General features: G+C 46.7%; 1 protein-coding gene across 2 annotated transcripts; it reads right to left on the minus strand.

Annotated features, from left to right (window-relative positions):
• Positions 1-4,729: 4,729 nt before the first annotated feature.
• Positions 4,730-225,979, minus strand: IAH1 (isoamyl acetate hydrolyzing esterase 1 (putative)). Of its 2 annotated transcripts, none has more exons than XM_085609177.1 (6): positions 225,817-225,979; positions 166,299-166,351; positions 100,522-100,670; positions 65,888-66,049; positions 63,068-63,189; positions 4,730-5,142 (listed from the first exon to the last, which is right to left on the minus strand). In XM_085609177.1, the coding sequence occupies exons 1-6, from the start codon at positions 225,883-225,885 to the stop codon at positions 4,963-4,965; spliced, it is 735 nt and encodes a 244-aa protein (XP_085465303.1). In that variant the 5' UTR covers positions 225,886-225,979; the 3' UTR covers positions 4,730-4,962. The 2 variants fall into 2 exon arrangements, with proteins under 2 accessions (XP_085465303.1, XP_085465302.1); XM_085609176.1 differs by lacking the exon at positions 225,817-225,979 and adding an exon at positions 225,329-225,401.
• Positions 225,980-288,358: the final 62,379 nt, after the last annotated feature.

The raw sequence follows: 288,358 nt of genomic DNA on the forward strand, positions 1-288,358 counted from the left end.
CCTCAAGGCGGGAAAGGCGCAGGGGCCCAATGGGCTACCTGTGGAAATCTACAAGAGACAGGCGAGCATAGTCATAGATCCAATGAGGAAGATGTTCCTCGAGGCACAAGCTGGGGGTGTGCTGCCACCGGATCAACGGGAGGCTACGATCGTGGTCATCCACAAGCCTGGCAAGCCGGCTGACCAGTGCTCATCCTATCGACCTATCTCGCTCCTTAATGTAGAGGCCAAGGTCCTGGCTAAGGCTTTGGCGACACGTCTGTTGGCGGTCCTGCCCGACCTGGTGCATGCTGACCAATCTGGCTTCATGCCGCACAGAAGCACTCGACTTAATCTTCGGCGGCTGTACGGGGCTCTGTACATGACCAAGGGAGAGGACGACTCCCAGACAGCGTTGATGGCGCTGGACGCCTCTATGGCCTTTGATAGCATCGAGTGGCCGTACTTATTCATGGTCCTACAGCGTCTGGGCTTTGGACCGGTCTTTTGTAGTTGGGTGCGCCTGCTGTATGCACAGCCGGTCGCCAGGGTAAGAGTGAATGGTGCGCTCTCCCGTGCGTTTCCACTGCGTCGCAGCACTAGGCAGGGGTGCCCACTATCTCCCCTTCTTTTCGCACTGGCACTCGAGCCGTTGGCCCACTGGGTACGGAGGGACCAGGCGTTTTGGGGGTTAGCAATGTGCAATGGGTGGGAGGAGCGTATCTCCCTCTACGCGGATGATATTGTGCTGTAAATGGCCAGACCGTACCATTCAATGGCGCAGGCGCTCCACCTCTTTGCCTTGTTTGGCAGCTACTCCGGTTATAGGATCAATTGGTCCAAGTCAGTGATTTTCCCCCTCTCTGGCCCTACCCCGCGGATTCCAACCGGGTGCTCAGCCCGGGTGGTGTCAGAGGGTTTTCAGTACCTTGGGGTGTATGTGACTAGAGATAAAGAGGTGTTCTTTCAAAGAAACCTGGAACCACTTCTGGCGCGCCTAGCAGCGGATGTTTCTCATTGGCGATCCTTGCCTCTGTCTCTGATGGGGCGCGCGGGGCTCTTCAAGATGCTGGCTTTACCGCGCCTCCTCTATATCCTACAGAACTCACCGTACCCAATCCCAGGGGGGGTGTTCCGGCGTATTTCACAGATGGTGCGGACCCTGCTTTGGGATGGAGGGAGCCCTAGAATAGCGTTGTGTAAGCTTAGAAGAGGGGTATACGACGGGGGGCTGGCCCTCCCGGATGTCCGTCTCTATTACTGGGCCTCCCAGCTACAAGTAGTTAATGAGTGGGTGTACGCAACGGGGTCGGAGCCGGCGTATAGGGTTGACAGGCATGTTATGCCAGGAGGAAACTGTGAGCAGCTGTTGTATTCGAGGAGGAGATGCAGGGACCTCCCATCGCATACCGGGGTGGTCATACAGTGCTGGCGGGAGGCCCATCAGTTTCTTGGGTGGGCAGGCACCCTCACGGGTCGGACGCCGCTCTGGTTTGGGGACCAACTACCAGAGGTCGCGAGACTGACCGGTTTCAAAGGATGGCGATTGATCGGGATAGATTACCTGGGAGATGTATGGAAGAGGGGCGCCCCCAGATCCTTTGATTATTTCCAAAAGGAGTATCGCATGCACAGTGCTCAACACTTCCATTACCTGCACCTCATGCATGCCCTGGGTTCCTACCTGCGACGAGGCTCCTCGCTCCCTGAGTATTCTCCCCTGGAGGATAGGCTTTTGCTTGACCCCATACCGGGGAAGCTAACGGACACCATTTACCGTAAGCTCATTAATAACATGCCTGATCCCCTCGTCTCCTTGCGGGCTAAGTGGGAGGGAGATATAGGCAGCATGGATGACGAGGACTGGCAGGAGGCCCTGCAGGGCCCTCGCGAAATTGCCATCCGGATGCGGTTTCGCCTCATCCAATTCAAAATCCTGCATAGGGTTTACTATCCACGGACCAACCTATTTTCATGGGGCAGGGTGCTGTCGCCTCTGTGTGTGAGGGGCTGCCGGGAGGAGGGCACGTTCTTCCACATCTTGTGGGAATGTCCGAAGATAGTACCTTTTTGGACCCGGGTGACGGACACTATGGCGAAGGTGGTGGGTGTGCCGGTCCCATTGGAGCCCAGGTGGCTGCTACTGCTGATCAAGGGAGACACGGACTGGTCCAGGTATCACGAGATCTGGCTGGCTACAGCGGCTGGGGTGGCAAAACGGAACATTGCGAGCGCCTGGGGGGCGGTTGCGCCTCCACAATGGGACCAGTGGCTCAGGGACCTGGACTGGTGTCAGAGGGCGGAGGAAACAGTCTATAAATCCAGGGGCTGTGTGAAGAAATGGAGGAGGGTGTGGGGCCCATGGTGCAGATTCCGAACCTTCAGAGGCGGGGGGGGCAGCGGTAGCGGGACCTTTGGGTAACTCTCCCGATCCTCAACTCTGTAATGTACCACTGTTGGTTTATGTGCCTTTTGATCACTGCTTTGTCATGCATATGATCTTGAGCTATGTTAATAAAAAAAGATGTTTAAAAAAAAAAAAAAACTACAGCTAGACTCTTCGCAAAAAAAGTGTACATTTTCAGTGTGAAAATGTGGTGTGTTCACCTTAGGTTTTGAGCCACTTCCTGTCGTGGGCACTATGCCTACCCACACAAGTGAGGTACCATTTTTATCGGGAGACTTAGGGTAGTTCAGATTTGTAAAGCAACTGTTATTACCTATTGATTTTTGATGCATTTCTCCCTTCCAAATGAAAGACATTGTGTAAAAAAAAAGTCATTTTGAAAAATGACCAATAATTGTCATGCAAGTATGAGTATTCCCAATTTCGAAAATGTGCAAATATGCACTGTTTCTAAACTCTGTAATTTGTTCCCATTTCAGAAATACATAGGTGTCTTTCATACCGATTTTTCCATGTATACATTTTCCCACAATAATTGCTATATACCTGGAACAAAAAAAAAAAACCATTACAAAATGCTGCTCAGTTTTTTACTCTGGGTTCGTTGGGCTCTTGGTGAACCTAACACGTCCTATATATCCCCACAACCAGGAAGGTCCACCGGATGTAACGGTACATTGCTTTCAAAGAGATGTCATAATTCGAAGAAGTTACAGGTGAAAACGTTGACTCAAAAGGCTGCTTTTTTCAACAAATTTTTAATTTTTCCTATATTTACCTGTTAGTTTCTATAAAGAAACCTTGATGGATCTACACAAATGGCCCCTTGCTGAATTCAGAATTTTGTCTACTTTTCAAAAATGTATAGCTTTCCAGGATCCATTATTGCTTTTCTACCCATTTCTACCATTATCTGGAAGGAGGTTGAAAGCACAAAAATAGCAAAAATAGGGTATGTCCCAGAAAAATGTCAAAACTGTGTAAAAAATGTTGGATTTCTGACAAAAATCTGTCATTCCCCAAAAGCTGGAGAAATTGTGATTTCAGCCCCACAAACCCTTTTTTGATATCATTTGCAGAGAAAAACCCAGACGCTTTCATTTGCAGCCACTTTTCCCCATTTTTCACAAAAAAAACAAAATTTTGCTGTATTTTGACTAATTTCTGGGAACCCTCTAGGAGAATCCACATACCCTGGGTACCTTTAGAATCCCCATCATGTTGGAAGAAAAGGACGCAAATTTGGCGTGGATACCTAATGTGGTCAAAAAGTTACAGAGGCCTAAGCGCGCACTACCCCAAATAGCCCAAAAAAGGCTTAGCACAGGAGGGGAAAAGGCCTAGCAGTGAAGGGGTTAAAATTCGCTAATAAGGAATCGCTATTTCTTAGCTTGATGCATGTGCCCCTTTGTGACTTCCATGTGTGCTGCATTAAGCAGCACACATAGAAGTGCCGAAATGGCATTTAAAGATTGTTTATATACAGGAAGGAGGACCATCCTGTACATATACAATCTTTCCCCTGCACGCAGACACCCTTGCACTATGGTGCAAGGGTGCCTGCATTGGCGCTACACTGCTAAGTGTAGCACCAGCGCTGGGGGAAACACAAGGCTGGGCCATATCTTGTAAATATGGTGCAGCCCTGCTTTTCTGAGGTGGCGGAGTGAGGCGTTAAGCCATGACGGCTAACGCCACACTCCTCCACTTCAGTTGTAAATATCCCCCTGAGCCCGTACAACACTAATTAATTAAGTAGAAATTTGCAACAGAGGAAAAAAAACAGTCACAGAATAAAATCCATTGCCATCAAAAATCACATTTTGAACCTTAATTAATACATCAATTATTCGATCAATTAATCAAATAATTAAAAAACAATACGTACACAAAATACCAGGCATCTGCGAGACTGTAATAGGGATACTTCTCAGTGCTAAATGTTAAGACCTGCTTCTGTATTCCAAGGGCTATCTTCTTGGGATAAACAAATGCAGACTTTAACCTGCTTGAAAATAGTAACTATATATAACTTAATGCCAGCGCAGGATGCCAAATCCATTGGATCTGTTTCCATAATGTAGGTTACAATAAAATAGTTAGGTAGATGTAATTATGCAGTGTAACAGTATAAGCTTCTATACCAAAGCTGTAAAACTCTCTTTGAAGCGCAGGCCATTTTAATCAGAGTATATTTCCTTTCCATATAAAAAAGGTAATACGACTTTCGGCCCCTTAAACATGCCACTGTTTAGGTAATATGTTAAATTTAGAAGTAAGTAAAACCATTTTGGCATTGCAATCTTTTTAAAAGAAAAAGCACTCTTTTGGAAGACAAGCAGCTTAGATTTGCAGCTTTATTTGTGAACTACTCAGCAAAATGATAACAAACTTGCCAAAACAAATTTTACCTATATCATGTATTAAAACAAACTACTGAAAACGTGTATACTTCCATCAATTGTCATATAAAATGAACCTGATTCGTGGTGAATCCTTCTAAGATGACACTGCGAGCATCTTAAATCCGCCTCTTGAGCAGAAGACCTTTTTTTGTCGGTCTCCGATCCAAACGCTCAGTCTGAGGTCCCGAGAAGGCATTCCTCAGGGTGCTCATTGCTGACGGTATCCCAGAGAGGTAGGATGGGAGGCAAAGATGACACTTTCTTTTCCAGGAGTGGCCAAAGATTAGTAGCAACAAATTCATTTCCCATCGCTGAAAGGTGGAGTCCATCTGACAAGTAGCAAGAAAAATCCTGGTTCCAAAGAAAAAAAAAAGGCAATGTCAGCAGTCACTTTACAAAACATTCCAAAACAGCTAGCCACAATCGGGATCACTGGAGGAAAACTAACAATGACCTCAGCATATGGCAGGAACACTGGGTTCAGAACAGATCATAAGCAACTTCTTTTGCTGACACCTCCGAATTTGACACAGCAAATCCTTCCAAAAAGGATTGCTACAGATCCTGCTCCTGGAACACCAAGCACTCTTGGCATGACGCTGTTACATAATGTACACAAGTTGAAAGTCGAGCTGCAACTCTGCCAGAGCGTTCCGTTGTCTAGGACACAACCAGTTACCATCAGCTTTCTGGACACAGCATTGAGTGTGTGAAATTCAAATGACGTGTTTGATTAACATGGATAAGATGCAAATAATGTAAGTGTGCTGTATTTTCCTAATGAAGCATTTTAAAGTTGACAGAGCTAGGCCTCAAATGTATTTGCTTTGTTATACACTGCACGTTTTGGATGCGCTTTCTCGTTTCCCTGCCAGTGCACTAAGGGTTTAACTGTTATTCAGTATTTAATAAATAGTGGCCCAGATTTACTACGATCTTGAGTCGGGGTTTTGTCACTTTTGTGACACAACCCAAAGCAAAATTCATTTTGGCATTTACAAAGCCCAGCAAAGTCGAATGCATGGCTTTAGGTGGTTTAGCAAAAACAAAGTAACGTAAGGCAGTGCGCACTGCTCCCTTGAGTTACTTTGCATTGGGTAAGTTTTACATGGGTGGAGCACGGGAGTTCCAGTACATCTAGTCATGTATTTTGATGCAAACCTGGGTTTTGAACCAAAATGATGTGCCTACCTGACAGAGGCATAACAAAGAGAAATAGCTTTATTTCTCCTGGCTACTACCTCTTTCTACGAGTGATGCAGAATGCATGACACATAGAAAGAGGAAGTTGCCTTCTGCACAAAAACAACACTGGATTGTTCTGCACAAAAACAACACTGCCTCTAACGCACGCACCCTTGAAGCGTAGCACAAAAGGTGACTGCGTTGGCACTAGGCAGCACATAGTGTCCCAGCACTAGGAAAGAGCACATGTGTGCCATATATTTGTAGATATGGTGCATTTCTGCTCTTTCCCTTTAACCCAACACAGTGAGCACGTTGATGTGCTGCGTTGCATGAAATATTAGGAAAGCTGCCTCTGTATGTTTAAGTTGGCATAAGTAGGTTGTAAAACTAATGTTACGCCTTAGCCTGATTGCTTTGAAAACATGGCTTTTAAAAGTTGTACTGTGCACTCCGTTCATGATCTTGTGTATACAGTGATTCTCTTTTGCCTCATTAAACAGTTGAAATTGCTTTGTTCTGTGGAGATGTTTACTTTAGGTGTTACAATTTATGAGCTCACTGCCTGCTGCTGGAGGAACACGTATATTATGTTTCAACAATCAAGGTTAATGTCTTCACTAGTACAACTGTATCCGAGTCATATTTTCGAGCGGCTATTGTTTAGTACTTCAATGCCATTTCTATGTGTATGTAGGTTAAAAGTCCTAATTGTTTATTATTTTTGGGAGAGTTTCTAGAGTGAGCTTGTTTAATATAGTGCAACGGAAAAAATGAATATTGGTTCATATAATTGTATCTTTGTGAGCATAACGCACGGTACTACTATAAACCATGGTTAAGCCTTGAATCTAAGCTGCTAAAATGCTGTAAAAGCTGTTACTATGAAAGTGAGAAAATTTTCTTTTTCTTGCTCTCTTTAGAGACAGACTTCATGTCAGTCTTCTGTTTGATCCAATACTTTGAGATTTTTCATGATTTTCTCCTGCCTTTACACTAAGCAGTCCTTATGACTATTTGCTCTTGATTTATTATTTGCCTTGTGCTAGACTGCATTTGGTACTGGCTTTTAACTATAAAGGGGATCAGCCTCTATGGCTTATGCTGATTCACATTTACTTACATATTGAGTATTTTGAACTCAATTGACTTACCATTTTCTTTCTATAATGAGTTCAAATTTTAGATAAATCTTCATGGTTTGTACTTGAACCTTGTCCTGTGTTGACTTGCCAGTGTGGATTTTTCTATGCAAGTTCTCTGGGTTTCATTGTAATTTATGCCAAGGGATGTTGTCTTTGGGTGCTAACACATAGCCCCTCATCCATCACAAAAGCCCTTTTAATACTAAAAAGAGCCAACAGTATTGACAGCGGTAAATACCCTGAGAAGACTCGAGACAGAGGCAATCTTTCTTGAAAATTGTATTGTCAAAAAATTTGAGATATTCACTTCCATGGCCACAGCAGTGAGCATTGGGGTGCCTAAGGTCTCCAGATGTTGCCGGTTTCTGCACAACAGCTACCTTTGAGCAATACTAGACAACCAATCCCACAGGTCTAGCCTAAACTCCTAATCCGGTGATACCCAGCTGTGTTTCTGTCTGACAAATTGACTGCTTTAACCCACTCCCCAGATAAAATACAGAGATGACTTGTAGCGTGGATGGATCTTTTCTCAGGAGCATTAGTGGTGACCTGAGGCTAAACCTCACTGTTGAACACAAAACTGAGCATCAAGAACACTGCTTTAGCACTTAACCCTTTACACTACCAAGGTTGAGAATTGCAAGGATTAACCAAGGAGGCGGAATGGGATTGGGTATTCAGAATTCAATTTACATCAGAGAGCAATTAATTGCTGTTACTTTATAAGCACTTTATTGCTATCTTAAACACAATGTGATTGCTGGATGTAAACAACAGGAAGCATTTACCAGTGGTACTAATCGGAAACAGTATATATGGTAATCTGGTATCATAGTCTTTGGTGATGGTGTGTGTTGCTGCTTGGCACTTTTTTTTGGGGGGGGGGGGGGTGAGAGATTGTGGAAATACTGTGGAAGGCTGAGGGGTGACAGCCCGGTGACTCAATCTGTTTCGTTTGCTGAAATCCCCTCCACTGTTGTTATGGTTGCCTACCCTCTTGGGGTGGAATCACACAGTACATTTTCTGTCCTGGATGGTTGCTCTGTCTGATGCAGACTGTACCAATGTTCAGTCGTCCGCCTGTGCCATTCGCTGTGGTATGCAAAGCACAGCCCACAGAGCATGGGAGGCAGTGATTCTGCACCAACTCAACTAGCTGATGTGTCAGTGGTGTCTCTGGCACATACGTGAGGTCAGCAGATGCACTGTCAGCACCAGGGGAAGAAGCTACGGTAAAGTTGCAGTGCTTGCAGCTCGTCAGCCTTGTGGTTTGAATCTGCCTCGAGCCATTACACAAAAACTTACCACTCAAACAAACTAGGTCCCCAACCTTTTTAGGTCTCGCCTACGCAGTAGGAGACCTTTAGCCGTCGTGCAGCTCTTTTTCAAAGCACATACTCGTGCTTGTGGCGGCATACGCCCTGCGGGAGTGCGCAGCTGCGCGCCACAAGCACGAGAATGTGCTTTGAAAAAGAGCAAACTGCTCTCCCCAGCTCGTGCGCACCACTCGCAGGTGCACCCCTCCGCCTCTCTCTCCCGCTGCAGCCTGCACACCTTTTAATTTTATTTTTTACTTTCAGCGCGCGCGCTTGTCTTTCTCTTTACCCATCTCCCTTGTTTCCATTCTTTTAGCACTCTTGTTCTCTTCTGTTGCTTTTTTACCTTTTTCTTTTTATAATTCCTCATTCTCTGCCCATGTAGGCGTGCGCACTTGTCTTTCTCTTTACCCATCTCCCTCTTGTTTCCCTTCTTTTTAGCACTCTTGTTCTCTTCTGTTGCTTTTTTACATTTTTTTTTTAATTCGTCATTCTCTGCCCATTTCTCCTTCTGTCTGTTTTCATTGCAGACCCGTCTGACGGACCCAGGACGGACTTTACGGCATGCACCCGACCCCAGGGAGCCCGGTAGGAGGGGTCTGCCGCCCACGCCAGGATTCGGCCTTTCTCTGCTGTACCCAGCCACCGCCTCTGCAGCATCCCAGAGAACGAGCTACTCCCTTCCACTCCCCAAGCTGACTTACCTGCTCCTCTGATTTCCGCGAAACTGCGTCAGACTGCTGCTTTTACTGCATCTCTGTGTACGAGCTTCCGAGGGAGGGATTCCTTCCCCGGGTTGCAGCTGCCCTTTCTGTCGCTCTCCTAATGCAGCCGAAAAGAAGGTGGCACACCTTCTCGGTTTTGACTTAGGCTTGTTTTCATGGTGAATGACAAAAACACGAGCTTGCAGCCGTGCGGGCCCGGGAGGAAATAGAAAAGGGGGGTGTGGTGGGGGTTGGGTTGTGTGTGCGTGTGCGTGTGCGTGTGTGTGTGTGTGTGTGTGTGTGTTTATTCATGCAAGTCCATATTAAAATATAGACGAGGTGCTCCCACCTCTAGGCCTGGTGTTACTAGGCAGCTGCACAATTGATCAATAGGCTACTATTCACAAAATATTGTGTAAAGTTTCAAAACAGATTTTAGGGACTGGTACACATTAATTCGATTATTCAGTGAAAGTTACTAAATATACATTTGCATGGTAGGCTAAACCATCGCTAGAAATATACAAGCATTGGCAAAGCCAAAGGTCTCGCCTTTGGGACCTTATACGTGTTTAGCCATGCAACAGTTGATGTTGTTGCACCAAGGATATTGTGCTGCATAACTAAATACTTATAAGGTCCCAAAGGCGAGACCTATTGGCTATGCCAATGCTTGTTTGTCTTGTGAGTATGCAGTCCTTGGTGGAAGCCCCTCTGCAGATATGACTCCTCTCGCATTCTTGAGTCTTTCTGTGGGGGACTGCATACAGCACTCTGAACTTGTTCCAAAGCCACATGGTTTCTTGGTGATTTTTAGTTGAGGAACTCAACTGGCTACAAATGTCCTAGTAACTTTGATCCACTAAGATACAGAGTTCGATTTCACTGAGGGACAATTCAGGTTTCCTGGCCCTTACCCACCCACAATCGTGCAGATCCTTTCTGGATGCAGCTATGGAAGTCTTTGGCTCTTCATCCCTCATTCTGAGCAGCGTGTTCCTCATACAAGAACACCTCCAATGCCCCCTGTGAGCTGCTGGTCAATTCTCCAACTTCAAGTCTAGGCAGCCTGTCCTGGCAGTTTGTGGTCGGTTTTAGCTTCTGAACCTAACAAGAGAAGTTCACAGAAGTTACCCTGAAGAGTTTCTTGGTCACCACTGGTATGGGGCTTCGGGGAAAAGAAATCTTTGCACACTGGCTGTACTTTTCTGTCCCATCTTTGGCAGATAAAAGTTGCGTATTCCAACAATCACTTTTGAGTCAGATTTTCGTTAGTATTACCCTTTTGTGTAGTCAACTCAGACTGGTCCAGGCCAGGTCTTTATTGAATTCATTCAATTTTGCCTTCACGTAATAAAGTGACATTTTGAGGAAATTAAATGCAATTACACGAAATTGAAATTCGGGATTTGGGCTGTATTTTATGGCAAAATGCATCCTCATGTCAATTTTGGACTCAAGTAAGCATTTCATGCTAAAAACATATTGCCATAAAACAAGTACTACGAATGACAGGTGCTCGCGTTCTGGCAATTTTTTTGTTCCCATACTATAGTTTTACAGCAAACATGTCATTTTGGGGCATGGCATAATGCCGTAATTTCACAAGCATAACACAAAATTCCCAAAGTTATGTAAATGATGCCACCATAATTTAAATTTTACCTGGGTCTAGTGTTCATAATGAAGTGTGAGCAGGAAGTTAGGGTGTAGTTTGGAGTCTCCTATTAGGAGTAACCCAAAACAAGGGTACAAAGGGAAGGGGTGGCTGTCCTATTTAATTACCTGCTCCCCTGTGGGGATAGTCATTACATTAGACAGTAGGCCAGAGAAGGGAAGAGGGAAACTCGAAGGCTTCAAAGGGACCTTCTGTCTCCTCTCTTTAGCATTCCACAGTCTGGCATACTACAGTGGATTCGTGGAATTTATCTGGGAGGAACCATACAATTAACATCTGCTTTCAGGGCTCTCCATTCAATCCTTCAACTTAGGTACCACTCGATACAGTAAGCATAAAACAGAAAAGAGTTTGGCCATAGTCACAAGTGTCACGTGTGCTCCACACGCATCCTTCACATACACACACATAAGGTACACATACATGACCTCTACGTCCCACATGGAGTGGCAAAGGGCTAAGTTGTAGGAGACTGCCAGATGAATTTAGAAAACAGCATTGGAGGCCAGTAGGCTTCTCTCAACAGCAGACAATAGGTAATAACCGCCATCCTGCTATTATAATGATTTTGCCGCCACCGCCATCAGTCCTCTATACCTCAAGGCGTTTATGGTAGACCCTGCTCTGCATTTTTATCCTTGTTGTAAAAGTGCCTCTTGCAATCATGCATAATTGTCTTAGGGGCTGAGGCAAGGTGCAAAAAGGCAGCTGCTACTGTGGTTTCATGGCAGAGGTGTACGCTCTTAAGAGACATGAATGGGGCTTGCCTCCACCATAACAAGAATACTCATAGTTATTGAATGAGGAATTGATCTAATCGTATTCGTGGTCTCTGCATCTGTCATGCTTCACCACAATCTTAGTAGCAAACACCACCGTCTTAGATAACCAGTCCAGCCCACAAGGAAACCGGATGTTTTACAGAGAGAGAACTCTCTTTAGTACTAAAAAATGACATCAGCTCTATATGACTCTCACCACTGCATGCTTTTGAATTTTTGTGAGACGCTCCTTCCTGTGTCATGACTACCTTTGTCCAGGCACAGTCCTCTCCAGAGCGAGTTGTTTCCCCCCCAAGAGAGGCCCAGTGGGTTCAAATATGAAGGGCCTCTTGCTGATGTGAACAGTAGTATTTGCGGAGAGCTGGTCATAAGGGGATTAGCTCCTACAAGCAGTCCTCTCATCTGACTGGGGAAACTGGCAGAGGGCTAGGCTGTCACAAGTGAAGTTGCATCCTGTCTTGGGTGAGATGCTAGCAGACAAGTCATCTCTGGGGATGAGGCATGATACAAACCCTGTGGCCACGCATCATCTTGGGCACAAAAATCAAGAATGGTTTCCTCCCAGTGCTTAATTTGTAAAATATGAAGTGCAGGTGCTTAATTGTTTGTCGGAGGCCACACCTACTTTTCACTGGCACCACCCACTTCCTCCACTGGCTCCACCCACTTACTATATTAGCTCCACCCACATCTTTAACTGGCACTGCTAAAAGTCAGATGTAATATATACCTGATCCGAATTTCAGCAAGGGAGACTTCCTCATAGAAAGGTTTTGATAGGAGGTTCCCCTGACCTGTGAACAGTGTAAGGTGTAAGAGCACCTTGCATCATTCACACATTGCATAGATACAATCCTACGTGTGTAAATCAGAATATAGGGAATGTTACATCAGACAGGACTACAAGGTATAGGAGTCACATGTCATCCATGATTGTCATTGTTGGCAATATAGTTTAAGAGTTCGAAGTCTGGAAAAGCGCAAATTCAGAATTTAAAACATAACAGCATTGTTAGGGGTTCTCTTCAGTAAAAATTGATTTCTACCGAAATTAACCCTTTTTGCAAGATTAGGATAATGAAAGATTGGGCAAAAAAACATATAGCTCTAATATATAACTTGCCGTTTGCATGCAGCTCTTTGATGACAGACTTGTTAATAGCCTGCTGTTCAATGATAGGATTTTAACTTACAAACTGCAAGTAACAAAAGGATCTCTCCGACAGAAGCAGTAACACGCACTGACATATTTTACATTATATGCACTTTTTGATCTGCATGGTAAACTTTCTTTGCAGCAGGTATGTAACCCTGTACTACCTTTCAAACAGTCACAACTTCCCCTAGACAAAACTCTTATCTCTCTCCAGGTCCAGGAAGACGAATAATCACCAGAGTTATCTTGACATTTTAATTTATGCCTGAATATTACTGGAGCCCAGGAACTCGGCAGCAGGTGCTTTTAAAACATGAATATATTGGCAAATTGATTCAGACTCACTGCAGTTCTAGTACAGAGCCTGCAGCCTTACTTAGGCTGCTGCGCAGCTTTATTATTTTTTTAACTAATTAAGCCTGCTCTGTACTGTGCCCTGCTGCCAGGCCCTGTCTGCCACTTCACCCCTGAAGGCCTGAACGCGAATGGCCATGATTCTGAATCGTACGGTGGTGGTGAGCCTGAGGCAGTTGCGGGTATGCTGGGGTGTGTGTGGCAAAGCAGCGAATGCGCACGCAATGTGAAAAAAATCTGCACACGCTGCTTGCCGCGCACAGCCCCAACACCCGCAGATTTGCTGAACCGAAACTGAATCCATGATCCAGGCAGCCTGGGTCGGCCCGCAACTGCACAACATGACATCATCAAACTAAGTGCCGCAGGCCCGCGGCCACTCATCATCAGACACTGCATCAATCAATATAAAAACATATCACGGTGCCTGCCAGGCCCTGCCCTGCCTCAGCTGCGCAGCTTTATTTTTAACTCATGATGATTAGGCCGCCCTCCGCCGCCAGACTACCCCAGGCCATGCCTCACCTGGTGGCGCCTAACTCTATGTACTGCACAGTGCAGAGCAGTATTCTACTCCACCGAGTCCACTGACCTCAATGCGGCCACTGGCTCCACCCACTTACTATATTAGCTCCACCCACATCTTTAACTGGCACTGCTAAAAGTCAGATGTAATATATACCTGATCCGAATTTCAGCAAGGGAGACTTCCTCATAGAAAGGTGCCGCTACTTTGAACGGCGGCTGGCTGGACACAATGACTCGGACGGTGTGGTGGTGAGCCTGAGGCAGTGCGGGTATGCTGGGGTGTGGCAAAGCAGCGAATGCGCAGGCATTGCAATGTGAAAAAATCTGCGCACGCTGCTTGCCGCGCACAGCCCCAACCCCGGCAGATTTGCTGAGCCTGACCCTGAACTGAAACTGAATCCATCCCAGTAGTACTGTAGTACTGACCAAATTGCGCAACATCCACTACTAGCAACATCTGACCAATCAACATAAAAAAAACAGTAATCCAGGCGCCTGACTGGCCCTACCCTGCCTCACCTCAGGCCATGCCTTGCCCTCAACTGGTCCGTCGGCACCGTTGAAGTTCAACCATCAGTGTGGATACTCAGTGCTGGACGCGGTGCCGGTCACGGTGGTGAGATGCGGCCGTGCGGGTATGCTGGGGCGTACCGTGGCAAAATTAAAGTAGCAAATGCGCACGCATTCAATTGCAAAATCTGCGCACGCGTTGCTGCCTCTGCCGTGCACAGCCCCAACCCCCGCAGAAGAAGACCAGCCCAGGCACAGCCCTGCCCAACTCAGTGTTCCGCCCACTGGGCCGGTAACACTGATTCGCGGCCGCTGGGCCGGCGGATTTAGCAGAAGATACAAACCACACACACACCACAGAAACACACACACACACAAAACATAAATAGTGGTTTGTTCGGAAACGTTTGCTTTAGTGCAAAAATCGGCCAAAATTAATTTATGACATTTTTTCAATGTGTACAATAAGCAAATTGTGGTAATAAGCTTAGGAGCCGAGGATCCTTAAAGCGGTTTATTACTTGAATCTACACAGCAGAGGCAACAGGTGATACAGAAGACATCCACCTTCATAAAAACGTCTCCGCACTATTCCAAAAATACATAGAATCTTCTGACCCCATCACCCAGCAACACAATGAACATTCTTCATGAACCCTTGCCACGCAGGCTAACATTCTAAACCTATCCACGGGGCATAACATATCCCTCTTTCTCATTTAAAAAAAAAAAACAGAAACACAACAAACAATAAAAAACAAAAAAACAAAATGAAAATAATAAAACTTAAACACTATGACAGTAATTCAGTCACGAAAACGTATGGGAATTCTGCTCGTCCTACTACTCCTCCTTCTCACAGTAGCACGAACATCACCAGTTCTACAGCCAGTATCCACAGTTTCAGAAGAGGAAGGCTCACAGTAGCTACCCCCCTTTCCTATCCCACCAGTTTCCCTAACTTTAACAATCTTACCTACATTCCACCAACTTCCCCCTTCAACTTTAACTGCATTCCTACCTATTTCTGTGACACGGATGGGTAGTCCAAACCTACTTTCCCCTTTTTTGACATGTATGGAGGATTTGATCCTAACGAGATCCCCCACATGCACTTCAACCAACTTAGTGGAATTTTTGTTATCATACCACTGCTTTTGCTTAACTTGAGCACTTTGAACATTCCTCTTCACTATTTCCATAAGACTATTCATGTCATGTAACGATTTGATCCATTTATTCATCCAACCTGGTCTGAAACATGTATTGGCCTTACGTCCCCTTAATAGCTCAAAAGGAGAAATCTTAGTAGTGGAATGAGGAGTAGTCCTATAAAACCAAAGCATACTATCGATGGAACCTTGTATATTAACCCTCGAACCTTTTTCCCATCTAACACAGTCACCCACCACCCTGTTCATACGCTCCACTTGACCATTAGACTGTGGGTGATACAGTGAACTTTTTGTATGCTTGATATTGCAAGAACTCAGAAATGACTCAAATTCTACACTGACAAATTGGGTACCATTGTCTGTGACCAATGTCTCAGGAAACCCCTCTCGAATAAACACCTCTCTTAAAAACGTTATCACAGTAGAGGAAGAGATGTCCTTAACAACCCTCACCTCAGGCCATTTTGAAACGTAATCAATTAATACTAGAACAAAACGACCACCATTCTGCAAACCTTCTATAGGGCCCATGATGTCTAAACCCAACTTACTCCAAGGAGCTGGTGGGCAGTCTACTGGCAATAGCGGTGGGGTCTTTACTTTCAAGCCCTTATCAGCTTTACTACATATGGAGCACACATCAACAATCTCTGTGACATCAGCATCCATAGATGGCCACCAGAAACCATCACAAACTCTTCGTTTAGTAAGAGTTGAACCAAGATGACCCTCATGAGCTCTGAGAATAATATTTTTCCTCACACCAAGAGGAGGGATAAGCCTTTCTCCACGAACCAACACCCCACCTTCAATGGAAATTTCTGACTGTACTTTCCAGTAAGGTTGTAGATAATGCGCCAAAGTACTCTCTCTTGGCCAACCATTCATCACATAATGACTCACTTGTTGGAGAACCTCATCTTGACCAATGGCTTCCAACCAACTTCCCTCGTCTCCAACACTAAACTCAGAAATATCAACCGCAGCAATAAAGCAATCATCTGAATCATCTTCATCCTCATGGTTGTCATCTGAACAGACCTTTTGGTCTGAACCTACAGGAAATCTAGATAAAAAATCTGCTCTCGTATTCTTACCACCAGAAACATGGACTACATCAAACTGGTATTGCATAAGTCTTGAGACCATCCTTACAATCCTTGGTGAACAACATTTGCTAGTCCCTGCACTTAGAATGTTCACCAATGGTTTATGATCAGTCCTCAAAATGAAACGTCTCCCCCAGACATATGAACGAAACTTACTCACAGACCAAAGACAAGACAACAACTCTTTCTCGATTACCGAGTATTGTGTTTCTGCATCCCTTAAGACTCTGGATGCAAACGCAATGGTATTTTCACCTCCTCGAGTATCCTGCGTAACCACACACCCCAAACCCACCTGACTTGCATCCACCGTGATACAAGTGGAAAGGGTAGGATCATACGGTTTAAGCGCCTCACTATTCTTAAGTAGAACCTTCACAGCTTCCAAAGCTGCGTTACACTGACCCGACCAATTGAAGGAAACACCCTTTCTCAATAAAAAACTGATTGGTCTAACCACAGAGGCATAGTTTGGAATGAATTTAGAATAATATTCCAACAAACCTAACAGTGATTTAATCCCTGTTTTATCCTTCGGAATGGGAGCCTTGATGATGGCATCTAACAAACCTTGTCTAGGTCGAATCCCTTCGCCAGAAATGTGGTGCCCTAAGTACTCGACTTCATCACATAGAAATTTACATTTTTCAGGCTTTACAACCACACCATACTCTCTGAATGTTTCGAAAACCCTTCTCAACAAAACATTGTGTGAACTAATGTCTTTGGAATGAACAAGGACATCGTCTTGGAATACAAGTACACCTTTGTTCTCACCCAACATACTCTGCATCACTCGTTGGAAAACTGACGCGGCCGAGGCCAAACCAAACGGCATACGTTTATAACGGAAAGTACCCAGAGGTGAGATAAACGATGTAAAGTGGCGAGACTCCTCTTCCAATTCAATCTGGTGGTATGCACTCACCAAATCTAACTTTGAACAATATCTCGAACCACTGACGCACGCAAATAGGTCATCAATTTTTGGCAGAGGATGCGAGTCCACCCAGATCTCCTTATTCAGCGACCTGAGGTCCACACAAACGCGCAACTTACCACACCTCTTCCGTGCTACGACCAGAGGAGAAAGCCACAAAGAAGACTCTGTTGCTTCAATAATACCCTCTTGGCACAAGCGCTTTATCTCCATTTCAAGGTCCTCCCTAACACTGAAAGGGACACCCCTTAATTTGTGCTTCACCGGTAACGACCCTTCTTTCACAATAATTCGGTGTTTGAACCCTCGAATAGTTCCTAATCCCTTTGAAAAGACAGTGGGAAAGAGTTGCTCCCATTTGACACTACTATCAAAACCAGCATCTGAAACAGTTAAAACTTGTACCCGACAACCTGGTTTGAGGATCATCCCAAATAAGCCCTGGTGATACCATCCTAAAATATTCAATCCTTTTACAGCCACATATATCTTACCCTTGATCACCCTACCATCGAATTCAAGATCATCCTCAAAATATCCCATCCTCGTCGCCAATCAAATTGTGGTAATAAGCTTAGGAGCCGGGGATCCTTAAAGCGGTTTATTACTTGAATCTACACAGCAGAGGCAACAGGTGATAAAGAAGACATCCACCTTCATAAAAACGTCTCCGCACTATTCCAAAAATACATAGAATCTTCTGACCCCATCACCCAGCAACACAATGAACATTCTTCATGAACCCTTGCCACGCAGGCTAACATTTTAAACCTATCCACGAGGCATAACATACATGTGCAAAGAGGTACTGCTGGTAGCACATGCACAATGACATCTCGGTATGCCAGTATGCCATAAAAATCACGTGGAGACATTTGCGTGCAGTAATCCGATCTTAATTCATCACATCTATCTAACATTTGGTTCATTTACTTCCGGGGAAGCATGGTTCCCACCACACTGTAGCGAGCTATCACTTATTTCAATTCCTTCTCGTATCTCTTTCACATCCTGTTGGAATCCTGGAGCAAGCAGTGTCCAGTATCAACACAGAAAGGAAAGCTGCCCACAATTCCAATGGTTTCCAAACACCTGGCAGCCTGATTGATATATGCATTATTGTGAAAGTAACAAAATGGTGGCGCAAATTTACACCAGTGTCAAATATTATTTCGAAATTTGTATTGCATTTCTGAAAGTACTTTGATAGGTTCTGGAAAATATAACTTGTGTTTGATTTATTTTAACTGCATTCCAGGGTCCTCTACTAATCAATATATTCTATTTACACCTTAAATCAATGTGAAATAAACACGCCCATCAGGTATGATGATTGAGTACCGTCAATGCAGATATTGTGTAAGCTATTTCTAAGATTGCATTCCATGCTTTACTCACACTGCGAATGTTAGCACATGTATTTCTTTGTAAGTATTTAATAAATTAAAGCATCTTAAATATACCATAATAATATGATAAATACATTAGGCTCCTTACTTGTTCCTCGCTCCCCAGTGTGGATACTCAGTGCTGGACGCGGTACCAGTCACGGTGGGAGGTGCGGCCGTGCGGGTATGCTGGGGCGTACCGTGGCAAAATTAAAGCAGCCAATGCGCGTGCATTCAATTGCAAAATCTGCGCACGCGTCGCTGCCTCTGACGTGCACAGCCCCAACCCCCGCAGAAGAAGACCAGCCCAGGCACAGCCCTGCCCAACTCAGTGTTCCGCCCACTGGGCCGGCAACACTGATTCGCGGCCGCTGGGACGGCGGATTGAGCAGAAGTCTTGTGAGTTGCGAAAGAGTGAGAATGAGAATCGGAGTCACCGTCACGTCACCATACAGTGAAGTTCTTCAACATGATCATCAGTCCTGTCACGTCATCAACACAACCAGTACGAAGGTAAAGTGACAGCAGCACTTACGGACGTACAGCACACGCTCTCTGTGCCAGTGCCACTAATTATCAATTACTGACGTGCACTAAATGCGTGACTGTAGACCCGGCCCTGATAATTAAGTGCCGGTGCTAAGCACCGGCTAGCACCGGCACAAATTAAGCCCGGTTTCCTCCTGACCCGTACTGTGGGGGGGGGTCACCCAAAGCACTAAATTGATGGCCACAGAGATCCCCTGAGCACCGAGAGAGTGAAAGACGAGTAGCCAACATGGACATATGTGTAGCGCACATGCCTGATGTATGTGGCTGTCACAATAGAGCTGCTGTTGGGGAACCATGCAACACCTATGAGGTAGCCTAAGGGGCTTATTTAGGACAGCCCTGTGTGACCTTTGCACCATCTAAAGTGGTACATGCATGATGCAGGGCTCTCACTATAATTTAAGAAGCCACGCACTGCGCGGCTTTGAGTGACCTCATAAATCATGAGTAAGGCTACGTAGAGCAAATCGCCGCGTTGCCTTACTTTGTACCCAGGAAGTGTTCCATGGGCATTGTGGTGAGTTTTGCCACCCAACATCCATGGAATTTGACGTTGCCCCCTATTTACAAAGTGATGTAAACCTGGGGAAGCGCCAAATTTGTATGCCTCCCGAGGTGAGGCGTAACAAGGAGAAATATGTTTATTTCTCCTCTTTCTGCAGCACACATAGAAAGAGGAAAACGCCTCTTAGGATTGTTTTTGTGCAGGAATGTGCCCCTTCCTGCACAAAAACAATCCTGCTGCAACAGAAGCACCCTGGTACTATGGTGCAAGGGTGCCTATGTTGGCGCTAGGCTGCTGAAACGGCACCAGCGCAGGAAGAAAAGCCAGGAATGCTCTGTATTGCTTAAATACGGTAAATTTTTCCCCTTTCACTTTGGTGTAGGGCAGTGCAGCAAGGTGCCTTGCTGCACTGCCCTACACCAAAATCCCATAAATAAGCGCCTATGAGTGCTGCACACAGCATATGTTTTTTCATCTGCACCCGCATTTCATGAAGAGTTGACAACTGTTGAAGTCCTATTAGCAGATTTGTTCAGGGCTAAAAGGCGCTAAAGTGTTTCTGAGCAGAACGTACAAAAAAGATGAATAATATGGAAGCCAATGTCATAACGGAGAAGAACAGACTGGACAGAACTTCTTCAAGGGTTATGACAGTAAAATCCCTGGCATAGAGGACCAACGTAACTGTGAACTTTACCACTCATCGGCGAGAGACAAACAAGAAAATGGACAAATTTCAGGTCTGTGCATGACATCCATCTCTCTGCTGGAGCATTGGCTGGAAACAGTAAGAGAACGACCGACCTTCGACTATGTATGAAACAGATGGCGAGCTATGCACATCGGTTGAGACTTTCCTGAGAAGAGATTGCCTAGGGATGACTCCAACCCAATGGAGTTGAAGAAGGCCATGATGGTGCCTTTGAGAGGAACATGTAATGATAAGGAGGGTTTTAGAAGGTTACATGTGATACTGCAAGATGAGACGCAACAAGAGGCTGTACTGTGATGGGCAACCTAAAAAAAAGAGACCATGTACTTGGGCCAGCAAGTCCTTTTCTTTCTAGATGATAGTCCAGTGACTGGTATGAAGAGAATGGCTCTGTAGGGTCTGAGGTAGTACTTTGGGGGCCAGGGCACCCAAGCAAGTGTGCTGTTTCCGGCGAAGTCGAGGGGCGCCTGTAGGGACAGAGTCTCACTATTTATTCAGGTGGACACAGCCTAAGTCTATTTGGAGAGTCTCAAAACTGGAAGAGAGTCTATTTCCGTAGATTGTCTACATATTATCCGAGTTGCGTAACAGTGACACCTGCTATTTGTTGTGAATTCCAAGAGCAAGAGATTTATAGAAAATGATTGTCATCAATGTTATATGCCCAAACCAAATTGTGGAGTACATGATGCAGCTTGGTACTGACACGAAGCAAGTGTAGTTTTGTATGAGTTATTCTTATTTAGGAGTTCAGTTTACTTGTGCTTTGAATTATCATGGTTTAAATAGTATACTACTCATGTTTGGATGATGTTATGAGTTCTAAATCATCTTTAGCCAAAGTAAGTAGGAAAACTAAAGTACTAGACAGGTCACAGACTCATCATGCTGCTATTCTGTACTTTCCATCCGTACACTTTCAGTACTGATGATACATCTTCTAGATTTTTCTAGAAACACAGTGAGTGGCTTTCTAGATCCACTCCCATCAAGGACTCAGTCAATGTGCCAATCCGAATCAGAAAAACAGTTGTACTGCAATCACACCACAACCAGGCTGAGCAATATTTAAGCAGGGAAACTGCAAGTACCAGATTAAATACTTACCAATTATTTCGCACTATATCCTGCTGAATCTTAAAGAAGGGCCTTACACTTTACAAAGAGTCACAGCTGGAAGAAATTCTGGGTTATTGATTTTTGTACCATCCCTGCTTTTATAGATTCCACACTAACCTACATTTGTATATTTAATTGGAAGGTTCTTCTGTAAGTAAATCCTTAATTATCAGAATGGTGAATGTCGATGTTTGCTCATGAGTCCCATACTGATGTCAACGGAGTGTAGTCTAGAACTTTTTTATTTTTCTAAGTGCGATGCCATAAGAAGTGCAAGGGGGTATATCAAGACGTAGAGCTCATGCTAACTTTGACTGGGACTCAAGCGCCACCTCACTGATGACGCTCACCAATGCTGAATCAGAAGTTACTGGAATTAATTCAAGTATTTAGCCCAAAATACTTTCTGGTGTTCACATACTGAGTCCTAATTTTCAGCACAAACAAACAATAATGTTAATTTCTTATTAGTCCCACATTACTGCGGTCTGGAACAAAAACGCAATACAGAGAAATGCTGTCCAAAAAGCCACATGTGATGTTTTAATTTTTTTTAATCATTTGCTAAATTAAGTTTATGTGTGTGACAGAAAGTGGAATAATCTCAATAACAAATTGGTTTGTAATTGGCCATTGCAGCAGCGAGAAATCCACCAAGCTGGTGGATTGTCCACTGTTGTATCCTTAGGGTAAAGTGTGAAAAGGAGGGGTTGGTTGGTGGTCATGCAAAAATGCCTGCCACATCAAACACCTCACACGTTTGTGGCCATTCACTAACATTTTGCATAGTCATTACCATACAGGAAAAACTTTAGTAACTGTGGTTCCTTGATCGAAATCGAAATGCATTTACACCTTTTTATAGACATCCATGCATTGGGCTCACATGTTTACTATGGGAAACGTCCTTTAGGACAAATCCTACATAGCACCGGCAACAGCACACATTCTTTACAACAACTTGCAATAGTTGGGCGCAATGGTGGAGTGGTGTTGAAATGAAAGTCCAACACCTTCCCTATTGTTGCGCAGACTGGAGTTGGAATAGTAAATTAAACTATTCCAATATCCAGCGCCCCCCTAAGGCAAGTCATTACAATTTCTTGCTCACAGAACAAAAGCTGTACCTGGTGGTGACTTTTTGGTATACTTTTTTCTTCATTTTTTTTTTATTTATGAAATTTGATTTGTGCATGACAAAACACAATACAAAATAATGCAAACAGGCAATTGCAAGACTTCAGTGCAATGAATGACACAAGTAGCAGTGGTACAGCGACCTTACATTGCTGCGATGACATAGCCCCAATCAGTTCCGAAATGCCAGGGCCCAGGAGACAGGCAACAACCCCCAAAGTCAACCATGAGCAGGGAAACACGTCAACCCCAATCCAGTCATCAGCTACTATTGAAGCGACAGCAGGTACGATGTGAGCGGCCCCCAGATGTCCCTAGGCCTTGAGGCCGTCGGCAGCTCCTCCGCATAACAGGTAAGCTGATCCCGGCAATATGCTAAGTCATGCAGCCACACGCTTGTCGTAGGAGCCAAGCGACTCTCTCAACAGAGAGAGATTCTTCGCTTCGCCATGAGCAATGCAATGGAAACAAGCTTTTTATTAGCAGGGCGCACCTTAGTCCCCACTCCCAGCAGGCACAACCGTGGATGACAGTCCAACGGCTCCTCAATCATCAGACCAAGCACTCTAATCACTTCGCCCCAATAAGCATTTATCTTCAGACATTCCCACGCCAGATGATAAAATCCTGCCCCAGCCGCCCCACATCGTTTACAGGCATCAGACTGACGGAGCCCAAATTTACACAATTGCGCCGGCGTATAGTACATCTGATGCAGATACTTGAAGTGCACCAAACGCAGGTTGCCATTCGGCGACAAGTGGCCCGTCAAGCTGCAACTATCCAGCCACTCATTCTCCGTGAGGGGTTCCGGGAGGACCATATTCCAATTGTCCAGGGCCGCTGCGCCCATCAGGATCCCTTCACTCTGGGACGCCTTATAGAGCCTGGTCATCAGCCGAGCCCTGGAGGTGGTCGTGTACAGAAGCTGAAGTGCCCCAAGAGTCGGCGGCTCAGAGGGAAAGTGAGGATTAAACGCACGCATGGCAGATCGCAGTCTAGCATATACAAAGCGCTGCATGGCCAAGACCTCGCCGTGGCCTCCAGGTCTGCAGGGGTCATAAACTGACCTCCAGGGTACACGTCCGCCATAGTGCTGAGTCCCATCCCCGCCAGTGCTCGCAGCGTACCCGTCTCCTGAGTCACCGAGAGGTCCGAGTGATGGAGCAGCGGCATGCCTGGAGCATAGAGCGGTAACATACCCGCACGCTGCCCCAGAGCCCGCCATGCGTCCGCGGTAGTCCGCACCGTGTCAAACTCCCCCTTCTCATACACCGTATACGTGTTTACGATCATCGCTTTGAGGGGTAGACAATGGACCGCACCCGCCTCAACGGCCACATGCGGGATGAATGCAGGGTCATGCTGCCAGTAATAGGCGTACTGCGCCTCAGCACAGAGGTAATAGAGATAGAAATCCGGCGCCGCAAAGCCGCCCTGGGCATATGGTAATGTAAGCGTTTCCCAGCGAAGGCGGGGCTTCTTCCCCCCCCACGCCAGCGTGATCAGGAGGGAGCGCAGAGTGCCGAAAAAAGACTTGTTAACACGCACCAGAACATTGCAAAAATAATAGAGAAAGCGTGGAAGCACTATCATTTTCATCAGGGCGAGTTGATCCGCGAAGCAGAACGGCAGCTTGATCCATCGAGCCACCTGGTCCTCCAGTCTGGCAACCACCGTGCCAAAATTGGCCTGAACAACCGTCTGCGAATCCCTATGCAGCCAGATTCCTAAATATTTAACTGCTTCCGTCCCCCACACCAACGGATATTCCATATCAAAAGGCCGGTTCCATCAGTGAGAGACAGTATAGTGGACTTGGACCAGTTGATTCTCAGCCCAGAGAAGCGCTCAAATCTGATATATTCACGGATGAGCGGCGCTAGATACTGCTCCGGTTCGCGCACATACAGCACCATGTCGTCCGCATACATGAAGACAGCAAGCGGCCGCTGCAAAAATCGCAACGCCGACGCAGCGTGCCTCTTCCGAATTATACAAGCCAGTGTCTCCAGTACCAGCACAAAGAGCAGGGGCGACAGCGGACAACCCTGCCGAGTACCCCTGTGAATCGCAAATTTGTCAGAAAGGTGCCCATTAATACGGACCTGGGCCTCCGGCTTAGTATACAGCAACCGAATCCAATTTGTGAACACAAAGGGGACGCCCATACGATGAAGGACTGTAATCATGTAGGACCATGCTATAGAATCGAACGCTTTGGTAGCATCAAGTAGCACTGCCACTGCCGGAAGCTCGGGCTTCAGCACATGCATAACCGCGAATATGGTGCGGAGGTTATGGGACGTGGAGCGGGCGGGAATAAATCCCGACTGGTCCGGGAGCACCATGTCCGGGAGTAAGAGTTGGAGCCTCGTGGCCAATACCTTGCCAAAATTTTGACATCAGTATTTATCAGGGATAAGGGGCGGTACGAATCACATTGCTCAGGTGGCTTGTCGGGTTTCAAAAGGGCGACCACCAGCGCCTCCCGAAGGGTTGGCGGCAAACACTGGGTCTCGTATGCCTCTTCGTAAAGCTGCAAAAGGCACGGCGCCAGCTGGTCAGCGTATTCTTTGTAAAATTCAGCTGGCAACCCATCAGTTCCCGCTGCCTTGCCACCAGGCAGAGCTTTTATAGCATCTTGTATTTCCCCCAGCGTTAGGCGGTGCATCAAAAAATCCTGCTGCCTGCGCGACAGCCATACCAGCGCAATGTCATCGAGGTATTGCTCGAGTTCCTCTGGGCTAGCCGTAGGCCGGCGATCATACATTGCCGTGTAATACTCAGTGAACGATCGCAAAATACCATCAGCATCATGGCGGACCTCCCCGTCTGCCCTAATCCCCTCCACTACATGCGCCCTCCGATGTGGATCAAGGAGGCGGGAAGCCAGAGCCCTCCCCGGTCGTCCGCCCTCTCCATAGTAACGCGCCCCACTGCGCCGGGAGAGATGCCTAACCTCCTGATCTGCAGTGTCGTTATATGCAGAAATATTTTCATTTATTCGCGCCAGAATGTTCGGGCACGGCCCGACACTATAGGAACGCTCCAGATCACCCAGCTCCCTCTCCAGCATCTCCATGGTGCGGCGGAGAGACCTCAAGACTCCAGCCTACAGACCGATACATTCCCCACGAATGGTCCCCTTAAAGGCCTCCCACAGCGTCCCCATCGTCGTAACCGACCCTGCATTTACCGCGAAGTAGTCTGTTATAGCTTTTCGAACACCCTCCGTGAACACCGGGTCCAGCAGAGAGGAGGACTGCAAGCGCCACTGGAAAGGAGGCGGGAGTCGAGAAGGCATCTCCACAGCCATTGCCACCGGGGAGTGATCCGACAGTGTTCTCGGCAAATGCCTAATCTGCGCCACCCAACTGCAAACATCCGGCGTCCCCAGCCAATAATCAATACGGGACCAAGCTTGTCGCGCATACGAGTGACATGTTCCTTCCATGGCTTGTGGGTGCCGCTGTCGCCAGATATCAACCAGCCCCAGAGACCTCATTCCCTCCCGTATTGCACCCGGGGCCCTTCGAGAGGGATAGATCGCCGACGTTTTTCTATCTAGCGCAGGGTCGAGCACCGCATTACAGTCCCCACCACAGATAACGGTCCCACAGGAGATGTTAGAAAGTTTACCCCAAACGGTGTCAAAGAAATCGGGATCATCCGTATTTGGACCGTATATGTTAACAATAGTTAACGGGGTATTGTAGAGTGTGCCTTGAGCTATAATATACCGGCCCTCTGCATCCGCATCCACCTGCAGCAGCGTATAGGGAACATTTTTTTTAACCAGTATCATGACCCCCCGAGCATACGAGGAGTAGGACGCAGCCAGCCGCACCCCCGCCCACCCAGCAGTAATCTTCAAGGCGGACTGCTGCGTGAGATGTGTCTCCTGCAGCAGTGCGACCAGCACATTATGCCTGTCCAAATAGGTGAGCACCTGCCGTACTTTCCTAGCGTTGTTAAGCCCCCTGACATTCCAGCTCAGCCAATTAAGAGTTGACCTGTGGTTAGCCACCATAGTAGTGTAATTCGGAACATGGAAAATCAACTGAGGAGCAGCCATAGCCGCAGCACCACAGAGCATGCATACTGAGCATCAGCACTAAGTCAACATTTTGAGTCATAGATCCCCAACCACCCCATCCCCCCCACTGCAGTCAGCAGCCGCTTCTGCACACATTCCCTGGTATGAACCAAACAAAAAAGGGACAGGCACTGTCTCGCAACACACAATAAACAGAGACTCCTCTAGGGGTCACTAGAGGCTCCAGGCCCCCCGATGAGGCGGGGTGAGTCGAGCTAGGAAAAGAAATACTGCCATCACGTGAACTGCACCCAAACAACAAAAATGCATATCAGAGCCTTAGCCACCTGGCAACATCAGTAGGTGTAAAAGAGCCTCGAAAGCGTTCCCCCCCGACCGCACCGCATGGCAGCAGCCGTCAAACACAACACAAATATAGGGGAAACATCTCAGCAACCAAGACATACAGTGAGGAGCTACAAGAGCACCCGCTAAAGTGGCAACAAGCATCCCAGGAGACCTAGCGCCCCATAGTCAGTCATCAGCATCGGAATGTCCATTTTTCCTGCCGGCCGATTCCTGCCGCTCCAATCGCCGGGCGTACTGCATTGCCTCTTTTGGGGTCGTAAAGATGCTCGCCTTTCCATCATGCTGTATTCGCAGGCGGGCCGGGTACAGCATGGCGTAGGGTATATGAAGGGATTGCAGCTTTTTTTTCACAGTTTGAAATTCACGACGAGCTTGCCGCACCGCTACGGTGAAGTCCGAAACAGCTCCATTTTCATTCCCTGGTACTCGAGTTTCCCCTTTTCCCTGGCCAGGCGGAGCGCCACATCCCTATCTCTATAATTAAGGAGTCTGGCAATTATCGGTCGTGGCGGGGCACCCGGGACGGTTCTGGGGGTCAGGGAGCGAAAAAATGTTCTGCACCCAGCAGTGTCGTGAGCAGCACCTCCACGTACGATTCCATTGGACCAGTGTTGGTAGTTTCGGGCACCTCAATAATACGCAGGTTGTTCCTTCGGGAACGGGCTTCAATGTCCTCGCTGTTGGCCTTTATAACTTCAAGCACCTTCTTGATAGAGGCGCATGAGGCACCTACAACCTCCATCCTATCCTCCGCCGCTGATATGCGGGTTTCTGCCTCCACAATCTGCGCACCATGTTTGTCTATCCTCTAGGCCATAGTGTCCATGCGAAGGTTTAGCCCATCAATTTTAGCGTCTATGGTGAGGAGGCTTTGCTGCATTGTGAGCATCATTTGCTCCAGTCTCGAGGCCGGGCCCTGCTCGAGCTCCGACTCCGAGCCAGGGGCAGGAGGCGCAGGAGCTTTAGCGCTCATTTTGGCTTCGAATGGGAGCTTACTCTGTTGCTTATCCGTGCGACCCATAGCAAATGAGGGGGTGTGCCGCCCAAATCGGAACCTGCAGCCGCGCTATGCACTAGGGTAATATCGCACACCAGTATCCACACAGGTCGGCGCCCTGCAGTGAGGTAGGCCGCACAGCCCCCGCAGCCCCAATCCAATCAGTGATCCTCCAGTCCAGCCAGCGATTAGCCACTGTCCATCTATCGCACTGGGGTCCCCACAGCCTCACTGGGCCAGTGCATCAGCCGCCGCGCTCCGTATACTCCTCTCCCGCAAATCAGGGGCGCTTCAGGATCCCCAGCAGGCCGCCAGAATAGCCAGGGAGCCCCCTCAGGTCGTCGCGGGTGCAGCCCTCTCCCGGTGCCCCAGCCTGCGCTCACTCACCAGCCTTCTCGCCCGGCTCCACCGCCGAGACCGGACCACTCCAGAGGCCACAACTGCCGATCCAGGCCCCACCGGCAGCGCCGACGTAGAGAGGCTCCAGCCCGCAGGGCCCAGGTATCGGTGCAGCCCCCCTCAGGCCGTCCGCTTGCAGAGCACCGCCGAGTCCGCCAGGAGCCCAGCGCCGGAGAGCAGGCAAAAGCCCCGCCGCGCCACCCGATGCAGGAGTCCCGCGGCAGCTCCCCTCCACAGCGGCCGCCGAACAGCCTCCGCACTCCGCCTCAGGAGGGACGTCACCGGGGCCCCCAGGCACCACAGAGCTCGGCGCAGTCAGCGCCAAGCAGTCCGGAGGGAGCTAACAGCGGTCGAGCTCCGCAGCACACCATCCACCATCAGGGCAACACAGGATCCGCTCCCGGCAGCCGTTAGCCGGGCGCTCACGCGGCCGCCATTTTCATCCCTGCACGAGTCGCCAGTGCAAACTCCGATAACTGGAGACGGAGGAAGCGGGACGGCTCAATCTTTCAACCAGGGCAGTCAGGAGCCAGTTATAGCCAAGTGGCGGTCAGCAGTGGCCACGGATGGCGTCAAAATGTACGGATTATGCACGTATAAGTAGCTCGGCCAGCAGAGCTGCACTACGGCGCAGCCATCTTGCTCCGGGCTCGCTAGCGCCCCCGACTTTTTGGTATACTTTATTTCATAGAGTGCTCCAACAATTCACAGCAGCCAGGGAAATGGACCTTCAGATCACAGAGGAAATGTACTATGGCACATGAGACAACCAGTGTAACTTGTGGCGCATGCGGCAAATTCACAAATCCTTGAAGGAAATTTGTGAGGTGAAGGAGGCACTTATTAATCGGCCCGCCTGATCCTCAACCTCCCCCGCCGCAGCCACATCACCCCTCACCTGAGAGACCTGCACTGGCTCCCCATCAAAAAGAGGATCACCTTCAAACTCCTCACCCACGCACACAAAGCGCTCCACAACTCTGGACCAGCGTACCTGAACGGCAGACTCAACTTCTACACCCCCGCCCGCCAGCTCCGTTCTGCAAGCCTCGCCCTCGCCGCCGTCCCCCGAATCCAACGAAGCACCTTTGGAGGCAGATCCTTCTCCTTCCTCGCGGCCAGGACCTGGAACACCCTCCCAACCCACCTATGGCAGACCCAGGACCTGCTCGACTTCAGGAGACTCCTCAAGACCTGGCTCTTCGAGCAGTAGCAGCAGCCCCCCCCCCCCTTTAGCGCCTTGAGACCCTCGCGGAGCTCAAATACTGTGATTGATTGATTGAGTGATGCAGCGGTCAATACTCTCCTGACAGTGGCTAAATAGGTGGCAAAAAGACCTCCTTGTCAACAGTACAGTCCCATCTAGTTGACTAAAGCCCCCCCGTGCCTTGGCGTTGGTAGAGGCAGGGGCAAGTTTGGAGTCAATGTGTGCACTCACAAAAGCATGGCTCAAAGACTAGCTAGGCACAGAAGTAAAGGGAAACCTCCTTCCTGCAGTTTCGTCCACTTTCCTTTGAATTAATGCAAGAGAAAAAGCCAATTCGAAGCTAATGCCCTTCACAAGAGAGTGGTGAAAAGCAAGATAAAAAGTAAAAATATTTATTTCAAATGCTCTGCTTCTAACTAAAGCCCACCAAGCCCCACTGAGTCACTTAAGTCTACAAAATCTCCCTGTTTTATTCATCAAAGGGAAAGACAATGCTAATGACCTAATTATGAAATGGAGCCAGTTGCGGAGGAGGTCAAGAGAGAAGAGGAGCCACAGCAGCTTACAATGTCGCTGGAACACACCAGACAAGGTGCTAAGCGGCAATAAACACAACGTCCCCGTTAGTGCAGGATGGACTACGGTTGACTGGGGACTGCCCCAGGGGTACTAACCTGTTGAGGATGTCAACTGATGATAATCAAAGTCTGCAGAATTACGAACTCCAATTGAATCTAAATATGTACTGGGGAAGGTGGGGGAGCGAGAGGATGAGCGACGTTGAAGTTCCAGGAGCGTTTTTTCTTTCTTGTCCTGTAGAAATCTTTATATAAAGATGCTAAAAATGATAAAATTGAGTCTACAATTACAAGCAATGCAGCAGTGCTGCTCACCGAGGCAGATGTCCACTGATATTGGGTCTTCTAGTCCTGGGGACAGGTGTACCAAGACAGTAAAGAAATCAGAATAGAGGAGAAGGTAAAGGATGCTCAACCAGTATTAAAGACACTACAGCATATTGGTGCAGCAGTGGAGGGGTGGTTTTTATCATGAATGTCAGAAACTTATGGAACCACTGTCTTTGACACTGCAAGAAATGCAACACAAGCTCCTTAACACCCCATCCATACAAACTGTCTACACCACTTCAACCTTTCGGACAACGCAAGCTAAATCATCAACAACAAAAAAACAAGAGACATGCTTTTCAACCTTATTGATACACTTCACATGGTACAGCATGGCACAAAACCATCATGCTCCCATGGCCACATCCTTGACCTTATCTTCTGAAGATCACCAAAATCCATTAAAAATCACCCATACTTTTGGACTGGATCGACCACTTTACCATGGCTATCTCCTCGCCCAGCATTCATCCAGCAAACCAAGGTCAACACAAAACAGAAAACCAAACTTTCAGATCGTTAAAAGACTTCACTATAGACAACTTCCTGTATCATGGAGATTCTCCCCCGCCCTCTGACACCCAACAATGAAGACGCGAACGCAGGAGCAATGTGCGCGTACTCATCCACACTCAGGACTGGGGATCCCATCTCTCGAAAGACTGACGGCAGGTTACAGGAGCCGTGTTGCGAGCCGGCCACGCAGTGAGTCAGCAGGCGAGTAGAGAGTAGTCAGCAGTAATTTTGTTGTAATTGAAGGCGGAAATAAAAACCAAAGGCATGCAAACAAGTGAGAAGGGAAGTGTGAAAGGGCCAGGGGTGGTGACCAGAGCTGGTTAGAGCTAGTCAGAGCTCATCAGAGCAGAGAAGTGGCTGGCTGGAGCAGGTGACAGTGCTGGCCCCACCAGGCGGGGGGTTGCCACGGGGTGTATAGTGTGCGGCAGGAAATGACAAGTGCCATGGACTATTGTGGACATAGATATAGGCCAGAAAAACCCAATAAATAAAGTGACAAAACAGAAGACCAAGTAGACAGTTGACGAAAAAAAGAGAATCCGTCACAGTGGCAGGAGATGGCAGAGGGCAAGTGGCTCTTGGCAAGAGTGGATGGTTGAGAGGAATAAAAGGACTGTTACTCGTTAAACTCAATCTCTTATTTAATTTGATATTGAGTTAAACTGCAAGTAAAAGTCAAGGCTGGTCTGTCGCTGGGAGATAAGAAAGGAAGCCTGGGTGCTTGATAAAAGGGAAGCTTGGCCTTGGCTTAATAGATGGCACTGGTGAAAAGTAAATTGTGCAGGAGGCAGAATTGTCGCAACAAGGCAGAGAATACAACAATTGGGATAGACAAGGAAGTGGAGGGGAGTGGGGGGGGCCTAATGAGGAAGGAAAGAAAAGGACAAAGCGAGGAGATCTAAAGAAGCAACATATAAATAATAGTCCCACGAGGACCGTGAAAGAGGGGATTTAGGTCACCAAATCAATTAAAGACTTTGAAGGGAAACATTTAAAAAGAAAACTATTATTGTCAGAATCACAGGTCCACGAGGAAAGACAATCAGTCCAGGGGGGAAATACAAGCCAGATATTATCTGGGTCACTGCTACCTTTCCTAGACCTCCACGAAATATCAAGTCATACCGAATCAGTACCGGAACCTAGACTATCATTATTGCGTGGGATACCCATCTCCTTGGATGGTAAACACTCATTTGAAAAAGGAGGAGAAATGGAGTACTATAACTCTACATGTGGAAGCCTCTCGGAGGAGAAAGAGAGAACAGGACCGTCGCTAACAAAAAGCAAATGAATTATCAGCACAAAACTCCATCCTAAACCTTGAGATATCAGAAACACCATCTGCCTCCATGCTGGACATAATAATGATATTACAAAAAAACACTGCAAAGTCTACTGGAGGTATCAATGTTGAACAATAATGTCCTAAAAGCACAAAAGGACTAGTCGCAAATAATAGTGGGGGAGTTAAAGCAAATTAAAGCCCACATGCCATCAATATTAAGACCCATGGAAGAAGTTAAACCAACAACAGGTTCCCCAGAACAGCAGGAAGCAGAGGAAGAATTTTGGTTGCTAATACCACAAAATGTATATATATCCAGACACCCAATGATTATAAAAAAATTTGGAGAATTACCTAGATACAGGCAATATATCCCCCGGACAAGAAGAAGGAGAATAGGGGGGGAACGAGACAATGACACAAATAGCGGAAAAAGAGAAATATTTGAATTCTAAGCGGGGATGAAAGATAAAAGACATAAGTGTCCGGCAAAGACAGAGAAAAAGAATAGGCAGGAAGAAGGGGCCCACCCAATGACTATTGTAATCAAGTAAAAAAATTATTCAGACCGAACAAGTCAACGAAAAGGTGGAAGCAGTCCACAGATTCAATGTATGAGAAATGATGATGATTGGAATAAATTGTATAGACAAAGGGAAGGAGGAAATTACAATAGAAGAAGGGAGGGAAGAGAACGGTCGGTAAGTGGAAAGAGGGGAGAGTAGAGGGATGACCCAAGAACCATAAATAGGAAGTAGAGATGTGAGTAACCTATGGCTATATTTTGAATCTGTGCAAAATGGAAAAGGAGGTAAGAAAGAGAGAAAAACACAACCATTAAATCGATCTCATTTACTTTTCTCCTTTTCCAAATTGAAAAGTCTGAGGAAGTTAGGAATACAAGACCTTAAGCAAGTGGGTTTCACAGAAAATAATAAAGGGAAGGGAATAGTATATTCTCATATGGTGAAGTTAACAATAAAAGTATATCAAGAGGTGCTGAAGGAAGGGATTAGACTAGTGCCGGAGGCAGATATGTCTACACATAGCAATCACTCAAAATCCTTCCTTCGGCAACATGCAGGGCTGGGACAAAGGCAGGTTAGGTTCACAGAACAGGAACACAGAGTGAAGGAAAACCTCGAAATTACAGTGGAACAATTCGATGAGAGTACACAAAGGGGTGGACAGATCTTCGGAAACAGATATAGAGCCCCAGTACTGCGTGATTGTGCAGAGGAGGGATGGTTGAGCGAGACAGATTAGGATATTGGGACGCCACATAGCCTCGGGGTACTATCATGGAATGTAAATGGTTACAAAACAGTGACTAAATCAGAAAGTCTCAATAGATATGTAGAATCATATAGAATTGTATGCTTACAGGAAACGTAGCTGTGTGGCAATACCCCTAGGATTGATGGATTTGTCCAGGTAAATAAATCAGCAAAGAGGAGCCAATTGGGGCATCCATCTGGTGGACAAGCAATCTTGATATCCACTAAAATAGCCAAAAACGTAATACCGCAGAAAGTGAAATGTATTTGGTTGGTGGCATTTATAGTGCAATTATGGACCCAGGCACAACATTTGATTGGATGTCTATACTCAATGCATACATGCATGGGGGAGGTGGAGAAGGATATAGGATTGAGCTGGGAAAATTTAAGGAGGATATGGAGGAACTTGGAGGCCTACATCCCCATGAGTTGTATATTTTATTGGGGGACTTCAACCATAAATTGGACCCTTGTAGAGTAGATTTATGGAATAAAGAGACACTGATCGCATACAGGATAAATAATGCCAGATTAACCAATGTTGAAATGACCGCCAAAGATAAGCCCTCGAGTGAAGTATTTGGGAACAAAGGGATTAGTCTGTTATATGTAAGGGTAGAGGCAGACTTCCCGTCTAGGCAAACATTTAAAAGGGGACAACAACCCTGCCCAATAAATGATATCTTTATTCATGCTTCGAACTTCGATTCCGTAAGTCGGTTTGAGGTATCCCAATTTGATAGAAGTGATAATTACCCCCTAAAATTGGAATTAGAATGGGAGGAAAAGAGACCTAGAGAAAAGGTGCTGCCTGTTCAAATGGAATAGCGAGACGCTGTACAACAAGAATGTCGGAAGAAAGTATGGAAAAATTTGCCAGATATCAACAAAGTCAAAGGAAACAACTTGACTCTACCCCCATTCACACAGAAGGACACACACTCAACCCCATCTTTGCCGGAGGAAACAACAGTCACTTAAGCCACACCACGGAACTGCTCTGGGCGGACCACCACTGCATCCATTTCTCCTTTGTGAACCCACATCACCCAATCTCACACGCTGCCTCCCATGCAGAAGCTGGAACAAAGTCTCTGAAGAACTCTTCATCTCCGCCCTCACCTGCACTCCACCCCCTACCATGACAGACGCCAACACAGTGGCAAACAACCTCCACCAATGGATCACCAACTGTGCTAACTCTCTTGCCCCCTTCAGAACACCACGAGACGACACAACAAGGAAGCCAACTGGTTCACCATGGAATTCTCGAGAATCCAAGCGCTCGAGAATCCAAGCGCGCAACATAGTAAAACTTCATCCAAGACAGAATCCTCGCCAACACCCACAACTCCAAGGAACTCTTCGCCATCATACAGGAATTTCACAAACCCAACAGCGAAATAACTTACGTCCCTCTCGCCCAAGCCCTCTGCAATAAACTCAGCTCCTTCTTCCACCTCAAGATCAAGACGCTCTACGACAACTTTGACGATCAAGACCATGGCGCCACCTCAACTCCCACCCCCAACGACTCCACGCAACAGACCCTTTTCACCTGGACACCTCTCACTGCAGAAGACACCTTAAAGACAATGAAGAGCATCCACACTGGAGCACCTTCTGACCCCTGCCCGTCGCACATCTTCCACAGGGTTGCCACTGCCATTGCACCTGAGCTAAGCGAACTATCAACTGCTCCCTTGACACAGCCACATTCCCCAACAACTGCAAGCACGCTGAAGTCAACCCGCTCCTAAAAAAGCCCTTCGCAGACCCGACGAACCTCAGAATTTCAGGCCCATCTCACTGCTTCCTTTTGCCGCCACAGTCATCCAAAAAGCCGTCAATACTTCATAGAAACCCAAAGCATCCTAGACATATCCCAGTTGGGTTCTGCAGCAACTACAGCACTGAAACTGCTCTTTTCGCTGGGGGGGTGGGGGTGGGGGGTGGTAGCATGGTTAGTGGGTGGGGGGGCGGGTGTGGGGGTTGCGGGGAGTGTCGCAGGGGGACCGTGAGGGGTGTCACGCAGGAGGGGGGAGCAGGGTTTAGGATTTATTTTTTTACGTACCTTCGAAGCCAGGTCCAGCGTCTTCTGCGCTCCTGCTCTCCTGAGTCCGCTTCCAAGAACAGGAAGCAGGCAGCCAGGCTGCCACCCCTACGCTAATCCCAACGTTCCAATGAAGCACTGTGATTGGCCAGAGTGCTGTGGCACAGCGCTCAGCCAGGGGCTGTAGGGGTGGGCATGTTCTCCATGCAGGCTGTAATGCAGCCTGCCTGGAGAAATGGGAAGTGTGCATGACTGCTTTGGGCGGCCCGAGAGGGCTGACCAAACAGTCATTGCGCACTTGAGTGGGCAAAACACTCTGCCCCTGCCCTGCTCCATGAGCAGAGCAGCCCTGTCCACCCTCCCGCGGGCAAAGGAACATAACATGATACTAACTTAAAGTTATTATCATGTTATCTTTCCTCTTTGCTGTCTGCTTGAAAGCAGTGGGGCGATGCTCCTCCACCATAGCGGAGGAGCTGCCACTGCCCCTCGCCGCCACCGACGACATACGCACCCTCCTCGACCAAGGCCAAAAGGCAGCCCTCATCCTCCTGGACCTATCAGCAGCCTTTGACATTGTCTCCCATCGCACACTAGCCACCAGACATCACGACTCAGGCATCCAAGGAAAGGTTTTTAGACTGGATACACTCCTTCCTATCAGGCAGAACACAGAGAATAAGACTCCCGACCTTCATCTCGGAACCGACAGAGATCAGATGCGGAGTACCCCAAGGATCCTCCCTCAGCCCCACACTCTTCAACATCTACATGGCCGCCTCGCAACCATCGTCCGAAACCACGGTCTCAACATCGTGTCCTACGCCGATGACACTCAGCTCCTCATCCTCTCCATCACCAAGGAACCCAATATCATCAGGCACAACTTTCAAGAAGGGATGAAAGCCATCACGACCTGAATGAAAGAAACTTTATTGCATGATTTAAAAAAACCTTTGCAAGTTACAAAAGATATAAGTATACCCATTAATAAAATAGAACCCCAGTTCTTTTGGTAAAAGATGCCCGGCCCCCCACTTGTCACAGTTCTCTTGTGGTAACCCTACCACCAATACTTTTATAATGGCCCCTTAGGGGCATTTATGATCGTGTCTAAGATTAAAATTTTAGTCCCAGAGTAAACCAGCCTGTGCGCCAAACTCCTTTAGATCCTTAGGTTGGTGGCTCTGACAATATTTCCTTTATCTGGATGCCTGCGAAGAGGATCGTCCAGTTATTTTGGAGATCCAGGAAACTGCGCCTCTGGTGGAGGTGGCTGTCGATGGATCCCCTCCCCTAGTTTTTTTGCAGCGCGGTCCATAAACCTTACCAGGGCACAGTTTAAATTAGTGTTCCATGGGTCAAAACAGGCCAATACTGCGGCTCTGCACGATCTGACCTCATTGATGTTCCAGTCCCGTAGAAGGGACCTTCTTTCCTTCAGCAGGCTTGGACACAGGCATAGGATGTGTATTATGTCTTCCCTATGGTTGCCACAAAGCCGACAATGTTCCTGGGCATGGTCTCTTTTCCATTTGGGAAGATGGCAGGACAAGTTGATCAGTCCCATTCTTAGTTTTAAGAAACAGAGTTTAGTGCGTGCGGTAAACGGCAGGGTTAAATACCTCTGAGGCGTCAGCTGGTCGTAAGATATGAGGGTCATCCAGCCGTGGCTTCTTCTTGCGAGACATGCCTTGTCTTTTATTGAGGAGAGTTTTTTTGCGCTTATTTTTGCAAGCCTTTTAAATTCGTTTTGGCTAACATGTAGGTCCCAAACTTCATTCAGGCCTAGGGTTTTTAGCCCTCTCGCCCAATAATCATGCCCTGCTCGCCATCGTTTTATATTCAGGCTGGACCATAAATGTTGCGCTAGGCTGCCTTCTTTTGACAACCTCAGTTTGTGGCAGCACGTTAAGAAGCTCATCAGTCTGGCCAGTGATTGGTTACAGGTGCCCAGTTTCAGCATAATTTGGGCTAGTGACGTGTTGATGGTAACTGGTACACTGTTCTAAAGATTTTTGCAATGATTTTGTCTAATTTGCCACTATCCAATCCTTTTAGCACCTCGCTTCCATACGTTAGTGTTAGAATGACTTTAGCCTGTGCTGCCTGCAATGTTGGGGTAAATGTTGGGCCGAATAGCTTCTTATGGATAGAGCTGAGTGTGAAAGCTAAAGCTGCTCCCTTCTTTTTTTGCTCTTCTAAGTGGGTTTTGTATCTTCCATTGTTGTTGAAGAGGACTCCGAAGTACTTGTGGCAATTGGACTCTACAATGCTTTCGGAGTTTTAGACCCATGCCAGCTTCTTGGGTCTTCCCGGATGGACCGCCAAGATTTTAGTTTTCTTATTGTTTATCTGGAGCTCGTTCTTGTTTGAGTATTCGGCAGTAGCGTCCATAAGCCTTTGTAGGCCTATCTTTGTGGTGCTTAGGAGAACCACTTCATTGGCGTATAGGAGATTTGACAGCTGGAAACTGCCTAGTTTGGGAGCATGAGAGTTGACTTTGTATAGGGTTCCGGGAAGTCCGATAAAAATAACTTAAAAAGTGTAGGGGCCAGGACGCATCCTTGTTTTAGTCCTTTTGTTGTTAAAATTGGTTGTGACAGTCTGGAGCCATCCCCAATCTTGATCCTGACCCATGTATCCTGGTGCAGTATCTGTATGGCTCTTAGTAGACCATTTGGGATATTCAATCTGGAGAGCTTCTACCAAAGCTTGGCCCTGTTGACCTTGTCAAATGCGGCTTTGTAGTCTATGAATCCCATATAGAACAGACAGCTAGTCTCTGCCTGGTCTATCAAACTGGAGAGAGTCATAAGATTGACCGAAGTACCAGTGTCACTTGTAAAACCAGTTTGGTTCGGAGGAATTACTGAACGTTCGTCGGCCCATGCCCAAAGTGATTTGAGCAGTATCCCAGCAAAGTACTTCTCTTCATTAACTATAAGGGCGACTAATCGATAATTCCCTGGAGATTTTTTGTCCCCTCCTTTGAAAATTGGCGCAAGAATCGATTCTTGCCAAGAGGGTGGAATGGTGTTCTTTTGTAAGATGGAAGTGAAAAGTGGAGATAACTTGGAAGCCCAGAAAGCCGGATCCTCCTTGAATAAAGCCGGAGGAAGGCCTCCTGGACCTGGAGCTCCATCTTTCCGACCCTTTTTAATCTACTTTTCAATTTGGTCCTCCGGGAATGTGCTATATTCGATGCTACTAAAATGATTTAGTCTCTCTGTTTGCTTTTCAATTGTTGGAGCTTTGTGGGGAAGCTCTTCATTGGTTAGCATTTTGATGAGTCACTCTGGAGGCAAGTTCGCCACTTTTGGAGCTTTACTGCACTCTTCGCCAGTAGCCTGATCAGGAGTGTTATCTTGTCGATCGTTGAAGTGGCTGTACAAAAAGGAATACCACTTGGACTCCAGTATATTTGACAAAGCAACTTTCGGGACATTCCCTCCAAAACTGTTAATGGTGCGCCAGAACCTTGCAGAGTTGTTTGACCTTATGTCTTGATATATTTTGGCCCAGAAAGAGTTCCAGTGAGCCCTACGATGTTCTCTTTTTACTGTCTTCAGGTGGTTGCGGGCTTCTCTCAGTTTGATTATTGTTGGTAGGTCCTTTGGCTTTGTTTTTAGTTCCCGCCATAGCCGGTTCATGGTTCTTTTTGCTGATCGTATCACGGGATTCGAAAAGGTCGACTGTTGCGTCCCATTTGGTTTTGCATGCATTATTGGTTTTGCGTGTCTGACTGTCAGCTTCAATGCAAAGGTTGTCCAGTTTGCAATTTAATAATCAGTTGTCCTACTGGTACCCTCAAAGATGTGTTTTGCCTCCGTTGCTAGCTGCTGTAGTTTATTGACCGAACACTTGATTCGTTTTAGATTGATCGTATAGCTATTAAAAGCTTGAGCCCTTGCCACAGCGTGTTGCACCAGTCTGGTGCTAAGCGATACTTCTTGAGGGCTGTGGTCACTTTCTGTTCTTCTGCCGAAACCGAAGCCAAATATTTGATGCAAGAGGGAAAGGCTGACAAAGGTGTAATCAATTAAGGATGCGCCATTTTTAGATAAGTATGAAAGGCCGGGTGGCTTGTAGGGAAGAAAGCGCCCATTGAGGGCTCTAAGACCAAGGTGTTCCAGGTTACCTTGTAAGGAGTGTCCCTTCAGTTCTTCCTTGCGCCATCCAGGGTGGTCCTGCGGTGGTATGACCCAAACGCTTTCATGTGATTTGGTTACCTCGTTTTTCTGTAGGTTGGACATTAGCCACATGTTGAAATCACCAGATAGTATTATGTCTGCATTCGAAAATCCAGATTTCGTTCTTAGCACTGTCGCTGTCACTTCGTCTGAGAAGGTTTGCCTGGACACTGAGTTTGGGCAAACATAGGCATTCTTTAAAGTTATGGACCTGGGGTGGCCTTTGTTAGTGCTAAAAGATATTCCCACAGACTGAAGAGAATGGGAAGGGCTCGCGAGGTCCCATGAGGAGATTGCATTTTTTATTGATATGTAAATTGCTAGGCCGCCGCTGCCTCGTCCCGAAGATTTCAATTTCAGAGCTGGAATGTGGTGAGATTTGAACCCTTCTAATTGCTGCGGCTCCACGAGCTATGTCTCTTGTAGCAGTATGATCTCAAATGATCGTAAGTAGGAGATAATTGCTGTGTCCCCCAGTTTATTTGATAGCCCATTAATGTTCCAAGAGCAAATTCTTAGTGGCCAGGTTTCATGACCCTTTTGGCTGTTGTATTGTCAGTGTAGCAGCCGGGTTGAGTTTAAGGATCCCACCAGCCATGACCATGTTCCTGCCTGTTCCAGACCACTATTGAGAGTGATCTGGTCCTCTCTTGCTTTTGTTATTTTTGAGTCAGAGGTAGGAGTTTTGTCGCGGGCGCTCCTCAAGACTGAATAGACCACTCTTTTTTCTGCGCATGGACGCTCAATGCCTCAGGTTTTCTCCAGAACATGTGGATAGCCTGGTTCCCTGCCGGGTAGTATGATTATGCCCTACTGCTTGAATGAGCAACAGCTGCCTGAAGCTCAACTTTCATAAAACTGAAGCTCTCATCTTTGGCTCCACCCCCTCTGGATGGGACAACACCTGGTGGCCCCGTGCCCTCGAAAACCCACCAACCCCAACGGACCATGCACGCAAACTTGAAGTCATACTCAACTCTTCATGAACCGCCAGATCAACAGCGTATCCTCCACATGCTTCAACACCCTCTGCATACTCTGCAAGACGTTCAAGTGGATCCTCCTAACTCCCAAAAACCGTCACCCACGCACTCAACACCAGCAGACTGGACTATGGGAACGCCCTCTACGCCGGAATCAACAAAAGCAAACTGCAGACCGTCTAGAACGCTGCATCCAGACTCATCCTCTATATCCCACGACATGACTACATCACCCTACACCTCCGTGACCTCCACTGGCTCACCGTATATAAACAAATAAACTTCAAGCAGCTCACACACACCTACAAAGCCCTCCACAACATTGGACCCCCATACCTCAACAACAGAATCTCCTTTAACGCCCCCAAGAGAAACCTCCGCTTAGCTGACCTGGCCCTAGCCACTGTCCCTCGCTTCTACAGTATCAGAACTGGTGGAAGATCCTTCTCCAACCTCGAAGCCAAGAACTGGAACGAACTTCTCCTTCACCTCCAATGGAGTCCGACACTGCACCAATTCAGAATAGACCTCAAGACCTGGCTCTACGATTGACCCTAACGGAGCGACCCACCCCTTTCCCCAGCACCTTCAGACCCTCGTGGGTGAGTAGTGAGCTCTACAAAACCCCCGATTGATTGATTGAATGATTGATTGATTGATTGATGTAGCACAATGAGTAAAAATTTAGAGTGGTATGAAGAAACTATCAGACAGGTCGTGCAGTGTCTAAGGCAGGAAATAAAAAGGAAGGAAAATAGTGGAAACAGGAACCAGAGAGCCCAGACTAAAGAAAAAGATTGGTTCACCAAATAATGTCGAAAACTAAACTCACGGATCAGAAAAGGTGAAAGAAGGCTGAAATTAAAGTACGATTCAAGGAATCATAACAGCCTACATAATATAAAGAAAGAATATAAAAAGTTAATTAGAGATCAAAAGAGAAATCATAAGGAGAAATGTTGGGGTAATCTTCTAGAGGCAATAGAAACTAAAAATTCCAAAACATTCTGGAAAATAGTTCAAGATAGCTCTGATAGGCCACAAGGAGTAATGATTTGTGCAGTGACAGAAGCAGCTTGGGAGAAGCACATGAAAGAGCTGTATGGGGGAAGGGGAGAAACTGCAACAAACAGTGTTAATTATTGGAATGACAATGATATCATCTTGGCAGGAACAATTATATGCATTACGTCAAATCTAACTTTAACTAGGGCAGCAGGACCTGATAATTTGCCAGTCGAAATCATAAAGTCACAGTTAGATTGGTGGGTCGAATTATTTTCCCAAATATTTAAAGAAATACTGGTAGCTGGCTAGGTATTGGAAAGTTGGAGAGGGGCGATTATCAGACCCATTCACAAGCGGGGAGATATTAATGCTCCCAAGAATTATAGATTAATAAACCTATTATATGTAGGGGAAAAAGATTTTTCAAAAATTATATTAGAACAAATAAAAGAATGGGCAGAAGAACATCAAGAACATCATATCGTGCCTCCAGAGCAGAGGGCTTTAAAGAAGGGAACTCTACCATTGATCACTGTTTTGCCCTTTGGTTCATCGTGCAGAAGTTGGTGGAAACAAGAGGAGGATTATGCTGCTGCTTCATTGACTTACAAGCAGCTTTTCATTTGGTGGACCATAAAGATGTATGGAAGACATTAATAAGTTGGGATATCCCAAAGCATCTTCTCGCTATTATGCAGGAGTTACACAGTAATAAACGGGTGCAAGTCAACAGGGACACCGAGAGAACCCTAACCGAGAAAATATGAATCCTTTTTTCCTTGTTTGTAGCGGACCTGCCATCACTCTTGAGAGAAGTTAAGGGAGTCAGCCCTAAAATGGATGGCAAACATGTAGCCTGCCTCCTTTACGCAGGCTACCTGGTAACTGTAGACACAGATAGGCTTACAAAGAAAATTGGATAGATTCAGGGAATACTGTAAGCATAAACAATTGGTGGTGAATATGGAAAAAACAAAGGTTTTGTGCTTTAGTAATAAACTCCCAAAGTTTAGCCGGTACATAGGCCCCTCAAAATTGGAGCTAGGAAAGGCATATAAGTACTTAGGGGTGGCCTAATGAAATGTATTAAGGACTACGAGGAGATATCGGATAGGCCGGCCCTGAAAGCCTTTGTAGCCATGATCCCATCACAATGCCAATATGGAAGTGAACTACTATAGTGGCAAATGCAGATGGGATATTGAAGAGGGTAAATGTTTAAAATATTTACTGTCATTACCCAGATCATCCATGATCCAGGTTATAAGAATGGAGACGGAACTGGTATCATGGAATACAATGGCCACTATGGCATTGCTAAGATTCTGGATTTGTATAAAACAGGGGAAGGGCAAAAGATATCCTTGTGGTGTAAAAAGGAAATACTGTACATCGAACTGAAATGAACCAAGGAGGTTCTGAAAATTATGGTAAAAATCTGTAGTGAGAGGAGAAAAAATCTGTAACATTTATGTCTGGTCCATGGATAAAGGAAGTAGAATACCAATATGTGGATATACTTCCAAACAGTCATTTGAGAAGGGAAGTATTAATAATAAGAATTGAAATTAAACCCTGTTATGCTAACGAGAAGATAAAAACATGCATGATAGATAAGAGGGGAACTACACATGTGGGTTAAATGTTAAAAGCAATACATTGCGAATCCTACTAGATTGCCTTAAAGTATTAGCCGAGCAGAAAAAACTTCTATGCCCAATCTTCCTAAAATACGAAATTAGAAATCGACCCCAAGCGATAGAGCTTAAAACGGAACTGCGGTCCTTAGATATAGCGTGTGCCATATGGAGATTTATGATTGCTGCAAAAAAAGGTTTTCAAGAATGTATAAAATTTTAATGTAGAAATAGAATCAAGGCATACTTAAGATGCTTACGGTTGTTTACAAATTTTCTCTTATTAGATATTGTATTAAATAAAGGAAGTGTTTTTTCATTTTTGTATTGCTAAATGTATCTTCGGCATTTTTCAACTGGTTGGTTTAATCGTCATATTTAGTACGTCTATTGTGTGTGTATTTATTAAGGTTCTATGTACTTTTAAGATCTTATATAGGAGACCAAATAAAGTTATTTTTGATTGATTGATTGATTGACAACTAAGTGCTTTAACTCATCTATCACCCTATCAACTCCATACCCACACCAACATCCTCCGTTTGGAGGATGTTGGTTTGGGCATGGATTGTTGAGCAAAAATTGTGGAGCTTGTTTAAGCTCAATAATTTTTGGAAAGCTATGTTAACATCCAAGCCACAATTATAACATGCAACTGCAGGTCACAGCCTTCTGCACTCTGGTACTCTAAAGACATTCATTACAGTAAATGATCCATCTGCAGACAGGTAAGAAAATTGAAAAAACAGAACTATCCAGGACCTATTGATACTGAAGACTCTCTGACCAACACGCAGACAGCTCATCACATCAGCAAAAGCAAAGTACTATACCAACACCATATATAAAGCAACCAGGAGAAGCAGAACTCTGTTCTGGACAATCAAGCACTTCAGCACCACCCAAACCCCCTGCTAGATGCACCTATTCCTCACTCCACAGAAAAGTGCAATGCCATCAACCTTTTCTTCAGTGAAAAAATACTGAAGATCCGACAGCACATCGATACCAAGCCAGCATCATCTCTTACACCAACCCCTTCTTGTAGAATCCCACAATGGTTTAACTTCAAAGCCCTATGTCTCCCAGATCTCACTGACATACTAGACTCCCTCAAACCCATTTCTTATTAAGATGATGTTTTACCATCATTCTTCATCAATGTTCTCTCTGTGGATGGTCGTTTGCCCGTACTTCCCTCACTCAAAGGCATCTTCCCAGTAGCTATGAAGACAGGCCAGATCCTCTCAATCCTAAAGAACCAAACACTAGAATCAGATGACCTCGCCAACTACTGAATCACCAGACACCTACCATTCATCAGCAAGATCATTGGAAAAGCAGTCTATGTTGAAATCTAGGATCGGAATAATGCTAACCATCTCTTACACGACTACCAGATCACCCTGCAGTACAAAAAACGTAGATAATGCCCTCTTTACCCCTGCCTTCTGCTATTGCTGGACCTTTCATCTGGCTTCGACACAGACGACCACCCCACACTCCCATGCACCTGAAGTCTTGAATGAGATTCACAGGCAATGTTCTCCATTGGTTCTCCTCCTATCTTTCCAATCAACGCCAGATTGTTCACATGAGCCCCTCCAGGTAACTTAAGATCCTCATCACATGTGTAGCCCCTCAGGGTTCCATATTGTCTCCTTCAATCTTCAACCTTTACATGGAGCTGCTTGATGCTCGGGGGGGCATGGCTAGCAGCCGGTTATGGCGGACGTCTAAAAGACGAGCTCCGGGCCGGGGGCTTCAAAATCCTGCAAATTCATACATTCCTGGGAGCTGTGGCGAAATCCGGCTCCTGGACGCTGCCACTGGAGTGAGGGAAACTGTCCGGGGTTCCGACGGCTGACACACAACTCGCCGCCGCCGGCTGTGACACTGTTGCCGGCGGCGCGTTGCTCCGGGCCTGATGTGGTGGCGGCGGACTGCAGCCACGGTGCTGTGGTGAGGTCTGGTCCGGTGGACGTGCCAAGACGTGCGGCGCTGGCCGGCACTCGACCCCCCGGTCTGTGGCCTGGTGCCGGCACAGATAGTGTGCGGTCTACGAGGTGCCTGCCTGCCGGACTTTGGATGCTGCATGCGGGGGCTTCCCTGCGACGCGGCCGGGGTGCCCGGTCTGCCTGCACCTGCTAGGGGGCCCTGAAAACTTGTGGGGCGACACTCGGCCTGGCGGGCCCGACCCGGGCGAAGACACCTATGTGCACGCTCCACGTATTGTGACCTGGGGCGGCCTGGCAGTGACATCTAGCGACCTGGGGAGGCCCGGCCAGTGATATCTCCGCGCCGGGGCTCGAGTGTGGCGGCCTGGAGGCCTGGGGGTGCCAGCGACATACTCCGGAGTGGCAGCCGTACCGGGATGGCGGCGGAGGGCTCCCTGCGGACTCCGTGGAGTCCCCGCGGCTGGATGAGGCTGCGGGTGCCCCCCCCTGGAGCGGTGGTGGGGGTTCGAGAGGCACCATCTGATGTGTGACGACCAGCATTAACGCCGACTGCCGAGGGGCCCCGGAACCTGTGAGTACCCACCCAGACAACCTACCTGGCCTGGTGGTGGATGAGGTGTTGCTGCGGGAGGTGTGGAGTGGGGGTAGCGCCAAAGAACCCTGCGCCGCATGTCACTCTTGGGGACGGCTGGTAGAGGAGACTGGCTGAGCTTGGGGCCGGAAACCCTGCTTGGGGGGAGAACGGAGCCACTGAGTATCCCCACACCCAAGACGAAGTGTGAAGCCACGGACAACCTCATATACTGTTGGATAGCTCGCTCCTCACGACACCCTCCATACTAGCTGGCTGAGCCTGCTGGCTGCCCGGACCACCTGGGGGAGGCTGGCGGCTGAACCGGGGGCGTCTGTAGAGGTGCGTTTGGGAGCTTGGTTGTTGCCCTTCCCTCTGCTCACCGCAGGGCATAGCTCCTGGAACGGGCATTAGGGCGGACGCGCTCGGACAACCCGGCTTGTTACCTACCTTCTGCCTGAGCAACGTTATGGGTAGGGTCCGGCACAAGACACCTGTGTGCCCGCCCAGTGGGGGCACTCTGTCCTGTCCCCCGACCAATGCGGACGATCGCCCAGCCCGACCATCAAGTGGGGAACTGCCGGCTACCCCTCCAGATAAACTGGATATGATCCTCAAAGAGATCAGGGACACTCGCTTGTCGCTGGAGGGCCAATTGGGAGTGATATCCGTCGACCTGAATCTCCTCAAAGATGACCACCGGAAGCTGGCTGACAAGGTGCAGCACACGAACCAAACAGTGGAGCCCCTGGTGTCACAGGTGGCAACCCACACCGAACAACTCACCCGCATGTGCCAGGAGATCGATGCACTACATGCGCGTGCGGACGACGCGGAAGGACGCGCGCGCCGCAACAACCTCCGGATAGTGGGATATCCGGAGGGTGTGGAGGGCCCGAACCCCACGATCCATATTGAAAACTGGCTAAAAACGGTGGTGGCCCCTACTAGTCTCTCCCCTCACTTTACTGTGGAGAGGGCGCATCGGGTCCCTGCGGGACGACCCCCGCCGGGGGACAACCCCCGCCCTCTATTAGCTCGTATCCTTAATTACAGGGATCGTGACCACCTCCTGCGCGCTGCCCGGGACAATGGTCCGCTGCGTGTCGATAACACCACCGTCTTCATCTTCCCGGACTACACACAGGCGGTGCAGCGGAAGCGCTTCTCCTTTATGGAAGTGAAGGCGCGAATACGCGCAGCGGGCCTCTCCTTTGCGCTGCTTTTCCCAGCGAAATTGAAGGTGGTCCACCAACAGCGGTCTCTCTTTTTTGAAACGCCGGACAGTGCCTGGGACTGGCTGGACAGAAACTTCCCGGAGGTTCTCCCGGCTAGGAGGCTGGATTCTGCGGCGCCGCGGTCGCAGAGACCCCCGCGACGGCGGAAAAACACTATGCTGACACAGAGTACGTCCTCCGGCGCTCCGCCGCAGCAGCAAATTCGGGAGGGCCAACGTGAGGCGCTGTGCTCGGCCTCCTTGTTTCACTCTGCCCGACCTGCGATCAGTAACAGCCCATCCCCGGGAAACTCCACGGACTCTGACATGGAGGGAAGTGTAGCGTTGTTCCCCTCGGACTCTACTCACTTTAGCAAAGACCCTCTGGAGAGCCTGCCGGGCTGATATTATGGCTTTTGTTTCTTATTATGTAGCTTGCTCTCCGGAGGTGCGCTTGGGAATGTACACCCCTTTCCTGTTCATTGATGACATCTCCTATACACTTTGCCCACCTTAGTGGGGCATTGGATCATATTGTGTAATCCGGTCAAGTATAGATAGCTCCCCGGCCTGCCCTGTCTTGGGTGCTTCCATGATTTGTACACGTTACTGATAACTCAGTGTGTTCTTAACCAACTCCCCCATTAAGCGATAGCACTGGTTTAGATTCTGTAGTTATGTACTGTTTAAAGTTTGGTCGGACGTGGTTGGGGCGTTGGACCCAGTATTGGATAACAATGTTTTTGTTTACAGGGTTGCCACATGGTCTGGGGGATGGGGGAGGGGGCGGGGGGATGGGGGTGGGATGGGAGGAGGGGGGGGAGGCTGAGGGGGGGAAGGGTTGTCTCCTGTCACGATGACGGTCCCTAAGTCATATGTTTTGATATCCTGGAATGTGCGGGGTATGGGTTCCATTCAAAAGCGCCACAGAATAGTAGCCCAGTTGCACCGGCGCAAGGCTCAGATAGTATGTTTACAAGAAACCCACCTGATACACACTGAATCCCTCAAACTGCAAAAACGCTGGAGGGGACAATTCTACGCCACTTCCTACTCCGCCTTCTCTAGAGGTGCTGCGGTGTGGATCCGCGCAGGGTTCCCTTTTCCTTAGTAGAAAGCCGGGTTGACGATCAGGGTAGATATGTGTTGTTGCGGGGTCTACTGGATGGCTCGCCTGTGGTGCTGGGCTCCTTGTACGCCCCTAATGTGGATCATGCAGAATTCCTTTCCCGGGTCTCCGTAGCCTTGTCAGACTGGAGTGATTGCCCATGGTTGCTTGGGGGTGATCTGAATGCTGTCTTTGATGTGGAGCTGGATCGATCTCACCCCACCTTGGCTGGAACTGCTGTGCGGGCCCGAACTGCGGCCCTGGGTCAATGGGCACGGGGTTGGAATCTGCTGGATCTTTGGAGACTGAAACAGCCGGCGGCTAAGGAATATTCCTTTTACTCTTTTCCTCATCAGTTGCACACGCGCCTGGATTATTTTTTGGGCTCACCGTCATTGACATCGGCGGTTTCCCACTGTGCTTATTTGGGAAAAACTCTATCTGATCACAACCCCATCGAATTGGGTCTTGGGTGGGGCCGTTCCCCAGCGCCGATACCGACTTGGAGACTGCAGCCCCTTCAGTTGGAGGACCAGGTCTTCCGTGACACCTTGCAAAGGGCAATCACCACATATTTTACTGTTAACGAAGGTACCGCTTCAACACGCTCCCTAGAATGGGAAGCCTTTAAGGTGTCTATGCGGGGGTGTCCCTAGGATCCCTAGTGGGGGCCCGCAGGGAGGTAATTCGGGACTTGTCCCAATTGGAGGATGCGTTCCAGGAGCAGGAAGTAGAGGCCCAGCGTGACGCACAGGCTGAGGCATCCTTACAGGAAGCCAGAGTGAAATATGCGGAAGCTCTAGAGCGGCTTCGTTTATTGGATTACAGGGCGTACACTCAGCGCACACACTGGGCGGGCCCATTATTGGCGCGACTAATTGCCCCTCCGACCTGTCCGACTCGTCCGACTCCTATCCTGGCCATTAACACCAGACGACATGGGCAAGTCCAAACCCAACTGGGGATAAACTCGGCGTTCCGGACCCATTATGAGACACTCTATGGGGCGCGCCCAACGCCAGACACAGATGTTGTAACTGAGTTTCTGTCGCAGGCGGACTTGCCGGTATTCTCTGCGGCGGAGATCCACGACTTAAAAGCGCCAATTACTCCGGCTGAGATTAGAGTGGCTCTCAAGTCGCTAGCCCTGGGTAAGACACCTGGCTCTGATGGGTTGCCCGTCGAATTTTACTCCACCTTCTCTTCCCTATTGATCTTGAAACTACACCAACTCTATATGTCATCACTCGCGGAAGGCAGGCTGACCCCTACCACTCGGGAGGCGATCGTCACTTCCCTCCTCAAGCCGGAGAAGGATCCCTTAGATATGTCATCATATAGGCCCCTATCGCTCCTCAACACAGAATATAAAATTCTTAGTAAACTCCTTGCTAACCGCCTACTCCCACTCCTTCCGCGACTGATCCACACGGACCAATGTGGTTTTGTCCCACGACGGAGTACCTCGCTGAATCTCAGGCGTTTTCATGCCATCTTGCACGCCTCGGGCCCCCGCCCGCCGGGCGCGGGGTGTTTATCCCTGGATATTTCGCAGGCCTTCGATACGCTCAGCTGGTCTTATATGTTGGAGGTCTTGAAGAAAATGGGTGCTCCCCCAGAGCTATGTGCCTGGATCCAGCTGCTCTACACCGCCCCCACGGCCAGGGCGAAAACAGGCTCGATCATCTCCTCAGCCTACCCCATCTTCCGGGGTACACGCCAGGGGTGCCCACTATCGCCTATATTGTTCGTCTTGGCACCTGAACCGTTAGCCCAAACTCTCAGGCGAGCCATGGTTCCCCATGGCATCCTGATGGAGGGAGTCTTGCATTCAGTCTCGCTTTACGCAGACGATATGCTGTTGTACTTTCGTGATCTCCAGGCCGACATGGGGGAGGTGGCGGATCTTTTTCTCTGCTTCGGAGAGATCTCCGGGTTACGCCTTAATGCTTCCAAGTCCGTAGCCTGTTCTTTCAGTGGCATGTTCGTGGCGCCGGAGATCCGTTTCGGGCCCTTGTCCTTCAGGGTGGCGCCGGTCACCTTTAGGTACTTGGGGATTAAAATATTTAGATCCGTGCCGGATGTCATTGCAGGCAATCTGGTGCACACCATCTCTTCCATATGCTCCCAAATTGCATTTTGGAACACATTGCCCCTCACCACAGCAGGGCGGGTAACGATATCCAAGATGGTGATGTTGCCTCGCCTGCTTTATTATTTCGTCAATGTCCCGGTGGCATACCCCGCTTGGATCTTTCGTGAGCTGGAATACACTGCTGATTTTGCTGATCTGGGGTACGGGGAGACATAGGCTTGCGTTAGCAAAAATGCGGCTACCGAACGGAGCTGGCGGGATGGGTGCGCCCGATTTTAGGGCATACTGTATCGCTGGCCAGCTGCAGTGGTTGGCCTATTGGCTGGCCGGTAAAAACCTGTTTGAAATTGGCTATACCCCGACCCAATTGGCACGAGGGGCTTTGCAAGCGCTGTTGTGCCCCGGCGCCCCTAAGCCACTGGACCCACCGGCCCTGCTGAGGATAGTGCTCCATTACTGGACACGGGCATGTAAATACGCCAAAATCCAAAATCCGTACTCACCAAACATGCCGCTGTGCAGTCTCCCTACGAGGCGGGGAGTTTTGCGCGCCGGACAAGTACGGCCATGGACACAACAGGGGGTGGAAACTATAGGGGCCTTTTTCCAAGAGGGCATCTTGATGTCCCACGAAGATTTTGTGAGGGTTAACAGAGTACCCGACACCCAGTTTCTGCTCCACGCTGCGATCTCTCGATATATTCGGACGTACTGGCGCCGCCACGTGTAGAGGCTTGGGGAGAGGAGGTGTTACGTTGGGCGGTGGCGGAGCGAGAGGCGCTGTACCGTGAGGAGAGTCGGGGCTGCGCAAGCGTCCTATCTCCCTGGAATGGGCGCATCTGGCTGAACTATTCAAGAGTGAGATGGGGGAGGGGGAGGGGGGGCTGTGGTGACTACCCCCCGGAGTTCCCCCGTATAAGCAGTAGTTACTGTTGATGGAGGTGGGTCATTATGGCTGAGAGGGTGTGTATGGCTCTTGGTTCTGGGAAGTGGGGTGTTTCGTGTGGATGTGTCCGCTTCCTGTCGGGGGATGGTTGCGGCCGGGGGGGGGCTCGGCCCCCCCCACACTTCATGGTGGGGATCTTGTTTATCCATTTGGTCCCACTCTCGTGCTGCATGGACCGGCCTCCTTCCTGCCCCTTCCGTGGGCTTGGGGTGGGGTTGGTCTCTACTCCGGCCCGCCCTTCTTTCCCCCCCCCCTCCCCCAGGGGTATGCTCTGTGTCCCCCAGACTAAGATTGTTTTCTTCGTGGCTTGGTTGGGTACGGAGGGTGGGTTCCGGGAGGGTTTGGGGGGTTGTGGGACAGTTGAGCGGACACAGCTCCCCTTGAATACAATAGTTCGTAGGCTAGGAATGTAATGCACAACACTGGGATGGACTGGTGGCTTCCCCAGCTGTCTTGGGACATTTTGGAATGTATTGTGGACAACACTATAATGGGTACAGATGGCGCACAAGGCCCGAATTGTAGCCTGTACTTTCTGAATAACCACAGTGTTTAATGTGATGTGTATTGCGATGTACCTCCACAAGAAAATCCCAATAAAGTTTGTTTTAAAAACAAAAAATGGAGCTGCTTGATGCTCTACTAATAGCATCAAGCAGCATCAAGACTCACCAATATGCAGATGATACACAATTCTACTTGAAAGTCTCCTCTGCTTCACACATCAAACTCCTTATACATTGCCTGCACCATATTCAAACCTGGATGTCCAAAGCATAACTGACATGACAAAATTCCGGTTATTTGCCAAGAACAACAAACAAAATACACTGCAAACCTGGCTCAATGTCTTGGACCCTGACAACTGCGAAACCCCAAGTTTTGCTGAATGCCATATGACTTGAATTTACCTCGGACACCATCCTCGAGGAACGAACACATTGTCAAAAAATATAGATGGCCTGGTTCCAGCTATCTCTTCTAAAGAAAGCCACACCATTTCTTACAGAAAGAGGCTTCCGGATTGCTCATGAAGCACTCTTACGCTCGCACCAGGATGGTGCCAAAGCCCTACTCTATGGCTTTCCAGACTACACACTGGCACACCTTAAGGGCATCTTTCATGCCACAGAATGTCTTGTCCAGGGCATGAAGAAATATAATAACATCACTCATTGTGATGGAACTAGCTCCTCTTGCTGGCCAGCACCATCTTCAAAACCAGCTGCATCATTTACAAATACATCACAACCAGCAACCCTGCTTATCTTTCAGACAAGCTCACCATCACGGGTGAGTTCTCAATAAACCTACAGCCAGGACACTATCAGACTAAGAATAATAAACCCCCCAAAAAACATAGACAGCTGGCTTTTCCATTTGTGCATTCATCAAGACCACCCAAATGCTACTCCAAGAATTGAAGGCTCATCTCTTTAAAGAACGCTACACCCCTCCACAGCCCAGCTTCCTCTCCTATTACTTATTAACTTTGTGCTTGTCTTTGACCATGTACAGTGCTCCACTGCCTTCTGGCTAGGTACACACTATAGAAATACCACATATATACATACATTTGGAGTGTCTGGTGCCACACAGCATATTTCTTGCACTGATGGAATAAATTCACTTGCAGAGATCTCCTGGGAGCCTGCATTTTCTAAGGAACGTGTGAGTTGTGATTTGAATGCATACATATATATATACGTGCATACCTGCTGAAGACAGCTCATTGGGGTATCTCAGATAAGTGTTACTAGGGCTTTTCGGACACACTAATCAGATTTAAGACAAACCCATATTGACACATGATAATTTCTGCCAACGAATCAGTAAAAAATCTGAGTGGGATGTAAATGGGATAATGAGAAGACACCAATTTAATTTAGAAAAATGGTTGAAAGCGGAAAACTAAAACTGCAGAACACAAAATGGTTGTCTTTCCAGTACGGCAGCCAACACCTCTAAATTTGATGGAAGAACAGGAACAAAGATGAGAGACATGACTAACTGGAGTAAAAGAGGAAGGGCATCCTGTCTCATGGTAGACGACTTGTACAAATAAGCATTTACAATGTAATCGGTCTCGCATTTATGAGAGTTAGAGCTCTTGGCGTTGAAAATGACAATGTTTTATGCAGTGGAGTGATGATATTTGCATAGCGCTATTGCCATTTGTATGACCTCCCGGGCTGGAGAACCAGAACATGGAAAATAGATTATGAGGAAGGGGAGACAAGAGTAATATACTAGCTGAAAACAAAAAGTAACAACATCCTGGAAAAGGCAAACACTCCTCCGGGAATGCAAGATTAAGTAAAGCATGTGAAATGTAAGCAGGAATAACACGGTTACCTTAACACTTTTAAACTTATTATTGAGAAATCAATGAGTGTTTTCACCTGAAAAGTTAAGGACAAGACTACTGGGCCTGTAAGAGACCCGTTTCAATGTCCATCGCTTATATCCTTACAAAACGTAAGCAGTATGGTTTGAAAAGACCACAACCCTGAAAACAGAGCCGCAGTACTCATTTTTTAAACTAAAATAAGGAAAACACTGCTAAGGATAACACTAAACGTTTCCCACTAGCATCAATAAGGTATTGCAGTACCTCCAGGAATGATGCACTTCCCAAACCGGGGAAAACAATGCTGTTGAAAGATAGATGAGAAAACGAAAGTAGCGCTTCACTGGCAAAATCTGTAAAGTGGCGCAAATGTGTGTGGTTGTGAATAAAACCAATCTGGCCACTTTGTAACCACTCTGTCTTGCTTTATTTAGTTTTTTTCTTAAAGTTACTTTTATTTTGAACCTCTTTTTTTCTCTCCGTCCCAAGGCTGCACTTTGGAATAAACAAAATGTCAGTTAAAGATGACATTTGGATTCATTTCGCAGGCAAACAAATAAAGAAAAGGAGAGGAAAGAGAGGGTTAGTTGAAGTCATGGGTTTCGACAAGTGACGAGGAGTGAGACAGAGACAGAAAAAGAGGGAATAAGAGGAAGAAAGGGGGAGCAGCTGCCAGCTGCAGGGCAGAAGAAGTGAACACTAATGAGGTGGGTCGTTTGAGATTAGTGGGTGGAGGGGTGTGGGGTTCATCATAATCAGAAGGGGGACCCTACACCGTAGGATCAGTTGGATTCATTGAGAGTGGACCAAAGGTGAGCAGAGGAGCAAACATTAACGTTTTCCACTGTACGCTTCAACCTGGTATTGCAGTACCTCCAGGAATGGTGCACTTCCCCACCCAGGGAAAACAATGCTGTTGAAAGATAGATTAGAAAACGAAAGTAGCGCTTTACTGGCAAACTCTGTAAAGTTGCGCTAATGTTTGTGGTTGTGAATAAAACCAATCTGGGCACTTTGCGACCACTCAGACGTGCTTTATTTAGTGGGTCTTTCTTTCATATTTTGAACCTTTTGTTGCTCTCCCTTCCGAGGCTGCACTTTGGAATAGAAAAATGCCAGAAAAAGACATCATTTGCAGCCAAAGTGTTTTTCTTTTTTGGATCCATTTCACAGGGGAACAAATAAATGAAAGGAGAGGAAAGAGAGGGTAAGAGACGTTTGTTGATGTCATGGTTTTCAGCAAGTGAAGAGGAGCGAGACAGAGACAGAAAGAGGAACTAAAAGGAAGAAGAATAAAGAGGGGGTCAGCTGCCAGCGGCAGAGCTGGAGAAGTGAACACTGTAGGGAGGTGGGCAGTGTGAGATGAGTTATGAGGGGGATGGAGTTCATCATATTCAGAAGGGGGCCTGACACCGTGGTGAGGCAGATAAATCCATATGATCGGTTGGATTTATTGCAAGTGGACGAAAGACGAGCCGAGGACCAAACCTAATGCCGTCAGCTAAGCACGGAATCCTGCTACTGTCCAAAATATGAACCGCAGCATCTGTGAAGTGGTCGCCATGCTGATACACAAGCCGTGGAGCAAACCTAATGCAGTCAACTAAGCTCGGAATCGCATTACCATCCAAAACATGAAGCGCAGCGTCCATGAAGCGGGCGCGTGCTGATGCAGGAGTTGAGGGAAGGCAAAAAAAGAGTGTGCAGAAAGAAACATACATTAAAAAAAGAGTAACAACTCACGTAACAGGGGCAGTTGGCTGGGAGGATTCAAAATACCAAAAGGCAGGACTAATTATGCATATCCACCAAACAAAAGCAGGCATTTGGGAAGGTCACTAACAGGAGCTAATAGAAAAGATGGGAGATGCTTGAAGCACACATTCTGGATACAGTATGCCTCGCAGAGCAGTGCATGTCCTGCCTAGTCTCGAGCCAAAAAGGGCTCACTAGTCTCTAAACTTCAGACACTAGAGACACTGTAAACTGAAAATTTTGAAATTGAGTGCGCAAATACAAAATCAAGAGCAGGTGGGAAATTAAAATTACGTGCTGCTTAGCGCAGATTTGAAGACTTACCGCAGTCCATGAGTAGCCTGAACACTTAGTGAGATGGAAGTGCCACAAGACTGTTAAATACAATTTGAATGCGTGTGCTACAAAATCCCCAGACTAAACCATACAAAGCCTTTTGGGGGGGTAGAGCCTGGAGCCTATGTGTAAATAATTAAGATGCTAGAAGCTACCACCCTTTCTGGTTTTCAGTTAAACCAGTTTGTAAACCACCCTAATCCACCGATAATAAAACGTGCTTGCAGCTTGAAACCAGAAAAAACACAGAATTTCGCTGAATTTATACTACTTTCGTGTCCCCTAGTGTCAATGTATTATGGGTGTAGCTCTGATGGCAGTTCTTGAAATACTGTTTTTAACTTCATTTCAGAGTCTTTTTAGGTCTTGCCTAGGAAGCGCTTACATAGTCTCTTCCAGACATGCTGTATTTAGGATATGTGCATAAAGCTACGCCTACTTCCCGCCCATCTTTTTAATTGGCTCCTGTCCTTGTCCTTTGTAAATGGTGGCTTTTCATTGGTCATTAGGCTTTTTTAATGCCTCCTTAGTACCGCCCTGTCTCTTTTTGTAACCTCCCGTGAGGACACTCCTTATTACATGTGTTGTTACGCCCTATGTTTTATTTACAGTCTCAAGGCACTATTTTCTTAAAGGCCTTCAAACAGGACACTCGCTTGGTCCAAAACAAGATTGGCAGTGGTTACTTTACTCGCAAGCACATCTCACATTTATTTTAGACCTTCTATAAATGTCCCTTCATCAACTCCACATAGAGTACAAGCTAATCAGGAATAAATGTAATAATTCTTTTGTCACATTTTAAAGCTACTAATTGTACATATTGAATGTACTGTGGTACTGTCTTGCATGCAATGCATTATGGGTAGGGTGTATTTACCATATCTTCAAAGTTTATGATGCTCACTAGGGACATCTAAGTGCAGCTTGTGGTACTGCAACTACAGATCTCACATTTATATTAGACCTTCTATAAATTTCCCTTCATCAGCTCCACATAGAGTACAACTCAATCAGAATTGATATAATAATTGTTTTGTCACATTTCGAAGCAATTAATTGTATATATGGACATAGCTATTTGAATGTACTTGTGGTACTGTCTTGCATACAATGCATAATGGGAGTACCATATGTGACCAAAAGTTTGATGCTCACTATGGACCTCTAGGAGCTTCTTGCGGTACTGCATCTGCACAAGCAGTGCTAGTGCTTTGCTCATTTGGGACCTCTATGAGCAGCTTGCGGTACTGCAACTAGACAAGCAGTGCTGGTGCTGTGCTCACTTGGAACCTCTAGGAGCAGCTTGTGGTACTGGCATTGCTGGTGCCTTGCTCACTAGGGACCTCTAGGAGCAGCTTGTGCTACTGCACCTACCAAATCTCACATCTATATTAGACCTTCTATAAATTTTCCTTCAAAAGCTCCACATAGAGTACAACCTAACATAATCTGGAATTAATATAATTCTTTTGTCACATTTTAAGCTACTAATTGTATATATAAACATAGCTATTTGAATGTACTCGTGGTGCCGTCTTGCATGCAATGCATTATGGGTAGGGTGGATTTACCATATCTTCAAAGTTTATGATGCTCACTAGGGACCTCTAGGAGTGACTTGTGGTGCTGCACCTAGACAAGCAGTGCTGGTGCCTTGCTCACTAAGGAGCTCTATGAGCAGCATGCGGTACTGCACTGGCTCACTATGCAATCATTTACAATGCATTAGGTCCTACATTACTGAAAGTATGAGCTATTGGCGTTGCATTATTATTTGCAACGCCAATACCTCAAACTAGCACTAATGTGAGACCTTTTGCGTTGTAAATGCTTGTTTCTTCCCCTGCCAAGTTGTTTTCGTAATCTTCTGCCTTTCCCTACCATGTTGATGTCTTTCTCACCTGCTCCTCTCCCCTCCTGACCCCTTCCGTGGTGTCTACCTTTCTAGATCCCAAGTCACTAGACCCTCTGACTGGCAACCACTCTCTCCTGTTTGTTCTTTTTTTTTTATAAACAAATGTATTTGCATTTATAGAAAACAGGCAAACAAAAAACTGTAGACAATTGCACAATAAGTCAAAGTTCATCTTTAGCAAATAGCAAAAGTTCCAGCCACAATATACATCTTTCAAGTCAGTACCGGCATTAGAAGAGCAATAAAACAGTATAGGAGAAAGAGCAGACACATATTTCAAGACAGTAGATTCAACCATTTGCCCCATATCTTATGAAATTTCTCGGGACATCCCTGAGCCTCAAAGAGGGGTTCTTCTTGAGCCGCACACCAATCCACCCCTCAATGCCACTTCCATATGGTAGGAGGTTTGGCCTGAGCCCAGGCCGCCACGATGTCTCGCTTGGCCACCGCCACCACTGTACCCAGGAAGCGTTTTTCTGCTCTGGAGCTGTCCAGTGCATCGAAAACTCCCAGCAGAAGGCGCATGGGATCGTGAGGGATCTGCCACCCTAGGGTCTGTGTAAGCTCAGACTCCACGCCCTACCAGAATGAGGCAAGGGCAGGGCAGGACAAAACCATGTGATAGAGATCGTCCGGAACTTGGCCACAGCGTGTGCAGTCTGGGGAGGCGCGCATCCCTGCCCTATACAGGCGCGCAGGAGTGAGGTAGGCCATGTGAAGATAATAGAGTTGGATGAGACGTAGTTTTGAGGAAGTGGTCAGGGTTTTGGGGGCCTTAAGGGCATCGCGTCAATCTGCTTCCTCCAGGGGACCCACCCAAGCCTCCCATCGGGTTCGCAGTGAATTCAGGGTGGCAGGGCCCTTATTAACTAGGGAACGGTATATCCGGGAGACGCCCCCCTCTGCCCAAGTCACCCATCATAACCTGAGACTCCAGCGGGCTGAACTCAGGAAGCGAAGTGCCTGATGAAATATGTGTAGTGAAGGCGTGACGGAGCTGGAGATACCTGTAAAACTGGGTGGTGTGAAGGAAGTGACGGTGTTGCAGATCCGAGAAGGTCCTAACATGGTCACCCACCCAGACATCTCCAAGTAACGAGATCCTGATCCGGTCCCACTGCCGAAAGCCCTCGAGGGACGATGTTTCACTCAGCCACATGCCGTGCCACAAAGGTCTATGTTGGGTGAGTGTCTTGTCCCATCCCGTGTAACGAAGGGCTGAGCGCCAGGCCACTAGAACCACCCTAATGATAGGTGGAATCGTCTGTGGGATGGGAGCCCCGTATAAATAGGCTTGGATTTGCGGAAAGTCCACCGTGTGGAGTTTGGTCCGATAAGCCGGGTCCGACCAGCCACCAGTGAACCAGTCATGGACGACAATAAGTTTGGTGGCCAAGTAGTAGAGGGGAAGATTCATCATTCCCATACCACCATCGAAGGGAGGAATCTGGCATAGGGCTAGGGCTATACGTGGTCTTCCACCTCCGCATAACTTTAGTTACTCGAAGTGTATAATTTAGTTTGGAGATCTAAAAAATTAAGGCGCTAAAGGTATAGACACATAAACCTTTGTTGCAACCGCCAGGCACTTTAAAGAGTAAACGAAAAACGTCAAAGTTACCGGCACAGAATACGCCGCCTACGGCTAAACTTTTTTCAACTTATTTTTATACCAATTTCTTAATTTTAATCTTTTATTTCACAATTTGAGATTTCTTTAGGACTTGTGTTAATTGCTTCTAGTACAGAGGACAATATCTGGAAAATGAACAATAATACTAATTTAAAACTGTACTGCCTGAGTATTTAGACTATAATCGCCAACAATTATGCTAAATGTTTAACACAAAACGCAATAAAACTATTTTACAAAAAGAAGAAGAACCTTTTGTTAGTGCCATAATTAGACAGTCACAAGAACAGCCGTGTGTTCTCCGCACCTGGAACTATTGGACTGTACATCTAGAACAAACCGCTGCTTTAGAAATCGAGTGGCCATTTAGATGCCTCACAACAGGGGCTATGTTTTAATCAGGAATAGATTAACGTAAAGAACTAAAATCATTATTATCACAACAAACAAATTCCTTTTTTCGGTCTTGCAGACCTAGCGCTGGAGCGCGCATGCGCTCCTCGCTCTGCGGGGCTTATTGTAATCGATAAGATTTCAGAAAAGGACTTGAAGCCCCGCCCATCAGTCTTATTGGCTGGTATCATCGTTTATGTTAAACATTGGCGTCTGGTTAAAAATGAGGCTTGTTTGATACCGCCCTGTCTCCTTTTGGCCCTGCCCATCCGGACTCTATTGTTTACTTGCGGCATTACACTGTCTCCTTCATGTCGGTAAGCAAACACTATTCGGGAAATGGACACTAATGGGCACCACGGCGGCTGCAGCGCTATGCGCTGTAAAGTGTATATTTTTTATTACTTTAACGAGCGTGGCGCCCGCTAGGGACACCGCGCTCACTTTTTTTTTTTATTTTGCAATTACGGCTTCATGCTGCCCAACGAGCCGCAGCCACACGTCTGCAACTGGGTGTACTTTAAAGAGCGCGGCGTCCGATAGGGACACCGCGCTCACTTTATTTATTTTCATTTTGCATTTACGGTTTCAAGCTGCCCAATGAGCCGCAGCTGCACATCTGCAACTGGGTGTCGGCCAGCGGGCCGTGCCACAAGTGCTTCCCGTCCTCCCAGGAGCCGCTGGCGCACCTTCGGACGCTCCCGGCCTTCTCGGGCTCAGACAAGCTGCTGGCCTCCTACTACGCGCTCTCCACCCCAGTAGTATTGTCTACTGGGGACTTTATTCTCTGGGATGTGTCCTCATGTCTCTGTCCTCCCCACTGGCAGGGGAACTGCAACAGAAATGGTTGACAACAGCCCCCTTAGCACCAGTTACATGTAAAGTAGACGTGGGGGGCGTAGGTGTGTAAATGATTTTGTATGAACAAAAAGGCACACTATTTCATTTGCACGGAAGTCCATGTGCAACCCTTCACCTAGAGAAGCCCTTGCCTCGGACTGGTGTGTGGAGAAATGTACCTCTTTTCTGACTCCGCCTCCAGTGCGCGCTTGAAAGGTTATGTTTTAATGCTATAAACTTGACCTATTGAGCTTTGTGTTTGCACAAATGCAGTCAAAGGAAAATGCCTTCATAAACAGGGCCCTATTTTTCTGAGTAGGCCTTGACAGAATGGAAGTAGGTGAGCTCTTTGAAGGCTCTGCTGACCGTCTGCCCACCTTGAAAGGGTCGCACCCCTCGGACCCCTTCACTGGACACACCTCGGACTGCGTCACACTAGCAGCATGTGCTCCATTCAACGGGTTCTTATACGTTTTACCAATGTCCGGTTTTATTTAAACCGTATTAAGTTGCATGCTCGGTAAAATACTGCGCTTTATTTGGTCTCTTGTCAGTTTCTTCAAACAGAAGAGTGAAACACGTCAAAGAACACCCCCTCCTGCCTCCTAAAAAAACCCGAACTATTCTGGATTGTTGTACTTGAGCCGCTAGCCAGGCAGAACGCATTTGTGGAGTTACTTCCTCTGCAGCACTTCTGTTCAGCAAACATGTGGATTTTGTTTTATATCTAGTCTTGCACGGATGAAAAGCTCTCCATATTCCTGGGATCTGCTCTTCCACCTCAGAAAACAAGCATTTGCAATAGGTCGCGCAGTTACGCACGTTTAAGCCATTGGCATTATAAATGACAATGCCTTTTATTTATGTTTTTAAAACAAAAATAAAAGGCATTGTTATTTGCAATGTCAATAGCTCAAACTCACGTAAATGCGAGACCTATTGCATTGCAAATGCTTGTTCACAAATGTCTCGTGTGATACTGATTGTTTGCCTAGTCCCGATTGGTGGTCATTGCGCCACCTGGTGGTAGGTGCAGCACTTGCATCTTACCAAAGATGCACATAGTGGGTACAACAAAGGTGCTCTTACATGCTTAGCTGTTGTCCTTCTGTGCAACTAGCTACACCCCATGTATCTGACACAAGGCAGATGATACTCACACAGGGGGGCATATGGTATGACGGTTTTCAGAGTGCGAGTTTGGCTATAGTATAGCGCCTAAGGAGCACTAAAGTCAACATCTGAGTATCTCTTACTACACGCAGAGAGCTAATCCGGCTTGTGAAAGATAACAAAAACAGTTCCCCTACTTTTTGTTAAGAAAACAACCTCCCCGTCCTCTTTCACTAACTGAGCTACTTAGCAAGCAACAATAAGCATTGGCAAAGCCAATAGGTGTGGCAGTGAGTGTATTGTTTTGTCATTTGCAAATATTTATTCTGGGGAAAGATGCCAGGTCCTCATCAACTGTGGCAGTGAAGGGAGCCATGGTGTGTGTATGAAAGGGCTGAAGGCCATCACTCACAGTGATGGCGGAAGCGGGCCTACCCACTGCCCCATGCTATAGGTTGCAGTGGGCAGAAGAAACGTGTAAATGACACAATAATAAACCAATGAATGAAGGGGGATCGGTGAAAGCCTTTATAACGCCATACCTAAACCTGTTAAGCGTGTTGACTGGATTGCTATGGATAAGAATGCTGTTTCTTTAGCAGTTGCTCAACAACATGAGCATCACTATGTTTACACCTGCACAGCATCATTGTGTGGCACTGCTACAGAATCACGGATTGCAAAAAACGAACGTTTCTCATTACTGGTGAATCCAATGAGTGGACCCATTAGTTGGTGCAATTATAATAAATATTAGAGTGGTTTTAGGGGCTACAAAGACTACTGAAAGCTCATGAAATGTAATTCGCTCATACAGTAATCCTTATTCCAACATTATTTTCTCTCAATCTCTTTTTATAGAGCTACAAAAACCTCAAATGCATTTTTCTTTCCAATAATTTCAAAAATATAGAATAGACACCACAGTATTTTTGATAAATTACTCTTTGGCCCATCGCTCACTAGATGTATATACAATACTATTAAATGTGTTAGCATTCACTAAGACCTCTACTCCCTCCACAAGGTCTTCTGGGCTCAGCTTCAAACAACCAAGGTAACAGCCACCCAAGACAATCTAAACTCTGGCCATCGGATGAAATGTCCTGGATGCCAACTACTAATCTTGCCTGAGCAAATATGAATGACCCATCTCATAACTATACCGGATTTTCCTTTTGCATGAGTGTCCAAAGATCAAGCACGTCGACTCCGCAGCTGTTGGCTACTTGAACACAGGCCTTGGCATACTCTCCAACAGTAGTATTGCAGCGGTTTAGTGGGTAACCTGGCATAAAAAGAAAGGAAACTCAAGTGGGAAACTAAGCACCACAATGTTACATTTTGTCTATAAAAAAGATAAGAACATTGGGAGCTTCATTAAAACAATGAAATGCTCCCAGCTTCTAATGGCCGGTATAAGCCCGGAGTGCCAACATTTCCAATGTTGTCGTTCACAGCTGTTGCTGTGAACAAAGGCCTCACGGACCCCAAAGGGATTTCAACCCCCTGGGCTCTGTGAGGCCTTTGTTTTATTTGTTAAAAGATTCTGCCCTCTAGTGGCAGGATGTACTAATAGCCTTATAGCCCTCTGTAGCTGGGTTATACCGGCTCAGGCCTTTAACTCTTCAGCTGGCTTTTAATGGCCAGTATAGCCCGCTATGGCGGGCTATAAGGCTATATTAGAACATTGGAATGTTGAGAGCTCTATTGAAGACAATGAGTGGCTCAGGGCTTATAATGGCTGGAATACGCCCGGAGCTCCAACATGCCAATGTTTGTCTTCGTGTTTTTCCCTTTTTAATTTAGAACGCTCTACCCTTAGTGAGTTGATTGTCTTAATAGCCTTATAGCAGGGTTGATTGTTCTAATAGCGTTATAGCACTTCTGCCTTATGCTATACCTGTTGTTAAAGGCCTTCACCCTCGTTATAGGCCCCTGCCTGTGGCTCAGGACTGTAACTCAGGTTCAGGGACTTTAACAACCAGTATAGTGATCAGCAGTGGGCTAAAAGGCTATATTGGGGATATTGTGAGTGTTACACACGTTTTTTGTTGCTGACTGATATGTATATTTTATAAAAGAAGGCTATATCATCCGGTATCTTCCTTGAGTCACACTGTTTCACAGCAAAGTCTACATGGCAATATATTTTGTTTGTTTGTACTGGTCCGAAAGAAGGATACAACACTATCCAAGGGTAGTGGTACTTGGATCAGTGTAATGCTCAAATTGTATTTCTGAATAAAACCGGTCTTCATCCTAGATGCCGTGATTCATAGGATTCATGATTTTTCAAGGGCTTCTCGAAGAGTGGTGTCAGGAACTGGCTGGGCTGATAGTGGAGTGAGACAAAGACATTATGCGTGATACTGTACCTAGTTTGCATTTTAACCATTACTATATTTATATTTCTTTGCACTCTCTATGTACCTCATGTTATTACGGTTGTGCTTACTCTGTGAAGCGCTCTGATACCTTCGGGTCATGTTTGCACTATATAAAACTCACAATTAAATAAATACACACACAACCTTCTACCAAATCCAGACACAACCTGTTCACAAACAAAGGTCATACACACCCTCCCTAAGGTACAGTTGACTCATGGTTTGGTTGCAGAAACAAGCTCGGAATTGAAACCTGCAAAAAGTGTTGTTAGATGGAAGACTCAGTAGAATACCATTTTAAGCAATTGAGAAGTTAAATAATGTTCAGAAAGAAGAAATTATAAAAATAAAAAAACGTTGACCATACACACTGAAAAAAAAACATCAACAAGATCAAAGAGTTTTTTATATTAAAATAATTCATCAACTTGATATTGACAACATGGCATATGCCAGTCATTTGAAAAATTTCACGACAATCAGTCCAAGAGAAATTCTTCTCAAGAATGGATTCCCAGAAGTCAATTTTTTCATCTGGGTTTAGATCGGCACTGTTTTAGGGTAATATGAAAAGCAGATTGATTCCGTTTCCAATGGGGGATTATTATAGCCTTATAGCCCGCCGTAGCGGGCTATACCGGCTGTTAATGGCCCGCTGCAGCGTTAAAGGCCCGAGCCGAAGGCGAGGGACTTTAACAACAGCAGCGGGCCATTAACAGCGGTATAGCCCTGCTACGAAGGGCTATAAGGCTATTAGAACATTCTGCCACTAGAGGGCAGAATGTTCTACCAAAACAAAGCCCTTCAGGGAGCGCGAGGGGATTGAAATCCCCTCAGGCTCCCTGAAGTCTTTGTTCACAGCCAGAGCTGTGAACAAAGACACATTGGAATGTTGGTGCTCCGGGCTTATACCGGCCAGTATTAGCCCGGAGCGCTCCATTGTCTTCAATGGAGCTGCCAATGTTCCAATGTTCTAATCTGCTATAAACCAATTTAAATAGTTGGACAAGGGAGAATATTAATTTAAAAGCCAACTCGGCTCTCTGCTCTAATTTTAACAACTTTAGAGTGGTAGTCAAAACATTACTCCCATGCTGTTCACTAAAAGTTCAGTCAAGGTCTAATTGGCTGAGAAATATGAACTTTGGTTGCCCTGGGACTGCCCAAGTGCAACTCCAAGTACGTAAACTGTATATAAATGTGCATTAAACAATCTTACCTCCTAGCTTCTTGACCAAACCAAAAGTATCAGACCTGCCAAAGTAAAATTGTACACCTGCTTGACAGTGAGATCCTTCAATCATGATGGCCCAATGTCAATCAACACTCAGCTACACGTTTAATGATTCTAAGTCCTCCGGGCTTCCTTCTCACTGGATGACTGGGACATTATTTAAAAATAAAGGATACACAAGAAAAATAGTGCCTCACCTCGAAAAGCAAAAACTTTCTTCATATTTAGTTCTTTCCCTTTTTACTGGGAGATGAATGTATATGATGATATATGATTTATTTGTTGAGGCAGACATTGAGATACTATAGTGGTCATTTTATTCATGGAAAAAAAGTTTAGAGTGAAAGGAGATGGCTTTTTACCTTTTTCTAAACACCATTTCTCCCATGCAGACTCCTCGAGTGGAGGTGGAGCTATCAAAATGATTTTATCTTCTGTGATATTGACAGTCCTCAAATAGTTTATCATAGTCTTCAAGTTATCAACATATTCCTCCAGCGGGATATGCTGTCGAGGGTTTTCTTCTGTGGAAGGAGGAGAAAGATACACAAATCATCATTATTATGGAAAAACAAAGGCAAAGCACAAGCCACAGAAAAATCTCGGCTCACAGTGTTTTTAGACACGGAACAAAGCCCACTTCAGTTTGGAATTACTCGACTCCATTATGATTACTGTGGGATCAAAAAGTTGATTAGACCCTATTGGGATTCCAAACTGCGGCTCGAGGGGTACAGAAGGATTTTAGCTAAAGATGCATTTCACCAAAGATCTTTTAGGAAAACTAGTGCCCATTTATACATCTTAAAGGCCATTGGACCAAAAAGATTGGTAAAATTGGTAAAACATAAAAGAATTTAAAAACCATAAGGGTGGTCAGAAAGGTTGGAGGTTCTTTCAGAAGGAATATTAGGGACAAATAGCTTTGTCAAGTAAAACCGGTGAAAACATGCGAAGATATAAATACAGATTTATGAAGGTTTGAAGCTCTCCCTTAAGGAATTTTTGAAGAAGGTCAACAAATGGGGCATTTTAAAGCACATTTAACCAGTAACACACCAATAATTAATGCCAGTTGCCACATAATCCAGCAAGTAGTGCTAGTTTCCATAAGCCTATACAGTCCACAGGCAAAAAACGAAATACATGTATGACCCGCAGCCACTTGCAGTAACATGTATGGTGAGACATCGCATTCCTTTTAATAAGTAAGAAGAGCCTTCGTATATTTACCAACGGTTACTACCAGACTCTAAATGCTCTAGAACATGTATAGCCATGCCCCGCTTGCCCAACAACAGGGATGGGCAGTCCCCACTCGCCCAATAAAGGTATAGGTTGAGTACATACGCCCAACTACATGTAAATCCCAATTCTACTGGACTAGTAGCAACATGTATAATAACCTGCCTTATTATGACCAGTATCGATTAATGCAAGCTTCCATAAGTGTAGCTAAAGGTAGTGCTAGTCTCCACATGCCCAACATCTGATATGAATAAAATGATGCACATTTTCCATAGATTGAGCATCTATAAATGACCCATTGTAACTTTCAGAGCTTACGTTTCGTTCAAGTACTTTCCACATCGCCTTTGCTGTTTCTGTTTTACTAACATTCTGCCTTGTACCAAACCTTCATCCATAGAGGGCATGATCTTTCATTCAAAGTGCTGTTCAGTAAAGACAATGCATGTGTGCTATAAAGAAACTACCGCAAGGCAGCTTTGGGGTGCAATAAGATGAATAAAGTATAGTATGAGCGCATCACCTCCCAGCAATGAGAAGGCTCCACTATGTTTATTACTGCTACTGCCTTTCATCACAATGTTGATCTGCCAAGGTCTCCAGCACTCTACTGTTTCTGTGTGCCTTCTGTTATAGGTCCTAGCTGTTATTTCACACTTTTCTCTGCTGAGAGTGGGTGACATTTTGTCTCTAATTTGAAATTTTCAATTGATAAGCATATAACTAAACTACAGTTAGACTGTTACTTAGACCTGTATCCTGTGCAATCCAGACCTAAAGACATTTGCGACTTTCCTATGAACTTATCTCCTGCTGGAAGTTTAGAGACACCTGTAAACTATTTTCCCTCCAGGGTGTGCTACCCTGAAGCACCCAGAGTCTTTCATGGAGCGTGCCTGTCACTTCAGAAACCAGGGGAGCCTTTGTTGTAGATGCATGTATTTTAGAAAGTCTAGAGTGTGTAAAATATTAAGTTCCTTTGTGGGCTGCACTGCAAGAAAAACAAGCATTGGCATAGCCAATAGGTCTCGCCTTTGGGACCTTATAAGTGTTTAGCCATGCAACAGTTGCATAACTAAACACTTATAAGGTCCCGAAAGCGAGACCTATTGGCTATGCCAATGTTTGTTTTAACTGCTGCAATCTATTGAAGCCTCACGGAGAACATCAAAGCGGCCGCGAAAGTGAAAGTAATAGCGGTAAAGCGCGACGCGCGCGCCCGCGCACATGCACTGTAGGTCTAGGCTGGCCTGGTAGCACTTTTTGGAGCCCTCACAAAATGTCTCGCCAGACCAGCGCATGCGCTGGGTCAGGCGAGACCTAAAAAGATCAAGGCCCTCAGCTGGGAAGAAGATCCGGCATGTAATTAGCCCAGAGGAGGTAAATATGCTTGAGTCTTCTGAGGGATTGAAAAGGAGGCTCTCACTAATGCTGCTTCATTCACAAATAGCCCTGTGCTAATTTTAGGTCTTGGCTATACAACGCATGTGCTGTCTCTTTGAGACACATTGTGGGTTTATAGCCCACCCACAGTTTTTCATTTGTTTCCAGCACCGTTGCTATCAGTTCCTTCATTTCAGTTTGTAAAGGCATGCCTACGTGATTTCCTCTCCTTGTGCTTGGCCCTGCCCTGGAGCATGGACCAAATACTGGTGTCCATCCGCTGCTCTAATTTTTGGAGCTACTTTTCTATTTGTGTTCTAGCACTCCACATGAGTGCTTGTATTTTTCACCTCTGCTGCAGCCTATTTTTTCAACACCCCCACCCGCCAACTCCTCGTTTCATAAACTCCCCCACACCCTGTCTCAACCCCCGTCCCCTCGACCTACCCTCGTTCGTGTTGTGCCTGAGAAACTAGAAGCAGTTTCAAGGGGTACAATGCACTCCTGCAATCCTCATGCGGGAAGCTGTTTGCTGCATGATTTTCGTTTTATTTCTTTTACTTTAGGCATCTTTGGTGTGTTTTGGAAGCATCCCCTCTCAGGTGGGGAGAAGAGCGGAGGGGGGTGGGAGGGGAGTGGGAGTGGGAGTGCTGGGTGCGTGGTGGATCCTTTGTGTATAGCAGTGAGCAGCAGCCACTGAACTACTTTCGATTAGTGTGTTTCTTTGCTTCGTTACTGCTGGGTTTCCAGGCCAAAGCTGGCCTCTACTTCAGCGGTGAATGAATACAGATGGTCCCAGGGGTCTCTCGAGGGCACTTAAAATCGATTGGTTTCCCCGTCGAATGTCTTCTTTTGCAGAAATATGATCTGATTTGTGCCCATGTCTCCCTCCCTTCTGCGTCCGTTTAACATCCTGTTATGATGGGCACATCGCTTAATCTCCCCATGCCTATAAACAGTTCTTGTTTGCTTGTGTAATGTAACTAGTGCTCATGTGAGGCGCTCGGCTTACAGAGCCTTAACATAAGGAAAGACACCTATTTCCTGACTGAGATGTACAAAGTGAAAACAAGAACATCTGGATAAATTGTGGCTTCTGCAATCACAATGTGTGCTCGGCCAAATATTTTATTTCACCAAAACTTTTCATTTATTTATTAGCGCACACGAAAGCACTTTCAAATATGTGATTTCAAAATGCCAGCCAGGCAAAACTATCACTTTTAATAAGTACATCTCAGTGCAGTACTGTAATGTGCCTTATTAATGTCACAGCTCATCGACACTCCGGACAGCTCGGACCTCTCGTCTGAGTTTAGGTGAGTGAGTTGGGAGTACAGAGGTGTGAATGTTGTACGCAAACTGCCATCAAATGCTGTGGAAGGAGGGAAACTTTCAGCCTGGTACAGCTCAGTGACAAGACTTGCTATTGCTAAGGACTGGGCTGGTTATGTTATGTTAATTGTAGCTTATGTAGCACATAATCACCTGCAGGTCTCTTAGCGCTTGTAGAGAAAGCTCAGGTAGCTACTGCTATCCCAGAAAAGCACCAAACCAATGTTTGGTGTCTGCAAACAGCAGGCAGGGAGTCCGGGCTGGTGGTCACGGAGCAGCACTACCTTTTTTAGGTCTCGGGACCATCCGGTCGGCAGACCGGAAGTCCAGAGATTTAATGACTTGGGAGAAGAGGGGCTTGAACCCGCCCCTCTTCTGCCCTGTTCTCCATTGGCTGGCCTCGTAAATGCTGGCCAGCCATTGGAGAAGAGGTCCCGTCACTCCAATCATGCCCCGTCCATTTCGGATCGGGGGGCGTGTTTTTTAAAGAAAGTCTCATTCTCTCCTCCAGCCAATAGCTGGAGGAGAGAAAAGACAAACACGCCCCCGAATCCGAAAAGGACACTCGGGCGCGGCACGCAAGTGAGTATGTGCAACTGTCTGATTTTTTTAGTTGTGCGTCTTGCACGCAATCTTTGTGGGATCGGAGCATTCAGAAGCGGACTCCCCTTTCCCCTGTGCACACTTGTGTGCTGCCTCTAATAAACAAACCCACCAACGTGCGAGGGAAGATGACAATACATTTTTCGGACATATGGAAAGACTTCCGCCTTAAAGCGCACGTGTGTGTATGGCGTATGCGTACACACGCAGACACGGTACACAGCCAGAAATGTTTATTTGGGCAAAAGCGTTTTTGTAGCACATCACACCAGATTTCTAACCACCCCTACCTTTTAGCTGGGGGGCTGTTACGTTCCTCTTATGTCCCACTTGGGACACCGTTCCAGTTTGCCACTGTGTGTCCCTGCGCGGACACCATACTTGTGAGGTCATCAGCTGTCCAACTGTAGCACTGACAGTTGACAGCTGATCGCCGACAGTGCAAGTCGTAATTCGCTCCTCCCTTCTGGAGCATGTGTTGGTTTATGCTAATTAAAGGAACTTTCTGCTTCATTCAAGTGTGAGCACATTCTTAACAACTTGGCGACGAGTGCCAACACGGAACCCACGTTCGCTGTACAGAGGAAGAAAATTTATCTTTCCTAAACAAGAGACTTGCACTTTCTTCAGTCGGATTTTCTTATTCGTGAACTTCAACTGGACTTCACCCGGAATATAAGGCACTTGCATTCAGTTTCACTGAACTTCGTTTTCAATCTTCGTGCCAAGCGGAGTGTTAACTAATCTCTTCAAGAACATCCGTTCCAGCTGAGGTGAACATTCTCCTTTTAACGTTTCTGGCTAAATATAAAAAAAAATATATCTACAGAAATATTCCTGTGGCGATTTCAAACATTATGAATTGACTATTGTGCAGTGGCTGTTAGTAAGAAAAACCTTCGTTCCTCTGAATGACATCCAACGGTTTCTCCAACCGCTACAACTGTCACCTGAACTGCCACCCGCCAACTGTCAATTTCACCTGACTCGATCCTCAGCTGCTTTGCGCGTCATCACGCTCCTACGTGATACGCGCCGCCATCTTGGAAAATCCTACTTCCAGCTTTTAGCGGTCTAGTCTTTCCTGCTGACGACCGCCACGACGTTCAAGCTTCAATCTTCCTTTCACCGGTCAATTTCAACGCGCGCAACGAACTAAGCACACAAACCAGCACCGGTGCAGCGCGTGCTCAAGAGAAGACCACACGGTGTATCAGGATTTTCCTGGGGACTTCAACTCCAGTAAGACATTCAAAAAAATAATATAATAACATAACATTGATCATAATACAGGCATCTTGTGGGCAGTTTTTACCTTTCTCACTCCCTTGGGGTTTACAGATACGTGACTTTCCACGCCCTTCAGCTTACAAAATATTCTCCTCCTCGCCTTCTATGACTATCACCCTCACTATTCCATTAAGTGTACTTTCCTCATTTCACCATTGTACTCTTACAAATTTTTTTTTTACATAACCCTTTGCCATGGCTTCTGGATACGTGTGGAATCTCGCACCACCAGAGACATTTTTAAGAGCAGGGGATGAACCAGTTCTCAAATGGGAAGAGTGGAGAGATTACTTTTTAAACTACATATCCACGCTGGAGGAAGATGACGAAGTCAAGCCTGAAAGGAAGTATAAATTACTTATGCATTCATTGGGGGCTGGTGGCATAAAAGTGTATAATGCTATAAACAAAAGGATTAGGGCCGAAAATGAAAGCGACGTTTTCCTTAATGCCATTGACGACCTCAATACGTACTATAAACCCAGAGTATGCGTCGGTGTGGACAGATACAAATTTTTCCACCGAAAACAAGGTGACAATGAATCTATTGACGACTATGTGTCTGTATTGAAAAACCTAGCACTAAATTGTCGTTTCGGGGACCTACATGATGAACTTATACGTGATCAGATTGTAATGCAAGGATCTAACTCCAACATACAAGACAATCTGTGGGCTAAGGGAGAGTATCCTCTACAAAACATAATTGATATAGCCAGAAAGGCAGAACTTACAGGGCGTTGCGCCAAGGCAGTTCTGGCAGAGACGAAAGAGAAAAATAAAAGTGACGTCGTGGGGAAGGTGGTTGATAAAAAGATCTATAACAAAACCAATGTACATCAAAAAAACTATAGAAAAGTGTACAAGAAAAATGATACCAAAACTGAATTTCATTGTTATCGATGTTTGAGCCCATCTCACTTGGCCAATGATCCCAAATGTCCAGCCAAAGAAAGTAAATGCACACATTGCGGGGTTAAAGGGCATTATGTGAAAGCTTGTAATAAAAGAAAACCGCAAAAAATTAAAATGATTGAGTACAGTGGGAACTCAAGCGACAGTGAAGATGAACATGATGACGTTAACATGTATGTACTATGCATTGAAGAAGAAAAGGGCGAGTACGTAGATGTAATAAACACCACAGGAAAAATAACCAGAACAAGAAAACCCATATGTCACATGACTATTGGAGGAATAAATATTGACATTGTGGCAGATTCCGGATCTCCATACACCATAGTCAACAAGCAAGTATGGAAGGATAAGTTCGAATCTAAACTGGGAAATGACCTAGAGAAACCAGACATAAAAATAAGGTCATTTACTGGAGAGCCAATTGAGGTTTGTGGTTACAAGAGACTAAATTTCAAATATAAAAGTCGCGAATCCGACAGTAAACTGTATGTCTCTGAAGTTGGTCCATCTGTATTGGGGTGGATGGATCAGGGAAGTTTGGGAATCATCCTTGATCCGAGTAGAGAGGATCCCGTTCTAAGCCTTTTTGATGACATGAATTACGCAGACTCTTTGCTAAAGAAATACCCCAAGGTATTTAGTGGGACTGTAGGTGAGCTCAAGGGATATCAACATAAGATACAACTTAAACCCATTAACACACCTGTGATACATAAATCGAGAAATATCCCTTTTGCCATCAGAGAGGAGGTTGAATCTCAATTGGACCAACTCCTGAACGAGGGAATTATTGAAAGAATCGATGCTTCTGAGTGGGTCGCCCCATTGGTCATTGCCAAACGAGCCAACGGAAAATTGAGGCTCTGCGTCGATTTGAGAGACCTCAATCAAAATATCATTGTAGAACAGTACCCACTTCCCAAAATAAACGAAATGTTGGCTGCAACCAAGGGTATAAAGTGGTTTTCAACGGTGGACTTGAAGTCTGCATACCACCAAGTGCCACTACATCGTGACAGCAGGTCATTGACGACGTTCATTACTCCACATGGCTGTTTCAGGTTCACCCGAGTACCTTTTGGTTTGGCCTCAGCGGCAGCTATGTTTCAAAGACTTATGAACCATGTCTTCAAAGGAATTAAAGGAATTTTACTATTTCAGGATGATATCCTGATTATGGGTAAGACCAAGGAAGAACACGATGTGAGAGTTGAGCAAGTCCTCGAAATCCTGGAAAGTAAAGGTCTCACTGCAGAACATTCCAAGTGCAAATTTGCATGTAAATCTGTAAATTACCTGGGCCATAAGATAACAGGTGAAGGTATTAGCCCAAAAATGGAATTGTTACAGGCAATTAAGGATTCCCCCATTCCATCCAACAAGGATGAAGTAAGATCGTTCTTAGGTCTGGTGGAGTTTTACTCCAAATTCATCAAAAACTTTGCATTGAAAACATACGATCTAAGACAACTGCTCAAAACTAAGAACAGGTTTGAATGGAGCAAGGACTGTGAAACTGCTTTTCAAAACCTCAAGAACGACATGTGCACGGCTTTACCGTTGCAAGGATACGATTCGACCTTGCAAAACTATTTGACAACTGATGCCAGTAACAAGGGTATTGGCGCTGTTCTAACCCAAAAAGATTCCAAGGGCAATGAGAATACTGTGGCTTTCGCTTCACGATCACTAACTCCAGCGGAGGAAAAGTATTCCGTCATTGAACGTGAGGCACTCGCGTGTGTATGGGCATTGGAGCATTTCCGGCAGTATATCTGGGGAAGGATGGTCCACCTCTGCACTGATCACAAGCCTTTAGTCAAAGTGCTGACAACCAAGGGATTATACACTGCGTCCTCAAGGTTGGCGAGAATGTCTGTGCGCCTGTTTGACTTCGTGTACAAGGTGCATTACATACCAGGTGTGAAGAATGTCGTGGCTGACTATCTCAGCAGAATGCCTTTGAAGAACAGGGGGCAGACTGAAGAGGAAAATGAAGAAATGTGCATTGCTAGAATTTTTGATGAGGACAGCCGGTTGGAAAAAGACGAATGGTTCGCTGAACAGAGCAAAGATGACACCATCGTTCAAGTGATGGAAAAAATTAATAAGGGGTGGCCAGCAAAGAATAGGCTACAAGAAAAACTGAAACATTTTTGGGAAGTCAAGAATGAATTGTGCCAGGAGGACGGATTTTTTATCAGAAACGGAAGATTCGTACCACCGGAGTCTTTACGTACCAAAATTCTCAACATATGCCATGAAGGGCATCTGGGTATTGCCAAGACTAAGAGCAGAGTGAAAAATATGTACTGGTGGCCAGGCGTGAGCAAAGACGTTGAAAGGGTGATCAGAGAATGCAAGCTATGCATGGACGCAGATAAATCACAAGTTCCATTTAGACCACCATTACAACCCATAGCTTCACCCGCCATGCCATGGGAAAGAATTGGCATTGATGTGATGGGACCCATCACGGAAGCGCAGGAACAATGGTATGTAATAGTAATTAAGGATCACTTCAGCAAATGGCCGGAAGTAAAAATAACCAGTAAGCCAGATGCGTACAACCTTGTCAAATTCATGGACGAGACATTCACAAGGGAAGGTCTACCCAAGCAAATTATTAGTGACAATGGGGCACAATTCATGTCTCACATTTTCCAAAATTATATACAAAAACATAATATAAAACATAAAACCACATCTGTGTATCACCCCGCTGCCAATGGTGCAGTTGAAAGATTTAATAGAGTGTTGAAGGGGACCATCAAACTGGCAGCGAACAATAACCTCGACTGGAAACAAGAAGTGTTGAAAACTGTATGGGCTTACCGCATTACACCAAGTGACACCACGGGTTATAGCCCATTTGAACTTATGCGCGGCAGAACGCCACTATCTAAAGACAATGTGGGGTGGATAAATGCTGCCAAAAGAGTGGAGTGGTCAGCAAGAGAAATCCAAGAGAGACTTAAGCGAGCCCAGCACAAAACAAAAGATTTCTATGACAAAAAGCACGGATGCAAGCAAGTAGAAATCAAGGTGGGTGATCTTGTAAAGGTAAGAAGGAGTGGTCACGTGGGGAAAATGCAGAATAGATATACCCCACCCTTGTCAGTACGGGACATTTATAGCAACTCAGCTCGCTTGAGCGATGGAAGAGTGTGGCATTTTTCAGCACTGTCAGCGTACAAGTATCCAGCAAAACCCGAAGCTGAGTCCAATAAGGATCCTGTTCCGGAAAACTACAGGGATAATCTAGGTGCTGCCTCCAAAGACAACAAAACATCCATGGACTTTTCAGACGACGAGTCTGACTATGAGTTCCCTTCAACACCCGTGACTGTGGAAAGAAGCGGTACAGGAACCACCATGGATCCATCAGATACGACTAAAGACACTCAGGCCATTAAGGAAAACAGGCGCAAGTTACCACCCACACCTCTTGAAGGAGATTCACCACAAGTCCGCAGAACACGTGCGGGAAGGTTGTTGGGGGCGCCCATGAAGCTCAAGGACTTTGTTTGTGAATGAAACTTACCTAACTTAGACCTGTCAACTCTTCCATAGCTCCCTGACTTTTACGTTGATTTAAAGGGGGGAAGATGTGTTACGTTCCTCTTATGTCCCACTTGGGACACCGTTCCAGTTTGCCACTGTGTGTCCCTGCGCGGACACCATACTTGTGAGGTCATCAGCTGTCCAACTGTAGCACTGACAGTTGACAGCTGATCGCCGACAGTGCAAGTCGTAATTCGCTCCTCCCTTCTGGAGCATGTGTTGGTTTATGCTAATTAAAGGAACTTTCTGCTTCATTCAAGTGTGAGCACATTCTTAACAGGGGCCTAATCCGAGTGGTCTCTCGCTATACCACAGGTTGGTCAAGTGGGGGAAGAGGAGCTGGCTCGTCCGGACACATCTGCAGCTGGGCACGGTGTCCAAGCCCACGCTCGAGTGAGTCCACATTGGCATCTCGGAGCCTGACCCCTTAAATGCCTCGCTTTGGACACGTTACAGCAAGAGGAGGAAGCAGAAGGCCGCTTTCGATGGTTTCTGTACACAAACCGACAGAGGAAATATTGCAATTTCACACACAGTCACGCTGTGTGCACATAGGATTTCATTGTACAATTTTATGTTGCGAAAGGAAGTTATTCTGTTTTTAAGAGCTGCCTTACACTTATTGACACTATGGAATTGCCTTGAATTAACTCCGTCTCATAGCAGTAACTCTGTCCTCCCTACAATGGTGTTTAAAACTTTAAATACACATGCCTAGCACGAGAAAATTCTGCTGTGCCCCATGCTGATACTGGCATAGAAGAGACTCGGGATGCTGAGGTGGGAGGATGAGTTGATGTGGGAGCTATAAGCAGCCACCGCATCAACAGAACCTTTTATGATGTCAGGAAAGTTCATTCATCTCGCACTGGCTGCTCTTTACTGAATACAAATTCATTTTTAACTCTATTTTTCTCCAACCTGTACACATTCAGTATTTTTTTTTTTAAAGATGGAAGTAGTAGTCCACCTTATGGTGCTGCTATGGAAATATCAAAAACTGAGGGTGACCCTAAATATCGGGGTGTGAGGCAGTGTTCACATATGGCAAAGGCGTGGTGCTGGGAGATTACTGCTGGCGGCTGCAGATGAGCGTCTAGACCTCATTCAAAGATGGCGACTATTTTGCGGCTGATCAAAGGCGACTGCTTCCGTGGGTTTGTGACAGGTAGTCATGAGCTGTCGAGGGCCAGTAAAAGCTGATAGCTGCAGCCGTGCAGGACAGCGGCTAGTGGAATGCAGTAAATTATGCGAGGGAGCATTCATCAACCAGACTATTATAAACAGTGATAATGTGTTGCACTACTGCAGGTTTGATGTTAAGTTTTGTAAAGGGCAGTTGTTTTTACCCAATTTAGTGGTACTTCTAGTTCAACTAATAATACGAAGGGCAACTATAGAGCTCATGTCCGGTGCATGTAATGAGGAATCTATGAGGTCATCTTGAATGAGCTGATGTTACATTTGTGTAATATCCCTCTCGCATCTCTAAGGGGGTTTATCTGTATAATTTTTCTAGTAAAGAGAAGTGCACGTTTTAATAAATTGTCTGTTCACACTGTCTAGTTAAGCCTGCACAGTAGTGTTACTTTGACTAGGATGTTAATGTAACTATTACCCCTGTTAATGGAGCAGCTCGTGTACAGGGAGAATTGCTTTAAAGTAATGAGCATCAGAAGTGGCACAGGAACACCATGTCTGGTGAAAGGCGCCCTTTCCAAAGAGGGTCCGTGGGGAGCAGCCCATCCTCTAGAGTTTCATGTAGGCCCAGATTTTCTTGTAAGTGACTGTCTTTTTTTTTCCTTTTTTGTGTCGTCAGTTTTTATTAAAGTAAGTTTCACAACACAGGTACATTATAGCAGAGAATAGAACAATTGGTGCTATACAATGCAACAATGGGGGTGGAGAAGGGAGAAAAGGAGATGGGAAAGGGGGGGGGGGGTGGTAAAACAAACAAGCATTTACAATGCAATGGTCTCGGCATTGGTAAAGTTAGAGCTATTGGCATTGCTCATGACATTATTTTTGTTTATGTTTTTGTTTTTGAAACATTTAAAGAAACGGCATTGTCATGAGCAATGCCAATAGCTCTAACTTTAACAATGCCGAGACCGTTGCATTGTAAATGCTTGTTTCTTCCTGTGTGCTGCTGAGCTGTTTGCCCTTGGTGTTTATAGAAATTCAGTGGCATGCTTAGAAAAGAAAAAACTCTTTTTTTAATTCCCAAACTCCATATTTTTTACAACGGCTTGTAGCAATGGTAGTATTATTGTGCACAGTATTTGAACTTCCTGCAACCCTATTTTATCAGAGTATTTAAATTTAGTCACTGCCTTATTTCATATCTGCTAAAAAAAATTACTTTCTGTAAGTGCCGCTCATATCTAGTCAAGTAAATCGTATGCTCCACAGGGTAAAATCAAAGTCACTTTTTTTTTATTTTGAAAAAACTTCTTGGATTTTACATGATGTGTGTTATATGATTTACATAGCAAATATTTTGATTTTCAGGGTTCAGCTGGTGCACGGGCTCTAAGATCCCAACTGCCCACCACCCCCTACCATGTTGTGTTGCTTGACTTGCCCCATTGCCCCCCAGCACTTATGAGGTTTGGAACCTAAATGTGTAGCATAAGGAGAGAAAGCACAGAGCGAGAAAACAGGAAGAAAATAGCAGACCTGACAATGAAATCTCCTGCTGTTCAAAGCTCTCCAGTTTCAGAATGTTCATATTATGTTACTGAACTGAGACACATTTATTAACAAGCATTTGCAATGCAACAGGTCTCGCCTTTATGCGAGTTTAAGCTATTGGGATTGTAAATGACAATGCCTTTTATTTATGTTTTAAAAACCACAACATAAATAAAAGGCATTATCGTTTACAAAGCAAATAGCTCAAGCTCGTGTAAATGTGAGACCTATTGTATTGCAAATGCTTGTTTCGAGTTGGGTGAGTCACGCGTCTCATTGCGTGTGGCCGCCATTATTTAGCATATCAATAAAAAACGAGTTGGGTGAACCACGTGCAACAAGACACGCAGCCGACCATATTTAACGGGAAAAAAAAAAAACCATTGGCATAGCCAATAGGTAGGCACCAGGACAACTGGGGGGAGGGCAGGGTGAGAAGGCATGGACAACGGGAGGGAGGGCAGGGGGGTAAAGAAGGTACGACAAAGGTCTCGATCTGCTGCCCCACCACCCTAGACAGTATGGAGAGGACCTGTGACCAAAAGAGCTGAACAACCGGGCAGGACCACACCACATGATAGAAGTCCCCTCTGGGCCTGAGCAGCATAGGCATGAAGGTGATGGGCACACCCGTCGTCCACACACAAGGCAATCCTATCTTCCATTGCCACCCTCCAGTCAAAGACCCACACCTGCATGTCGCACCAGATCCAAGCCACCAGCAGCTCAAGAACTAGCGCAAATAGGAGGCAGACATGGTATTAGGCAGAACCACCAGAGTAGCCAAATCAGTTTCCGACTGGAAGTGTCCCCTAGTGACATCCTCTGCAAATAGAGTTTTTGATAGTACTCCACTGAAAAGCCGTTTGGCACCGGGGTTCTGCCTGAGTTGAGATCGGAAAAAACCTCCCCCACCTCCTCAAATAGTAAGTGGTTGATCTAGGCCATCTCTGTCCACCCTCATCAAGCAAGGCAGTGGGATATCAGCTACTAATGGAGTATTGTTTTCACACGCCTGGCAGGGGCAATCTGCATACAGGTTCCTATAAAAATGGGCAAAGGTAGAGGTAATTGCTGTAGCTGTCTCTACTGCCACCCTGCTCTCATCCCATACTCTGGGAACCATCCTAGTCTCAACGTTTTTGGTGGCCAACCAACAAAGTAATTTGCCTGACTTGTCTCCCCATTCATACACTTGCCGGGCCACCCAGCAATTACAGGCCTTGTCTATATATAGCTGACGCAAAGAGGCCTGAGCCACAGTCAGCCGCCTCTGCGTGAGCTCTGTCTGCTGGTTCTGTGCTCCATGCTCCAGGGCAAATATTGAAGTTTTAAATTCTACAATTAGCACTCTTGGCCCCGAACATAAGAGCGGGCGAGCCCTAGTATGGACGCTTTGAACGCCCTCCACAGCACACCAGGAGAGTAGACAGTACTTTTGTTTGTATTCAGCAATGCCTGAATTTCGTCCGAGAGGTAGGAGGAGAGGGATCCCTCAGTGAGGAACCAAGCACTGAGGCACCACACGGGCCTGTCCTCTCTGGGGGGGCACTCGGGTGTAGCGTTACTGGAGTGTGATCGGATATCCCCCGCGATAGTATATATAAACCATTTATGTGTACAAGCTCGGATGCTGGGAGGAATAGGTAGTCGATACAGGACATCGAATCATGTGCTGCTGAAGTGTAGGTGTATTCGTGGTGTATGGGATGCCATATTCTCCATGCACTGGTAAGTCCTAGCCCAGTTGCCCAGTCAGTCAGGCCCTGGCCCTACCCATCCTCTGTGAAGCCTTGGTGGTCCCCCGCCAGTCTTGGTCAGCCATAATGTCGTTGAAGTTCCTGTGGACGATCGTTATCCCATGTGGCAAGGCCAATGGAAGTCCCTTAACCCTCGCTAGTGTGGAACAGGTAATTGCACGGGGAATGTAAACACAGATCACATTGAAGGAGGCACCCTACAAAGACACCTCCTGGGTCATATAGCAACCGTATTTATCCAGGGAGACTCTAGATGGCAATGGGGGCAGGGGTTTGTGCAGAAGTATAGCCACCCACTTGTAGCCACAGGAGTACCCTGCATGGAACACTCGGTCGTATCCCCTGCGGGCCAGGAACGGGCACCTAGGCATATCAATGTTCAACATAAGGATACATTAGTTCTGGCATGCAAATGTAAAGTATACTGTGGGGCTGTCAGCAGATGCATACCGTCCTATGCCTCTGGCCCTGCCCCCTGGAGCTGTTCAATGTCGATAGCTCTCTGGGTTATCTCCTGGAGCCGCTACAGCTCCCCCTCCAATTCCATGGAGACCTTTGTGTCCACAGGATTGTGATTCCTTCGTCCATATCTCTTCTGGTGCTTTCTCCCAGCATGATTCCCAAGAGCCTGCCTCCAGGGTTCAGAGGAAGTGTGGGATTGCCACCCGGGTGGTTGGTGCACTGTAAGTGGGTGCTGCTCTGTGAGCCAGGTTCAAGCCTCCTCTGGAGTGTCAAAGAAGGGTGATTTTGAATCATGCAGCACTCGCACTTGTGCAGGATTTAGGAGCATATAGCAAAGTACGATGTTGCAGAGTTTCTGCTTCACTAGATCATAGGATTTCCGCTGGGGCTGAATGTGGCAGATGTAGTCTGGAAAGATCATAATGCCTACAGAATCATACGTATAGGGACTCTGTGCCCTTGCCCCCCACAGGTCCAAAAACCTGTGGAGAGACACCGCACCATGTCTTCCAGTTTGGAAATCCTAAATTTTGCTTCTATGATCCGGTCCAAGGCCGAGCGGAGATCCTGCCGCAGTAGGGCTACATTGACCCCCCACTTCTCCTATCTTGGTCTCCAGTGCTGCTTTAGAGTCTTGTATGGCCTGCAGGATAACAGAGTTGCCATTGCCGCCAGAAGTTCTGAATGGTCAGCATCCCTGCTGTGACGCATCACTCTTCTTACCTAGCCCCTAGTCCATGAAGTCCAGTATATTTAAGTGTCCTAATTGCTTTCCTCAGGAAGTGTTGGTCTTGGCAGCATGAGCAGTCAGACCCTGCGATGCCCAGAGGAGGGTGTGCGTCAATACCAAGAGTACAATCCAGAACCCGGACTCCATGGGGCAGAACCCGGGGGACACACCCGAGGGATTGAAGGGACACAGTCCATCATCTACATGACTTCCCTCGCAGACATCGTCAGAAACCAGACTCAACATCATCTCCTACGCCGACGACATCCAGATGATCATCTCCCTCAACAATGAATCCACAGCTGCCAGAATCAACTTTCATAACAGAAAGAAGGCAGTTGCAACCTGGATGCAAGACAGCTGCCTCAAGCTCAACTCAGACAAGACCGAAGTAGACATCCTGGGACCCACCACCTCTGCCTGGAACGACTCCTGGTGGCCCGGCGCACTAGAAACCCCTCCCACCCCTCTGGCAACCATGACATCATACTGAACTCCTCGCTCTCAATGAACCGCCAAATCAACGCAGTATCCTCATCCTGTTTCCACATGCTCCGCTTGCTTAGAAAGACATTCAGATGGCTCCCCACATAATCCAGAAAGATGGTAACCCACATAATCCAAAAAGATGGTAAACCATCTTTTTTTTTTCCTCACACCTGTCACTTGGGTCCTCTGCTTTACAACATATGTGATCTACTGCTAAGGCATTCCCTTCACCCAATAAGGCTACTACATCATTGTATATTGTCCACTGGAAGATAGTGCGTGCTATGCCTGCCTGAACTAACTAGCACGTTGCTAGCAAGTGGGACTCAACTACACTTCCCATCCTCTCCTCAATAAACTCTCCACCTACTATCTCACTGAGCTTCTGCGTCTAATCCCCGACCTCAGCCTTGACTCTTGTCCTACTTATGACCCTTATTGGCCTTCTTACGCCTCCTTGGCTCACAGACAAGACCTGCGTTGCTATGGATCCTAAACCTCTGAACCGCATCTCTCCCAACCTGCCCGTTGTGAATGAGACACAACAGCACCATAATCACTATAGTCTACCTCCTCCCCCCATCACTGTTAGCTAGTGCTAGCTCCCCTAGCTCGACTGCTCACAGCAAATCCTTGTCTCTCCCCAGGAGCCCTTCACCCATCCTGACCTGCTATCCTGACATGCTCCCTCATGCCTCTAGGGGCATCTATCCATCTGACCCTTCCCCCCCCATCCTACCCTTCCCGCCGTCCACACAGCTCCATTCCCCTGAACCCCTCCCCGTAGGACTCATTAATTTTCCACCTGCCCTACTGTGCCCTGCTATCCCCAGCTCCCTTCCGCAGCAGGGTCCCCCGAACCGACCCTCGCAATCCCTTCTTCACACCTCACTTGACGAGATAGCACTCTGCCTACAACAACCTAAGGCAGGGGTTTACAGCCTATTACTTGTCACTGAGGAATTGTCAGCTAACTCCAGGCTAAGCTGCTCCTTTAGGAACAACCACCATCCTCACTCACTCCCAGCTAGGGGTCGTACCTGGTTCCCTTCACCCCCGTATACTAGGCGGTCACCATCCTGCAGCACACCTAGTTGGGCCTCCGCTCCCCACCCTCTCGACCCTTCTCGCCCCTCCAGATGTAGAACCTCCTTGTCTGATAAGTGATATCCGATCCCTACTACTCTCATATGAGCCGGCACATCCTTCGCCCTTACCAAACGTGCAACTAATTGAACCCATCCCCACTGACCCCGTCAGAGAACCTAGGCCAAACACCAGAACGCTAAATGAGAACAACCTCACTCACTAGGATCACCACCGCTCTTCCTGCATCAATGGACACCAACATTAGACTCAAATGCGTACTCCTAAACTGCAGATCGGCGGTTAAACATGCGGCGGACATTGCCGACATCATCCTTGCCCAGGATCTTGATCTTGTAATGTTGCCGGAAACCTGGCTAAATGACTCAGCTGCTCCTACCCTGGACATTTTAATGCCTCCCAACTATGATATCATTAGGTTGAACAGAACTAGTGATCAAGGTGCTGGCATAGCATGTTTACACCGCAGCAATCTAATAGTGAAAGTACTTCATGCCGACCTCCTGCCGTCCTTTGAATACCTTTGCATTGAAGTGACTGGGGGCAACAATCTCTCATGCAAACTGCACACATTCTACCACCCCCCTCGCGAAAACCTTCCCTTCACAGAACAGATCATGGACATTATCTCTGCCAACGCTGATTTTTGTAGTACTCAGATCTTCCTCGGAGATTTCAACCTCCACTGGAATGATGCAAATGATATGGTGGTTAATAGCCTTAAATCCTTCCTACTTGACCTCAACCTAACCCAATTTTGTGATAGCCCGACTCATATCAAAGGAGCTACCTCAGATCTTATCATCGGTAAGCCCAACTCCATCCTCCTTGAGTCGATCCTCCCATGGGATTGGACAGACCACTATTGCATCACCTTCCTCATCTTGGACTTGGTAACAGCAAATAGATCCCAGCCTAAGAACCCAAAACAGCTGAAGAGATGTCTACGAAACATTAATCCGCAATATCGGTCTGCTCTCTGCGATAACATCCTACCCCCTCCCTTGCACATGTCGGACATCCACGACCTCACGGCCCACTATAACTGCTCAATGCTCAATGTACTAAACTCAGTTGCTCCACTACAGCTTAAGAGAATGTCCTCTAAACTCTCCAAACCATGGTTCAATGAGAGGATTAATTCCGATAGAAGAAATCTAAGGTTTGCAGAAAGGTTGTGGCGATCCCCCACCTCCCTTGAACATCTCCACCATTTGAGATACCTGCGAAGCCTATACAATAAACGCATCAGATGCTCGATGGCCACCTTTTGCAGATCTCAACTAGACAAAGCAAAAAGCCGTCCGAAAAAACTGTTCTAACTCATCAAGTCCCAAGCTAACATCCATCCTAAGCTCTTGTCACCGGATCAAGGGTCTTTGCCGAACTGTGAGGAATTTGCAGATTTCTTCACTGATAAGACTATCAAGATTGAGACTGAATTACGCTCTGCCCTTGAACACCTTTTTCGATCAGTCCACTGATCACCCTCCGTCCCGCAGGTTTGGATTTCACTGACCCTGCGCAGCCCTACCTTCCCAAAAAAAAAGCATCTTGGAGTTTGTTCTAAACCTTGGATGAAGGCACTATTCGCAAAATGCTAGCGATGTTGAAACCGTCCAATCACTACAATGACCCTTTGCCATCGAACCTTTTCCCGGAGGTTAGATCCTCCTTAATAACTCTTTGAACTACGATCGTCAATGCTTCACTTCGGCAAGATGCTATTCCTGATTGCCTAAAATCGGGTCAAGTGACCCCAATTTCAAAGAAACCATCCGCGGATCCCACGGACCTTCATAACTTTCACCCAATCTCTAATATCGCCACCCTGCCAAAGCTCCTGGAGAAATGTGTGCTCGCCCAACTCTGTTACCATATTGAACATTTTCAACTCCTAGACCAATGCCAATCTGGTTTCCGCCCGGGCCATAGTACAGAGTCTGAACTAACGCACATCGTTGATGATGCAGTAAGAATATTGGACCATAATGAGTCGTGCCTACTGATACTTCTTGACCTCTCGTCAGCATTCAATACTGTCAAACACAATAACCTAATTGACCTCCTGAAGCACAGGATGGGGCTGTCTGGGCCTGTACTTAACTGGTTCTCTTCGTTCCTTCAGAATAGATCCCAAAGCTTCAAGGTGAACCAATCCCTTTCCCATCCTTCACCGGTCACGCTGGGGGTTCTACAAGGTTCAGCACTGTCTCCCACGCTCTTTAACCTGTTCATGGAGCCTCTGACAGAAATTCTGAAATCATCCAGCATTCACTATCACATGTACGCTGATGATTCCCAACTATACCTGAAGATTGCCTCCCCTGAGGACATTCAATCCCTCACCTCAATCCTGCTGGAAACTCAAAGCTGGCTGACACGTAACCACCTGAAACTAAATGCTTTAAAAACAGAATTCCTTCTCCTAATCTCACCCCACAAGCACTCCCCGGTCATGGAACAATGGTTGAATCAACTTACTGCTCTAAACTGCAGACCTCTCCTTGTGGATTCGGCATCCTCTCTGGGTATCATTCTAGATAGAAGTCTGAACACGCAGAAGCACATCAGCTCCCTTACCAAAGGAGCTAACTATCAACTCAGTATCCTGAGGAAACTCAAACCCGATCTCCCTGCTCATGACCTAAAGGTGGCTGTGCAAGCACTAGTGATCTCAAAGCTGGACTATGGTAGCGCAACGCTTTGCGGATTGCCCAGAGTAAAGACCGCTCCTATTAGGGTTGTCCTCAATTCTGCTGCAAGGCTCATAACTGGCACTAAAAGATTCAACCATATTTCTCCGGACTTGCGGGCCCTGAACTGGCTTCCATATGAAGCTCGGATACAGTTAAAAATTGCATGCATGGCACACAAAGCCATACACTTCAAGACCCCGCTGTACCTCGCACAGAAACTGGAGCTCTCATGTGGTTCCAGAGCCTCCAGAAGCGCCAGCACCCTTTTGCTCAAACCACAAAAATTCAAGAAAAAAAAGACCTACAATCGAGCCTTCTTAGGTATGGCACGAGGATCTGGAACTCCCTTCCTCCTGAAGTCAAGGGCAACTCCTCCACGGTCCTCTTCAAAAAAGAAGTCAGGTGGGGGCGTGGCCAAGATGGCGACCGTGTATGAGGTGCCTTGCGATCGCTCCGGCCCACCGAGTGCTACAGCCTTGTTATCGCACCTCATCCATCGTCTTGGCTGGCGGTGGACACTGACATTGGTCGGTTGACCTGAGGCGACTGCCCAAAGAGCACCTGGATGTCCGCTGCATCCTTGCTGAACGCTGTGCCGGGCCGCGGAGTTGCCGGCCACGAGGTGCGGCCCCGAGACCAACGTTCGCAGCTCACCGCGGGGCAGCCGGGGACCTCTGTCTGGTCTCCCCCCGAACCCTGGGGCTTGCCTGCGGGCTCCCTGACTTGTCCTTCATCCCTTGAGGGCCTCAGGTACCTGGCTACACGCTGCTCCCCTGCGGCTGCGCCGCAAACACTTCCCGGGCGGATCTGGCCCTCGGGTCGTACCAGACACAAAGGCCGAGGCGACGCTACCTCCTGATTGGATCCCACAGCCGGCGGCTTGGTCCCCCCGGAGTGCCTTGACCACGCTTGGAGTCCCGCTGGGGAGAGGACTGCTCGGGGCGCGTCTGCATCGGGGCGGAGATTGGCGCCCGCCGTTGATTGAAGAGGCGGGGGCGCCCACCATTTCTTCGAGGCCTTACCCGGGGAGGGACCTGCTCCCGGGCCCATCTCTTGGCGGCCAGACTCATCCCGCCCGCCGGCTGCTTCCCCGCCAGTGGCGACATAATTTACTGGTGGGGCACTGCCTGATCTTATAGGCCCGCAGGGGTGGGGGTGGCCTGCGCAAGCCCGGGGCTGGTGCTGCGTCCCTCGGCTGCCTCCTACATCTGCCTGCGCAAGTCCGCTTCGAGGCGGGGATCGGCGTCCGTGGACCACCGGTGCCTGAAGCAGCTGAGGCGCCCGCCATTCCAGTCAAGCCTTACCAGGGGTGAGACCTGCCCTGGGCCACTTTTTCAGCAGCGCAGCTTGTCCCCCCCGCCGGCGGCCTCCCACCTAGGAGACTCGACCTTCCACAGGGCTGGTCCCTGAATGCGGCCTTGCGCCTCGGACTAACACATACTGAAGAGCCCTGTTCACGCCAATTGAGGAGGTGGCCCCGGAAGACGCCTGTGCGGCCCCAGATATCTGCTACTACCAGGGGCGCAGCGAGAGGAGTCCCGTGGTTGGTGGGGGGCACGGGAGACAGAGCCTCGGGTAGGCGGAGGAGCGCGCCCCCCCCAAAGGCTTGGCTGATTAACACATCGGCCTGGGTACCTGAAAACACGCTAGCACTCAACGCTGCTGCCATCTGAAAGCCCGGCGACCGTGCTCAAGCACACAGGCCTGTAAGCGTGCGCTTTGAACTCCCTTACAGGATCAGCAGAAGTCTTTGCCCCAGCACCAAGACACGCACTCTTCTCATGCTCTGGGCCCTATTCATCTGGCCTCAGCGCCGGCCCCATCCACGCCCTGCACCTCAGCGCGACCTACAACGTCACTTGGTGGTAGTAACCCATTCTACAGGGCCTTTCTGGTATTGGGCCCTCATGGCGTCGGGCGGCCTAGGAAGGATCGCTCAGTCAGGGACATGCTACAGGTGAAGACTGCGGGGCAGGGCTCGGAGCTGGCTACGGGGGCAGAGGGGGGTGCGGATGCACCGGCCACAAAGGCCTTTATGACCTCGCTCTTCTCAGCACTCAAGGAGGATCTTCGGGAACTCAAAGACCAATTGGCAGTGGACCTTCGCGAGGTCCGTCGGGATGTCTCGGAGATAGGGGATCGGGTTGCGACACTGGAGGAGCATGAAAACGGCGGGATGAGGAACTTGAAATGCTTCAACAGGAAATTATTCTCCTCAAAGAACATCACGTTGAACTGCAGGGGCAAGCGGAGGACCTAAAGAATCGTTCCCGCCACAATAACGTGCGAATCCATGGAGTGAAACAGGGAGCAGAGGAAGGTGATATAGGAGAGTTTGTCCAAGCCCTTTTTCATCTTATTCTAGACCCGGACATACCACGGAGATCCAAGTCAATAGAGTACATCGAGTGGGCCTTCCCCGCCGGAACGCAGCACCTCCACCAGACATCCTGGCGTGTGTTCACAATTTCCAATTGAAGGAACTTATTCTTCGCAAAGCCAGAGACTCGCACCCCCTTCAATTCCGCGGCCTTGCTCCAACACACTATCAGGACCTCTCCGCAGTCACTCTGCTCAAACGGCAAGAATGCCGGCCCATAACAACCCCTGAGGGAGAAAGGGATCCCTTATGACTGGGGTCATCCCTTCCGTATTAGCTTTAAATTTGACGGGAAACTGCGCCAACTGCGATCCCTCCAAGAAGCCTCCGATCTTTTGGGTCTCCCGCCACTGGCACCGTCACGCCCACAAAAGGCCTCAACCCCGCAACACCAGGCCGGATTGGTGGCACACCGTGGGCAAGCCCTCATCACCGTCTCATGGACCGGATGCAGTAGCTCAAGCGAAGGAGAGAGAAAATGTTCTGGCCTCATTGACCGGCGGCCCTGCTAATACATCCCCCGCCTGACCATCTGAGCTAGCATACATATGGAACTCTCAACTCGAGCGGGCCGGAGGACCGGCACCCTTCTACTTACATGGACTTGTTTCGTCATCACACCCCAGAACTGTACTTTTTTGACGGACATGAGTCACTTCCGCACTGTTGCGGGCCTTCCCCTTTTTCTATAGCAGATGACCGGCCTAAGTACGGTCTGATAATGTCCTTGCTTTCTCAGTTGTTCTGTATTTGGGGTTGCTTTTTTCTTTTTGGGGCGGGGTGGGTCTTCTCCTCAGTGAGCTCGTATGCCAGCTACACACACGGTGCCCATGCACGCTTACCTATCCTCATCTACCATGTCCTCTTTGTCCTCTTTCCACCCTGGGGTAGAACGCCCTCTCATAATGCTTACCTAACTCTTCCCTCCCCACCTGGATCTTAAAAGCACCAGTCTCAACGTCCGGGGTCTTAACAACCCAGTTAAGCGGAGAGCAATATTATCCCTATTGGAGAACTCTGGGGGCGACATCTGCCTCATTCAAGAAACCCACCTACTACAAACTGACACTCACCGCTTAGGTCATAGTCATTTCCCTCACCAGTACTGGTCCTCTACAAATAGCAAACAGGGAGGAGTGGCCATCCTAGACGCTAAACACTTTAAGGGCACAGTTTTGGGGACCATCTTGGAGATCAAAGGGCGACTTTTAGCTCTTCGGCTCCAACTAGGCTCCTCCTCCTGCACTATTGCCTCCATCTACTCCCCTAATCATCGCCCAGAGAAATTCCTGATAGACGCCTCTGCTGAGGTTTTGCATTCTCCCGATTTCGTGGTGATAATGGGGGGTGACCTCAACCTGGTGATTAATGGGGAGATGGACTGTTCTGGTTCTCGCACAGGGGGTGCGGGCGCCCTCACAGCAAAAGGTGGGGACTGGTTGCGTGATGCGGGGATTAGGGACGCCTGGCGCTGTTTGCACCCAGATGAGAAGGACTTTTCATATTATTTGGCTGCGCACAAGACATATGCTCGACTTGACTCGTACTTCCTAGTTACCCCAGCTGCATGGACCTTGGTCAAGGGGTCTACTATCGAGGCGAGGGCCCTCTCTGACCATGCGCACATTACCCTGTCCCTACGCTTCCCCCCTGAGCGTTTTGCTTCTGCATTGCGATGGCGCTTGCGAGACGCACTACTTCGATCCCCAGACATAGTTGCGGACATTAGGCAGTGTATCACTGACTATATAGCAACTAATGATAGGGAAGACACGCCACTCGCTTCGGTTTGAGAGGCTCTTAAATAGGTAGCGCGAGGGGCTCTCATAGCTAAGGCAGCCTTTGAGAACAAGACTAAACGGACGAAACGCGCAGAGCTGGAGGCTACAGTAAAAGAGCTAAAGGCCATACATAAGCACACGGGCGCCCCCCGAGTATGGCGGCAATTGGAGAAGGAGCGGCTTCAGCTCCGCCGTCTGGACCTGGACCAAGCCGAACACGCGGTGGTTCGCCTGAAACATAAGTACTTTGTTGGCTCCAATAAAGGAGGCCGCATGCTGGCGCATTGCCTTTGCAGCCAACAGGAGGCCCACTCGGTTACGACGCTCCACGATTAGGTAGGCCAATCCCTCTCCGGCGACGCCGACATAGTCTCGACTTTTCGATCTTTTTATAGCTCCCTCTATGAGGCGGATCCCTCCCTACAGCCTGATCCCTCTGACTACCTTGGCAGCACCGCGGTGACACCTTTGCCTGTGGGCAAGGCGGAAGCCATGGAAGCGCCTATCCGCATAGAAGAAGTGATATCTGCAATTGCACGGCTGCAGATACAGAAGGCCCCAGGGCCTGATGGCTTTAGTGCCCTTTTTTATAAAATCTATTGCACTGAACTCGCCCCCCTACTAACCCGCTTGTTTAACTCCTTCGCTGACACAGGGTCCCTCACCACCTCCATGTTGCAAGCTTCTATTTCGGTTATCCTCAAACCAGGCAAGAATCCGGAACTTTGCAGTTCCTACCGTCCAATCTCTTTACTGAACATAGATGCCAAACTATTCTCTAGCATACTTGCGCACAGACTAAACCCTTATATGCCAGGCCTTGTAGACCCGGACCAGTCCGGTTTCATCATGGGACGGCAATGTGGGGACAATACCAAACATATCTGTCACCTAATCGATAAAGTGCACCGGTCAAAAGAAGAAGCCCTACTAATAGTAATTGACGCGGAGAAGGAATTCGATCGCGTGCACTGGCCGTACCTCTTCGCGACTCTCAAGCACTTTGGCCTGGGACCGCGGTTCCGACGCTGGATTGCGAGTATCTATAGTGCGCCTCGGGCGGTGGTGCGGGTCAATGGCACCCTCTCTGACCACTTTGAAGTAGGGTGAGGAACACGACAGGGCTGCCCCCTCTCTCCCCTGTTTTTCGCCCTATATATGGAGCCGTTGGCCCAGCGACAATCCCCTTGCGCGTGGCATCCCCTTTGGCTTAGACCAGCACCTTATTAGTTTATGTGCAGACAACCTCATTTTCTCAGTGGCGCATCCACTAACCTCTCTGCCGGGTATTGTGGACGACCTTCAGACTTTTAGCCAATTCTCCGCCTTTAAAATTAACATGCTGAAGTCACAAGAACTCAATCTCACCGCAACTCCTTTGACGGAGGGAACCCTCCGCAATCGCTTTACCTTTGAGTGGGTGACAGAAGGCATTACGTACCTGGGTCTGGTCCTCCGTAAAAGCCTAGCACAAACAGCAGAATAGAACTACTCGATCTTATTGAAACGGATCCGCACAGACATACTTCGATGGCGTCACCTTCCCCTGACTTGGTTTGGGAGACTGTCTGCGGTCAAAATGAACGTACTGCCATGAGCTCTGTATTTATTCCAAACACTGCCGCTAGAACCCCCACCGCACGCACTACGGCAGATACAATCAGCTATTGAAGGTTTTGTCTGGGGCCCGATCGCGCCGCGGTTACATAAACCTCAGCTTCAACGGCCTAAGAAACATGGAGGTCTAGCCTTCCCTAATCTCACACGATACTTCCAGGCCTCGCAGATACGCTATTTGGTAGAGTGGAACCGCTCCATGACAGAGAAATATTGGGTTTTCATGGACCAGACAGTAGCGGGCCATCACATTTGGCACGATGCATGGATGCCACGACCTGCCCCGCTTGGGGCCTTTACTCCTCTCCGGTAACGCGTCCCACGATGCTTGCTTGGGACAGAGTCTCCCGAAAGGCCAACCTGACCACATTCCCCTCTCCATGACCCCGCTTTTCATGATCCCCGCCTTTCAGCCGGGGATGACTAATGGGGCTGCCTCACGCTGGATAGAAGGGGGATGTAAACGCTTAGGGTATCTATTCGACCTGCAGGGCCTTATTCCCTTTAAGGAACTTCAATCGGACTATAACCTATCAGCGACCAATTTTTATTTGTACTCCCAGATGATACACTGGATCTCTCACTCCGAGACGCGTTCATTAGCATTCCATCCGATGTTGCCATTTGAGAAATGGCTAATCAGCAAGAAAGACGACAAACGCATCATCTCGGAAATGTACTCCTTCCTTACCACTGCCTTCCCTCGCACTGGACAGAAGCGCTGGGAGACAGAACTAGGACGCGCGCTAACTGACAAGGAGTGGGAGGATGTTTTTTATCGCACATACCACACTACATATTCCTCGAGCCACACGGAAACTGCCTTTAAGATCGTGACATACTGGTACTATACCCCCGATAGGCTCTCCAAATGGCAACCTCAATGCAATGGCCTCTGTTGGTGGGGATGCGGTAGTCCGGGGACCCTGATCCACCTACTCTGGCACTGCCCAAAATTAACCCGCTACTGCGAGTAGATATTGGATGACATTGATGGTGCCTTCAACACCTCCATACCCCGACTCCTTGCGTACACTCTCTTAGGCCTCACCAATGTGATCACCTTCCCTCTGCGTTCACTTAGGGGGAGACAGATGGCACTTGCGTTGAATGCTGCACTTATGGTTATACTGACAAGGTGGAAATCGGACCGGGTACCGGAGCATATTCACTGGGTACAACAACTCTGGAATCTCCTGACAATGGAGAAGCTTTCTATGGCAGCAGCAGGGAAGAGTGAAGTCTATGCCAAAACCTGGGCCCCCTTCTTAGCTATTCTCACCACAGAATTTCGGGAACTGACCTGCCCACAATACCTCCGTATCCTCAAATTGGTCCCTGACGACACCACTATCATCCCATAAGAAGGCGTAGTACGGTCCCCCTTCCACTTACTGACGTGGTAGACCCGTAGTAGCATATGGGGAACACAAGCTGACATTTTCCTTTTTCTCTTTTGTTTGGCTCACTGAGGAGATAGGGTGGGGGAGGGGGAGGGCTTTGGTGGGATTCCTTATTGTTCCCCTTTGTTCTGGTTTTGTTCAGTGTTCACATTCGGAATATTGCAATGTGCCTACTGCCCTCAAGGGTCACTAAGCGGCTCCTGAGATTCCTTGCTTGTCAATTGACTTTGCGCCAGCCTACAGCACTTTTCATCGCTTACTACATTTCTTAAGACGCGGCCGGCCCTGTTGGGTTGTAGGCGGCTTGCTGTGTTTAAAACTTGGAACCCATATTTTTATCGTTATCTGACCTGCATAGCTAAAATCTACTTAGCCGTCCCGCTGGGTTTTAGGCATCTCAACTTTGTTCTCTACATTATATTCTGTCAATAAAACAGATTTAATACTCAAAAAAGAAGTCAAAGGGCTCCTGATGAAGACATTTCTGCCTCATTCTGTCCTCTCCATCTGATTCGGGGGCTAGAGACGTTGATTTGTGGCCCAGTTGCCGGGATCACGAGAATGCCCGGACAATTTTTACACTGTTAATCTGCGGTTTCTTGTTGATGATGTTTTTGTTGAATGTCTGACAGAATATCGACGGACAGAAAATCGACCTACACAAATATCGACACAAAAATATCGATGACAAGAATATCGAGATCCTATCTACAACATAGTAAGTACAAAAATATCGAAAATAAAATATAGAATGTCAAAAATATCGTTATAAAAAATATAAAGTATTTTTTAGTTTAAAAAAAATATGTAAAATAAACCAAATAATACTTATACATAAAATAAACATAATTAAATATATTTTATAATATAATAATAATAATAATAATTAATATATATAATGTAATAAAACATTAATTAAACATATACATATAATATATAATATATATACTTACTTAATAATACATTTTAATAATTGTTTTAATAACTTATAACTTGTTATAAATTATTATAAATTACAAATACATCATACACATAAAACAATAACATGACTAAAAATTAAATAATTATATATAACACATTTAAAAAATGACATTTAATTTGAATATTGTTAAAATTAATTATATATTACATTAGCTAAAATAATACAAAAAATATTAAATAGCACCGACAATAAAACTACTACTCCAGCTCCAAAAAAAAAACAGTAAAGAAAATGTTGGATAGCGTAGAGCTAAAAATTACTATTTCCACTCCAGGGAGTGTAACAATAGGGAAAGTGTTGGATAACGTACAGGTATAAATTACTATACCCACTGCAGGGAGTGCCACAGTAAGGAAAGTGTTGGATAGCGTAGGGGTAAAAATGACTATTCCAACTCTAAAGAGGGCAACAGTAGGGAAAGTGTTGGATAGCGTAGGGGTAAAAATTACTATTCCCACTCCAGAGAGTGCAACAGTAGGGAAAGTGTTCGATAGCGTAGGGGTAAAAATTACTATTCCCACTCCAGAGAGTGCAACAGTAGGGAAAGTGTTGGATAGCGTAGGGGTAAAAATTACTATTCCAACTCCACAGAGTGCAACAGTAGGGAAAGTGTTGGATAGCGTAGGGGTAAAAATTACTATTCCAACTCCACAGAGTGCAACAGTAGGTAAAGTGTTGGATAGCGTAGGGGTAACAATTACTATTCCCACTCCAGAGAGTGCAACAGTAGGGAAAGTGTTGGATAGCGTAGGGGTAAAAATTACTATTCCCACTCCAGAGACTGCAACAGTAGGGAAAGTGTTGGATAGTGTAGGGGTAAAAATTACTATTCCAACTCCAGAGAGTGCAACAGTAGGGAAAATGTTGGATAGCGTAGGGGTAAAAATTACTATTCCCACTCCAGAGACTGCAACAGTAGGGAAAGTGTTGGATAGCGTAGGGGTACAAATTACTATTCCAACTCCAGAGAGTGCAACAGTAGGGAAAATGTTGGATAGCGAAGGGGAAAAAATTACTATTCCCACTCCAGAGAGTGCAACAGTAGGGAAAGTGATGGATAGCGTAGGGGTACAAATTACTATTCCAACTCCAGAGAGTGCAACAGTAGGGAAAGTGTTGGATAGCGTAAGGGTAAAAATTACTATTCCAACTCCAGAGAGTGCAACAGTAGGGAAAGTGTTGGATAGCGTAGGGGTAAAAATTACTCTTCCAACTCCAGAGAGTGCAACAGTAGGGAAAGTGTTGGATAGCGTAGGGGTAAAAATTACTATTCCCACTCCAGAGAGTGCAACAGTAGGGAAAGTGTTGGATAGCGTAGGGGTAAAAATTACTATTCCAACTCCAGAGAATGCAACAGTACGGAAAGTGTTGGATAGCGTAGGGATAAAATTTACTATTCCAACTCCAGAGGGTGCAACAGTAGGGAAAGTGTTGGATAGCGTAGAAGTTAAAAATAACATAGTTATAAATAAAATAATTATTTAAAATAATTAGTGATTTAATTATTAAATAATTCAAAATTATTTACAAATACCAATAAATAATTATTACAAACATAACTACCAAAGAATAATTAATTAACAATATATTAATAATAAATACCAATAAATAATAATTAATAAATATTAATTACCAAATAATAAATATTAAACGATAAAATAGTTTTCATAACCAAAAACATAGGAATTATTTAAAAGTAAATACCAATTAAAATATATTTAACAATTTAAAAAAATATATACCGCAAAATAATAATTATGAAACATTAATTACCAATTAAAAAATATTGAACTATTAAATATTTCTCATACGCAAAAATAATAAATATTGCACATTAATTAACAATTAATAACTACTTATTAATATATTAATTAGAAATATCAATGCATAATATTTAATTATATTTAATTCACAATTGATGATTAATCAAAAATTCATTATTTTTCATAACCAAAATATTATAATTTAGAATATTTACCAATTAATAATTATTGTCCAATTAATTAATTATCAATACCCAACAACTAATTTAATAATTACTTAATTAGATTTCAATAACTTCCAACAATATTCCCTATAAACGCACGACACACTCCACTAATAAAATAATACACTTAACATAATTATCAATTAATCAACTAATTAAAACTAATTGCCAATTAATAACAATTAATTACCAATTAATACTTAATTAAAAATAATATAATTATCAATACCAATAAATGAAAATAAATTATTAATTAATTACAATTAAATTACTTCCCACCCTATTCCCCTATAAACCCACAACCCGCTACAGAACTTAAACGCAAAATTTAATTAAAATTAATGTATAATTCCTAAAAATGTATAATTAATTCCATATAATTAAATTACTTCCCACCCTATTCCCCTATAAACCCACAACCCGCTACGGTACTAAAACACAAAATTGACTTAAAAAACCATTGTTAACATATAAAAATTGTATACATATATGTTAAAACCAGTAGAACACTTAACTAAAAACATATAACACATACATATTAAATACATAATAAAATACATAACAATAATATGAATATCGATATTAGTAACATCAATATTAGTAAAATCGATATATTTGATGTCGATATTACTAACTTCGATATTACTAACATCGATATTAAAATACATACCTTAGGATCGATATTCTGTCCATAGATATTATTGACATCGATATTCTGTCCCTTCGATATTTAAAACTCGATATTAGTGTAGGTAGATATTTTAGTTTCGATATTTTGGCTGCTCACCGTTTTTGTTTGCTTGCACTCTTCTTGATCTATAAACTGTAAAGCGCTCTGATACCCTTGGTGGTCATGTTCGCGCTATATAAAACTTTCTAAATAAATAAACAAAAATAAACCCATGCACTCATCCCCAGTAGACTTCACTACAGCAACACACTCTACGCTGGAGTCAACCAGAAACAGCTCAGAAAACTACAGAACATGCAAAACACCGCAGCCAGATTGGTCCTCGACATCCCCGCTGTAGGCACATGACACAACACCTTTGACAACTCTATAAGCTCCCTATCAACTCCAGAATCATTTTCAAGTGCCTCACACATGCCTACAAGGCTCTCCACTACGCAGGATCACAATAGCTGAACCACCGCCTCGCTTTCCACACACCTGGTGGCCCGCCGCACTAGAAACCTCTCCCACCCAGACGGACTACGCACGCAACCTTGACATCATACTGAACTGCTCGCTCTCAATGAACCACCAAATCAACGCAGTATCCTCATCCTGTTTCCACATGCTCTGCCTGCTTAGAAAGACATTCAGATGGCTCCCCACAGAATCCAGAAAGATGGTAACCCATGGACTCATCAACAGTAGACTTGACTACAGCAACGCACTTTACACTAACATCACCCAGAAACAGCTCAGAAAACTACAGAACATCCAAAATGCCGTGGCCAGATTGGTCCTTGACATCCCCGCCGTACCCACATGACACAACACCTCCGACAACTCCACTGGCTCCCTTTCAGCTAGAGAATCACTTTCAAGCGCCTCACACATGCCTACAAGTTGATGCGGGACAAGAATAGCTGAACCACGCCTCGCTTTCCACACACCCGCCAGACAACTCCGCTCAACTCGCCTTGGCCTCCGTCCCATGGATGCACAAGACCAGAAATGGAGGAAGATCCTTCTCCTACTTTGCTGCCAAGACCTGGAACACCATGCCCCTTCACCTTAGGCAATCCGCATTGTTGACCCAGTTCAGGAAGGTCCTCAAGAACTGGCTCTTCGACTAAAACCTCCACACCCAACCGGATCACCAGCCCCCTCATGAGTGAGTAGCCGCACTTTACAAACCCATGATTGATTGATGGAGCTCCAGGCTCGCCTCTGAATAGATCCGGTGGGTAATGGGATCCTGCGCACTCCAGCCTCCTCTGGTGGTCACCCCGTGGGCTCACGTGGCCCCCAAACAGCAAAAGAGTTCCTCCACCCCAGCTGGGGCACACCGCCAGTCTCGGGCCTCACCCAGGCCCCTTCCTACTGCTCTGTAGCCGCACTGCTAAGGGGTGGAGGGGGAGGGCAAAAAATAGCTCATCACCACTGCCAACCACAGCAGGGATCGCCCAGGTACACCGAGCTAGTCGCCACCCACCATCTTGCGGGTGGTGTGGCTCCCATCATTGTACTAGGAGCTGCTGCCAACCCCCCCACCCGCTACACAACTGGAAAGGCATTGTGTTAGTGGTCAACCCCGAAACACTCTGAACGCTGAGGAATGAAATTTCCAGATTTCTTTCTGGAGCTGCTGCACTACCTTATTACAAGCAAAGTCCACGGCAAAAGCCAGCAACCCTCTGCCTGGTTCTTGGACCCAGCATTAAGGAAGAAGGCATTTAAGTTATAAAAAAAAAAACTCACTGCCTGTAAGGTACACAGAAACATGTGCTTTTGTGCTGTTACAAAATATGGCCACCTCACGTGAACCATAACTGTGCTTCACGAAATGTGTTGTGTATGCTGTAGCTGTTGAGAATAAAAATCAATTGCAAAAGAACACAAGCACCTAAAGGGAATCTGTCAGAACAGGCCTATTAAGTATCTGGGAGAGTGCTCTGTTATCAGTCGAGATTGAGATCTTTTCATTGTCTTCTCTAGTGAGGTAATCCAAGCATGATCCAAACAATACTATCTGTAAAGAACAAACCATCTAGCGAGGAGAAAATAGTATTGATCCTCCTCCCCTTACTTTCATGGCTTCCTCAAGAGTTGGGGCCCCATGCACGAAGCATTTTTGCATTTTTGGAAACAGCCAATTGGGTCGTTTCCTACCGTAAATAATGCTTTTACATTTGTACAAAACACAAATTGCGATTGAGTAAAACATTATCAAATCACAACTCCTGCTTGCGATTTGGTTGAAAGGGCCTGTTTTGGTCATCCATTTCAATTACCGAATCTGAATGTATGAAACAACCAAATTACGGTCGCAAAACATTCATATTTTGCCCACTCCTTGAAGGAGGTGGTAACCCATTTGCAAATGGGAAGGGGTCGCTAGGCGCCCCTCCCCCTTTGAAAATGAAAAACAAATATTTTTTTATAACAGGCGGTGGGCCCACGGCCTACTCTTAAAAAAATTAAACTGCAAAGTTTCATAATTCTTTTTAAATGCATCCCTTTTTTCTTCAAGGAAAATGGGTTGCATTTAAAAATGTTTTTTAAAAAGATTGCTTTATTAAAAAACAGTCACAGACGTGGTGGTCTGCTGACCTCAACAGGCCAAAATCCCTGTGATGGCTGCAATTCCTAATGGGTCGCAAATTTCGACCTTCCTCATTAATATACATGAGGTAAGTCTATTTGCGACCCACTAGGAATCACTGATGAAGCTCAAAAGAGTTTCATACATTAGGAATATCGATGACCTAATTGCAATTCAGAGAGATTCGCAATTAGGAAATCAGTATTCGTATTAATAGTATATCTGGCCCTTCCTCCTAAAAACTTCTAAGCAGAATGAAAACTAAAGATGGCCAGTCACCAGTGTCACAGACCTGAGAACCGCATCTGAAGGAGAATCCTGCAGCAATGTAATATCATGCAGTCTTAGGGACGATAGCACTGTGGCCATAATCTGTATGGGTCAGGTTTAGAGACTTGGACCTGCACCCTGGGTTTTACTTGAAGCTAAACAAGTGGCGAAAAAGGAGCCCAACAAACTACATGAGGAAGTCAGCTTACAAGAAACCCCTGGCAGAGGATAAAAACACATGTGTCCTCATAAAAATAGAAAGAAAGGTTAGGGTATAAATGTCAGTGGGCGTAGTACTGGCAGGCCTGCAGATTTTATTTACCTTTTTTATAGTGCTTTTCTACGCACATTACATAATAACAACTATACTTATGACCCAGACACACAAATAAGAGCTGGAGTCAAAAACAGATCATATCATCAACGAGAAATCTTGAGCAAGAAAACTTCTAGGGGGAAGTTGGGTTAGTAAGGTAAGAAGATAAGGAGTGGGTACGTTTTAAGTTTTAAGAACAGTTAAGTTGAGGATCTCATATTTGTTGAGTCCTCAAAAATGTAAGTGTTGTTTGAAAATAAAGATTTTCAGTTTTTTTGGGAAGCAAGCAAGGTCATCTTGGTCTGGCAGAGACCGTCACCGGCTGATGACCAGTGGTCTCAATTTTGTAACCAAGTTAGTGCTTTCCAAAAATGTGCTCGGTCCTGCAAATATCACAAATCTCATGATTTTGGAAACAAGGTATAACAGTAAACTAATAAGTCTTAAATAGGTCAATACTGCGAGAGGAGCAGAGAAAAACATGAATAGCCCGAGAATGGTAGTCTGCTGACAGGCCTTGCCTCAGCAAGCCTAACCCATCACATACAGATGAGACAAAAGAAATGTGAGGTGACTGGTTGAGCTTAGGTATGACAGTGATCAATTACAGTAATAGACTAACGTTATTCTTCATCATGGAAGGGAGGTTCATTGTTCATTTTCAACAATCGTTATTAAAGTACCAGTAAAAACATAAGCATACCTTTGATAGAACTATCATTTGCTCCGAAGAAAATTGCAACTGCAACGGTGTTTTCTGTATCGGTGTTTTTGCCGATTAATCTTGGAAGAACTATTTTCGCCCATCTGGTATTGTATCCTGACAGCCCTCGGTTAAGAACATCACATTTCCTGAAAAACACATGAGCAAAAGGAAAAAACAGTCACCCAGTTGCAAAAGGTTTTGCAGTAAGCACGAATCAATGGCTATAGACACTAATTTCAACCTGCAATTTGTTGGAAACGCACATTCATTGTAGTATATGCCTTCTTTCTGAATTCTGTAGAGTAGGGCAAGATTGCGTATAAGATTCCCGTTCAGAAAACCCCTTTTATGCCCAGAGAAAGATACACATTTTGCAAAATATTCCAATTTTACCATTGAGGGAGGCAGCAATTCATTAGAAATGGACTGCACAAGAATAAAATAATTCATTCAATTTGAAGGAATTTGGCAAACATACATAAGCTTCTACTTGCATTTGCACTCATGATCAGTGATAACTCGGATAGATGACATGGTAGCCAAATTATATAGAAACTGAGAACTATGGACAGGCTCTCTTCTTTTGAATCCATAGGTAGGCTCATTTTTTCATGAGCATAAAAGATGCTTCTATCTCAGCCAGACATTAACATCAGGGAGCAGACAATTCCAAGGCAGACACATTGAGTGTAATTGTTCCCTTATCTCAGGAGATAGCTCTGTATCCAGTAATTTTCAGGAAGTTTGTAATCTGCAGATAAGACAAATGCTCTCCTACAACGTTTGCCTTCTGCTGTCCCAAACAGAGAGCAATAGGGCCAGATGCATTTCCATGCCCTTGGTCCTCAAGATCTCCTGTTCGCTTTACCTCCCTTTCCTATGGTTCCGCACAGCTTATTCAGGGTTCTGAGAGAGGATGCATAGTCAGAGTGTTTCTTCCATTTTTGCACAGCAGATATTGGTTCCCATTGCTTTTTTGAATTACTATATGCACAAAATGGATTCAATTAGTGGTTCCTTGACCTCATCTCCTTCCTTGTCTAAACGTAGGCCTCATGCCTGTATCTCTCTGCATGGAAGTTGAGAGGACAATGCTCAAGTAGTTAGGCCTTTTGTTACCTGTTTCTACATCCATTCAGTCATTCCAGAGACCATCTTCAACAAAAGTTTATGATCACCACTCTGCCTTCTTCTCTAAATTGAGTCCCATTAATTGTCATCTCTCCAAGAGTGAGCCTGAATACGTGCTTTAGTTTTTACAAGATTACTTTGATGCTTGCTTATCAATAGCAATGTTGCAATTACTATGGGTTGCCACTTGGGGTTTCCGAGAACTTTGGGTGAGCTTCCATCTGTCTGAGTTTCCATCTGTCTGAGTTCTAATAGCACTACTTTTTTCCTGGGCTTTTCATCGCTAATGGCCAGAATTTGAGATCTAGCTCATCATTGGAACATGCCTTTAGTTCTTTCTCCCATACATGCTTCTTACAGTTCCCTCCAGGGAAAGCCTTTTTATTTACCGTTTTTTATGACCCCATGATTTAAAGGTTAGGTCTACTGATTCTTCCATATGTAACTTTTTACTTGACACTGTCAGAGCAGTTCAAATGTATTTGAATAGATCTGCTATGTTCCGTTAATGTGATAAAATATCTGTGAATTTTGGTATTGTCCTGAAAATGTACAAATCTTCAGTATCTACACTGGACTGATGGATAAGGCTGGTTATCTCTAAGGCCTACTCTCAAGTTGGACAAACATTTTCAGTTAATATTCAGAGGTACTCTAGAAGCCGAATGGCTGCTTCCTAGCCCGAGTTTGGGGAGCATTCATTAGCTACCTCTGTCACCCCCGTCATTCCCCCCACCCTTATTGGTAATCGTCCTTACTCAGATCCTTCCTTGTCCCTGTTCTTTCGACCCACTGTCCCTCCTGGAAGAACTTTGTTTGCAATCTGGATTATTTAACTTGGTACTAACAAGATGTAGGTTTCTGCCATTCTCTATTTATGGCCCACACTAGAGGTGGAGCAGGATAGGTCCAATAGATAAATTCCTTTTTTCAAAGGAATTGCCTTAAAGAAAACTGTTTATTCTTGGGGATGCTTTTTATGAGGGAGGTGGAGACTTCTCATGAAGCAAGTACTAGGACAAGAAAGGAAGAAAGAGTGACGTAGGTCACCGGCAAGTAAAACAGGCATTTCGCATCACATTGCCAACATAGAGGTTATCAACTGGAATAACTTTGCCCCAACGCCACAGAAAAAGTGCACACCTGCTTAATCAATATTATCTCATGTAAAAGTCCACACAATTTATGGGTGCCTTAAAATGAAAAGTGTCTTTTAAGAAACACCTTAAGCTGGGCTAATTGTAGGACCGGAGAAAAAACCTACAGTGTCGGAAGCCAGCTTCCCACTTGAGGTAGCATCTTTGTTCTATGCAAATCCTCATGGTGCATGTGAGGGGAGAAAACAATCTTGTTTTGCTCATAGTAGATTTCATTTCTCTTCCCTGCAGCTCACAATTGTGGCTCTCTCGATCTTAGTGGCCAGAGGATGACTATGGCTAAAATACACCCTTTACTAGCTCCCCTTCACACTCGGGTCCCTTATGGGAAACCTAAATGTTTGACCAACTTATAAAAGGGGAGAGATGCCTTACTTCATAGCTCAGTGATTAGAATATACTATTTTTTAAATATACTCATTCTTTTGTTTCTAAGCTTAACATTCAACTTTTAGCTGTCATTTCAAGCACACATATTTCCTTTCGGATATATTTCACCTACCATCCGAGAGGGGGTATGGCCGTCAAGGTACATTTTTGGTTAAGAGAGACTGAGCCTGGGCTATCTCTTGAATGGTAGAACTGAAGTAGGAACCCTTGTGATGTACCAAGCAGATGGTTTGTACAAAGATTAGTAACATTGGTAAAGATATTGTTTTATACATAACCACCTTATAAATCCCTTCTGAGATGGTGCAAATAAATGAAAAGAGGTGGGAGTCTGAAGTAGAAGAGTAGAGGTCCCAGGAACCTTCGCCACCTGTACTGAAACTGCATGCCATTGCAGGGACAGATATAGCAATGGCACCTGGGTGGATCACAGCAGGCACCACTTATATTAAACTGAGAAGGTGTCAACAATGCTTGGATGAGGGCTTTGAAGAGTTGTCTCACAAGATCAGTTTACATGACTTTGGTTATATAGTCTATCATGACCCTCTGTGGAGGAGGCCAAAGGTAGGCCAGGAGGAAAATATAGGGGCCATTGGGTCTGCAAGCTTTATAGGCAATGCTAAGGTAAGGCGTGCTATCTCTGTGAACTGTAAAGAATGCTTAATGACACTCTTAACAAGGGATGGAAGACCCTTCATTGACACAAGAGGGGCATATTGCTGGAAGCCTCTGATGTGGAAGATCAGATGAGTGTTAGATCAACAACTTGTACTTATAACAAAAATATTGTATATATTTATGTTCGTTTTATTATGTTTTTAGAAAAATTCTAGAGAACACATGAGGGCAAGAGGAATCAATCAAACAGCGAAGCACGTGTTAGCCCAACCATTTAATAAAGTGCATGGATTGAACTAGTAATGCAGTGCCTTTGAATCGTTATTTGAAAGATGTATAAGATATAAAACACAGCAGGGTAAGCTGGTATGAAGGCAAACTGAAGGCAGGAAGCACCAGTCCAATAAGGAGATTGCCCAATCGAAGGGAATTAGATCAGCAACATCAATTTTAGCCATGGTGTTTGCAGTTGCCACAGATGGAAGCATGCTCAAACTCATTCTATTCCAACATCCAAATACAAACAATTCCCAATTACCGTGGCCTGGATAGTATGACATGAATATTACAGTTTACACTAGATAGCCAACTAACTTGAGCTCTTTGATCTGCACCACTGAGTATTCTCAACAGTACGAGAAGGCACATTAACTAACCAACTCATCCAGAGAAACTATGGACCTCATAAAATTCTCATCAAATGAGAAGGAACAAGAATTCAATGTCCAGTGTCTTGTTTGAAGAGCCCCAGCATTCAGGAATACTGCTGTACATGCCTCTCACTTAGAAATTTGGGGTCAGACGTACAAACAAATTGTGAATTGGTAATCAGTCTTAAACAGGTTAGTAACAAAAGGCAAGTTTGGAATTTATCAGTGTCTTTCATCGCCAGTAGCACAAATAGCGATGTGAATGGAATCTTACCAACTCACTATATTTTTTGACTGGAATTTGCGATTACTTATTAGTGATTACCAATTTGTGTTTCTTATTTTGGAATGTGCCACTCATTCGCTAATTGTGAACAGTCGCAAAAGCAGGTTTTTACATTTCATATTAGAATTAAGTGGGAGGAAGTGGCAATCAGGTGCAAACAATAAAAGGGGTGGAAACTTTGAATTTTTATTTCAACAATGGAGGTTCTGTATGCCATGACAAGGAGGATGAAGCTGTTTGATCCACGCCACAACAGCAGAAGGCGCAGTTTCAGACTCAGGGTGACTTTGTTTCAGCAGACTGAGGAAGAGCTGTATAGTATGTATAGGCTCAACAGTAAAGTTATTTTAGATTTAATCGCTGTGTTAGACTGTGGAAATCGCAAATAGTTGCTGTTAGCATGAGCTGAAGCCATCTTGGTTGTGGCATCCATTTTGTTAATAGCCATGTGGTTCTTCCGTCTTCACTGTTGCTTGCCTGTTTGAGTCATCAGCTTTAGTTAACTCCTTCTATTCTAAGCTCAAGCAATGTATGAGCTCAGAGAGGCCTGTACCTGCTAGAATCCACCTGTTTGAAAATGTAACTGTCAATCGTGTCTTACTGATGTAAGCAGATCTGTTTCTCCTCCCACTTTGCTGACTAAGTGATATCCATCTGCCCATGTTTGTCGATAACTATTTCTGTGAAGAACTGTATCTTCTATTTGAATCTCCATGCTTACTCTGCAACAAACTCAGTATAAAAGACCCATGGTCTGTGTATTCAAGTCACTACCTCCTGGAACACTTGAGGGTGTTGTATGGATGTGGTCTCACTCAGGAGTGAATACACTTGTTCTTTGAATTCCAGCTTCAGTGCAAATCTCTTCTTTGTTGGTTTAAGGACATGTGGACAGATACGGGTGAACCCCTGCACCGGTGAGCCCCTAAAAAGGCTCATTTCCACAGTTTGGCGTCGACTCGTGGGGCTCATCAAAGACGCGGCCGCCCGAAGGAGTGGTCTTGACGGAGGAATGAAATATTGCTGAGGAGGTACCCTGCATGAGGAGACCCTTGTCTTTGCAGACCGAAGTGACTTTTCTGGTTTTCCTGATCTGACCCTCCAGGTGGTGGCCGGTCCCGACTGAGATCTCCTTTGGCGCAGTGACCATTCGGTCAACCAAGAGATTGGCAGTTGGAGACTGGAGACTTTTGTTTGGTAAGGTCGCTGAAGCGGCACTCTTGATTTTGGATTTGCTTGGCCAAGATTCTGGTTTTGTTTCTTTGTTTATTTATTGCAATAAATAAAGGCAGGTAATGTGGGGATTCTTCTCCTTATATTTGTTTGAATGGGTATACTTGGAAGAACATGCCTGCATTTAGTAAAATTCATATGTGTTGATACGGAGCGCTCTTGAGTGTTCCGCCAGGCCAATTGGTAATTGGGTGTCTTCTTGCAAAGGCTTGGGGGTTTTACCCTATCTTGTTTTGGGTGAGTCTGCGGACCCCTGTAATAGGCATACCTTCTGGAATAAGTATGATTTGGTAAAGACACAGAGTGTTTGCAAACACTCTGCCAGACCAACTGGTGATTCGGCGTATTTTGGAAAAGGTCTGGGGCTAGAGCCTGTCTTCTTGAACATGGAACAGACTCTGGGCTGTTTTACTTGTCTTGGTGCAGTCTCTGAACTGCTTTTGAGAGCTCTTTTGTTTGTAAATATGATTTACAATTGGTTTGGTTTGAGTGCAGTCTGTTGGCTGCCTTTTGTTTTTGTCCTGGTGTTGATTTGTGGTTTGATTGTGTGTTTGAGTGTCTATGAGGTTTGTGGACTGACACCGGTGGTGATGCTTGTGAAGTACTTGTTTGAGTGAGTAGCGACTGTGCTCTTTGTGTAAGGATGGCTTGCCTCAGAAAGCTGTGTTGTCTGTTATGAGTGTGTGGCCCCTTCTTGAAAATGGCTGGAATGAGCTCAATTTGGTTTGTTGTCGTCATTGTGTTCTGCAGATGCCATTGGAAGAATTACACTTAAAATTTTGAAGAATGAATAAATAATAAATAATAATACATAAATAAAAATATGGTTTGAGCAGAAATACTAGTAACAATGTACATTTGTTTTTACATAGGAAAAGTGAAACTTTTGAAAAATGCAAAGAAGAATGCGCATTTAAATGAAACAGTGCTGTGTATTTATGTGCTTAGAAAGACACGTATTTTAAAAAGTGCATTTCCTCTATGAAACAGAAGGGGGGAGAGACCAGAGCGGACGAAGGAGGGTTTATTTCTGGCAGGCTTGCTCTGGCACTTCGACCTTGGTAAACATTCTGAAGGAGGGGGCCAGAGTGTAGAGAGAGAGGGGAGGCTCTGCTTATTATTTTTGGCAAAAGACCAGACAGGTTCTATGAAGCCATAAGAGAGAAGGAGGGGAGGCAGCTTCTGTGGGTCATCTGCAGCTCCTGACACAGAAAGCAGCTTTGCCAAGCATGCAGAATAATGGTTTCAATTTAAGGTTACTGTGCCAGGGCCAGATGAGGAGGCAATAACATGTAGTTTGCATTAATGCGCCATCATGTTAAACAGCACAATAGCTAAAGGAATTGTTATTTGGTCATTGGATTAATGTTTTCTAGTTAGCTCAATGTGCTTGTACAGCAAAATGTACAAAGTAGTACAGTCCAATAGTATTGGACGTGGCCTCCTTGGCGTGGTTTCCCCTAGCTATTTACCTTCTACAAGTCTGTTCGTGCCCAGCTGCCAAAGGGGGTAAGTATTGTCGACAGGAGGTCACCTGCTTAGGTTACCTACTGTCGAAGGGGGAGTAGGAGACTGGCTCCTGGGCAAATTAAGTGTATGCAAAATTAAGTAACACACTCTCTTTTTTTAGTTTTTGTGCTTGGTGTATGTATTATTGTGTCCTTTTTTCTTGGTTTATGTGCCTATTATATGTATTATTGTGAGCTATTCTGCATGGAAAGTACGCAGGGCAGCTTGTTGTTGTGTACTCTCGCTCTCTCACTCTCTCTCTCTCTCTCTCGCCTGTCTGAGCTGTCTAGGAATGGCCATGAGACAATCGGTTGGGCTCGCTTTATTCATTCATTTCACAGGATGCTGTGAATATGTTTTTGAATAAGACAAAGCACCTCACCAGTGCACGTCTAATTGGCTATTAAGTAATACTGTTTGAACAAATTTTTAGAATTAACAAAATAAATAAATACGCCATGTTACTACCCCTCCTTTCTGTAAACTGATGGAATTGGAATTGGATAAGGATGAAAGGATGGGTAGAACAGACTGATGCTCCCTTATTTGAGCTTTAAGGGGAACTATATGTTGGTGGTTTTTGTTCCAAATTTCCAGGTGGCAACACCATTATTGTTTATGTTATTGCAGCACTACATAAGTCGCAGAGGCATCACTAGTCCCTCATCAGTTAGTCTATGTAATCGAGCTGACAGCCCTTGCTAGAGCTGGCGAATAGGTTTCTCCCCTGAATATGATATTACATGGCCCGGTTCGTGAAAAGTATGATGCATATGGTTCACAATGCTAGAAAAGATGCCCATATGGCCTTAGCATACATTTGTAAGAACAAAATGTTCTTTGCTTGTTTTCTTGTCTGCCACAAAGTTCTGCTGGAAAATTCATGTAGCTATTAGGTTATGTTTAATTTATCAGTTATTCATGTAATATGGATCTCTGTTACAGTCACAGTTTTAGAGTTTCCCACTACACCTATAATATGAGAGCATGGTCATAAGCGCAAAACATGGTTGTTCTTATGCAAGGAAAATAATTTTAGAGGTGTCTGCAGTTTTGCACAATAGTGAAGGTTCACAAAGTAGAAGCTGTATTGTGATTTCTATGACTTATAAGTACAAGTTTGTTAAAAAAAATAATTGTTTTGAAATTCCTTTTTTTTTTTTTAGTTTCTTCAGAAAAATAATATAGGGGTGTTTCTGAAATTGAATATCCTCTTGTTATTGATTATTTATATGTTGTGTCTAAAGATTTCTGTTCTGTTCACTAACAGATATCTGCTGCCCTACAACCATTGCCAGAGGGGCCAGGATATCAGATCCAACCAGGGGACTAAGTGCAAGTCTAATTTGGAGCCGAGGTGAAGGGACCCAGCCCAGGTGTTGCTGGCCACTATAACAGCGGTGAAGGTGGAAGGCCGGAAGAAACGTGTACCCCTACCACTGTTGGATAATTCTTGGGTGAAAGACGGGGTCACAACAGGTATACCTGCTGTCACATCCACAGACGTAGTGGGCTCTCCTCCCGCTCTCCCCTTGACCTTCTTAGATACCGCTCCCGTGGTAATGGCTCGCCTCTTGCCCATCGGCCAGGCAGTGAACTGTGGTGAGAGTTGGAACGACCCCCTAGGCGCTACAGATGGATGCATTTATACCACTGCTACATGTTATTGCGGGTCGCCTGTTTCAATGTAGATGTATTTGGGGTGATGGTCTCTTGTAATGGCATGCTGATTATCTCGTTTCCTGTGCCGCGGCCGGCCCCTGGTGGGTTGTGGGCAGGCAGCTGTGTTTAACATTCCTTCTCCTTCTTGTACCACGCTGCCGGCCACGAGTTGGTTGTAGGCATAGGGCTGTGTATTACATGTTCATGCTGAATAAAGGTTTTTGAAATCAAAAAAAAAAAAAAAAAAAAAAAACATGGTATGGCTTGTCTATTGTAATTTTGATTGATGTACACAGATTTGAAAACACTAACTAATGTAACTGTTTTAATACTTGTATTGAACTCCTGAAGAAGGGCTATCGAAAGCCCAAAATGCATTGGGTAAAAGAGATCCACTGCCAAGGATGTTTTATGTATGTGTCATGCTCCAGAAAAAGGCCTGGATTGGCAAATCTGTTGCAGTAGCAACTTTCGAATACATAAAGTGCCTCACATGTGACAGGATAAACATTTTTGAAGAAGATGGTATGTTGGAGGATACGGAATAAAAAAGTTAGATTAAACGTGAAAAAAAAAAAAAAAAAAAAAAAGACGGGGTCACAAATCAGGACGGAGAGCTGATACCTTGCTTTGTTCCTTTTTTTGATGCCTAGCTAAGAGAGGCACCGACCGATAACAAGAGCAAGGAGGTTTTGCCTGAGGGGACCCCCTCTGAAACAAGGGTTGCTTCAGATACTCCAGTTTCTGTGCATCAGGCCTCTGAGACCCGGTCCCCAAGTGAATGAAAGTCTACACCTTTGTTTGCTGATAAGGAGGTGCCTGGGCACACTAGGTACCATCTGCGGCCCGACAAAAGAGCAGTGCGCTAGCAGGGCAACACAGGAGTTAGGGAAGGACTAGAGTTTAGGGTACAGTTGCTGTGTCTTTGGTGCCTGTTAGATTAAAGTGAAAATGGCCTGATGCCCAGCCCTTAGCATTGCTCTCCATTAGATCGATACCCCATACTCGATCTGGCCTTACACCTTATGAGGTTTTTTTTGGCAGACCCATGAATATTTGGGGGGTCCCAAAGCTATGATGTTCCCCAGGTGTTGATGAGTGACTACTTGTCACAGTTGACTGACAGCTTGCTTTCTATTCATCAACAGGTCTGAGAAGCACTTCCTGACAGGTCGCAAGGTGATGGTCATGATCTGCGGCCCGGTGACCAGGTGATGGTGAAGGTGTTCCAGAGGTCGAGCAGCCTGGAACCTCGGTGGCGGGGACCTGAGAAAGTTCTTCTGGCGACCAGAATGCAGTCTGAATGACCAATCGGAAGAACTGGGTCCATTCCACCCACTGTAAGAACGTGCCGTCTGCCTTGGTGGAACCTGCTGTGCTGAAAGATCACCGCGATATCCTGAACACCAAGAGAGGCCGAGCTGCGTCACCTGAAGGATCTGAGGAAGTCGTCCCGGACCACACGATTCCTGGTACATCTCAATACCAGCTGCGACCCCGGAAGAAAGACACTTCGTTGCTGAAAAAGACTGTTTGAGCCACTGTCCTGGGTTAGTGAAAGTATGAGTAGCAAAGGGAGGGGGACTCTTTTAGTGATATTCGTCTCAACCTCAGTGAAGAAACGGCTGCCCAGGACCTTAGGGCAACATCTGTTTTTCAACGTCGAGATGAATATGCCTACGGAGAAGAAATCAACTGCTGCAAGAGTCTGTGATCGAAAGACAATGTTCATTATTGGACTCACTTCAATTATTGTTCTGGTAGCTATGATAATATGGGTTGTAGAGGGAGTAGCTCCTGATTGAAATCTATTGACTGCTCCTACTCCTGTCCCCACTGAACACCACAACTTCACTCTTCCTTATCATGAGAAGAAGCACCGAATGTCCTATCTCAACAATACGTTCATTCAAATATTGCACCACACCCACAATGCTACGAACATTACCAACTGTAGGGTGTGTGGAATGATTCCAGCTCATCAGAAAAAGGGAGAAATGCCTTTTATTCCTTTGCCGTTTTCACACAATGGCTCTTGCAGGGCCTGGTTTGCGCTGCTGTGAACTACTGATGTTGCTAACATTACTGACTTTGGTGTAGGAAGACTTAATGCCCAACTAAACAGAGCTTGTTACCCTGATGAAGAAGGAGATCCACAAGCTAAAGGAACTGTATGGGAAATGGAGGAGTATCGCCGAGGAAATTCCTCCACACACTGTGTTATCCCTAACACTCGAACTGCCAAGGGTGATGGACCTCCTGTTATAGCTGTTACTAGAGCTTGAGTAGACCTTTGTGTGAACAGTATTGGCAGTATTCCTGTGGGGAAAAGTGAATGGACTCTGGTGTTAAATATTAATGGGGCGAACAATAGCAGTTTTTTGTCATCACACAACACCTATTTTCTTTGTGGAAATAAGGGATATTACCTTCTACCTATTGGTTGGTCGGGTACATGTTTTGTGTTCTTTTTGCTAACACCTGTGTTCTTAGCACCTGCATCCTACCGTAAAGACTATAAACTGTTTAATGACATTTCCAAGAATCGATTTAAGAGGACAATAAATCATGATGAGGTGGATCAAACTGATACTGCATTGCAGCAGTAAGTTGACTTTAATTTGGGACTGGTCTTCTTTGTTGGTGCGGCCTTAAACAGCAGAAAGATAAGGCGCTTGACACGTGTTGTAGAGTCTGTAACCAATCAGACAGCCAAGGCACTTGGAAATATCACAGAAGAATTACAAAATGTGACAATTGTGGTGCTCCTTAACAGGATGGTTTTGGATGTCGTCTTGCCTGATCGTGGTAGAGCATGCCGCATCATCGGGAGCAGTTGTTGTGTCTACATCCCTGACCACGCTCCTTCAGTTTTTGAAGCAATTTCTAAGCTGCATAAAATAGCCACTGAAATCCATTAGGATTCAGGGACATGGACTTGGACTGGATAGCTATGGGGTGCATTTACTTTATGGGGATGGAAGCTGCTGTCAGTTCTATGTATATTTCTTGCAATTCTGTTTACCTGTTGCTTATGCATACAATGTGGCCCGATGCTCTGATCCCTCTGTATTTCTACCTGTACCTCATCTATACCAGCTAAACAAAATGCCAAAAATGTAAATGCCCGACTAGTAAGAGACCAAGAAATTAGTGAGTTAATGATGATTGACGTCCATGATATCTTCCATGCTCCTTCTAAATCATAGAGATGTCTTCAGCTAATGCTATAAGGGCCGTCTGTGGAAATCACAAATAATTGCTGTTAGCATGAGCTGAAGCCATCTTGGTTGTGGCATCCATTTTGTTATCCATGTGGTTCTTCCGTCTTCACTGTTGCTTGCCTTTCTATTCTGCTTCAGTCATCAGCTTTAGTTAACTCCTTCTATTCTAAGCTCAAGCAATGTATGAGCTCAGAGGCCTGTAGCTGCTAGAATGCACCTGTTTGAAAATGTAACTGTCCATCATGTCTTACTGATGTAAGCAGTTCTGTTTCCCCTCCCATTTTGCTGACTAAGTGATATCCATCTGCCCATGTTTGTCGATAACTATTTCTGTGAAGAACTGTACCTTCCATTTAAGTCTCCATGCTTACTCTGCAACAAACTCAATATAAAAGACCCATGGTTTGTGTATTCAAGTCACTACCTCCTGGAACACTTGAGGGTGTTGCATGAACGTGGTCTCACTCATGAGTGAATAGACTTGTTCTTTGAATTCCAGCTTCAGTGCCAATCTCTTCTTTGTTGGTTTAAGGACCCGTGGACAGATAAGGGTGAACCCCTGCACCGGTGGGCCTCTAAAAAGGCTCATTTCCACAAGACCTTGTGTTGGGTAGGGACACACACAGGAGTGTTGATATCACAACCCACATTCAGGTACTTTGCTGCCTAGACCTTTTAGCCTCAGGAAGCTATCAAGTGGGTGTTACCACTGTAGATTGGTTTCCCAAAGCACTCTTTCGCAATGTTTTAGGTGCAATGCGGCTAAGCATATGTAGATATATTTTTTTCCTCATCTCACAGTAAGACTTGTAGAAAAACACATTTGATCCTTTCTTCATGTGGCATATTTCCCACAGGTTACAGGCTGTGTTTATGGAACACATGTTTTTATTTTCCCTACTAATGCTACAGAATTGTTGTATAGGAACCAGAAAAGCTAGCACTTCTTAAACATTCAAATAGTTTGAAATGCTGGCTCTTTACTTTCTGACCTGGAGGTCGAATTTCCAGATTCCACCCATGCCGTCTACATATTTTAGCACTCTGGTATTTACAACCGGTTTGTCAGAGGAGACTTTTGGGATGATTATCTTTAAGGTATTTCAGAATTTCACATTTATATATGATGATTCATTACTATATAGGAGTGGTTTAATTGTATTTTTCATTTGTGTTAGATGACAGTGCTTATGCGCTATGTACATGGATTTTGATCTCATACCTCAATCCAAGTTCAGGGTGTAAATACCATTATAAAATTGACCATAATCAGAAAAGGGCAGTTATCAAACTTACTTATAAGAATGGTGAAGGTCTTCAGTATTAATCTCCAGTGGCATGCAAGATTGTGGCAGCTTGTGCTATACTACACAATACAGCTACAAGGAAGGGACTTCCAATACAGCCTGAGGAGGACTGTTTTGATGAAGAGGAAGACCACTACCCATTAAACATACCCCAAGATGCCAGCAGAACAGCAGATGGAAGGCAGAGACGCAGTTACATTACCAACAATTATTTTTCAAGTAAGTGTAGTTCAAGTGAACAATGCAATGTAAAATGAGATAGTCAAAGTCAGAATGCAGAAAGGACATTTTTATTTCCATATTTCTCCACAAGAAATATGAAGTCTCACAGTAGAGACTAAGTAAAACTTTTTTTTCTCCCAACAGTTTTACATGCACATTAGAGTAACACAATACATATCTCTTTTGGATTTTAAAAAAAATACATTCAATGCATCCTTCTTTGTTTTACTGGGAGTGGGCCTGTCTTGGTCAGTTGCCAACATATCCACTTCTAAATCAGCAGACAAACTGCATGTACACCTAGATCTTATAGCATTAGAGATAGAGATACTACTGTGGCTAGAAGTCTCCTCGTTTTCTATTGCAGGGGTAGCTGAACCACTAGAATGTATTTGGGTTGTTTGGAAACATTTTAGACACATATTTGCAGTATTGGGACATTTTTTACTGGATACGTATGATACAACTGTGCATCCCTGCTGAAGTTGCAACAGTTTCACACTTCTTCCAAAATGTTGCATTTCAAATACATGGTGATGTCTTCTATTTGGTTTCTATGTCTGCTCAACAATAGATTCTCTTTGTGACTTCACTGTTTCATTTAAATTGTCAATACTATTAATCATAGCAGATGTGCCTTTCTCTATGTTTCTTTTATGCATGTTGATTGTATCCAATGGTTTTGTGTGAATGTCCAACATTGCTTTTTCAATTTTCACAAATTCTGTCTGGATGGTGCAGAACCTGTATTCGCAGGCCTGGTTGGAAACCAAGGTTGGCACGGTAAGAAAGAATCCCTGACTTCCGAGTCTCTGTATAAAAGTGTTAGATTTATGTTGTGCAGTTGCCCAGAGATTTCTCCTAAATCTAGGTGTGTCTCTTCTTGTAGGCAGAGTTGTTTCAAACAATATTGGTGATGGTGTGATCGCCACAGGTTCATCCTTATCATTGTGTTATACTACTGATCACCTAATCTTTCTCATTTTGACCATCACGTTCTTCTATAATGTTGTCTTCATTTTCTGTATAAAAAATGCCTTATAAGTGTAATTAATGTGTATGCAATTTTAAATGAAACATAGCAGCCTATGTTGAAGTGTAAGCACTATTTTCTTTTCTTGCTAGAATCATGATACAAGTGCACGTTATTGTATTTCATTATGTAAATCACAGTAACACAATATTTTCATTTGATTCTTTTGAAATGCTAAAACTACTAAGACTGCCATTAAACTACAAATCCCATAATGCAATCTATTGAACATAACAAATGTCAATGGACTGAACAGTTACATTAATCCATAACACATTTTATCTGTTTTTATTTAATGTAATTAGTATTATAATAAATTCATTTTAAGCGCCAACATTTGTATTGTGTTAATTTAAACCAAAAAACACTACCCTGTGTGCTCCTGAGGAGGTTCTGAGGTGTCAATTTTAGTGAGACTACGGGGGCCAGGTATAGCCTCTGTAGTGATGGTGCTATCTATGGCCTCTTCTATTGCCGTTGGTGGTGGTTGGGTAGAAGGTATCCCTCCAGAGCCAGCTACTTCCTTCCTCCTACTGGCCAGCTTCTCCTTCATGAAAAAGCAAAGACTGTACTACCACTTCCGAATTTCAGAAATACTGTGAGTTGTTGCGTCCACAGCTTGATCCGTCATTGGATACAACTCCAAATCTGCTTTTTTTAGGCTTCAGGCCTAGATAGAGAGGCTTTTCCAAAGAGTTGGTTTGTGTCAGCTCCACACTCCTCCACACATATAAGCTATCTCATCATCTGAGAACTTGTGTTTCCGCTTTCTTGAGGAGTCTTCTGTTGGTCTTACCGGAGTAGCTATTTTCCAAACAAAAGTAGATGGGAGTTCAAACAGGTCCTCATTGCAAGCTCCTGTACTTCAGAAGTGATGTGCAACAATATTTTTCATGATTGTGATGTCATCAGTAAGTGTCTGAGTACAATTCACAATTTACAAATGCGTAGAAATTGCTTCCAGCAATTTCGTATTTTTATGAAGCAAATCCTCAGAAATCGCTCGTGGAAAAATGTATGCGATTTACTGAATGACAAATTATGATTTCGTTAGAATATCAATTTAAGATTCAGTAAAAATTATTAGTACATCTAGCCTTTGGTGCATTAACTTAGAGGATGTGCCACTTTTCAGTTCTCTATTTTTCGATCAAGTGTTTGCTGAAATTTAATCAGTTTACAGAATATGTTTCAATTACCACCAAAAAGGTCCTGTGTCACTCATCAACAATGCAGGTCAGTTTCTGCAATTTCATGCACTAAGTCATTAGTGGGACCATAACAAAGTAGATTTGCTAAACTAGCACTCATAATAGGGTGGTATCTCGCACAAAGATATCACCATCGAAATCGGATTCGTGCCCCTTGAAGTAACACCTAGGGGTGGAAAACCCTGTAGAGAATTAAGATACACACTCTTTGTTAGAGCTCACACATTAATGTCCCATTCATAATCACACATTTCATCCTGCACTGAAGATTAAGTGCATTATAGAAGAAGCAAGATTTGTTTGTGTTTTTGTGATCTTTTTTCCTTACTGAGACCTTGAATCGTACTTCTGAACTACAAGGCCTTTGAAGAACTGAAAGTCGGCTTCCGGCTTTGCAATTTCCAATGTAGAAGCCTGCTGATGAGAGGGCCTGGTAATTGGCCTGTCAGAAATACAATGGGGATACTGTGTTGTCCTTCCCTTGAAAAATATTATTGTTATCTGTTTTTGGTACTCATTTGTGTGTGCCTATAATCATTGGTACACATTTTCTCTTGGATTGCCGGGAAGACCCTGCTATGCCATGTGAGGTTAGATGTAGCACCCACTGGATCAAGTATTGACTAGGCTGGTGCGCCAGACACCTGATGATCTACAACTTCCCAGAAAGGTAGTTGAGACAGTCCTGTAATACTCTTGGGTGCAGCACAATCTTCACATCCACTAGCATGCACTTAAAGATCACAGGACATCATAGTGTGCCAGAAGTTATATATGGCATGGGAGTCAACAGTACGTCTGGAGCTCATACAAGACCAGCAATGGTAGCCATGTTGAAGTTGCACTGAGAGGATGTGGAAAGTGGGGGTATGGCTGCCGAGAAGGTAATCCAAGCGACTGAAAAAAATTCAAAGCTATAACTGCGGACCTCTCAGCCTCATAGTCGCCATATCTTAGAATGGTGACAAACTTGAATTACATTTGTTCTACCTGACACATTTAGAATGACCATTGATGGTTTACTAAGTGCTTCTGATAAAGTAATTTATCATATTAGACAGCTTGTCACCAGTTCAGTTATCATGACGCAATATGAAAAACAACAGGCAAAGCTACATTTTGAGGCAAATAAATACAATGCTGCAGAGTAGGGAAGGAATATGTTTCTTCAGCTCACTCGGTGCAAGTAAGACTACTGACACTGGAAGCTGACGGTAAAGCAATGTTTATGGAAGTAAAGGCATGAATGTTATGGTATAGTATAAAAAGCAACTGGACACCTGTGAGGGCTTCTTGGCACGGGAGGGTTTCAATAACTGTATCCCTTTATACGTCCTTTTTGGGACAGAACGACTAAGAAAATGACTGACACATTGGGTAAACACATTCAATTATCGCCGGGGATTTTAAATATATGGGAACCTACCGACTTGACGGAAGTGGAACAGCAATTGGCGGCACTAGGATACTTATTGGTGAAATAGACTATAGCGATGCACTGGGGATCCACCAGCCCGCCGCTGGTGATCGGGTGGGTGTCGGAGATGGACAGATGTATGATAGCGGAAAAGGAGGTTTATAAACAAAGAGGTTGCCCTAAAAAGTGGGATAAAAAATGGGGAGGTTGGAATGCCTACAGAGGGGAAATTTGTACCTCTCCCACTGTAGATATGGCGATGAGACAGAGAGAACGTGGCAACCCACTACATCCTTAGTATTTACAGTACCAAATGTCAGATAATTTTACTGCATAACCTTTGATTTGCACTGTGATATTGTAAGTGTGTTTCTGTGCCCTATGTTTAATAAAAAAAATTACAACAAAAAAAAAAAGAAGAACTGTATCCCTACTGAGGAAAAAAGAGGAGCGCAGCACAAAGCTAAGCACAGGTGAACAGACGTGTTTTGAGAAGCCTGTGGAAATGGCTAGGATCAGGTGTAAGCCTGAGAAAAAGCAGTACAGAGATCCGTAGAGTGCATCTTACAACCGAAATGACCCATTTGTCTGATCCAAATGGGGAATTTGCAGAAGCCCCAAACCAGAAGAATTCAAGGCTCTAGTTGTGTAAGGCTGAAAACTAAGTCTTAGAAAAAGCTATTCTGAGTGGTAAAGAATTTTTTAATAAAACTGTTTTAAACTGTAGTGGATAGCCAGTGAAATGTGTAGGCAAAGATTTAGCAAGGCACCTATTGCTGGTCATAACGCCTTATTCGGTTATTCTGCGTGATCTGGATATGTGCAATAAGGAATTTCGGTAGCCCTAATTGGAAGGTATTGCGATGATTGAACTGGGACCTGACAGTGGTCCTGATTGTGAGCCTATTCGTTGGTAGGTACAGAAGCAAATTCACAAGAGCACAGCTGTTCATATATAGCAAGGTTTCTAGAGGTTGTTCCTCACTGCTTAGCCGCAGAAGCAGCTGGGTATCAGCGTATATGTGTTAGCTGGTTATCATTAGCGTATATGTGTACAAATTAAGGCCAGTAACTCAACATAAATTTGATTTGATTTTTGTGGGGTACACAGCTACCCGATAATGTTCTTGCACTACATTACAGTAATAGCAAGCAGAGTGACAGTTATAGATGATAGAGATGACTTTTCAAACACTTACAACAAATATGGGGATCTTTCTCTCCTATAGATATAGGAAGTGAGTTCCAGAGAACAAGCATTGGCAAAGCCAATAGGTCTTGCCTGGTAAAGCCAATAGGTCTTGCCTATGCGACAGCTATTGGCTTTGCCAATGTATTTTAGATTAGTTGTACAGCAGTGTGGTTGCTGTTCAGCATGGCTACAAGTTAGTGGTGTGGCACAGAGGAGAGTGACATAGAGTGATGTGGAGTGGAGTGAAGTAACATAGAGGGGAGGGGAGGGGAGTGGAGTGGCGTAGAGTGACATAGGATAGAGTGGAGTGTCATAGTGGGAAGTGGTGTAGAGAGAAGTGGCAGAGTACAGTAGAGCAGCATGGACTGGAGTGACGTTGAGTGGAGTGGAGTGGCGAAGAGTACCATAGAATGGCAATGTATGGAGTAGAATGGCGTAGAGTGTCATAGACTGAGACTGTATTGAGTGGAGTAGCATAGAGTGTAGTGGCGAAGAGTAAAGTGGGGTAGAGTGGCACAGAGTAGAGTGGCACAGAGTAGAGTGGCACAGAAAAGAGTGGCACAGATTAAAGGGGCACAAAGTAGAGTAACACAGAGTAGAGTAAAAGCACAATAAACAATTGCTGGACGTAATGCTGAACAATACAAACATTCACCCTCCCGTCACAAGGATATGGGTGTAATCAATCGTTCTTTTGCTCACCACGCCACCCCTTTTGGACCCAGCCATATGCAAATCAGTCTTGACCCTGTTCCTCATGGGAACAGTCCAGCCCGAACTGCCAAGCCAGGTTGTCCCTGGACAAGAAACAAGCATCTAAGGATTGATTTTGGGGTATCACCAATCAGCCAGGCTAGCTTAAATTCAGTGGCGCAGTGAGCACGAGACCCATGTCTGTGCATACCCTTTCCACTTAAGGCAAGAAAAGCAAAAGAAACAATTGATGGACGGAATGCTGAACAATGCTTACATTCACCCCCAGTCACAAGGGTCTGGGTTTAATCCATTGTTCTTGTGCTCACCACGCCACCTTTTCTTTTTGCATTTCTTTTCCTTTTTGCACAGAGTAGAGTGGCAGAGGGTTGTGTAGGGTGGGCTAGAGTGGCAGTGTATGTGCTGGAGTAGAGTGGCATGGAGTAGAGTAGAGAAGAGTTGCGTTGCATAGAGTAGAGTGGCGCAGAGATGAGTGGTGTAGAATTGGGTGGAGTGGAGTAGAGTGGCATGGCGTAGAGTACAATGGCAGAGTGGAGTGGTATAAAGTGGAGTGGTGGAGCAGGATAGAATAGAGTGACAGAGTGTAGTGGAACAGCATAGAGTGGCACTGTGTTGAGTAGAGTGGTGTAGAGTGGCACTGCGAAGAATGGCAGTGTGGTTTTGAGTGATAAAGAGTAGAGTGGCTTAGAATGGAGCAGAATGGCGTAAAGTAGAGTGGGGTGGAGTAGAGTGGGGTGCAGTGTAGGGTGTAGTGTGAGGTGGAGTAGCATGCAGTGGCATAGAGTAGAGGCATAGCGTGGAGTGGCTTATGGTGAAGTGGCGTAAAGTGATGTGGAGAACAGTAGCGCAGAGAAGAGTAGAGTGCCGTAGAGTAGAGTGGTGTAGAGTGGCAGTGAGTGGCGTAGAGTGCCACTGTATGGAGTGGTGTAGAGTGGAGTAGAGTGGCACTGTGTGGACTAGAGTAGAGTAGCATGGAGCGGTCTTGAGTAGAGTGGTGCAGAGTAGACTGGCGTGCAGTGGCACTGAGTGGGGTGGCGTGCAGTAGAATGGCAGAGACTGGAGTGGTGTGGCGTGGAGTAAAGTGACATTAGTGGTGTAGAGTACTGTGGCATAGAGCAGAGTGGAGTACAGTGGCATTGTGTGGACTGGAGTACAGTGACATAGGTTGGCGTCGAGTGGACCAGAGTAGAGTGGTATAGAGTAAGTGCCATAGAGTGGCATAGAGTCGAATTGCGTAGAGTAGGGTGGAGTGGCATGGCTTAGAGTAGAGTGGTATAAAATAGAATGAAGTGGCACAGAGTAGAATGGAGTGGGGAAGAGTGGAGCTGAGCAGAGTAAAGTAGCATAGAGTGGAGTGGCGTGGGTGTGGCAAAGATGGCGGCAAGTGCGGACGCCTAACGAAGAACTCCTCAACAGGCCGTCTCATAAATCCTGTCGTACACTGGCCTATGCTTGCTGTCCGGCGTCGAAATTGTGGCGAGGCAGCGCTGGACACAGTGGTGCTTGTCTGCAGTCCCACAGCTGACTGCTTAATGGCCTGGCAGTGGTAGCGAAGACTCAGAGCGGCGCGGCCTGGTTGAACCCGACGCTCCCCTGTACGCACGTCCGGAATGTGCGGACTGGGCTTATTGACTCTGGCCACCTGTGTGGTGCGAGCGAGCGGAGACTGGGAGGAGGTCAGCACCCCCCGGTGCGCGGAAGATGGCTATCTGCGGGACTTGTGGGTAGGCTGCTGACCGGGTGCAGGCGCTGGAGATCCTGGTCCGGCCTATGAACTTCGGGCCCTGCAAGGACTTTGTGGAGGACTCCCCCTTCAGACCGCGGCAAAGTAATTGGCTACCTCCTCTCCCACATGGACTAGTTGCTGTGACTGCGCTGGGAGACCTACCGGCTTGCGGATGCCACAGGGGGAGCCAGCTATAACCCCGCACGAGCCCCCACATTGAAAGGGGCAGGATAGGTCCCGAATACTTGGAGTCGGGGGGATGCCTTCACGGGCCTGTGTAACAGCGTGATATCGGACCCGGAGTCATGCTGTGAACCTTGGGACGATTGCATGAGGCTGCTGCGTGCATGGATTGAGGCCTTCTCGCCCTTCTTGGCCTGGGGAACCGGGGCCCTCAGAGGCGATCAGCTGTGCTAGTTACCCCCTGATGCGGCCTAGCAGTGAGAGGTAACCCGGGCACGGGCCTCCACGCACGAGCAGACCAACCAAATGGAGAGTACATGGAGACTCATTCTGGCACCAGATGGAGAGGCCACCGCCGCATTTGGTATAGTGGGTCCCTGTATGACTGCACCACCCCTCAGGCTATGTCTTGTAATGCTGGCAATTATTATTGGCAGCTTGCATCAGTCCTGAGGCCAGCCACCGAGGAAAAAGGACACGAGCATTTACGCTCCTCCAGATTAAACGGACGCTGAGACTCATTCTCCCCGCCAGCCAAGTCATCCGCTGTTCCACGGAAATCGCTTTTTCCAACTTGAGTGAAAAAAGGCCACTCCCCTCGCCCCCAGTACCGAGATTACGCGAACACCGTGTTGGGGCATTTGTTGATCCAAGTAAAAGCTACGAAGACAAAGAATCTGTCTGGCCCAGGTCCCCGGCTCATTACAACTCTATAAATAAGGTGTCGGTATGAAGAAGTAACACCCTAGAGAATAATTTGGCTTGCTACATTTTTAGCTACATGTTGGTCCTGATGAGAATCCCAGCATTCAGTGGGATTCGAAACGCGTAGACCTCTCTCCGCTTCTGGCCAATCTTTGCTTTAAGAAAATAGTGTATTGATTCATGACTATGCCAATTGCTATATATTGATGGCCTGTATATATATTGTATATATTGTGATTACAATGTGTTTTTCTGTCTAGTGAGGTTGAATGTGTTGTATGATTGAGATGTATGTAAGGTAGAGCAGATTTCTCCTTTTCTTGCACAGGTGTCAAATTGTATCAAATGTAGTTGAAATGCCATTTTTTGTTGTTGTCTGATTTTGTTGTCCCTTGTCGTAATGAGCTTGCTTTATTCACAAAAAACAAAAAAATGCAGTGTTTATAAAATGGTAAACATTTTTTTTGGATTAAATCCAACGACAAAGTGGTTGCTAGTGTCCCTGTTCTATTCAGTTCACTACGTAAATTATAGGTGAAATACATACAGCATTGGCGCTTGTTTTGTTCTTCAGGCAATTATTAACGGCACAAAAGACAAATACCGGCTTCATGGTGTCTGAGCACATGCTGAAGGTCTTCGATCACAGACCCAAGACACAAGGATTATTGCTCTGTTCAGGCACAGGTTTCAACACCCCCCACAAAACTCATCACTGGGGGCTCACTCTGAGCTTTCTCCCTTAAGATTACCGGTGCCTGGTGGCCCGGCACTGTAACTTGGACATACTGGCACTAAGGCCCCATGTGTGCCCCGATACATGTCCCTAAAACGGCGCGTGCATAGACTGCTAGACACCTCACGCTGCAGGCTTTATTGAGACACACAGGACACGCGGCCTCTCGAACGGGCTGTCACCGTGGGAATGACAGACCTTGTACAGGCTACCCCAATTCTAGTCTCATACCCTGCTATAATGGGTAAGCCCAGAGCCGAGAAAACACATGCCCTGATGGGGGGACACGTCGCGTTAGACCCCTGATGCAGTGGGGGATGCACAGTCAATGGCCCTGAGGCCCACGGAACATGCAGACCTAGCACATCGGTTCAATGAATTAATGGCGGCTGTTCTGGATATCAAATCCACCTTGGGCCCTAAGATAGATACGTTGTGTGTGGACGTATGTTACTTGCGGGAAGACCATCAGAAGCTAAAGGCCGGGTGGAAGAGACTGAATCGTCTGTGGCCTCTCTGCGCCCCACAGTGACTTCCACGTTGGAGCAAGTCAAATCGCTACAACAAGAAGTGGACTATTTAAAGGGCAGGCTTGAAGATCAGGAGGGTAGATCCCGCAGGAACAATGTACGCATGATGGGGCTTCTGGAGCGCGGTGAGGGCCACTGCATGGAACTTTACTTAGAGGTTCTCCAAGGACAGACTTAATGGTAACTACTATAAATTCTTCTCCATTAAACACGCTCATAAAGTGCCAGGCAGTCCCCCTCGACCTGACAACCCTCTGCGCCCCATGGTCGTGTGCTTGCTCAATTACCGGGACAGGGACCACATTGCAAATAACAAGAACCCGTGGCCATGGCAGATAGAGAATACTACAGTCCATATATATGCGGACTACACGCTGTCAGTGCAGCGCCGCAGATCCTCTTACATGGACGTCAAACGGTGCCTGCATAGTCATGAAATTCAATACGTGCTGCAATGTCCTGCCACGCTACGCTATGCATTCCCCATAAGGAAAGTACCACTCTTTGCCATTCCCGTGACGGAGCTTGGTCCTGGGTGGAACAAAATAGACTCGCCGGCGCCTGAGGTCACCACCGGCGGCTTCCCGACGCCAACGAAATAGCGCAGCTGCATACAGAAACCGACCTAAGCCAAAGTCGCAATGCCCCACCAAGTCTCATGCGGCCAAGGAGAGGGAACAGACTATTAGGCAGGCAGAACAACACAACAAACAGAGTTTGCCCGCTGGTTTCTAATCAGAAATCAACTCCACGACGGATCATGTGTATCACCTCACAGAGTCTCAGCATTCGGCATTACTGGGTGATGGCACTGTAGTGACGCCGCAAACAGTAGATGAACTTGGATGACTTCCTCACACTCGCTCCCAGAATACTCATGTAGTAGTCAATGTAACTCTCACTACTGCAGCTCGTCTCGACGCAGATTACTCTGTAGCAATGAACATTTGATAATACCACGCATATGACAAGCATGCACAACCAAGGTGGTCATCCTGCGAATATTCGAACATTACTGCTACGCCCCCACGTAGACGAGAAGTGGCTGATATAGCATTGTTATGGCTTCCTTTTCTCTTTCTGCTCCTCTGTTGTTCTCTACTACACAATTTCTTTTTTTGCTATGTTTTATCTTGTCATGTATTTCGTTATTTGATATGTTGGCATATTGCATCTCAGTACAGATGGCCTTTTGCCCATTGGTAAACTGGACTGGGGTGGGTTGTTGGGTATATGCAGCACTGCCATGATAACACACGAACTGCGCACTGTGCGGGAGGAGACCACCGCCGTATGACTGCATTAACTTGGCTGAGGCATACCCTTGTTAATAGGGGCTCCTCCGTTTTAGTTACAGTAACAGATGGCTGACAACTATTTACTACTCACTTGGAATGTTTGGGGGCTAGCTGACTGTGCCAAGAGGCATAAGGTGTACCAATACTTACGCAGACACAAGATCTCAGTGGCTCTGCTTTAGGATACACACCTCACCCAGCAGACACTTACGTTTCTATGTAAGCGTTGGAGGGGCACGACAGTGGGAACCACATATTTGGGGTACGCCAGGGGCACCTTGAAATGGGTGGCACCCGGCACCCCACTACAATTCACATATACCAGGGCAAACCCACAGGGGCGATTTGTGACCCTAGAGGGCCTTGTAGTTGGCTCTCTGATTGCATTCATCTCATTATATGCACCAAACTCCAGACAAACTAACTTTTTGCAAACTCTGACCCTGTCTCTACTAAGTGATCCAGAGGCTCTGACATACTGGGGGGCGACCAGAACTGTGTACAAGACTTGAATCTAGATAGGTCACGTCCACCGCTTCCAGGTGCACAATCTATAGGCCTAACTTTACATATTGAGGACTGGGCCAAAGAAACACAGCTGCGCGAAGCCTGGCGCAGTAAGCACCCCACAGCAAGCGTCTATTCTCATTACTCACCGATGCATGACTTGTTCACCACAATTGACGCAATATTCTGCTCAACGTCTGCTCTATCCAGAGTAACCCAAGCAGAATATTTGGCCAGCAGGCTGTCAGATCATAGTTCCCTGCAAATCAACCTGGCTGGGTCATGTCCTGGGGTAATATCCCAACGTGGCGGTTGACCTTGGAAGCACTTCAGGATACATCACTACGCACTTTCACATCGCAATACATCACCACATACTTCCAAACCAACGCAGGCACAGCTACACATGAGGGTATAGAGTGGGATGCATTCAAGGTCATGTTGTGCGGCTTGATGATCAAAGCTGTTTACGGTTCTCGTATGGTGCTTTTAAATACACTTCAGGAACAAGAGTATGAAATAAAACATTGCGAACTTCTCGCCCCCACTGACCCGCATGTTACACCTGCGATGGCCAAGGCTCACTTGGCCTACAAAGAGACACAAGACAAGCTGTGCGACCTGGACTACAAACACCATCTAGCCCACCAGCACGCTGATGGCGGTAAGGCAGGCAGGACACTGACATGGTTACTTAAAACCGAATTCACACAGACTCCAATCACAGCCATAAGTGCACTGGAGGGACACTTGGTAAATACACAGGAACAGATTAATGACTACAAATACTATACCTCCATCTACAAGCCCCAGCCACTAGCACGTCCTGTGATATTTTGCAATTTCTGACATATATTACCCTGCCACGAATAACCCAGCATCAATATGAGTCCCTCGAAGCCCCTATAACCGTGTCGGAGTTCGCCAACACAATAAAAGTGTTTGCAAGAAATAGGAGCGGATGGCTGGCTAGCGGAGTTCTATGTGACATAGAAAGATATGTACGCTCCACGTCTGTGCAGTATATTCCGAGAGGCGTTCGATCGGGCCGCACTCACACCATCCCTTAGGGAAGCAATATTGGTGGTGTTGCCTAAACTGGCGAGAGGGCCACTATTAATGGGCTGATACCGCCCACTGTCGTTGCTGAATGCCAATGATAAGATTCTGGGCAAGATATTAGCTGATCGTCTGTCCGATAATGTGCAGCTGCTAGTCCATAGTGATCAAAACAAATTCATACCGGTAAGAAGCACTGGCTTAAATTTATGTTGCTTTTTAATCTACTGGAGTGGGCATGCTCAGAGATGGTTACACCATGGATCGCCTCTCTAGATATTGAGAAGGCATTTGATACTTTGGGCTGGGAGAACTTATTGGGGGTCCTAGTGAGCTTTGGCTTGGGCCCTAACTTTCTCTGATGGATAAAGGTGCTGTATGCAAGCCCGCAGGCCAGGGTTAAGACAGGGCGCAGCATTTCCCCCTATTTTACTATTGAACACGGCACAAGTCAGGGGTGCCCGCTCTCACCAATTATCTTCGCACTCGCCATGGAGCCCCTGGCATGTGTACTCCATAACCGTGTTTTGGACTGGGGCATCCGGGCATACACACATTGGCACATTGTCTCTGAACTTAAAGGGCAGGGGGGAGGTTCTGTAGGGTCTAGTGCAGGTACTAGATAAGAATGCCCTTGCATCTGGCCTAAGAGTAAACTGGTCCAAGTCGTTGTTATTTCCGATGAAACCCCTCTCAACGACACAGAGATGTACTCTGCCTACCACACCCCTCATATGGGTCTTCGACTATTTCAAGTACCAAGGGGTCCAAATTTATCATTCTGAGACAGATGTGTTGGATGGCAATGTAGACAAAGTTATTGTCAGGGCTTAAGCCGTACTCCCTTTTGGGACCGGACTCACGTTATTCCCTAGGGGACGTGTGGCAATCGCAAAGATGTTGCTGCTCCCCAGACTCCTCTACCATTTTACTGCCATTCCGTACAAGCTCCCATGTAGATTTTTTACAGAGCTTGAATCTCTCTTGGTATCACTGATCTGGGGTGGCGCCAGGGCAGCCCTTCAGAAATTATATCTTACCTCTCAGAAGGTGGATTGGGTGCGCCTAAGTACGAATGTTATTACGCCATGCGCAGCTCCAGTGGCCAATGTGGTGGCTGGCGGGCGGCAACCTCGTAGAACTGGACCCCTGGACGGTACACCTTCGTAGACCTGCTCTACTAGAATGGCTATCCCGCGCTATATCAATGTTACAGCGGACACAGGGTAATTTGCTAATGATGGCAGCAAGGCAAAACTGGTTGCGGTATGTCCTGCCTGCGCGGCAGCCCTCGCCATATCCCCACGGACCTCCGCCTCGAGTTGTTGCCCGGTACTTACACCTGTCTCAGGAGAGCTGAATTCGAGGTATGGCATACTGTTGGAATAAATACATTGGGGGATCTGTTTGTAGATACAAACTTATGTGAGTTTGAGCACTAGGTGCATGATTGCGAAGTGCCACCGGACGCCTTCCTACTCTACGCAACGCTAACACAATAGTTTCTCCAGACATGGGGGAATACACATACTGAGCCTAGTATATCCCAGGTATTACAAACACTACTGACCCACAGCGGAAGCAGGAAGGCAGTCACTGCATTGTACAGCTCTCCCAGACATGACTCTACACCCCTGTTGCCACCCCTATGGGATTACTGGGACTCTGCTTAAGCAGTTAATATGACGGATAAGCAGTGGGTACAGTGCGTAAGCTATCCTAAGAGTATATAAAGAAATGCTAGGCTGAAATATACACAATTTAATTACCTCCATTACACCTACCTAACCCCGCATAGGCTAGCCCATATGTATCCTACCTCCTCGGACAAGTGCCCTTGGTGCAGGACAGCAGATGCAACATTCCCCCACATGGTATGGTTGTGTCCCCAGTTAGGAGCATACTGGAACGGTATAGCCGAGATTCTGTCGGCGGCGTCAGGAGCTCCAGTGACATCCCAGGCTTTGCATTTCGTGCTCGGTGTCACGAGAAGCAATGCACGTCGGAAGGGTCTTATCAAATTTCTGGACCTGGCATTAGGTCTGGCCAAGCGATGTCTTGGAAGTCGCCCAAGGGCCTGAGCAAATATGTATGGCTCTTAGATCTCCGTAAGGCGCTGGTATCTGGTGAACCAGGCCTTTAATGCAGCGAGGCACCCAATACGTACTAATTCGATGAATAGCAAGACTACTTAACTGCCATAGAGGCCAAACTACAATCCACCCAACCGGATACCTCCATACCAACACCACACCAGGTGGTGCTCTCATAGCAATGACCGGAACAAATGGCAGACCAGATGACATGCACACTTCGCTCATACTTTCATGATTGCGACTGGCATAAGTGATAATATGTACAACAATATGGGATGCCAGTGCCCCTCTCAAGTGCACACAGCGCCATCATATATACATATGTTTGTATAACCACATAGTCATGGGTAGTTTAGTAGAGCATATACAGTACTTATGGAACAAATGTACAGAATACGCTGGAAGGACTATTTATGTTATGGTTAATAAAGTTGGATACAGGATTTTAGAGATAAAGTATGCTAATATTGTATAAATAATATCGCTATTATGGTTACTTGACACCCCATCAATACTGTATCTGCTTTTTCCAATGCTTTATATATACGATTCGACATTCATTATGTTTTCAATGTGATGCAGTGTTATGACATTGTACTTTTTTTTCTTTTCCTGAAAATCAATAAAAAATAATCCAACAAAAAAAGAGTACAGTGGCGTGGCATAGAGTGGCATTGAGTGCAAAGGAGGGGCATGGAGTAGAATAGAGGGGCATATAGTAGAATGGAGTGGAGTACAATGGAGTGGGGTAGAATGGCGCGGAGCAGAGTGACATGGTGTAGAGTACAGTGGAGTGGCATAGAGTGGAGTGGCAAACAGTAGAGTGAGTGGAGTGGCGTAGAGTAGAGTGGTGTAGAGTAGAGTGACAAAGTAGAATGGCGTAGAGTGCCACTGCGTAGAGTGGCATAGAGTAGATTGGGGGGGTTGTTAGACCTGTGGGTGGGTGGAGGAGGGATTCTCAGAGTGGCCCTAAGATTGTGGTGTATGTTTCTTTATAAGTAGCAGGAAGGTAAATGTTACAACTTGCACATTTGTGCATAAAAGCGCAAAGGAGTGAAATTACTGCCCTGGAGCCAGTTGATTTGATGTCAGAATGGAAGTTAGGACTTTGTAAAAGCATGGGGAGTGGGTAGGGTTGAGGGGAGTCTAGGGACAGAAGAAGAATATGTAGATGGACGAAATAAAGTTTTGGTTTATGTTCATTGTGATTGTGTTGGGCATGGTGCCACTGTACCTGCCACACAAATGTAATACCCGGTCTGCTCAGTGTAGTTCAGAATGACTGATAAAGAGAGGTGTGTTGTTGGTGTGTGTGCCACGAAGCAGGGTGACAAGTTGTGGTGTTAGTAAACGATAGCCATGAAAGAGCACATTTTGTATTTTAACATGGAGCTAGGATCAAAATGTATATTCTGGTGTAAGCAGTGTGTGGTATACCTTAGTGCAAGTAAAGGAATTGTGTTCTTCTTGTCTGTTTGAAAAGTACACTGAAGCATTAGCATAGGTTTAATGTTTCCATGAGTTCGTATTGTCCTGATGTCACTGCACTTGATGTTTAATAATAAAGTAAGCTCCTGGAACTGTGTATTCAAAGGATAGGGAAGAAAGGTGGTTTGAGGTGCTTGGAAGAGCAGTGATACTGTGTTGTTGTTTCTAAAGAACAACTTTGCCTATTTGCCTATGCTGAACTTGTCCCAGTGTAATTTTCGGCCACCGGGACACATTTAGCAGCGCCTGCACTGTTGTCTGCTTTCATTCTAAGCAGCAACATGCAGGCAGAGAGGGGGCTTTTTCATTTATTTTCACCTCCAGGAGGGTCAAAAATTAAGACCGAAGTTAAAGGGCCTTCAGGCCTCTTTTTGTTTCAATCTGATTCTGGTTGGCTGCGGTCTGGAGGCTCACACTTAGATGTGAAAGGAAAGGAAACAAAGGCTCATAGCTTATCACTTCCCAGATCCTTAGGAGAGACATGCATTTGACTTTGTTCAGTTCTGTTAATAAGAGAAATGCATGCACTGTAAGAATGTCAGATGTGTTGGTCTGTCCCAGTATTTGCACAAATAACAATGTAAATACCACTATTTTATTTCTTTTATAGCGCTTCTCATCTCAGTGCAGTGTCAGAGTGCTTTACATAACATATATTACATATTATACATTGACATTAAATCATGTAAGCATGCAAATCAATGTACAAGATGTTTGTTGCATAAAACAGAGATGGTTACAAGGTGTAGGAGTTGCATGTCCTTCATAGCTCACTGTACTATATTAGAAGGATTACAATTTATTAACTGCAAGTAACAAGAGGATCTCTGTGTTAAAAGCAGTACCCACTTACCCATCTAGCTAAAATAAAAATCTGGCATCTGCATGTTTCATGATGCACTATTTAAGGGCTATGTTACAGCCTCGTAAACTGGAGCATAGGAGGTGCACTAGCGGGCTCCATGGGGAGAGTAATATGCATTCCTCTTTTCTATAAACACTCTCACTTTTAAGTCAGCGAAAGCAAAGTAAACAACAAGCTCTCTTGGAAGACACAGCTTAACATTTGTCCTCGGTCTTTGAATGTCAAACAAACGTGACAAGATAAGAACAACATTTAAAGGCCTGTTTACAGAAAGTAAGTTTGTAGAAGAATCTAGTAAACAAGGTTTGGGCAATGGGAGGGACGAACTCAAGTTGGACAGCCTAACATAAATAAAGCCAGCAAATAAAAAGCCTGAAAATGTGAGTAACAAACCACAAAACCAATCGCAAGCATCAAACAGAATGCATTCCTAGGTAAACTTTCTGAATGTACTCAAAATATCTTCAGCAAATCAGACAGCTGTACTGTCTGGTAAACTGCGTCCTAAAAAGAAGAGTGACCCACATAATTGGGCACAGCATATCGGACAGGAAGGAAGAAAGGCTAACTAGACAGAGCTCAAGGAACATAGAGAGGTACAGGGGCTTATTTAGAAACTGCATTTTGGAGTGCTACAAATATATTACAAAATGCTGATTGCAAAGATAAGGGTGGGGTTTCCGCCTCTCTTATCTTTTTCTGTGCACACCTCCACACGAGTAATTAATTGTTATAGTAGTAAATGTGGGAGCAGCGGGAAGAGTTGCTTGAAAGTGGGCAATCCTTACTTCTAAAGAGAGGGATTAAGGGAGGAGCAAGAAGGGGTTTAGGGAGAATTTAGGGAGGAGTTTAGAGAGGGACAAACATCCACCCACAAAAGAGTAAGCCCATTGCTATTCACAAACTACACTTCTAAAGTTACTACAGCTAAAAAGGGCCCCACCACAATAGTAAATTATTCCAGCTCATCGCTGAAGTAAGTTCAGCACCACATATGGCCAACCACTTGTACTACAACACCCTCTAATAGAAAATATTAGTGGTAGGGACTTAATAGAACCCCATAGGAAATAATGTTAAATAGACTGAATTATTTTAAATAGTTAAACATTCAAACAAATTAAATTTAGTATTAACAACAATATAAAACAAGCATTTACAATGCAATGGTCTCGCCTTTTGCATAAGTTGGAGCTATTGGTATTGTAAATGACAAACATTTTTATTTATGGGTTGGTTTTGAAAACAGATAAATAAATGGCATAGTCATTTACAATGCCAATAGCTTTAGCTCTCGCAAAGGCGAACCCTATTGCATCTATACACACACACACACACACACACACACCGAGCCCCACACACACAATCCTTTGGTGAATATGTAGTGTTGGGAGGGGTCCACAGGGGGCACAGCGGTGGGGAAACGAGTGGGACAGAGGGCAAAAGGGGCACAAAAGGGGAAAAAACGAGTGGCGCAGAAGGGCACAGAAAAATTAGAGGAACAGAGGGCAGAAAGGCACAAAAACGAGGGAAAACGAGTGGCACAGAGGGCAGAAGGGCACAAAAAAACGAGTGGAACAGAGGGCACAAACAACGAGAGGAGCAGAGGGCAGAAAGGCACAAAAAAAGAGGGAAACGAGTGGAACAGAGGACAGAAAGGCACAAAAACAAAGTGGAAAACGAGTGGCACAGAGGGCAGAAAGGCACAAAAACGAGTGGCACAGAGGGCAGAAGGGCACAAAAGACGAGAGGAGCAGACGGCAGAAAGGCACAAAAAAAAGAGTGGAACAGAGGGAAGAAGGGCACAAAAACGAGAGGGGCAGAAAGGAACAAAAAAAGAGGGAAAACGAGTGGAACAGAGGACAGAAAGGCACAAAAAAAAGAGGGAAAAACGAGTGGCACAGAGGGCAGAAAGGCACAAAAACGAGTGGCACAGAGGGCAGAAGGGCACAAAAACGAGAGGAGCAGAGGGCAGAAAGGGACAAAAAAAAGAGGGAAAACGAGTGGAACAGAGGACAGAAATGCACAAAAAAGAGGGAAAAACGAGTGGCACAGAGGGCAGAAAGGCACAAAAACGAGTGGCACAGAGGGCAGAAGGGCACAAAAGAGCCACACACCGACCCACACACACACAATCATTTGGTGAATATGTAGTGTTGGAAGGGGTCCACAGCGGCGGGGAAACCAGTGGGACAGAGGGCAAAAGGGGCACAAAAGGGAAAAAACGAGGGGCACAAAAAAAACGAGAGGAGCAGAGGGCAGAAAAGCACAAAAACGAGTGGCGCAGAAGGGCACAAAATACGAGAGGAGCAGAGGGCAGAAAGGCACAAATAACCTGCCTCGGTGAGGAATCTAGCTGGGCGTGCGGGGGATGGTCCTCTCGTTCTCCGGATGAAGCTGAAGCGCCAGTTACAGGACATGCAGCCGGACCCCTACTCCGCGGCCCTGTAGAAAACAGCGCGTGCAAGAGATGCCATGAGCGAAAGACTCGCCACGGCGAGCGCGCAACACTCACCCAGTCTGTCTGTGATTGGCTGCCCATGTAGCAGGCGGCTAGTGATTGGCCCACGCCTGCTGCCGGGGTCTTGCAATTGGACTGTACACGTGACCAGGGGGTGTCACGCGCTTTCCGGGAACCCGCAGGTAGCAGGAAAGAAGCATGGAGGGTCTGGGGCAGCGGAAGCAGCAGCCGAGGGGGTGAAGAGCATCACCAAGAAGGGCAGACCAACAGCAAGTGAGTGCAAGGGAAACAGAAAAAGATATTATGGGAGGGTGAAAGGGACCTGCCGCCAATAAGACTATTGTTGCCGGGAGACAGACCTGGGCACGAGCCGATTCTGGTCCAGGCACACTGTGAAGCGCGTTCACAGACCAGAATCGGCTCGTGCCCGGACCAGAATCGGCTCGTGCCCAAGTCTGTCTCCCTTGAGAGGCATCACGGCAACAATAGTTTCTCGTTGGCGGCAGCGCTTCGCGCTGCAACGCCAGGAAGACCTAAAAAGGATACTTATTTATTGTTGAAAAATATATTAACCTATTTTGTAATTCAACGTTAATGCAAGTGGACATTTTGATGAGAAATAAATACATTTATTTAAATTAATGCTGCATATACCTTCTCAGAATTAATGCATATTAAAATATTTTTAACGTAGTTTAGTATTTTTAAATGAAACGTCTGAAAATTTTAGATATTTAAATTACTTAAATATCTACATTTTAATTCAAATTATTAGTGCTGTATAATTTGTTTCCTTTTGACCTACATTTAAAATAAATACATCAATTTAAAATTACGATATTATTTAACATTAAAATATTGTTAGTATTTATGTGTTAATATAGTTAACTTTTTTTGTGTTTGCTATACTCTACCAAAGGGAGACTCTGCAAATTAAAAGGCTGTTTAATGACTAATTCGGGGAAATGTTTGTTGGTAGGTCTTTAGAATTTTTCCTTAGAACCAAATGGTGGACATTTACATAATAAAGATTCCAACACTTGCAACACACCTTTTAATAAAATGAGTGATTGTTCCCAACTCCACTAACAATCTTCAGCTGAAACTCAATTCAACAGCAACCAATCACAGCCAGAGTGACCACATAAGAAAGGAACCACACTTAAACGCTTACAAGAATACTGGTTGTTCATGCCTCCCAGAACCCGCCCAAAAGATATTTGGAGCCCATAGAGGAGTAGCTGCACCTGCTGCTTGGGTCCTCTGGTAGGAAACCCATCTTGTTTTTGTACTTTATGTACGACAATTGCACCAGAGTGACCTGTGCCCTACCTCCCTGATAGCCACTGCAACTGCATGTTCTTGCAAATACTATAATCCGTCTTATTCATTGTCGACATTGCTTAGTCTGGTAACTGCCACACTCTTTGTCTTTTGCTTCTCTCTTCTTTTTCTCTATTGTTCTGCTATTACTATGTTCATTCCACTAAAATGTAATATATACAAAACAAAAAAAGATCCCACACCCACATCAAACTCGTTTTCTCGCCATCACTAAATTGGTGAACATCTTTGTAAATTTGCCCCTTGTTTTGAGGAGGACGTATTTGAGAAAAAGGTAAGATAGGGCTTATAGGCAAAGGATCAAGAAATTTGGGATGTCCTGGGAAGCTGTCATTGACAAACCCCACTTCTCACCTGCTGTTATTCTGGACATGGTTACTGACAGGTAGCAGGAAAGGATTCACCTACAGCCTGATATGTGAAATTAGTGCCTGCACTCCATTTCATTGCTACTGGATCTCTCCAGACTGTCTCCTCCGACAACGTTGGCATCCCGCAGGCAAGACAATCCTGATGCTTGCATCAGGGACTGAGCTGCATCAACAGAAGAGTGTACCACTTTATTGACATGCCTCAGTCAATAGCTGAAAGACAAAGGGTGGCAAGGGACTTTTATGCCTTTACTCACTACCCTCTTGTGCTAGGAGCCACTGACTACACCCAGGGGGCCCTTCACCTTACAGCACAGTACACATTTTCCCTAACAGACATTGCTAGCACTCCATCAACATATAGGCCGTCTGTGATGCCAGGGGCTGCTTTACTGATGTGTACGCTGCCTTACCTGGAACCATAGAGGACAGATACATTTTCCGACAGTCACCTCTCGAATGCTGTTTGGTAGCTGGGGATTTTGCTTACATGTGGCTTATTGGTAAGTAACACCTCGCACTGGGCCAACATTTGTATCTGGTAGTGTCAACTCAAAAGTAATCAGTAATCACTACAATACAGTACACGCACATTACCTTGACAACCACTGCATGTAGGTAGGCATGATGTAGTGCAATTGAAATAGAGGCCCCTTTGTTAAACTTTTTTTATCAAATGAATTTTTTGCAGCAGATGCTGGGTAGGCTCTCTCTCCCTTTCTTCGCACACCCTACAGACATCCAATCACAGTATCTCAGCACAGGTGCCATAGGGCACAAATACATGCATAAACCATTAAGCTACGTACTTTTGGGATCCTCAAGTCGCAATTCCTATGTCATGACCGTACATTTTGTGTACTGGTGTACTCCGCAGATGTTGTGTGCAAGATTGTTGTAGCCTGTGTGCTGCACAAGATCACCATACAATGGGGCTTACATACAGAGCTTGATCCTAATCTACGCTCACATCCAGATACTCGGGGTGGAAATCAGAGCAGAGGTTAGGTTTTGCAGGTACCGGATTGGCTGGCAAGCTCATTTTTCTCTAGAGCTGCTGGTTTGTTTGCTGCATATATGTGGGGTTGGACAGTTTCTGGTCAATAATGAATGGTGGGTGACTCAGAAACGAATAGATACCACCCTGAGACTACTCTGTTACTTCACATACGCGCACATACTACTCTGTTACTTCACACACGCGCTGACTCTGTGTGTAAGAAGCATTTACTTTACACGCTCGCATTTTGGTTCGAATTGCTGCTGCTGCGAGGTCATAAACGGGGGGTTTACTGCAACTTTTAAATTAACACTAAATTGTTTTTAAAACTCGGGGAAAGCAATAAATTGATCACTCACCCGCACCATAAAAAATGTCTTCACTTTATCTCGCTATTTTAGCGGGAACTAGGGAAAACTACACTTCCTTAGCGCCATCTTGGTCAGCGGTCTAGTGGCTGGCCGGCTTGCAAATTGCCTTCCTATTTAGGAGGGGCAATGCAAGCGTGCAGCGCGCGCGCAGCGGGCGCAACAGAGGCAAGCCCATCTGTGCCCGTCCACACACAGGCCGTGCCTAGCGCCACTAACGCTGCCCGTTCGAAAAATGGCGGGATAAGCTACTCTAAGGAACTATTGCTCAGCATAGGTAAGAGGGGAGTCGGGGGGGGGGACATCAAGTAGTTCTGCCACAGGTTAGTGTTGTTTTAATGTGTGGCCTGATTAATAGCAGATCCTTGGTAAAACATCATCAAGAGGTGACAAGTCTGTTAGAAGACATGGATCTGGATGTCCTATTCATTACAGAGACCTGGACCAGTACTGACTCCTCTGTTGAGCTGGGTTCTGCTGCCCAGGAGGCTATAAGATATTTCACAAACCTAGGGCCTCTGGAAGAGGTGGGGGGGTCGGGGTAATATTCAAAGAGAGATGGAACTTTGCACCCCTACAGGTTGATGAGGTTGCAGGGATTGAGCTATTGGGCTTCACCCTGCAAGAGACTAAAGGAAGGCTACTAACTGGTATGGGCTGCTATAGACCTCCGGGTCTAGACACTCAGTACCAGGCACTGCTCAACACTATTGTTGCTCTGACCCTGACACACTCCAGAATTATGCTTCTAGGAGATTTTAACCTATGGGATAATGGGACCCTAGGGAGCCATTTGAGAGACTTGTGACATACATGTGAGAACTCTGGCCTAAACCAGTTAATACAAGAACCAACCCATTTAGGAGGACACGTGCTGGATCTCGTGTTCGCAAACCAGACCGAGACGGAAGTGATTGATATATTGCCCCAAAGTTGGACCGACCATTCATTAATCCACTTCAGGAATACTATACCCAACTCTATAAATAACTACAATTGCCCAATGACCTACCGAAGGGGAAGAGACTGGGCTAAATTGTCAAAAGATAGAACAGACCCAATATTCCCCAATCAGACCCTCTTTGCCTCAGGTGATTCAGTGGATAAGAACTACCAAACCTATAGTAATTACATCAATAATATCTTAGATAGGCATGTCCCCATGAAAAGGATAAAGAATAGAAGGAAACCCTCAGCTCCCTGGTTTGGTGAGGAGCTGAAATTAATGCGAAACACTTGCCGACAGGCTGAGAGGAGGTGGCGAAGATCCTACCTAGAAACAGATAGGAAACTGCTGAAACTAGTGCAGGGTCAATATAAGGGGACCATCACCAAGTCTAAAGCACTTTTCTATGCCAGCTCTATTCTACAAGCACCTAACAGTACAAAAGCTCTTTTTAATATCATAAGAGATCTTTCCAGTCCCGCTTGTACGAGCAATAAAGTGGTTGCATCACAGAAACCATGCGATGAAATCACCACTTTCTTTGACGAAAAGATCGCCAAAATTGTTGGGGGGCTTGATCTGGGTAATGCTAGCAGCCAGGATGCATTATCCCAGATATTAGATGAGGAATCATTGGCAGAAACATCAATTGAGTGTTTTCAACCTCTCACTGAAGAGCTCTTTAATAGTCTGGCTCAAAGTGTATCTTCTGGGTCCCCCCTAGTCCCCCTTCCTCATAGGATCTAGAAGGAGTATGGACCAGAAGTATTCCCATGGATGCAACTGATTTGCTGCCAATCTTTGGAGGAAGGAGTGGTCCCAGAGGTATGGAAGCAGGCAGTGGTAACCCCCCTGCTTAAGAAACCCAACAAACCTAGCTAATTTTAGGCCTATATCTCTCCTGCCTTATCCTATAAAAATTCTAAAAAAGGCTGTCAGCAAGTCTCTGTCGAGTTATCTTGAAGATAACCACCTACTGGACAGGGATCAGTTTGGTTTTCGCCCAGGTCATAGGACGGAAACTGCTTTGGCAACCGTGTTGGATAATCTGTGAATGTGAGCCGACAATGGTAACTCTTCGGTGCTCGTGTTACTGGATATATCGGCTGCATTAGACACGGTAAGCCACGCAGTGCTGATAGGAAGGATGGAGAGACTGGGTGTGGAAGGTCGTGCCCTGAAATGGCTGCAATCCTACCTGTCAGAAAGACAACAGGTTGTAACCATGACACCGTTTGCCTCTCCCAAGTCTTCGGTATGTCATGGAGTGCCTCAGGGTTCGGCAATAAGCCCCATCCTCTTCAATATATACCTACGCCCTCTGATTCTCATTATAAAATCATATGGGATTGATTTGGTCAACTATGCCGATGACACTCAACTGGTGTTTTCCCTGGAAGGGAAGCATGCGGTGTCCATGGACACCTTCCAGGAATGCATGCGTCGGGTCTCTGGCTGGCTTAAAGTAAACTCTTTGCAGCTCAATGGGGGGAAAACGGAGATGGTATATCGCTCTGCTGCTAGAATGACACAGCTCTTACCGTGCGGGTTTAGACTTACCCCGGAGGACGACCCCCTGGTCCCAGTCAAAACAGTACGTAACCTGGGTGTCTTGGTTGATGAAAATCTTCAAATGATGTCACAGGCTAATAAAACGATCAGTGTGTGCTTTGCCTTGCTAAAAGCGCTTTGGCAGATTCTACCACTTCTACCCAATGAGGCTAGACCCCTGGTGGTGAGGAGCATAATTTTGTGTAGACTGGACTATTGCAACTCCTTGTATCTGGGTGCTCCACAATACATCTTGCAGGGGTTGCAAAGAGTCTAGTCTATAGCAGCTAAGCTGGCACTCAACAGGCAGCGTAGCTCCTCTACCACAATGGCTCTGAGAGATCTTCACTGGCTGCCCATTAGGGACAGAGTCAGCTTTAAATCTCTATGCATTGTATAAAGAGCATTGCATAGTACGGGCCCTCTATCCATGCAAGAGAGATTTACCTGGTACAAGCCTACTAGACATCTTCGCTCTTCCAGCGTAAATCTGGTAACTACCAGATTCAAGAAATCCAGGATGGGAGGTAGGGCCTTCGGTACAGCAGGATCACGCCTCTGGAATGAGCTACCCCAGAGCATCAGACAAGCTAACTCTTTGCTATGTTTCAGAAAGAGTTTGAAGACCTGGCTATTTCCCAGGAATGAGAGTAATGCTCCCCGCTAATAATCAGGCCCGTTTCTGTTGATTCCATCTGTCTAGGTTAAAGCGCCAGGATACCCGTAGGGTGACAGTTTGAGCTGTATAAGTGTGCAATACAATACAATACAATAGCTAATGTCACCACCTAACATGCTTTGCTTACGTTTAAAACATGTTGACTGTTCTGTATCTAAAACTTTTTAACACTTATGAATGCCAACACACAACCACAATATCTCCTATGCTACACTCATGTTTATGGGCAAACATGCTAAAATCGTAACTTCACACAAATACATTAGGTACACAATCATCCTTGCTTTGATTTTGTTATTGTATCACATTTTGAGTTCTTGAGGTTCATGCTGGGTATCTTCTTCCTGCATGTGGAGCCTCTGCCCTGTGTCTGGAGGTTCTCCTCCACATGTGGAGTGGAGTTTCCACTCGAGGCGGAGATCTCCTCTTACCACAACAAACAAAAATTACATGCAGAAAGAGGCAGCTGGCAATTTTGTTTTTCATCTCAGCCATCCTCTCTTCCAAGCACCATCCTCCTCCATCCACATGCTCCTGTGCAAAATCTTGCCCCCAACATAGCTGAGGAACTTAAAAAGAACCCCACCCACATTCTCCAAGTGTATTAACCATCATCACTAAGGGGGTTGTTGACAAGCACCCTAAGATTTATGGGGGTCCCGAAACACAGTTGAAAAATGCAGCAAGGGTTCAAAACTGGTGGGATGTCACCACATGCACTCATTGGGTGTCCACATCTGGAAGGGACAGCTGTGCTGCAAGTGCTGGGAGGACCTTCGCTGCTGGGTCTGAATTAAGGGTCAGGACATTAGGGGACAGTCATTTCAGCCACATAAGTGGCACCCCCGTATCACACCACTGCACTGAGGAGTCCTGGGAGCTGCCTGACCCTCCATGCTCAGCTGGAAGTGTCTGAGCAACAGAGACATGGTAAGTAAGTGCATATTAGTATTTAGCACTTAGGTACATGTGCATTTTACAGAGTGCTGTCCTGTCACGTTTTCAATGTGAGCTTTGGCATTACCTTACATGTTCTATTTAACATATTGTTTGTTGTTTTAAAAGTTAACATTTACTAACATGTATTTTTATTGCTTGGTTTGCATTGCCTACTAATTTGACCTTGACATTATGGAAATAAAATATTCAGAAATCCTGACAACGTAAAAATAAAAACACACATTATAAATTCGTAACATTTGTTTGTCCAATTTTACTTTATGTGATGCTGAGATTGTGTACTTTTAGCTTACGTCGAACCACCAAATGTTTGCTAAATTTTACCTTCAGAGTTCACACAATTAATAAATAATATTTGGAAGTTTTGATGCACAAAAATATAGACCAGTTCGACCTACTTTAAAACGCTTTGCAGTCCAGTTGAAAAACCTTCTTCTCTCAGATAACCTATGTGTGGAATATGTTGAGAACATATATTTCAATGGGTTAAAATAGATTTTTGATATACTTTAGCTATTACCAACCCTTTCACCTCCTTTGAATGGTTGATTTCTCAGCTATATTGTGAATTTTCAATGTTAAGGATTTATACTTAGCAACATTTGAGTATGAAAGCAAAAGAAAGCGAGAAGTTTGTTAAAGTCTGCACATTGTCAGCACGATTCCCTTTTAGCTAAAATTATGGAGATATGTATTAGTGATCTGAAGAATGAACAAAGTCTCACTTTGTTCACATTCCTTTTCAGTGGAACGGGTTGACCAACAACCATCACAGCAGGGGCAAGAAGACAAATCCTCGGCTTGGAGTTAGGCACAAAGACTCAACTCCACCAATGAGGAGGAGGAAGCAACCACCAGCAGAAGTAGTGTACCTCAAGAGCTGTCTCCAAGAAACTCTGAGCAGAGGCCTGGGGGGTAGTAGTGGATGTGGAGACCACCAGTCAGAGGGACTAAATTCTTGAGTGTCCTCCTGGCTTGAGCAAGACCAACCTGTCCTGCCCCAACACCATCTGGGCCTATGCCCATCCCCTCCTTAACTCCTGAGGGCCCCCCATTCTATCAAGGCCTCCAGCTGCACCCACTACCCATGCATCAACTTCTCCTCCTCCCAGTGCCTGTCCAGAAGAACTTAAGTAGAGGGACACTTATGCACCTGACACCATACATCCCTCTTGTGCTGCCCAATCTCTTCCCCTCCAATATGTGTCAGTGGCTGCTCTCAAGCATGCCCCGATGCCAATTATAGAGGTTCAGGAAGCAGTCTCTCTGGATATATGGAACTTATCTGGGGAGGTCTTAAAGCTACAAGAGATGGTCTCCTGGCACCTACAAACTTTATATGGTGTCATGGCCTCCTTGCCAGCAGCTCTTATGTCTCGTCTACCTCTCCAACTCCCCTCATCTCCTGTAGTTCAGTCTCTCAGTTCATCTGTGATCCAAGTTTCCCCTCATACCCGTCTGCTTCATTCTTCCCGTGGAGTGTCTGGTTCTGCCAAGGCCCGCCATTTTACATCTGCATGGGAGGAGGATCTCCACTTCATGGTTAAAACAGAAAGAAGGGATGGTCGGTGACTTTTCCCCCCCAAGTCGGATACACCCTCTGGTTTGGGGGCCTGACTTTCTGATAATTCTGCATAGTGGACACTTGTCTTTGGACCCTCAATAGACTATACACTATTTTGTTGTCCCTTTGTAAATAGACTGGTCCCACTGAGTTTTTTTTAATTATTTGCCCAACCTCCTTCTGGTTAGCATTTCCCCCAGTTTTACATTTCCACAATATGTATGTTCTTCTGCATCAAAATTATTTTTCATATATACTATCCACTGGTGGTTGCAACCAGGTAGCTATAGTTGGGACCACGTTTCCGCAGTAAATATATTTTTTTGTTTTCTAATAACTTCATTTCTGTCGGACAAATCTTTACAAAACTTTCCAAAAACATGTCTCATCCACCTCAGCTTTTTCCTGGAAAGTTTCAGGCTGATCCGTCAAGTGGGGCCCACGAGCAAGGGCCCAAAATGCATTTTCACCATCCAATTGAAAAGCGATACAGCACAAACGTCTATAGGGCACTACAGCAAATTTGGCAGAAAGCTAGATCTTACGCCAGAAATTGTGATTTTGATATTTAGTGTAAATCTGTTCAGTAGGTTTTGGGAACTTGAGCTTAAAATTGTATGTATATATAGCGACACAGATCCACTGTGTTGGACCCACGGATCCTTCCGCGTTGTGATTGGTTGGCTGCGATTAAACATGGTCTGCGCATCCGCAAGGCTAACCATGCATTGTGATTGGCTGGCCGCAATTTGAAGGAAAATTTGTGGCTGCATCTTAAGACTCAGGTACTCAGCCAGTTTGGTTGCCGGTTGGAATTTAGGGGCAGGGCCTGGCCACAGATCAGGCCATGTGCCCAACCCAATACTGCACATGGCTTGGGCACCTGTGGGGGGGTCGGATGCTCTGACCTTTCCCTCGCCTCTAGCTACACAGTAACAGGGAGTACACGAAGGGCCCATAATTGAGAGGAGTGGCGCCCGCACCCGATTACTGGATTCTTGCCATGAGGGTCCGGCCCTATGATGACATGGCCACCGAAATCCTGTCTGTCGCTGTCCCACACGGAGGCAGAGACGAGCAGTGTGACACTGTGCTGGGTAAAAGACTGGCGTAGCAGTCCTGGCCCCTTGGGAGTGCCAAGAAATCAGCCTCACCCCCTCCTGGTCTCGGCGGCCAGGAGAGCTTAATGGGGCCAGTCGGACCCTGAGGGAGTGGCAACGTGATGCTTGGACCCCCCCTTCCTTCCTGTTTGCACGGGGGGTGTACATCAGGGCCAAGAGGGCCAATAATAAAGAGGAGTGGTGCCCCGACTGACCTACAGAGGTGCAGGGGCCAGTGGCTGAGGAAGGGCCCAAAGAGCAGCCCGCTGGATGAAGATCCTTTGGGATAAATCGTGCTCCTTGGCCACCAGGGCCCAGCGAGACACCAGCACATAATGCGGGGGAGGGCTGTTGTCCCAGAGTGGAGGGACCAATGACCTTGCCCCATATTGGCTGATACTGGTTAAGTGAAAATGGTGTGAGGGAGACACTCCTAGCTCCCAACCTAGGCATGCTTAGAAAAATGCGTATTCCGAGGCGAGGAGAGCGTGAGTGGCAAGGAGGAATTACCAGATGACTGTAATCGAGAAACCGTGTATGAAGGACTTGATGCCAGCAAAAACAGACACATGGAAGCCCTGGAGGGGAAAACAGATACATTGACCCGCAATGTAACCTGATTTAGGCAGACTTTCAGAATATGTCCACAACAGTGTCCACCAACGGACAGCTCCTAAAAGAGCATTCAGACTCAATACAAATCCTGTATGGAAAGGTTCGGCGCCTGGGTAAAGCCACCCAACAACTACATACAAGGGTGGAAGATGATGAAAGGAGATCTCACTGAAATAACATCCACCTGGTGGGATTACCGGAATGGTGCGTAGGGAGGACTCTCGGATAGGTTTCCTGAGGATTTTGTCTGGGATATGGTGTGGCCCGAGAACCTCTCAACACACTTTGTGGTGGAATGAGCCCACAGAATCCCTGGTGCACCCCACAAACCTGGGGCCAAACCACGGCCATTCATTGCCAGAATCATTAAATATAGAGACAGGGACTCAATTCTCAGGGCGGCTCGCACAAATGGTCCACTGAGCTACAAGAACCAAACGACAAGGGTTTTTCCGGACTACACTCAGGAGGTACTGGCAAAAAGACGCTCCTTTGACAGGGCGAAACTGGAACTTGGCAAGTGCCATATATGATGATCTTCAAGCCAAACTGCTTGTGATCCCAGAGGAGCACTCCTGGTTCTTCACCACACCCGAGGCTGTGTGGGAATAGATTGGGCCCGATTCACAGAACTAACTTAAGACAAAATCCTAAACTTACTACTTTTGGTATTCACAGAAGGCATTTAGTAGTAGTAAAGTTAGGATTTTGTCTTACGTCTGTCTTAAGTCTGTCCTAAATTTGTCTTACGTTTGTCTTAAGACTGTCTCAAGACTGTCTCAAGACTGTCTTAAGTCTGTCTTAAGTCTGTCTTAAGTCTGTCTTAAGTCTGTCTTAAGTCTGTCTTAAGTCTGTCTTAAGTCTGTCTTAAGTCTGTCCTAAGTTTGTCTTAAGTCTGTCTTAAGTCAAACTTAAGACAAAATCCTAAATTTACTACTACTAAATGCCTTCTGTAAATACCAAAAGTAGTAGGACAGACTTAAGACAGACTTAAGACAAAATCCTAACTTTACTACTACTAAATGCCTTCTGTGAATACCAAAAGTAGTATGTTTAGGATTTTGTCTTAAGTTAGTTCTGTGAATCGGGCCCTTAGGCGGACAACTGGTCAACGGAAGCTGCGCTGGGTGGACGGGCAGACAGAGGAGGCCGAGGGTTAATCCCCGGGTCGGATGGCCATACACAAGGCTCACTGGTGGCCAAGCTAGGGCCAGCGAGAACGGTGCATCAATGAAAACAGACTGATAATGGGAATCATGGCTCACACACTAGCACAATTAATCACGAAGTTCAGGGGTGCAAAGAGGGGGATGGCGAGTGACCAATGATACCATTGCCGCCCTCACCACAATAAGTGGACTGCACCTGGTGCTCTATTTGGATTACGCTAGCGTCTAAGGTTTAATGGGGTGGACGTGAGGGCAACAGCCTGCTCAGGAATTGATGTGGGACCAGTTCTAAGATGGCAACTTGAGACAGTAGGAAGGAGAAGAATGGTCAGGGATGGGGGGGGGGGGGAGTATGCAACAATTTAATTAACCACAGTACAGGCGTTGAATCAGTGCCAGGCCAACAAGGATACACGAACACACACAATGGGGAGAGGGTACCCCAGTGACTGCAGTTACCTAGACATAATAAATGTGCCATGGGAGGGGACACTGACACACAAAGGTGGGATCTGCCAGTACTCTCATGGGATGTTAACGCCTATGAAGCCAGGTCATGAGAGTTGTGGTAGCTCAGTACCTTATGCAACACAACCCTAACATTATCCTACTCAAAAGACTCACTTGATCTGAAACCACTGTGCTTTTCTGAGGCAGGGTCGCTATAGGGTTCTTGCTCACACAGGGTTCACCTCAGGGTCCAGAGCAGTGGATATACTCGCTAGGAAATCCCTCCCATTGACGATATCTATTACCTGGGTAGACCGGGGGGGGGGGTACGCGGCTGTGCACAGGGAATGGGAGGGGGAATGCAACGCCTTGGTATTTCCAAAGGACTACAATGCTAAGTGCTCCCAAAAATGGGGGATTGGTTCCTCCAACTTCTGGAGGTGGTCACTGTGGTGGGGGGAGACCTAAACCTCACCAAGGAGGGTTAGCTAGATAGGCTTTGTAGAGGGGGCAAAAACCAGGACATGACCATCGGTCATTCTCAGATGCCATATGCCTGCTGGTTATGTGGAGGGAGGCCCACCCCACGAAAGGCAGTACACATATGCCTCTGGGACTACTGGGTCCATGTCACAGAAAGATTACATACTGGTCCGCAGGGCACAGAGGGACAGTTCCTAGAACACTAGACACTTTCCCAGGGGCATATCAGATCATGCTCTGGTATACACACAATTTACGAGTGCGGGTAGGAAGAGAGGAGGCGGGTGGAAGCTTGAATCTTAGAAACTATTGGACTGGCAGACTAGAAAGATGGCAGAGACAACTACAGAAACTACATTTTAAAGAAAACACAGACTTTGTCGACTTGGAAATAGTGGTCTGGGAGGCCTACAAGGCAATGATAGGGGGCTCCTTGATCTCGCACACAGTGAGGTAGAAGAGGAAACAAATGGAAGAGGAGATAGACCTAGAGGACAAACTAGTTGCCAAAGAGCGGGACCTACTTACAGCAGCCCACTGTGGCAGCCCACTGCGGACCTGCTGCATGAAATGTTGTTGCTCAGGGAAGAATATTGACATCTAGCGCAACAGGAGGCCAAGGCATGTTCCCCTCCAAACAACACAGATTATATGCAGTGGGGAATAAAGCTGGAAAACTGCTAGTGTGGCTTGCCAAGAGGGAGAAGGGTGCGCAATGGGTTCATAAGGTTGCCTTGGAGGATGGGGGAGGAGGCAATGGCGAAGGATATAACGGAGAACTTTGTGAGGTTCCGCGGAAACCTCAACATCCATGATTGGCTGGGCAGATGGAGATTGGGGGCTACTAGAGATTTTTGCTGACATACTGGCCCCTTCACAGAACGAGGATGATTCCAAAATGGTAGATGCTGAGGTCACAGAGGGCGAAATACTGAAAGCACTGCAGCAGCATGGGCGGGTGAAAACTCCAGGACCCAACAGCTTCCCCCCAGAATTCTTTAAATGTGTGGGCCACCAATTGGTGGGCCATGTGGTGAATTTTCTACGAGGCCACACAGAATGGGAGTATTCCCAGGGACTTGAGAACTGCGGGCTAATAGGAATAACCAAACTGGAAGACATCTTGGGCGTTCAGGGCCTTTGCTCCTTTGAAGAGCTGCAGGTGGAATACGAATTGGCAGACAGTCAATACTACCGACATGCACAGTTGCAGCATGCACTAGCGCACTATAGGGAAGAACTGCAAGACGTGGCAGAAGAGACCCCACTGGAGTACCGGGTGCTCTCGAACCCCCTCCACAAACATGCGGTTTCACTGATCTACAGAACACTGCAGAATCACAGCCAGCCGCCGCCACTCAACAACTGAGCTCTAAATGCTGTCATCCAAGAGAGGTAGCTAATAAGGCTGGCTTTTCACAGGTACAACCTAAAATACTATACCACGTAGACTACATGAGAACCAGACTGTTTCATATGGGAAAGACTGAGAACAATAGATGCCTGAGGGGCTGTAGACAGCAAGTAACATAATTGCATAATTTGTCATTACTTACTTTGCCCTACCACTGCAGACTGGCAGGGCAGTTTTAAACAGCTAACTTGACTTTGCCATTAAAAGCCATAGCAAAGCCAAGTCTTCCTTTTTTAATATATGCATAAGTCAACACTTAGGCAGGCCTAGTGAGCCCGAACGAAGGGTGCTGTATATTTTAGAGTGGTACATGTGTTTTTACATGTTTCAACAGAAAAAAACACAATTGGCATTTTTACCATGTAAAAGGCTATTTGCCCCAGTGGAAAGTGCAGTGTGGCAAGTTGCCTTAGCAGTCCTGCTACCTTCTGACTGGAACTATTAAAGTTGATACTGTGAGGTAAAAAGCAACTCGTTACATTGAGCCCGACTTGATTCCCAAGTCGAAATTAATGTACCTTGTTGCTGTGTGCAACGTTTACCAAATGGCCCCTTTATTGCCCTGAATCCCCGGCGTCAATCCACGGCTGCATATGGGGTTTTTCCTTAAGACAGCTTTCTGCCCTCCGGGGGAGACGTGCAAATGACTCCCATGAAAGAAGACAATAGCAGCTAGCAAGGGAGAGAGGTGTTACCTCTCCCTAGCAGGAAGCCACAAGTGTGTTGCCAAAAGGCAAGCTTCAAAGATGAAGCTGTCTTTGAAGAGCACATGGGGACAACTTGGGCAAGAGGTTGCCCTACTGTTGAGGCAGACAGGCAGGCACTTGGGAAGGGGAAACCAGTTGCCAACCTGGTTTTCCTAGGGCCTGTAGCCTCCTTGAAAGTCACACCTCTAGGTTGGGCTAGGGAGTTATGGAAACCAAGATAGGGATTCTGCCATGTTGGAGGGGGGCAGAATTGTATATCTTGGGATAGGACTATAATTGATTTGGTGCTGAATAACCAAAAAATAATAAAAGGCTTTTAAAAAAAGAAGGAAAATATGGTAAGTAAGCAACAGAGGTGCCAGGAAAAAGTGGTACAATATGGTCAGGTCAAATAGAGAAAGAAGATTAGCAAAAAGGTTTTCTTGTAAAACTGTTAGCATCAATATTGTTTGTTCAAACATTATGGGATTAGATGTGTGGTTTCGTCCTCTGCTGTTTATCTATAGTTCAGCCTCCCTCAATCCTTTACAGGATGTTTAAGTGTGAATTGAGGAGGGCATGGCCTAATCGTCCATGCTGTAGGACATGTGCTCCAGTGCCCGCCAGAGGATCCGGAGCGGGAAATCCTGAGTTTCACCACCAGCGGACCTTGCCATGGGTGGTGCACACCCCTGTGATATTGAGGGGCGGACTCGTGTCCTAGCTACCCCTGTTAGCAGTGCGGAATTTAGGTTTATTGCTGGCATGGCTGCCATGATTGGGCAGGCAAGATGGTGCCTGCCTGGCAACAGTAAGGAGCCCACGAGGGCATGTGAGCCGTGGCTGGAAGTCAGTGACACTCAGCTGAAGAGCCAATGTGGCAGGTATGACTGCAGATACCCCGGACCCCGAACAGAGGAGTGTGACCAGAGAGGCCTGTGTGAGGCCCTGACTGCTGCCGGGCCCTTCACACATGAGGTGAGGAGGAGTCAGATGGCTGAGGTGGGGCCAGTAGGACTTTGCAGATGATGGCCCATCATGCGTAGGGCGCAGAGCGAAGACAGAGGAATATAAAAGAATTGGGGCTGGCCCTGGGAAACAGCACTTGCTCACCGGTAGCAGCTCTGTTACTAGTGATGGAGTGACAGGAGAGATCTTCAGTGGGAGCCCCTTGGGGCTCACGGATAGTGGAAGGCAGAGTGAAATCTGCCAGATGCCTTGTGAGGAGAGCCCAGAGAGTGAAGAACAGTATTGCCTCATCAGAGCCCCCATCCTCCCTCCCAATACCCTGGAGCAGAGAACTCGCTCGACAGGGCCAGAGCAAGGCAACAGAGGCCTAATAGTGAATTGGACCATTAACTGTGGCAGAGTGGTGGACTGGGCGGCGGTGGTGAAACCACTTGGAGCTGGCTCTAGCTGGCCCCCCTGGGACAGCAGCAGGAAGTATGGGGTGTCTGGACCCACCACCTGAAGGTGTGGGCTCCCTGCCAAAGTATCAAGCACAGTTGGGAGCTGGAGAAATGGCCTGGGGTGACTCGAGTGAGGGGCTGGGAAACTGGGGTTGCAGGATCGAGTAGCAGGATCTGTGGGTCCAACTCGGGGCAACAGCAATGAAAGAACTGGACTTGCACATGCTCTGGGCTACATCCATGTGCTGAAGAGCCCTAAAGGGGGAAGACAACGGGACGCCTCCGCCCAATAGAAGTAAGCTTTGGGTTAATGGCTGGCAGGCTGGGGCATAGCGGAGGGGCCGCTGGCACACTGAATATGTAACTGTCTGAAGAGGGACTCCCAACCCCATGTAGGAAGCCTGCAGACTCCCTGCCGCTATGTTAGTGGGAGGATTCATGGGCAAACAGAAGTGTAGAGGAGGTGAGCCGGAAGTCGCAGCAGTTGTACTAGAATGGAGGGCGAGGCATCTTGGGCCCCAAGAACGCAAACAGCAAGCTGAACAACAGAGGTCCAGGTACAGTGCAAAACTTGCAGTAGAGCCAGCAGTGATCTGATCTGGGTAAGTGCCCGTATTGCATCCCGCCAGCTTGGCAAATCATGTATGCAGCAAAGGGGCACTGGAAAGAGTCTACACTGGACAATGGTTTGACCAGGCAAACCTATTGCCCCCGTTTTGCAAACATATAACTCAAATATTTGCCCGGCAATACTATATGGTGCTGAATTGTGGGGCTATGATAATCTAACCCCCCTTGTATTAGCACAAAACAATTTGTTAGATCATTGGTTGGCCTCCCGCAATCCTCCCCTCTGTTGCCTCTTTTCTTAGATCTGGGCTGCCACAACATCGAGGATGTGACATGTTTCAGACCACTGGAATTTTGGAGACGACTTTAGACTATCCCGGAGCTTTCCCTATACGCTAAGGCCTTACTAGAAGTAAGGAGGCTGGGTTACCTACACGAGATCCCATGGTTGAAAAATATTAAAATCATGTTGTCCGACATGGGGATGAGTATCCTGTGGGAGGAGCCATACGCTGCGGTATTTCTCCTTAAGAAGATCTACAGGGCAGCTTACTGGGACATGGTTAAAATTAAGAAGTTTTCATCCATTAAAAGGCCGACATTGTCTAGGGAATTCCTAGAAGTAAAAGATGAGGTTAAATTGGAAGGTTATTGGGACCTTATTTCTAGGGCACTCGATCGGAAACTTTACCATCAGTTTAGAGTAGGTTCCCCACCAGTAAGAGCGTTCACAAGTAGATGGCTCACATCATCACGTGATAAATGTATCTTCTGTCATGACCATGTTGAGACCATAGCCCACATTTTATTTGTTTGCCCAGCTTACCATCTTCCAAGGACAAAATGGCTCAAACCTGTTTCTAAGGTCTTGGGTATAAGGACCGCAAAGGAAGCATTAAGGAATCTTAGGTCAGATACCACGGACCTTATCGTAATTGGCATGGCAACATTTCTGAGTTGGGTTTGGCCTCTTCGCGCTAAGAAAATGGGGGTAGAGCAACCTTTAATGCAATGAAGGACCACATATTAGCCTAAAAATCCTTTTGATTTTCTGCTAAAATAAGGTCTATGTATAAATGGTGGTATCCTGGTTTCAGCCTATGTGAGATGATAACAGTTGAACGCCATGCTGTATTTTAATAACTAATTTTAGTATTGATTATGTACAATCACGAGTTTTAATAATAGATACATATTTATTGACTATTTTATGAAGAACTATGATCACTGTTGATTTTACTGTTTAATGCTAAATGGGAAAAATTGTCAAGAGATGAATTTTCTTTTTTATAAATTTTTAATATTGTAATATCCTCTCTGTTATGATTGAACAATCGAAATAAAGACTATATTGAATTGAATTGACCAGGCAATGTTAATGGGACTCCTCGGACAAAAGGGCATTAGCTACCGGGGAAGATGTACCTGACACGAGTGGTGATGGTGCCTCCCTGGCACACACTTCAACTATTCTCCAAGCCATAAAAGACACAAAGACATAATTGGAGACCCATATTGATGCAGTTGGGGGAAACGTGGGTATACTGGGAGACGACCACAGAAAACTAACAGACTGTGTCAAAGAGTCAGAAGAACAACTGGATGTAGCCCTGCCACAGATAAAGGAACTTACTAAGAAATGCTTAGCATTGGAGAAGGAGGTGAAGCTACTAGCGAATTGGCAAGAAGATGCGGATGGCACGTCCTGACACCACAATGTCCGGATAGTAGGAATGCCGAAAAAATTATAGGGGCCAAACATGGAACTATTTGTGGAGGAGTGGTTGAACAAAACAGTTTGCAGGGGAACCCCTCCTGGTTCTTCTCAGTGGAACGGACACATAGAATCCTGGCTTCCCCGCCACAGCCTTGGGTGAGCCCATGCCCCATTACTGCGAGGTTGATGAACTTTAGGGACAGGGATATCATCCTTCAGGCAGCAAGGAAACACGTCCCCTGGATGATAGATGGTCAAGAGGTGAACTTGTACCTGGACGATACTAACCTGGTTCAAAGGCAGCAAAGGGGTGTTTTTGCCAGTCAAGAGGGTGTTTTGCCGGCTGGATCTCAAGTATGAACTCCTCTATCCGGCGAAGCTGCAGGTGGTGCATGTGGGAAAACCCCACTTCCTAGCAACAGTGCAGGAGGCCTGGTTGTAGCTTTAACAACAGGGACTCTGTCAGGTCCACCAACTGGGTTGAAGAACAATGAAGGCTGTCAATCGGCGCTGTCACAGGAAGAACACCATGGCCTCCAGAACCAAGAAGCAGATGAAGGTGGTGCAGGAGAAAACAGTTCAGGAAGTCAAACAAAGTAGCGACGTCCTCAGCAATAACAGGTGGAGATCCCTTGTCTCGGTAGAAGAGGGCAGTGGCTCAGAAAGGACTAAAACAGAACACGAAACAGAGGATGATCAACTGCTTCTGGTGACACCGATAACATCTGAACATTTGGGATACGAGCGGCCCTGTTGATGGTAAGGTCAGGTAAGACTGGAACTGGCTCCAGGGCAATGGGCTCTGGGGAGGTCATATGGGCCTGTTGCCACTGACTAGTGTCTGCCTAAGGTGAGGCTGAGACATATGGACAGTCCTGCACAAGTGTCCGTGAGCCATGTCCCAAACGATAGCAGCACAAGTTGTTTTAATGTTGCCTAGGTTCAGGGCTTAAACGTACCGTGAGTTGGGGCTGGTCGGTGGTTAGTTCTACAAGAACTACACGGTGAGGTAAGGGGGGGGGGGGGGAGACACATCTCACCGATGGACAGCATTGTACCATAGGGAAGGGGAGATAGAGACTGGTGGGATATGCACAATATACCTCAGGTTCAAGAGGGGGATGAATCTTACTAAAAAAGCACTCCAGTTGCATGTGCAGTGCACATGGACGGATACACATGGTTGCTTAAATGCGTCCTGGGGGAACACAAGGGCAAAGCAGTGTGGCTGATTAATATTTATGCCCCCTCGGGCTCCAGTCCGCAACACTACAAAAAGGGTGAAATATTCTGCTGAAGCACGACACTGATGGTGGAAGACGGCGACTTTAATTTGGTACTAGATACAAATCTGGATAGGATGAACTCAAAGGTGGAAGGGGAGACAACCAGAGGGAAACTAGAGAGCTTCGCACAAGTTTTAGAGTTGTGCAACATTTGGAAAACTCAATGACAAAGAGAGAGGGTTTTCATTTTACTCCGGTGCACACGAAAAGCAAACAAGACTTGATTATTTCTTCACTACTGGTGAATCACTCCCTAGATTTAGTGAGACTACATTCTTAGCTCGGGGAATTAGTAATCATTCACCTCTGCGAGTGACGCTATCCACTAATATTCAGAAACAGTGGGGATGTGGAAAATGTAAAAATGGGGCTTGTCCAACGAGCAGGAGGTAAAACGTCTAGCTAAAGCATCCAAACACTATTTCGAGGAAAATAAGACCTCAGTGCAGAACCCTGTAACACTCTGGGAGGCTATAAGACCACAATCAGGGGAGTCATAATCAGGGGAGATATTGGCAACAGACAGGAAAGACGTACTAGATTGGCACTTTGAAGGGGGAACTGACTCAGCTAGAGCGGGTATACGCAGAGACACCAACCCCCACTAACAAGACGGCTATGGATCTAAAGAGAGCCGGGTACCCGGCAGTTGCCAACCATGAGGCCTAAACGTCATACCTGGCGAAACAGAAAAGGATTAATGAAAAGGGCAATAAGACAGGTAAATTGTTGGCATGGATTGGAAGTAAGGAAAGGGACAGTATGCCCATGAGAGAATAAAAGGTAGACTCTGAGGCCACAGTGAGAGGAAGAGGGGAGATAGTGGAGGAATTTGACAGATACATAAAAAAACTTTTAAAAATACACACTGGCAGGTCCCTGAACAGGGAGTGCTAGCTTTTATAAATGATTGCCCCATGAAAAAATTGGGCAGGGACTATGAGAGAGACTTAAAGTAAGATATTACGGCAGATGAAGTATCCTCTGCCATGAGTCAGATGAAATCCGGAAAAACCCTGGGACCAAACAGCTTCCCAGTTGAATTGTTTTGGAGACTGAAAAGGTGAATGGCGGCCCCTCTTCATGAGGCCTTCATGAAGGTGTTTCAGGTGGGAGAGCTACAGGAGGATATGTTCTCAGCAACAGTAGTTCTTATCCCAAAGACTGGGAAACCTTGAGATAGATGCAAATCATTCCAGCCTATATCACTGCTTAAAGCAGATGTCAAGATTCTGGCCAAACTCATAGTGACCAGACTACAGGCGGTGGTGACAGCTGGTACATCCGGATCAGGATTGCTTTATGCCGGGGTCGGAAGACCCGGCTGAACTTGAGACGGTTACACAACAACTTGGCGGCAGCTGGAGCCCCAACAGCAGGACGGGTGATTGCCTCATTAGAGGCAAACAAGGCCTTAAACTTGGTATAATAGACATACGTCTTTGGGGTGCTAGCTAAGATGAGTTTAGTCCCCAGATACATCAGGTGGGTCGAACTGCTCCATGATCAGCCAACAGCCACAGTATGTATTAATGGCCAAACGTCATGTAAATTAAGAGTGCGCAGGGAAATGTGTCAGGGATGTCCTCTTTCGCCGATGTTGTTTGTCCTGGCAATAGAAGTCTTGGCAGAATGGGTGCACATAGATGGACAGTTCTGGGGTTGGCTGGAGGGTGATGGACAGGATGAATGCATTTCATTGTATGCAGATGATATCTTATTATACTTGACGAAAGTGGCCCCAACACTGGACAGACTACAGGATAATTCCCGCGTATTCGGGGACCATTCACGGTTCGCCATTAATTGGGAAAAGTCCTTTTTGTTCCAGGTGGGAGGATGGAATCAGGGGAGAGACACTTGTGCTGCCGCTTTAGATAGAGGCCGAAGAGTACAAGAATCTGGGAATATGGATTTCTAAATATCCGTACTCGTATTACAACGCAAATCTGGAATCATTACTCAAAAGACTACAGCAAGACATGAAACACTGGCAGTCACTGCTGTTTAGGCTGATGGAGAAAGCAGTGATGTTTAAAATGCTGGCAATCCTCAGATTCTTATACGTACTCCAGAACAGCCCATATAAGATTTCAGACGGGTTCTTTATTAAGGTAAACACGCATGGGTGGAAACTGCTTTGCTTTGGACGGGAGGATAGCCTGGCATTGCTATGAGAGTCATTCAAAGATCTAAATATGAGGGAGGCATATCCTTACCAAATGGTTGGACATATTACAAAGCAACACAGGTGAGCAAAGTTAATGACTACCCATATGCAGATTGGGGGAGGGGACCAAGCATTCCGACAGAACAGGATAGGAATGGGATACAGGAGTTACCTACACGTGTTATATGGGGGTGACAAGGACAGTGGCGGATATTTGGAGGAGATTGATCAGAGCGATGGTGTGGGGCTGTTAGCTAACCCAGAGGACGACATTGTGGGATGGCTCCCGATTGCAGCCCATGGTTGCTATGCAACGGTTCCAGGGATGGGACAACATCAACCTTTCTACGCTGGCAGATGTGTGGGGGGTTCCCTTTACCCTCTCGAGAAAGGAGTAATGTATGTCAGCGACACAAAAGTTGCGTTATAACCAGTTGAGACATGCCCTAAGGGAATGTGTGTCTCTGGAGGAGGAGACACAAGAAGACTGCGCACTGGAAGGTAGACTCCTAGATGGGCGAGTTGATAGGAAGTTGATCTCAGAGACATATGGAATTGTGATGAGAAACAAGCAAACCCTTCTGTTGAAATTGCAGACTACTTGAAAGCGTGACTTGAGGGGGCTTGAATGAGGATGATTGGCGGAAGGCTCTAGAGTTTCCAGCAGTAGTGGCAATAAAATCAAGTTTCTGCCTGATCCAACTCAAGATCAATCACCAGGCATATTATACACAATCCTTGCACTGTAGGATAGACAGGGCAGAAGGAGCTGATTGCCTTAGAAGTCGTGGGCTATAAGGCACATTTTTGCACACTCTGGGGGAAAAACAGCCTTTAAAACGTAAGCGTTACAACGCATGCCATTACAACGCATGTTGTTACAACGCGTAAGACTTGTTGCAGGGGGTAGAAGGTTTTAGAGTTAACTCCAACACCTTCCCTACTGTTACACACACTGGAGTTGGAATAGTAAATTATACGATTCCAACTTCCAGCACAACCCCGACAGCAAGTCGGGGTAGAGGTATGCGTTGTAACGGCATGCGTTGTAATGGCATGTGTTGTAACATCATACATTCCTCTGGGGCAGTCCTCGCATACGAGCCTTCTGGGAGGTGGTTGGGAGTTCTCTGGGGGAGGCTACCCCTGGAGCAGCAACCACTACTGGCAATGCTGGGTATATGGGGCCCGACAAATCATTTCAGCTTTCAGAAGCTATCGGTAAATCTGGGTTGTATGGTGGCAAAATGAGGCATTGCTCAGAAATGGGGTTCCCCTTAGACATCAGGACTAGGAGCTCAGGATGGAATATTGCAGACTTATGGAAAAGTAAGTCTACAAAGAAAGAGGTGCCAGAGGAAATATGATAAAATATAGGGTGGATGTGATGCGAATGTGGTTTGAGTAAAGGGCTGAGATGAGTCCACAAGCCTAGATAAAGGTAGGGAGGGTGGAGATCACTTCACTCAGCAGCCCTTAAACACAAAGATTGGGACATGGGAGGAATAGTGAGGTAGTGTACACAGAAGGTGGTGAGGTGAACACTGATTCCGTGGACTCTAGGGCGATTGGGGTCTTCAAGTGATGTTGTGAATTGTGTGTTTTTATGTACTTGTCATAATGCATAAACAATTAAAAAAAATGTAAAAGTGTGAATATGGATTCTGCAGCAGTTAGGCAAAGAGTTAAATTAACTGAAATATTCCGTAAGTGATTATTAAATATTTTAGGTTATTTAACCTACCAACTTTCTTTTAATGTTAAACAAAGGTTAAAGGGACATTATAGTTAAGTGAAAATGTGAGTCTAAACATATTGTTTTAAATTAACAAAATCATCTAAATTCACCAGTTATAGTTATCCCAAGTAATATTAACTCATTCCCTAAAGTAACTATAACACACGTCCCCACAACACAAAGTGTTTTTATTAATTTTGTGATGTCATTAGGGATGTTATCAAGAAAGTGTCATGAGTGATGTAATGTGAGGGTACAAGCAGTGCAGGACGGGGGCGCGAGTTTCAGTTACTTTAGGGAACGAGCTACAGTTACTTGAGATAACTATAACTGGTGAATTTCAGTGGCATTGTTAGGTAAAAAAGTTATACTTTAACTGACATTTTCACCTATGATGTCCCTTTAGCCTTTCTTTTTTTCAGTGAATATTGAACTGAAACGGAAATCTCTTTCTTGCATCTATTAAATATTACTGTATGAAGCACTGTATGGTAGCCAAAGAAAAGCTTTAGTTAGTTATAAAATACTTTAGATATCACCATACAGTTTTGAAAAATATTTTACACTTTGAAACTCAAAGATAAAATATATAATTATATGGAAATGCCTCTTTTTGTAAGTTCACCCCCAAAGTTTTGGACAGATGCTGCTGGTTTTTCGACTCAAAGTGCACTGAGGCATGCTAAATAGACCTCAGAGCTTGCGCCATGACCTGAATTGGTGTGAGGCTTATACCCAACTGGCATAGGCTAACTTGCTGTAAGTTCCAGTATATGGTACCTTGGTGCACACAGCCTGTAAGTTAGAGGGTTACCCCAGTGACTATAGCACTGATTGTGCCATCCTGGATGTGACAAGAGTAAAACACAGCTCCTAATCTCCCACTTCACACTGGTAGGGTAGTTTTAAACTACTAACTCAACTAAGTAGCCCCAGTGGAGAGTGCAGTGTGGCAGGTTGCCCAGCAGCCCTGCTAACTTCTTACTGCGACTACTAAAGTCAATACTGTGAGGTATCAAGCAACTCGTTACATTAAGACCGACTTAATGTCCAAGTCAAAATTAATGTAGCTTTTTGATGTGTGCAACTTTTACTAAGTTGCCACTTTGTTGCCCTAAATGCTGGGGGCCCGTCCACAGCCATCCGCACCCAGGGTTTTTCCTGGAGACAGCTTTCTGCCCTCCTGGGGAGAGGTGCGCATGACTCCCATGTAAGAAGACAATAGCAGCAAGCAAGGGAGAGAGATGCTACCTCTCCCTGGCAGGAAGCCACATGGGTGTTGGCCAAAAGGCGCACTTCAAAGGTGAAGCTGTCTTTGTAGAGCAAATGGGAAACACTTGGGAGAGGGACTGCCTTATTGTTGAGGTAGACAGGCAGGTACTTGGGAAGGGAATGGAAGGAGAAACTAGTTGGCAACCCAGTTTTCTAGGGGCCTGTAGCCGCCTTGGTAGTCACACCTCTGGGTTGGGCTAGGGAGCTCTGGACACCAAGATAGGGGTCCTGCCATGTTGGAAGTGGTCAGAACGGTATATCCTGGGTTAGCCAGATGCAACACTCCAGGAAGTGGTCATCAGGAGGAAGGGAACCTGGTAGCCCATTGGCCAACAACTGCCTCCTATCCGGAGAGTATTTTCAGAGTATATTAAGAGCACCCTTGCCACTTAGAACTCAGATCTCAATGGACAGAAGAAGAGGACTGAACAAGTACTGTCCTGCTGCACCGAGGAACTGGCAAAGAGGCTGAACCTGGCCGCTAGCAAAGGAGAAGGGACTGTGCCTGCTGTGTCCTCTTCCTGGAGAAGTCGTTTCCGGAGCCCAGTCGAAGCAAGAGACTCTAAAGGTTGGTTGGCTGACCTCCTATCTGCAGCACAGGGCCACAACAAGTGAAGAAGCCTGCTGGGGCAGGTTGGTGGCCCAGATCTTCACGTCACCGCAACTCATCACCGTGCAGCATTAGAGACAATGGACCCAACGCTCAGCGTTGCTCCTAAGCCTGCTGGACCCGGAGAGCTGTCGGAGTGCAGCTTCGTCACCCAGAAGACGAGTTATAGCCCAGAAAAAGATTTGGCTATATCCACAATAACAGGTGACTGGTAGCCCAGTGGCAACTGGACGTCTGCCAGGACTGAAAGAACATCAAGGGATGTCGACCCTGTGGCCAGGAGCACCTGAGTAGGTGGTTGAGGAGGTGGTGCAGGTGTCCCTGTAAAATCTCCTGCATTCGTTGGCCGTAATGATTGACACTGGTGTTTTTTTCCTATTAACTGTATAATCTTCATGGCCAAGACATAGCACCATGCACTCTCTTTTTAAAAAGGTTCTTAGTATATCTTTGCCATGTCTTAGTAACATAGACTCTGGTAACATTTCGCAACATTTGCCAAGGCACGAGTCTGTCAATGAATCGTCTGGGGGCGTACTTTAAGGGAGACAACAATATTTCCGAAAATAGCCCCCATAGCACGAATATCCTGGCACACATTATTCTGTTGCTGGTAAAACTGATAGTCCCAGTGACCAGCATTAGCCCATGCCAAACATCCCCTGGCCCCCACATGTGTTGCCTTCCAACATAGCCAGCAGGATGACTAGCAGCACGGAGAAGAGTGTCATCTGGGAGGTTGTGGAGGGGAGAGATTCATGAATGGGGGGGAAACCTGCTCCTCACCAGGGGTGTACTCTCCCTCCAATGATTGAGAAAAGACCAGAGATACACCTTCATGGGAGTAGAGTGTAGGGGATTGTACAGCGTCCTGTGATTTGAGAACTGTGTGGAAGTGACTGTTGCATAGGTGGAACTAGCATCTGTGGCTGCTTAGCTAAAGGCTGGGGACCCTCATCTTCACCCAGGTCCTCCTTGACCAGGTCCTACTCCTCTTCCTCTTCTTGGTGAATATAGAGCATTGTTCTCACTTGTGTTTTTATGATCCAAAACAGAAATGTCAGTATGTGCTTTGCCATGCTTTTAATTGTACACAAATCTAATCGTGAAGAGAAGTGACAACCTATAAAAAAGGTGGGGATGCATTATGGAGAGGACGTCCTTCTCAAGGGGTTGAGACTGAGACAGGACAGGTTCCAGTTGGCCCTTCAAGGAGATCTTCAGCCAGCTGAATCATGGAAAGCTTCTCTTTCACCCGCCTATTATCATCTTGCCTTTTTTCTTAATGTTCCAATGGTGCAGACCTCCTCCCCAATATATTCACGGGGTCTGTGACCTCCTGCCATAAGGCTGTTTTCTGGGTTCTACTTAGGGAGAATGGAGGCCCCTGTAGTTGCTTGTAGTCTTTAAGCTCTAATCTTATTACAAGGGCTGTCTCCTCCTCAGGGAAATTTCTCTTCCTATTCAACATAGGCAGCATCCTTCAGGCACACAGGCACGGTAGCTGCAGGACCTAAAAGCTGAAGAGGAATAAAACAGATTCTATAGAGTGGGCAGTATTTATGTGGTTGTAAGGGAAAGTGTGTCAGATTTTTTTCAGGTGTATATCATTTACCAATTCACTGTCATGCAGAAGTTTCCTCCTCATATGCGGAGTCCACCCCGTGAGTAGAGGTTTACTATTCACTACTATGAGGAACCTCCACCTGAGTGTGGAGGTCGCGCCAAAGATACAATACGGTTGTAACTTACATGTAGTAGCTATACAGTCACAAATTAGGATTATTGTGACTCCACCCCTAAACCTGAAGGGGTGGAGACATGCAAGTCGATTAAGTAACTTTACACTCAGATTTTGGTAATAGCCAAAAGTAGAAAAGTGAATCTACATTTTTAGAGTAAATTACACATGCAAATTACTTACAAGTGTAAGTTACCTTTGTGACTAGCCCCGACAATGTTTACACTTGCTTAGGTGGCAGCTCAGACCTTGGGTCCGGACTCGTCAATAGCATTTTTGAATTAGGAAGACACAGATCCAAATGACATTCAGCCTTGTTATCTACAACTGCCTTACCATTAAATTAGTTACTGGATATGTATGAACTATATTCATTTAAATGATATGTTACGCCACAGTAGAAGGCTTCCTCGGTTTCTAAACAAAATTAATGTAGAAAGCCTCCTACTCAACCCAAACACTGATGTTTGCCAGAGGCTGGTAGCGATCAATAGCAGCTTATTCAATTGTGAACTTCCCTTTTGGTGCCTAAATGCTCTTCAAGGCCCTGTCACTCATGAAGGCAGTGGGGCAGACAGGTGAACATTCTAGGGTGATGGTAACACCTCTTAGAATCTTAGAATAGATTTGCTTTCAGCTTTTACTTGACTAAGGCATGCTGACTTCAAAAGTTGGGTACCCAGCACCCTGATCGAACATCCTCCGTTTCCTGTGATTCTAATTGGCTAGTGCAATCAGGTAGGTCTTGCTTGATTGTAAGACAAGACTGGGATAACATTACGGTGGTCTAAGGCCTCTAACTATCTCCAGGCAATACCCTCTCGTACACTAAATGGAGTACAAAGATTACTGAATTTAACTCTCTATGTGCAAATGCCAGTAAATATATTTGGGGACCAGGAGATGTGATCTCATTTCTATAAACTGAGCCAAAGTTTGGCTGCTTGAGTTTGTAGGCTTTGCATTTTTCTTTAGGGCTTTAGCACAGATAATTTTACAATTGCCGAGGTCTATAGGTCCAAGGCCCTCAGTTCAATTCGGTACAGTAACTAGTTCCTTCTCAATAGCATGAGACAAATATTGGACCACACCCAAAGCTCTTGACAGCACTGGCCGAAAGTGGAAAGAATTAGATTAGCTAGAGAATGGCAGGCACATATTGTTTGCTTTAATAAAGGAGTGTTCTACATTTATACATTACTCTCTTCCCTGCATCTCATTCGCTAGAATTCACGCAATACTGAATACTGATGGACAAGAAATTGATACACTGGGTCAGCTGTGGCAAACAGTTGCCCACATCAAATAATGAAATGAACACACTAATAATAGGTGTTAAAGTATAGAACTGACAAGGGTGCTAGTTTACTAGACTTGATCAATCGAGAGAATCTTAGGTAAGAAACAGTGATCAGGATATTGGTTCAGTTGAAGATCAAGATAGTCTTGAAAATCTTTAAGTTCCTCCTTAGGGGATCTGCATTGCTTAGGACTCATGGTCCTTAAAACATTTAGGCCCTGAATACAAGTTAGACTGACTTTAGTATGAGGATACTGGGGAGCTGGACTCTCGAAATCCAGGCAGAATTCCTGAACCAATATCCAACCACCATGGGTTTTATATCCTGGGTTGTGTAAAATAAGAGAGATACTGGGACATTTTCCACTGTTTATAGACCAATTCTGGGGCTAAAGCAACTGGCACAGGCGGAAGACAACAGCGGGAGGGCAGGTGTGGGTTGGGAGCTGTGTGAAGGGGGTCAGGGCCGGGTGAAGATAGGCTATGGTGCTGCAAGGTGAAGCCAGGCTGTGCTTCTGCCCAAAGCCTCAAGATGTGTCCCCGTAGACGTCTCACCAGGACCCAGTGAAACAGGGCTCAGTTTAACAGACTTTGAACTATTAGGTCCGGGGTCACCTCGCCACATATAATGGACTGGAGCAGTATCTCACCCAGAATACTTACTATTCCGGGTGAGAGTCTGCAACTCCTAATCCGTGGGTCATGCATGACCTTACTAATAAAAAGAAAAGAGTAACAGAAATGGAGGAATTATATAATAATACAGAGAAAAGGACGAATCGTTTTTTAAGCAACTCCAGTCGATGGTGGTTGGTTTCCTCTGGGCTGGGGGACGGCGGAGACTGGCTCTTAATACACTCATCAGACCGCAATCGGAGGGTGGACTAGCGGTCCCTGATTTTGAATCATATTATTTAGCGTAGCAACTACAGTGGCTTACTCAGGCGGTGGCACGGACGTCACCGCAGCACGGATGAAGGGGAGAGGAATCACCTACATAAGCAAGCGCTTTCCAGACTGCTATTGCAATTGCCACTCCCAGCCTCCTCTCTAACTCGAGAGATGGGGACGTTTAAGCTCTGCTGGAACCGAAGTCAAAGACGCGCACAAATAGTGCGTTCATATGTCCCTGAGATCCCGTTGGCGATATGTAGTGCTCTGCCGCATGGTGGTAGCTGGGCGGCGCTGATGGACTGGGCAGAGAGGGGGCTGACCACCATACGGGATCTGTATGAAGATGACTCCGTGATTCCATATGAGGTATTACAGGACAGATATGAACTGGCTCGAGGCGACTACTTGTTACACTTAGCGCTTGTAACGGCAATCCAGGCGCACTGGAAACTAGGACTTAGTGAACCGCCCACCTCCATGGTTTGTCAGTATGTAGTCCTAGCCGCTGGCACCATCAAGGCAGCTACCTGCTTATATCGTAGAATAACAAATGAGCGATTGACCCTATTAGTGACGCGCCGGCAGCGATGGGAAGGAGATCTAGGTGATGAAATTCCTGAGAGGGTATGGGCAGAGCTGGTGGAACGTGCATGGAAAAGTACTAGGAACGCATGCTTTCAGCTAGTACATTTATTTATTTTTCATCGAGCATACTTTACGCCTGAAAAAATTAATAAATATTTTAATGTGACTTCAGCAATGTGCCCGCGCTGCGGCTTGGTCGGAGCGGATTTTTGTCACATGCTGTAGTATTCTCCTCCACTTGGTACGTTTTGGGAAGAGGTGGTCGCTCTTTTACATACTGTTATGGACAGGGACATAGAACCCACTATAGATCTCTGCTCGCTGCACTGGTTCCCCCATACCTCTCGGAATAAGATAACAAGTAAGTTTATAGACTTGGGCCTACTGCTAGCGAAGAGAGAAATAACAGCCCACTGGAAGGCCAAGAAGGGCCCCAGTTTTCAGAGATGGCGTACTGAATTTATTAAATGGGCGGAATGCGACAGAATCATGAGGCTACAGTTGGCTGCCCGCGCTAAAAGTGATAAGGCATTGGAGCTGGCAAAGGCCTGGGAGGCACTAGTGCAATTATTGAAAATGCCGCATACTGACTCTGACGAGGACTTGAGCGCATCAGGGTTGGAGACTCCGCCTCGAGGGATTACACCTCCTTAAGGGGACGGCTCCAATGCTCTCACACATGCAACTGCCTCTGACACCACAATGTGGCCTTCTGGTTTACTGCATTATGCACATTTACTGTTGACACAGCTATGTTTTGTCATTACCATTGCTTACAAGTATTTGTTACGCCATCAGGGAGGGGGGAGGGATAAGTGGGAAGGACAGGGATTGCATTTCGTGATATTTGATTTCACGATGAGTGGATAGTTGCAGATGTAGGACAATGGCGGGGATAATTATCTCCGGAGAATTTGATTGTTATTATGATGTCTTAAGATCCAACAAATATTATGGAACTTTTTTTTAGTATTTCTAATGCATAATTGGATGTAGGAGATATTCTCCAGAGAATAATGTATTTTCATACCTTGCTGCTAAGTGTACAACTGTCAAACGCTATAAAGTGCATTTGTTGTGTTTGAGAAAAATAATAAAAAATATATTTAAAAAAAAATAAAAATACAGAGAAAAGGACAATATTGTGTGATAGTCAAAATAGTCTATGTGCCATTAAAGAGGGAGCTAACAGGGAAGTTAACTTTCCTGATAAATATTTCGGTAAGATGGTATGAGAAAAGAGAAAGGTCCATCAGAATTTTGTCTGGATCAATGAAGTCTGAAAGAGGTTCTGAAGACATCCATTAGAACAAAGGATAACAGATAAATATTAGCAAGGTTCTCCCAGAGTTCAATAGTGTCATATACCATTTACAATTTAGCATAAATTTGAGAACATTTAGATAATGTCACACTTGATATATTGTCATAGAAACACATTAGGTAAGGAACAAACTAATAAGGCAAAATTAAATTACATTGTTGATTAACAGCATCTTAAAATGTATGATTGGTAGAAAAGAAAACGGGGAGCTGGGGGATCATGAAGAATAATAAAAAAGGGAGAGCAATGGAAATTAAATAGCCCATCATGCACTAGAATGCAGGGTCCAGATGGCAGCAGTGGTGTGGAAGGATACACCTGATTCAATCAAAATATAAGGATACCAAAATGCCCCTTGGGTGGGACAAACACAATAAATGGGAGGGAATAATAGGGAGGTAAGACATCCAACCAGACGCAGGGAACTCAGACAGGAAACCCACAAAGTCCTCTCTAAGTTGAGACTAGAAGAGACCTAAACATTTGTGATGAAATGTACACTTTCCCCTCAAGTTTGGGAAATATCTACTCCCAGGTCCCTGCAATTAGTGGTGCAGGGAATCAAAAAACAACACACTGAATTTGAAACATACTTGTGGTGTACAAACACACACAAAGGGGTTTATTACTGCATTTTTATTTTAAATTAGGGACTATTTTGATTAATGTGTTCCACTCTTGACACAGCACTTTTCAAGATTCCTCTGACGATTCAACCAATTAGTTTGCAATGTGAATCTTTGATGGATTGATAGTCAAAATGCAATTTATTTCCACTTGAGTGGGGCAGCCTAATCAAGAAGTAGCCCAATCTGTATGTTAATACAATGGAACAAAACATTAGCAATCGTCAATATTCTAATCGCAAAACAATAATTATATAAAAACATATGCATTTCTTCTAAATAGCCCACTGTACCTCATTTAATTTTAGCTGAGCCTGATCCTACAAAGTTGATCTCAGTTTCCGAAAACGTGGTGGTTACTGAAGATCTTTCTCTGCTCCGTTTTTTAATTTGCATATGTTCTTACTGGATTTATAGAATGCATTTGTATTTTGATCATCATATCTTATTTTTTTTTAATTATGTATTTTCAAACTTAGTGGGGCGTGATACAGTCCAAAATCAGGCTTTTTTACATGAGCAAATTTAGGTAGTTAATAGTAATACCACAGCTTTTGAAACTTCTAAGATTTGCCAATAAAAGGTCAACTGCTATCATGCTATTCTATGAAAGGCTTTGGTGACCCTCTCTCAATTAGAACTTATGACTCAGAAGTGGGACACGAGGTCAGTATCCATAGCTTATCTTGTTCAGCGCTTATAGAAACATTTTTTTATTAAACTGGGTGAATACACAGATTGCACATACAAGGTTGCATTATAAGTAGTTTTCTTTCAAAGTGTGGATGTGGCAATTTATGCATAGGTAGCAACACTAAATTGTCAGTTTAATATTAAACATATATTCAATTAAAATGCGAAATATGGTTTTAACTTTACATTAGTATCTTCTCCTATGACATGTATCTATCAAATGTAACCAGAAACATTGCCTTTAGGTGCAAGGGAGAATATTTGTCAGTTCATGCATGTGTGCTTTCCATCCCAGCCCATAAATGATTTACATGGGCTGGTGCAAATACTGTACCCTTACATATTCCATTTAATATCTAGGAACGCTTTCAAAGAACTAGAATAAGCGATGTAGTGTAAACATGAAAGAAATGTAAATGTCTACGATTGATAACCAGTCTTCCCTGGAGAGTCAAAATTATATATTAGCAACTTAAACAAGGCAACAGATTTTCCAGCAAAGAATGACTTGTAACATAATGCTCACCTGGCCAGCTTTCCAGCGAGTATTGTCCCCCATCCGTTTGATTCAAACGCGAACTATAGGAAAATAAAAAAGGTCTGATTATGTTTATTTGTCTTGCTAGTAGTTGTCCTTTTCATGTAAGCTCACACCTGCCGTTCCTAGAATATTGCTGAAAGCACAGTCTCAATTTAATGACATTTTCCTCAATCATCTCCCTTTTAAGCACATTACTGAAGATGTAATAATAACGCCACCACCTGGCTTGTTGCTATTGTGTCTGTTCTGATGAATTTTCAGGATGTTCCATGTCTTTTGAACTGTCTGTGCCATCTTGTTGTTCTATGATGCTACGTGTGTGTCCACTGCCTGGTGACTGAGGGTTGAGTGGTGAGTATAAGCATAGTTGCAAATTGCTCAGCTGCATGAAAGCCAAGAGATGAAACCAGGCTGGAGCTGGATTCTTACATCACCTAGGCCAGACTGTTGTTATGCTTCCTACTACACAAAATAACCTTCGTATTTCTAGAGAGCAATGATCTATCTGGTTTTATATTTGTACTCTTCCACTGGGTGAATCAGAGGCGATAAAGCGGTCTTTCTATTTAGGAACAGCAAACAGTTTTTTTGTATTATTGGAGTAGGGAGTGTGTGTGTGCTGGACCTAATTATTACCAGTCCCTCTATTTAATTTGTGGTTTCATGCATGGCAGATCAGCCATGGGACACACGAGAAAATTCTTGGAATAGTCATCAATTGTGTCTGAGGATGTTACTTACCCCATAAATAGAATTTACACACACCAACAAACCAGTCATGGAAGACATACAAAGCCTCACTTACTACGATTCTGTCGTGGCAGAGATTTTGAAAACACCTTCCCTCCTTGGGGCAGATGGCAACACTCCATTCAGCAGTTGTAAGGAGGACTGGGGATCTCGCTCCGTTCTAAAGAAAACTCAGATCAAGACAGCTCTACATGGAGCCATCATGATGGACTATTTAAGGGCTAATGTGGCTCCCAATGGCCTTTTAGTTACCAATGCACCTCACATATTGTTTGAGGATTAACAGGCACATGCATCATCATAGGGTTTTGCGATTCCTTAATAGCGATTATTAAGGAATCGCAATTAAGGAATAGCAAAACCCTATGCATGTAGGAATCGCTAAAGAAATAGCGATTCCCACATATTCCTTAATTGCGACTAGCAAATTGCGAGTCGCAATTAAGGAATGTCTTCCCATTCATTCCTATGGGCCTCCAGGCCCATAGGAATGAATTAGAGATTGCGGGAGCAATTTGCGAGTACCAGTAGGTACTCGCAAATTGCTCCCGCAATTTCGATGGTGCAAGGGTGTCAAAATGACACCCCATTGCACCCATGTATGTTCACTCTGCACAAATGTTGCATACACACATGCTCTAAGGGCATGTGTGTGGGCAACATGAAACTTAGAAAAATGCAAATAAGTGCATTTTTCTAAGTTTTCCATGAGGTCCAGCCTCATGGTAATTTGCTCACGCTAATAGCGAAATCGCTATTTTTTAAACTGTAATGCATTGCATTTAAGGAATCTCAATTAGGGATTCCTTAAATGCAATCGCTATTTAAGGAATCCCAATTTTGAGATTCCTTAAATAGCGATTTTTGCATTTGGGATGATGCATCCCAAATGCAAAAATACCGGGAGCAAAGGGTCAGATTCTGAGAATCTGCCCGTTTGCGACCGGTATTTTGCTTGATGCATGTGCCTGTTGGTGTTATGTCATGAATGGTTACAGGCAGCTCGGAAAGGCACCCATGAATGGTTGGTACTAATAATTATTACGACCAAGAGATTAACGGATGCCCTACAATAAAGATTAATGTCGCTGAAAATGCATTAAAAAGCAGTATACAAATCACAACTTTTAAGACCCGTCTTGCAGAGATCAACTCTGAAATGAATGAAAATAAGGATTTTTTGATGCAACAAAGAAATCACCAAGTTACAAAAAAGACATTAAAAGGTTCAGCAGAGAAAAAATATACCCATACATTAGGGAATACTTGTGGCCAGAAGGAGAATCAACCATATATGAAGGGGTAATGTACAGAAAAGGAAGGGTAAATCTTTTGGTAGTACTTTCAGTTCAGATGGTTGGAGTAGTGATGAGGAGAGGCCCTCATAGAAACTATGGTTATCAGATGGGACTAGACCAATTTCCCCAACCCATGTGGCCACAACAGAGTCCTATGTTCCCCATGAGATCAATGGCCCCATTTGCCCATCCTTTTGTAGGCAGAGGCTAGGTCAAAGAAAGAGGAAGAACAACAGGAGGGGCGCAACATGTCCAATGGGATCAAGGGAAACCTCAGATGATAAGACACAGCAAGACAAAGGACCAGAGAATAACTGAATTGATAATCTATCACCCAGACAACTTACAGAGGTGGAACATCGGGTTGTTAACGAGGGATTTGGCTTTGTTCCCACCACCCAGGAACATACATTCAGTCTAAATTGTGAACTAAGATTTGGGGAAATTTCATCTAGAAGCCTTTTTTCTTCTGAACAGAGCTGAACTGGAAAATAGGAGACTCAGGAATGAGAAACCCTTCAACTTTTACAACAGCTAGCAACACAGTTCCTAATGAGATAATTACTTTTGAACAGGCAATACTGAATGATATAAAGAACATGGGGAGGAAGAGTGCATTCATAAATCTGTCCAGGGAAGAGAGAAATGCCATTGAGTGTCTAATGATGACTCTATTAACCATCAAATCTGCCAACAAGAGCTGTGCGATAGTGATTCTCTCAACTACAGATTATAGAAAAGAATGTTTGAGACAACTGTCGGACTGCAGATACTATAAGGCAATTACTAAGGATCCCACCGCAAAATTGTCATGTGAAATAAGAACCCTAGGGAATGAGGGAGAAACAATGGGTTGGATCACAAAACGGGAAGACGAGTTCCTCACCAATAAACATGTGAAAATACAATGCTTTTACAAATTACCTAAAACACACAAAGGACTTTCTCCAACACGAGGTTGCCCTATATTATCTGGGATTGGCTCCTTACTGGAGCCATTATCTAAATATTTTAACCACTTTCTATCCTCTCTAATGGAAAAAAAGTCTGACTTTTCTGAAGAATACAAAAGATGTTCTTAATCTTATTAATAACATCAACCTACAGGGCAATATGGACGTACTGATCTCCCTGGACATTGAACCATTATATACCAACATTCCCCAAGATGCTACTCTAGAGGTTATGGAGGAAATTATGAGATCTAATGCTTGGAAATCTCTGACAAAGATACATTTCATTATTGAATGCACAGCTATAGCATTGAAGAAGATTTTCCTTCACTTTGAGAACACCTTATATCTACAGGTATAAGGGACTTCGATGGGCAGTACTTGTGCTCCTAGTCTAGCTTGTCTATACATGTCTCATTTTCAAGAAAATGTTATTTTATGTGACAACAACCCATACAAAAATAACATCCACCTGTGGTGCAGGCTTATTGATGATAACTTAATAATGTGAAGTGGAGAGATAGCAACATCAGAAGAGTTTGTTGAGTGGGTTAATTCCCTTAACCAGTAGCCCAGATTCTCCAAGAACATATCTGATCAGGAGCTATCTTTTTTGGATCCGACTATCAGTATTGACAATGGGGTGTTAAAAACAAAGACTTTTAAGAAGGCAACAGACCGCAACAGTTTGTTACGCTTCAACAGCATCATCCGAGATCACTGAGAAATAACTTGCCATTTGGACAATTTTTTCAGAATTGAGAAATTTCAGTTATGTAAAAAATTATGATCAACAAGTCGAAGAACTTGGGGAAAAATTATAGAACAGGAAATACCTGCGTCATATCATCAATAAGGCTGATTAAAAGAGCCAGGAACAACAACAGAAATGTATTATTGGAACAAAACCCTCCAGAAATATAAAGAGCATTTACCACTGACACTACTTTCCCTCCTTTATCCTATAAAATCAGGAAGATCATTAACAAACGGAATATTATTAACAGTGGAACATTGAATTTTGTTCGCCCACGGTTCGCTTTTAAATGCACAAAAAATCTGAGAGACATACTGGTCCAGACCAAGACAAATACCACAGAAGAAACATGGCGAATGGGAACTAACTCTTGTAACAGGACACTACCAGGGTACACACTGTAATGTATGTAGGCTGACAAAACCATTAAAAGAGGTTATATTGGGGAATGGGAAAAAGTGGAGCCTGAACAAACATATTAATTGCAATACCAAGAATTGCATCTACCCGATTACATGTCCCTGCGGATTAAGATATGTGGGGATGACAACAAGAGCAGTAGAAACACGCAGAATGAACATAGGAGCAGAATCAAGTGTAAAAGAAAAAAAGAAAATCACCAAAAAAATGAGTTTGTACTACCTTGAGATGAACCACACTCTGGATGAGATGAAGTGGTGCGTTTTGGAATCTATGACATGCGGTGACAAGTTACAACCAGTCCTATTCGAGAAGGAACAGAGATGGGTATTCAGGTTGAAGACTCATACCAGTGGATTGAATAATGAGATTCCCTGGAGTGAATCAGCATGTGTAAAAAATGATCTTTCATTTGGGGGGCCTGCCCACTGCTCTCAGGTTTGAACTGCTGGAAGAATCCTTCATGGTGATTCCTATAATACATAAGATGTCCTTGATGTAATATTTTCGACTCTTACATTTTTTCAATAGAGATCGTAAATATCAGGTAGGATTCCCATATACATTGTATATTGGTGTGCATGTATTGTTCCCATTACAATTAGTGATTATGGTATGGGATCAGTACCCCTTCCACCTTTAAAGATTCTGCTTGTGCAAATAATCGCGCCTCTTCTTCCAACATGGCACACAAAGATGAACACAACACTAATGGTGCCGGGTAGGACAGGGCACCATGACGCAACCACATGATCATGCTTACGGCAGAACACATATATCGGAGGAAGTCACATAGGCTTTTGGGTTTAAAGTCCAGATGCTTGATCCGCACTGATACTTTCAGAATCGTGGAGACGGGGTAGGTCGCAGGCAATGTCCACGGAAATTAGATGGAAGTACAACCGGTGGGTGATTGTCTGTATTTGGGTTAGGAGGCACGGTGGAAACTTAAAGCAATGTTTTCCAAATTTAGAATTTACCTATGAGTAGCCGCAGATCCCACGAGTCCCAAGGGACCCAATTCGAGTAGGAATTGGGTAAGCAATGGTAGTGTGACACCCTCTCTTATTACGAGTTCTTTCACTCCATGATCCACAGAGTGTTCACACAATCCTTCGATTTGGTTCACAAATTCCGATAGATAGATAGATAGATAGATAGATAGATAGATAGATAGATAGATAGATAGATAGATAGATAGATAGATAGATAGATAGATAGATAGATAGATAGATAGATAGATAGATAGATAGATAGATAGATAGAAATATGTATATATATGTGTATGCCTTACCTGTTACTGGTCTCTACACTGGTGTTGGCACTTATGATATGATACTTAATCTACAAATAGAATGACAAATAAGGGTCTTAATTCATGATATGCATCTACGATATGCATCTACGATGTTTTTAATGACATGTTTCTATATGTTTACATTTTAGTTCAGGTTTTAGGGTGTGGAATCTTCCATCTACATGAAAGAGGTATAATTATATGTCAGGGTGTTTCTTAGTGTGGGTACACGTTATGGAATTAGCTAGGGTCCTACTAGATGTAGTTTAGGTTGATTAAGTCCTTATAAATTGACATAGATCTGTAGAGACTCATTGGGCAAGAAACATGTCTACCATTTAGGTGAATATTGTGGAACATTATTTCCGAATATATTCCCACTTAACAGGGACCCCCGAAACCGACGACTTCCTCTTGTACCTTTGGGATATACAAGTGATACCCCTAGATATAGCACCCTAATTTGACAGGTTTGCCTCGATCTCTGGATTTAAAGTGAACTGGTCGAAATCATGCCTCTACTCCTTTAGCCCCACCATCCCAGATCCTGTCTATTATCTAGGGAGTGCTTGCTTAACCTGGCAACCCTTGAATTTTCGTTATTTAGGCATCCGCATTTATCGTGATCCCGAAGATCTGTTCGATTGTAACCTTACCCTCTCTGTATTCTCACTAAGGGCAAAATCAGCATTTTAGAACTTGCTTCAGCTCTCAGTTGCTGGAAGGATGGCCTTTGTCAAGACGATTATGCTGCATTGCATACTGTATTTCTTTGCCAACCTACCCCTCTAGGTCCCTAAATTCTTCTTTAAAAAAACTTGACAAACTTATCAGGGAACTCCTTTGGCACAACATACAATGCAGAGTGGCTGTGCTTAACTTCGAGAACTACTATTTGGACTTGCAGCTGCAGTGGGTGGCCAGATGTCTGGCAGGGCTTTAACTATCAGGCACGGCCACATTTACCCCAGCCTAAAGTCAGCTTCCTGCCCTACAATTATTCCACCCTGCTCTAGGCAGCCGCCCCAACCCTCTGCACTGTTGCGCTGGCACACTGGTGCTTTAAGAGGAGCCTCATGATCACTAAAGCTACCCAACCATATGCCCCTGCGCTTCCACTGTTATGCAGTCCAGGGGAGACTGGATTACCACTGCGAAGGATATTCTTGCATGGCATGAACCAGGCCTATATACACTTGGGGATCTTTACTATGAAGGCTCATTTTCACAATTTGAAACTCTAATGACCAATGAGGGGCTCTCGCCTGGTCACTTTTTATTATATAACTCCATAATTAGGGAGCTCGGCAAAAGCTGGGACAGCATACAGCAGAAGTGACCCCTGCATCTTACTGTAGTATATCTAAATCTGATCGGCACAGGACACCACGTGATGCGTTGGTTGGCCGACTCGCTGCGTATACATGCCGAAATTTCATTGACCCCCTTACGTCGTCGTTGGGAAGCAGACGTGGATCACCTCATCATAGATAAAGAATGGAAAGCCATAGTGAGATACCCAGCGCTCGTCCCGCGCAACACCAGATTCCGCCTAATACAATACTACATACACCACAGTGTCTATTTTACTCGACAAGATAAATCGTTATTACCTCAGTAATGATACTACTTCCCCCACGCTGCTCCCTCCCTGATGCCGGTTTAGTGCATTTGCTATGGGAATGCTCCGCCCTTCTCCAGTACATGTTGGGTGTGATCTCTCATCTGACAGACTGTCTAGAAAGATCTGCACCTCATACCTAGGAGGCATGCTTAATGGGCCTTATATGTAGAGACAAAAAGCACAGGACCACAACCAGCTTCATAGACTGAGGTCTACTACTAGCTAAACCTTTGATCACCTACAGCTAAAGGTCACCTACGGCGCTTGCGATCACCGTCTGGGAACTCTTTGTGCCGTCTCGGCCCATGCTGGGGGTGCTGCTTTGCATAGGGAAGACACACAGGGGCCTATGCAAATTCCTGCCTGCAGCCAGTTGGGATGACATAATACTTATTTTCCAGGCCATCCTCACACGTACTAACCCGTCGTCTGCGGAGTCCTCACCCTCAATGCCTGTGATGCCTCCCCAAACTACTTACCTATTGCCTGGCATCCCTATCGTTTATTTCTAACCATGCTACCTTCCTACATGATCATGGATGTCACCTCCCCCTCCTTAACTGTCCCTCTATAATGACATTTTACTGTCCCTTACACCTGTTCTGGATTGGCGCAGACAACAATGTTTATGTTACTGATTAGTTAAGTTATCTCTTTGATGTTATTGTTTCAAAGGCAAGTATTGAATCTTTTTGTCTGCTGTATTGTCGATTCGATGATACACATGTCACTCCTTTTTTTATTTCTGTATATTAAATTTGTACTTTACGTGTTTGTAACATTCATAATATACACCAAAAATACAAAAATCTTACAACAACAAAAAAAGAATCCCAAAAAGAAAAACAGGGACGCCCAAAATAAAGTAATTATAGAAGGGTACCTTAGTTAATTTTGATTTCACTTCCACCAGTCTACAGATTCAGTTAACAATTAAGTTCTGATGGACATCAAGGCCATTTCAAAAGCCGCATGGCAAATTAAGATAAAAAGGTTCTCCAGCAAAAAGCCCTTCTATAGGGGCCTGTTGGGCATTGCAGCGCCAGCCCAACGAGAAGCTAGCCCAATGATAATGTAGGCCACCCTTTTGGGTGGGTGAGGGCTCCTACAACGACAATTAAAATACTTCTTCTAACCTAGCAACCACTAGGGTACACAAATAGTGTTACCTTTTTTCTATTTAGGAACAGCGCACTGTTTTTTGAGTATTATAGGGTACCACATTTATACAGGGCAGCAGGTAGTGGGTGTTAATGACCCCTGGGGATGCCCCAACCAATGGGGGTTAAAGGTTCCTGGAGCTAACCCTAAAGACTTTGGGCATTTTCAAAATACTGAAATCTTCAGCCACACTAAACCTGGGCTTTGAAGACTAAGGGTTTGTGGAGAGAGCACTATCGTAATTCCAGTGTCCTCCCCACCTAACAACAAAATCCAGTTTGCTGCAGCCCCAGTACCTGCAAAAACCTCAGAGACAGAAGTGTGGTATAGCAAAGCAGGCTTTCACCAACCAGAAAGTGGATACGCACAAACTGTTTTGCCATTATATTTCCCTCCTTCAAAGTGCACCTCAAATGTTATATGTAAGCCCAGCAGACCTGTCAAACAGAGTGTGACACTGTAATGTCAAAAGAGGACCACTGTGATTGGGGCCTGACTGCTGGGAAGACAACAGAAGGGCCTGCCCAAATGTCAGCTAACATTTGCCTATGATGGATGGCTATTTGACGCATGCCCCAAGTGTTATGAAAAGCTCCAGCAGACCTGCCAAGCAAGATGCGACATTCAAGTAGGACTTGACCCTTTAATATCAAAAGGATCCTCTCAGCCCCCCTTAAATATTCTGGCAGGTTCAGATGGCTGATTTCTGCCAATTCTGAGCAGTCTATTGTTTTGCTCCTGGGATCAAGTTGCCAACTCATTCCCACCTATGTAACTGATAATAACTAGCTGACCGAAGTGGGAGACAAAATGCAGATTTTCCTTCAGGCAGGGCAAAGTTGACTTTTTAAAAGGCACCTTTCTAAAATGTTTATTACAAATCCGACTGGGTCTTGTAATAAATAATTCAAATAGCCCAAAAATTCAATTTGTAGCAGTGTCCTACACAGAGAGAACAATTACTACGCTTAATATTGCATCCTAATGCTTTTCTATAGAAACACCAACCCTGCTACAGTGAAAGTAACTTTGAGGACATGTTTAACATTAAACGTTTCCATGCCCTTCTTTTAAATACCATGCCTTAAAGGGGAGTAATACCTAATTATGAGTAACTTATACATATTTAAAAGGAAGATGTTGGCCCATCAAAAGGAGCTATTTTGAAAGGTCGAATATGCAGTTAAAACCTGCATAGCCAGACTACTGGTGGTAGGCCTGCAGTCGTGTTTACATTGCCAATGTAGTAGATGACACAATGGGTGCTACAGACTACTTGTTATATTTCACTTACAGGCCCTAGATCAGGGGTCTTCAAAGTGTGGGGCGCGACCCCCAGGGGGGCCGTGAAGTGATGGAAAGGGGGTCGCGCATTCCCGGTCACACTTCTGTCCAGGTATAACAAGGGATTCAGCCCCCCTCCTCCCCCGTAGTGTCTCTGCTCGAGCTGCTGTGGGCTCCGCTGGGCTGTCTGCAGTCTTATCTCCTGAGTTTTTCACAGGTCGTTAAGGACCATTTGCAGATTTACTTACCTTTTGTAAAGTGGTTACTGAGGCTTAGTTTTTTTTTTCTACTTCCAGTACCCCCTGGGGCCCAACTCTGCCTTTTCCTTACATTTGTATTTTACAGTTACTGCAGTAGTGTGAGAATGTATTTCATGAAAATAAATATAAAGTAGGGTCGCAAGAAGAAAAATACCAGCCATTTGATGTTTAAAGAGCCTGCAAAGGCCTCCGCCTGACACTAAATGAATTGTAAATAAAATCATATGCATTTATTCGTAATGTGACTTTTCTGTCTTTGTTCCCTTTAATTATCAGTCATGGATCATTGAGGCAGCCCTATAACACAATTAAAAGTGCTTTCTATTTATATTTGCTGTTCCAAGTACGCAGAGATGAGTGCTGAAATATACAGCTTTAGGTGACTGCTTATTTTTGTACCATCTGGGACATCAAAATAATGAGCAGGCAACCCTAACCATAGGACTGGAAGTGTGTTGCAGGATCAGCATATTATTTATTTCCTCCACCCTCGATCCCTGATTCATGTCATAATAGCAATAGTTTAACTTGTATCTTTAAATCCTACGCTGCCGTCAATTATATGCTGAGTTACTTCAAGTGTCTGGGAATGCACCCTGCATTCAGAGAACTCACTTCTCATTCTCACACTTCACTTTCACGCTCACCCTGCACTCACAGCGATCACAATGCACTCACACTGATCACCATACACTCACATCATTCACCCTCTCACCCTGCACTCACAGTGATCACTCTGCAATCCCAACGCACTTGCGTTGTTCACCCTGTACCTCAGCCTGCAGTTACACCACTCATCTGCACTCATGTGACACCTCATTCACCTGCTCCCTCACTGCTCAATTTGCAACTTGCTCAAACAAGCCCATCATTAACCATGCATTCATTCGTCCCACTCTGCACTTACATCCGCACCCAAATTCATGGTCACCTCACTCACCCTGCAGTCACTCCTCTTTCCCTACTCTCACACTGTTGCATCACTCACCGTGCACTCACATGGGCACACTTCTCATCCACAGAGTGCAGAGGGTTAATATGCCTGCTACAAAGAACATGCACTATGCAGATCACAGAACTGTGAGTAAACGGAGTAGCACTATAAAAAAAATGTTTGTCAGAAAGGTGCTACAGAAAGATGATGTGCTTTGTTGGTGAGTGGTAGTGAGGGAATTTATGGAGAAGGAGGAAACGGGGATAGGGCACCAAAATAGAATGTTGTGCTGTGTGTGGACCGTGCTATGGCCAGCCCTGCCTGGGAGTGTAGGCCCCCCTCGCGAAGTTTGGGTCTAGTCGCTCTCATGCTTCTGCCTACTACTATTATTTACATTTGTAGTGTGCTGCTATTACCAAAAGGTGTCCTGGGGCTAATAGCCATCTGCTGCCTGAAGGCAAATGAGAAACATACAGAAGGGGAAGGAGAACCAGCCAAATGGGGTGACCTACAGAGCATAGAGACAGGTTTTTATATCTTCCTAAAGGATAATAGATTCTTGGCGGAGCGAAGCAAAGGAGGGTGGACGTTCCATAACTGTGTGGCCTGCACCAAAACAGCAAGACAGACAATTCGTGCCTTCCTGAATTAGGGAACAATAAGCAGAGTGGCACAGGCCAAGAGGAGCATATGGGTCCAACCCTTGTGCTCGGTGAGGAGAGATGAGAGGATGAGAAAGGACAGCAAGGGAGTGAGGGAATTTGATTGAAGAGGTCAGGGATGAGGAGAAATGTGAAGTGCCGAAGGGAAGTGCGGACATGCAAGAAGTGAGTGTGAGGGAAAGTTGAGGGCACAGAGGAGGGCTACTGTCAAACTGTGAGAGAAGATAGCTGAGAGATGATCTGTGACCTAAAAAGTAATTTGATGCAACATTGGTGAGGGACAGCAGCGATAGGGGAAGAGAGGGAGTACTGGGGTGGGTGCTGAGCAGTGATTAATTTGTAATTAAACATGTGCCAGGGACCTCACCAGTAGGCCACTGCAACGTTAACCACCCACCCATTGCCTTGCATGTGCGGCCAATGACAATACCTATGCAACTACCAACCATAACACTGTACAAGTGTGACTATTTCAAGCCCCCAAAGCTATAAGAATGGCATGGATGTCAGGAGTTTATCGTTTTTAATGTATATTGAATTAATAAACAGCTGTTCTGCTCATCGCTCATCCCTAAATTACACAGACAGAGCCATCAAGTGGCATGTGGCAGACGGTCATATTGCCAGTGTGCACAATTAGGTGCCAGTGCGGAGCAACGGAAACCACCTGCTCAAATTAAGCACTGGTGCTGAGGTAACAGGGGAGAGGGACATTGGTTCAAGAAGGTGTGAAAAAACAAGGATAGATGTGAAAGATGAATGGGGGACTGGAGAGGTGTAAGATACAAATAGACAACAATTTGAACGGAGAGACTTGAGATGAATGAGAAGTGCAGATGCCCATGACGGTCTTCTCACAAGACTCTATGAGATTGGACTACGGGGGACGGTGTTCAGCTGGTTTTCCTCCTTTCTAGCGGGCCGCCGGCAAACGGTCTGGGCCGCGCCAGATTCCGCCGTGATGCCGCCTCTGGGAGTCGGGGTCCCTCAGGGCTCTATTTTGAGCCCGACCCTCTTTAATATCTTCATGACCCCTTTGGCGGCGTTGGCGGAGTCGTTTGGGGCCCGGATCGTATCTTATGCAGACGACACCCAGCTCCTCTTCTCGTGCAAGAGAGGAGGAGACTTTGATGGGGAGAGTATCCGGGATTGCCTTGGGGCTGTGTTTCAATGGTTTCAACTGAACAGCCTCAGGTGCAATTCCGATAAGTCCGAGGTACTTTTCTTTGGGTGTGACACGGAGCCAGACTGGCAGGCTTGGTGGCCTACCAATATGTTCCCCCCAACTTGTTCATCCCAAATGGCTAAGAACTTGGGGGTCAAGATGGACAAGGGGTTGACTATGAAGTCCCAGATCCTGGGGGTGTCGGGCACTTGCTTCGGCCTCCTTAGGATGTTACGGAGGTTTCTTCCCCTCTTATCGGAGGAGCACAGGAAGCTGACTGTGCAGGCCCTGATAGGCTCTAGGCTAGATTATTCAAACGTTCTGTACCTGGGCCTGCCAGAGTACCTGCTACAGCGGCTCCAAATTGTGCAGAATGCTGCGGCGAGAGCGATTTTTGGATTGAATAGACGCGTTAGTGCTGCGGGCTTGCTTCAGACCCTGCACTGGCTCCCAATCCGCAAGCGGATCGCCTTTAAGGCTTTGACCCTGACATACAAGGCCCTCCATGCGACGGGAGCAAAGTACCTCCAAAGGAGACTTGCCTTCTACCTACCGGCTCGCTCTCTGAGATCAGAATCCCTGTTTTTGGCGATCGTCCCGCGAGTGAAGAGAGTGCGCTTGGGAGGTCGCTCCTTTGGACTACTGGCGCCACAGCTGTGGAACTCTCTGCCTCTTACACTTCGGGGAGCCACCAGCTTACTAGCTTTTAGAAAGGACCTCAAAACCTGGTTGTTCACCCAGTATGTCTTTTTTGCTCGTTGTTTTCTTTCTGTCTGTGACACTTTCTCTTTTAATGTGTTATGTTAGTATACTGCAGCCTACCCTAAATAAAAGCGCCGGGACACTCTTTTTGAGTAGCCGTGCGCTCTATAAAAGCCATTTTAACATAACATAACATAACAGATGGGCACAGGAGGTGACGGGGACAGAGAGGCCATGAGATAAATGCGAGAAACTGTTAGAGATGAGGGCAGTGAAAAGGCAGAATGGCAAGAGGTGATTAAGGGTGAAGTGAGAAGTTGAATGGGGAGAGTTTAGAAGTTGTAAGAAGGGGTGAAAGAAAATGGCCTGCAAAGTGACAGAGGGATCCAGGATTGGGAGAGGAGAGGAGAGAGGGATGGAAGGGAGGGGTGAGAGGAAAGTGGCATGGGTAAATTGCTCAACTCTGCACAAGACCGCCAGGGTTTTAAGGGACCCCTGCTGCTCCCGGCCAGGTGAGATTCTAATGTGGCACGTATTCCTGCGGAGTGGAAGACCCATCACAAAGGTTGACTAGACCTCTTTCTGATGTTAATTGCTGCATTTTGGTTATAAACTGGTACTGATGGGGTGAAATCTTTCCTCAGTGTTACTGTGTGCAAAAAAATTCAAAATAATGAAGCAATTCTATCCCATCACATAACATTATTTAAATTTTCTTCCCACACCATTTAGTCAAATCTGTCGTGTAATTTGGTCCTCACCTGCCTCGTAATTCCAGAGGCCCTGCCTACAGGTTTAGAAATGTTTATCAGGAGGGGGTCCTTACGACTGAAAATGTTGACAGGGGGGTCTCGGCACCCAAAAGTTTGAAGACCTCTGCCCTAGATACACCCTGGTACCATATACTAGGGACTAATATGTAAGTTAAATATGCCAATTAGCAGCATACCAATTTTACCATGTTGAAAGAAAGAACATAAGCACTTACCACTGGTTAGCAGGGCTAAAGTGCACAGAGTTCTAAAGCCAGAAAAAACAGAGTTCAGCAAAAAGGCAAAAGAATTGGGTAGCCTTTGTAGAAAGGGCAAATTTCCAAAATCAGCGCTTCAGGATCAGGGTTATGATACTAAAAAGCTTTACACCATTTCTTCCCAGCAGATCCCAAACTGCTAACATTGAAGCAAAAGTCTCTGACCCAGCTCCCATCAGTTCGGGAACATCACAATGTACTACCTTAGCCCCTACACGTTTCAACTTCTATGTGGGCCCAGTATCAAACGAATGTGATAGAATAGGGGTCTCATTTCTCTGACACACAGAAAACACCCAAATCTACCTAAAAAAGTAATCATTGCATGGCTCAGAACTTCCTTACTCTTAATCACTAACAATGGATTTCATCTTGTTCTCCCTCATGAACAATAAAGGCCTTGGCACAGAGCTGAAATCTTGAAGACTTCCCGCGTCACATTCACCCATTACAACTTTGCTTAGAATCATATTATACTTCCCTTCCCCTTATTTATGCTCTCACATATAATTAAAACTGCTAAAACAGCAAACGTTCACCTCTGAATCATGAAGAAATTCATACCGTTCCTAACTGTCCCTCCTCAAAAGGCATGCGCTTGTGCACTAATCCTGTTACAGGTTGACTTTAGTAATGCTGGCCTAGCAGGAGTACCCCAATACTCACTGGCACCACTCAGAGCCCTGCTACACACTACAGCCAGACATCGTCACATCGAGAAAATTTGATCATATAACCCCTTATCAAGTTACACTCCCCCCTCACCCCCATAAAGTCAAGTGTAAAATTTAAACTGGGGTGCCTAGCCTACAAAGCTATCCAATCCAACTCTCCACCCTGCCTAACCAAACTCCTCGAACTACCTGGTGGCACAAGAGGCCTAAGAAACAAATATAATCACTTATTGAAGAGCCCTAACTTCAAAGACACACATACACTGAATCAATCCTTCTGAGAAGCTGCCTTGTTACAGCATTCTATACACAAAGCACAGGAAGACTGCCACATCAGGGAAAGAACTAGACATGGACATGATCTATTCAGAAATACATAACCGAGCTTATTTAATGTTCTAAAAACACCTCCCAAACTTAAACAAAACAATGGTTGCTGGAGGGGTAATAAGGACCTTGAGTTACCTCGGGTTGAAAAGGAAGGAGAGGGTCTCATGTACTGTGTAGGGAGAGGAGAGACATACAGCTATAGAAGAAAGAAGCCTTTTCTCCAGGGTACCTGTAATCTCAACGAAACACATTGGTTAATCAGCAAATGGAAAGGCTGCTTAAGAGCCTGTATTGACTTTAAATGATGGTATTACTTTGAGCTACATGGCTATAAAGCGTTATTCTTTTTGAGGGGTACAGTGAGGGTATTACCTATTCTTTCATGTTTGTTCCATGCACTATTTGGTATCAATAAAAATATTACTTTACACATCAAAACTGAATCTTTGCGCGCATTTTGGGGACCCAATCTTACACTGCATCATAAATGTTTTTAACCTGCAGCAGACTATTGAATACTATGTGTAGTTATTTCATAAACTACTTACTTACTTATTTACAGAGCTATCAGTTACAAGCCAGGGCATCATAGCACTATCAATATAGAAATCACTAGTGCCCCCCACTGCATATTTATATTGTGTATGAGCGCCTCTATGTTCTCAAGCACACAACTTGTTTGATGACAGATTTAAAATGGTATCAATCTCTTCCACTTGTGCTGTGTCAACAGCCACACCTTACAGGAACTAAATGTGCAATTGACTAGTTCCCCCTGGGCAGGGTTTCGTAGGCCTGGCACCGCACTAAAGACCTCTACAGGCTTACTCAGTGTTCTCATACAACATGTTTGAGCAGATGAAGTAGTACACACAATGGATTCGTTAGTTTACATATCAGTGTGTGTATACTTCACAATAATCAATGTCAATGAGTTCACATATTCGTTTTCTTATAATCCCGGATGCTTTTCAAGTTTGTTCAGGGAGGTTAACTTTTTCATATATTACCTAAATTCTTTGGCAGTGGTACGGTTTTGGCTGGTTCACAAGTTTTCACTTGTAAGATTAGTTGGAGGAGGGAGATTCAAGTTCTTTGCAGAATGCTCACTCATGCAAACACAGGCACTTTTGATGGCTCTCTTTTTTCACAGTTGAACAATAACCCGGAGTGCAATATAATCAAACACAACTGCCACTATAAATCAGTATGAAGATTTTGAGATACTGTTCTGTGAACCTGAACGATGACTTATCACCAACCATTAAAAACTGCACCACTGCCAAAGAAAGCATCTGGGATTATTGCAACAAGGATACAGGTGAGTGAACTCGTTGAACTACTGATTACGTATTGTGAAGCATGCACAAACTTTTTTTAAATTTCTTTATTAACCTTTTTGTAACACAGGAGTCATCCAATACAAAAATATACCGGCTCAAGGCCGGAATCTTTAACAATTGCAGACTAAATAAATACAGATCGGGCACATTTCAATTAACATCATATATGTCTCTTTTGTTTCTGGTGCGACACAGGAGGAGAGGGGGACAGGGGCCCCATATCAAATTAACTAATAGATTGTTGGAACACTTCAACTCCTCGAACTACAGGATGTATTTATATGGTGCCAGAAATATGAAACCCTACGCAAGGGAGGGCTAGTCCCTAGTGTACCACCCAAGATTCTAATCAGTCGCTATACGGTTAGACACAAATGTGGAAATGTGTAATATTTTACTTAGCATAAGCAACAGCCATTTTGCCTGTGGTGTCCATTTAGTTTCCTTCATAATTCTCCCGTACTCTGCTGCTCATCTTTTCACTCTGCTTGTGTTATCTATTTAGTTGACTTCCTGACTCCGGTTTTTCACGATTTGACTCTCCAGGTTGTGGCCGGTCTCGACTGGGGTTTTCTTTGGCGTAATTTTGCAGTGGCCATTAGGTCGACCAGAGATCGGCAGGTGGGAGTTGGAGACTTCTGTTTGGTAAGGTCGCTGAAGTGGCACTCTTGATTTGTTTGGCCTAGGTCTTTTGGTTTGGATTTGTTATTCACTTTTTGCTAAAATTAAAGAAAGGTAATGTGGAGATTTTTCTCCTTTTGAAATATTTGTTTGGAGTAGTAATATTTTACATATATTTGTAAAACATGCCTGTTCTCAGCACACTCCGTAAGTGGTGTTACTGCTCTTGTGGTACCAAGATTAGTTTTGAATAAACTCAGTCGGCCCCTTCAGCAGGGACCCCTTATAGGGAGATGTATAGTAAATATGGTATTTCTCCCATAATGTACGGTTCATTGTGGAACAAATACACAAAGAAAGAACTCGACTTATAGTGGCCATTAGATGTAGCGTTAAGAATTTTGAGTCCATAGTTAGATTATAAACACTTCCATTCACATTACTGTGGTAGTCGATATGCTAGCTAGGATATTTTTGTTGGATTCTATTTTTGTGCACAACTGACATACATCTGGGTGCTTGTGCATTTTGTCAGTATGCTCAGGTGCTTGTATGTGTATGTTCTGTGTGAGTATAAAAGCCTGTGTTTGTCCTGCTTTGTTTACATCAGTGCATTTGACCCTTCTTGTTATTGGCCTCTCTCTCTGTGTACTATATAAAATTGAAACCCATTGGCTTTGTTGCTGCTTGGGCTGACTGCTGCCTATTAGGATGGACTGTGCCTAAGTATGCCTGTCAAGTTCTCCTCTGGATACTTGGTAGCACTTGAATAATAATAACTTGTTGAGTGTACTTTTGTCTTTGCTAAGCCCTGCAACAGATGTTACTATTACCTGATTTAATGGTACTCAGTTTTTTTAATTTGGAAGGATGAAAGTTGCATTCTTCAGGCAGATAAACTTCAGTAGATTTACGTAACTGTTCTCTTTTTTTACCTACAATATGCCCAGTGATAGAAGCAAGGCTTGCTTAGTATTATGTGTGGTACATGTTCCATAGTGATACATTCAAGCAGCGTGAGATGTATTAATACTCTGCACTTTAGGTCCTCGGTATTGCCAGTAATTATGGTAATTTACATAGTAGGTATTTTAGGCGCTCAACAGGAAGCATTATTTGGACACTGGTGCAAAATGCAAAATTACTGCTTGTTTTAAAATACCACCCATCCCATAAGTAAACTTCCCTTGCTGCAAAAAAAAAAAAAAACACTCCGCTGGATTAAAACCTGCAGTAAATGCATTAATGTCAGTCTGACCACAGCATTAATATAAGATGGTCTAAACCGGCAGTATGAAGAATCGAAAATAAGTTCAGCTCTGAGCAAATCTTAAACTGGTTTAAACCGTAACGCAACGCGTATACCTGAAGAGTGGTCTAGGTATGGTAACAACACACTCTAGTGATGACAAATTTTGCCACAATTCCTGTCCCTGCCCTTTTAATTGCTACTATTTAATGTTAGCCTGTGGCATTTCCTGATGCGGTAAAAAGTTACGACAAAGGTAAAAAAAGAATATATATACTTCGTTTACTGCAGAACATTTGAATTTTCGCTGTGATATTTCTACCACTAACAGTAATAGCATACTACCAGTTGTAAGAAATACCAATGACTCCAATATTACCACCATGTTTAGTGGTAATCTCTGAGGAGTAATCATTTAACACTTGTAGCATTTCTACAGACTAAGGCCCCTAGTAGCTAATACATGTAGGACTTATAATTTTTTTCAGGCCCTTGAAAATGAATTCACCCATCACATGCAGGAGAGCAGTACTGAAATAGCGCATGTGTGTTATTTAGCAGTGGTAATGCTTAATTTGCTATTTTTGGTGTTGCATGACTGCGGTTTGGCTTTATACGCCTTGTGAGCATCGAATCGCTTGGAAAAATGATGTTGTCACAAGTCTCAAGGATAGTAATTTCACTACTGTGAAAGTGTAAAATAATGTTACTGGGGAGATGTTAATTGAGGCACAGGCGGCGAGGCGTAAAAAAACTCATTGGCAAATGGCCGCTCGGGAAGGGGCAGGGCAAAGCCCGCAGATCAGAGAACAGACATGGCTGGCGGCTTTGTTCCTTCACATAAAGATGCACTAAACACCGTCAAAGACACTGCATAGGGTGGGCTCCTGCACCATGTTACACAAAAACTTAGCAAAGAGGCCTTGCATCCTTAGTAGAAAGACATGCTTGGTGTCTGGGTTGATTTAGTGCTTTGAAGCCATGAACCAAAGATTCAGACACCCTTTCTGAAAGGGCAGTCGATGAATCGGCCTCATGCTGTCACTAACAAGAAGGGTCGGCAATTGGGCCATGTTTGATCGGATTTTGAAGAGAGGTCAGCTGGTCAATAGTCAATACAGCCGGGCTTTGCACTTTTGAAGCACGAGGGTCAGGGCAGCTTAAGCCAGCGACGCTAAGAACATAGGATGGTAGTGGTTGTTACTGCACATATTGGAATTTTCAGCACCACTTTATTTAGTGATCGCCATGCAATTTTTTCCCGGTAAATGTTGTCATGGTTAGGTTAAACCTGCCATAATTTGCTTTGTGAAAATGTGCAATAAACACATGCACATGAAACTCAGTGTTATGAGCATCAGGTTCTACATGTCATGCCCCATTTTCCAATTAAAATCTGCTAACAGGATGCATTTACGACAATTGGTAAAAATACCTCACTACCATCCGCCTCATTTGTAATCAAGGGATAAGTAAGTCTTTCTATGCTTGGGGCTCTGATAAAATTGCAGTCCTACTTCTATGTCCATATTATGTCTCATTTTTTGCTTTACTCCAGACTTCAGAGGATTTAATTTATGGTAGCTAGTTAGGGATTATTACTATTTCTGGTGTAGTTGAATAGACATCTGCGACCAGATACTCCTGAGCAATGTGAAGAAGGTACACTGTTATTGTTATCATTTCTTACATCACATAATCACAAAGTCTCTAGAAAGAAATTGCAATTTTGTAGACAGCAGGTTACCTATTTAGGTCACCTCCTGTTTAAGGAGGGACGTGCACTCACACCAGACCGCATTCAGCCTATTTTAGATACTCCTGTGCCCCGTACTCAGAAGGATGTCCGTGCACTGATTGGCCTTACTTCTTTTGTAGGCAGTGGAGCCCCAGTTTTTTGCACATTATTAAACCTTTGTTGGCCCTTTTGACTAAAGACACTCCGATGCCTTTCCCATGGACTACTGAATGTCAGAATGCCTTTCAACTGTCACGCCAAGCTCTTTCTTCTGCACCAGTATTAGGAACTCCAGACTACACTCACTAACAAGAGCATATGAGCTTAGTACAGACTTACTTGTCAATATTTTTACCGACAGCCAGTACGCATTCGGGGTGGCACACAATTTTAGTCGCTTGTGGAAAGAAAGGGGTTTCCTCACTTCACATGGGACACAGATGGTGCATGGAGAATTAGTGCATAATCTTCTTACTGCCCTAACCTATCCTAAGAAAGTGGCAATTATTAAATGTAGTGCACACAAGAAAGTCACTGATAAAATAGGAGCAGGTAATGCCTTTGCGGATCACACAGCCCGTGAGACCGCAATGCAGCGAAGTACCACCTCCATGTATATGGTGAAGTCACAAGCTGAACGTTGGCATGATGCCAGGCAGGAAGTGCTGAACATGCAACTATCTGCCTCTGCTGATGAACTAGATCAATGGTCTAAGGAGGAAACACTGGATGATGAGGACTGTTGTAGGAATAAAGATATGACCAAATAGAAGTTACCCACAGCTTCTTATATCCCTTGATTCACATGGCACATGGGCCGGCACATGTTGGTGCATCCTCAATGGCAAAACAACTTATGCAAGTTTGGGATCAACCTGATATTGCCGGCACTGCTAAAAAGATGGTCCAGTCTTGTTTGGTCTGTCGCCAGTATAATCCTGGAAAGGGAACGCAAACTTCAACAGAAGGGTTTGCGACACCAACTGCACCTTTTGAGGTCCTGCAAATGGACTACATTCAGTTTGAGCACTGTAATAACTTAAAATATGTCTTGGCAGTGGTTTGTGCCTTCAGTAAATGGGTGGAGGCGTATGCTACGAAGGATAATACAGCTCTCACAGCTGCGAAAGTTCTCCTAAAGGAGTTCTTCCCTCGATTCGGCATTTGTCGGGTCTTATGGAGTGACAATGGACCTCATTTCATTGGGCAAGTTGGCGAATATATCATGAAAGGGTTAGGGATTAAGCAGAAATTTCGTGCCGCTTTTCACCCACAATCAGCCGGCTTGGTGGAGCATTACAACCCCACCCTGAAATTGAAATTGGCTAAAATACAGGCTTCCACGTCTTTGAAAAGTCCTGATGCCCTGCCCCTAGCACTACTTTCTATCAGATCAATACCACATACACGATCTGGCCTTACGCCATATGAGGTTGCGTTTGGCAGGCCCATGAATATTTGGGGAATCCCTAAGCCTCGCCCTATGCATGATGTACCCCATGTGTTGATGAGTGACTATTTGTCCCAGTTAACTGACAGCTTGTCTTCTATTTATCAGCAGGTATGGGAAGCCCTTCCAGACAGGTCGCAGGGTGATGGCCATGATCTGTGGCCTGGCGATTTTGTCTTGACAAAGTCGTTTCAACGGACCAGTTCCTTGGCACCTCGTTGGCGCGGACCGGAACAAGTGTTCCTGGCTACCAGAACTGGAGTGCGAGTGACCAACCGGAAGAATTGGGTGCATGCCACCCATTGTCAAAAAGTCCTGCATGCCCTTGTGAGCCCAGCTGCGTTGACAGATCACCGCGACATCCTGGTCACCGAGAAAGGGTGAGCTGTGTCACCTGAAAGACCTAAGGAAGTCTTCCCGGACCACACGATCCCTGGTATATTTAGATATCTGCTTCGATCTAGGAAGAAAGACATTTCATCGCAGAAAGAGACTGTTTGAGCCACTGTCCTGGGTGGTTAAAGACTGACTACAAAGGGGGGTAGCCTAATAATGACTACTCATCTCAACGTTAGTGAAGTAACAAAAGCCTGCCCAGGACCTTAGGGCACCATCTGTTCTGTTGTTTACCGACGAGATGAACATGCCTGAGAAGAAAAAATCGAATGCTGAAAAAATCTGTAGCAAATACACAATGTTTGCTATCGGACTAACTTTGACTGTTGTCATCATTGCAGTAATAATGTGGGTTGTAGAGGAAGTAGCTCTGGCTCGAAACTTACTGACTGCTACTACTCCTGTCCCCACCAAACATTATTTCACTCTTCCTTATCATGAAAAGACGCACCGAATGTCATATCTCAATAACACTTTCATACAAATGGTGCATCATACTCATAATGCTACGAACACTACCAACTGCTGGGTATGTGGAATGATACCAATTAATCAGAAGACGGGAGGAACGCCTTTCATTCCCTTGCCATTCTCGAATAATGGCTCCTGTAGAGCCTGGTTCACACTGTTGTGGCCTCTGAAATTGCTAATATTACTCTAGCTGATGTAGGAGGACTTAATGCAAAACTTAATAAAGTTTGTTTCCCCGATGAGGAAGGGGACCCACAAGCCAAAGGAACTGTATGTGAAATGGAGGAGTATCACAAAAGAAATTCCTCCACACGTAATGTTTTCCCCAACACTCGAACGGCCAAGGGTAACGGGCCTTCTGTTATAGCTGCTACTAGAGCCGGAGCAAATCTTTGTGTGAGCAGTTTTGGTAGTTTCCCAGTGGGAAAAAGTGACTGTACTACAGTATTGAACATTAATGGCAATTCTTTGTTCCCTCTGTATTTCCACTTGTACTACTTGTCTACCATCTAAAACGAATGTCCAAAATGTAAATGCCTGTTCAGCAATAGACTGAGAAGTCAGCGATATGATGCTAATTGATATACATGATGTTTATCGTACCCCTTTTGAAGCATAGGAAAATGTCTTAGCTTATGCTAAATGGGTCGTCAGTGGAAATGTGTAATATTTTACTTAGCATAAGTGACAGCCATTTTGGCTGTGGTGTCCATTTAGTTTCCTTCGTAATTCACTCGGTCTCTGCTGCTCGTCTTTTCACTCTGCTTGTGTTATCTATTTTAGTTGACTTCCTGACTCAGATAAAGCAATGTACGTGCTGAGGGTTTGTAGCTGCCAGTGCACCTGGTCTCAGATGTTAACTGTCGACCATTTACTGCTGGCATAAGCATTTCTGCTCCCCCTCCCACTTTGCTGACCAAGTAGTTATTCATCTGCCCTTGTTTGCTGATAACTATTTCTAAAACTTTTTCTTCCTATTTCTGTTCACATGCTTACATTGCAGAAAACCAGTATAAAAGGTACGTGGTTTGTGAATTCAGTGTACTACCTCCTGCAGCACCTGAGACTGTTGTGTGGACGTGGTCCCACTCATGAGTGATTAATAAACTTGTTATTTATTCCAACTCCAGTGCCGATCTCTATTTTGTTGGTCTTTGGACCCGTGGACAAGAGGGTGACCACTTTTAGGCACATTTTCACACAAAGACATCTTAAATTATCCCTTAAACCAACTCAGCTTTCCTACCAGAACCATGCATTTCCCACAGATTAGTTTGATTTGCATTTACTTTTAATGTATGGTGTGTGCATTTTATTTAGGTGAAAGGCCAACAAAATAGTTATAAAACATTTTGCTCTTTTTAGCCTTGCCTCTGACCCCGCCCCCACACCTACTGACCCCCCCCCTGTCCTCCATTGTACTCATGATCACCGTTGGGATACATTTTGTATGCCTTTTCGCCAATTGGTACCTGAAGTTCACTCTTAAGTCCCAACGGGTAGCAAGACAGAGTTTGCTATTATGTCACTGCTGAAGCCACTAATTTCAGTCCAAAAATATTTAGATGTTTGGGGAAAAAAAACACTTCAAGGAATTTTAGTAAAAAAGAAGTGCTATTTTTCTTCTTATCAGGGATGACAAATTTTCAAGCACTCGCGTAAATTTTTTTTTATTCTATTAAGGACACGAAGGTGAGGATTATGCGTCTCTAACTTTATTGTAAAATTTCAGCTACCAATCAAATACAAAAACTACATTTCCCATGAGACCATTAGCCAGTCAGGCCCCACCAGCCCCTATATTATGGCCAATCCAAGAGGACTCCTCTTTCTTTTGCAAACAAGTACAAACAGTGAACAGAATATGTTCGAACAATCCAACAATTCCAACAGCAACAACTCCAACAGCAAACAGAGTGCAGCAGTGCCATTCACAAGGCGGCCATCATAGAATAGCTTCAACCATTTGTCCGAAGATTGTCAAGAAGACCCAGACAGTAGATCCTCAGCTCCGCAAACACCACCGAACAATCAACATGGGCAGGAACAACAACAATACCTTTCTGCATATCTGTACAACACAGTAACAGGTGGGATAATCCTTGCCTCTGTTTCCTTAATACAATTGTAAATTCTTGACGCGAATGCTTGAAAACTTTTAATTCTATGTCCGAAACGGAGGCTCTGATTGTACTTGTTTAAAGCTGATCCACCACCACAGAAGCAATATTTACAATAGGCTTAAAGTAAAAACGTTTGAAAGTAGAGTCAGAGGACAAGTCAGCTGCTTTCAGAATATCCTCTAAATGAGAGCCTAATCAAAGATTGTGAGGCATTGCAGCCCCCACCCCCGAGTGTGCCCCAAAGATGGATACGTCCACCCCAGCTTCCGCCAGTAACATCTTACCCACAGAGCTGATGAGGCCAGAGTCACATGACCAAAGGGCTTCTGTAAAGCAATCAACAATTGCCCTGCTAGATCACGTGCGACAGAAAAGGAGCCATTGCATCAGCCTTCAGACATTGAACAACATATAACTGAGGAACATCAGGAAAACTAGGGTAAGAAATACACTTCGAAAAGTTTTTATGTGCCTGGAAATCTGGAAAGACACACCTTCTGGAGTAAATATTCTATCTGCAATGCCAAGTGCTCAGACTTCCAACATACTACGACAGGATATGTGGTATAAAAGAATAATCAACTTGGCCAACAATTGCTTACGAGACAATAAAGCATTCTCTGGCCACTCCTGAAGAAAATAAAGCACCACATTGACAACCCAAAGGCAAGAATAGTGAGGGCTCGGAGGCTTCAAAACCCTAATAACTCTCATAACCTTACACACTAAAGGGTGCTCCCCCAAAGGTTTACTATCCATGGTAACATAGCGGCACAAATAGCTGAACAAAAATATTTCAATACGCGATACGCCATGCCATCTGCCACCAAGGAAGTCAAGAAATTCACTGTGTGGGGAAGGCCAGCCCCCACAGGATAAAGACCCTGTGTACTACACCAACCGACCCAACAACACCATGCAGAAGAGTACCGCTTATGTGTACTGGAAGCCCAAGATTGGACGACAAACAACTCAGCCTGCTGCAAAAGTATTGGCAGAGATCAAGATTTCCCGAAAGACGCCACACCAAGCCAGAGGTGCAGTTACACCTGAAAAATCAGAGGATACATATTGTTGAAGGCATCAGTCAGAAGGCCCTGCAGCAATGGGAGTTGAACTAAAAGATTGCCGTACAGGTCCAACAGAGTAGGAAACCAGGACTGTGCTCTCCATAGAGGGGTCATCTGAATCAGATTTGCTCCCTAATGACGCACCTGCACAGCCACTCGAGGACTCATAAAGAACAGGGGAAAATGCATACATTAATCCCTGACCCAAGCCCTGAAGGAAGGCATCTGTCACCAAAGCCAGAGGGTCTGGCCTCCAACTGAAAAACTGAGGTATCAGTGTGTTAAGCCAGGACGCAAGTAAGTCTATCCGACACAGACCCCACTGATGTGGAAGCCACTGACAGACGGGAGGACATAACCTCCAATCGATAGAGTCCCTCAGAAACCTGGAAATCCAAACCACAATCATGTTAGATTGACTTGGTAGATGTTCTGCAATAACCAAAATCTTGTGCTGCAGGCAAAAATGTCAAAACTGCTGGGCGATCTCTGGCAGCATGTGGGATTTGGTGCCCTCCAAAATACAGACATAGCAGATTGCTAACACATTGTCTATCTGGAGAAGGATGCACCCCGAAGACTTCAGAGGAGAGAGAAACCTGATGACAAACGAACCCACTAGAAGGTCCAGACAATCAATATGGAGGCAAAGCTCCTCCTTTGACCATCAGCCCCGAGGAGACTGAACCGCAAAAAGCTCCCAAGCCCCACCTGCTCGCATCGGATGCTATGATAATATATAGGAGAGAAGTGAAGATTGCCCATCATTCCAGGCTTCAATGTGGCTCAACTATCATTCCACCTCCATTTTGGTGTCCAGAGACAGGAGAACCAAATCCGAGAAGGTGGTGAGTCTTGAGCCTCTGAAGGACCCAGTAATGAAGGGGACTCGGAAAAATGGCTTGAATGCAAGAGGCAAGAAGACGCACAATCTGGGCCACTTGCCTCAGGGAAAATAACTCCCTTGACAACTGGGACCTCAAATCCTTCATGATCTTGTAAGAGGGTTACAATAACTGTACTGTTGCCGAGTCTGTCCGGAAACTGAGAAACTATATAGACTGAAAGGGAGTCAACCAAAACTTCTCCGCATTCAACACGAACCCCAAGTTCTGAAGGAGTGAAATGGTCATGTTCAAATGGGACATGAGAACGTGGTGGTCCTGAGCCATGAGTAGAAGATCGTCCAGATAGATAATGAGGCGTTACTCCACGAGCGCGAAAGAATTCCACAACAGGCTTAATCAGCTTGGTAAAACGCCAAGCGGTGGGAGAAAGGCCGAACGGAAGAGCAGAATATTTGTAACAAGCATTCCGCCATTGAAATGGGAGATACCGCCGATGGGGAGGAAAGATAGGGATGGAGAGATAGGCGTCTTTCAGATTGAGCCTGAACATCCAGTCACCCTCTCTGAGAAGATCCATGAGAAGAGGAATACCCTCCATCTTGAAGTGACGGTAAAACACCAATCAGTTGAAACCTTTGAGATTGAGGACCAATCTGTAACCACACCCCCGCTTGGGGACCAAAAAGACTGTGCTACAAAATCTACTCGGCTGACGACATGCTGGTGCGATGACACCTTTGGTTAACAGACTTCTGTTTTCTTCGTCATTGACCACCTGCTCTGGAATGGAAAAAGGATAGGGTTGTGGTGTAACACACTACAATGGAGTCCCATAAAACTCTGTCTGATACCCACGACTGCCTAAAGGACCCAGACGTCCTGAGTTATCTGAGCCCAATTGTGAGAGAACTGTCAAAGCCAACCCCCAATTCTACCTGAGAGGGAGAAACCAGGCTCACCTGTAATGGAAAGTTGAGCACCTCTTTGTGCTCCCCACGGAAGCAGCCTCTGCTGCATCTCCCCTTACGGAATTGAGACCAGGAAGGGTAGAAGGCAACACCACTGGAATTTTTCCAGAAGGAATTGTGACGGTTGTCAAAGCCACTTTGGATGCCAGTATTGAAGCCATGGCCAGATGAACGACCTCTGCGGTGCCCACCCCGGCAAAAAGGTCTTGAGAGCAGTGGCGTAGCTAGGGTGGGGCGGTGGGGGCGGTCTGCCCCAGGCGGCACTATTTTGGGGGAGGACAAAGGCATTCAGATAAGGCTGGGCTTGCTTTCGTGGACGTTCGGGGACGAGGAGAGAAGGAATAGGACTCGGGCAATGTCCTCTTCTTTTTTGTGCTGGCAGCTGTCCCCCCTTTCTTCCTATTATTCCCTCTCTTTCTGTCTTGCTCCTCACTTACTGAAAACCGTGACTTGAAGAAACGGTTCACAACCTCTCTTTCCATCTTTCATTTAGTTACTTCCCTGTGAAATGGATCCAAAAAAGAAAAACACTCTTGCGGGAAATGCCCTTTTTCTGACATGTTTCTATTCCAAAGTTTAGCGGGATGGAGAGAAATAGAAAGTTTTAAATATGAAAAATAAATACATAACTAAATAAAGCAAGACAGAGTTGCAAAGTGGCCAGATTGGTTTTATTTACATCCAAATACATCAGCATCACTTTACAGAGTTTGCCAGTGAAGCGCTACTTTTGTTTTCTCGTCCTTCTTTGAACAGCATTGTTGTCCCCAGGTGGGAAAGTGTACCATTCCTGGAGGTACTGCAATACCTGGTTGATGGGTGGATTGGAAAACAAAATGTGTACCATGGCTCTGTGTTTATGGATGTGGTCTTCTTAAACCATACTGCTTACGTTTTGTAAGGATATAAGCAATGGACATTGAAACGGTTCCCTTCAGGGCCCTCTAGTCATGTCCTTAAATTTTTAGGTAAAACCACTCGCTGATTTCTGAATAGTGAGTGAGAGATCGTTAAGGTAACCACGTTGTTTCTGCTTACATTTCACATGCTTTACTTAATTTCGCATTCCCTATGGGTGGTTGCTTTCACTTTTTTTTTTAGGCAGCATATTAACCTTATCAAGTGCATAATTTGAATTGAGCCACATCCAAGTGTTTATAGCGGGCACAATTAGGTTATAGCTGAAGGCAGTGTGAGTTTCCCTCAGTGGGGAAGTATGGTGTTCAGTGGAGGGGAGGATGTGGCACTATGGTCAGAGCTGTCGAATTTGGAACTGGGGAACCGGGTTCAGCCTTCATGACCAGTCCACCAGACCACTCTACTGAGGGAGCACAATCCCATGCTAGAACTTAGAAGGCCCCACTAGACCTTAGAAGGCTTGATGTCTTAGCACAAGCAGGTGTACCCTAGTGGTGTCAATTGTGGGTTAAACTTGAAGGCCTGTCCACCACAATCCATACTGAAGTTCATCTCCAGTCTTGCGGGCAGGCCTACGAAGCAGCACACCCTAGAGCAACAGTGATCCAGTCGCTGTGATTCTGTCACTGAGGTCACATGAACCTTGAGCAGGTTAGGGCGATGCGAACGGTGTGACCGCACTGGGTACCTATTTCGGGTGGGTGCGTAGTGTTTGCAAGTATATAATGGTTTTAAAAAAACTTGCTGCCTCCTTACTGCCTCCAGCAATTTTCAAAAACATTAAAAATGTCATGATAACTTTGGTGATTGATGTTCTTCCTAGAGAGAGATCGAAGTTTTGTCTAGTGGAAGGGTTGACTCCTGGAAAAGTAGTACAGAGGGTTAATGTGCCTGCTGCAAAGAACATGTACCATGCAGATCACAAAGTGCACTGCTTTAATGGGGGGACCATGATGAATGGTCATTTAAGGTCAGCTGTAAATGATGATCCCTGAACAGTGTCATGTATGTGCATGTTTGCTTTGTGCTGAGGGGATTACCAGGTAATTATTCACGCAGCTCTCTGATGGATATCACATGCGGTTTTTCTGAGTCCCCAGATAGATCATGCAGTCTGTGTTCTCTTTTGTACTGCCAGTCACCAGTGTATTCAACTGTGTAGCCTTGGACCGTGTCATGTATGTGCATGGAACTTGCATGAATGAGTTAACTATTAGCAGCGATACTACGTGTCTCTCGGACCTCTTTCAAGTGCTCGCCGTCCTTTTTCCCCAGCAACCCCCCCTCCCCAGGGGCGGCAATCTGAGGGATAGACCCGGGCGCCACAAGCTCTAGATATGCCTCTGCTTGAGAGAGGACTGGGCCTTGTCCAAAGTTGTAAACGTGTTGACAAATTTGCCCAAGTCTACAAAAAAAAGACCATTGGCCACCGGACACGCCTCCGCAGGGGTTAATTTTGAGAGCTTTGGATCAATACGCATAAGGATTGATTTCCTGTATTCAGATGAAATGGTAAAATTGGCATTGCCCACTTGTCATATGGTCCACTGGGCTCACCTCACCAACACTTCGGGGTCCACAGCATGTCCTGACTCTATGGAGTATACTGCCTGGGACATTTCCTGGGAGGGTGCAGGCCAGCACCACTTATAAGGGACAGGACTATCGTCCAGGGAACAGGTTTGGTCAGTCTAGGCGGCGGCTTCTTGCTGAAAAGGGCTAGAAGGAGGGGAAGACGGGTGTCTGGACCATTAGGAATACAATAAAGCTAGTGAATCACCGACTTTCATCCTACGTAGAGGCCAATTGTCTGCTCCATGACACCCAATCAGGTTTCCATGCTGTATACAGCACTGAAACTGCATTATTGGACGTGTCGGAGTCAGTAAGAAAAATACTGGACGGAGGTGCCTCTGCTATGGTTGTACATGTTAGACCTGTCGGCAGCATTCAACACAGTAGTACACTCCACCTTACTGAATAGTTTGAGCCAACTCAGCTTCTGTCCTGGATTAAATCCATCTCGGAAGAGCACTCACAGCTGGTTTTCCTCCACCCTTTCTCTTCCTCTCAAATCCCTGGTCTGCGGGGTGCCTCAGGGCTCGGCCTCTGAGTCCGTTGCTTTTAAACCTCTATTTGGCCCCATTGGCCACACTAATTAAAACCTGGGGGGTGAAGATAGTCTCTTATGCGGATGACATGAAACTGCTGTTGTCGTCCCCAGAACATTCAGAAGCGACCTTCCTCAAATTTAAAGAGACTTTAAAGGGCGCAGCCAATTGGGCGGAATCTAACTTTTTTAAACTAAACGTGGATAAAACAGAGGATCTCTCTTTCAGCCAGAAGGCCCCACCCGCAAACCTCTGGGGGCCAGCAGAACTTAATCCACCCCTGGCGCCATCTTCATTGGCTCGAAACCTTTGCGTCCTGTTTGATTCCGACCTTTCTTTTGTGACCCAGATCAAGCAGATCTCTTCAATCTGCTTCCTGAAGCTTAGATCAATCAGGAAGATGCTACATTTGATCCTGGAATATACTTGAAAAACTGTAACGCATGCTCCTGTGACATCACACAGGGATATATGTCAACAGCCTCTATCTGGGTCTACCTGCTTTTTTGACCCACAGACTCCTGATTATACACAATGAGGCTGCCAGGCTGATCCGGTGGGTCCCTTTTCACCAACACATTTCACCCCACTTAAAACAGCTACACTGGCTTCCTGCGGCGAAAAGGATTACATTTAAAGCCCTTACAGAGTCCTTGAGGGCAAAGGTCCTCTCTATTTAGGATACAGACTTGACCAGTACCAACTGAGATCTAACAACCTACGACTTATGTGTGTTCCCAGGTATGCTAAAGTCCATCGTGGAGGTAGGATATTCACGGTACTGATGGCGAAGCTCTGGAATACCTTAACATTAAAACTTCACATTGCCGAGTCAGACCACTGCTTCAGACAAGATCTAAAAAAGCTGGGTCTTTGACCAAAATGAGACAAGATAGTCCGGTCTTGTCCCCAGTCACTGCTTTTGAGCGCCGGATGCTTTCTCAGAAGCAGCCGAGTGCTTTACAAATGCTATTGATTGATTGAATGATTGATTGATAAACGTGGTCAGTGTGAGAAGTTTAGCCCCGTGGGTCTGGGGCAAGGCGTCCTTGGAATGGTCTTGTGTAGGCTGTAGGGAATGCAGAGGAACAGGAGACGCTGTAGGGAAACACTCCGCAATCATGTGCAGTTGGTGAGCGAAAGGTTGGAGGGCAACAGCCAACGCCTTATTCGCGGAATGCTGGGCTGAGGATTCCAGGGCTTTAGCCAACTCTTCCCCCACTCTAAACTCCTCTGCTGTATAAGGCTCATTGGGATTCTGAGCATCTTATTTAGCAGTTGTACGACGGTACAACGCTGATAAATACATCGCATGCCTTTCCCTTGCATTTTTTAGCACGCATGTTTTTACCGCGATTATTCATTTACATCGCATGCATCATTTTTTTTTATTTTAAAACAATGTATTTGTGGGGGGGGAGACCCCACCCCCCAACTTACCTTAAATGCGTGGTATTGGCATGGGATGTAAATGCATAATCGCGGTAAAAATATGCGTGCTAACAAAGCCGAGGCAAAGGCATGCAATGTATTTACCTCGTTGTAAAGGCTGCTTCCCGATTTAGCCATAACAGGACACAAAATGTGCCAGAACAATCTAAAGGGAAGAAGGAAGGAGGCACCATTTATAAAAATATATATTTTTATTATTTCCAAACAGACACATCCAAACATACTCAAGTTACAAAGGCTAACAGGGGGCCATTAGTCAATAACAGTCTCTGATCGCAACCAAATGCAAGTTACATATTTGCAGATAACAGATTTGTGTGCCATTCCCCCAGATAATGGCACCAGGGGACAACCCAATGAATGAGGAAGGATCATCGCAGCAATAATCAATAAGCAATGAGAGACATAAGAGCAATACCTTAGCCACAGGGCAAACAAAAACAAAACGATCCTAGATCCCCCACCCTCTTATCCCTCCCCCCTCCCTGGCGTGTCAAACAAAGCAATCGTTGTAAGAGCATCAAGATAGGTCACAAACGGTAGCAAAACAGGTAACATGGGATGCATACCAAGGAAAGCTGCAACAACAGAGGTAGGCACAATTAGGGATATGATAGGTACAGACAGTCAGGTATGGAATATACATTGGTATGGGCAAAATAGCAGGGTCACCAGCCGCAGAGTCCCCATCCAGACCAGCATCCGGGGCTTTCAGTAAGATCACCATTGCTTCCCAGGCCCTCGCGGCTTCCAAAGCTTTGTCGCTCGGCTAGCTAGCTGCAATCTAACTGTGCCCTCGCATTCTGCCCATTTAAGTAGGTCAGCTTTCCACCTCTGACCGGTGGGGCCCCGCCAAGACTTCCAGTGTGCTGCAATATCTCTTTTGGCCAGGAGAAGACCCAAATCCAAAAATTTGCTAGTGATTTTGGTCTTGGATGTGTGGGGAAACCAGTGTAGCAAGCAAGGGCCCATAGAGGGTTCTATCTCCCTCTCAGTTATGTCACACAGTAGCGAAACCACCTCCTCCCAATATGTCCGAAGCTGGAGACAGTCCCACATCATATGGCGGAAATACGCGCCGACCATGTTGCATCGTGGGCATAGCGCTGTGTCCGTGCTGAAGTACGTGTTAATTTTGGCCGTGGTGAGGTACGCCCTATGCAGTATGAAAAAGGAAGGAGGCACCATGTTCCTAATATTGTGGTTTGTCCATAGGTCAGCACCTCGTCACACCAACTGAGCTCCCAAAAATTAGGGCAGAGCCCACAAACCACCAAATAGTTAGAAATTATTAAACAGCATAGGGGGGCGGCCACACAAAACCATCTGGGGAGAAATGAAAAGGAGAAAATAACAAGATAATAATGGAGAATGGGCCTGTCCCAAAATTATCTTTGGGCTCACCCAGCCAAGCAGGGCGGTCATGCCGCAATCAGACCGCTGTTCTTAGCACGGTAAAAGACACCGCTGTAGGCCGAGGATCGCAAAGTCCAGCCGACAGCAAGCTGCGATGAGGAAACGTACTTGGATCTTCCCATGCGGGCCCCGTAGTGGAAGGATGCCATGCACACTTGCGTATATCGTTCAGAAGCTGTGATCTGCATCCCGGAGGGAGGGGAGAAAAGAAACTACAGTGGCACATGATAACGCCACGCAACAGGCAAAGGCACACAAAAAACAATTACCAATAAAAACAATAGACTATACCATATACAACACTAAATGGCATAGTAAAATTAAGGGAAATTTAACTCTTGGCTGTATCAACAAAGAGGAGGAGTCCTCGTTGGTTAGCCATAGCATTGGGATTGGTGAGGCCTGATTGGCTGATGGGAAATGTAGTTTTTGTGTTTACTGTGTTTTGATTGGCTGCTGAAATTTTGCAGTAAAGTTGTTGGAGCATCCGGTCCTGACATAGAATTAATTACTAGGAGCGTTTCTGTTCGCAGAATTAGACTGATTGCCCTGCAAACTAACAGCACTGTGGGGTGGTGTCAAAATGACAAAAGTAGCTACATTAAAGTGCATGATGTTTTGTTATGCTTTATTATAACTACTTGTGTCATGATTCCAAGCTGCCAAGTTTCCCAGGTCAATGAGTGATGTGGTACACCAGTCCAGGTTGTTTTCTCAGAATTCTGGGACTTGTAGTCCTGGAATATAGAAGACTACAATTCCCAGAAATCAAAGAAAATACCTAGACTGGAACAGAAGATCACGCAAGGACCTTGGCTGGGCTCATTATTATGTGTTAGCCCGTGACATGTTGCTGCTGCCTAAGAGCTGGGGGCAGAATTGCCACTTTTGCCAGAGAGAAATAAAAAGCCATCTATTAACATTTTAAGATGCTGCAATGGCCCAGGCATGATTCTTGAGTAAAACGTTTATTTGGAATAGTCTGTATTCATTTATATGGCTAAAATCTGTTTTATTGGTGTTCTTAAAAAATGGTTTATAAAAGGGAACATGAACAGAACCACTGGCCGGTGAGTTTAACGAGAATTAAGTGGAGGGGATGAGGAGCCTTAGGGAGGAGGGGAAGGGGAGTGAACCATAAGGGTGGTGGGGCATGAGATGAGTTGAGAAGAGGTGGCCACAGTCCTGGTGCTCTCAAAGTTCTCGCTGGCGCGGTATTTGGCAGATGGAGGCACCAGCCAGTAATGTACATACAGTGCTCACTCCATTCCGGGGCTGGTTCCTTGATTGTCATTCTGGAGCAGTCTGAGGACCTGGAGGTATCACGGGCATGGGAGTTCCCACAAGTCATGTGCGAGAAAATGCAAGCACAAGGACCACATTTTATCAAAGTGGGGTAGTTTCCCATCCATAGAAGCAGTCAATTTCTTCCCTTCGATAACCTCCCACAGACTGTTGAGCTAGTCTCTATCCTCTGGGGTGGAGTCCGTGGCCCCAATTGCAGTGATAGCTTGTTTGGTGGCACACAAAGCCATTGTGATGGCCTTCCCCTCGGGCGATTGGAGAGTATATGTGAGGGCATTAGGGAGGCCCAGCAAGACATGACTCGGAAACACGGGAATGACTGTGATGAATATTTCATTAATGTCCTTTACTACTGCCTCCCAGTATCTTAAGTTGGTGCATCTCCAGAGGAGGTGGGCCACAGGGCTGCCAGTGAAGGTCTATAATACCCCATTTCCATTTCGCAATCTTTCGGGCAGTGTAATACCAGTAGTGGGTCATCTTTATCAATGTCTCTTTGGCCGCTGCGCAGGCGGAGAAGGATGGCTGTCCATTCTGTGGTCGTGAAGGGGCGTTCTAGTTCCACTCCCATCTCTTCTGGGGACTTGTGGGTGGTATCCAAGTTGTTCAGGAAGGAATATATGAGATTGAGATAGGAGGCGTTTATTGTATGTTTTGGTGATAAGCCTTTTCTTGTACTTCCTAAGCAGTCTGCTGGCCTTGGGGTAGATGTGTGGTTGCATGATCCAGTGGGGTATAGCTACTGTTGTTCCTCCTCCAGGAGGTCATAAAAGTCACGCAGGTGGGGAAGTCCACTAAGCCAGTGCGATCAAAGAAATTGTTATTCTTTTGCAGTGGGCATCCAGGATTGGAAGGCTGTGCTGCTCAATGCAGGTGAAAAGGCCATGTTGCCAATGAATCGGGTTGAGGGGTGAGATATGTGTGGAGTTCCCTTTTGAGGTTTAATCCAGTCCCAGGAAGCAACTGTCACTCTCATCACTGGAGAAATGTAGATTCCAGAGGGTCAATGACAGGAGATTTGTCAGATGTGAATCCCAGCTGCAGTTGAGTCCATAAAGAGCCAATGTTTTTCAGTGAGTGGACTATTCCATTTCACCATATAGCACAGTTGGGCCGCCATGTAATAGCGAGTGAGGTGTGGGATGCCCTGCCCTCCTGCACCCATTGGGAGGAAAGTCTGTCACCTAGCCATTTGTAGTTTCTTGCCCTCCCAGATATACTGCTCTACCATATGTCAAAGTATGTCAAGTGGGCAGTGCGGATGCTGGAGTGGTAGGGTTTGCATAACATAGAGGACATTTGTTGAGGAGGCTCATTTTTGTAAGCTGGCCCAACAAGAAGAGGCCACCCGATTTCCACAGTTATAGGTCAGCTCATATTGTGTATAACAGGTCTATATAGTTGCGTTCTACCTTCTTCCCCAGTGTGGAGCAAATTTTCAACCCCGGGTAGAGGATCAAGTGTTTCCTATATTCATTTTTAACATGGCCTTTCTGGCTTTGTGTACTTGAATTATCAGTCATTAAGGCTGCTGCAGAATACACATTTCAAAGTGTTTCTTCTTACATTCACTGTTTAAAGTATGTACTGATAATGGGGAAAACACCAGCTTTAGGTGATTTCTCAAATGTTTGTACCAGCAGTGACATTAGAACACCAGTCATGTAGGTTTCCAAGAGGCAATTCTTGCTAAGGGTGAGAGGGGCAGGCTGAAAAGAGCAGAAAAAGCAAGCAGAGCAGCCAGATGAGCTTAGGAGACAGTGCACACATGTAACTGCAACCAGAGAAATTCATTGAAAGGGGCACCGCCATATCAGTCACCCGCCAGTTGAGGGATTTTCCCCCCGCACTTATGGGAAAAATGTTGCCCATTTGTGCAGAAAATAGCCCAATCTGACAACACTGGTTTCTGCTTCCCCAGCACCTAGGGTTGCCACCTGACCGGTTATCTACTGGCACCACTGGTATTTTGATGTCTTGGTCAGTACAAAAATAACAGCCCAGCCAAGTACCACGCATCGCTGGTGTCTGCATCACTGCACTAAAATGCATTAGTCACACTTTATAGGGCTCCTGGGACTACCCCAGGAGGTGCGCCTAACAAGGAGCTGCATTAAAACTGGCACAGGCAGCGACTGTGGTGTGCTGCCCAATAACCTGCTGTCAGTCTAACGAAAATACACTCTGATGCTACCTCTCTTGTTTTCATTATTCACGTGATCAGAGATATTTGAACAACTCCGTATAACTTAAAAACACTGTGCATGCTGGGGCTTCAATCAAAGTGAGCCTGGCCTCTCTCTACCACCGGGTCTGTCAGCAAGTGGGGCGAGTGGGAAAACTTTTTCTGATGGCAAGTAATTTTAACTTTTACTCGGTAGTGAGCTTAGCACAAGCGGAGCAGAGGTGATTGTGCCGGCTGCCATCCTAGGACTACACCGGCATCCTTACCTCGCTCTGCCTACTTGCACAGCCCGGTTTGGCACCCCCCTCCTAGGAGCTTTAAGCTGTGATAGCAATGGTAAATGCAGTATCTCTGTTCTGCTTAATTGGTCTGCATTTAAAAATATCTTAAGGAGTTATGACATCTGCTGTGGAGATATATGTGTGCCCAGTAAATCTCAATAGCAAAAGGAACAAATGATGGACAGAATGCTGAACAACGTATTCACCCCCAGTGACAAAGATCTGGGTTTAAACCATGGTTATTGAGCTCACCACCCCACCCAGTTTGGACCCAACCAGAACTGCCAAGCCAGGTCCTTCCTGGACCAGGAATAAGCATCATGGGACCGGTTTTGGGGCATCACCCCGCATCAGCAGGACTGCTTGAATCCAGTGGCGCAGTGAGCACGGGACCCACATCAGGGCATACCCTTCACCCTTAGGGCAATAAATGCAAAATGAACAAATAATGGATGCAATGCTTAACAATGCAAACATTCACCCCAGTCACAAAGATCTTAGTTTAATCCATCGTTCTTTTGCTCACCACCCACCCCAGTTTCGACCCAGACATATGCAAATCAGACTTGACCCTGCTCCTCATAGGAAAAGTCCAGCCCGAACTGCTAAATCTCAGTGAACAATAATGCTAGGATAACTCTGGAAGTTAAAGTATTTGCTGGAGAGATTTGTGTTATATCTAGTCCCAGTTTTAAATCCAAGTAGCATAGAGGGATAATATGTCTTCTGCAAAGCACATCAAGTAACACGCAGATGACAGATTTTTATTTCATTGAAATGGATAAGTCCGTTACTGTTTTTAAACACAAAGATCCTTTTAATACTTGTAATTCGAACTTTGTTACTTTGTTAGTGCACCTTAAACTCAGCACGGGAGCCTCAAGCTTAGTTTTTCTGCCACCACCGCCTGGATTGGAGCGCTGAAGCTGGGGTGGGAACTCCATCTCCCAGCTTCCCTGACAACTGCTGCATAGCCACAAGGCGCCGGAGCACCATAAAATCAGCGGAGGCATCCCGCAGTGCAGGCTCTTCGAACTTTTTTTTTCCTGTCGCCGCCATCGTCTGGAGTGGAGCAATGACGCTGTGGTGTGAACTCCATCGTCCAGCTTGCCTGTTTGCTGCTGTGTGGCCTCAAGGTGCTGGACCGCCAAAAAAATCAGCTCAGCCATCCCGTAGTGAGGGATGCGCCCAGGGAAGGTCGGGCCAAGAGCAGGCAGGTCTAAGCCCGCACGAGGCTGGACTGGGCCACTCTCTTGGCTCCACCATCTTGAAATTTTCTATTGGATGGTACTGTTTGTTTGAGAGGACCAATAGTTTTTCTACTACCATTAATGTGTGGGATTCTTCGTGCCTGTGATTTTTATCTTTAAAATAGTTGGTAAGTTCCGCTTTGCTCTGCCTAACTAATTAGTTATTTATTAACGGGGAAGCAGAAAAACACCCCCACAGTAGTTCCCACCAGCACCACCTGTGATGGCTTCTTGCAGTATGCGGTGGGGGTTATTCGTAAGGAAATTGAACTAGCCGAGAGAAGATTGACCTTATCATTGCCCCCACCCGAAGAGGGTGGACGGAAGCCTATGATAAAAGTTCCGCTTTCACCTAAGGTGGGAATCAATGACTCTGCAAATAACCCAGCCACAAGCATTCTGTCCCCAGTCCAGAATGTAGGCGATGAAATAAGTCAAAATTAGAAGGGGGGAACAAAAGCGGATGGGGAAAGGGACAAAAGTTTAAAACAAGCATTGGCAGGGCCAATAGGTCTCGCCTTTGGGACCTTATAAGTGTTTAGCCATGCAACAGTTGATGTTGTTACACCAAGGATATTGTGCTGCATAACTAAATACTTATAAGGTCCCAAAAGGGAGACCTATTGGCTATGCCAATGCTTGTTTTATTCATGGCAACAGGCTTTTTGTTGTTTTAGACGGGTCTCAAAACGTAAACCAAATCTACTGACTTTGTTTTCTAAGTATCCTTGCAGTAGTCACTTCTCTATAGTGCCTCTTACCCATGGCTTTAAGTGGGCCGGGTCTCACCGGTGCTGAGCACCAACAGTTTTTTAAAGGAAGCCTCGAAACGGATCTCTATCGGGCTCTGTTTTGTGCCCTTGCACAGGCGGTCCATTTTTTTCCGGACTGCAGTGACAGCAGGCACATCGATGTGCGCAGCTCACACTGCTCACTTCTCACTAGTGGAGAAGTTATGGCATAACGTCATGCCAGGTGAGCGTGGTAGGGGAAGGGAATCCTTCAAAGAGAGTCATTTTCTCTCTGGATTTCTCTTCTCTTTTTGAAACTTTGCCCTGGTGTCACCAGGGATTTAAGTGGAAGCTTTATATACTAGCCATAGTTGCTGCTTATTTATCTTATGCAACTAACAACCATTGACAAAGCCAATATTCCTGACTTGTTGTAGGTATGATGTTACTTGTTGTATCATATGTCTGGATGAAATGACAGAAACAGCAAAATACAAGTCGGGAGTCACACTATGCTAAGCACAGATTTTTAGCTTATGTGTTTTTAAGCCACGCCCCTTTGAGAGACCCCCTAGTTTTTTCATCCCACTTAAAGCCCTGCTCTTACCCCATGGAGGGTTTCTGAAGCCCTTGTACTCGCTGTTCCGTATTATCCTACAACGAACGCAGGTCTGTATGTCCGAAGAAGGAAAGGGCAGACTGTAGCCGATGCGTTCGCTAGGTTTGGGATCAGGGTTTCAGAGCCCTGTGTTAATATTATTTCATAGTTAGATAGAATGTGGTGGATATGCTTTAAATAATCTGCACATCAATAGTGTCTCCTTGTTGTAATAACACAATAATCAAAAACATAAGACCAAATATCAGGTGCAACCTTGGTGTCTAATACTCATCCACCTAGAGCATTGATTCCTAAACTCACAGTATGTGAAATAGGTCACATTTGAAAAAATGACACCAGAGCACAACATACATGTGTTACTTTCATCCTCTGTGCATTAAGCACTCTTCAACAACACTATCACTACATGCAAAAGTAATTCCACATTGTTGGATGGCAACGTAGCTGTAGATTAATTCAATTTTTATTTTCTTTACAAAATTCAACAGCCGACGTGCATTTCGCCCCTGCGGGGCTTCCTCAAGGCTCTCTAATAGTCCAACTCAACTCTTGTATAATCAGTGAACCTGCCAGTAATTTTGCTTTTAACCAAATGTGTCTCATACCCGAAAATGCTAAATCATTGTATTCGTTGGATTTTTTTGTCAAATTGTTTTTGAAGCACAAAGTATATCCGTTCAGTGTCCCAAATCTCAACGCTGTAGCTTCAGATAATCACTTGAAGCCATAATAAGTTCCATCCAAGAGTTTCACTTGTCTCAGTCCTAATGTGGGCGATTTCCCGAGTTCCGAAATCACATCCCCAATAAAGCACTTACCAAAACCGCCAAACGGTGGCATGTCATATGAGCTGCAGCCAGTCACTCCTGGGTTTTAGTTGACAGAATGTTGCATTCTGGGACTTGTAGTTTTGTTGTCAACATATTTGCGGGCCCAAATCTCAGATATAAGCGCAGTCCTCTGAAAATGAAGTTCCAGCGGAGAGTGTCAAACACGACATGTGGGTCACTCAGCAGCCACTGCAAAGGGTCTTGTTGAGAACGTCATGGTGTCTCGAGAGCAAGTCTACACCTCTGGTGATCAGATTACCGCACCCTTCCAGGCACTCTAAGGATAGTTGTACCGGGCGCCGTCCCAAGGGTGCGAAAGCAGAAAGGTGAGCCAGGCCCTCCGAACATCCCTCTCGAGGTTTCAGAGGAGCGCAGGGTGCGGAGGAACGGACCAAGTTCCTAAACCTGGAAGCGGATCAATTACCTCACGCGCAGGACGTCGGAAGAGGCGCTTTATTACCATGCGCGAGGCCGCGTCCAATGTAATTAAAGAACAATGCCGGTAAAGGTGCTCAGGCGGTTGGGGAACCTGCGCTCAGCCCGCACTTTCCAGACAAGTCACTAGTTACAGTCCTGACGAGGTGACCCAGGTGTGACGAGCCGCCACGAGTCACGTAAGATACGATCACTAAATCCTGGCATGTGTACTCTGGGACAAGCAGTTTAATTTGCATTCTTTAGGATTACAAATGATGTGGGCTCAGAAACCACACAACGGGCCTGCTGCTGGATCAAGAGTCAGTGCGTTGCATGTGACGTGGTGTCACATATGTGTCCTTGTGTAGCGCAACTGGTGTTCATGTAAAGCGTTCAGCAGCCATCTTTGTCCATCCCTACGCGTGCATGTTAAGCTTTCAGAGAATCGATCGCAAAAGGCACCTACATGGCGAGGGCAGCGCATGCGCTGCTATCGCCAGGTGAGACCTAAAAACAGCTTATAGTCACGAAGAAGGGACACCAAAGTATAGGCCTAGTGGAAATTAGCAGGGTTAATCAGGTGGGTGAGGAAGGGGCCATAAGTGTTCCTGAGGAGTTTTCTGACCGTACTGCACACCTCATGGCTGACGCATTAAAACCTATAATGTCCCATTTGGGAAAGGTTGAGGAGCAGTTACAATCCCTAGAGGGTATTATGCAAAGACATGAGTGGTGCATCCTTACCGATGGAGGTTTTAGCACAGGAAGGTTCTGTTAATAATCAAGGAAATAAAATTTCTTTTTTATCAAATATAATCCCATATTCTATTCAGCAAGTTGGGCCTGGCATCACAATGATAGAAAAGTGTACGAGGAAGCAAAGCTACAGATTCTTTATTACCCTCTCAAGATTTTTCTCAAGCCACCTCTCATGTTAACAATTCATCAGGAGCCAGCAGATTTCTTACTCGCTCACAGGTTAGCACAGCTTACTCTTATTAGAAAAGTGTCTCTAATCACTTGCATTTACTGCCTGATAGTACCCCATATACATGGATTCTTATTGGAGTCCCTTTGCTATAAAATGGGATGAGTGAGGATTGTCAAAGTCTCATTAATAAAGCAGCACATTGTTGCATGAGAAATGCTAATTCTCCGCGACCTGTTCTTGAGGAGATCCTTATGGCAGATAGAGTCCAGTGGTTTGACCCTACTTTGAAATCAGTGGAGGGTGACTATGTAGTTGTAAACTTTTGAGACCCCAAGTGTGAACGGTTTTTGTTAACACAACGGAGTAGCTTGGGTTCCTATCCAAGAAATATTAAGGCGCATCCATAAGGCTACTTTTATCCTCCTCCTCCTGACCATGTTTTCAGAATTAGGCAGAGTGGTCTTTTGAGATTTCTTCCAAGAAGGGATATGTTCAGCGGCAAAAAGGGACATAGCGCAACACTGGGGGTCCGAGATGCCACCTATACTATCAAAATGGAAACAAAACCTTGACTAGTGCATGTTTAGAGAAAAGACTGTATATATTGCACAAGGATGTCCAAAAAAGTGGTACTCGACTTCGGGCGCCTGGAATGCCTACAGAGGAGAGATATGTGAACACCTTTGGTACCAACAGAAGACGCAGATCTGTCTTACTAAGTCCAAGCACTGAAATTGTTTTATGACACAATACTGAAACTTGCTATATATGTATTGCAGATGATTGATATATTGTATTTCTCTATTGCTATGCCGCTGTCTCTTTGTATTATCAATAAAAAGAATAAAAAAAATTAAAAAGAAGGGATTTGTTGGCAACTTTAGCTCAAACAAATAGATTTAAAGTGTTAACAGGGTTAGCGGACATTGATTAACGCCTGTTATCATCCCTTACAGGATATAATTATAGGGGGGTCAAGGGAGTCGAGCCTCCCTTTGTTAACCATCAAACAGTGATCCATGACACTGCCAATGAAGAAATTGCAACTTTGGCCCATCCTGCTTATTTCTTAGGATCAGACCAAATGGATGTTATGATGCCCAAAAACTAAGACTCTTACCTCTCAGTACTATCTTGGAATATAGCGAGGATTGACACTACATTGAGAATCGAGGATTGGATGGACTTCGCCTCGTATTTTGATCTGATTAATTTGCAGGAAATGTGATCATAGTGGATTTTCATATACATAGGTTTTGCTCTTTTTGTACATCAGCAATCCACTCTAGTTCTGGGAGGGCCGCAGGTGGGATGGCACTGCTTATATCTGTAAAAAAAGCATCAGTGGAAATCAAAAAAATAGGTTCCTCTCCCTTGTATCACCTTTTTTTTTTACTATCTAATTTAGGTATGGCAGATTTGTTAGTAATACATTTTTATTATAATATTTTTGATCAGCGTAATTCATAGGTGGCTGATAAACTACAGAAGGAAATTTGTAAAGTAACCTCTAAGCGATCTCTATTGTTTATCATGTGGTTTGTGGACTTTAATAGTACACTTTGTAAATTTAGGGGCTCCCGAGTATGTGGGATGGAAAATGAGGAGTGTCACCCTTTGTCCCATTTTAGTCACTCCTCCTATGGGGATGCCTTAAATGAAATTGTAACTTTGAATAATTTGTCTTTTCTAAATTATTGCGTTAGTGCTCCTATTGTTCAGTGCCCAACCTTTGTGAGGGGGGCACGCAATTGTTAACGATTTTATGTTAATATCTAGTAGCTTCGTTAGCAACATAAAGATTTACTCCACTGTTCTAGTGATCATAATCCTCTAATAGCTTCCTTTAAATTAAAACTAGGATACAAAAAAAATCCTGAAGCTCAGATGTAATCCAGACCAAGGTATTAGGCTAAAATGGGTTCGAGTTAGTTCACCGATTATTGAGGAGAAAATTATTTGTAAGAACCTTGACCTCATTAATAGCTGTCTATGTCAAGAGAGGTGCCTCAGCTGTTATAATTCGGCATTTCCAAACATTGAGTATAACTATTTCCTCTGCTCTCATGGTTAATAGTCATCACCACAAGGAGAAGCCATGTTGAATAGTGCAAGCTCAAAAGCACATAGAGAACTAAAAGGGGCTTTATGAGCAAGGCCTCATGATAAAAAGCTAGTCAAGGCTCTTAAGAAGAATGATAAAGGTCACAACTGAGCAGAGGAAACAGGAGCAGAGGACAGAGACATGAACGGCCCTAGTGGCAGAAGGGTCCCTTAAGGACATGAAGAAGTTTTGGGAGGTTGTTAATCGACCAGTGTTCTCAGATATCTCCTTTCAAAAAATGGATTCCCTGATATTCGGAGAGGCATGGAAGGCACACTTTACGCATAATATTTAACCCTTCGATTGATGTACATGTTTCAGACAGTCAGGAACTTGAAGGGATTCAAAAGGTTAGTGACTATTTTTGAGGTGGAAAATGCTAGGGTATCCGTCTTAAACCCCCTGGTCCGGAATGGGGTACCCCTAGATGTGTTTGAGGATAATATTAGCCTTTGGGCCTGCTGCTAACAAATGTTATCAGAATTGCTATTGTTGGCCCCTCGCTAGCCTTGTGGAGCGAGTTAATAGTGGTACCGATTTTCAAAAAGGGGGGCAAGAATGACTTGGGCTGCTATAGACCAATACCATTGATCGATTTTACTGTAACATTCTTAGGAAGGGTGCTTTTGGCCCGACTAGAAGACTGGACAGTCACCAATCATGTGTTGTTAAAGGTTCCGTACGGTGTTCGGCAATGAATGGGTACCACAGAGCAATGCTTCAATTTGCCCCTGATTGTCAGTAAGTATACTAAGTCCATGAAGAGCGCTTTACATCTGTCCTTCATAGACTTATCCAGTGCATTTGATACTGTCAATCGGAATATATTGTGGGATATGATAAGCGACATGCAAGTGGAGGAACCTTTGATCACCCTATTATGTAGGTTACACTCTGATACCATAGTGAGGATATGGTATGGACCTAATGATGAGAAAACAAATCTTCTATTGTCAATTAAAGGAGTTCGCCAAGGTTGTGTCTTGGCCCCTTTCCTATTTCTTATATATACGAATGGCTTAGAGGCACATTTGCTGAAGTAAAATCTTGATTATTCTAAAATCAGTATTGATTTAATCCCCACATTACTATACAAGGATGACGCTGTCCTAATTGCTAGGACAACAAACAGTTTACAGAAATCCATCGATGCCTTTGTAGGTTTTATGGAGTCCCTGTATCTAAAAGTGGATCATAAAAAATCATACATTATGGTATGGGGACCCAAGAGAACTAAGTCCAAAACATTTAAGGTATAGGGGATGGTGGTTGAAAAAGCCCAAAGCTTTTCTTACCTGGAAATAGTTTTCAATTCCCAGCCTATCTGGGACACTTTCATAACATTAAGAGCCATGCAGACTTTTAGAGCAGTACAGGGCCTCTTTGGCTTTACTGCCCACTTGGGACAGAAACCAGTTAACGAGATGTTAACTCTGTATCAAGCTGAATGTCTCCTGATTGCCTCTTATGGTGCAGGAGTTTGGGGCTATATTAACTGCTCTAAGATCCAGGTTGTAGTGAATAACGTTTACCTAAAGGTTCATCAATACCCTTTTGCCATTATGAATTAGGTTTAGGACATACTGAAGACAGACTTAGCCTTGCCGCTTTGTTGTTATGGGTGAAGATCTGTCTTACTCCAGAATTAGAACTTACAAGATCTATTATATCATACAGTCTTCTGTTAGCTAATGTGGATTCCATTCCTTGGCTTAGCTATTTGAAACGCACACTCCAGGAACTGGTTTTAATTGATTTCTTTGTACAATCCTTTAAATATGCCCCAACAAGCACAACCTATCATTAAAAGAGCATGTGGCACAAGGGCAAGTTCACAGCATTTGCAGTCATTGAATCAGCAGAGCTCCTTAAGAACTTTGACTGTAAGTGAGTTGACTACCCAACCTCAATATTATCTTGCCTCCCTTATGAACCAGCAACACAGATTTTATTTGACCAGGTTCAGTCTGTCTTTGGTGCACTTTTTGGTAGCCATTCTGCAGCAATGTGGTCGGGCAAACACACTTTTGTTGTGTCCTTGTAACAACACGGCAAAACAAAGTACTTTGTCCTGTTCTGTGCTCTGAATCAAACAGAGACAGGCACATTTTTGTAACCCCTATTGAGGGCTCATCGTCCTGGCTCTTATATAGATGGTTTCAGGTTTCTTCTCTCTCTATATTCTATTGACATCTGTTTTTCTGTTTTAAATTGTATTAAAGGAGCGATTGCAATAAGAAAGAGGTATGGATAACGGATAGCAGGAGAGTTTTGGCATTTTGAAATCCTCCAGAATACAACATTTTTGACAATATCTCCTAGTTACACAACTATTGTAATATTTTGTATATTGTGGGAGCTAATGGAAGAAGGGAACACTGTATTTAATTAATTTGTTATTGCAATTTTATGTGTATTTTATTAATCTTGATACCGATGTTTTAAGTGTATTATTTATGCGTTTATGATTAATTATTGTGAATTTATTTTTAGTGCTTTTATGATTCACGTATGAAATTTAATAAAGCTTGTTTGACTTGACTTTACTTGCAATTTATAAACTGTAATCCTTATAATGTAGCACAGTGAGCTTTGAAGGACATGTGACTCCTACTCCTTGTAATCCTCACTGTCTTATGTAATATATCCTGTACATTGATTTACAGAGAAATGATTTATGGTCAAAGTATAATGTGTACGTGTGATGTAGAGCACTTTACACCCCGCATTGGGACTAAAAGCGCTATTTAAAAAAATAGTGGTATTTAAATTGTTGTTTGTGTAAATACTGGGACAAACCAACCCATCTTACATCCATACAGTGCATGTATATCTCTTACATACAGTGACTGAAAAAAATCAAAGCTATGCCTCTCTTAAGTACTTGTGAAGTAATAACAAGCTGTGAGCCTTGTTTCCCCCTCCATTGCTTTTTCATCTAGGTGTGAGGTTTCAGATAGCTCCAAGCCAGGATACTCCAACAAAAGGAGGCCTAATAGCCCCTTAAATTCTTTGGGCCCAGCTGGAATTTAAAATAACTGAGTGCCCTCACCTGTACTTTGCTGCTTGGAGCAAAAGCAGACAACGTGCAGGCGCTGCTGAATGTGTTCCGGTCTGAAAATTATACCAAGACAAGTTTATCATATTTCTGTGTGGTCCAACTTCTTGGCAAGGTAGACAGTAGCTACCCTATGAAAAAGAATGGATAGATACCATCTACCCATGTGTACCCTTGACTTGTGCCCTGTGTATGCCCTCCTAAAGGTGAGCCCCAACTGTCATTCCGAAAGCAGTACAGGCTGCGATTCCAGGAGGCAAGGTGAATCTTAACCATTCTGTTGATTCTACAAGCCATATATTTGTACATGCTGAACATAATTTGTCCCTTATATAACGTTCTTAAATGCCTAATTGCAAGCGCTCCCGATTTCTTCAAATAAGGGGCCCAGCAAAGCGAGTTAAAGTGATCTGAGATCACACAGAGCACTCAAGTGAGGATGCCAGGATAGGAAGTGGTATTCTCGTCCTGGCTCTGCAATGGCACCTGCATCTGAGAGATATAAAGAGTGTTTGACTAATCACTGGAAGTTTGATAATCTCAGCAGTGGGCAAGTGGACAGGATACCACTCAACCTGCCATTCACACCATTATAGTCTGCATCCTGACCCTTACCCCGCCCATCCGGATGCATTCTCTAGACTTTGGTCCTGACTGAAAAACCAGTCCCCTTTCATTCCCTCCAGCAATCCATCACTGAGCAGGAACCAGGAAGGAGCACATACTCCAACCAGTTCTGTCTTATCTGAAGAAAGCGCACTTCGAGGCACTACACTGTTAGAGCTGAAGCAGCCCTGCTCATGCTGTCCCATAAAAGGTATATCGTCCCTGCTCAGAAGTGTTACCACTGTCTGATTCACCATCCCACTCATAGGTGCAGGCTTTCTTATTAAATGTATAGTCAATAGACTCAAGTGCTGGTACTGTGAAATAAACAACCCTTCTCAAAAGTGCTGCCACTGTTTGATTCTCAATGCTGAGCATAAGCGTAGGTGGTAACGTACAAAACATACTGAGTAGCGTGGCTTTGTAGGAGGCTGGCGTAGTATATGGTGCACACTTGTACTAATCCAGGCAACCCTTATGGTGATTTTAGTGGTCTTTGATAACCTTTGAAAGCACTCAAAGTGGTAGCTGTGGAGAGCAGCTTTCAGGCTTATCTTGAAGGAGAGTTTAAGCAGCTTGTTTTACCAGTTTAATCATGTAGTGTAGGATAAATTTAAAAAAAACAAAGTGGATATGTACAAATATGTATATTTATTACACAACACTCACTCACACATTGGTATATCTTCTACCCGGAGATATCAACACAAATACACAATAATACTTCAATTGCAAATAGGTAAGAAAGCACAAAATACAGTGGTCTCCAGGGTGAGACCAAACCATATATTAGGAAGGAATACGAACTGCGACCAGTCGGGACTTGGACCAGGAGATTCAGAGGAGCTGGGGGCACAAAGAAACACCCCAGGTAAGTACTGTGTGCAGAGTGGAAACACAGCCACATGTCCAATAGAAGTCAACAGGGAAGTCGCGTTGCAATTTTTAAGAAGAAGAACCCTTCACAGGGGACCTTGAAGAAACCCCGTGGAAAACAGAAGGTTGGATAGTCACTTCACCCGTGGATACCCCAGGAACCAGGATAGATACACCAGGGAAGCGGGGTGAATAGGTACGTATTGACGTTGAAAACTGCCGTAGACCACAATGGAGGACTTCGAAGAAGATGCTGCTAGAGAAGACTGTGCAACAGTCCAGTGGAATCCATGGGTGGATTCCTGAAGTGTAGAACCTGTAAGCAGAGGGGACAGAGTCTATGCCACTCGCAGGTGACCAGGAGGCATGGAAGAGCAATGCCCACCAGTGTAGGATGGTTCAGAAGTGTTGACGGTGACCTTGTCGCTGAATCTGTGAGGACCAGGCGAGGCTGAGGAAGAGCAGGAGCCGTGCACAAGCTGTCCCATGTTGAAGTCGAGAACCAGGGGGTCGGTGTCCAGCAGGAACACCAACAAGCCTTGGCAGCTGCAACTCGCGAGGAAAGCAAAGGAGTAATGTTGGGACCAGCAAGGTCCAAGGGACTCATCACATGCAGGAGAATCAGAGCAGGCCGAGCAAGAAGTTGAGCCCACTGGAGCAGAATAAGACTCTCAAGAGATCCCACAGGCCAATGTCACAGGAGTCGCAAGAGGACCTCGAGCAGCTCACCAAGAAGGAAGGACCACGGTGCAGAGGATGCAGTGAGGATGCTGCACTTGGAAGGAAGAGATGCAGAAGGCGGGAGCTTCTTGTAGCACGAAGATCTCTGGAGTTCAGGGCCAGCAAGCCCTAGCAACGGCAAGTCGACGCAGTGCACAAGGGTTTGGTCCCAGCGGTTCCGTCGAGATATACTGGCCTCAGAATTACAGAGAAGTCAGGTCAGGCCTCAAGGGAGTTGCAGAACCACCACCTGTGTTGCTGAGCTTTTCGAAGTCCATGGGATGTAAGGAGCAGCAGACCGGTCAGGTTCGTTGCGGTGCCTGCAGATGCAGGGGAGTGACTACTTCACTCCAAGGGAGATTACTTTGGGTGTCCTTGATGCCCACAGGTCTGTTGAAGATCCTCGAAGAAGCACAGACACAGACAATGAAGAAGACTTGTAGAACAGCGAAACCAGGAACAGAAGAGTCTTCCTTGATGCATTACCGGTTCCAGGCGAAGTCCATGTGTCGAGACGGTTGAAGAGTGACGTGGTTTCAGTCTTGAGTCCTGTCCCACGACAAATCTGAAGACCTACCCAAGGTAAGTCCTTAAGTACCCTAAGGGAAGGGTTTGAACAACTCAAGGATCCCTCCCAGAGGAGGCGCCGGATAGAGGAGGATACTCCCTTGCCCCTTTGGCCTGTTTCGCGCCAGAGCGAGAGCCAAGGGCTCCCCTGAACTAGTTCCAACTGAAGTATGCAAGGAGGGCACCAAATGTGCCATTTAAAGCAGTCTGGAGGCGCTGGCAAGTGTCTCCACCCTAGTTCAATAAACTAAGTTCTGTTTGGGAGGTGGTCACACCTCCCTGTGACAGGAAACCTATTGTTCTACCTTACCCTGCTTGAGCTTGGCTCAGCAGCAGGAGAGCACAATTGTGTATGTGGTTGGCAGCAGCACTAGCTTGCTGTCAGACCCTGAAACGCTGTAACAGGGAGTACACAGGAGTACCCCAAGGGAGCCCCCAGTACTTGTGATCATACTTCAAACACTGGACTCTGCTTTGGGGTAGGATTCCAAAAGGTTTGATGCCAAACAAGTCCAGGTTCAGTGTAGCCACTATACAGGTAGACATCTTGTAAAAACTGCTGTCCAATCTGTGTATTAAAATGGCTGGCCGCACTTACAAAGGCTGGAGAATCGACTCCTGGATTTGTAGGGGTGTCCTACTCATAACCAAGCACCCAGCCCTCAGGACTGAAGAGCCTGCCATAGGGATGACTTATAGGTTTTAAGTGTAGTGACCGCAGATATAAGGAAACAACTTTCGTGAGAGGTGCCAGTACCAACTCACACAGGCTGCAATGGCAGGCCTCTAGTCACAGTTTGAGTGGGCTCCCATGGGTGACACAATACATGCTGCAGCCCATGGAAGACCCCTAGTGTACCTATGCCCTGGGTACCTTAGAACCATATACTGGGGACTTACAAGGGTACACCAGTAGCAAATTGTGGATGTACAACAGTACTGACCGTGGTCAAATTAAGGGAAGAAGAACAGTGACTGGGGTCCTGATTAGCAGGATCCAAGTCAGACTACTCAAAAACCTACTGACACCAAGCAAAAAGTGGGATTAACCATGAAAGCTGGATCCTACCTTCCTACAGGCTTCATATAGCATGTGCACTTATAAATGTTAATTTATATTTCAGAAAACACAAATTCCTATTTCAAACAGTATGTGAGTAGCTAAACATAATATATTTTAGAGACACAGAACCGGCTTGGGATAGCTTTTTCATGTGTCCTCTCTAGACTGATACACAGACAGAGCTGCCAAGGTTTCAGATTGCTTATGTGTAACATTTTCATAATTTTAGTGTCATTAGGAGTGACATTCAACGACTGTGAATGATACTTACTCTCAAATGGTATAATGTAACTCACACTTAGTAGTAGCATTGCATAGCTGCCAAGTTTTCTGATTTCATAAGTGTAACATTTCTGTGTTTTCATTGTTTATGTATGACATTTGATTGTCATGCATGTGACACTCTGAGTGATATGTCCATTTAATGAGTGCATGTCTCTCGCACCACCCTGTTTACACACTGGACGTAAGCGCTGCTCAACCAAGTTGTGTAAATATGGCTACGATGGGCCAAAATGTATTGACTGATGTGTGGGATGTACCAACTCCTGCACATAAATGCAATTCACAAGGCTGTTTTAACCCATGTTTATGAACATTGACACTCATAAGGCATGTGATCTAATGCAGTGAGGATGTTCTAAACCAGCATTTAATGTAGCCATCTGAAAGGGCGTTCGCCTGATACAGTTAATAAGTAATCAATTGGACTGTAAAGTCAGAACTAACAGAAAGCATAAATCACATAAGAGAAGGCCACCTTGCAACCACTGCCTCGCCTACAAACACAAACCCTGCAAAATATAAATAATGTTTCTCATTCAATGACATTTCCCACCTGTAGGAATTTCAGACAGGCACATGTTTTACATTTACTTAAATTGGACCTGAAAACATCAATATAGTGGATTTATTTTGCCACCCATGCACTACAGCCAGGATGTGTTAAACCACCCCATCTACTTGGACCCAATACTCTTACCAGCAGCCGCAACATAGTTCTGGAAAACTCTTAGGCCTGGTTGGTAAGAGCACTGTAATAAGCAGTCCGAGGCTCAGGTAGTAGCTTGTCTTTATTAAGAAAAATTCATAAATATTGAGGACGGCCCACCAGCTTGGATTCATGCAGACCAGCTCCAATGGTAAACTGACCAACGTCTGAATGTTCCAGCTGGAGTGCATAAATGCAACTGAATACAATGCACGAGCCAGCTCTAACATTCCAGGGATACATCTCCCTTCCGACAAATGAACACAGAATAAATTATAATACACAAACCAAAATTCCTGAATACTATATATGTTATATAAGTATGATGAAAATTTTAACAACTCACTCAAAATAAATCAAACATAACCTAAGAGAGAAAACCGAAATGCAATATATACAGTATACAGAAATGCAAAATATACACAATATCATTCCTCCACTGCAACAAAAACAAACGAAAAATAACTTCAAATTCTTGTAAATAACTTGGTTTCCTAGACACATGTCCACATCTGGTAGAAATAACAAAATTCCCCTAATCTACAGCTCCCTTCTCATTATTAGAGTATTCAAGAGACGCCTCCTCCTGATTTTCTCTCTGATTGGTAGTCACATCAGAGAAAACAAGCATTTGCAATGCAACAGGTCTCGCATCAGTTAGTGTTAGAGTTATTGGCATTGTAATTACAATTTTGCACATATTTAAAAACAAATGAAACGCTCAGGTTGTGTTACCGACATGCACCATGGAGAGCTAACAATTGGTATACACAGCATAGACGCTATGATCTAGAGGATAACGCAGCGCTGCAGGTTGTGAATGTGGAATTGAAATAAAGCTGCAAACCAATCTCGCATACTAGAATGAACACAGGTGGCAGGTGATCATGCAAGCTGTGTTATCTGGTACAGTTAATATAGGTGTAACATCACAACATTTTCAGTCAGGTTCTTTCTCCCTGTGCAGCCACAGGTTCTCTTACACATAGGAGATGGGATGAAATTGACACATTGACTACATTATGCGAACAGAAAAGGAAAATTCTGCAGGATATGATGATTATGAGGCAAGTGCCCCCTGAGAGCTTCTTTGCCTCTGCAACCGCGTCTGTAATACAGTGAGGGCGTAGAGGCAAAGGGATTCCCTCATTTGCATGGAACATGCCCCCATGCAAATGAGGCAATGCCCCCTGAAAATAGCGCTGATGCTTTATGTGCACCAGCACTATTGGCATTACAGTAGGGGACGCACAAGCATCTGTTGCCCATTCTGTAATACCGAAGTGCTCCAGGGTGCACAAAGCGGGCACAAACGTCCGTTATACCCCCAGGGCACCTTGTTTCATACGGTCCAATCTCTCTTTTGATTAGACAAATAACGATTTAAATAACAGGTAATATTTTATTGTATTTAATTCCTTTATTGTGCTTCGCATCCCAGTGTAGAGTGTTAAAGATCTTTACTTCACAAGCAAACATCATACAGATACAATAATGCATTCAAGCCTATTAATCAATGTACAGGCGGGGTTACTTAAGACAATCAGGGTTGAAACGTGTTGAAGCTGCAATTCTGCCTTACTGGTCTGCAGTCTATGTTAAGAGTGCATGGTTGGGAGAAATAAAAAAAAGTGAGGATTTAATTCGCAATATATTGATTGAGGTTGTCTGTACTAACAAACATATTATTACTGCTCAAAGGAATATTTTTTAGCAAACGTATTAAAAACGACACTGAAAACCCGTGCCTTGCAGTTTGCGAGCAGCTCCCTGATGCCAGCTCATGGCTCACTGTGGTACATTAGAAGGGTTGCAGCTTAGTAAATGAAAGTAACAAAAGGACCTCTTTGTCAAAATCAGGAATACATTTATCTATCTGCAAAGAATACAAACCAATAAAATGCATGTTACAGGGTGTGCTTTACCGCAGGCACATTAACCCTCCGTGGTCCTTTCGGAGTCAAAACTGTGACTGGACAAACGCAGATCTCTCCAGGAAGCGCACCACCCACCATCGATATCTTACATTATTACGATTATTCCCTGAGAATTCAGCACCACACAAAAGTCTCTGCAGTGTGTGCGCAACTCTGTGAGGTTTTAAAAAATGCAGCACCTTTGTGACCATTTACATCAGCCAGGACAGAGTCATTGTCATGGTTGTCCTTGTGGCCACTTTCTTTGCTGCAGTGTTTTTAAACAAAAGATGTATAGCTGACTGTCAGACTCCACCCCCTGTGACTCCGTCCCCACACCTTTGACCCGACAGTTTATGGGTTCCCATTGTCATTTCTTTTCAGTTTTATCACTGGTTACTGTAGTCGTTGATGTGCCCGACTGTCAATTCATCTAACTTGGGTCATTCAGTTCAGCAGAGGCAGCCAGAGCTGAAATGGACCTTTTTGGGATGTCTCTCGTTGTTGCCCATGTCTCCACTCCCTTTAATGAGAACAGGAATATAAGGCAGGATGCCCAGTGCACAGAGCTGTTCCTTCCTGAGATTCCTGCCCGCTGTTTGATATGTGGAAAAACACTTACCCGGAGCTGCCTGGAAGGAGTCTCGGAAGAGGAACCGATGCTTTCCGGCGAAGCTTTACACGTGAGTGGCCTGCTAGGCCTCGAGGAACGGGGCTCTCAACACACATGCTGCCCTCCAGCACACACTGGCCTCGAGATCAGAGGATGAGGGTTTCCTAAACTGCTACATCACTCGTCAGCAGACACCCGGCAGCGAGAACAGCTAGAAAGTAAGCAGATATTCACCCCTTGCTTTGCCAAACAAGCAAAACAGAAAGCAGCTCCGGGCTGGGGAGGAGACCTGGGAGGGCTGCCCGCGCATGCGCAGTACCTGTCACTTTCGCGTGCAGCCGGTGTGGGAGCTGAAGTCCCGGGTCCCAGGAGGGGGCCCGGGTGAAGAGCGGCAGATAGCAGTGCGGGGCTCCCATGCATAAGGAGAGAGCCCCGCGTCGTGCTGGCAGTAGTGGAGCTGGAGTGCTCCGGATGCCGCCGTTCAGAAGGATTCCCCCCGCAGACCGGGTGAGTTCTCCATATGTCGAAAGTGAAACTAAATGCTGGCTTGCGAGGGAAGCGGGACAGGAGATGTGCACGCCGCGTGGCTGTAGGCGCGTACACCAACTCAAATCCTCCAAAAGCCTGCGCGTGCACATCTCCTGTCCCACTTCCGAGGCAAGTCAGCAACAATAGATCTCGCTTGCGAGCAGCGCTTCGCGCTGCGTTCGCAGGCGAGACCTAAAAAGGAAGACGAAGAATTCAACTCATTACGTTGTGCATTATGCTGAACATCATGAAGAGCATTATCCCGTTTTGAAAGTAAGTTCACATTCCAGCCAAACGCCTGCAGGAAATAAAGTATCCCCAGGAATACCTAATTTCCTTGTATTAATGTTTTTTTGAAAGTCCTATAAAAGAACTAAATTATTTTTTGACCACCAACGTCCGTCCATTAATTGTACCTAAGTACGAGCAATTTTATGCACTCTAAATGGAATATTATAATGAAAATCCACATTTAATCTTTTGGGTCTCAGGTTACGTAACCTAACCTAACTACCCACCTTAATTCTGACATTACTTAGGCCATGAGTTTGATCGGGATACTGTTTCATCTTGCTTTGAGACCTTTCAACTTTCAACTTGAGCTCATCACCAGTCATCGGCTCTTGTCTCTCTTGAGGGTGCTTTACCATACAACCATGTAGGCAACAAACCTGTGCGGGCAGCCCTACCCCTCAGTAACGAAAAAGGGGAAACTCCAGTGACAGAATGGGGTGTGTTGTGATAAACCCACTTCTTATTTCTTAAAAGCTCCTCAACATTTAAACCACAAGTGACAGCAGTTTGAACTCCCGCATTGAGCAACCTATTCATCCTCTCAACAGCTCCATTTGCGCTAGGACTGTAAAAAGCCACAGTATAATGTGTAATTCCTTTGTTTTTCAGAAAAGATTCAATTTTCTCTGACACAAATTAGACTCCATTATCAGTGACCAATTCTAAAGGGTTGCCTTCCAATGCAAAAACTTTGCTAAGGAAACTCAATAGCTACCTGAGTACTGACCTCATAATAGACATATTTAGAATAATAATCAATTAGTACAACCATATACTTAGAGTCCCCTGCCAATTACAAAATGGCTTCAGAAAAATCCAATGCGAATTTGCACCATGGACACTCAGGAAAAGGAGTAGGTACTAAAGAAACATCCTTTGTTTTCCAGTGTTTGTGGAAAGTAAACACTCTTCACATTTATCAACAAACTCCTCCACTTCTTTGTCCATATAAGTCCGACAAAATTGTCACCTTAAAATGTTCTTAGCGGGCGTGGTACCGAAATGTGCTAATCTGATAATGTTAGACTTCAAACTATTTGGAGGAATAAACTTACCAGCTCTTAATAAAATAACATATTCCACTGTGAGCTAAAATGCTATTTGACCATAACAATGCAATTCCCCTTGGAAATGCTTGAATGATGGCCAGCCCTTCCGACATAATCAATCACCTTCAATAAAATGATATCCTCTGCACATGCCTTGTTCCATTCCCCTTCACTGATAGTTTCGTGACATACCTCTGCTACATTGTCTCCAGCTACTACACACTCAAATCCAAACAAACAATCTCGTCTGTTTCACATTTAAAGGACAACCTAGATAAACAATCAGCACAGGCATTAGTTCCTCCTGGTATGTATCTAGTTAGAATATGAGAAGCTGCAGACCATTCTTTATCATCCAGCAAATACATCAAAGGCTTATAATGACTACATCAGACAAACTTTGAACCCCAAACATAAGTTGTGTATTTTTCAATGACCCATGCACAAGCTAATGCCTCTCTCACTTTTGTACTGTACCTTTTCTCAACTTCAGAGAGAATCCCCTAAGCAAAAGCTATTGTATGTTCCTCAGAACCAACCCTTTGACAAAGAACAGCACCTAAACCTACAGCACTAGCACCCGCCGAAACGATATAAGTAGCCCACGCTCAAAAGTTTTTAACGCTGGCACATTAGGAAGCACTCTTTTAATTTCATCAAATACTTGCTTTTGCACACTCTCCCCCCAAAAATGTTCCTTCTTCCTCATTAGTTTTTTTTAAGGCTCCATGAGGGTAGCATACCCACTCACAACCTGGAATAATAATCGCACAATCCAATGAATTATATCAATTGATCCTTATTCTGTGGGCATGGTATATTCCTCAATGCTTTGATTAAATCATCCTGGGGATTCACACTTTCTGACGTTATACAATGACCGAAATAGTTAACAATGTACACTCCAGCTCTATCATTCCAGGGATACACCAAGCGCCTCTTCAAAGGTGCTTATGTAAGCTTGCCCACGTGCCAGCTGTGCTCTTACGGCTGTTTTGATCAACGGCGCTGGCTGCCAGTAGGTGTCACTGTCTAACAGCTAATTAAAAGGAGTAGAGCCAACCACAACAAGGCAGCGGAAAGAAACAAGCATTTACAATGCATTAGGTCTCGCAATTTTGAGATTTTGAGCAAATGGCAATACCTTTTATAAGGTCAAACTTTGGCAAAAGACCTATTGTATTGTAGAGCACAGTGTCGGTGAATCGGTCACCGCGCTCACCAATAAAGTAAAAAAAAAAAACACAACAAAAAAACAGAGCAGTGTCTCTAAAGTGGGCACGGCGCTCCACATTATAGTTTTTAAAGAAAATGAAAGTGAGGGCGGTGTGGATTCTGTGGTGGTAGGGGGCAGCCAATTTTAAAGTTAGAGCGGCATAGCGCTCTATACGAAAAGCAGCTGCCACTGTTCTGGTGGGGTGACCGCAGATACAAAAAAAGCAGCCACCATTGTCCCCATCAGTGAATAAACAAAATAGTGCTCACCCACTTATAATGCAGACCGTGTAACAAGCCAAGTAAAAGGTCCAGTCGTTATGGGAGGTAACAAATGCTGCAGGACCAAGGAGGGACTAGCAAGCCTACTTACGAATCAGAAGCCAGCATTTACGAAAGACAATAACACAGGCCAATGACAAATATGAGGTGAGAAAGGGAGGGGCTTACAGTGCATACCCCAATACAGCATGCCTCACAGAGCGAGTAGCACATGCGCGCTGCCCTTAGGCTCGACCTAAAAAGATATCCCACTTAACTTTCTCTTTATCTTGTTTGTGTGACAAATTACCAATCATGTGGTAATGCAGGAACTTAACTTGAATTGTCTTAACCTAGCGAGACATGTGTGGCACTTGGCAGCACTGGACTTTGTGTAGAGTGAAGCTCCTAACAGCAAGGTAATCTCCAGCCTGGAATACCCACAACAGATGCACAATGTGGTGTGAGCAACCTGCACCTGGCTATCAACCAACCACTCTGACAGTGATCAGCAAAGAGAGAAAGGCTCACCCCTTCTGTCCCTTTCCTTCTAGCCAACCCAGCTCTTTACCCCCTGTCATTTTTGCCCTTCTGCATCTCTGGGCTCAGTCCCTCAATCCCTCCCCCTCACTCCTCCCATCTGTGCCCCCTCTTCTTTCTCTGTCCCCCGTGCTGTCTATTCCTATCATTTTGTTCCTCCCCTGTGCTCGGTAAAGTGTCTTGCAAGGTGTCACACAATGCAGTACATCCTCACACAGAAGTACACTGAAACATGAAAATGTCACACGTGGCTAAACGGAACTTGGCAACTAAGAAATAAGCACAATCGTCTAAAGCCGGAATTTTTTGTCCTGATCTGTATAAACTTCAAACAGTAAATATAAACACAAAACACTTTAAAAAGTGTTTTAGAGCTGCGTTAACAATCCTTGAATACGTAAAGTAAACAAAAGTAGAAAAGTCATGTTTCAAAACAATACATAAGATTTTATTTAAAATCCTATTTAGTATCATGTCCGGGCTTTTTGCAGACTTAAAACAGCTAATGTCCGGTATTTTTTTCTTTCGGAAAGGTCGCGGCCTGAAGAATGTATCCTCCTACCCCAATTACTTACAACAGGTTTTACCTGCATTTCAAGGCGAAGACTGCATTTACAAACCTCTACCGCGCCGCCCTCACCAAAGTGCCTCATAAACATGCATCGCATCGACCTCAGCAGAATCATTTTCAAGAATTCAACCGATTCTGTTCTTTCCTTAGCTAGTAAGTGTTAGGCACTGCACACCCTCGTTAAGGCGCCGACCCTGGTGTATACTTTATAAACAGTTACAAGACGGAATTGTGACTTTTTATTAACTATATTTTTTGACATTTTAATTGGAATGAAAAAAATCTCATCTTATTCTTGTAATAGCTGCTCCATTCCAATATGGCCACCAAAGTGCGACTGCCACTCCTCGCGTTTCTTTCTAGCTCTGCGACTAAAAAATCACTGTCCATTTAGCTATTCGGCAACCTGTGCCAACTCTGCGACCTGGAGGGGTTCGTTAGTTTCCGAAAAAATTCGCTTCTAGGCGGGTTGCTGACATCGCAAACACGAGGGAAATGTTTTACCTGCGTAATAGAATCCCCGAATAGGACTACTCGTGGAAAAGAAATCATTTTGCTGCAGATGCTGCTCATCCTCCACCAGCGACACCGGTCCGGCTTCACACTGCGCTTGCGAGTGAAATTACACACCGCTTTCCTGCATTGTTCGCAGTTTGTGCCTCCCTTTGAATTGAAGCAGGAAATCGCCTGTCGATCAAAAATCTGAAGTCACTGTGGCATTTTATGAGCCCCTTTGCGTCTCCCTTGCACAACACTGCGAGCTTTAGAGCTATTGGTATTGTAAATGGCAATGCCTTTTGAAAAATTAACAGGTATTGTAATATACAATAGTACTTTTCCACCAGTACCATAACTACCACTATTATTATTATTACTATCACCACAGAATAGTAATAGTAATAATTGTAGCGGTGGTTATGGTACTTGTGGTGGTTGTAGCGGTAGTGGTGGTGGTATTGGTACTGGTGGTGTTAGTGGTGGTGGTACTGGTGGTCTACATGGATTTTATTTCATTACGTATGCTACTGCTGTAATATTTTTTAACAAAAACTAACAAACAATATTTGCAATGCCAATAGCTCAAACTTTTAATAATGTCAGCCCTATTGCATTGCAAATGCTTGTTTTATGTTGCACGCATGAGGTGCATCATCTACTTCCCAAAATACAATCTTAGATTTGTAGACACTCATAACAGTCGAGGCAGTTGTTCAGCCAGTGTAAGGCTAATAACTCACACAACTTTGCATTTTGATACCTGAAGTTTTAAATTACAATAAATGTAGTAGACCTCGGGCAGAAGACTTGAGTTACCAGTAACTGTGGAAAGAGCCTTAACTTTAGAAACTGGTTCTTTATTTCACCTTTTCTGTGGTGTGAAGGTTACATAACTGTTTTATTGCATTCAAATGGGCACAATGGGGCTTATTTACAAGTCCCTTGCACTGCCGGTGCTTCACTTTTGTGGGGGAAAAAGTGACGCAGCAACAGCGCAAGGGGCTTGTAAATAAACCCCAATGTCCTGTTTCTCTGGCTCTAAAGCAGCTTTGCTGACCTGGTTCTCTGGTTCTACAACGGCTCTGCTGATCTGGTTCTCTGGCTCTAAAGCAGCTCTGCTGACCTGGTTCTCTGGCTCTACAGCAGCTCTGCTGACCTAGTTCTCTGGCTCTACAGCAGCTCTGCTGACCTAGTTCTCTGGCTCTAGAGCAGCTCTGCTGACCTGGTTCTCTGGCTCTAGAACGGCTCTGCTGACCTGGTTCTCTGGCTCTACAGCAGCTCTGCTGACCTGGTTGTATGGCTTTACAGCAGCTCTGCTGACCTGGTTCTCTGGCTCTAAAGCAGCTATGCTGACCTGGTTCTCTTGCTCTAAAGCAGCTCTGCTGACCTGGTTCTCTCCCTCTAAAGCAGCTCTGATGACCTGGTTCTTAGGCTCTAGAGCAGCTCTGCTGACCTGGCTCTCTGGCTCTAAAGTAGCTCTTCTGACCTGGTTCTCTGGCTCTAAAGCAGCTCTGTTGACCTGGTTCTCTCCCTCTAAAGCAGCTCTGCTGACCTGGTTCTATGGCTCTAAAGCAGCTCTGCTGACCTGGTTCTCTGGCTTTGAAGCAGCTCCGCTGACCTGGTTCTCTGTCTCTAAAGCAGCTCTGCTGACCTGGTTCTCTGCCTTTGAAGCAGCTCTGCTGAGCTTAGAAACAGCTCTGCTGACCTGGTTCTCTGGCTTAGAAGCAGCTCTGCTGGCCTGGTTCTCTCCCTCTAAAGCAGCGTTGCTGACCTGGTTCTCTGTCTCTAAAGCAGCTCTGCTGACCTGGTTCTTAGGCTCTAGAACAGCTCTGCTGACCTGGTTCACTGGCTCTACAACGGCTCTGCTGACCTGGTTCTCTGGCTCTAAAGTGGCTCTGCTGACCTGGTTCTCTGGCTCTAAAGCAGCTCTGCTGACCTGGTTCTTGCTGACCTGGTTCTCTGGCTGTAAAGCAGCTCTGCTGACCTGGTTTTCTGGCTGTAAAGCAGCTCTACTGACCCGGTTCTCTGGCTCTAGAGCAGCTCTGCTGACCTGGTTCTTTGGCTCTAGAGAAGCTCTGCTGACCTGGTTCTCTGGCTCTACAACAGCTCTGCTGACCCGGTTCTCTGGCTCTAAAGCTGCTCTGCTGATCTGGTTCTATGGCTCTAAAGCAGCTCTGCTGACCTGGTTCTCTGGCTCTACAGCTGCTCTGCTGACCTGGTTCTCTGCCTCTAGAGCAGCTCTGCTGACCTGGTTCTCTGGCTCTACAACGGCTCTGCTGACCTGGTTCTCTGGCTCTAAAGTAGCTCTGCTGACCTGGTTCTCTGTCTCTAAAGCAGCTCTGCTGACCTGGTTCTCTGGCTGCAAAGCAGCTCTGTGACCTGGTTCTCTGGCTCTAAAGCGGCTCTGCTGACCTGGTTCTCTCCCTCTATAGCAGCTCTGCTGACCTGGTTCTCTCCCTCTGGCTCTAAAGCAGCTCTGCTGACCTGGTTCGCTGGCTCTAGAGCAGCTCTGCTGACCGGGTTCTTAGGCTCTAGAGCAGCTCTGCTGACCTAGTCTCTGGCTCTAAAGCACCTCTGCTGACCTGGTTCTCTGGCTCTAGAGCAGCTTTGCTGACCTGGTTCTTAGGCTCTAGAGCAGCTCTGCAGACCTGGTTTTCTGGCTCAAAAGCAGCTCTGCTAACCTTGTTCTCTGGTTGTAAAGCAGCTCTGCTGACCTGGTTCTCTGGCTGTAAAGCAACTCTGCTGACCTGGTTCTCTGGCTCTAAAGCGTCTCTGCTGACCTGGTTCTCTCCCTCTAAAGCAGCTCTGCTGACCTAGTTCTCTGGCTCTAGAGCAGCTCTGCTGACCTGGTTCTCTGGCTCTAGAACGGCTCTGCTGACCTGGTTCTCTGGCTCTACAGCAGCTCTGCTGACCTGGTTGTATGGCTTTACAGCAGCTCTGCTGACCTGGTTCTCTGGCTCTAAAGCAGCTCTGCTGACCTGGTTCTCTGGCTCTAAAGCAGCTCTGCTGACCTGGATCTCTCCCTCTAAAGCAGCTCTGCTGACCTGGTTTCTCTGGCTCTACAGCAGCTCTGCTGACCTGGTTCTCTGCCTCTAGAGCAGCTCTGCTGACCTGGTTCTTAGGCTCTAGAGCAGCTCTGCTGACCTGGCTCTCTGGCTCTAAAGTAGCTCTTCTGACCTGGTTCTCTGGCTATAAAGCAGCTCTGCTGACCTGGTTCTATGGCTCTAAAGCAGCTCTGCTGACCTGGTTCTCTGGCTTTGAAGCAGCTCTGCTGACCTGCTTCTCTGGCTCTAAAGCAGCTCTGCTGACCTGGTTCTCTGCCTTTGAAGCAGCTCTGCTGAGCTTTGCAACAGCTCTGCTGACCTGGTTCTCTGGCTTTGAAGCAGCTCTGCTGGCCTGGTTCTCTCCCTCTAAAGCAGCGTTGCTGACCTGGTTCTCTGTCTCTAAAGCAGCTCTGCTGACCCGGTTCTCTGGCTCTAAAGCTGCTCTGCTGACCTGGTTCTATGGCTCTAAAGCAGCTCTGCCGACCTGGTTCTCTGACTCTACAGCTGTTCTGCTGACCTGGTTCTCTGCCTCTAGAGCATCTCTGCTGTCCTGGTTCTTAGGCTCTAGAGCAGCTCTGCTGACCTGGTTCTCTGGCTCTAAATTAGCTCTGCTGATCTGGTTCTCTGTCTCTAAAGCAGCTCTGCTGACCTGGTTCTCTGGCTGTAAAGCAGCTCTGTGACCTGGTTCTCTGGCTCTACAGCTGTTCTGCTGACCTGGTTCTCTGCCTCTAGAGCAGCTCTGCTGACCTGGTTCTTAGGCTCTAGAGCAGCTCTGCTGACCTAGTCTCTGGCTCTAAAGCACCTCTGCTGACCTGGTTGTCTGGCTCTAGAGCAGCTCTGCTGACCTGGTTCTTAGGCTCTAGAGCAGCTCTGCAGACCTGGTTCTCTGGCTCAAAAGCAGCTCTGCTAACCTTGTTCTCTGGTTGTAAAGCAGCTCTGCTGACCTGGTTCTCTGGCTGTAAAGCAACTCTGCTGACCTGGTTCTCTGGCTCTAAAGCGTCTCTGCTGACCTGGTTCTCTCCCTCTAAAGCAGCTCTGCTGACCTAGTTCTCTGGCTCTAGAGCAGCTCTGCTGACCTGGTTCTCTGGCTCTAGAATGGCTCTGCTGACCTGGTTCTCTGGCTCTACAGCAGCTCTACTGACCTGGTTGTATGGCTTTACAGCAGCTCTGCTGACCTGGTTCTCTGGCTCTAAAGCAGCTCTGCTGACCTGGTTCTCTGGCTCTAAAGCAGCTATGCTGACCTGGATCTCTACCTCTAAAGCAGCTCTGCTGACCTGGTTTCTCTGGCTCTACAGCAGCTCTGCTGACCTGGTTCTCTGCCTCTAGAGCAGCTCTGCTGACCTGGTTCTTTGGCTCTAGAGAAGCTCTGCTGACCTGGTTCTCTGGCTCTACAACAGCTCTGCTGACCCGGTTCTCTGGCTCTAAAGCTGCTCTGCTGACCTGGTTCTATGGCTCTAAAGCAGCTCTGCTGACCTGGTTCTCTGGCTCTACAGCTGCTCTGCTGACCTGGTTCTCTGCCTCTAGAGCAGCTCTGCGGACCTGGTTCTCTGGCTCTACAACGGCTCTGCTGACCTGGTTCTCTGGCTCTAAAGTAGCTCTGCTGACCTGGTTCTCTGTCTCTAAAGCAGCTCTGCTGACCTGGTTCTCTGGCTGCAAAGCAGCTCTGTGACCTGGTTCTCTGGCTCTAAAGCGGCTCTGCTGACCTGGTTCTCTCCCTCTATAGCAGCTCTGCTGACCTGGTTCTCTCCCTCTGGCTCTAAAGCAGCTCTGCTGACCTGGTTCGCTGGCTCTAGAGCAGCTCTGCTGACCGGGTTCTTAGGCTCTAGAGCAGCTCTGCTGACCTAGTCTCTGGCTCTAAAGCACCTCTGCTGACCTGGTTCTCTGGCTCTAGAGCAGCTTTGCTGACCTGGTTCTTAGGCTCTAGAGCAGCTCTGCAGACCTGGTTCTCTGGCTCAAAAGCAGCTCTGCTAACCTTGTTCTCTGGTTGTAAAGCAGCTCTGCTGACCTAGTTCTCTGGCTCTAGAGCAGCTCTGCTGACCTGGTTCTCTGGCTCTAGAACGGCTCTGCTGACCTGGTTCTCTGGCTCTACAGCAGCTCTGCTGACCTGGTTCTCTGGCTCTAAAGCAGCTCTGCTGACCTGGTTCTCTGGCTCTAAAGCAGCTCTGCTGACCTGGATCTCTCCCTCTAAAGCAGCTCTGCTGACCTGGTTTCTCTGGCTCTACAGCAGCTCTGCTGACCTGGTTCTCTGCCTCTAGAGCAGCTCTGCTGACCTGGTTCTTAGGCTCTAGAGCAGCTCTGCTGACCTGGCTCTCTGGCTCTAAAGTAGCTCTTCTGACCTGGTTCTCTGGCTATAAAGCAGCTCTGCTGACCTGGTTCTATGGCTCTAAAGCAGCTCTGCTGACCTGGTTCTCTGGCTTTGAAGCAGCTCTGCTGACCTGCTTCTCTGGCTCTAAAGCAGCTCTGCTGACCTGGTTCTCTGCCTTTGAAGCAGCTCTGCTGAGCTTTGCAACAGCTCTGCTGACCTGGTTCTCTGGCTTTGAAGCAGCTCTGCTGGCCTGGTTCTCTCCCTCTAAAGCAGCGTTGCTGACCTGGTTCTCTGTCTCTAAAGCAGCTCTGCTGACCCGGTTCTCTGGCTCTAAAGCTGCTCTGCTGACCTGGTTCTATGGCTCTAAAGCAGCTCTGCTGACCTGGTTCTCTGACTCTACAGCTGTTCTGCTGACCTGGTTCTCTGCCTCTAGAGCAGCTCTGCTGTCCTGGTTCTTAGGCTCTAGAGCAGCTCTGCTGACCTGGTTCTCTGGCTCTAAATTAGCTCTGCTGATCTGGTTCTCTGTCTCTAAAGCAGCTCTGCTGACCTGGTTCTCTGGCTGTAAAGCAGCTCTGTGACCTGGTTCTCTGGCTCTACAGCTGTTCTGCTGACCTGGTTCTCTGCCTCTAGAGCAGCTCTGCTGACCTGGTTCTTAGGCTCTAGAGCAGCTCTGCTGACCTAGTCTCTGGCTCTAAAGCACCTCTGCTGACCTGGTTGTCTGGCTCTAGAGCAGCTCTGCTGACCTGGTTCTTAGGCTCTAGAGCAGCTCTGCAGACCTGGTTCTCTGGCTCAAAAGCAGCTCTGCTAACCTTGTTCTCTGGTTGTAAAGCAGCTCTGCTGACCTGGTTCTCTGGCTGTAAAGCAACTCTGCTGACCTGGTTCTCTGGCTCTAAAGCGTCTCTGCTGACCTGGTTCTCTCCCTCTAAAGCAGCTCTGCTGACCTAGTTCTCTGGCTCTAGAGCAGCTCTGCTGACCTGGTTCTCTGGCTCTAGAATGGCTCTGCTGACCTGGTTCTCTGGCTCTACAGCAGCTCTACTGACCTGGTTGTATGGCTTTACAGCAGCTCTGCTGACCTGGTTCTCTGGCTCTAAAGCAGCTCTGCTGACCTGGTTCTCTGGCTCTAAAGCAGCTATGCTGACCTGGATCTCTACCTCTAAAGCAGCTCTGCTGACCTGGTTTCTCTGGCTCTACAGCAGCTCTGCTGACCTGGTTCTCTGCCTATAGAGCAGCTCTGCTGACCTGGTTCTTAGGCTCTATAGCAGCTCTGCTGACCTGGCTCTCTGGCTATAAAGCAGCTCTGCTGACCTGGTTCTCTCCCTCTAAAGCAGCTCTGCTGACCTGGTTCTATGGCTCTAAAGCAGCTATGCTGACCTGGTTCTCTGGCTTTGAAGCAGCTCTGCTGACCTGGTTCTCTTGCTCTAAAGCAGCTCTGCTGACCTGGTTCTCTGCCTTTGAAGCAGCTCTGCTGAGCTTTGAAACAGCTCTGCTGACCTGGTTCTCTGGCTTTGAAGCAGCTCTGCTGGCCTGGTTCTCTCCCTCTAAAGCAGCGTTGCTGACCTGGTTCTCTGTCTCTAAAGCAGCTCTGCTGACCCGGTTCTCTGGCTCTAGAACAGCTCTGCTGACCTGGTTCACTGGCTCTACAACGGCTCTGCTGACCTGGTTCTCTGGCTCTAAAGTGGCTCTGCTGACCTGGTTCTCTGGCTCTAAAGCAGCTCTGCTGACCTGGTTCTTAGGCTCTAGAGCAGCTCTGCTGACCTGGTTCTCTGGCTCTAAATTAGCTCTGCTGACCTGGTTCTCTGTCTCTAAAGCAGCTCTGCTGACCTGGTTCTCTGGCTGTAAAGTAGCTCTGTGACCTGGTTCTCTGGCTCTAAAGCGGCTCTGCTGACCTGGTTCTCTCCCTCTAAAGCAGCTCTGCTGACCTGGTTCTCTCCCTCTGGCTCTAAAGCAGCTGTGCTGACCTGGTTTGCTGGCTCTAGAGCAGCTCTGCTGACCTGGTTCTTAGGCTCTAGAGCAGCTCTGCTGACCTAGTTTCTGGCTCTAAAGCACCTCTGCTGACCTGGTTCTCTGGCTCTAGAGCAGCTCTGCTGACCTGGTTCTTAGGCTCTAGAGCAGCTCTGCAGACCTGGTTCTCTGGCTCAAAAGCAGCTCTGCTGACCTTGTTCTCTGGTTGTAAAGCAGCTCTGCTGACCTGGTTCCCTGACTGTAAAGCAGTTCTGCTGACCTGGTTCTCTGGCTCTAAAGCGTCTCTGCTGACCTGGTTCTCTGGCTCTAAAGCAGCTCTGCTTACCTGGTTCTTAGGCTCTAAAGCAGCTCTGCAGACCTGGTTCTCTGGCTCTACAACAGCTCTGCTGACCTGGTTCTCTGGCTCTAAAGCAGCTCTGCAGACCTGGTTCTCTGGCTCTATAGCACCACTGCTGACCTGGTTCTCTGGCTCTAAAACGGCTCTGCTGACCTGGTTCTCTGGCTCTATAGGGGCTCTGCTGACCTGGTTCTCTGGCTCTAGAGCAGATCTGCTAACATGGTTCTCTGGCTCTACAACGGCTCTGCTGACCTAGTTCTCTGGCTCTAGAGCAGCTCTGCTGACCTGGTTCTTATGCTCTAGAGCAGCTCTGCTGACCTGGTTCTCTGGCTCTACAACGGCTCTGCTGACCTGGTTCTATCGCTCTAAAGCAGCTCTGCTGACCTGGTTCTATGGCTCTACAGCAGCTCTGCTGACCTGGTTCTCTGCCTCTAGAGCAGCTCTGATGACCTGGTTCTCTCCCTCTAAAGCAGCTCTGCTGACCTGGTTCTATGGCTCTAAAGCAGCTCTGCTGACCTGGTTCTCTGGCTTTGAAGCAGCTCTGCTGACCTGGTTCTCTGACTCTAAAGCAGCTCTGCTGACCTGGTTCTCTGCCTTTGAAGCAGCTCTGCTGAGCTTTGAAACAGCTCTGCTGACCTGGTTCTCTGGCTTTGAAGCAGCTCTGCTGGTCTGGTTCTCTCCCTCTAAAGCAGCGTTGCTGACCTGGTTCTCTGTCTCTAAAGAAGCTCTGCTGACCTGGTTCTCTGGCTCTACAACGGCTCTGCTGACCTGGTTCTCTGGCTCTAAAGTGGCTCTGCTGACCTGGTTCTCTGGCTCTAAAGCAGCTCTGCTGACCTGGTTCTTGCTGACCTGGTTCTCTGGCTCTAAAGCAGCTCTGCTGACCTGGTTCTCTGACTGTAAAGCAGCTCTGCTGACCCGGTTCTCTGGCTCTAGAGCAGCTCTGCTGACCTGGTTCTTTTGCTCTAGAGAAGCTCTGCTGACCTGGTTCTCTGGCTCTACAACGGCTCTGCTGACCCGGTTCTCTGGCTCTAAAGCTGCTCTGCTGACCTGGTTCTATGGCTCTAAAGCAGCTCTGCTGACCTGGTTCTCTGGCTCTACAGCTGCTCTGCTGACCTGGTTCTCTGCCTCTAGAGCAGCTCTACTGACCTGGTTCTTAGGCTCTAGAGCAGCTCTGCTGACCTGGTTCTCTGGCTCTAAAGCAGCTCTGCTGACCTGGTTCTCTGGCTGTAAAGCAGCTCTGTGACCTGGTTCTCTGGCTCCAAAGCAGCTCTGCTGACCTGGTTCTCTCCCTCTAAAGCAGCTCTGCTGACCTGGTTCTCTCCCTCTGGATCTAAAGCAGCTCTGCTGACCTGGTTCACTGGCTCTAAAGCAGCTCTGCTGACCTGGTTCGCTGGCTGTAGAGCAGCTCTGCTGACCTAGTTCTCTGGCTCTAAAGCACATCTGCTGACCTGGTTCTCTGGCTCTAGAGCAGCTCTGCTGACCTGGTTCTTAGGCTCTAGAGCAGCTCTGCAGACCTGGTTCTCTGGCTCATAAGCAGCTCTGCTGACCTTGTTCTCTGGCTGTAAAGCAGCTCTGCTGACCTGGTTCTCTGGCTGTAAAGCAGCTCTGCTGACCTGGTTCTTAGGCTCTACAGCAGCTCTGCTGACCTGGTTCTCTGGCTCTAAAGCAGCTTTGCAGACCTGGTTCTCTGGCTCTAAAGCAGCTCTGCAGACCTGGTTGTTAGGCTCTAGAGCAGCTCTGCTGACCTGGTTCTCTGGCTCTACAACAGCTCTGCTGACCTGGCTCTCTGGCTCTAAAGCAGCTCTGCAGACCTGGTTCTCTGGCTCTATAGCACCTCAGCTGACCTGGTTCTCTGGCTCTAAAGCGGCTCTACTGACCTGGTTTTCTGGCTCTATAGGGGCTCTGCTGACCTGGTTCTCTGGCTCTAGAGCAGATCTGCTAACATGGTTCTCTGGCTCTACAATGGCTCTGCTGACCTGGTTCTCTGACTCTAAAGTAGCTCTGCTGACCTGGTTCTCTGTCTCTAAAGCAGCTCTGCTGACCTGGTTCTCTGGCTGTAAAGCAGCTCTGTGACCTGGTTCTCTGGCTCTAAAGCGGCTCTGCTGACCTGGTTCTCTCCCTCTATAGCAGCTCTGCTGACCTGGTTCTCTCCCTCTGGCTCTAAAGCAGCTCTGCAGACCTGGTTCTCTGGCTCTATAGCACCACTGCTGACCTGGTTCTCTGGCTCTAAAACGGCTCTGCTGACCTGGTTCTCTGGCTCTATAGGGGCTCTGCTGACCTGGTTCTCTGGCTCTAGAGCAGATCTGCTAACATGGTTCTCTGGCTCTACAACGGCTCTGCTGACCTAGTTCTCTGGCTCTAGAGCAGCACTGCTGACCTGGTTCTTATGCTCTAGAGCAGCTCTGCTGACCTGGTTCTCTGGCTCTACAACGGCTCTGCTGACCTGGTTCTATCGCTCTAAAGCAGCTCTGCTGACCTGGTTCTATGGCTCTACAGCAGCTCTGCTGACCTGGTTCTCTGCCTCTAGAGCAGCTCTGATGACCTGGTTCTCTCCCTCTAAAGCAGTTCTGCTGACCTGGTTCTATGGCTATAAAGCAGCTCTGCTGACCTGGTTCTCTGACTCTAAAGCAGCTCTGCTGACCTGGTTCTCTGCCTTTGAAGCAGCTCTGCTGAGCTTTGAAACAGCTCTGCTGACCTGGTTCTCTGGCTTTGAAGCAGCTCTGCTGGTCTGGTTCTCTCCCTCTAAAGCAGCGTTGCTGACCTGGTTCTCTGTCTCTAAAGAAGCTCTGCTGACCTAGTTCTATGGCTCTACAACGGCTCTGCTGACCTGGTTCTCTGGCTCTAAAGTGGCTCTGCTGACCTGGTTCTCTGGCTCTAAAGCAGCTCTGCTGACCTGGTTCTTGCTGACCTGGTTCTCCGGCTCTAAAGCAGCTCTGCTGACCTGGTTCTCTGGCTGTAAAGCAGCTCTGCTGACCCGGTTCTCTGGCTCTAGAGCAGCTCTGCTGACCTGGTTCTTTGGCTCTAGAGAAGCTCTGCTGACCTGGTTCTCTGGCTCTACAACGGCTCTGCTGACCCGGTTCTCTGGCTCTAAAGATGCTCTGCTGACCTGGTTCTATGGCTCTAAAACAGCTCTGCTGACCTGGTTCTCTGGCTCTACAGCTGCTCTGCTGACCTGGTTCTCTGGCTCTAAAGCAGCTCTGCTGACCTGGTTCTCTGTCTCTAAAGCAGCTCTGCTGACCTGGTTCTCTGGCTGTAAAGCAGCTCTGTGACCTGGTTCTCTGGCTCCAAAGCGGCTCTGCTGACCTGGTTCTCTCCCTCTAAAGCAGCTCTGCTGACCTGGTTCTCTCCCTCTGGCTCTAAAGCTGACCTGGTTCACTGGCTCTAAAGTAGCTCTGCTGACCTGGTTCGCTGGCTGTAGAGCAGCTCTGCTGACCTAGTTCTCTGGCTCTGAAGCACATCTGCTGACCTGGTTCTCTGGCTCTAGAGCAGCTCTGCTGACCTGGTTCTTAGGCTCTAGAGCAGCTCTGCAGACCTGGTTCTCTGGCTCAAAAGCAGCTCTGCTGACCTGGTTCTTAGGCTCTACAGCAGCTCTGCGGACCTGGTTCTCTGGCTCTAAAGCAGCTTTGCAGACCTGGTTCTCTGGCTCTAAAGCAGCTCTGCAGACCTGGTTGTTAGGCTCTAGAGCAGCTCTGCTGACCTGGTTCTCTGGCTCTACAACAGCTCTGCTGACCTGGTTCTCTGGCTCTAAAGCAGCTCTGCAGACCTGGTTCTCTGGCTCTATAGCACCTCAGCTGACCTGGTTCTCTGGCTCTAAAGCGGCTCTACTGACCTGGTTTTCTGGCTCTATAGGGGCTCTGCTGACCTGGTTCTCTGGCTCTACAGCAGATCTGCTAACATGGTTCTCTGGCTCTACAATGGCTCTGCTGACCTGGTTCTCTGACTCTAAAGTAGCTCTGCTGACCTGGTTCTCTGTCTCTAAAGCAGCTCTGCTGACCTGGTTCTCTGGCTGTAAAGCAGCTCTGTGACCTGGTTCTCTGGCTCTAAAGCGGCTCTGCTGACCTGGTTCTCTCCCTCTATAGCAGCTCTGCAGACCTGGTTCTCTCCCTCTGGCTCTAAAGCAGCTCTGCTGACCTGGTTCGCTGGCTCTAGAGCAGCTCTGCTGACCTGGTTCTTAGGCTCTAGAGCAGCTCTGCAGACCTGGTTCTCTGGCTCAAAAGCAGCTCTGCTGACCTTGTTCTCTGGTTGTAAAGCAGCTCTGCTGACCTGGTTCTCTGGCTGTAAAGCAGCTCTGCTGACCTGGTTCTCTGGCTCTAAAGCGTCTCTGCTGACCTGGTTCTCTCCCTCTAAAGCAGCTCTGCTGACCTAGTTCTCTGGCTCTAGAGCAGCTCTGCTGACCTGGTTCTCTGGCTCTAAAGCAGCTCTGCTGACCTGGTTCTCTCCCTCTAAAGCAGCTCTGCTGACCTGGTTTCTCTGGCTCTACAGCAGCTCTGCTGACCTGGTTCTCTGCCTCTAGAGCAGCTCTGCTGACCTGGTCTTAGGCTCTAGAGCAGCTCTGCTGACCTGGCTCTCTGGCTCTAAAGTAGCTCTTCTGACCTGGTTCTCTGGCTCAGAAGCAGCTCTTCTGACCTGCTTCTCTCCCTCTAAAGCAGCTCTGCTGACCTGGTTCTATGGCTCTAAAGCAGCTATGCTGACCTGGTTCTCTGGCTTTGAAGCAGCTCTGCTGACCTGGTTCTCTGGCTCTAAAGCAGCTCTGCTGACCTGGTTCTCTGCCTATGAAGCAGCTCTGCTGAGCTTTGAAACAGATCTGCTGACCTGGTTCTCTGGCTTTCAAGCAGCTCTGCTGGCCTGGTTCTCTCCCTCTAAAGCAGCGTTCCTGACCTGGTTCTCTGTCTCTAAAGCAGCACTGCTGACCTGGTTCTTAGGCTCTAGAGCAGCTCTGACCTGGTTCTATGGCTCTACAACGGCTCTGCTGACCTGGTTCTTTGGCTCTAAAGTGGCTCTGCTGACCTGGTTCTCTGGCTCTAAAGCAGCTCTGCTGACCTGGTTCTTGCTGACCTGGTTCTCTGGCTCTAAAGCAGCTCTGCTGACCTGGTTCTCTGGCTCTAGAGAAGCTCTGCTGACCTGGTTCTCTGGCTCTACAACGGCTCTGCTGACCTGGGTCTTTGGCTCTAAAGAAGCTCTGCTGACCTAGTTCTTGGGCTCTAGAGCAGCTCTGCTGACCTGGTTCTCTGGCTCTAAATTAGCTCTGCTGACCTGGTTCTCTGTCTCTAAAGCAGCTCTGCTGACCTGGTTCTCTGCCTGTAAAGCAGCTCTGTGACCTAGTTCTCTGGCTCTAAAGCGGCTCTGCTGACCTGGTTCTCTCCCTCTAAAGCAGCTCTGCTGACCTGGTTCTCTCCCTCTGGCTCTAAAGCAGCTCTGCTGACCTGGTTCGCCGGCTCTAGAGCAGCTCTGCTGACCTGGTTCTTAGGCTCTAGAGCAGCTCTGCTGACCTAGTTTCTGGCTCTAAAGCACCTCTGCTGACCTGGTTCTCTGGCTCTAGTGCAGCTCTGCTGACCGGGTTCTTAGGCTCTAGAGCAGCTCTGCAGACCTGGTTCTCTGGCTCAAAAGCAGCTCTGCTGACCTTGTTCTCTGGTTGTAAAGCAGCTCTGCTGACCTGGTTCTCTGGCTGTAAAGCAGCTCTGCTGACCTGGTTCTCTGGCTCTAAAGCGTCTCTGCTGACCTGGTTCTCTCCCTCTAAAGCAGCTCTGCTGACCTGGTTCTCTGGCTCTAAAGCAGCTCTGCTTACCTGGTTCTTAGGCTCTAGAGCAGCTCTGCTGACCTGGTTCTCTGGCTCTAAAGCAGCTCTGCAGACCTGGTTGTTAGGCTCTAGAGCAGCTCTGCTGACCTGGTTCTTAGGCTCTAGAGCAGCTCTGCAGACCTGGTTCTCTGGCTCAAAAGCAGCTCTGCTGACCTTGTTCTCTGGTTGTAAAGCAGCTCTGCTGACCTGGTTCTCTGGCTGTAAAGCAGCTCTGCTGACCTGGTTCTCTGGCTCTAAAGCGTCTCTGCTGACCTGGTTCTCTCCCTCTAAAGCAGCTCTGCTGACCTAGTTCTCTGGCTCTAGAGCAGCTCTGCTGACCTGGTTCTCTGGCTCTAGAACGGCTCTGCTGACCTGGTTCTCTGGCTCTACAGCAGCTCTGCTGACCTGGTTATATGGCTTTACAGCAGCTCTGATGACCTGGTTCTCTGGCTCTAAAGCAGCTCTGCTGACCTGGTTCTCTGGCTCTAAAGCAGCTCTGCTGACCTGGTTCTCTCCCTCTAAAGCAGCTCTGCTGACCTGGTTTCTCTGGCTCTACAGCAGCTCTGCTGACCTGGTTCTCTGCCTCTAGAGCAGCTCTGCTGACCTGGTCTTAGGCTCTAGAGCAGCTCTGCTGACCTGGCTCTCTGGCTCTAAAGTAGCTCTTCTGACCTGGTTCTCTGGCTCAGAAGCAGCTCTTCTGACCTGCTTCTCTCCCTCTAAAGCAGCTCTGCTGACCTGGTTCTATGGCTCTAAAGCAGCTATGCTGACCTGGTTCTCTGGCTTTGAAGCAGCTCTGCTGACCTGGTTCTCTGGCTCTAAAGCAGCTCTGCTGACCTGGTTCTCTGCCTATGAAGCAGCTCTGCTGAGCTTTGAAACAGATCTGCTGACCTGGTTCTCTGGCTTTCAAGCAGCTCTGCTGGCCTGGTTCTCTCCCTCTAAAGCAGCGTTCCTGACCTGGTTCTCTGTCTCTAAAGCAGCACTGCTGACCTGGTTCTTAGGCTCTAGAGCAGCTCTGACCTGGTTCTATGGCTCTACAACGGCTCTGCTGGCCTGGTTCTTTGGCTCTAAAGTGGCTCTGCTGACCTGGTTCTCTGGCTCTAAAGCAGCTCTGCTGACCTGGTTCTTGCTGACCTGGTTCTCTGGCTCTAAAGCAGCTCTGCTGACCTGGTTCTCTGGCTCTAGAGAAGCTCTGCTGACCTGGTTCTCTGGCTCTACAACGGCTCTGCTGACCTGGGTCTTTGGCTCTAAAGAAGCTCTGCTGACCTAGTTCTTGGGCTCTAGAGCAGCTCTGCTGACCTGGTTCTCTGGCTCTAAATTAGCTCTGCTGACCTGGTTCTCTGTCTCTAAAGCAGCTCTGCTGACCTGGTTCTCTGCCTGTAAAGCAGCTCTGTGACCTAGTTCTCTGGCTCTAAAGCGGCTCTGCTGACCTGGTTCTCTCCCTCTAAAGCAGCTCTGCTGACCTGGTTCTCTCCCTCTGGCTCTAAAGCAGCTCTGCTGACCTGGTTCGCCGGCTCTAGAGCAGCTCTGCTGACCTGGTTCTTAGGCTCTAGAGCAGCTCTGCTGACCTAGTTTCTGGCTCTAAAGCACCTCTGCTGACCTGGTTCTCTGGCTCTAGTGCAGCTCTGCTGACCGGGTTCTTAGGCTCTAGAGCAGCTCTGCAGACCTGGTTCTCTGGCTCAAAAGCAGCTCTGCTGACCTTGTTCTCTGGTTGTAAAGCAGCTCTGCTGACCTGGTTCTCTGGCTGTAAAGCAGCTCTGCTGACCTGGTTCTCTGGCTCTAAAGCGTCTCTGCTGACCTGGTTCTCTCCCTCTAAAGCAGCTCTGCTGACCTGGTTCTCTGGCTCTAAAGCAGCTCTGCTTACCTGGTTCTTAGGCTCTAGAGCAGCTCTGCTGACCTGGTTCTCTGGCTCTAAAGCAGCTCTGCAGACCTGGTTGTTAGGCTCTAGAGCAGCTCTGCTGACCTGGTTCTCTGGCTCTACAACAGCTCTGCTGACCTGGTTCTCTGGCTCTAAAGCAGCTCTGCAGACCTAGTTCTCTGGCTCTATAGCAGATCTGCTAACATGGTTCTCTGGCTCTACAACGGCTCTGCTGACCTAGTTCTCTGGCTCTAGAGCAGCTATGCTGACCTGGTTCTTATGCTCTAGAGCAGCTCTGCTGACCTGGTTCTCTCCCTCTAAAGCAGCTCTGCTGACCTGGTTCTATGGCTCTAAAGCAGCTTTGCTGACCTGTGTTAGAAATGGGATTTCTGGTTGGCTAAGGCTTGCGCCAAAGTCAGGCAGAAACCACCACTCTAGTCAGGGCAAGGAAGTTACACGCCAAAGATAACCCCTGCTCACCCCCTTGGTAGCTTGGCACGAGCAGTCAGGCTTATCTCTGAGGCGATGTGTAAAGCGTTTGCGCGCGCACCCAGCAACAACACCCAAGGCCCACCACAAAGGAAACTCCACACAAGGTATTCTATAAAAATAGCCTTTGTATTATACACAACACATTAGATAAAAACACACACTCTACAATGTGCCAACAGGCACGGGCAGAATTTACAAGGGATTATATGTACAGGGGCAGGGCCACATGGACCACTGTCAGGAATTAGCACTCTTAGAACATAACACAAATTACCAAGTGTACATGTAGAACATAACCAGTATCTACTGGCGCAATAATGACCTCAGCGTCATCACACTAGCATCAGGTATAAAACCTATCCTGTATCTATCACAGGGGCATAAATCACATTATGCAATTCTCGCAAGTCTAACGCCTTAGACCTAGCCACCTAAGTATACCTACACTAGGGGCGTACATAACACAGGGAAGTACATTCTCCCTACCATCAACCTAAACAAGGTAAAACAACCTCCTAGGCAGAAATCCTATCTAGAGGTATGAAATACAGGGAGCGCAAAATATACTATACACAGTACATTTCCCAACCCCAGCATGAACCCAAGGTGCGCAAAACATACTATATACAGTACATTTCCTAGCACCAAAATCACATCAGAGTCCAGGTTGTGCCAGAACCTAAACGTAGCAGCTGCCCACTACTTGCTGGGCAGCTGGGGACAAGCACAGGGCCTAAACGCTGCAGCTGGCACTAAGTGCTGCGCAGCTGGGGAAGGCAAATAGGAGGCATGGGCTCTCACTGGCCCCTGAACACATTATCCAAAACGCTGGAGCCACCTGGCTCAGAAAATAACATGTCCCCCTTGGAGTCCCTCTGGACTCTAACCAAATGATGCCCTCTTCGTTGGAGCCATCTGGCTCTGGAAATATGTAGCCCCTCTGGAGCGCACTGGCTCTGTGAATAACTAGGGCCCCGAGCGTTGGAGCCCTCTGGCTCTAAAATAATGATGGCCCCGTTGGAGCCTGTGGGGCTCTAAAACAAATATGCCCCTAAAAGCGAGGGAGCGCACTCGCGCTCGGAACCACCTGTGCCCCGCAACATTGGAGCCTTACAGACTCGAGAAACAATCGTGCCCTCAAGGGGGCGGGGGGCGCCTAAACACAACATGCCCATGTGGGAGCCTCTCTGGCTCTAGAGATAACATGCGCCACGAACTAGTGGCCCGCTACGGCGGCGCCACTGGCAAAACTGGCCCCCTCTGGGGCTCTAGGCAAAATGATGCCCAGGTCGTTGGAGCGGCCCGCTGCACACACGGGGCCGCTCTGACTCGGTGCCTCGCACCAACACCAAGCCTGCTCCCACTCGGTGCCTCGCACCAACACCAAGCCTGCTCCCTTGGGGGAGCGCGAGCACTGTGCCGCCCTGTCCCCTGCCCAGCCCTTACTCACCGGGCTCCGGCGCAGGGGACTCCACTTCTTGCGGCGGCAGCACTTCTCCGGCGGCGCGGGGCTTCCCTTGCAGATGGGAGCCTCGCGCTGTTCTCCGATTTCACCCGGGCCCGCAACTCTCGCGCTGCTTCCGCTCCAGCCGCTGGCCCCGCCCCCGTCACAGGCAGTCTTGCCTGACTTCCGGGCGGCCGCGGTTGGCAGCGGCGGCGATTTCCTCGCTTCGAATGAGGGGTAGGCTCCCTCGAGCATGATAATAACTGCAGCAGCGGGGTGGGCACCCGTGTGGGATGCCAGTAAGCGGGGTGGGCACCCGTAGTATGAAGAACATGAGACGAAGACGCAGGGTGGGCACCTGCGCACTAAAGCAACGGAATAAGCGGGGTGGGCTCCCGCCAGGCACACGTCATGGGGGAATCCCTAGTCTGGGGATTCCTTCTCCATCGCAGCGTGATGCTGCACCGCCCCCAGCTCCTTTCTCTGGGGAAATAAAAGCGCTCTCCAGGCGCTAGAAGGCTGCACCAAGCCTGGGCAGTGAAAAAGGACCAGCAAAACGAGCCAAAAGGTCCTGAAGGCGTCCAGGGGGCAAAGCAGGGCCCAGGGGCCAGCACACAGGGCCCTCCAGCAGGAAGGTAGCCCCCATGGCGGTCCCTCCTGGGCCCCAGCAGCAGCGCGCCCCTGGCAGATTCAAGTCAGAACAAGAACATTTTGTAAGGGGACACAGCCCCTTTTTATACACCAAATCCCTTTGTTCTGGGTTCAGGGTGAGGGGGAAAACCAGTCGCAGCTGGTTGGGGAGCACCCTTGATGTGCTCAGCCCCTCACTCTATTCATTGGCAGGGCTAGGGTCGTCAGTCGCACCGCAGGGGGCGGGGCCAGCATTGTGTGTGGAAAACCCTGTCCTATTCAGGACCCAGGTGTACTCCTCCCACCCATCTAGCTGTTGATCTCCCCATTCACCACTGGGTGACTCATCCTGACTCTGGGGAATCCCTAGCCCGTCACATGACACGACCAGCCAATCACGCGACAGACACACTGCACACAGAAGTGCCCACTTCTAGAAGTGGCACTTCCACACTAGGTACATGCACGCCGCACACATCATCGCGCAGCATTCACTCCCACGAGTCCGCACATACCAAACTCGGGCCTGCACACCCCACGCATCAGGAACTACTAGGGACACATACATTCCCCATGCATTCCTATGGGAGGGCAGGCCTATCTCACCACATGCACTCAGAGCACGCAAGTACTTTACCCTGGGACACAGGGAAAGTGCGCAGAGACCAAACAATTACCACACCAAGTCATCAGTAAAAAGCAAAAAAGTTCAGGGGTGAACCTGCCAGAAGGGCCAAGTCCAACACAACCCCCTTCCAGCCAAAACGCAGGGCAGACCAATCACCACCGTGATGGTCTTCCCTGCTTGGGGCGATAGAACACGGACGCAGGCCCGCACTGCAGGGACACTCTCCGGTTCTACGCCATTCTCAATCAACATGGTTCCATCTGAAAAAAACATAACCGAAAAGAACTCAGGCCCAACTAGGCTACCCCACTGGTACTACCTAGTTGTCCACGGCCAGGACCAGGCCCTAGGCCACCCAGATACCACTGGTCCTTGCCAAACCCAGAGTGGGGGGTAGTAACCCCTGGCATACAAGCCATTCTCCACTCTCCCTCTCAGTGTAGTTCCCAACTACCACTGATCCTTCAACCTAGGGTCCGCACCCTCAGGCTGACCAGAGGTCACGGGCAAGAATGCCCCACCCTACCTCTACTTCTGGGGTTCCGCACCCTCCCAGGGAAGCACCCACCAGAACACAACTCTCCCACCAGTTTAGGACCTCTCTCCACCAACTGGTCTACCACCTGGGATCCAAGGGGTCAGAGGCGAGGGCTCCCTCCCTCTGCACCCCCTTCCACTGTAGAGCAGGGTCTCTTCACCTAAGATGAGCCCCACCTGCCCTCAGGACTACAGCTGCCCTTACGTCCAGGTCCGGAAACACCGACTACTGGCTCCCCAACCGAGGGACGTACCCTTTGGTCAGATGCCTGGCGAACCAGGACTTAACGAGGGTGACACATAACTAATGGGTCGTGTGACAGTCTGCCTGGCGCTGATCTCACTACCTCCTGTCCATCTGACAGTGCGTGCAGACCCCCCAGGACAGAAGTGGTGACACCACGGTCACTCAGTGGCGACACAGCCCTCCCGGCTGGTCCCTGACCTACTGGTTCCCACTGGGGAATCCCTCCCCCTCTCACCCCTCCCTCTGGACTTCCGCACCCTCCCAACTGGAGCGGTACCGCCAGACACCAGGACTACTGGAGCTCTGATTACAGACGCTCCACGCCCTCTAGACACTGGGAGATCCTCCTCAAATGACCTATTGGTGCAGCCTAGGCCCCCGACCTGATGTTCCCTAAAGAAACCATCCAGGCCCTGACACTGGGTTTCGGGCACCTGGAGACACGCAGTCCCACCCACTCCTTCTCCGCAGAGACAGGCCGTGAGCCCCTACACCGAGACCTAGCTGGGCTACTCTGAACCTCTTCCACCACGCTGGGCTGGAAGACACCTCAGCCACTACTTTTGGAATCACTCCCCAATGCAAGTTCCCTATCCCAGAGAACTCACACCCAATCAACCAGCAAGCTCCTTATTTCAGAGAACTCACATCATTCATCCACATACACACCCCCCAGACTAGTAAGACAGTTTCTACCGCCCCTGATTTCTCAACCTGACCACCACGTGACACAGGTACTATTACTCTGGGAACTGGGAATGGGACATTCACATTCATCCAGCGCATTACACATTCATCCCCAAACCCCTCCCAAGACTGGTAAGACAGTTTCTACCGCCCCTGATTTCTCAACCTGACCACCACGTGACACAGGTACCACTACCCCTGGAACTGGGAATGGGAATACATGCACTGGACACACATCTGCTGCCACCACTGGATCCCACCCTCTGGTGAATCCAGAAAACACAATGCACTAAGGGGGATGACCTACCCTCCCGAGCTAGGGACACCTAACTCACAGTGCACAAAAAAACACATTTCCAAAGAAATGACATTTAAAAGCAACCTTAGAACAATAATCCCTATACCATGTGATTTATCTAAATGCAGAGTTTTGTAGTGCGGCCAGTTGCCGCTGCGGTACAGCGCAAACGCAAGTCCAAATCCCACCGCTGATCACCAATGTTAGCAATGGCGATTTCTGGTTGGCTAGGGCTTGCGCCAAAGCCAGACAGAAACCACCACTCTAGTCAGGGCAAGGAAGTTACACGCCAAAGATAACCCCTGCTCACCCCCTTGGTAGCTTGGCACGAGCAGTCAGGCTTATCTCTGAGGCGATGTGTAAAGCGTTTGCGCGCGCACCCAGCAACAACACCCAAGGCCCACCACAAAGGAAACTCCACACAAGGTATTCTATAAAAATAGCCTTTGTATTATACACAACACATTAGATAAAAACACACACTCTACAATGTGCCAACAGGCACGGGCAGAATTTACAAGGGATTATATGTACAGGGGACAGGGCCACATGGACCACTGTCAGGAATTAGCACTCTTAGAACATAACACAAATCACCAAGTGTACATGTAGAACATAACCAGTATCTACTGGCGCAATAATGACCTCAGCGTCATCACACTAGCATCAGGTATAAAACCTATCCTGTATCTATCACAGGGGCATAAATCACATTATGCAATTCTCGCAAGTCTAACGCCTTAGACCTAGCCACCTAAGTATACCTACACTAGGGGCGTACATAACACAGGGAAGTACATTCTCCCTACCATCAACCTAAACAAGGTAAAACAACCTCCTAGGCAGAAATCCTATCTAGAGGTATGAAATACAGGGAGCGCAAAATATACTATACACAGTACATTTCCCAACCCCATAAGCATGAACCCAAGGTGCGCAAAACATACTATATACAGTACATTTCCTAGCACCAAAATCACATCAGAGTCCAGGTTGTGCCAGAACCTAAACGTAGCAGCTGCCCACTACTTGCTGGGCAGCTGGGGACAAGCACAGGGCCTAAACGCTGCAGCTGGCACTAAGTGCTGCGCAGCTGGGGAAGGCAAATAGGAGGCATGGGCTCTCACTGGCCCCTGAACACATTATCCAAAACGCTGGAGCCACCTGGCTCAGAAAATAACATGTCCCCCTTGGAGTCCCTCTGGACTCTAACCAAATGATGCCCTCTTCGTTGGAGCCATCTGGCTCTGGAAATATGTAGCCCCTCTGGAGCGCACTGGCTCTGTGAATAACTAGGGCCCCGAGCGTTGGAGCCCTCTGGCTCTAAAATAATGATGGCCCCGTTGGAGCCTGTGGGGCTCTAAAACAAATATGCCCCTAAAAGCGAGGGAGCGCACTCGCGCTCGGAACCACCTGTGCCCCGCAACATTGGAGCCTTACAGACTCGAGAAACAATCGTGCCCTCAAGGGGGCGGGGGGCGCCTAAACACAACATGCCCATGTGGGAGCCTCTCTGGCTCTAGAGATAACATGCGCCACGAACTAGTGGCCCGCTACGGCGGCGCCACTGGCAAAACTGGCCCCCTCTGGGGCTCTAGGCAAAATGATGCCCAGGTCGTTGGAGCGGCCCGCTGCACACACGGGGCCGCTCTGACTCGGTGCCTCGCACCAACACCAAGCCTGCTCCCACTCGGTGCCTCGCACCAACACCAAGCCTGCTCCCTTGGGGGAGCGCGAGCACTGTGCCGCCCTGTCCCCTGCCCAGCCCTTACTCACCGGGCTCCGGCGCAGGGGACTCCACTTCTTGCGGCGGCAGCACTTCTCCGGCGGCGCGGGGCTTCCCTTGCAGATGGGAGCCTCGCGCTGTTCTCCGATTTCACCCGGGCCCGCAACTCTCGCGCTGCTTCCGCTCCAGCCGCTGGCCCCGCCCCCGTCACAGGCAGTCTTGCCTGACTTCCGGGCGGCCGCGGTTGGCAGCGGCGGCGATTTCCTCGCTTCGAATGAGGGGTAGGCTCCCTCGAGCATGATAATAACTGCAGCAGCGGGGTGGGCACCCGTGTGGGATGCCAGTAAGCGGGGTGGGCACCCGTAGTATGAAGAACATGAGACGAAGACGCAGGGTGGGCACCTGCGCACTAAAGCAACGGAATAAGCGGGGTGGGCTCCCGCCAGGCACACGTCATGGGGGAATCCCTAGTCTGGGGATTCCTTCTCCATCGCAGCGTGATGCTGCACCGCCCCCAGCTCCTTTCTCTGGGGAAATAAAAGCGCTCTCCAGGCGCTAGAAGGCTGCACCAAGCCTGGGCAGTGAAAAAGGACCAGCAAAACGAGCCAAAAGGTCCTGAAGGCGTCCAGGGGGCAAAGCAGGGCCCAGGGGCCAGCACACAGGGCCCTCCAGCAGGAAAGTAGCCCCCATGGCGGTCCCTCCTGGGCCCCAGCAGCAGCGCGCCCCTGGCAGATTCAAGTCAGAACAAGAACATTTTGTAAGGGGACACAGCCCCTTTTTATACACCAAATCCCTTTGTTCTGGGTTCAGGGTGAGGGGGAAAACCAGTCGCAGCTGGTTGGGGAGCACCCTTGATGTGCTCAGCCCCTCACTCTATTCATTGGCAGGGCTAGGGTCGTCAGTCGCACCGCAGGGGGCGGGGCCAGCATTGTGTGTGGAAAACCCTGTCCTATTCAGGACCCAGGTGTACTCCTCCCACCCATCTAGCTGTTGATCTCCCCATTCACCACTGGGTGACTCATCCGGACTCTGGGGAATCCCTAGCCCGTCACATGACACGACCAGCCAATCACGCGACAGACACACTGCACACAGAAGTGCCCACTTCTAGAAGTGGCACTTCCACACTAGGTACATGCACGCCGCACACATCATCGCGCAGCATTCACTCCCACGAGTCCGCACATACCAAACTCGGGCCTGCACACCCCACGCATCAGGAACTACAAGGGACACATACATTCCCCATGCATTCCTATGGGAGGGCAGGCCTATCTCACCACATGCACTCAGAGCACGCACGCACTTTACCCTGGGACACAGGGAAAATGCGCAGAGACCAAACAATTACCACACCAAGTCATCAGTAAAAAGCAAAAAAGTTCAGGGGTGAACCTGCCAGAAGGGCCAAGTCCAACAACCTGGTTCTCTGGCTTTGAAGCAGCTCTGCTGACCTGGTTCTCTGGCTCTAAAGCAGCTCTGCTGACCTGGTTCTCTGCCTTTGATACAGCTCTGCTGAGCTTTGAAACAGCTCTGCTGACCTGGTTCTCTGGCTTTGGAGCAGCTCTGCTGGCCTGGTTCTCTCCCTCTAAAGCAGCGTTGCTGACCTTGTTCTCTGTCTCTAAAGCAGCTCTGCTGACCTGGTTCTATGGCTCTACAACGGCTCTGCTGACCTGGTTCTCTGGCTCTAAAGTGGCTCTGCTTACCTGGTTCTCTGGCACTAGAGCAGATCTGCTAACATGGTTCTCTGGCTCTACAACGGCTCTGCTGACCTAGTTATCTGGCTCTAGAGCAGCTCTGCTGACCTGGTTCTTATGCTCTAGAGCAGCTCTGCTAACCTGGTTCTCTGGCTCTACAACGGCTCTGCTGACCTGGTTCTATGGCTCTAAAGCAGCTCTGCTGACCTGGTTCTATGGCTCTACAGCAGCTCTGCTGACCTGGTTCTCTGCCTCTAGAGCAGCTCTGCTGACCTGGTTCTCTCCCTCTAAAGCAGCTCTGCTGACCTGGTTCTATGGCTCTAAAGCAGCTTTGCTGACCTGGTTCTCTGGCTTTGAAGCAGCTCTGCTGACCTGGTTCTCTGGCTCTAAAGCAGCTCTGCTGACCTGGTTCCCTGCCTTTGATGCAGCTCTGCTGAGCTTTGAAACAGCTCTGCTGACCTGGTTCTCTGGCTTTGGAGCAGCTCTGCTGGCCTGGTTCTCTCCCTCTAAAGCAGCGTTGCTGACCTGGTTCTCTGTCTCTAAAGCAGCTCTGCTGACCTGGTTCTATGGCTCTACAACGGCTCTGCTGACCTGGTTCTCTGGCTCTAAAGTGGCTCTGCTGACCTGGTTCTCTGGCTCTAAAGCAGCTCTGCTGACCTGGTTCTTGCTGACCTGGTTCTCTGGCTCTAAAGCAGCTCTGCTGACCTGGTTCTCTGGCTGTAAAGCAGCTCTGCTGACCCGGTTCTCTGACTCTAGAGCAGCTCTGCTGACCTGGTTCTTTGGCTCTAGAGAAGCTCTCCTGACCTGGTTCTCTGGCTCTACAACGGCTCTGCTGACCCGGTTCTCTGGCTCTAAATCTGCTCTGCTAACCTAGTTCTATGGCTCTAAAGCAGCTCTGCTGACCTGGTTCTCTGGCTCTACAGCTGCTCTGCTGACCTGGTTCTCTGCCTCTAGAGCAGCTCTGCTGACCTGGTTCTTAGGCTCTAGAGCAGCTCTGCTGACCTGGTTCTCTGGCTCTAAAGCAGCTCTGCTGACCTGGTTCTCTGTCTCTAAAGCAGCTCTGCTGACCTGGTTCTCTGGCTGTAAAGCAGCTCTGTGACCTGGTACTCTGGCTCTAAAGCGGCTCTGCTGACCTGGTTCTCTCCCTCTAAAGCAGCTCTGCTGACCTGGTTCTCTCCCTCTGGCTCTAAAGCAGCTCTGCTGACCTGGTTCGCTGGCTCTAGAGCAGCTCTGCTGACCTGGTTCTTAGGCTCTAGAGCAGCTCTGCTGACCTGGTTCTATGGCTCTACAACGGCTCTGCTGACCTACTTCTCTGGCTCTAGAGCAGCTCTGCTGACCTGGTTCTCTGCCTCTAGAGCAGCTCTGCTGACCTGGTTCTCTCCCTCTAAAGCAGCTCTGCTGACCTGGTTCTATGGCTCTAAAGCAGCTTTGCTGACCTGGTTCTCTGGCTTTGAAGCAGCTCTGCTGACCTGGTTCTCTGGCTCTAAAGCAGCTCTGCTGACCTGGTTCTCTGCCTTTGATGCAGCTCTGCTGAGCTTTGAAACAGCTCTGCTGACCTGGTTCTCTGGCTTTGGAGCAGCTCTGCTGGCCTGGTTCTCTCCCTCTAAAGCAGCGTTGCTGACCTGGTTCTCTGTCTCTAAAGCAGCTCTGCTGACCTGGTTCTATGGCTCTACAACGGCTCTGCTGACCTGGTTCTCTGGCTCTAAAGTGGCTCTGCTGACCTGGTTCTCTGGCTCTAAAGCAGCTCTGCTGACCTGGTTCTTGCTGACCTGGTTCTCTGGCTCTAAAGCAGCTCTGCTGACCTGGTTCTCTGGCTGTAAAGCAGCTCTGCTGACCCGGTTCTCTGGCTCTAGAGCAGCTCTGCTGACCTGGTTCTTTGGCTCTAGAAAAGCTCTGCTGACCTGGTTCTCTGGCTCTACAACGGCTCTGCTGACCCGGTTCTCTGGCTCTAGAGCAGCTCTGCTGACCTGGTTCTTTGGCTCTAGAAAAGCTCTGCTGACCTGGTTCTCTGGCTCTACAACGGCTCTGCTGACCCGGTTCTCTGGCTCTAAAGCTGCTCTGCTGACCTAGTTCTATGGCTCTAAAGCAGCTCTGCTGACCTGGTTCTCTGGCTCTGCAGCTGCTCTGCTGACCTGGTTCTCTGCCTCTAGAGCAGCTCTGCTGACCTGGTTCTTAGGCTCTAGAGCAGCTCTGCTGACCTGGTTCTCTGGCTCTAAAGCAGCTCTGCTGACCTGGTTCTCTGTCTCTAAAGCAGCTCTGCTGACCTGGTTCTCTGGCTGTAAAGCAGCTCTGTGCCCTGGTACTCTGGCTCTAAAGCGGCTCTGCTGACCTGGTTCTCTCCCTCTAAAGCAGCTCTGCTGACCTGGTTCTCTCCCTCTGGCTCTAAAGCAGCTCTGCTGACCTGGTTCGCTGGCTCTAGAGCAGCTCTGCTGACCTGGTTCTTAGGCTCTAGAGCAGCTCTGCTGACCTGGTTCTCTGGCTCTACAACGGCTCTTCTGACCTAGTTCTCTGGCTCTAGAGCAGCTCCGCTGACCTGGTTCTTATGCTCTAGAGCAGCTCTGCTAACCTGGTTCTCTGGCTCTACAACGGCTCTGCTGACCTGGTTCTATGGCTCTAAAGCAGCTCTGCTGACCTGGTTCTATGGCTCTACAGCAGCTCTGCTGACCTGGTTCTCTGCCTCTAGAGCAGCTCTGCTGACCTGGTTCTCTCCCTCTAAAGCAGCTCTGCTGACCTGGTTCTATGGCTCTAAAGCAGCTTTGCTGACCTGGTTCTCTGGCTTTGGAGCAGCTCTGCTGGCCTCGTTCTCTCCCTCTAAAGCAGCGTTGCTGACCTGGTTCTATGGCTCTACAACGGCTCTGCTGACCTAGTTCTCCTGCTCTAAAGTTGCTCTGCTTACCTGGTTCTCTGGCACTAGAGCAGATCTGCTAACATGGTTCTTTGGCTCTACAACGGCTCTGCTGACCTGGTTCTCTGGCTCTAAAGTGGCTCTGCTGACCTGGTTCTCTGGCTCTAAAGCAGCTCTGCTGACCTGGTTCTTGCTGACCTGGTTCTCTGGCTCTAAAGCAGCTCTGTGCCCTGGTACTCTGGCTCTAAAGCGGCTCTGCTGACCTGGTTCTCTCCCTCTAAAGCAGCTCTGCTGACCTGGTTCTCTCCCTCTGGCTCTAAAGCAGCTCTGCTGACCTGGTTCGCTGGCTCTAGAGCAGCTCTGCTGACCTGGTTCTTAGGCTCTAGAGCAGCTCTGCTGACCTGGTTCTCTGGCTCTACAACGGCTCTTCTGACCTAGTTCTCTGACTCTAGAGCAGCTCTGCTGACCTGGTTCTTATGCTCTAGAGCAGCTCTGCTAACCTGGTTCTCTGGCTCTACAACGGCTCTGCTGACCTGGTTCTATGGCTCTAAAGCAGCTCTGCTGACCTGGTTCTATGGCTCTACAGCAGCTCTGCTGACCTGGTTCTCTCCCTCTAAAGCAGCTCTGCTGACCTGGTTCTATGGCTCTAAAGCAGCTTTGCTGACCTGGTTCTCTGGCTTTGGAGCAGCTCTGCTGGCCTCGTTCTCTCCCTCTAAAGCAGCGTTGCTGACCTGGTTCTATGGCTCTACAACGGCTCTGCTGACCTAGTTCTCCTGCTCTAAAGTTGCTCTGCTTACCTGGTTCTCTGGCACTAGAGCAGATCTGCTAACATGGTTCTTTGGCTCTACAACGGCTCTGCTGACCTAGTTCTCTGGCTCTAGAGCAGCTCTGCTGACCTGGTTCTTATGCTCTAGAGCAGCTCTGCTAACCTGGTTCTCTGGCTCTACAACGGCTCTGCTGACCTGGTTCTATGGCTCTAAAGCAGCTCTGCTGACCTGGTTCTATGGCTCTACAGCAGCTCTGCTGACCTGGTTCTCTGCCTCTAGAGCAGCTCTGCTGACCTGGTTCTCTCCCTCTAAAGCAGCTCTGCTGACCTGGTTCTATGGCTCTAAAGCAGCTTTGCTGACCTGGTTCTCTGGCTTTGAAGCAGCTCTGCTGACCTGGTTCTCTGGCTCTAAAGCAGCTCTGCTGACCTGGTTCTCTGCCTTTGATGCAGCTCTGCTGAGCTTTGAAACAGCTCTGCTGACCTGGTTCTCTGGCTTTGGAGCAGCTCTGCTGGCCTGGTTCTCTCCCTCTAAAGCAGCGTTGCTGACCTGGTTCTCTGTCTCTAAAGCAGCTCTGCTGACCTGGTTCTATGGCTCTACAACGGCTCTGCTGACCTGGTTCTCTGGCTCTAAAGTGGCTCTGCTGACCTGGTTCTCTGGCTCTAAAGCAGCTCTGCTGACCTGGTTCTTGCTGACCTGGTTCTCTGGCTCTAAAGCAGCTCTGCTGACCTGGTTCTCTGGCTGTAAAGCAGCTCTGCTGACCCGGTTCTCTGGCTCTAGAGCAGCTCTGCTGACCTGGTTCTTTGGCTCTAGAGAAGCTCTGCTGATCTGGTTCTCTGGCTCTACAACGGCTCTGCTGACCCGGTTCTCTGGCTCTAAAGCTGCTCTGCTGACCTAGTTCTATGGCTCTAAAGCAGCTCTGCTGACCTGGTTCTCTGGCTCTACAGCTGCTCTGCTGACCTGGTTCTCTGCCTCTAGAGCAGCTCTGCTGACCTGGTTCTTAGGCTCTAGAGCAGCTCTGCTGACCTGGTTCTCTGGCTCTAAAGCAGCTCTGCTGACCTGGTTCTCTGTCTCTAAAGCAGCTCTGCTGACCTGGTTCTCTGGCTGTAAAGCAGCTCTGTGACCTGGTACTCTGGCTCTAAAGCGGCTCTGCTGACCTGGTTCTCTCCCTCTAAAGCAGCTCTGCTGACCTGGTTCTCTCCCTCTGGCTCTAAAGCAGCTCTGCTGACCTGGTTCGCTGGCTCTAGAGCAGCTCTGCTGACCTGGTTCTTAGGCTCTAGAGCAGTTCTGCTGACCTGGTTCTCTGGCTCTACAACGGCTCTGCTGACCTAGTTCTCTGGCTCTAGAGCAGCTCTGCTGACCTGGTTCTTATGCTCTAGAGCAGCTCTGCTAACCTGGTTCTCTGGCTCTACAACGGCTCTGCTGACCTGGTTCTATGGCTCTAAAGCAGCTCTGCTGACCTGGTTCTATGGCTCTACAGCAGCTCTGCTGACCTGGTTCTCTGCCTCTAGAGCAGCTCTGCTGTTCTGGTTCTCTCCCTCTAAAGCAGCTCTGCTGACCTGGTTCTATGGCTCTAAAGCAGCTTTGCTGACCTGGTTCTCTGGCTTTGAAGCAGCTCTGCTGACCTGGTTCTCTGGCTCTAAAGCAGCTCTGCTGACCTGGTTCTCTGCCTTTGATGCAGCTCTGCTGAGCTTTGAAACAGCTCTGCTGACCTGGTTCTCTGGCTTTGGAGCAGCTCTGCTGGCCTGGTTCTCTCCCTCTAAAGCAGCGTTGCTGACCTGGTTCTCTGTCTCTAAAGCAGCTCTGCTGACCTGGTTCTATGGCTCTACAACGGCTCTGCTGACCTGGTTCTCTGGCTCTAAAGTGGCTCTGCTGACCTGGTTCTCTGGCTCTAAAGCAGCTCTGCTGACCTGGTTCTTGCTGACCTGGTTCTCTGGCTCTAAAGCAGCTCTGCTGACCTGGTTCTCTGGCTGTAAAGCAGCTCTGCTGCCCGGTTCTCTGGCTCTAGAGCAGCTCTGCTGACCTGGTTCTTTGGCTCTAGAGAAGCTCTGCTGACCTGGTTCTCTGGCTCTACAACGGCTCTGCTGACCCGGTTCTCTGGCTCTAAAGCTGCTCTGCTGACCTAGTTCTATGGCTCTAAAGCAGCTCTGCTGACCTGGTTCTCTGGCTCTACAACTGCTCTGCTGACCTGGTTCTCTGCCTCTAGAGCAGCTCTGCTGACCTGGTTCTTAGGCTCTAGAGCAGCTCTGCTGACCTGGTTCTCTGGCTCTAAAGCAGCTCTGCTGACCTGGTTCTCTGTCTCTAAAGCAGCTCTGCTGACCTGGTTCTCTGGCTGTAAAGCAGCTCTGTGACCTGGTACTCTGGCTCTAAAGCGGCTCTGCTGACCTGGTTCTCTCCCTCTAAAGCAGCTCTGCTGACCTGGTTCTCTCCCTCTGGCTCTAAAGCAGCTCTGCTGACCTGGTTCTTAGGCTCTAGAGCAGCTCTGCTGACCTGGTTCTTAGGCTCTAGAGCAGCTCTGCTGACCTGGTTCTCTGGCTCTAAAGCAGCTCTGCTGACCTGGTTGTTAGGCTCTAGAGCAGCTCTGCTGACCTGGTTCTCTGGCTCTACAACAGCTCTGCTGACCTGGTTCTCTGGCTGTAAAGCAGCTCTTCTGACCTGGTTCTCTGCTTCTAGAACAGCTCTGCTGACCTGGTTCTCTGTTTCTAAAGCAGCTCTGCTGACCTGGTTCTTGGGCTCTAGAGCAGCTCTGCAGACCTGGTTCTCTGGCTCAAAAGCAGCTCTGCTGACCTTGTTCTCTGGTTGTAAAGCAGCTCTGCTGAGCTGGTTCTCTGGCTCTAAAGCGGCTCTGCTGACCTGGTTCTCTCCCTCTAAAGCAGCTCTGCTGACCTGGTTGTCTCCCTCTGGCTCTAAAGCAGCTCTGCTGACCTGGTTCTTAGGCTCTAGAGCAGCTCTGCTGACCTGGTTCTTAGGCTCTAGAGCAGCTCTGCTGACCTGGTTCTCTGGCTGTAAAGCAGCTCTGCTGACCTGGTTCTCTGGCTCTAAAGCAGCTCTGCTGACCTGGTTCTCTGGCTCTAAAGCAGCTCTGCTGACCTGGTTCTCTCCCTCTGGCTCTAAAGCAGCTCTGCTGACCTGGTTCGCTGGCTCTAGAGCAGCTCTGCTGAATGGTTCTCTGGCTCTAAAGCAGCTTTGCAGACCTGGTTCTCTGGCTCTAAAGCAGCTCTGCTGACCTGGTTGTTAGGCTCTAAAGCAGCTCTGCTGACCTGGTTCTCTGGCTCTACAACAGCTCTGCTGACCTGGTTCTCTGGCTCTGGAGCAGATCTGCTTACATGGTTCTCTGGCTCTACAACGGCTCTGCTGACCTAGTTCTCTGGCTCTAGAGCAGCTCTGGTTACCTGGTTCTTAGGCTCTAGAGCAGCTCTGCTGACCTGGTTCTCTGGCTCTACAACGGCTCTGCTGACCTGGTTCTATGGCTCTAAAGCAGCTCTGCTGACCTGGTTCTATGGCTCTAAAGCAGCTCTTCTGACCTGGTTCTCTGCCTCTAGAACAGCTCTTCTGACCTAGTTCTCTGGCTCTAGAGCAGCTCTGCTGACCTGGTTCTTAGGCTGTAGAGCAGCTCTGCTGACCTGGTTCTCTGGCTCTACAACGGCTCTGCTGACCTGGTTCTCTAGCTCTAAAGCAGCTCTGCTGACCTGGTTCTATGGCTCTAAAGCAGCTCTGTTGACCTGGTTCTCTGGCTCTAAAGCAGCTCTGCTGACCTGGTTCTCTGCCTCTACAGCAGTTCTGCTGACCTGGTTCTTAGGCTCTAGAGCAGCTCTGCTGGCCTGGTTCTCTGGCTCTAAAGCAGCTCTGCTGACCTGGTTCGCTGGCTCTAGAGCAGCTCTGCTGACCTGGTTCTTAGGCTCTAGAGCAGCTCTGCAGACCTGGTTCTCTGGCTCTACAACGGCTCTGCTGACCTAGTTCTCTGGCTCTAGAGCAGCTCTGCTGACCTGGTTCTAATGCTCTAGAGCAGCTCTGCTAACCTGGTTCTCTGGCTCTACAACGGCTCTGCTGACCTGGTTCTATGGCTCTAAAGCAGCTCTGCTGACCTGGTTCTATGGCTCCACAGCAGCTCTGCTGACCTGGTTCTCTGCCTCTAGAGCAGCTCTGCTGACCTGGTTCTCTCCCTCTAAAGCAGCTCTGCTGACCTGGTTCTATGGCTCTAAAGCAGCTTTGCTGAGCTGGTTCTCTGGCTTTGAAGCAGCTCTGCTGACCTGGTTCTCTGGCTCTAAAGCAGTTCTGCTGACCTGGTTCTCTGCCTTTGATGCAGCTCTGCTGAGCTTTGAAACAGCTCTGCTGACCTGGTTCTCTGGCTTTGGAGCAGCTCTGCTGGCCTGGTTCTCTCCCTCTAAAGCAGCGTTGCTGACCTGGTTCTCTGTCTCTAAAGCAGCTCTGCTGACCTGGTTCTATGGCTCTACAACGGCTCTGCTGACCTGGTTCTCTGGCTCTAAAGTGGCTCTGCTGACCTGGTTCTCTGGCTCTAAAGCAGCTCTGCTGACCTGGTTCTTGCTGACCTGGTTCTCTGGCTCTAAAGCAGCTCTGCTGACCTGGTTCTCTGGCTGTAAAGCAGCTCTGCTGACCCGGTTCTCTGGCTCTAGAGCAGCTCTGCTGACCTGGTTCTTTGGCTCTAGAGAAGCTCTGCTGACCTGGTTCTCTGGCTCTACAATGGCTCTGCTGACCCCTTTCTCTGGCTCTAAAGCTGCTCTGCTGACCTAGTTCTATGGCTCTAAAGCAGCTCTGCTGACCTGGTTCTCTGGCTCTACAGCTGCTCTGCTAACCTGGTTCTCTGCCTCTAGAGCAGCTCTGCTAACCTGGTTCTTAGGCTCTAGAGCAGCTCTGCTGACCTGGTTCTCTGGCTCTAAAGCAGCTCTGCTGACCTGGTTCTCTGTCTCTAAAGCAGCTCTGCTGACCTGGTTCTCTGCCTGTAAATCAGCTCTGTGACCTGGTACTCTGGCTCTAAAGCGGCTCTGCTGACCTGGTTCTCTCCCTCTAAAGCAGCTCTGCTGACCTGGTTCTCTCCCTCTGGCTCTAAAGCAGCTCTGCTGACCTGGTTCTTAGGCTCTGGAGCAGCTCTGCTGACCTGGTTCTTAGGCTCTAGAGCAGCTCTGCTGACCTGGTTCTCTGGCTGTAAAGCAGCTCTGCTGACCTGGTTCTCTGGCTCTAAAGCAGCTCTGCTGACCTGGTTCGCTCGCTCTAAAGCAGCTCTGCTGACCTGGTTCTTAGGCTCTAGAGCAGCTCTGCTGAATGGTTCTCTGGCTCTAAAGCAGCTTTGCAGACCTGGTTCTCTGGCTCTAAAGCAGCTCTGCTGACCTGCTTGTTAGGCTCTAGAGCAGCTCTGCTGACCTGGCTCTCTGGCTCTACAACAGCTCTGCTGACCTGGTTCTCTGGCTCTGGAGCAGATCTGCTAACATGGTTCTCTGGCTCTACAACGGCTCTGCTGACCTAGTTCTCTGGCTCTAGAGCAGCTCAGGTGACCTGGTTCTTAGGCTCTAGAGCAGCTCTGCTGACCTGGTTCTCTGGCTCTACAACGGCTCTGCTGACCTGGTTCTATGGCTCTAAAGCAGCTCTGCTGACCTGGTTCTATGGCTCTAAAGCAGCTCTTCTGACCTGGTTCTCTGCCTCTAGAACATCTCTTCTGACCTAGTTCTCTGGCTCTAGAGCAGCTCTGCTGACCTGGTTCTATGGCTCTAAAGCAGCTCTGTTGACCTGGTTCTCTGGCTCTAAAGCAGCTCTGCTGACCTGGTTCTCTGCCTCTAGAGCATTTCTGCTGACCTGGTTCTTAGGCTCTAGAGCAGCTCTGCTGGCCTGGTTCTCTGGCTCTAAAGCAGCTCTGTTGACCTGGTTCTCTGTCTCTAAAGCAGCTCTGTGACCTGGTTCTCTGGCTCTAAAGCGGCTCTGCTGACCTGGTTCTCTCCCTCTAAAGCAGCTCTGCTGACCTGGTTCTCTCCCTCTGGCTCTAAAGCAGCTCTGCTGACCTGGTTCGCTGGCTTTAGAGCAGCTCTGCTGACCTTGTTCGTAGGCTCTAGAGCAGCTCTGCTGACCTAGTTCTCTAGCTCTAAAGCACCTCTGCTGGCCTGGTTCTCTGTTTCTAAAGCAGCTCTGCTGACCTGGTTCTTGGGCTCTAGAGCAGCTCTGCAGACCTGGTTCTCTGGCTCAAAAGCAGCTCTGCTGACCTTGTTCTCTGGTTGTAAAGCAGCTCTGCTGACCTGGTTCTCTGGCTGTAAAGCAGCTCTGCTGACCTGGTTCTCTGGCTCTAAAGCATCTCTGCTGACCTGGTTCTCTCCCTCTAAAGCAGCTCTGCTGACCTGGTTCTCTGGCTCTAAAGCAGCTCTGCTGACCTGGTTCTTGCTGACCTGGTTCTCTGGCTCTAAAGCAGCTCTGCTGACCTGGTTCTCTGGCTGTAAAGCAGCTCTGCTGACCCGGTTCTCTGGCTCTAGAGCAGCTCTGCTGACCTGGTTCTTTGGCTCTAGAGAAGCTCTGCTGACCTGGTTCTCTGGCTCTACAACGGCTCTGCTGACCCGGTTCTCTGGCTCTAAAGCTGCTCTGCTGACCTAGTTCTATGGCTCTAAAGCAGCTCTGCTGACCTGGTTCTCTGGCTCTACAGCTACTCTGCTGACCTGGTTCTCTGCCTCTAGAGCAGCTCTGCTGACCTGGTTCTTAGGCTCTAGAGCAGCTCTGCTGACCTGGTTCTCTGGCTCTAAAGCAGCTCTGCTGACCTGGTTCTCTGTCTCTAAAGCAGCTCTGCTGACCTGGTTCTCTGGCTGTAAAGCAGCTCTGTGACCTGGTACTCTGGCTCTAAAGCGGCTCTGCTGACCTGGTTCTCTCCCTCTAAAGCAGCTCTGCTGACCTGGTTCTCTCCCTCTGGCTCTAAAGCAGCTCTGCTGACCTGGTTCGCTGGCTCTAGAGCAGCTCTGCTGACCTGGTTCTTAGGCTCTAGAGCAGTTCTGCTGACCTGTTTCTCTGGCTCTACAACGGCTCTGCTGACCTAGTTCTCTGGCTCTAGAGCAGCTCTGCTGACCTGGTTCTTATGCTCTAGAGCAGCTCTGCTAACCTGGTTCTCTGGCTCTACAACGGCTCTGCTGACCTGGTTCTATGGCTCTAAAGCAGCTCTGCTGACCTGGTTCTATGGCTCTACAGCAGCTCTGCTGACCTGGTTCTCTGCCTCTAGAGCAGCTCTGCTGTTCTGGTTCTCTCCCTCTAAAGCAGCTCTGCTGACCTGGTTCTATGGCTCTAAAGCAGCTTTGCTGACCTGGTTCTCTGGCTTTGAAGCAGCTCTGCTGACCTGGTTCTCTGGCTCTAAAGCAGCTCTGCTGACCTGGTTCTCTGCCTTTGATGCAGCTCTGCTGAGCTTTGAAACAGCTCTGCTGACCTGGTTCTCTGGCTTTGGAGCAGCTCTGCTGGCCTGGTTCTCTCCCTCTAAAGCAGCGTTGCTGACCTGGTTCTCTGTCTCTAAAGCAGCTCTGCTGACCTGGTTCTATGGCTCTACAACGGCTCTGCTGACCTGGTTCTCTGGCTCTAAAGTGGCTCTGCTGACCTGGTTCTCTGGCTCTAAAGCAGCTCTGCTGACCTGGTTCTTGCTGACCTGGTTCTCTGGCTCTAAAGCAGCTCTGCTGACCTGGTTCTCTGGCTGTAAAGCAGCTCTGCTGCCCGGTTCTCTGGCTCTACAACGGCTCTGCTGACCCGGTTCTCTGGCTCTAAAGCTGCTCTGCTGACCTAGTTCTATGGCTCTAAAGCAGCTCTCCTGACCTGGTTCTCTGGCTCTACAGCTGCTCTGCTGACCTGGTTCTCTGCCTCTAGAGCAGCTCTGCTGACCTGGTTCTTAGGCTCTAGAGCAGCTCTGCTGACCTGGTTCTCTGGCTCTAAAGCAGCTCTGCTGACCTGGTTCTCTGTCTCTAAAGCAGCTCTGCTGACCTGGTTCTCTGGCTGTAAAGCAGCTCTGTGACCTGGTACTTTGGCTCTAAAGCGGCTCTGCTGACCTGGTTCTCTCCCTCTAAAGCAGCTCTGCTGACCTGGTTCTCTCCCTCTGGCTCTAAAGCAGCTCTGCTGACCTGGTTCTTAGGCTCTAGAGCAGCTCTGCTGACCTGGTTCTTAGGCTCTAGAGCAGCTCTGCTGACCTGGTTCTCTGGCTCTAAAGCAGCTCTGCTGACCTGGTTGTTAGGCTCTAGAGCAGCTCTGCTGACCTGGTTCTCTGGCTCTACAACAGCTCTGCTGACCTGGTTCTCTGGCTGTAAAGCAGCTCTTCTGACCTGGTTCTCTGCCTCTAGAACAGCTCTGCTGACCTGGTTCTCTGTTTCTAAAGCAGCTCTGCTGACCTGGTTCTTGGGCTCTAGAGCAGCTCTGCAGACCTGGTTCTCTGGCTCAAAAGCAGCTCTGCTGACCTTGTTCTCTGGTTGTAAAGCAGCTCTGCTGACCTGGTTCTCTGGCTGTAAAGCAGCTCTGTGACCTGGTACTCTGGCTCTAAAGTGGCTCTGCTGACCTGGTTCTCTCCCTCTAAAGCAGCTCTGCTGACCTGGTTCTCTCCCTCTGGCTCTAAAGCAGCTCTGCTGACCTGGTTCTTAGGCTCTAGAGCAGCTCTGCTGACCTGGTTCTTAGGCTCTAGAGCAGCTCTGCTGACCTGGTTCTCTGGCTGTAAAGCAGCTCTGCTGACCTGGTTCTCTGGCTCTAAAGCAGCTCTGCTGACCTGGTTCTCTGGCTCTAAAGCAGCTCTGCTGACCTGGTTCTCCCCCTCTGGCTCTAAAGCAGCTCTGCTGACCTGGTCCGCTGGCTCTAGAGCAGCTCTGCTGAATGGTTCTCTGGCTCTAAAGCAGCTTTGCAGACCTGGTTCTCTGGCTCTAAAGCAGCTCTGCTGACCTGGTTGTTAGGCTCTAGAGCAGCTCTGCTGACCTGGTTCTCTGGCTCTACAACAGCTCTGCTGACCTGGTTCTCTGGCTCTGGAGCAGATCTGCTTACATGGTTCTCTGGCTCTACAACGGCTCTGCTGACCTAGTTCCCTGGCTCTAGAGCAGCTCTGGTGACCTGGTTCTTAGGCTCTAGAGCAGCTCTGCTGACCTGGTTCTCTGGCTCTAAAGCAGCTTTGCAGACCTGGTTCTCTGGCTTTGAAGCAGCTCTGCTGACCTGGTTCTCTGGCTCTAAAGCAGCTCTGCTGACCTGGTTCTCTGCCTTTGATGCAGCTCTGCTGAGCTTTGAAACACCTCTGCTGACCTGGTTCTCTGGCTTTGGAGCAGCTCTGCTGGCCTGGTTCTCTCCCTCTAAAGCAGCATTGCTGACCTGGTTCTCTGTCTCTAAAGCAGCTCTGCTGACCTGGTTCTATGGCTCTACAACGGCTCTGCTGACCTGGTTCTCTGGCTCTAAAGTGGCTCTGCTGACCTGGTTCTCTGGCTCTAAAGCAGCTCTGCTGACCTGGTTCTTGCTGACCTGGTTCTCTGGCTCTAAAGCAGCTCTGCTGACCTGGTTCTCTGGCTGTAAAGCAGCTCTGCTGACCCGGTTCTCTGGCTCTAGAGCAGCTCTGCTGACCTGGTTCTTTGGCTCTAGAGAAGCTCTGCTGACCTGGTTCTCTGGCTCTACAACGGCTCTGCTGACCCGGTTCTCTGGCTCTAAAGCTGCTCTGCTGACCTAGTTCTATGGCTCTAAAGCAGCTCTGCTGACCTGGTTCTCTGGCTCTACAGCTGCTCTGCTGACCTGGTTCTCTGCCTCTAGAGCAGCTCTGCTGACCTGGTTCTTAGGCTCTAGAGCAGCTCTGCTGACCTGGTTCTCTGGCTCTAAAGCAGCTCTGCTGACCTGGTTCTCTGTCTCTAAAGCAGCTCTGCTGACCTGGTTCTCTGGCTGTAAAGCAGCTCTGTGACCTGGTACTCTGGCTCTAAAGCGGCTCTGCTGACCTGGTTCTCTCCCTCTAAAGCAGCTCTGCTGACCTGGTTCTCTCCCTCTGGCTCTAAAGCAGCTCTGCTGACCTGGTTCGCTGGCTCTAGAGCAGCTCTGCTGACCTGGTTCTTAGGCTCTAGAGCAGTTCTGCTGACCTGGTTCTCTGGCTCTACAACGGCTCTGCTGACCTAGTTCTCTGGCTCTAGAGCAGCTCTGCTGACCTGGTTCTTATGCTCTAGAGCAGCTCTGCTAACCTGGTTCTCTGGCTCTACAACGGCTCTGCTGACCTGGTTCTATGGCTCTAAAGCAGCTCTGCTGACCTGGTTCTATGGCTCTACAGCAGCTCTGCTGACCTGGTTCTCTGCCTCTGGAGCAGCTCTGCTGTTCTGGTTCTCTCCCTCTAAAGCAGCTCTGCTGACCTGGTTCTATGGCTCTAAAGCAGCTTTGCTGACCTGGTTCTCTGGCTTTGAAGCAGCTCTGCTGACCTGGTTCTCTGGCTCTAAAGCGGCTCTGCTGACCTGGTTCTCTGCCTTTGATGCAGCTCTGCTGAGCTTTGAAACAGCTCTGCTGACCTGGTTCTCCGGCTTTGGAGCAGATCTGCTGGCCTGGTTCTCTCCCTCTAAAGCAGCGTTGCTGACCTGGTTCTCTGTCTCTAAAGCAGCTCTGCTGACCTGGTTCTATGGCTCTACAACGGCTCTGCTGACCTGGTTCTCTGGCTCTAAAGTGGCTCTGCTGACCTGGTTCTCTGGCTCTAAAGCAGCTCTGCTGACCTGGTTCTTGCTGACCTGGTTCTCTGGCTCTAAAGCAGCTCTGCTGACCTGGTTCTCTGGCTGTAAAGCAGCTCTGCTGCCCGGTTCTCTGGCTCTAGAGCAGCTCTGCTGACCTGGTTCTTTGGCTCTAGAGAAGCTCTGCTGACCTGGTTCTCTGCCTCTACAACGGCTCTGCTGACCCGGTTCTCTGGCTCTAAAGCTGCTCTGCTGACCTAGTTCTATGGCTCTAAAGCAGCTCTGCTGACCTGGTTCTCTGGCTCTACAGCTGCTCTGCTGACCTGGTTCTCTGCCTCTAGAGCAGCTCTGCTGACCTGGTTCTTAGGCTCTAGAGCAGCTCTGCTGACCTGGTTCTCTGGCTCTAAAGCAGCTCTGCTGACCTGGTTCTCTGTCTCTAAAGCAGCTCTGCTGACCTGGTTCTCTGGCTGTAAAGCAGCTCTGTGACCTGGTACTCTGGCTCTAAAGCGGCTCTGCTGACCTGGTTCTCTCCCTCTAAAGCAGCTCTGCTGACCTGGTTCTCTCCCTCTGGCTCTAAAGCAGCTCTGCTGACCTGGTTCGCTGGCTCTAGAGCAGCTCTGCTGACCTGGTTCTTAGGCTCTAGAGCAACTCTGCTGACCTGGTTCTCTGGCTGTAAAGCAGCTCTGCTGACCTGGTTTTCTGGCTCTAAAGCAGCTCTGCTGACCTGGTTCTCTGGCTCTAAAGCAGCTCTGCTGACCTGGTTCTCTCCCTCTGGCTCTAAAGCAGCTCTGCTGACCTGGTTCGCTGGCTCTAGAGCAGCTCTGCTGAATGGTTCTCTGGCTCTAAAGCAGCTTTGCAGACCTGGTTCTCTGGCTCTAAAGCAGCTCTGCTGACCTGGTTGTTAGGCTCTAGAGCAGCTCTGCTGACCTGGTTCTCTGGCTCTACAACAGCTCTGCTGACCTGGTTCTCTGGCTCTGGAGCAGATCTGCTAACATGGTTCTCTGGCTCTACAACGGCTCTGCTGACCTAGTTCTCTGGCTCTAGAGCAGCTCTGGTGACCTGGTTCTTAGGCTCTAGAGCAGCTCTGCTGACCTGGTTCTCTGGCTCTACAACGGCTCTGCTGACCTGGTTCTATGGCTCTAAAGCAGCTCTGGTGACCTGGTTCTTAGGCTCTAGAGCAGCTCTGCTAACATGGTTCTCTGGCTCTACAACGGCTCTGCTGACCTAGTTCTCTGGCTCTAGAGCAGCTCTGGTGACCTGGTTCTTAGGCTCTAGAGCAGCTCTTCTGACCTGGTTCTCTGCCTCTAGAACAGCTCTTCTGACCTAGTTCTCTGGCTCTAGAGCAGCTCTGCTGACCTGGTTCTTAGGCTGTAGAGCAGCTCTGCTGACCTGGTTCTCTGGCTCTACAACGGCTCTGCTGACCTGGTTCTCTAGCTCTAAAGCAGCTCTGCTGACCTGGTTCTATGGCTCTAAAGCAGCTCTGTTGACCTGGTTCTCTGGCTCTAAAGCAGCTCTGCTGACCTGGTTCGCTGGCTCTAGAGCAGCTCTGCTGACCTGGTTCTTAGGCTCTAGAGCAGCTCTGCTGACCTGGTTCTCTGGCTCTACAACGGCTCTGCTGACCTAGTTCTCTGGCTCTAGAGCAGCTCTGCTGACCTGGTTCTTATGCTCTAGAGCAGCTCTGCTAACCTGGTTCTCTGGCTCTACAACGGCTCTGCTGACCTGGTTCTATGGCTCTAAAGCAGCTCTGCTGACCTGGTTCTATGGCTCTACAGCAGCTCTGCTGACCTGGTTCTCTGCCTCTAGAGCAGCTCTGCTGACCTGGTTCTCTCCCTCTAAAGCAGCTCTGCTGACCTGGTTCTATGGCTCTAAAGCAGCTTTGCTGACCTGGTTCTCTGGCTTTGAAGCAGCTCTGCTGACCTGGTTCTCTGGCTCTAAAGCAGCTCTGCTGACCTGGTTCTCTGCCTTTGATGCAGCTCTGCTGAGCTTTGAAACAGCTCTGCTGACCTGGTTCTCTGGCTTTGGAGCAGCTCTGCTGGCCTGGTTCTCTCCCTCTAAAGCAGCGTTGCTGACCTGGTTCTCTGTCTCTAAAGCAGCTCTGCTGACCTGGTTCTATGGCTCTACAACGGCTCTGCTGACCTGGTTCTCTGGCTCTAAAGTGGCTCTGCTGACCTGGTTCTCTGGCTCTTAAGCAGCTCTGCTGACCTGGTTCTTGCTGACCTGGTTCTCTGGCTCTAAAGCAGCTCTGCTGACCTGGTTCTCTGGCTGTAAAGCAGCTCTGCTGACCCGGTTCTCTGGCTCTAGAGCAGCTCTGCTGACCTGGTTCTTTGGCTCTAGAGAAGCTCTGCTGACCTGGTTCTCTGGCTCTACAACGGCTCTGCTGACCCCTTTCTCTGGCTCTAAAGCTGCTCTGCTGACCTAGTTCTATGGCTCTAAAGCAGCTCTGCTGACCTGGTTCTCTGGCTCTACAGCTGCTCTGCTAACCTGGTTCTCTGCCTCTAGAGCAGCTCTGCTAACCTGGTTCTTAGGCTCTAGAGCAGCTCTGCTGACCTGGTTCTCTGGCTCTAAAGCAGCTCTGCTGACCTGGTTCTCTGTCTCTAAAGCAGCTCTGCTGACCTGGTTCTCTGGCTGTAAATCAGCTCTGTGACCTGGTACTCTGGCTCTAAAGCGGCTCTGCTGACCTGGTTCTCTCCCTCTAAAGCAGCTCTGCTGACCTGGTTCTCTCCCTCTGGCTCTAAAGCAGCTCTGCTGACCTGGTTCACTGGCTCTAGAGCAGCTCTGCTGACCTGGTTCTTAGGCTCTAGAGCAGCTCTGCTGACCTGGTTCTCTGGCTGTAAAGCAGCTCTGCTGACCTGGTTCTCTGGCTCTAAAGCAGCTCTGCTGACCTGGTTCTCTGGCTCTAAAGCAGCTCTGCTGACCTGGTTCTTAGGCTCTAGAGCAGCTCTGCTGAATGGTTCTCTGGCTCTAAAGCAGCTTTGCAGACCTGGTTCTCTGGCTCTAAAGCAGCTCTGCTGACCTGGTTGTTAGGCTCTAGAGCAGCTCTGCTGACCTGGTTCTCTGGCTCTACAACAGCTCTGCTGACCTGGTTCTCTGGCTCTGGAGCAGATCTGCTAACATGGTTCTCTGGCTCTACAACGGCTCTGCTGACCTAGTTCTCTGGCTCTAGAGCAGCTCTGGTGACCTGGTTCTTAGGCTCTAGAGCAGCTCTGCTGACCTGGTTCTCTGGCTCTACAACGGCTCTGCTGACCTGGGTCTATGGCTCTAAAGCAGCTCTGCTGACCTGGTTCTATGGCTCTAAAGCAGCTCTTCTGACCTGGTTCTCTGCCTCCAGAACAGCTCTTCTGACCTAGTTCTCTGGCTCTAGAGCAGCTCTGCTGACCTGGTTCTTAGGCTGTAGAGCAGCTCTGCTGACCTGGTTCTCTGGCTCTACAACGGCTCTGCTGACCTGGTTCTCTAGCTCTAAAGCAGCTCTGCTGACCTGGTTCTATGGCTCTAAAGCAGCTCTGTTGACCTGGTTCTCTGGCTCTAAAGCAGCTCTGCTGACCTGGTTCTCTGCCTCTAGAGCAGTTCTGCTGACCTGGTTCTTAGGCTCTAGAGCAGCTCTGCTGGCCTGGTTCTCTGGCTCTAAAGCAGCTCTGTTGACCTGGTTCTCTGTCTCTAAAGCAGCTCTGCTGACCTGGTTCTCTGGCTGTAAAGCAGCTCTGTGACCTGGTTCTCTGGCTCTAAAGCGGCTCTGCTGACCTGGTTCTCTCCCTCTAAAGCAGCTCTGCTGACCTGGTTCTCTCCCTCTGGCTCTAAAGCAGCTCTGCTGACCTGGTTCGCTGGCTCTAGAGCAGCTCTGCTGACCTTGTTCTTAGGCTCTAGAGCAGCTCTGCTGACCTAGTTCTCTAGCTCTAAAGCACCTCTGCTGACCTGGTTCTCTGTTTCTAAAGCAGCTCTGCTGACCTGGGTCTTGGGCTCTAGAGCAGCTCTGCAGACCTGGTTCTCTGGCTCAAAAGCAGCTCTGCTGACCTTGTTCTCTAGTTGTAAAGCAGCTTTGCTGACCTGGTTCTCTGGCTGTAAAGCAGCTCTGCTGACCTGGTTCTCTGGCTCTAAAGCATCTCTGCTGACCTGGTTCTCTCCCTCTAAAGCAGCTCTGCTGACCTGGTTCTCTGGCTCTAAAGCAGCTCTGCTGACCTGGTTCTTAGGCTCTAGAGCAGCTCTGCTGACCTGGTTCTTAGGCTCTAGAGCAGCTCTGCTGACCTGGTTCTCTGGCTCTAAAGCAGCTTTGCAGACCTGGTTCTCTGGCTCTAAAGCAGCTCTGCAGACCTGGTTCTCTGGCTCTACAGCAGCTCTGCTAACCTGGTTCTCTGCCTCTAGAGCAGCTCTGCTGACCTGGTTCTTAGGCTCTAGAGCAGATCTGCTTACCTGGTTCTCTGGCTCTAAATCAGCAGCTCTGCTGTCCTGGTTCTCTGGCTGTATAGCGGCTCTGCTGACCTGGTTCTTTGGCTCTATAGCGGCTCTGCTGACCTGGTTCTCTGGCTCTAAAGCGGCTCTGCTGACCTGGTTCTCTGGTTCTACATCAGCTCTGCTGACCTGGTTCTCTGGCTGTAAAGCAGCTCTGTGACCTGGTTCTCTGGCTCTAAAGCGGCTCTGCTGACCTGGTTCTCTCCCTCTAAAGCAGCTCTGCTGACCTGGTTCTCTCCCTCTGGCTCTAAAGCAGCTCTGCTGACCTGGTTCGCTGGCTCTAGAGCAGCTCTGCTGACCTTGTTCTTAGGCTCTAGAGCAGCTCTGCTGACCTAGTTCTCTAGCTCTAAAGCACCTCTGCTGACCTGGTTCTCTGTTTCTAAAGCAGCTCTGCTGACCTGGTTCTTGGGCTCTAGAGCAGCTCTGCAGACCTGGTTCTCTGGCTCAAAAGCAGCTCTGCTGACCTTGTTCTCTGGTTGTAAAGCAGCTCTGCTGACCTGGTTCTCTGGCTGTAAAGCAGCTCTGCTGACCTGGTTCTCTGGCTCTAAAGCATCTCTGCTGACCTGGTTCTCTCCCTCTAAAGCAGCTCTGCTGACCTGGTTCTCTGGCTCTAAAGCAGCTCTGCTGACCTGGTTCTTAGGCTCTAGAGCAGCTCTGCTGACCTGGTTCTTAGGCTCTAGAGCAGCTCTGCTGACCTGGTTCTCTGGCTCTAAAGCAGCTTTGCAGACCTGGTTCTCTGGCTCTAAAGCAGCTCTGCAGACCTGGTTGTTAGGCTCTAGAGCAGCTCTGCTGACATGGTTCTCTGGCTCTACAACAGCTCTGCTGACCTGGTTCGCTGGCTCTGGAGCAGATCTGCTAACATGGTTCTCTGGCTCTACAACGGCTCTGCTGACCTAGTTCTCTGGCTCTAGAGCAGCTCTGGTGACCTGGTTCTTAGGCTATAGAGCAGCTCTGCTGACCTGGTTCTCTGGCTCTACAACGGCTCTGCTGACCTGGTTCTATGGCTCTAAAGCACCTCTGCTAACATGGTTCTCTGGCTCTACAACGGCTCTGCTGACCTAGTTCTCTGGCTCTAGAGCAGCTCTGGTGACCTGGTTCTTAGGCTCTAGAGCAGCTCTGCTGACCTGGTTCTCTGGCTCTACAACGGCTCTGCTGACCTGGGTCTATGGCTCTAAAGCAGCTCTGCTGACCTGGTTCTATGGCTCTAAAGCAGCTCTTCTGACCTGGTTCTCTGCCTCCAGAACAGCTCTTCTGACCTAGTTCTCTGGCTCTAGAGCAGCTCTGCTGACCTGGTTCTTAGGCTGTAGAGCAGCTCTGCTGACCTGGTTCTCTGGCTCTACAACGGCTCTGCTGACCTGGTTCTCTAGCTCTAAAGCAGCTCTGCTGACCTGGTTCTATGGCTCTAAAGCAGCTCTGTTGACCTGGTTCTCTGGCTCTAAAGCAGCTCTGCTGACCTGGTTCTCTGCCTCTAGAGCAGTTCTGCTGACCTGGTTCTTAGGCTCTAGAGCAGCTCTGCTGGCCTGGTTCTCTGGCTCTAAAGCAGCTCTGTTGACCTGGTTCTCTGTCTCTAAAGCAGCTCTGCTGACCTGGTTCTCTGGCTGTAAAGCAGCTCTGTGACCTGGTTCTCTGGCTCTAAAGCGGCTCTGCTGACCTGGTTCTCTCCCTCTAAAGCAGCTCTGCTGACCTGGTTCTCTCCCTCTGGCTCTAAAGCAGCTCTGCTGACCTGGTTCGCTGGCTCTAGAGCAGCTCTGCTGACCTTGTTCTTAGGCTCTAGAGCAGCTCTGCTGACCTAGTTCTCTAGCTCTAAAGCACCTCTGCTGACCTGGTTCTCTGTTTCTAAAGCAGCTCTGCTGACCTGGGTCTTGGGCTCTAGAGCAGCTCTGCAGACCTGGTTCTCTGGCTCAAAAGCAGCTCTGCTGACCTTGTTCTCTGGTTGTAAAGCAGCTCTGCTGACCTGGTTCTCTGGCTGTAAAGCAGCTCTGCTGACCTGGTTCTCTGGCTCTAAAGCATCTCTGCTGACCTGGTTCTCTCCCTCTAAAGCAGCTCTGCTGACCTGGTTCTCTGGCTCTAAAGCAGCTCTGCTGACCTGGTTCTTAGGCTCTAGAGCAGCTCTGCTGACCTGGTTCTTAGGCTCTAGAGCAGCTCTGCTGACCTGGTTCTCTGGCTCTAAAGCAGCTTTGCAGACCTGGTTCTCTGGCTCTAAAGCAGCTCTGCAGACCTGGTTCTCTGGCTCTACAGCAGCTCTGCTAACCTGGTTCTCTGCCTCTAGAGCAGCTCTGCTGACCTGGTTTTTAGGCTCTAGAGCAGATCTGCTTACCTGGTTCTCTGGCTCTAAATCAGCAGCTCTGCTGTCCTGGTTCTCTGGCTGTATAGCGGCTCTGCTGACCTGGTTCTTTGGCTCTATAGCGGCTCTGCTGACCTGGTTCTCTGGCTCTAAAGCGGCTCTGCTGACCTGGTTCTCTGGTTCTACATCAGCTCTGCTGACCTGGTTCTCTGGCTGTAAAGCAGCTCTGTGACCTGGTTCTCTGGCTCTAAAGCGGCTCTGCTGACCTGGTTCTCTCCCTCTAAAGCAGCTCTGCTGACCTGGTTCTCTCCCTCTGGCTCTAAAGCAGCTCTGCTGACCTGGTTCGCTGGCTCTAGAGCAGCTCTGCTGACCTTGTTCTTAGGCTCTAGAGCAGCTCTGCTGACCTAGTTCTCTAGCTCTAAAGCACCTCTGCTGACCTGGTTCTCTGTTTCTAAAGCAGCTCTGCTGACCTGGTTCTTGGGCTCTAGAGCAGCTCTGCAGACCTGGTTCTCTGGCTCAAAAGCAGCTCTGCTGACCTTGTTCTCTGGTTGTAAAGCAGCTCTGCTGACCTGGTTCTCTGGCTGTAAAGCAGCTCTGCTGACCTGGTTCTCTGGCTCTAAAGCATCTCTGCTGACCTGGTTCTCTCCCTCTAAAGCAGCTCTGCTGACCTGGTTCTCTGGCTCTAAAGCAGCTCTGCTGACCTGGTTCTTAGGCTCTAGAGCAGCTCTGCTGACCTGGTTCTTAGGCTCTAGAGCAGCTCTGCTGACCTGGTTCTCTGGCTCTAAAGCAGCTTTGCAGACCTGGTTCTCTGGCTCTAAAGCAGCTCTGCAGACCTGGTTGTTAGGCTCTAGAGCAGCTCTGCTGACATGGTTCTCTGGCTCTACAACAGCTCTGCTGACCTGGTTCGCTGGCTCTGGAGCAGATCTGCTAACATGGTTCTCTGGCTCTACAACGGCTCTGCTGACCTAGTTCTCTGGCTCTAGAGCAGCTCTGGTGACCTGGTTCTTAGGCTATAGAGCAGCTCTGCTGACCTGGTTCTCTGGCTCTACAACGGCTCTGCTGACCTGGTTCTATGGCTCTAAAGCACCTCTGCTGACCTGGTTCTCTGGCTCTACAGCAGCTCTGCTAACCTGGTTCTCTGCCTCTAGAGCAGCTCTGCTGACCTGGTTCTTAGGCTCTAGAGCAGATCTGCTTACCTGGTTCTCTGGCTCTAAATCAGCTCTGCTGTCCTGGTTCTCTGGCTGTATAGCGGCTCTGCTGACCTGGTTCTTTGGCTCTATAGCGGCTCTGCTGACCTGGTTCTCTGGCTCTAAAGCGGCTCTGCTGACCTGGTTCTCTGGCTCTACATCAGCTCTGCTGACCTGGTTCTCTGGCTCTATAGCGGCTCTGCTGACCTGGTTCTCTCCCTTTAAAGCAGCTCTGCTGACCGGGCTCTCTGGCTCTAAAGCAGCTCTGCTGACCTAGTTCTCTGGCTCTACAGCAGCTCTGCTGACCTGGTTCTCTGGTTCTACAGCGGCTCTGATGACTTGGTTCTCTGGCTCTAAAGCTGCTCTGCTGACCTGTTTCTCTGCCTCGAGAGAAGATCTGCTGACCTAGTTCTCTGGCTTTAGGGCAGCTCTGCTGACCTGGTTCTTAGACTCTAGAGCAGCTCTGTTGACCTGGTTCTCTGGCTCTACAGCAGCTCTACTGACCTGGATCATAGGCTCTAGAGCAGCTCTGCTGACCTGGTTCTCTGGCTCTAAAGCGGCTCTGCTGACCTGGTTCTCTGGCTCTAAAGCAGCTCTGCTGACCTGGTTCTCTGGCTCTACAACAGCTCTGCTGACCTGGTTCTCTGCCTCTAGAGCAGCTCTGCTGACCTGGTTCGCACTCGAGTTAAAAACATTAGGATAAGTGGCAGGATAGAGTTCGGGGCAGATAAAAAGCACGGCGAGGCAAGAACAATACTGTTGTGTGTTGCGGCAACAAAAGCGAAAAAAAGCAAAGAAAATACCATGCGGCACAAAGTTCTTGATATGCTGAAGCGCTGAAATTTATGTGTCTGCCTTGTATAGTTGCATTGCGCAGTGAAACTAAAACCTAAATCAAGGTGGGAGCGTGTGAAAGCTTACATTGCTAGAGAGGAGATGCCATGCGCGTGCACATCGCCTGTCCATGCGCGCACATGGTTTGTCTCCCTTCTCACACTAAACCGACAACAATAGGTCTCGCCAAGGCAGGTAGCGCGCATGCGCTGCGTCGCTAGGCGAGACCTAAAAATGAGATTTATGAAGGCATGCATGGTTTCAAATTTCACGTAATGTAATGCAGAGCAAATCTCATTACTCTGCGTTGCGTTTTATTACTCTGCGCCAGGCAGGCGGTTGCATGGGTGTTCCCATGCGTTATCCATGGATTTTGACACATTACCATTTTTTCAAGAACAATTAAACCTGTGAATGCACCAAAAAGGTACACCTCATCAGGAGAGGCTTAACAAGATATATCTTTATTTCTCATTGTTTTTTCACTCTTTCTCTGTGTGCTGGAGGCTGTGTGCTGCATACACAGTGAAAGAGAAGCTTCTGAGGATTGTTTTTGTGCAGGAAGGTGCCCCTTGCAAAACCAAAACAATCTTGCCTGCAACACATGGTGCCTGCGTTGGTGCTAGGCTGCCAAAACGGCACCAGCACAAAAGTAAAGGGCAGCAATGCACCGTATTGGATAAATATGGCGTATTCCTGCCCTTTCCCCTGTGAATAGGGCGGCGACCGTGCCGAAATCGCTATGGCAGACAGAGAACGCATGTCAAAAATGCTGCGCACTAGCTTGCAGGAGCTGATATGGGGTGTTACCCCAAACCGGTCCCAGGATGCTCCTTTCCGGTCCAGGGAAGACATTTATTTTATTTATTATTTTATTGAGGAGTTTTATATAGCGCTGGCCAGACCCCAGGGTATCGGAGCACTTTACAACAGATTCAATGCAAAAGTCACACAATAAGGTAGAGGTATATATATCGGTTCGGACGTCCCAGCGTGTTGTGCAGAAGTGAGGTGAGGAAGTCCTGAGATAACCTTGTTGCGTGCACGTTGTCATGAGCTGAACCTCTTTCGGGGAGGAGGGTGCGAGGAATGGGTCGGGGAGCGTGGGAGAGGTAGATCTTAATGACACAGAGTCAGGGTGCTACAGCGTGCTGGCTTGTGCGCTACGGCGGCAGCTATCGGTTCGGCAAGGAGTTGCTGAGAAAGCGGTCCTTTAGGAGTTTTTTGAATTTGCTAAAGGAATGGATAGTCCTGATATTGGCTGGGATGGAGTTCCTGATTTTGGGTGCATTTCCGGCGAGTTTTCAAAGGGATGAGTAGTAGGGTGTTGGAGCTCCTGAGGTTCCTTGTCTGACTGGCTTTCTTGAGTTTGGAGGCCAGGTAGACAGGATTCCCTGTGTGCAGGGCCTTGTGCGTGAGGCAGGCAGTTTGGCAGTGGGCCCGCATTTTGTCTGGGAGCCATTTTAGATCTCTGAGTGCGGGAGAGATGTGTTCATATTTCTTAACTCCCGTGACCATTCTGGCTGCTGCGTTGAGAGTTGTTTTGAGTGTGGCTAGGTGGGATTTTTCTGTACCAGTGAGGACTGCATTCCCATAGTCGAGTCTCGATAGCACCAGTGATTGAGTGGCTTGTTTGAGGTCATTTGGCGGGATGAAGGGTTTTATTTTGTTGAGTAGCTTCAGATTGAGGAAGGCACTCTTTGTGCAGTTCTTAATATGCTTGGTCATGTCGAGTTTTGGGTCTAGGGTGATTCCTAGTGATTTTACAGAGTTAGCCAGAGTTAGGTTGCCTTTGAGAGCATTGATTGCTTTTAGCCATTCTATGACTTGAGGGTTTTCTTATTTGTTGGAGATGAGGAGGATTTATCAAGATTTATCAAGACATGGCTTGGTAGTTCGGGCTGGAGTGTTCCCATGAGGTACAGGGTCAAGACTGATTTGCATATAGCTGTGTCTGAACTGGGGTGGCGAAGTGAGCTAAAAAATGACGATGGATTCAACCCAGATCTGTGACTGGGGCTGAGTGTTTGAAACATTTCAGCACTCCGTCCATCATCTCCTTGTGTTTGCCTTGTTCGCCCTCAGTTGGCAGAGAATGCCCAGACTTGGGTCCCTTACTCACTTTGCCACGGGATTCAAGTTAGCCTGGCTGATAAGGGATGTTACCCCAAAACCGGTCTCAGGATGCTTGTTCCAGTCAAGGGAAGGCATGGCTTGGCAGTTCGAAATGGAACTTTCCCGTCAGGTACAGGGTCAAAACTGAATTGCATATAGCTGTGTCTGAACTGGGGTGGCATTCATAATCATAATAAAATGATAGTGGATGTCAGCCACCTTCCTCTCGCTAGTAAACTAGTATTATTATTATTAGACTAATAAAAGGTCTCTAGGCTTGAATGGTAAACCCCATACCGTAAAGATCAGGTTAGTGGAATCACATCACAGGATCAGCTAGACTCTGCTCCTGGGAAAGCTCTTCTTCCGAATGTTGGTCAGTCTTCCAAATTTCCCAAACTAGAAAGAATGACCTTTGGAGTAAATGATGTACCAGAATTGATGATTTAGGTAAAAGCACATTATTCCTATGTTCCGTTTCCTTGTCCCAATCATTACTTTTGAGGTGAACTCCACATAGGAGACTAAGAAAAGAAGTAGTGGGGTATCTCCGCCCAACCTCAGGTAGTAAAAGCACCCACTTTACCCACATCACGTTTTTTTTTTATCCTACTTAACTAGAGCAGTGGAAAAAATTGGGTTGTTGGTTGACTGGGTTGTGAACCCTAAATTAACCTATGCTTAACCCTCGGATAGCATGGCACAGAGCAGTCAGGCTTAACTCAAAGGCAATGTGTAAAGACATTAAAACAGTTAAAACACACCACAAAAGGAGACCACAACAGATTTATTAAAAATTAGTAATTTTTGATAAATAAAGCGAGACCAAAATTAGAAAAATCCAATTAGTATATCCAGAGTAATAGATTTTTGAAGATTGTAGTGAAAGTGGTGCAAAAAAGCACTAAGGGCCAACTGTGGATATCTGGTCACCCCGGACTGGGACAAAGTCACAAGTTCAGACTGTCCGCAATGGAGCGCGGGCAGCTACAGGGACCTGTTAGGTCCGCTCGTACAAAGTACCTTAAAATCCAGGTTGTGAAGCATTGTGAGGATCCGCACTGAAGATGCATCATGCAGCCAAGGCAATGCAACGGTTCCAAGATGTGTCAAGGCTGAGGTGCGAGGTCCTGCGCTGTTGTCGAGGATCCTATCGACGAGGGCTTGCTATGCAGAGTCTGGCGTCGAGGATGCTGTGTGCGACTGGTGCGATGCGTCTGTTCCGAAGAGCTGTGAGGTTGCGATTCAAAGTCCGTAGTTGAGGCTGCAATGCTAGGGACCGTGCCAAAGCTGCGAAGTGCAGTCGGGCTGATTCCTCGGTTATGAAGAATGTTGCGACAGTGTGGGTCTTTGCAACGGATTCAAACTACGCAGCGATGGGGATGCTTCGGTTCTGCTTGGGCATGTGCCACGCAGCAGAGGAGATGTGTTGGTTCTGCTGGATCCACAGAGGCTGGCAAGTGCCTTAGGCCCACTTCGAAGGCTCTAGAACTAGGATAGCATCACTTGACAGGGTAGACTCCCAAATGGCAGAGTCCAGGTGCAGGTGCAAGGTTGTTGGATTCCTGTTATGTCCCTGAGGCTTGAAATCAGGAGGCCAGCCAACCAGCCCTTGGAGTCACTCTGGGTTCTGGGTTCAAGAGATGCAGATTGAGTCTTTCTCACCTGGGCAAGAGGGCAGCACAGCAGGGATGCATTTCCTTCAGAGAAGCAGTCCAGCAGTGGCAGTCCTTTCAGCAGCACAGCAGTCAGTCCTTCTTCTTGCAGAGTATTCACAGGTCCAGAAGTGTACTGAAGAGTTGGTGTCTGTTAGAGATGGGATTTTTGGTAGGCTAGGGCATGTGCCTAAACCAGGCAAAAACCACCACTTTAGTCAGGATAAGGGAGATACACTCCTAAAATAACCCCTGCTCACCCCCTTGGTAGCTTGGCACGAGCAGTCAGGCTTATCTTAGAGGCAGTGTGTAAAGCATTTGTACATAACCAACAGTAATACAGTGTAAGCACTACAAAAGGACACCACACCATTTTAGAAAAATATCCAATATTTTTATATACTTAAGACAAGAACAAAAACAATAAAAAGCCACAAACACAGTGTGTAAAAATCTTCGGTTATCAAAACATGCTTGAAAAACAGTTCCTTGATGTCGATAGCTCCGTCAGGGGCTATCACGGTGTCGTGAGCAAACAAATCCAAACAGTTCTGGCTGACCGCGGTGTCGCAGGCCAGCTACGGTGTCGGGAAGACCCACAAACAGTACCTTTTAGAAATGCAGGGTATTGGCGACCTCTCGTTGAGCTTCTGAAAGCAGGGTGTCCGCAGGCGTCGGTTCTGGAGGTCGGTGCAGGAGTTGTCGGGGCCCTCGAAGTCACACACGTTGCAGATCGAACTCCTCTCTGTTGAAATCAGGAGCGCTGGCGTTGGCAGGCGTCGGGTGCTGCGGTGTGAAGTGCAGTGTGTGGCGCCCTTAGGTCGCAGTGCAAGCAGCAGCTCGGTGGCGGCGTAGGTGAGACCAGGGTCACGGTTCAAGGTGAATGCTGCTCGTTGCGGTGCTGGCAGGTTGCACTGCAAGCAGCGGCATCGTCGTTGCTGAAGCGCTGTAGTCGGCTCACAAACTGGAGTCGATGGCGCCGGCAGGCCAAGGCTGTGGTGCGGGATAAGGGCAGTGTGTCGTGAACCACGGTGCAAGCAGCGGTATAGATTTTGGCGGGGAGCGGCAGCGTGGGGGATACCAAGGCGTCGTCGCGAAGCGAGGCGGTGCAGAGTGCGGTGCCCACAGTTCACGGTGTGAGCAGCGGCTCGGTGGCGGCGTCAGCAGGTGTTGTCGGTGAGACCAGGGTCGCGGTGCGGCATTGTGGCAGTGCCCTCTGCGGCGCCTTCAGGACACGGAGTCGGCAGCAGCATCGTAGACGTCGTCTGGTTGCTGTTCTTCTGTTGCAGCACAAAACACACAGTCCCCAGTGCTGAGGGCAGAAGAGCTTGAAGTCTTTGCTGTTCCTGACACTTCTTGAACAGGGGGCAAGTTCTTCATTAAGCCCTTGGAGAAACTCACAAAGTTAATTGCAGAAAGTTCAGTCCAGTCCTTTCACTGCCCAAGACAGAAGCAGCCACTGCAGGCCAACACAGCAAAGCACACAGCAAAGTGGTAGTTCCCCCTCACAGCTTCTCCAGCTCTTCTTCTTGGCATTCTTCTTGGTCCAAAAGAGTTCTAAAGTTCAGGGGTCTGGGCCCCAATATTTATATCCCAAAATCCTTTGATCTCTTAGGCAGAGAGTGTCTGTGCCCAGCCAGAACCAGTTCTGCCGTCTCTGGCGTGACTTCCTGGCAGGAGGTGGAGACGGCATGGTCAGACCAGGCCCTTTGAGGTGCAAGGAAATCCTCTCCCCCTTCCCCAATTGCAGCCGAGGTCTATTTAGCCCTTTCCTGACCCACCTAGACTATCTGGAGCCACTCATGCTCCCCAGCCTTCTGTCATCCAAAACCCAGACAGGCAATCCACATTCCAGCAGAGGCACACGGGATGACTGAGCAAGAAAAGACCTACTTTCTAAAAGTGGTATTTTCAAATACAGAGTGTAAAAATCAAGTTTACTAAAAGATGCATCTTTGGATTCTCAGTTCAGGCATACTAAACTTTATTTTCCTACCTAATTCCCCGGGCCAGTTATGTTTATAAGATGTGAAAAACGAAATTGGCCGTAATTCGCTATCAGGACATGCCACACACACCAGGGCATGTCCTACCTTTCACATACACTGCAGCCGGCCCACAAGGGAACCTTGGTACTACCTTAGGGGTGGCTGACATGTAAGAAAAGGGAAGGTGACGGACTGGCAAGTGTGCACACTGGCCAAGTTGACATGGCAGTTACAGACTCCGCAATGGCAGGTCTGAGTTACCTTTTCAGGGCTACTCACGTGGGTGGCACAATCAGTGCTGCAGGCCCACTAGTAGCATTTGATTCATAGGCCTTGGCACACTCAGTGCACTTTACTAGGGACTAACAAGTAAATCAAATATCCAATCATGGAAACCCCAATCCATAACAGAATTTACCACAGGAGCACTTGCACTTTACCACTGATCAGCAGGAGAAAAGTGCGTAGAAACACTAAGCCAGCAAAAACAAGTCAAAACCAGGAGGTCAGAAAGCAAAAACTCAGGGGAAACACGCCAAAAGATGCCAAGTCTAACAGTGTCTGAGTCCCCCTTCTTATACAGTGGTGCCCTGGTTTGTTCCCCTTCTTATACATGGGTGCCCTGGTTTGGGGGGGGGGAGAAGCTTCTAGACAGCGTCCTTGAAGTGCACATATGCCCTGCCTTCCCTGCCCTGGTGTACGAAGAAGTGAAAGGGCAGCGTGTTTAACTGTTTCACTCGTCCGAGCCTTAATGGTTAATGGATCTTTGGGATGTGCAAGAGCTTTACAGAGGCGTGACGGAGGCAAGGTGCTCAGGTGCGAGCGTTCTAGGAGCAGCTCAACGTTGCTGCAGCTGAAGCAGCCAAGGCTGAAAGCTGACTTGCAGCTCCATCCTCCCTGCCGCAAAGTCGAGAGCCGCGAGCAGAGGACGAAAATATCTGGCATTTGGCCTACAGAAGTGGCTCAGGTGTGCGTGCTGGGATCAACCCGGCGGGCTTGAACTCTCCAACCTTTCCAGAAGAAAAATACCAGCCATTAGTTGTTTTAAGAGTCTGCAAAGGCCCGGATATGATACTAAATATGACTTTAAAATCTTTACTTGAACTATTATTCAAGGATCATTAACGCAGCTCTAAAACACTTTTAAAAGTGTTTTGTATTTATATTTTCTATTAGACGTTTATACAGATAAGGACTAAAAATACCAGCTTCAGACAAGTTTGCTTATTTCATAGTCCACCTCATCTCCTGCTCTATTCCGCTCCAAGCTGGCTCTGACCCTGGTTCTAGCCTCTCCCCCTTAATAGGCCCTGGCACTGGTCCCCGCTTCTAGCACTTTCCCTTCCGCGGTCACTGAGGCAAATGCATCAGGTCAGTGCATGTTGTCTGCTGCAGTGCATTGGGGAAGGGACAGGGAAAGAATGGGGTCCAGCAGGTGCTGGTTGGTAAGGGTTGGGTTCGCAGAGAGTTGGTCGACTGGAGGCCAGGATGCAGCTTGTGGGCAGCCTGTAGCTTGCAGATCAGCAAAGAGCTGAAAACATCAACAGCAGCATCAGAAGCACAACAGCATCAGAAGGCTCAAAATAGATTTCAGCTGCGATTTCAGTGGTTCCGTATTATCTGTTCTATCTCGCCTCGGAAGAACTTATGGGAGGGAATTGACATTGTTGCAAAAAACGTTGTAGATAGGACGGTGCTGATAAAAACTACCGATCTGTACTGTGTCCGAAGGTGCTCGTGCCCCTGGGTGGAAAGACCCACAAAGTTTCAAGGGTTGCATACCAGTGAAGGCTGTCCGACACAGTTGGAAATAGCCTCTTGCAAAATGTCATGGATAACCAGAAGCAAGAGACAAAATATGAAGTTGCAGGACCTGAAACAGTGTTCACCTAATATATATGCACGCCCCCTTGGGGCGTCCTTGAGCATAGAACGGCCCCAGTGACGACTGAAGTTTTTATCCAAGGCTTCCTTCAAGTGTTTCAGAAAGAGTTTCCATCTTTTGCGATTGCGAGGGCGAGAGAACGACCGGACCCTGCTGAGAGGGATCGGCAGGAGAGACGGACCCGGGTCCGACCAACCCCCACAATAAGACCGACGGTGCTGAGGAGGTCCGTGACCGCAGGTGGAGAGAAGCGGAGCGGGCGGACACGCCATCGAGAACTCCTGGAGCTGTGGTGGAGATAAGCAAGACTCGTCTGCCTCGAGTGGTGAGCCTGTATTGTGAGTCCACAGACGAGTTGAGCGGTGCTGGGGGAAAGTGAGTGGATCGCCGCTCCCGTATGTGCCCGAGTTGATGCACGCAGGCGCCGTGGACTAGTGAGCGGTGCTGGTGGTGAAGGCGACCTGCGATACAGAGGCGCGAAACGGGTGAAGACGCGGCCGCCATTTCCCCTCGATGCCGCACAGTGTGGTGAGAAGTGCAGACCACCCAGGAAGACATTGAAACGGGGCTATCTGGGGGCGGCGGGAGGCACAAAAACGGGCGAGACATGCAGGGCAATGTTTATATACCAACTCCCCCAAACTCTGAGTCCAACTGGAATCGGTGCTGCCTGACTTCAAAAAGGCGCCTGCGGAGGACATAATGCCTCGTGATAACTCCGTGCCATCTCAACAGTCAGTCCCTCTACATTAGCGGAGGGAGGCGTCCCCTATTCCCCGGTGGGCGTTCCATCCGAGCTTTCGGCAGTCCAAAAGCCCTGTCGCACTACGGATAAACCGGGGCATAAAGCCTCACAGTTTCACACATCGGCAACTACTCATCCTTTGTGAATAATGCTGAAGCCCCTAATCCGATCACTCATAACCCCCTCCCCTACCTCTTCCCTCCCTCCCTCACTCTCTTTCTATCTCCCCTAGTCCTTTCCTCTCTCCCCTGAATTTCTCTCCCCTTGCCTGCTTTTTTCCCTATGCCTGAGCTATGCTTCTGTAACTCATAAATATATATATATATGTAAATATGTAATATATAATTGTCCAAGCATAATCACTGTTAAAATGTAATCATGAGTGATTTTACTATTTGTATATTTAGAACTCTAATCGCTAGTATATATAGTAGACCTTTGTACTAACTACCATTCCTATGTGATTTTAGAGTTTATCCGTTTGTATCTCTTCCTTGAGTGACTTTACAACTTGTACATTTGCAATTTTTTCTGTTTGTATATCCTATGTAACTCATGCAATCCAAAGTCCTTATGTAACGCAACTGGTTCTTTTATAAAGCGCTCTGACACCTTTGGGTAATGTTTGCGCTATATAAAATCGCATTAAATAAAATGTAAAAAAATATGCTACAAAACGACATATGATCCTGCAGCTAAAAGATCCTGTTGGCCTCTTATGTTGGAAAAGCCTTGCCAAAAACATCACATAAGGCAACCATGCATGTACTCACTTCTTCAACTACTGCAACTGCTCCGACATTTCTCCCTGTCCATATCTCAGCAGATTCTGAGACATTTAAAAAGCCAGTCCAAAGCTAGGAATGGCCAAAGAAAGAGAAGCAGCAAGAGGCTAAGTTGTGGTAGAGTGAACTTCACATTAAGCCCACTTTAGCAAAAAATAGCACATACTGTACCACTGCAGCCACCACAAACTAAAATTACAAATTATTTTGTGAGTACATCTATTGCTGAGCAGATAGTGAGTGTTTATCACCGGCACACAAAAAAATGTCCACAAAGAAAGAGCATTGGAGAAGAACGCACCTCCCCCAAGAGCCTGGAATCCTACTTCTCAAGAAGCGAGTTTACACAGGATTTGAAAGCAGGAAAAGGCAAAATTACCAAAAAAGTTATTAGTATAGCCACTGCTTCATCCCCTGAGCTGGAGAGAAAACACACGCAGGAGTCAGCATCCCCAAGCAGGAGTCAAAATCCTCCACAAATCCCTGCAGCAGTGAGAGCAGCCCCTTTTTAATGGGGAACAATGGTGCTCTAACAAAGCACCAATTTATAACTGTGCAGCTGTCCATAAGGACTATGATGCAGGGGCGTGGTTGCCTTGAGCCAACAGCCATAGTATTAAATAGTCCATCCGGAAAGAACGATAAGATTGAGACTGAGAAGAGCAGCCAGTGTCCATCTATTTGCCCCATTGGACTTTTGAAATCAGCCACTGATTCTTCTAGCGGAGAGTCTGACATCTCATTCGAGCTAGACGAGGAATGCCTTGGCCTAGTAGATACATATCAAGGTGCATTTGGGAATGATAGCCCCTGCCCAAACAGCACCTTCAAAATAGGGTCCCTGGGTTACTGCTCACCCAAGTATAGTGACAACAGTGTTACAAGTCATCTCCTGCCAGAGCCCCCATTCCTCCTCCCCAGCAACCAATTCTCGCCATTATGCACACCATGTGTAGTATATTGGACATCATGGCAAGTAATTTAGCTGCGCAAAGCTTAAAACTGGACAAGCAAACAACTATCCTTTGCGAAATGTCATCAAACATTGCAACCTTTGACTTGTGTATGCTTGCAATGGAGTATGCGGTGAAAGAATTGCTCAAGAGTAACACATTCATTAACGAGATAAGAAATTGCTCAAAGATCATTACTAAGTTCGCAGAGGTACTGGAAGCCATTAGTACAATCTTAGATGGTTGTAAAAAAGCAATAAGCAGTAAAATCGAACTCTTACAACATGTGCCCTAATACGCATTGGTTAGCTCACGGACCAGCTTCAAAGGAATTCCAAAGGATACCGATAGCCTCAGAAGGTTGTATAGACCAGCTGTTCAATGATATTCCTGAAAATAGTACTTCACCCCAAATGCCAATTCAACCTCAGAAAAGAAGGCAACCCCATAAACGATAGCTGTACAAAATTCCCAAAAACCACAAAGGAAAAATCATAGATCAGCTCTATAGCTCTCAGAACTCCAAGGTTAGGGGAACAACTATACAAGGAGGAAAATGTATCAAAGCGGAAGAATCTACTGATCAATATGTGCAAATTGGTACCTAAACAAAGTTATGCTTGTTAAGAGAGAAACAATCCAAAATGCCTCAGCATATCCCCAAAGCTTGAAATGTGATGCTTCTTGCTGAGAGCACACCCCTATAGAAAGATTTCCTACTGGCACCAGGATGGCACCTGAAACAGTTGACAAAGCTCTGTCCAGTCCTGCATGTCTATAGAATCCGACGAGCAATGTAATTGATGACCCAGGAAGTGATGCTCCATTATTAACAAGTAGCGAGTTTGAATCAAACCAGCTGCCTGGGTCCTCGTCATCTCATCCTAATGGCACCACTAACAAAACCTACAAGGTTAGTTTAGAATCTATGGTTAAAATTTCAGACAACGATTCATTTTGTAGGGGAGCAGGGTCCGCCGCTAGCGATGTATTCCAGCTCGATGATCTTCCTTTTACTGAAGACCAACCCCGCAGGTGTCCTGGGCACGCTGCTACTTAAGCTTTCCAGAAGGAAGCATTCCTTGCATACCACCTGACTACTGTTTTTGTAGCCACTAATGATTCCAACCTAGACTCTTTACTAGAGTACGGCCCCAAAACGGTTGCAGTTAATATGCCATTGGCCATTAAGTCTTTTTGCCATGTTAGAGTCCAACACGCTGTTATGCTTTGATCAATTTATCCTGGAGCGGATACCACGCCACTAGTAATATCACAAACGAATGCCTACACACTTAAAGTCATCTATATGAAACTGGATCATGACCACTTCATATAAGACAAGTTTATGAACAGTGGCATAGTGTATCGGATATCATAGGCACAATTGTATCATGCTCCAGATCACCGAGTGTGGGCATTAGGAATTTACAAATAGGACAGGGGCGAGAAGGTTCTGATGGATCTTCAGCAAATGCACTAAGGTCCAGAGAGGTGTACAGAATCATGGCAGGAAAACAACCTGCAATTGTGTTATTCACACCAACTTATTTATCTCGGAAACGCCACAACATATTGAATAGATGTAGTATATTGAGAGTCTTGCATTCTTTGCAAGGACTAAAACACATTTCCTTCAAAGAACTGCTGAGAATTGGTTTCACTTCATTAAATCCTATGGAAGAGAGGGAAACCCTGATAACATGGTGGGCAAATAAGCACACGATAGAGACGATTCTTAGTAATAGTGATACACTAGCCAATTGGGGTATGCTAGTACGTGAAGGTCTACCTGAACAATATCCAACGGTATTTGAATTTGCACACGTCAAGCCTATAATCCAGCAGCACGAAGAACATCACAAGCCCTCAGTTTTAGTATCAGCCATGGGTCTCTCCAGTCATGAGTTTTAGACAGGTGCTCGAAGTCTGAAAATTAACGTAAATTAGTCTACAGCTAGCTAGAATTATCAGAGCCCGGGAGATGCCCAAAGACATGTTAATAGGAATCATGCATTATCGGAGATCACACAAAGCGGATGGTTAAGGCCTGTAGATTCTATTTGTGCAGGAGTGCCAACTCATGCAGTACACCATCCATAGGAGCTATCTATTAGCCCAGGCTTTGAGACTAGGATCAATGTCCTTAGTTGGAATATTGCAGGCCTAAAACAGAAACTAGATGACAAGGACTGGGTAACATTTGTTAAATCAAAAACAATTTGCTGTTTCCAGGAGATTTGGGCTAAGGATGACATTATTGTGGATGGCTTTTCTACATTTACTACAAAAGTCCCAAAGGCAACAAAAGGAAGACCGAGAGGTGGATTAACTATCTGGATATCCACTGAATTGGGTACAGTCAATCATGTATTTTGCCAAATTACCATAACATTAAACTGTTACAGATTTTCAGAGACGTATGGAAGTTAGCCATAATGAATGTTTATTTTTTGACCTGTCTACAGTCTGACTCTTATAAGCAACTCACTGAGTTAGAGAAACAAGTTGGCACCCTCCGACAGAATTGTATGTCACCATTACACCTTAACTGTTCACGGGCAAGGCAATTTATTATTTTGGTATGTGGGGACTTTAATACCAAACCTGACATAACACTGGCCAACCTAGATGTTTTACATAACTTCATCCACAGATCAACTTATCCTTCAACTTTGCTAATTCGCAGTTCAAGGAGAGGTGCCTCCCTAACGTCCTTTGTGCTTAAAAATGATCAACCCCTGGAAATGGTTCTGTGCCCGACGACTCACCTGAGCATTACACATTCCAATTAAGGGGATGAGTAAGCCTGATAGATTACATATTAGTTAACCTGATAGCATGGCTTTTAGTTGATGACATTGAAATTGAACAAAGAATCGAGAGCAACCACCACACACTCACTGATTGCACGCTTGAGGGTTCCATCGAGAGACAATTACAATAGTACTTATTTTCACAATTAAAGGAAAGGGGCATTACAATTAACAACTAACAGGTATGTAACCTGGTATCATCCGAGCAGGCCTTGTATTGGTTCTGATCGAGCCTTAAATCTCGAGCAAAACTTGATTAAGATAGAATTCTCCGGTTAGAAATCTTAATTAATCTGTCTCGGCGGACAAGCATCTAGCAACTTAACTCAGGATGGAAGCATATTACCAGTTGTAACCCCCTACATATACATGACTCGGAATGCAGCAAGTTAAAATCATCTCTTTACCTGGCATTGAAAATAAGGCGCATCAATTTAGATGAGGAAAATATCCTGAAATCACTAAAACAGAAGTACAAGTTTCTTGTCAAATCCCCCAAAAACAGGTGCAAGTGAAGCTTAGCAGGCACTTATGGAAGCCCTGAGAAGCAGGAATATCAGGCGATTCTGGGAATTAGTGAAATGGGGATCACAAGGCATGCTAAAGAATTTAGAGGGTACCATCGTGCCTACCTCCTGGTCTATGTACTTTATTTATTGTATAGTTACGTCAGCAAGAGATTGTCTATCACTCAGTGTAGTGTAGTGATGCAGCGCAGAACGTCAAATTCCCCCTTCGGCATAGACCAACTACCTCGGCATCCAATTCACTCAAATACATTCATTGGTGGGGCCCATAACACCAATATACTTACACTCCATTGATCTGTTTTCTGAGGGAAGATACGCTTCCAAACGCTGACATGAGAGCAATACCTTTACCTTACCCTTAAACACATTGTCCTCAGACTCCTAAGATATCCCTCTCATAAGGAGATGGATAATTTATTTGTTATATTTGGTTTTAATGAATAATGCTCATCAATCTATACATTAGTTCTTTACCACATTTCCCTTATTCAAATAATCGACACAACACATTCGTCAATTAATCAAATATTCTTTATCTAAATTATATTGCAAGAAAGGTTAGAAATCATCATCAGCATTTCAGAGCATCATATTTACCTATTCTGGATAAAGTCGTCCTCTAAGTCAGTTAGTCAAAGAAGAATTTATTCAGCAAAGTTAGGCCGCAATTCAGTCTTTCAAAGATTCAGAATAACAGCTGTTCAGCAGTGTCACCGTCCTCTCCGTCAGCATAACGTCAGGAAATTGAGTTCGTCAAAGAAGAGCAAGCCCATCAGCGTATCGTCTCGTAGTGTTTTCTATCCTAATTCCCTACCTACTTTTATAATGAAAATAATATCAAAAAGTATCAAGATCGGGGTTTAGAGAGTCTGGATTGGTCGACTTGGAGTCGCGAGGTGAAGTTCTCACATAGTCCACAATATGAAGTCATCGCACTTGCTGATTCCGGTTTTTTAAATCAAGCATTGTCTTTTTGTCTTGGATGGGTTCCCGGAACATCCTTGGAGGGTACATGTTCTCCCGGAGTCAGGTCCAGGCCACTGTTGCTGGCGGTGACGCCTGCGCACTTCACCCAGAACCTCGTGTTGTCAGGGCAGTCACGTTTAATGTCTCGTTCAGCCATCTTGTATAGGCCGAAATGGTCAACTTAAGCGAAAGAAACACAAAAACGTAATTAAAACATAGAAATGACTAATAAAATGTTATCCCCTTGCTAATACCCATATGTGTGTGTATTTATCTAGCAGAAGCAACACTGCGGGTATCAGTGCTCCAAAAATATCACCCACAATTTCAGTCCAAGATTCTCTCTTACTACGTGCCAAATAACTACCTAAACTATGTACACCATCTTCTCCTCTATCCATGTGAAAAATCTTTGGAAAAACCAGGCCAACATAACATGTGCCATACCAATGGTCTGGCAGACGATAATATGCCCTGTTCCCACAAATGAAATACAGTCCTGGAAAAACTGGATCTCTTCCACCTTTAAATCCCCATCCTCCCATGATTCGGTATGTATCATGGCACTCACTATTCCCTAGAAAATAATTGTCATACGCTGTCTGATTCCTTCTTATACACAATTTCCCTTTCTGAGGCCAATCTAAAGCCATAGTTGGACTCGTTTCTCCTCTTAAATGTTTCTCCGTTTCTACATCCCAAACCGTTTTCTCCACTTTCCCTTCTGAAACCTTTCTTTGCATTTTCAATCTCCTTTCTTCAACCATATCCAAAAATGTCTTCTCCTCTTTCTTTAAACTGCAAGTCAAGTTATTTCTAAATATATATTCTAAGGTTAGTTCATTTGTCTCTAAGAAAAATTCACCTAATACCTTTGCAGGTTTTACCTTATTTAGTTTGTTAATTGCTGGTACTTGTGAAAGTATAGTATCTACATCAGAAAAATAATACTCTAATTAACCTGTTTGATAAAATAAACTAGCTACTACACTACATGTTATTCCAAATGTTACAGGAAGGTGATGATAAGTCACTCCTTCAGAAACAGATGCAGGTAATTGCATACATACGTAGCAATCCCTTACGTCCATTGTTTTTACATATTCATACAACAACTTTGAAAACACATTGTTAGAAAAATCTGTTATTGACCTGTCTTTATGTAAATAGTTTTTATCTATTATAGTTGGAACTACCTTTTGAACTTTCCCTATATTAGTTATGTTATCACTATGTCCTTCTTATGTATCAACAGTAACTTTAAATGAAATTAGTAGAGCAAGAATACTCCAAAGAAGCATTAATAATCCTGTACAACAGCAACACATTTTGCACCATCTTCTAAGGAAGGTACATCTACTTTTGCTACTTTCTATGTTTGCCATCTTTTCTAAATGAGCCGTGTCTTTTGACTTAGCCTCTTCTACTTCACAACTAGTTTCTAACCCAAAGCTTCTAAGCACCTACGT

The sequence above is a fragment of the Triturus cristatus genome, chromosome 6, assembly GCF_964204655.1.
Source record: "Triturus cristatus chromosome 6, aTriCri1.1, whole genome shotgun sequence".
Taxonomy (NCBI): Eukaryota; Metazoa; Chordata; class Amphibia; order Caudata; family Salamandridae; genus Triturus; species Triturus cristatus.

Coding starts and splice junctions, on each gene's coding strand:
- IAH1 (XM_085609176.1), bottom strand. CDS start 225,400: ATGTTTATGAGGCACTTTGGTGAGGGCGGCGCGGTAGAGGTTTGTAAA. Junction 166,352..225,328: donor GTCTTCGCCTTGAAATGCAG/GTAAAACCTGTT, acceptor ATTTTCCTATAG/TTCGCGTTTGAATCAAACGG. Junction 66,050..100,521: donor AAATGATAGTTCTATCAAAG/GTATGCTTATGT, acceptor CTCCTTCCACAG/AAGAAAACCCTCGACAGCAT.